The sequence below is a fragment of the Schistocerca piceifrons genome, chromosome 11, assembly GCF_021461385.2.
Source record: "Schistocerca piceifrons isolate TAMUIC-IGC-003096 chromosome 11, iqSchPice1.1, whole genome shotgun sequence".
NCBI lineage: Eukaryota > Metazoa > Arthropoda > Insecta > Orthoptera > Acrididae > Schistocerca > Schistocerca piceifrons.
In genome coordinates this window covers 146,601,216-146,889,573 of record NC_060148.1, presented here as the reverse complement: position 1 = coordinate 146,889,573, position 288,358 = coordinate 146,601,216, and the positions used below count along the sequence as shown (strand labels likewise).

At 42.0% G+C, this 288,358-nt stretch overlaps 2 protein-coding genes across 3 annotated transcripts; one reads left to right on the top strand and one right to left on the bottom strand.

Moving 5' to 3' along the window:
• Positions 1 to 81,961: 81,961 nt before the first annotated feature.
• LOC124720111 (NADH dehydrogenase [ubiquinone] 1 beta subcomplex subunit 8, mitochondrial) lies at positions 81,962 to 111,996 on the bottom strand. The gene is made up of 4 exons (XM_047245406.1): positions 111,839 to 111,996; positions 105,248 to 105,468; positions 97,767 to 97,925; positions 81,962 to 82,463 (listed from the first exon to the last, which is right to left on the bottom strand). Exons 1-4 carry the CDS (start codon positions 111,918 to 111,920, stop codon positions 82,404 to 82,406), a joined length of 522 nt encoding a protein of 173 aa, XP_047101362.1. The 5' UTR covers positions 111,921 to 111,996; the 3' UTR covers positions 81,962 to 82,403.
• Positions 111,997 to 112,324: 328 nt separating this feature from the next.
• Positions 112,325 to 284,112, top strand: LOC124720110 (large subunit GTPase 1 homolog). 2 transcript variants are annotated; one of them, XM_047245405.1, is made up of 11 exons: positions 112,325 to 112,500; positions 112,574 to 112,696; positions 114,115 to 114,239; positions 137,110 to 137,283; positions 153,528 to 153,739; positions 179,128 to 179,355; positions 195,612 to 195,856; positions 215,472 to 215,739; positions 244,435 to 244,640; positions 256,427 to 256,551; positions 283,881 to 284,112. In XM_047245405.1, the coding sequence occupies exons 1-11, from the start codon at positions 112,402 to 112,404 to the stop codon at positions 283,981 to 283,983; spliced, it is 1,908 nt and encodes a 635-aa protein (XP_047101361.1). In that variant the 5' UTR covers positions 112,325 to 112,401; the 3' UTR covers positions 283,984 to 284,112. The 2 variants fall into 2 exon arrangements, with proteins under 2 accessions (XP_047101361.1, XP_047101360.1); XM_047245404.1 differs by having other exon boundaries at positions 179,128 to 179,370.
• The last annotated feature ends 4,246 nt before the right edge of the window (positions 284,113 to 288,358 follow it).

Below are 288,358 nucleotides of genomic sequence, written 5' to 3'. Positions count from 1 at the left end.
ATAAAGGTCGGATTGTAGCCTATCACGATTGTGGTTTATCGTATCGCGACATTGCTACTCGCGTTGGTCGAGATCCAATGACTGCTACCAGAATATGGAATCGGTGGGTTCAGGAGGGTAATACGGAACGCCGTGCTGGATCCCAACGGCCTCGTATCACTAGCAGTCGAGATGACAGGCAACTTATCCGCATGGGTGTAACGGATCGCGCAGCCACGTCTCGATCCCTGAGTCAACAGATGGGGACGTTTTCAAGACAACAACCATCTGCACAAACAGTTCGACGACGTTTGCAGTAGCATGGACTATCGGCTCGGAGACCGTGGCTGCGGTTACCCTCAACGACGAACCTGGGTGCGCGAATGGCAAAACGTCATTTTTTTGGATGGATGCAGGTTCTGTTTACAGCATCATCCTGCGTGATGGTATGGGGTGCCATTGGTTACATGTATCGATCACCTCTTGTTCGCACTGACGGCACTTTGAGCAGTGGACGTTACATTTAAGATGTGTTACGACCTGTGGCTCTACTCTTCATTCTATCCCTGCGAAACCCTAGATTTCAGCAGGATAATGCACAACTGCATGTTGCAGGTCCTGTACGGGCCTTTCTGGATACACAAAATGTTCGACTGCTGCCCTGGACAGCACATTCTCCAGATCTCTCACCAATTGAAACCCTCTGGTCAATGGTGGCCGAGCAACTGGCTCGTCACAATACGCCAGTCACTACTCTCGATGAACTGTGGTATCGTGTTGAAGCTGCATGGGCAGCTGTACCTGTACACGCCATCCAAGATCTGTTTGACTCAATGCCCAGTCGTATCGAGGCCGTTATTACGGACAGAGGTGGTTGTTCTGGGTACTGATTTCTCAGGATCTATTCACCCAAATTACGTGAAAATGTAATCACATGTCAGTTCTAGCATAACATATTTGTCCGATGAATACCCATTTATCATCTGCGTTTCTTCTTGGTGTACCAATTTTAATGGCCAGTAGTGTATTAAACCTTGTTTTGTCTAAAAGCACCAGCCAAATACCGGAGTATGGAACAGTATCTTTTCTTTTTTTTCAAGATGTTGAATTTTTGGATACATTTTTGCAACATCATCATCTACATGCCTGTCCCCTGTGATGGAATTATCCGCCAACGTTGGCAAACACTGCGGTCAGGAACAGAACTTCACTCTGTAATGTCTTCAGTACCATGCTATAACATCCTCGAGAAATTTATTCAGATATTTTAACACCAATTAATGACTTTTTCGCGCTTTTACAAGATTTCAAATTTGTTTTTCCCTATAACACATTTGACAAATGTCACTGACGTGTTGTACAACATCTGGCAGAGCCAACATCTTTGTGCAGATCCAAGTAAGTGGTAATTTGTGCTGTGAACAGAAGTACGTGACAACTGTGAATACGTTTTCTAAGGAACGGTGTCTCCAGTAGGGGAATTTCAAAGAGGAAAAACATCAATTATAAATGCATTTATTGCACAGTGTTTGATAACATTGATTTCGATTTGAGATTTCAAAATAATTCTAAATTGAAATTTTTAAACTTATTAGCACATAAAAACTATGGACAATATTCTAACCAGTTCGCCGAAAGCAGCTTTCGACGTCTCTTACCTGCCTATGGAAACTTCTTCGACGGCATTCGATTGAAAAAAAAAAAAAAGAGTTGACTGTTTTGAACAGTACTGAAGAGTTTAGAGATAGAACCATGAGGGCACGCGAGAACCTACTGAGCATTAATTCAATGTTAAGCAGGAGTTTTCAGAAGTTTAGTATGTTAATGTCATTACTGTATACAAATCCTGTGAGTACATCTTCAGTGAAGAGGGCGTTTCAGGTGTTAAAGAGAATCAAATGCTTTTCTTGAAATTCTACTGCAGAAAAATAGACCGCCTCATCTTGGATTTATTTCAACCGAAGCTTGACTGCTAAAAGAACTCAGAAAGAAAGAACATGCTTTGGAGTACCAAATTTACTTCCCAGAAGAGAAAAAATGGAATTTCAATTCGGCTGATCTTGCAGACGTGATCTACCAAAGTGTCAAATTTGAAGGGTGGGTTTAAAACGAGAAATTAGTTTTTTTCTATAAAAGTTTGCTTATAATGGTATAAACTGACTAATTGTTTCAATATGTATTCTTTCAGTTTAAACTATTAATAGTTGTGATTCCAATCTTCAGTACCAATTTTTTTAATTTAAAATATTTTTGGTTCATGGTGTGGGTTCCTGTAGTCATGTCCTAGTTCATGAACCACGGGCAACGTATGAGTGGCCAAGTAAGTCGTCCCGACAGTCGGGATACCAGTTACTTTGGAGTAAGGCTGGGCATCTCGGACATATTCTGAGTCGTGGTCACCTTTGTGCTCAGACAGCAAAGACTACGAAATCCTCCGGTTAGTCCCTCAGCTGTTAGGGGTAAAACTCAATGGGACCCGTGGCAAGTAAGGCTAGCAACCTGCTTCCCTGGTACTTTAAATGTGATGCTGGCAACAATCAGAGCAAAATGCCTCGGACCTTTGGAGGTGACGGAGTCCCGCCTCTAATTGACAAACCAGGAACTCCTAAGATACGACTCGGCAAACGAATGGTAACGAGATGGGGAGCTATTAATATGAATGATGGCTACTCTGGGAAGAAGGTACAGCTGGCAGAGGCTACAAGTAAGATGGGGTTGGACGTTTTAGATGTTAGTGACATTCGGGTAAGGGGTGAGAAAGAAGAGGAAGTGGGAGAATACAAGGTTTACCTGTCAGGAGTCAAAGCAGGAATAGCACAAAGGGGTGTAGGGCTTTACATCAGGAGAGAAATGGAACCCAGCGTAGTTGCAATAAGGTATGTAAACGAACGACTGTGTCAGTATATTCGCATTGTGAAGGGACAGATCAAGATAAGATGGATAGTTTTTATGATGCACTCAGTGATGTAGTTGTTAGAGTAAAGGACAAGGACAGTGTTCTGCTCATGGGTGATTTTAATGCCAGGATTGGAAATCCAACAGAAGGGTATGGAAAGGTTATGGGTAAATTTGGAGAGGATATGGAGGCCAACAAGAATGGGAAACAACTCTTGGATTTCTGTGCCAGTATGGGCTTAGTAATCAGAAACTCCTTTTTTAAACATAAGAACATTCACTGGTATACTTGGGAAGGCAGGGGAACCAAATCCATCATTGACTATATAATAACAGATCAGGAATTCAGGAAGGCTGTGTGGGACACACGTGTATTCAGGGGATTCTTTGATGACACTTATCACTATTTAATCTGCAGTGAAATTGGTATTGTGAGACCGAAAGTGCAGGAGGTCAGGTCCATATGTAGGAGGATGAGAGTGGAGAAACTTCAGGATAAGGAAATCAGGCACAAGTACATAACAATGATCTCAGAAAGTTACCAGTTAGTTGAATGTAGTCAATTACAGTCATTGGAAAAGGAATGGATAAGGTACAGGAATACAGTACTAGAAGTGGCTAAAGAATGTCTTGGAACAGTAGTGTGTAGAGGTAGGATGAAGCAACCAGCTTGGTGGAATGACACAGTCAAGGCAGCCTGTAAAAGGAAAAAGAAGGCGTATCAAAACTGGCTACATACTAGAACTCAGGTAGACAGAGAAAGTTATGTTGAAGAAAGAAACAAAGCCAAACAGCTAATTGCAGCATCCAAGAAGAAATTTTGGGAAGACTTTGGAAACCGGTTGGAGACTTTGGGTCAAGATGCTGGAAAACCATTCTGGAGTGTAATTAACAGTCTTTGAAAGGGAGGTAAGAAGGAAATGACAAGTATATTGGACAGGTCAGGAAAACTGCTGGTGAATCCTGTTGATGCCTTGGGCAGATGGAGGGAATATAGGATCACATTTGAGGAAGTGGAGAAAATGGTCAATAGATTGCAGTGCAATAAAGCGGCTGGGGTGGATGAAATTAAGTCGGAATTCATCAGTTACAGTGGAATGTCAAGTCTTAAATGGCTACACAGGATAATTGAAATGGCGAGGGGAGTCGGGACAGGTTCCATCAGACTGGACGAAAGCAGAAATCACACCAATCTTTAAACATTGAAACAGAAAAGATTGTAACAACTACAATCTCTTTAATCAGCGTTGTGGGTAAAATCTTCTGAGGTATTATTGAAAGGAAAGTGCGAATATTAGTTGAGGACAAATTGGATGTAAATCAGTGTGGGTTTAGGCCTCTTAGAGGTTGTCAGGACCAGATCTGTAGCTTATGGCAAATAATTGAGAAGTGTTACTAGAGAAACAACGAATTGTATCTATACTTTATAGATCTAGAAAAGGCATATAACCGGGTTCCTTGGCGGAAGTTATTGTCTGTTCTAATAGATTATGGAATAGGAGGCAAAGTTTTGCAAGCAACTAAAGGTCTTTACATAGACAGTCAGGCAGCAGTTAGAGTTGACAGTAAATTGAGTTCATGGTTGAGAGTAGTTCCAGGGGTAAGACAAGGCTGCAACCCGTCTCCACTGTTGTTCATATTATTTATGGATCATATGTTGAAAACAATAGACCGGCTGGGTGAGATTAAGATATGTGAACACAAAATAAGCAGTCTCGCATATGCGGATGACTTAGTTGTGATGCCAGATTCGATTGAAAGTTTGCAAAGTAATATTTCAGAGCTAGATCAGAAATGTAAGGACTATGGTATGAAGATTGGCATCTCCAAAACGAAAGTAATGTCAGTAGGAAAGAGATATAAACGGATTGAGTGCCAAATAGGAGAAACAAAGTTAGAACAGGTGGACGGTTTCAAGTACTTAGGATGCATATTCTCACAGGATGGCAACATAGTGAAAGAACTGGAAGCGAGGTGTAGCAAAGCTAATGCAGTGAGCGCTCAGCTACGTTCTACTCTCTTCTGCAAGAAGGAAGTCAGTACCAAGACTAAGTTATCTGTTCACCGTTCAATCTTTCGACCAACTTTGTCAAAAATGGCTCTGAGCACTATGCGACTTAACTTCTGAGGTCATCAGTCGTCTAGAACTTAGCAGTAATTAAACCTAACTAATTTAAGGACATGACACACATCCATGCCCGAGGCAGGATTCGAACCTGCGATTGTAGCGGTTGCTCGGTTCCAGACTGTAGCGCCTAGAACCGCACGGCCACTCCGGCCGGCTACCAACTTTGTTGTATGGGGGCGATAGCTGGGTGGATTCAGGTTACCTTATCAATAAGGTTGAGGTTACAGATATGAAAGTAGCTAGGATGATTGCAGGTACTAGTAGATGGGAACAATGGCAGGAGGGTGTCCACAATGAGGAAATCGAGGCAAAACTGGGAATGAACTCTATAGATGTAGCAGTCAGGGCGAACAGGCTTAGATGGTGGGGTCATGTTACACGCATGGGAGAAGCAAGGTTACCCAAGAGACTCATGGATTCAGCAGTAGAGGGTAAGAGGAGTCGGGGTAGACCAAGGAGAAGGTACCTGGATTCGGTTAAGAATGATTTTAAAGTACTAGGCTTAATATCAGAAGAGGCACCAATGTTAGCACTGAATAGGGGATCATGGAGGAATTTTATAAGGGGGACTATGCTCCAGACTGAATGCAGAAAGGCATAATTAGTCTTAAATGATGATGATGATGATGAAATATTATCTATTTTGAGTGTTATGAGATGAGCCTGTTCCATGATTAACTATTGTTGCCTTAGAATTACAATATACATATTTTAACTAAGTAATAATGAATTAATATGTAATAATAACAAATGTACTATAACAATATAATTAATAATACACTCATGTTCAGAAAAAGTAGAACACCTTGAACGACTAGAGACAGGACGTTCATATTTACAGGACATGTACAACAGTATGTTCTGCAGCAATGATTCGCATTTGAGTCATCTCAGTGCAACATGTGCCCTGTTGTCAAGTGGCCACTGGGTCTGCCACAGACACTGCTAGCTTTTCCACGCGTGATGCCGTCGACGCTTATGAGGCGAGAATAACGTCCTGCGGTACAGCCATCCGTGCTGCATTCACCTTGTTCCAAAGTTCATTGGGTCACAGCACTGTAACCATTGTTCCTCCACATCCCACACATTTTCGATCGGCAACAAGTCTGGTGATCTGGCGGGACAGGGCAAAAGGCTGATATCCAGTGACATCGAGAAGGGATGTGTTCGTGCAGCAACATGTGGTCGTTCATTGTCTTGCTGGAAAATGCCATGTAGTGTGTTTTGCAGAAAGGGTATGGCTTCGGGTTGCAGGATGTCATTTGCATTGTTCACACTGGTCACAGTGCCCTGGACGCACAGCGACTGTGACTTGGGGCTGTACCCAGTAGCACCTCACATTGTAAGGACTCGAGTTGGCGCTGTACGTCTTGTGCGAATGCAGTCACTGTGATGCCACTCCCTCTATCTGCAGCGAACAGAAACGCGGCCATCATTTTCAAAAAGGAGGGAACCTGTATTCGTCCAAAAACGTTATCTTATGCCATTCCTGTTCCCAGTGATGCAGTTCCATATACCATTGCCGTCTAGCACATTATTGGACATTCGTCAAAGGTAGGCAGAGAAGTGGGTGACGCGCACGTAACCCGTGCCGTAATAAAAGGCGACGAACTGTCAATCTTGATAGTGTACAATGTTTTCCACTGTTGGGCAAGAGATGAGGAGGACGCAGATCTGTCTTGCAATGCCATTCGGACGATGTGTCAATCTTCTCAGGGAGCAGCCTGGGTGGTGCGACCCGACCCATCTCGTCGCGGTCTCTGGCCTTACACGAACCATTCTGCACACACCCGTTGCACTGCCGAAACACTTAGTGTCCCACGATCAGTCGTTTCCCAGATGCTTGTATCATATTCTCCCGTGCCAATAATTCGCCCTCTTTCAAACGCACAGACCTGACATACAGTTCACGCAAACGTCTGCGAGGAATCCCGCACGTCAGCTCGAGTCACACTGATCCATTACGTTCGGTTTATAGTGTCAACGACAGCCTCTGGCAGATTTTACCGGTAGATGATGTCGCACCGCGATATCGATATTGACCCCGAACCTGTGGTCCGACACGGTTCACATGCTAATCATTTCTGAGGAATATACTAATGTACATATCCTGTGAATATTAATCTCCCATCTCTAGTCGTTCGAAGTGTTCTGTTTTTTTCTGAACATTAGTGTATAATTACACTGACGGAAAAAAATCACAACATCAGGTAGGATTTGTGCCAGATAATCTGAAGTTGGTAGGCGAGTTTCTACATCTCAAAGACGACATATGTTCAAATTTCCAGCCAGTCACGTATGGTAGTGCTAGTAGCATCACCATGAGGAAACAAATTGGGGTCAATTTTAATACACTCTGGAGCGGTCACGAGCATTTGTTAGCTTTGGGTTTGGCCTTGGGAACTGATGTCGTATGTTAACCGGGGACCTAGAAACGATGGAGAGGTTCGGCCCCCGCCGCAGCCACAGTAGTCCACAACCCCACGATGACTACCGCAGTCCACTTCACTCCTCCGCCGCCCAACACTGAAACGAGGATTATTGTGTGGTTCGGCCCCTGGTGGACACCCCCCCCCCCCCCCCCAGGGAACGTCTCACACAAGACAAGTGTAACCCCTATGTTTGCGTGGTAAAGTAATGGCGGTGTATGTGTTCGTGAAGAACTTGTTTGCGCAGCAATCGCCGACATAGTGTAGGTGAGGCGGAATAGGGGGAACCAGCCCGCATTTGCCGAGGCAGATGGAAAACCGCCTAAAAACCATCCACAGAGTGGCCCGATCACCGGACCTCGACACAAGTCTGCCAGGCAGATCTGTGCCTGGGACCAGGCGCTCCTTCCCACTCTGGAAAGCCGTGCGTTAGACTGCTCGGCTTCCTGGGCGGGCTGAACTGATGTTAGTCAAGAATGCCTTATTGCTGGCAGTGGTGCTCACGAGAATATACAGTCACAAAAACACTTGGCTCCGGACAGGCAAGTGACACTACCGAGAGGGTAGACCGCAGTGTTCATCGTATGGGGCGGATGCCCTGTACTGCATCTGCAGCAACAGTATCAGCGGCAGATGGCACCACAGTAACACAGTGGATGTAACAAACTGATTACCTTGAGGACAGCTCTAAGCCAGATGCCCTGTAGCGTGCCTTCCTCTGACCCCGAACCAGCACCGACTGCCACTTCATTGGGTCTAAGCGAGAGCTCATTAGAGAGCACGGTGGAGGGCTGCTGAGTTTTCTGATGAAAACTAGTTCTACCTCAGTGTCAGTGATGTCTACTTGTCGGTTAGAAGGGGCCAATCAGAGGCCCGAAACCGTCCACTCTGCGTGCCAATCACACTGGACCTACACCTGAAGTTACGGTCTGGGCTGCAGATTCATACGACAGCACGAGCACCCTCACGATTATCGGACACACGCTGATTGAAACTTTGTTGGTCAGTCTTGTGATTCGACCTGTTGTGCTGTCATTCGTGAACAGAATTCCAGGGTGTGTTTTCCAACAGGATAATGCTCGCCCAACCATCGTTGTGGTCCGCCCCTGGTAGCTGAGTGGTCAGCGCAACAGACTGTCAATCCTAAGGGCCCGGGTTCGATTCCCAGCTGGGTCAGAGATTTTCTCCGCTCAGGGACTGGGTGTTGTGTTGTCCTAATCATTATCATATCATCCCCATCGACGCGCAAGTCGCCGAAGTGGCGTCAAATCGAAAGACTTGCACCAGGCGACCAGTCTCCCCGACGGGAGGCCCTCGTCACACAACATTTCATTACCATCATTGTTGTAACACGGTATGCTCCACAGAGTATCTACATGTTACCTACATCACCAGATCTGCCTCCAGTCGAGCAAATATGGGACATCATCGGATGACAATTGTAGCGTCATCCTCGAACAGCTGTAATCGACCCTGTATTGACCGATGAGGACAGCAGGGGTGGAGCTCTATCCCATAAACTGACATCTGGCAGCTGTACCACACAATGTGTGCACATTTGCATCAAACATTCTGACGGTTAGCTGTTTATTAATATACAAACATTTCATTTTTGGAAAGCCTTATTTCACACTTAAGTTAACCTGTGATCTTTCAATGGTAATCATTTAAATACACTAGTGGCCATTAAAATTGCTACACCACGAAGATGACGTGCTACAGACGCGAAATTTATCCGACAGGAAGAAGATGCTGTGATATGCAAATGATTAGCTTTTCAGAGCATTCACACAAGGTTGGCGTCAGTGGCGACACCTACAACGAGCTGACGTGAGGAAAGTTTCCAACCGATTTCTCATACACAAACAGCAGTTGACCGGCGAAACATGGTGAAACGTTGTTGTGATGCTTCGTGTAAGGAGGAGAAATGCGTGCCATCGCGCTTCCGACTTTGATAAAGGTCGGATTGTAGCCTATCACGATTGCGGTTTATCGTATCGCGACATTGCCGCTCGCGTCGGTCGAGATCCAATGACTGGTAGCAGAATATAGAATTGGTGGGTTGAGGAGGGTAATACGGAACGCCGTGCTGGATCCTAACAGCCTCGTATCACTAGCAGTCGAGATAACTGGCATCTTATCCGCATGGCTGTAACGGGTCGTGCAGCCATGTTTCGATCCCTGAGTCAACAGATGGGGACGTTTGCAGGACAACAACCATCTGCACGAACAGTTCGACGACGTTTGCAGCAGCACGGACTATCAGCTCGGAAACAGTGGCTGCGATAAACCTTGACACTGTATCACAGACAGGAGCACATGCGATGGTGTACTCAACAACGAACCTGGGTGCACGAATGGCAAAATGTCATTTTTTTCGGATGAATCCAGGTTCTGTTTACAGTATTATGATGGTCGCATCCGTGTTTGGCGACATCGCGGTTAACGCACATTGGAAGCGTGTATTCGTCATCGCCATATTGGCATATCACCCGGCGTGAAGGTATGGGGTGCCATTGGTTACACTTCTCGGTCACCTCTTGTTCGCATTGACGGCACTTTGAACAGTGGACGTTACATTTCAGATGTGTTACGACCCGTGACTCTACCCTTCATTCGATCCCTGCGAAACCCTACATTTCAGCAGATGCATGACCGCATGTTGCATGTTCTGTACGGGCCTTTCTGGAGACAGAAAATGTTCGACTGCTGCCCTGGCCAGCACATTCTCCTGATCTCTCACCAATTGAAAACGTCTGGTCAATGGTGGCCGATCAACTGGCCCGTCGCAATACACCAGTCACTACTATTGATGAACTGTGGTATCGTGTTGAAGCTGGATGGGCAGCTGTACCTACCTGTACACACCATCCAAGCTCTGTTTGATTCAATGCTCAGGGGTATCTAGGCCGTTATTACGGCCAGAGGTAGTTGTTCTGGGTTCTGATTTCTCAGGATCTATGCACCCAAATTGCGTGAAAATGTAATCACATGTCAGTTCTAGTATAATATACTTGTCCAATGAATACCCCTTTATCATCTGCGTTTCTTCTTGATGTAGCAATTTTAATGGCCAGTAATGTATGTATGTATGTACGGTATTCTGCCTTACAGCAGGTATTGTCATGAGTTAAGCCTCTTCCACTTTTGTCTGTCCATAGCCAGTCTTTTCAATTCAAAATATTTGTCTCCATTGATAGTGTCCAGCATCTGATATCTTCTTTTTCCTCTTCCCCTTTTCCCCTCCACCATTCCTTCTATTCCTTCCTTCAATAAACAGTCCTTCCTCAAACAATGTCCAATCCAGTTCCGTTTCCTCTTTCTGATGACTTTCAGCATGTTTCTTTCTTCTCCAACTCTTTTTAATACTTCTCCATTCCTCACTCAGTCTTCCCATTTCACTTTTTCCACTCTTCTCCATATCCACATCTCTAGTGCCTCCAATCTTCTTTCATTGTCCTTCCTCAACGTCCAGGTCTCCGCACCACATAGTGCAACGCTCCAGATGTAACATTTGACAAGTCTTTTCCTCAGATCTTTGTTTAGTGGTCCACAAAGTAATTTCCGTTTCCTCTTGAATCCTTCTTTTGCCATTGCAATTCTGTTTCTAATTTCTATTGAGCAATACGTATCATCCATTATTACACTTCTCAAATAATTGAAGTTATTCACTAGCTGTATTTCCTTTCGACCTATTTTCATACAGCTTTTTCTCCCCTTTCCTCCAATTACCATGCTTTTCGTTTTCTTCTTGTTAATCACCATTCCATATTCCTCTAATTTTGTGTTTTGATCATCTAAAATTTGTTCCATCTCTCTTTCACTCTCTGCCATCACAACCATGTCGTCTGCAGATCTTATACACTGCACTCTCAGACCCCCTATACAAACTCCTCTCCTTCCATCAAAACTTTCATTAACAATTACCTCCAGATATATATTGAACAGTGTTCGTGATAAACAACAACCTTGCCTTACACCTCTTCCCAGTTCAATTTCTTCACTCATCACACCTCCTATTCTTATTCTTGCTCTCTCGTTCAAATATAAATTTATTATTAGCCGTCTATCCCTCCAGTCAACTCCATGTTTCCTTAGGATTTCCATCAGTTTGTCCCATCTGACACAGTCAAAAGCCTTCTGAAGATCACTGAACACAACATACACTTTCCTTTTCTTCTCTACGTATCTCTCCCATATCACTCTCAGTAGCCCAATGGCATCTCTAGTTCACACTCCTCGCCTGAAACCAAATTGTTCATCTCCTATTACGCAATTCAGCTTTCCATAATGCCTTCTGTTGAGTGTCCTCAGCAAGTCTTTGACTGCTTGCGATATCAGGCTCACTGTTCTATGTTCCTCACACTTTTTTCTATAGGTATTAAGATACTTTCTGTAAAGTCCTTTTGCCATTTTTCTGTCATGTGTACTTGATTACACAATTCAATCAACTCCATTTTCCCTTCTTTCTCCAATGAATTTAACAGTTTCGCAGGAATCTCATCAATTCCATTGCCTTTCCATTTTTCATCTCCTTCATAGATTCTTCAATCTCACTAGTTAGTATTGCATTTCCTTTGTTATCATCTACAACTTTATCTTCTTCTTCTATCCCAAGGTCTTCTTCACTTAGTTGGCTGTCTACAGCGTATAGCCATCCTATATATTCTTCTCATCTTCTCATTATTTCTTGATGTTCACTCACCATTTTACCATCTCATGCACCTACTCCCTTTAGTCCATTGTTGTTTCTCTTTTCCCTGAATGTCAAATCCATTGCTTCTTTGTCCATCAAATAACATTTTCCTTCTTTCTCAATTTCTCTGTCTTGTCACACTTTTCTGTCAGCCATTTCTCCTTTGCTTTTTCTGTCTCCCTTCTTAATTAATTCTTCTGTGCAAATGCACAAATAGTGCCCGAACTCTTACGGGAATTGGCAACGCGCCGCGAGTACTGAGTATAATGGGTGGGGGCACTACGAATGTAGTGCTGGACAATACGTTGAGAATGTGGGTTTCGCAGGAGGCGTGCCAGAGATAAATCCCTGCAGTCGTGCTATCATCTGTGTCCACGGTGGCTCAGATGGATAGAGCGTCTGCAATGTAAGCAGGAGATCACGGGTTTGCGTCTCGGTCGGGGCACACATTTTCATCTGTCCCCGTTGACGTATGTCAACGCCTGTAAGCAGCTAAGGGTGTTCATTTCATTGTAATTTCATAAATTATTTGCGCTGCGAGTATACTCAAATTCCAGTATAATATCAAACACAATTTATTATACAGCCCACACAAATTTGTGATGAGATATAGGTTAAAAAAGAACTAAAAGTATAAAAAAAGTATATTCTGTACTTATTTAGCGAGCCATTTGATGATCAGCGACACTAAGGATGACTGTGATGAACTTGAAGATCATCAATCATTCACAAGATCGCTGTTAATACGAGGATGAGTCAAATGAAAACCATAAATATTTTTTATTGTGCAGAAGTGGTACAAAGCTGTATCACTTTTCAACATAATCTCCCCCACGCCCAATGCAAGTCCTCCAGCGCTTACAAAGTGCACAAATTCCTTTAGAAAAAAATTATTTTGTTCATACGCGCAACCACTCGTGCACCGCATGGCGAACCCCTTCATCAGAACGGAACTTCTTTCCTCCCATTGCGTCTTTGAGTGGTCAAAGCATATGTAAATCACTTGGGGCAAGGTCTGCTGAATATGGTGGATGAGGAAGACACGCAAAATGCCGGTCTGTGATTGTTGCAACTGCTGTATGGGCAGTGTGGGGGCTTGCATTGTCATGTTGCAAAAGGACGCCTGCTGACAGCAATCCACGTCGCTTTGATTTGACTGCAGGCTGCAGATGATTTTTTAGGAGATCCGTGTACGATGCACTGGTGACAGTGGTCCCTCTAGGCATTTAATGCTCCAAAATGACGCCTTTTTCGTCCCAAAAGAGAGTCAGTATAATGATGGTTCTGTTCGAAACTTCTTTGGTTTTAGTGATGTGGAATGGCGCCATTCCTTGCTCCCTCTCTTCGTTTCCGATTGGTGGAAGTGAACCCAGGTTTCGTCCCCAGTAACGATTCTTGCAAGGAAGCCATCACTTCTCGTTCTAAGCGCCGAAGAAGTTCTTCACAAGCATCAACACGTCGTTCTCTCATTTCAGGAGTCAGCTGCCATGGCATCCATTTTGAAGACACTTTGTGAAACTGGAGCACATCATGCACAATGTGGTGTGCTGACCCATGACTAAGCTGTAAACATGCTGCAATGTCATTCAGTGTCACTCGGCGGTTCTCCTTCACTATGGCTTCAACTGCTGCAATGTTCTGTGGAGCCACAACTCGTTGTGCCTGACCTGGACGAGGAGCATCTTCCACTGAAGTCACACCATTTGCGAACTTCCTAATCCATTTATAGACTTGCTGCTGTGACAAACATGCATTACCGTACTGAACCTTCATTTGTCGATGAATTTCAATAGGTTTCACACCTTCACTACGCGAAACCGAATAACAGAACACTGTTCTTCCCTGGTGCAAGTCGCAAGTGGGGCGGCCATATTTATAATGATATTGCGACGATATGTGTGCATCTGCACTATGCTGCCACCTACATGCCATTCTGCACGCTGTTTGTAGCAGGCTTACCAACTTACAGGATAAAGGAGCGAAATTTCGATTTGTTATTACAAATTTTAAGTTTACATTTGACTCACCCTCGCACAATATTTGTAGTTTGATGCATCAAGTACTTTCCTCTTTATGTAGAATTTGAACCTGCGAAGGTGTAAGGTATTCATTCACAAGCGGGATTTGTCTGTTTTACGTGTGAATTTTTTTGAGGTTTCTTAATGTGACATGAGCCTGTAAATATAGCAATGTTCTGCTCACTTTGTGGTAGCTGTTCGTCTTTATTAGAAAGCTGATACATACACTTTCCAAACTTATAGATATTCTGGGATCGCAAGGAGAGATTTTTATCTTGGTTGATGCATTAATACATTCGAAATTGTATGACTTCTCGTCTTTGGTGAAGAAAGAATGTTCGATAAAACTGACAGCCAGACGTCTGATGGACACAAATATACACCGTATATACCTATTGTATTCAGCACAATATTTTATTACATTTAGCTGTGATTATTTATTATTATTACTTTTTGTATATGAAGATTGTAAGGTATACAACTAAGCGGTTTGAAGAGAATTTAAGTTTTTTTTATTTGTTTGCCAATCTTATCATTATAATTCTTCATGAGACGATTCCATCATCTGTTCATCTTTGTTATAGAGCTGATAAATACGGTCTCCAAACTTAGGGATATGTTTCTCCAGAGTTGGGTTAGAAATGCAACAACTGTGCTTGTTCTGCATATGTAGTTGTACTATTAACGAATCACTTAGTGTTTCGAAGTTTAGCCTATTAGGCAACGTTTTTTAGTATTAATGTCTGTCTGTGATGGAGAATGATCATTCAACATCGGCATTCCCGTGCAGCAAAACTAGTATTATTTTTGCTACTTTGGCAGCATTAAATAACACATACTGTTCATAAAAAATGAACATGAAGTGTACAGAATATAGTGAACACAACAGGAAACTTCCTGGCAGGTCAAAACTGTGTGCCAGACTGAGACTCGAACTCGGGACCTTTGTTTTTCGCGAGCAAAGGGATCTACCATCTTTTTTTTCCTCATTTTTTTCGATATAGTTCGTTGTGTTTGGTCTGGACGGACGTCACAAGACATCCGTTCGAGATGATCGTTGATTCCTTGACTCAGTTTTTTTGTTACAGAGAGCACACTGCCCTCTGACCGAACACACTGAGCTACCGTGCCGGCGAACCATCTGAGCTACTCAAGCACGACTCATGCTTCGTCTTTAATTCTGCCAGTATCTCGTCTCCTACCTTCCAAACTTCAGGTCCCGAGTTCGAGTCTCGATGTGGCACACAGTTTTAATCAGCCAGGAAGTTTCATATCAGCGCACACTCCTCTGCAGAGTGAAAATTTCATTCTGAACACAACATGCACGATATATTAATAAACCTGTATTATTCTGTAACTTACTAAAGTTTTAAAATTAACGTCACAAATTATTATATATGTTTTGTACTTTGGAACAGAAATTTACGGGGGTTTTTCTTTGAGGGAAGGAAGCTAAATTGCGCTACATTTTTAATAATTTTAGAATTTCGCAACTACACCGTTAAGGTAGAAAAAATTGCCATTTACGTAGCGGAATTCTGCTTCGGTTGGCTACACTGGTATGGAACACTAATTAATTGTAGATGACAATAATGGCAACAAGGAGCTGTACGTTTTTGGAAAAAAAAGTCGTAGGAAGTGAAACAATAAACAGAAGAAAACGTAACCGACAATTTAACAGCAACCGACTGGTATAGCCTGAAGCAAACAGTCTCCAATGGTAAAATTATAAAGTAATAATTTATGATACAATGAATAATTGTAAAACTACGGTTCGCATCTGTTTGGAGAAAGACTAGTTAAGGTTTCAAGAACCTGCTTCAAATGTTAAATCTAGGAATATTCCGATTTCCTATGTGTCACTTCGAGAAGTGTCGCAGAAACAAAATAATAGTAATTACAGCATGCATAGAGATGTTTAAAAAATTCTTTTCACTCTCTATACGCGATTGGAAATGGCAGAAAACCTAAACACATGGCATAATGCCAAGCACCCTTTGCCGTGTACTTCACAGTGACTTGGAAAGTGTGGACGAAAATGCAAGTTAGGCCCACAGGGTATGCTTCTCCAAGTTTCAACAGTATATTTTTCTCATTGCTATAGGGAAAACCTTCAAAATATGCAAAAAAATTAACTCAAGTTTTTAGATATAAATGAAGATTTTTGTCATACTGCCAAATGCCAACATAAAAGGTACGAATTTTGGTAACCATAACCTTTATAGTGCAACATAAATATCTCCATAACTAAGATTTCTCGCATTAAAACATATTTTGAACAATGTTCCATTTTTTTTACATTATGGAACTTGGCATTAAACGTTCTTGTAGACATGATATACAATAAAACAGTTGTTCACTACATTGATACAATGGGACGCATACTACACTGCGTGTACTTCAGCATTGGGAATACTCTTAGGGAAGTAGTTTACATCGTCAAAAATGGTTCAAATGGCTCTAAACACTATGGGACTTAACATCTGAGGTCATCAGTCCCCTAGAACTTAGAACTACTAACTAACCTAAGGACATCACACACATCCATTCCCGAGGCAGGATTCGAACCTGCGACCCTGATGAAGGAGTGAGAGGGTGTGGAGGTGGAGAGAGGGAGGGATACAGCGACAGAGGTGTAGCAATGGGCGGCAGGTGTAGAGGAAGGAGGGCACCAGGGGGTGTGGGGGATCAAGCCTGCAGACAGTGTAAAGGATGCGGATGTATTGGAGTAAAAGGAGGAGGTGGGGGAAGGGGATGCGATCATACAGGAGTCGTGTGAGGGACGGAAGGTGGATGGAAGGTAAGGCAGAGTGAATGGCGTTTTATGATTTGGAGGACTTTATAAAAGGGGGGGGGTGGATATTCAGGCAATGCTGGCATAACAGAGGATAGGACAGATGTGGGATTTGTAGGTGTGGAGGATGATGGAAGGATGCAATCCCCATGTCCAGCTGGACAGGAGTTTCAGGAGGTGGAGGTGGGTATTGGCTTTCTGCTGCACGGTCAGGAGATGAGGGGACCAGGTAAGGTATGTTGAGGGTGAGACCACGGTATCTCAGGGTGGTGCATGATGCAACTTGAACACAAAATATACATCATATGCTGTGACCCATGAGAATGAAACTGTCTAATCACAAACAAATGGAATAAAACTTCCATTATAGCAACATCATTAACGCAGTAGAAATGTTCAGGTCTCGTTTTGGGTTTCACTAATACTACAATTTCATAACATTCAAAATGCGAAATAAAATCATCTACAGTAGAAGAAGAATGGGTAGCTTTGAGGGATGAAATAGTGAAGGCAGCAGAGGATCAAATAGGTAAAAAGGCGAGGGCTAGTAGAAACCCTTGGGTAACAGAAGAAATATTGAATTTAGTTGATGAAAGGAGGAAATATAAAAATGCAGTAAATGAAGCAGGCAAAAAGGAATACAAACGTCTCAAAAATGATATCGACAGGAAGTGCAAAATGGCTAAGCAGGGATGGCTAGAGGACAAATGTAAGGATGTAGAGGCTTATCTCACTAGGGGTAAGATAGAAACTGCCTACAGGAAAATTACAGAGACCTTTGGAGAAAAGAGAACCACTTGCATGAATATCAAGAGTGCAGATGGAAACCCAGTTCTAAGCAAAGAAGGAAAAGCAGAAAGGTGGAAGGAGTATATAGAGGGTCTATACAAGGGCCATGTACTTGAGGACAATATTATGGAAATGGAAGAGGATGTAGATGAAGATGAAATGGCAGATATGATACTGCGTGAAGAGTTTGACAGAGCACTGAAAGACCTGAGTCGAAACAAAGCTCCCAGAGTAGACAACATTCCATTAGAACTACTGACGGCTTTGGGAGAGCCAGTCCTGACAAAACTCTACCCTCTGGTGAGCAAGATGTATGAGACAGGCGAAATACCCTCAGACTTCAAGTAGAATATAATAATTCCTATCCCAAAGAAAGCAGGTGTTCACAGATGTGAAAATTTCTGAACTATAAGTTTAATATGTCACAGCTGCAAAATACTAACGCAAATTTTATATAGACGAATGGAAAAACTGGTAGAAGCCGACCTCAGGGAAGATCAGTTTGGATTCCGTAGAAATGTGGGAACACGTGAGGCAATACTGACCCTACGACTTATCTTAGAAGAAAGATTGAGAAAAGGCAAACCTACGTTTCTAGCATTTGTAGACTTAAAAAAAGCTTTTGACAATGTTGATTGGAATACTCTCTTTCAAATTCTGAAGGTGGCAGGGCAAAATACAGAGAGCGAAAGGCTACTTACTATTTGTACAGAAATCAGATGGCAGTTATAAGAGTTGAGGGTGGGAGGGTGGTTGGGAAGGGAGTGAGACAGGGTTGTAGCCTATCCCCAATGTTATTCAATCTGTATATTGAGCAAGCAGTAAAGGAAACAAAAGAAAAGTTAGGAGTAGGTATTAAAATCCATGGAGAAGAAATAAAAACTTTGAGGTTCTCCGATGACATTGTAATTCTGTCAGAGACAGCAAAGGACTTGGAAGAGCAGTTGAACGGAATGGACAGTGTCTTGAAAGGAGGGTATCAGATGAACAACAATGAAAGCTAAACGAGGATAATGGAAAGTAGTCGAATTAAGTCAGGTGATGCTGAGGGAATTAGATTAGGAAATGAGACACTTAAAGTAGTAAAGGAGTTTTGCTATTTGGGGAGCAAAGTAACTGATGATGGTTGAAGTAGAGAGGATATAAAATGTCCGGAAGTCGTTTCTGAAAGTATTTATATGGAGAGTAGCCATGTATGGAAGTGAAACATGGACAATAAATAGTTTGGCCAAGAAGAGAATAGAGGCTTTCGAAATGTGGTGCTACAGAAGAATGCTGAAGATTAGATGGGTAGATCACATAACTAATGAGGAGGTATTGAATAGAATTGGGGAGAAGAAGAGTTTGTGGCACAACTTGACTAGAAGAAGGGATCGGTTGGTAGGACATGTTCTGAGACATCGAGGGATCACCAATTTAGTATTAGAGGGCAGTGTGGAGGGTAAAAATTGTAGAGGGAGACCAAGAGATGAATACACTAAGCAGATTCAGAAGGATGTAGACTGCAGTAGTTACTGGGAGATGAAGAAGCTTGCACAGGGCAGAGTAGCATGAAGAGCTGCACCGAACCAGTCTGAGGACTGAAGACCACAACAACAACAACAACTATCTTTGGCTGCTATCGACGGCCAGAAAAACAGCAGTTGCTTGACACTGAACATATGGCAGCTCAGTAGCCAGTCTTACGCTTACAACAGTATTGTTTCGTCCTCAATAGAGTTTTTATGCTACGATTTGCATGTGTGAAGTATTATTTGCCAGGCGTCAGGCAGAGATAAAGAAGACAGATTTGCAACAATTGTCGCAACTTACTGTTACGAGATGCTTCCCCCGTGGGAAGTACAGAGCGACATAAGACGAGAAGGAGTCAAATGCCACATGCTTTTCCTTGCCTTCCGCATCTGCCTTGCGTCCCCCACGTGGCTCCCTTATGACCTCACCCCTTCCCCCACCTTCTCCTTTTACTCCAACATATCCGCATCCCTTACACTGTCCACAGGCTCGGTGCCCCCATTCCCTGTTATACACCTTCCTCTCCATCGCCCGCCCGTTGCCACACCTCTATTGCTGTATCCCCCCATCTATCCACCTCCTCACTCTCCATAACCTTCACCTGGGCAATTTCCAGCATCTGCCCCTCCTGGATGATGAACTTCGCCATGAATTCTACCCTTCCTACCAACTGTAGCCCGGCCTTGTTCTCCCCAAGAGCCCCCTTCCCTCCTTCCCCCCAGAACATATTCTCTTCCTCCCCCCTCGCCTGTTTTCGTCCCCTGTCTTTCCTTCTCCAGCCCCCTTCAGTGTGACCCACCCTATCTCCCCTCGCAATGTTTCCTACCAGTCGACGCTGCTAGTTACCGCTGTTTCTGCTAGTTTTCGCTGTCAGTCATCACCTTTTCTGCCAGTCGTGGGTATACCCTTGTGTGTCAGAGGTTGCAGCTGTCCCTCCACCCTGGATTTTCTGTATGTTTGTTGCTACTGCTGTCACTAAAAGTTGCACCAAAGTTACGTTATGACCACTTTACAACATGTTATGCGTTAACTATTTAAAAACTGCTCTATGTGCCCAGTTGTAAGACGTCGTGGTCTCCTGACCTTCATTGCTTACATATTCCACCCTCACAATCATATCTGCACATCGAGACTCTTCATTCGAACCCAAACTCGATTAGATAAAGTCAATGTTGTATGAACTCATGTAAACGATATGCAATTAACAAGTAGGCGCACAGTGGTTGAAATACTCGAGGCTGGCGTACACACATACATTCCAGACAGGACGGTCACAGAAGCATTTCGTTCGGGAGAGAAACCGCACAACGGGACGCTAGTCCCTTCAGAGGACGACCCAGCCTATCTCGGCCGGTGTAGCGGACAGCGTAGGCCCGAGTGAAAAGGGGGAACGACCCCTTGTTCGGCTTAAAAGCAAATTCAGCTACACTGTGTGGGAGCGGCCAGCCTATGCATTCTTTACACATAGCATGCAGTTCCAGAGATTTTCACAGGGAGACAGCAAACGCATAACGCCAATGCTACAGGTTTCCAGATTGGTCGGAAACATCATTATCTCGTTCTAGAAGAGCAATGCTGAATGGTAGTCAATATTTCTGATGCCTTGAGCTGAAGGAATAATGGAAGACACCGAAAGATATACCCCTTCACGTCTGGCGTGGAGAGGCGCCGTTCCGTTGTCGCTCTTGGAGCGAGGAACAAATCTCTCATCAGTACTTCACTGGGAGAGCACCTCTGTCGAGATGGAATCGAAGTGCTACTCTATATTGAGTCCTTGCGATTAAGTGTTGTTCACTGTGTTGGCCGGCTCACTTATTTTGCGGTGTGAACAGACAGAGTTATAGTTAAAACGCCTGCGAGCGAATTTAGAGTGGCATCACGATGGACTGGTTATCTGACCGGTGTACCACGCCAATAGTTAGACTAGGGGTAAATAGGAATATTTGACTTCATCAAGGCGTAGGGAGAGTTTGATTGGCGGAGGTCAATCCAGATAGAACGAGAGTTATCTTATTTCTCAGACAGCAGTCATCGCAGCTTACGGTACTGTGTGCTACAGCTATTGCGAGCCCCATATTTCCTCCACAACAGTACACTTCACTGCATTTCACACGCAACAGCCTCGACGGTACCTAGCAACATTCTAAAGGATAATTATTCAAGTTGAGTAGGTGCGCCTCTCAGCCATTCTGCCAAGTCAGCAACCTTCTCAAACTTTGTATAGAAATTTCATTAGCGAATCCTATCCTTGAGACGTAACTTCACATTCCGAAAAGAACCAGGATATAACTTGTTCAATTCATAACTTAAAGTGCCATTGTGATTTCTCAGAATAGTTTTGAAAAATAAATAATAACTTTTGTTATGTTTTTCTTACACTAACTAGCACTACTCCAGTACCCAAGTATCCCACTAATTACGAAAGAAATTTTGTGTCATTTCCTTACAGCAGACGACTCCAGAAGATGTTTATTGCTGAAAGATTTTCAGGCATTTCTCTTTTGAACGTTAGGAGCGTCTGTCTGACTTCTGAAGTAGTGTGGGAGGGGGGGGGGGGGGGGTGGAAATTGCATCTTGCAGGAGCCACAGGGTAAAGAGTACATCTCAGATTAATCCATTGCACAGAATAACAGAATAACTGATCAACCCCACACCACAGAAAATGGCGACCCTGCCAGGATAGGTAAAATAGGTGAGCTACCAGGATAGGAAAGTGTCAGGATAGTTAGGTACGGCAGGTCGCAGCAGTAGCAATTTGAAGAACTTCCTTTCATGTATTAAATAGCTATTTGCAAAGATTGGGATCAGAATAGATACAGGTAGTGAAGAAAGCAGAATTGTAGGAGAAGGGCATGTGTTATTGTGTTGGAAAATTTTGCATTTTTTTACTATTTTTGTGTAGCTGTTAGGGCATAGATTTTCAAGTGATAGGCACAGGCACAGAGTGACGCAGAGACGCAGTGTGACGCAGCATCATATAAATTAGAGTTAAGACATAACATTTTTCTCCCTTTGCAAGCGCACAGGTAGAGATTGGAGACTGTAGCAGAGAAGAGAGAACATTAGCCGTGAAGTCATGACGTTATTTTTGTTGTTGATTCAACCATCTGGTTGTTGGTTGTACAGTTTTGTAGATAGGGTTGTGGTGTGTTGAAAGAATTTCCATGTTAACGAGAGCACAAGCCAAAAGGTTACGTGACAGACAGCAAGTAGACAAGATGGGGGAGAATCAATCAGATAGATAGCAAGTAAAGGAGCTTATTGAGAATAGGACAGAAGGTGAATCTGAAAATAGGACAGACGGTGAATCAGAGAATAGGACAGTCGGGGAGCTGCAGAATAACAGGCTCACTCAGGTAGACTGGGATAAAACTGAGACAGATCAGACAGATGGGAATTGAAGGGATGAGAACACCGAATTCTCAGAATATGAAATTCCAGGTAAAGCACATTCTGAGCCAGAAATAGACGGCCCATGTAGGAAATGGCAAAGATTAGAAGCGAAACAAGCACAGGAAACGCGTTTGTTTGCCGCATATTCAGGGACAGAATACGTGTCAATACAGTCAATGAACCAGCAGTTAGCTAACGTTCAAAGAGAAGTAGACAGTGAGGAAGAGGGGAACATTTAGAATACGTCGAACCTATCGTACACATTCTAAATATGCCCCAACAGTAGACACAGATTTTTGCGGAGTTACGAGCGCCATGAAAAGATTCCGTAACAGACGCAACTGTACCTGCAAACACAAGATATACACAACAGAGAGGGCAGAATGCGGAGTTGTTTGCGCCACGTAATGGTTCAATGACAAACGCAGCTAGTCCTCAACACAGACAGCACGGGTTATTGCAGTTATCAAACTTAGAAACGCCACAAGATAGCCCAGTAAAAGACGTAACCGGCCGAGTAGAAAACAAAAGATAGAGAATACATAGTGCAGCAGAAGATAGTGTTACAGAACAGGACACGATCATGGAGATGTTACAAAAAAGGAACGCTAGTATGACGAAACAGAATACACAGATAGCAAAACAGTATCAGGAATTGAAACAGGATAATCGGGAATTGAAACAGGACAGTCAGGCTATTAAGACACAGATCCAACAGGTTAAAATCCAGATGGAAGAAGGGATCGCCAGAATTGATAGTCAGATCACTCAGATAAACAAAGACGCGAAAGAATCTAGAGAAAGAATTCAGGTACTAACACAAGGTCAGCAGCAATTACGCACTGACATGGACAAGGTCCAATTGGACATCGTAAACGTTGACAAAAAGGTGGAATGTTTTACGAAAAAAGCCACTCGAACAGCAATACAAATTTCGGAAGAACATGCAATTCAAAGCAAGGTCGCAAAGGTTGCAGTGAAAAAGTATGATCAGCGGATTAATAAAATGGAAGTTAAAGACAGAGATCAGTTTGAAAAGATTCGAACAGAGTTGATACAAACTATCGAAGAAAAGATCGAGACCGATTACATCCGCAGCGAAACAAATGACTCGTCAAGCATTAATTCAGTACACGAACACGCGCCGTCTAAGAAAGTTCATGTAGAACCAAGGCTAGACGTAACACTCGAGCAGAAATCGAAACAGAAAACCCTGGTTAAAGTAATACATGACATGCCACAAGACCAGGCACAGTACCTAGAAAAACGGAACACATACATTCAGCCGATACCAATCGAAAGACAGGCAACCGAACCAGTAAATCCAACGACACAACATAATAGCAGCACAGGTACTATACCACGAACGACGAGAGTAGAAACACACGAACAACACTTTTGTTCACCAATGATACGATATGACGCGGATATGAGTCAGGAAATTGAGAATAAGCAGACAGGCAGTAGATTACCAGAGAATAAACACGACGACACAAGCAATGGCAGATTATTTGAGTCCATGAATCAGCCACAAACCGGACTTACGAGTAGACATGATACAGACCACTTCCTTACAGTCAGAAAATTTCAACATTTCAAGGAAGAAGGCGGTAGCTTGCATGCACGCACATTCATCGACCAGTTTCAAGTAGGCGTACCAAACCACTGGAGCGTAGCTCACAAACTTGACTTCATTTGTGCATACATGTCAGGGAAGTAGCAGAGGTGATGCAAAAGATCGTGGCTACCTGTACGTCTCACCTATAGTTCAGAACAGGATTTCTCGAAAGATATTGGTCCAAGGAGGCGCAAAACAAAATTAAATACGCGTTACTTCAGATGACACCATATGAAAACTCCGGAGAGAAAAGCGTGGTAAAATTCTTTGATACAATGGACAAAAAGAATCAATGCCTAGACAAACCATACAGTAACGGAGAGCTGATACGTCTGTGTAGAATGAAATTACCGGTAAAGTATCAACAGGCAACAATAGGAAAAAATGAAAATACCGAAGAATTCAAAGAGGTTTTAAGGGAACTTCAATTTATGTTTAAAGAAGACGAGGTGAAAGAAAAAAAGAAAGGAAAGGGAACAGCAAAAGGAGAGGACTAGGAACGAATATTCCAATAATAATAATAATCGTAATCCTAACACCAATAATTTCAGGCAATTTAACAGACAAGGACAGTGGCACAATGGAGACAATTGGCATAGAAACCATAACCAGAATAATTGGTACCGAAATAGGAACGGTAATGGACACTCATACAGTGGCGGATCTGGGTTTAGGAATCAAAATGCCAACGGTCAAAGGTACTTTGAAAGAGGTCACGATGTCAGAAACAGCAACTGGCGAGACCAAGGCGCGAATAATTACCGAGGAAATCATGGTCCACAAAGACAAGAACAACACAGTAAAGAGAAACCAGATGTAGAAGTTAGGTCACCGAATACTGCAAAACGTAAAGATTGAATTGAAAAATGCGGAAGAGGTTAGGCCAACTAGCGCCCATCCCATAGTGTACTAACCACTAAATCAAAAAATAAATTAAAAATCAACAAAATAACACATTAATTAAAAGAAAAAGAGACACAATACACACTAACTACCTCTTGTAGTATCAAGTACACTACACCATGCACACAAACAATAAATGGTACACAACAATTAAAAGAACGAAGAAGTGGTAGAACACAATTAGAATAAAGAAAAGATATCATATATATACAATAATTTTTGCCACTATCAGAAAATTTTTGCATCATATAAAATCAGAGTTTTTTTGTACACTCCTGGAAATGGAAAAAAGAACACATTGACACCGGTGTGTCAGACCCACCATACTTGCTCCGGACACTGCGAGAGGGCTGTACAAGCAATGATCACACGCACGGCACAGCGGACACACCAGGAACCGCGGTGTTGGCCGTCGAATGACGCAGCATTTGTGCACCGCCGCCATCAGTGTCAGCCAGTTTGCCGTGGCATACGGAGCTCCAGCGCAGTGTTTAACACTGGTAGCATGCCGCGACAGCGTGGACGTGAACCGTATGTGCAGTTGACGGACTTTGAGCGAGGGCGTATAGTGGGCATGCGGGAGGCCGGGTGGACGTACCGCCGAATTGCTCAACACGTGGGGCGTGAGGTCTCCACAGTACATCGATGTTGTCGCCAGTGGTCGGCGGAAGGTGCACGTGCCCGTCGACCTGGGACCGGACCGCAGCGACGCACGGATGCACGCCAAGACCGTAGGATCCTACGCAGTGCCGTAGGGGACCGCACCGCCACTTCCCAGCAAATTAGGGACACTGTTGCTCCAGGGGTATCGGTGAGGACCATTCGCAACCGTCTCCATGAAGCTGGGCTACGGTCCCGCACACCGTTAGGCCGTCTTCCGCTCACGCCCCAACATCGTGCAGCCCGCCTCCAGTGGTGTCGCGACAGGCGTGAATGGAGGGACGAATGGAGACGTGTCGTCTTCAGCGATGAGAGTCGCTTCTGCCTTGGTGCCAATGATGGTCGTATGCGTGTTTGGCGCCGTGCAGGTGAGCGCCACAATCAGGACTGCATACGACCGAGGCACACAGGGCCAACACCCGGCATCATGGTGTGGGGAGCGATCTCCTACACTGGCCGTACACCACTGGTGATCGTCGAGGGGACACTGAATAGTGCACGGTACATCCAAACCGTCATCGAACCCATCGTTCTACCATTCCTAGACCGGCAAGGCAACTTGCTGTTCCAACAGGACAATGCACGTCCGCATGTATCCCGCGCCACCTAACATGCTCTAGAAGGTGTAAGTCAACTACCCTGGCCAGCAAGATCTCCGGATCTGTCCCCCATTGAGCATGTTTGGGACTGGATGAAGCGTCGTCTCACGCGGTCTGCACGTCCAGCACGAACTCTGGTCCAACTGAGGCGCCAGGTGGAAATGGCATGGCAAGCCATTCCACAGGACTACATCCAGCATCTCTACGATCGTCTCCATGGGAGAATAGCAACCTGCATTGCTGTAAAAGGTGGATATACACTGTACTAGTGCCGACATTGTGCATGCTCTGTTGCTTGTGTCTATGTGCCTGTGGTTCTGTCAGTGTGATCATGTGATGTATCTGACCCCAGGAATGTGTCAATAAAGTTTCCCCTTCCTGGGACAATGAATTCACGGTGTTCTTATTTCAATTTCCAGGAGTGTATGTAAAACAAAAATAGTAAATATTTCTACGCATCAGAGGGACATCGCCACCAACGCCAATCACCAACTCCCTTAACACCAGATGCTTCGAGATAGCGACAGAGAGAATACAGACATGTTAAGAAAGCACTTAGGGCAATAACAACAACATGAAGACCAACGCCACACTGGAAATGCAGGTTGCAACCAGGTTGGACTTCAGGAGGACAACGTGCAGCACGGACATTTCATATGTCACGACACTGCTACACAAAAGAAGAGTGTGGGGAGAATCACAGTATGACGAGACAGCAAGGAAGGTACAAAAAATTACTAAGATCTACAAACTCATCAAGTAACAGTTGGAAAGGCAGTCAGATCCTACAAATCCTATATCACTCCAACACTAAAATTCACATATTCCTAGCCCAAGAAGAACAGAAGAACGCAAGAAAGAAGAGAAGAGCAGAAGATGCAAGATGTAGAAGGAGAGACGACAGCAAGATACCTTTCTTTCCTATCGTACAAAGCAAATTGCTATAAACATCTTTCCATGAGCTTTGAGGCATAGCAACTACTATAACCACCTCTCCAAAAATAAACCTTGAATCGTCAAACAAATACAAGCGAACAGCAAGCGGAATATTAAGTAGTACCAACCAACATTATCTAGAAATCGATTCAGCAAAATGAACAGTATTCTCCCTACCACATCATCAAATCACCATACAGAACCAGGTGTGAAGTACCAAGATGTCACAGCACAACATTGGGTCACGATCGTCGGTAGTCAACTACAATCATCGAACTGCCATACCGGCCCAGGTGTGACAGCAAAGGAGTGCCAAGACATCACTGTTTATGCAGTAAACCACAGTCATCATCATCGGTTAAAAGTGCCACTCCATGATGACAAAGTCAACAAGTAAGATCTGGCATCGCATGCTAGAGTGCTTCTCTCACGATTTGTGACACCCATACAAATGAGTCGACGCCTTCCAGTACTTCAGTGGGGATCGTCGAGCACAGAAACTGGCGCAGCAAAAAGGAAAAGACTAATATAACACAAATGTAGAGTTAAGGAAATGATATATTTGTAAAAGTACCTTTTTCCTTTCTTGTAAAAGTAATTATTTAAATTATGTATGTAAAGTCCACAATTTATAGATACCTTAAACTCTTTGTAAAGAAACTTAGTTAGTATAGTTATATAATCTCTCAAACTCATGGAAAGTCTATTTATTTCTTTTATATCTAAAATTAGAAAAGGATTTGTGCAGGATTTTTCTTCTTTAAGTAACATTAAAAAACACCTTTTTGGGGTAATAATATTAATACTGAGGATAGAATTAAGAGGAAGCGCTTCTTCATTCCTACAAAAAAAAAAAAAAAACAATGACACATAAAGAAAAAGATAGGGCCTAAACAAATAAAACAAAATACACAACAGAGCTTTTGCGAACATTTACGCAAGCTTAACTAATGAAAAGATATAACCACACTAAACCACGATACACTGTACACTTATGAGTTTAGAAAAATTAATATTGTAAAAACAAATTTTTGGAAATGCAAAAAAAAAAAAAAAAAAACAGAGACACGTACTGGCAGCGACAAAGAATAACAACCTTTGTAAAGCCTATATTTGCCTAACAACAAAACATAAATTGTAAAAAAAAGAAACATTAGCTATAAAGAAATCATTAGGAAAAATTGTTAAGAATGGCTGAGAAAAGTTTATTGGAAAATCTAAAAGAACAATTTTCGCCTGACTTTGTCAACGTTTTCATCGCCATTGACAAACCCCAGACAAAAATTTTGTCAAAAGGAGGGAGGTATGTAAGACGTTGTTTCTCCTGACCTTCATTGCTTACATATGCCGCCCTCACAATCATATTCCGCACATCGAGACTCTTCATTCGAACCCAAACTCGATTAGATAAAGTCAATGTTGTATGAACTCATGTAAACGATATGCAATTAACAAGTAGGCGCACAGTGGTTGAAATACTCGAGGCTGGCGTACACACATACATTCCAGACAGGACGGTCACAGAAGCATTTCGTTCGGGAGAGAAACCGCACAACGGGACGCTAGTCCCTTCAGAGGACGACCCAGCCTATCTCGGCTGGTATAGCAGAGAGCATGGGCCCGAGTGAAAAAGGGGGACAATCCCATGTTCGGCTTAAAAGCAAATTCCGCTATATTGTGTGGGAGCGGCCAGCCTACACATTCTTTACACATAGAACGAAGTTTCAGAAATTTTCACAGGGAGACAGCAAACGCCAAACGCCAAAGCTACAGGTTTCCAGATTGGTCGCCTTAAACGAAACGTCATTCTCCCGTTTTAGAAGAGCAATGCTGATTGGCAGACGATATTTCTGACGCCTTGAGCTGAAGGAATAATGGAAGACACCGAAAGATATACCCCTTCACGTCTGGCGTGGAGAGGCGCCGTTCCGTTGTCGCTCTTGGAGCGAGGAACAAATCTCTCATCAGTACTTCACTGGGAGAGCACCTCTGTCGAGATGGAATCGAAGTGCTACTCTATATTGAGTCCTTGCGATTAAGTGTTGTTCACTGTGTTGGCCGGCTCACTTATTTTGCGGTGTGAACAGACAGAGTTATAGTTAAAACGCCTGCGAGCGAATTTAGAGTGGCATCACGATGGACTGGTTATCTGACCGGTGTACCACGCCAATAGTTAGACTAGGGGTAAATAGGAATATTTGACTTCATCAAGGCGTAGGGAGAGTTTGATTGGCGGAGGTCAATCCAGATAGAACGAGAGTTATCTTATTTCTCAGACAGCAGTCATCGCAGCTTACGGTACTGTGTGCTACAGCTATTGCGAGCCCCATATTTCCTCCACAACAGTACACTTCACTGCATTTCACACGCAACAGCCTCGACGGTACCTAGCAACATTCTAAAGGATAATTATTCAAGTTGAGTAGGTGCGCCTCTCAGCCATTCTGCCAAGTCAGCAACCTTCTCAAACTTTGTATAGAAATTTCATTAGCGAATCCTATCCTTGAGACGTAACTTCACATTCCGAAAAGAACCAGGATATAACTTGTTCAATTCATAACTTAAAGTGCCATTGTGATTTCTCAGAATAGTTTTGAAAAATAAATAATAACTTTTGTTATGTTTTTCTTACACTAACTAGCACTACTCCAGTACCCAAGTATCCCACTAATTACGAAAGAAATTTTGTGTCATTTCCTTACAGCAGACGACTCCAGAAGATGTTTATTGCTGAAAGATTTTCAGGCATTTCTCTTTTGAACGTTAGGAGCGTCTGTCTGACTTCTGAAGTAGTGTGGGAGGGGGGGGGGGGGTGGAAATTGCATCTTGCAGGAGCCACAGGGTAAAGAGTACATCTCAGATTAATCCATTGCACAGAATAACAGAATAACTGATCAACCCCACACCACAGAAAATGGCGACCCTGCCAGGATAGGTAAAATAGGTGAGCTACCAGGATAGGAAAGTGTCAGGATAGTTAGGTACGGCAGGTCGCAGCAGTAGCAATTTGAAGAACTTCCTTTCATGTATTAAATAGCTATTTGCAAAGATTGGGATCAGAATAGATACAGGTAGTGAAGAAAGCAGAATTGTAGGAGAAGGGCATGTGTTATTGTGTTGGAAAATTTTGCATTTTTTTACTATTTTTGTGTAGCTGTTAGGGCATAGATTTTCAAGTGATAGGCACAGGCACAGAGTGACGCAGAGACGCAGTGTGACGCAGCATCATATAAATTAGAGTTAAGACATAACATTTTTCTCCCTTTGCAAGCGCACAGGTAGAGATTGGAGACTGTAGCAGAGAAGAGAGAACATTAGCCGTGAAGTCATGACGTTATTTTTGTTGTTGATTCAACCATCTGGTTGTTGGTTGTACAGTTTTGTAGATAGGGTTGTGGTGTGTTGAAAGAATTTCCATGTTAACGAGAGCACAAGCCAAAAGGTTACGTGACAGACAGCAAGTAGACAAGATGGGGGAGAATCAATCAGATAGATAGCAAGTAAAGGAGCTTATTGAGAATAGGACAGAAGGTGAATCTGAAAATAGGACAGACGGTGAATCAGAGAATAGGACAGTCGGGGAGCTGCAGAATAACAGGCTCACTCAGGTAGACTGGGATAAAACTGAGACAGATCAGACAGATGGGAATTGAAGGGATGAGAACACCGAATTCTCAGAATATGAAATTCCAGGTAAAGCACATTCTGAGCCAGAAATAGACGGCCCATGTAGGAAATGGCAAAGATTAGAAGCGAAACAAGCACAGGAAACGCGTTTGTTTGCCGCATATTCAGGGACAGAATACGTGTCAATACAGTCAATGAACCAGCAGTTAGCTAACGTTCAAAGAGAAGTAGACAGTGAGGAAGAGGGGAACATTTAGAATACGTCGAACCTATCGTACACATTCTAAATATGCCCCAACAGTAGACACAGATTTTTGCGGAGTTACGAGCGCCATGAAAAGATTCCGTAACAGACGCAACTGTACCTGCAAACACAAGATATACACAACAGAGAGGGCAGAATGCGGAGTTGTTTGCGCCACGTAATGGTTCAATGACAAACGCAGCTAGTCCTCAACACAGACAGCACGGGTTATTGCAGTTATCAAACTTAGAAACGCCACAAGATAGCCCAGTAAAAGACGTAACCGGCCGAGTAGAAAACAAAAGATAGAGAATACATAGTGCAGCAGAAGATAGTGTTACAGAACAGGACACGATCATGGAGATGTTACAAAAAAGGAACGCTAGTATGACGAAACAGAATACACAGATAGCAAAACAGTATCAGGAATTGAAACAGGATAATCGGGAATTGAAACAGGACAGTCAGGCTATTAAGACACAGATCCAACAGGTTAAAATCCAGATGGAAGAAGGGATCGCCAGAATTGATAGTCAGATCACTCAGATAAACAAAGACGCGAAAGAATCTAGAGAAAGAATTCAGGTACTAACACAAGGTCAGCAGCAATTACGCACTGACATGGACAAGGTCCAATTGGACATCGTAAACGTTGACAAAAAGGTGGAATGTTTTACGAAAAAAGCCACTCGAACAGCAATACAAATTTCGGAAGAACATGCAATTCAAAGCAAGGTCGCAAAGGTTGCAGTGAAAAAGTATGATCAGCGGATTAATAAAATGGAAGTTAAAGACAGAGATCAGTTTGAAAAGATTCGAACAGAGTTGATACAAACTATCGAAGAAAAGATCGAGACCGATTACATCCGCAGCGAAACAAATGACTCGTCAAGCATTAATTCAGTACACGAACACGCGCCGTCTAAGAAAGTTCATGTAGAACCAAGGCTAGACGTAACACTCGAGCAGAAATCGAAACAGAAAACCCTGGTTAAAGTAATACATGACATGCCACAAGACCAGGCACAGTACCTAGAAAAACGGAACACATACATTCAGCCGATACCAATCGAAAGACAGGCAACCGAACCAGTAAATCCAACGACACAACATAATAGCAGCACAGGTACTATACCACGAACGACGAGAGTAGAAACACACGAACAACACTTTTGTTCACCAATGATACGATATGACGCGGATATGAGTCAGGAAATTGAGAATAAGCAGACAGGCAGTAGATTACCAGAGAATAAACACGACGACACAAGCAATGGCAGATTATTTGAGTCCATGAATCAGCCACAAACCGGACTTACGAGTAGACATGATACAGACCACTTCCTTACAGTCAGAAAATTTCAACATTTCAAGGAAGAAGGCGGTAGCTTGCATGCACGCACATTCATCGACCAGTTTCAAGTAGGCGTACCAAACCACTGGAGCGTAGCTCACAAACTTGACTTCATTTGTGCATACATGTCAGGGAAGTAGCAGAGGTGATGCAAAAGATCGTGGCTACCTGTACGTCTCACCTATAGTTCAGAACAGGATTTCTCGAAAGATATTGGTCCAAGGAGGCGCAAAACAAAATTAAATACGCGTTACTTCAGATGACACCATATGAAAACTCCGGAGAGAAAAGCGTGGTAAAATTCTTTGATACAATGGACAAAAAGAATCAATGCCTAGACAAACCATACAGTAACGGAGAGCTGATACGTCTGTGTAGAATGAAATTACCGGTAAAGTATCAACAGGCAACAATAGGAAAAAATGAAAATACCGAAGAATTCAAAGAGGTTTTAAGGGAACTTCAATTTATGTTTAAAGAAGACGAGGTGAAAGAAAAAAAGAAAGGAAAGGGAACAGCAAAAGGAGAGGACTAGGAACGAATATTCCAATAATAATAATAATCGTAATCCTAACACCAATAATTTCAGGCAATTTAACAGACAAGGACAGTGGCACAATGGAGACAATTGGCATAGAAACCATAACCAGAATAATTGGTACCGAAATAGGAACGGTAATGGACACTCATACAGTGGCGGATCTGGGTTTAGGAATCAAAATGCCAACGGTCAAAGGTACTTTGAAAGAGGTCACGATGTCAGAAACAGCAACTGGCGAGACCAAGGCGCGAATAATTACCGAGGAAATCATGGTCCACAAAGACAAGAACAACACAGTAAAGAGAAACCAGATGTAGAAGTTAGGTCACCGAATACTGCAAAACGTAAAGATTGAATTGAAAAATGCGGAAGAGGTTAGGCCAACTAGCGCCCATCCCATAGTGTACTAACCACTAAATCAAAAAATAAATTAAAAATCAACAAAATAACACATTAATTAAAAGAAAAAGAGACACAATACACACTAACTACCTCTTGTAGTATCAAGTACACTACACCATGCACACAAACAATAAATGGTACACAACAATTAAAAGAACGAAGAAGTGGTAGAACACAATTAGAATAAAGAAAAGATATCATATATATACAATAATTTTTGCCACTATCAGAAAATTTTTGCATCATATAAAATCAGAGTTTTTTTGTACACTCCTGGAAATGGAAAAAAGAACACATTGACACCGGTGTGTCAGACCCACCATACTTGCTCCGGACACTGCGAGAGGGCTGTACAAGCAATGATCACACGCACGGCACAGCGGACACACCAGGAACCGCGGTGTTGGCCGTCGAATGACGCAGCATTTGTGCACCGCCGCCATCAGTGTCAGCCAGTTTGCCGTGGCATACGGAGCTCCAGCGCAGTGTTTAACACTGGTAGCATGCCGCGACAGCGTGGACGTGAACCGTATGTGCAGTTGACGGACTTTGAGCGAGGGCGTATAGTGGGCATGCGGGAGGCCGGGTGGACGTACCGCCGAATTGCTCAACACGTGGGGCGTGAGGTCTCCACAGTACATCGATGTTGTCGCCAGTGGTCGGCGGAAGGTGCACGTGCCCGTCGACCTGGGACCGGACCGCAGCGACGCACGGATGCACGCCAAGACCGTAGGATCCTACGCAGTGCCGTAGGGGACCGCACCGCCACTTCCCAGCAAATTAGGGACACTGTTGCTCCAGGGGTATCGGTGAGGACCATTCGCAACCGTCTCCATGAAGCTGGGCTACGGTCCCGCACACCGTTAGGCCGTCTTCCGCTCACGCCCCAACATCGTGCAGCCCGCCTCCAGTGGTGTCGCGACAGGCGTGAATGGAGGGACGAATGGAGACGTGTCGTCTTCAGCGATGAGAGTCGCTTCTGCCTTGGTGCCAATGATGGTCGTATGCGTGTTTGGCGCCGTGCAGGTGAGCGCCACAATCAGGACTGCATACGACCGAGGCACACAGGGCCAACACCCGGCATCATGGTGTGGGGAGCGATCTCCTACACTGGCCGTACACCACTGGTGATCGTCGAGGGGACACTGAATAGTGCACGGTACATCCAAACCGTCATCGAACCCATCGTTCTACCATTCCTAGACCGGCAAGGCAACTTGCTGTTCCAACAGGACAATGCACGTCCGCATGTATCCCGCGCCACCTAACATGCTCTAGAAGGTGTAAGTCAACTACCCTGGCCAGCAAGATCTCCGGATCTGTCCCCCATTGAGCATGTTTGGGACTGGATGAAGCGTCGTCTCACGCGGTCTGCACGTCCAGCACGAACTCTGGTCCAACTGAGGCGCCAGGTGGAAATGGCATGGCAAGCCATTCCACAGGACTACATCCAGCATCTCTACGATCGTCTCCATGGGAGAATAGCAACCTGCATTGCTGTAAAAGGTGGATATACACTGTACTAGTGCCGACATTGTGCATGCTCTGTTGCTTGTGTCTATGTGCCTGTGGTTCTGTCAGTGTGATCATGTGATGTATCTGACCCCAGGAATGTGTCAATAAAGTTTCCCCTTCCTGGGACAATGAATTCACGGTGTTCTTATTTCAATTTCCAGGAGTGTATGTAAAACAAAAATAGTAAATATTTCTATGCATCAGAGGGACATCGCCACCAACGCCAATCACCAACTCCCTTAACACCAGATGCTTCGAGATAGCGACAGAGAGAATACAGACATGTTAAGAAAGCACTTAGGGCAATAACAACAACATGAAGACCAACGCCACACTGGAAATGCAGGTTGCAACCAGGTTGGACTTCAGGAGGACAACGTGCAGCACGGACATTTCATATGTCACGACACTGCTACACAAAAGAAGAGTGTGGGGAGAATCACAGTATGACGAGACAGCAAGGAAGGTACAAAAAATTACTAAGATCTACAAACTCATCAAGTAACAGTTGGAAAGGCAGTCAGATCCTACAAATCCTATATCACTCCAACACTAAAATTCACATATTCCTAGCCCAAGAAGAACAGAAGAACGCAAGAAAGAAGAGAAGAGCAGAAGATGCAAGATGTAGAAGGAGAGACGACAGCAAGATACCTTTCTTTCCTATCGTACAAAGCAAATTGCTATAAACATCTTTCCATGAGCTTTGAGGCATAGCAACTACTATAACCACCTCTCCAAAAATAAACCTTGAATCGTCAAACAAATACAAGCGAACAGCAAGCGGAATATTAAGTAGTACCAACCAACATTATCTAGAAATCGATTCAGCAAAATGAACAGTATTCTCCCTACCACATCATCAAATCACCATACAGAACCAGGTGTGAAGTACCAAGATGTCACAGCACAACATTGGGTCACGATCGTCGGTAGTCAACTACAATCATCGAACTGCCATACCGGCCCAGGTGTGACAGCAAAGGAGTGCCAAGACATCACTGTTTATGCAGTAAACCACAGTCATCATCATCGGTTAAAAGTGCCACTCCATGATGACAAAGTCAACAAGTAAGATCTGGCATCGCATGCTAGAGTGCTTCTCTCACGATTTGTGACACCCATACAAATGAGTCGACGCCTTCCAGTACTTCAGTGGGGATCGTCGAGCACAGAAACTGGCGCAGCAAAAAGGAAAAGACTAATATAACACAAATGTAGAGTTAAGGAAATGATATATTTGTAAAAGTACCTTTTTCCTTTCTTGTAAAAGTAATTATTTAAATTATGTATGTAAAGTCCACAATTTATAGATACCTTAAACTCTTTGTAAAGAAACTTAGTTAGTATAGTTATATAATCTCTCAAACTCATGGAAAGTCTATTTATTTCTTTTATATCTAAAATTAGAAAAGGATTTGTGCAGGATTTTTCTTCTTTAAGTAACATTAAAAAACACCTTTTTGGGGTAATAATATTAATACTGAGGATAGAATTAAGAGGAAGCGCTTCTTCATTCCTACAAAAAAAAAAAAAAAACAATGACACATAAAGAAAAAGATAGGGCCTAAACAAATAAAACAAAATACACAACAGAGCTTTTGCGAACATTTACGCAAGCTTAACTAATGAAAAGATATAACCACACTAAACCACGATACACTGTACACTTATGAGTTTAGAAAAATTAATATTGTAAAAACAAATTTTTGGAAATGCAAAAAAAAAAAAAAAAACAGAGACACGTACTGGCAGCGACAAAGAATAACAACCTTTGTAAAGCCTATATTTGCCTAACAACAAAACATAAATTGTAAAAAAAAGAAACATTAGCTATAAAGAAATCATTAGGAAAAATTGTTAAGAATGGCTGAGAAAAGTTTATTGGAAAATCTAAAAGAACAATTTTCGCCTGACTTTGTCAACGTTTTCATCGCCATTGACAAACCCCAGACAAAAATTTTGTCAAAAGGAGGGAGGTATGTAAGACGTTGTTTCTCCTGACCTTCATTGCTTACATATGCCGCCCTCACAATCATATTCCGCACATCGAGACTCTTCATTCGAACCCAAACTCGATTAGATAAAGTCAATGTTGTATGAACTCATGTAAACGATATGCAATTAACAAGTAGGCGCACAGTGGTTGAAATACTCGAGGCTGGCGTACACACATACATTCCAGACAGGACGGTCACAGAAGCATTTCGTTCGGGAGAGAAACCGCACAACGGGACGCTAGTCCCTTCAGAGGACGACCCAGCCTATCTCGGCTGGTATAGCAGAGAGCATGGGCCCGAGTGAAAAAGGGGGACAATCCCATGTTCGGCTTAAAAGCAAATTCCGCTATATTGTGTGGGAGCGGCCAGCCTACACATTCTTTACACATAGAACGAAGTTTCAGAAATTTTCACAGGGAGACAGCAAACGCCAAACGCCAAAGCTACAGGTTTCCAGATTGGTCGCCTTAAACGAAACGTCATTCTCCCGTTTTAGAAGAGCAATGCTGATTGGCAGACGATATTTCTGACGCCTTGAGCTGAAGGAATAATGGAAGACACCGAAAGATATACCCCTTCACGTCTGGCGTGGAGAGGCGCCGTTCCGTTGTCGCTCTTGGAGCGAGGAACAAATCTCTCATCAGTACTTCACTGGGAGAGCACCTCTGTCGAGATGGAATCGAAGTGCTACTCTATATTGAGTCCTTGCGATTAAGTGTTGTTCACTGTGTTGGCCGGCTCACTTATTTTGCGGTGTGAACAGACAGAGTTATAGTTAAAACGCCTGCGAGCGAATTTAGAGTGGCATCACGATGGACTGGTTATCTGACCGGTGTACCACGCCAATAGTTAGACTAGGGGTAAATAGGAATATTTGACTTCATCAAGGCGTAGGGAGAGTTTGATTGGCGGAGGTCAATCCAGATAGAACGAGAGTTATCTTATTTCTCAGACAGCAGTCATCGCAGCTTACGGTACTGTGTGCTACAGCTATTGCGAGCCCCATATTTCCTCCACAACAGTACACTTCACTGCATTTCACACGCAACAGCCTCGACGGTACCTAGCAACATTCTAAAGGATAATTATTCAAGTTGAGTAGGTGCGCCTCTCAGCCATTCTGCCAAGTCAGCAACCTTCTCAAACTTTGTATAGAAATTTCATTAGCGAATCCTATCCTTGAGACGTAACTTCACATTCCGAAAAGAACCAGGATATAACTTGTTCAATTCATAACTTAAAGTGCCATTGTGATTTCTCAGAATAGTTTTGAAAAATAAATAATAACTTTTGTTATGTTTTTCTTACACTAACTAGCACTACTCCAGTACCCAAGTATCCCACTAATTACGAAAGAAATTTTGTGTCATTTCCTTACAGCAGACGACTCCAGAAGATGTTTATTGCTGAAAGATTTTCAGGCATTTCTCTTTTGAACGTTAGGAGCGTCTGTCTGACTTCTGAAGTAGTGTGGGAGGGGGGGGGGGGTGGAAATTGCATCTTGCAGGAGCCACAGGGTAAAGAGTACATCTCAGATTAATCCATTGCACAGAATAACAGAATAACTGATCAACCCCACACCACAGAAAATGGCGACCCTGCCAGGATAGGTAAAATAGGTGAGCTACCAGGATAGGAAAGTGTCAGGATAGTTAGGTACGGCAGGTCGCAGCAGTAGCAATTTGAAGAACTTCCTTTCATGTATTAAATAGCTATTTGCAAAGATTGGGATCAGAATAGATACAGGTAGTGAAGAAAGCAGAATTGTAGGAGAAGGGCATGTGTTATTGTGTTGGAAAATTTTGCATTTTTTTACTATTTTTGTGTAGCTGTTAGGGCATAGATTTTCAAGTGATAGGCACAGGCACAGAGTGACGCAGAGACGCAGTGTGACGCAGCATCATATAAATTAGAGTTAAGACATAACATTTTTCTCCCTTTGCAAGCGCACAGGTAGAGATTGGAGACTGTAGCAGAGAAGAGAGAACATTAGCCGTGAAGTCATGACGTTATTTTTGTTGTTGATTCAACCATCTGGTTGTTGGTTGTACAGTTTTGTAGATAGGGTTGTGGTGTGTTGAAAGAATTTCCATGTTAACGAGAGCACAAGCCAAAAGGTTACGTGACAGACAGCAAGTAGACAAGATGGGGGAGAATCAATCAGATAGATAGCAAGTAAAGGAGCTTATTGAGAATAGGACAGAAGGTGAATCTGAAAATAGGACAGACGGTGAATCAGAGAATAGGACAGTCGGGGAGCTGCAGAATAACAGGCTCACTCAGGTAGACTGGGATAAAACTGAGACAGATCAGACAGATGGGAATTGAAGGGATGAGAACACCGAATTCTCAGAATATGAAATTCCAGGTAAAGCACATTCTGAGCCAGAAATAGACGGCCCATGTAGGAAATGGCAAAGATTAGAAGCGAAACAAGCACAGGAAACGCGTTTGTTTGCCGCATATTCAGGGACAGAATACGTGTCAATACAGTCAATGAACCAGCAGTTAGCTAACGTTCAAAGAGAAGTAGACAGTGAGGAAGAGGGGAACATTTAGAATACGTCGAACCTATCGTACACATTCTAAATATGCCCCAACAGTAGACACAGATTTTTGCGGAGTTACGAGCGCCATGAAAAGATTCCGTAACAGACGCAACTGTACCTGCAAACACAAGATATACACAACAGAGAGGGCAGAATGCGGAGTTGTTTGCGCCACGTAATGGTTCAATGACAAACGCAGCTAGTCCTCAACACAGACAGCACGGGTTATTGCAGTTATCAAACTTAGAAACGCCACAAGATAGCCCAGTAAAAGACGTAACCGGCCGAGTAGAAAACAAAAGATAGAGAATACATAGTGCAGCAGAAGATAGTGTTACAGAACAGGACACGATCATGGAGATGTTACAAAAAAGGAACGCTAGTATGACGAAACAGAATACACAGATAGCAAAACAGTATCAGGAATTGAAACAGGATAATCGGGAATTGAAACAGGACAGTCAGGCTATTAAGACACAGATCCAACAGGTTAAAATCCAGATGGAAGAAGGGATCGCCAGAATTGATAGTCAGATCACTCAGATAAACAAAGACGCGAAAGAATCTAGAGAAAGAATTCAGGTACTAACACAAGGTCAGCAGCAATTACGCACTGACATGGACAAGGTCCAATTGGACATCGTAAACGTTGACAAAAAGGTGGAATGTTTTACGAAAAAAGCCACTCGAACAGCAATACAAATTTCGGAAGAACATGCAATTCAAAGCAAGGTCGCAAAGGTTGCAGTGAAAAAGTATGATCAGCGGATTAATAAAATGGAAGTTAAAGACAGAGATCAGTTTGAAAAGATTCGAACAGAGTTGATACAAACTATCGAAGAAAAGATCGAGACCGATTACATCCGCAGCGAAACAAATGACTCGTCAAGCATTAATTCAGTACACGAACACGCGCCGTCTAAGAAAGTTCATGTAGAACCAAGGCTAGACGTAACACTCGAGCAGAAATCGAAACAGAAAACCCTGGTTAAAGTAATACATGACATGCCACAAGACCAGGCACAGTACCTAGAAAAACGGAACACATACATTCAGCCGATACCAATCGAAAGACAGGCAACCGAACCAGTAAATCCAACGACACAACATAATAGCAGCACAGGTACTATACCACGAACGACGAGAGTAGAAACACACGAACAACACTTTTGTTCACCAATGATACGATATGACGCGGATATGAGTCAGGAAATTGAGAATAAGCAGACAGGCAGTAGATTACCAGAGAATAAACACGACGACACAAGCAATGGCAGATTATTTGAGTCCATGAATCAGCCACAAACCGGACTTACGAGTAGACATGATACAGACCACTTCCTTACAGTCAGAAAATTTCAACATTTCAAGGAAGAAGGCGGTAGCTTGCATGCACGCACATTCATCGACCAGTTTCAAGTAGGCGTACCAAACCACTGGAGCGTAGCTCACAAACTTGACTTCATTTGTGCATACATGTCAGGGAAGTAGCAGAGGTGATGCAAAAGATCGTGGCTACCTGTACGTCTCACCTATAGTTCAGAACAGGATTTCTCGAAAGATATTGGTCCAAGGAGGCGCAAAACAAAATTAAATACGCGTTACTTCAGATGACACCATATGAAAACTCCGGAGAGAAAAGCGTGGTAAAATTCTTTGATACAATGGACAAAAAGAATCAATGCCTAGACAAACCATACAGTAACGGAGAGCTGATACGTCTGTGTAGAATGAAATTACCGGTAAAGTATCAACAGGCAACAATAGGAAAAAATGAAAATACCGAAGAATTCAAAGAGGTTTTAAGGGAACTTCAATTTATGTTTAAAGAAGACGAGGTGAAAGAAAAAAAGAAAGGAAAGGGAACAGCAAAAGGAGAGGACTAGGAACGAATATTCCAATAATAATAATAATCGTAATCCTAACACCAATAATTTCAGGCAATTTAACAGACAAGGACAGTGGCACAATGGAGACAATTGGCATAGAAACCATAACCAGAATAATTGGTACCGAAATAGGAACGGTAATGGACACTCATACAGTGGCGGATCTGGGTTTAGGAATCAAAATGCCAACGGTCAAAGGTACTTTGAAAGAGGTCACGATGTCAGAAACAGCAACTGGCGAGACCAAGGCGCGAATAATTACCGAGGAAATCATGGTCCACAAAGACAAGAACAACACAGTAAAGAGAAACCAGATGTAGAAGTTAGGTCACCGAATACTGCAAAACGTAAAGATTGAATTGAAAAATGCGGAAGAGGTTAGGCCAACTAGCGCCCATCCCATAGTGTACTAACCACTAAATCAAAAAATAAATTAAAAATCAACAAAATAACACATTAATTAAAAGAAAAAGAGACACAATACACACTAACTACCTCTTGTAGTATCAAGTACACTACACCATGCACACAAACAATAAATGGTACACAACAATTAAAAGAACGAAGAAGTGGTAGAACACAATTAGAATAAAGAAAAGATATCATATATATACAATAATTTTTGCCACTATCAGAAAATTTTTGCATCATATAAAATCAGAGTTTTTTTGTACACTCCTGGAAATGGAAAAAAGAACACATTGACACCGGTGTGTCAGACCCACCATACTTGCTCCGGACACTGCGAGAGGGCTGTACAAGCAATGATCACACGCACGGCACAGCGGACACACCAGGAACCGCGGTGTTGGCCGTCGAATGACGCAGCATTTGTGCACCGCCGCCATCAGTGTCAGCCAGTTTGCCGTGGCATACGGAGCTCCAGCGCAGTGTTTAACACTGGTAGCATGCCGCGACAGCGTGGACGTGAACCGTATGTGCAGTTGACGGACTTTGAGCGAGGGCGTATAGTGGGCATGCGGGAGGCCGGGTGGACGTACCGCCGAATTGCTCAACACGTGGGGCGTGAGGTCTCCACAGTACATCGATGTTGTCGCCAGTGGTCGGCGGAAGGTGCACGTGCCCGTCGACCTGGGACCGGACCGCAGCGACGCACGGATGCACGCCAAGACCGTAGGATCCTACGCAGTGCCGTAGGGGACCGCACCGCCACTTCCCAGCAAATTAGGGACACTGTTGCTCCAGGGGTATCGGTGAGGACCATTCGCAACCGTCTCCATGAAGCTGGGCTACGGTCCCGCACACCGTTAGGCCGTCTTCCGCTCACGCCCCAACATCGTGCAGCCCGCCTCCAGTGGTGTCGCGACAGGCGTGAATGGAGGGACGAATGGAGACGTGTCGTCTTCAGCGATGAGAGTCGCTTCTGCCTTGGTGCCAATGATGGTCGTATGCGTGTTTGGCGCCGTGCAGGTGAGCGCCACAATCAGGACTGCATACGACCGAGGCACACAGGGCCAACACCCGGCATCATGGTGTGGGGAGCGATCTCCTACACTGGCCGTACACCACTGGTGATCGTCGAGGGGACACTGAATAGTGCACGGTACATCCAAACCGTCATCGAACCCATCGTTCTACCATTCCTAGACCGGCAAGGCAACTTGCTGTTCCAACAGGACAATGCACGTCCGCATGTATCCCGCGCCACCTAACATGCTCTAGAAGGTGTAAGTCAACTACCCTGGCCAGCAAGATCTCCGGATCTGTCCCCCATTGAGCATGTTTGGGACTGGATGAAGCGTCGTCTCACGCGGTCTGCACGTCCAGCACGAACTCTGGTCCAACTGAGGCGCCAGGTGGAAATGGCATGGCAAGCCATTCCACAGGACTACATCCAGCATCTCTACGATCGTCTCCATGGGAGAATAGCAACCTGCATTGCTGTAAAAGGTGGATATACACTGTACTAGTGCCGACATTGTGCATGCTCTGTTGCTTGTGTCTATGTGCCTGTGGTTCTGTCAGTGTGATCATGTGATGTATCTGACCCCAGGAATGTGTCAATAAAGTTTCCCCTTCCTGGGACAATGAATTCACGGTGTTCTTATTTCAATTTCCAGGAGTGTATGTAAAACAAAAATAGTAAATATTTCTATGCATCAGAGGGACATCGCCACCAACGCCAATCACCAACTCCCTTAACACCAGATGCTTCGAGATAGCGACAGAGAGAATACAGACATGTTAAGAAAGCACTTAGGGCAATAACAACAACATGAAGACCAACGCCACACTGGAAATGCAGGTTGCAACCAGGTTGGACTTCAGGAGGACAACGTGCAGCACGGACATTTCATATGTCACGACACTGCTACACAAAAGAAGAGTGTGGGGAGAATCACAGTATGACGAGACAGCAAGGAAGGTACAAAAAATTACTAAGATCTACAAACTCATCAAGTAACAGTTGGAAAGGCAGTCAGATCCTACAAATCCTATATCACTCCAACACTAAAATTCACATATTCCTAGCCCAAGAAGAACAGAAGAACGCAAGAAAGAAGAGAAGAGCAGAAGATGCAAGATGTAGAAGGAGAGACGACAGCAAGATACCTTTCTTTCCTATCGTACAAAGCAAATTGCTATAAACATCTTTCCATGAGCTTTGAGGCATAGCAACTACTATAACCACCTCTCCAAAAATAAACCTTGAATCGTCAAACAAATACAAGCGAACAGCAAGCGGAATATTAAGTAGTACCAACCAACATTATCTAGAAATCGATTCAGCAAAATGAACAGTATTCTCCCTACCACATCATCAAATCACCATACAGAACCAGGTGTGAAGTACCAAGATGTCACAGCACAACATTGGGTCACGATCGTCGGTAGTCAACTACAATCATCGAACTGCCATACCGGCCCAGGTGTGACAGCAAAGGAGTGCCAAGACATCACTGTTTATGCAGTAAACCACAGTCATCATCATCGGTTAAAAGTGCCACTCCATGATGACAAAGTCAACAAGTAAGATCTGGCATCGCATGCTAGAGTGCTTCTCTCACGATTTGTGACACCCATACAAATGAGTCGACGCCTTCCAGTACTTCAGTGGGGATCGTCGAGCACAGAAACTGGCGCAGCAAAAAGGAAAAGACTAATATAACACAAATGTAGAGTTAAGGAAATGATATATTTGTAAAAGTACCTTTTTCCTTTCTTGTAAAAGTAATTATTTAAATTATGTATGTAAAGTCCACAATTTATAGATACCTTAAACTCTTTGTAAAGAAACTTAGTTAGTATAGTTATATAATCTCTCAAACTCATGGAAAGTCTATTTATTTCTTTTATATCTAAAATTAGAAAAGGATTTGTGCAGGATTTTTCTTCTTTAAGTAACATTAAAAAACACCTTTTTGGGGTAATAATATTAATACTGAGGATAGAATTAAGAGGAAGCGCTTCTTCATTCCTACAAAAAAAAAAAAAAACAATGACACATAAAGAAAAAGATAGGGCCTAAACAAATAAAACAAAATACACAACAGAGCTTTTGCGAACATTTACGCAAGCTTAACTAATGAAAAGATATAACCACACTAAACCACGATACACTGTACACTTATGAGTTTAGAAAAATTAATATTGTAAAAACAAATTTTTGGAAATGCAAAAAAAAAAAAAAAAAAACAGAGACACGTACTGGCAGCGACAAAGAATAACAACCTTTGTAAAGCCTATATTTGCCTAACAACAAAACATAAATTGTAAAAAAAAGAAACATTAGCTATAAAGAAATCATTAGGAAAAATTGTTAAGAATGGCTGAGAAAAGTTTATTGGAAAATCTAAAAGAACAATTTTCGCCTGACTTTGTCAACGTTTTCATCGCCATTGACAAACCCCAGACAAAAATTTTGTCAAAAGGAGGGAGGTATGTAAGACGTTGTTTCTCCTGACCTTCATTGCTTACATATGCCGCCCTCACAATCATATTCCGCACATCGAGACTCTTCATTCGAACCCAAACTCGATTAGATAAAGTCAATGTTGTATGAACTCATGTAAACGATATGCAATTAACAAGTAGGCGCACAGTGGTTGAAATACTCGAGGCTGGCGTACACACATACATTCCAGACAGGACGGTCACAGAAGCATTTCGTTCGGGAGAGAAACCGCACAACGGGACGCTAGTCCCTTCAGAGGACGACCCAGCCTATCTCGGCTGGTATAGCAGAGAGCATGGGCCCGAGTGAAAAAGGGGGACAATCCCATGTTCGGCTTAAAAGCAAATTCCGCTATATTGTGTGGGAGCGGCCAGCCTACACATTCTTTACACATAGAACGAAGTTTCAGAAATTTTCACAGGGAGACAGCAAACGCCAAACGCCAAAGCTACAGGTTTCCAGATTGGTCGCCTTAAACGAAACGTCATTCTCCCGTTTTAGAAGAGCAATGCTGATTGGCAGACGATATTTCTGACGCCTTGAGCTGAAGGAATAATGGAAGACACCGAAAGATATACCCCTTCACGTCTGGCGTGGAGAGGCGCCGTTCCGTTGTCGCTCTTGGAGAGAGGAACAAGTCTCTCCTCAGTACTTCACTGGGAGAGCACCTCTGTCGAGAGCGAATCGAAGTGCTACTCTATATTGAGTCCTTGCGATTAAGCGTTGTTCACAGTGTTGGCCGACACACTTAAAGTTAAAACGCCTGTGAGCGAATGTTGAGTGGCATCGTGGTGGACTGGTTATCTGACCGGTGTACCACGCCAATAGTTAGACTAGGGGCAAATAGGAATCCTTGACTTCATCAAGGCATAGGGAGAGTTTGATTGGCGAAGGTCAGTCCAGATAGAACGAGAGTTATCTTCTTTGTCAGCAGCGAGCGGCGCAGACAGCAGTCATCGCAGCTTACGGTATTGTGCGTTACAGCTATTGCAAGCCCCATATTTCCTCCACAACAGTACACTTCACTGCATTCCACACGCGACAGCCTCGACCGTACCCAGCAGCATTCTAAAGGATAATTATTTAAGTTGAGTAGGCGCGCCTCTCAGCCATTCTGCCAAGTCAACAACTATCTCAAACTCTGTATAGAAATTTCATTAGCGAATCCTGTCCTTGAGAGGTAACTTCACATTCCGAAAATAACCAGGATATAACTTGTTCAATTCATAACTAAAAGTGCCATTGTGTTTTCTCAGAATTTTTGCAAAATAAATAATAACTTTCGTTAGTATCATGTTTTTCTTTCACTGACTAGCACTACTCCAGAAACCAAGTATCCCACTAGTTACATAAGAAATTTTGTGGATTTTTGTGTCATTTCCTTGCAGCGGACAACTCCAGAAGATATTTATTGCTGAAAGATATTCAGGCATTTCTCTTTAGAACGTTAGGAGCGTCTGACTTCTGTAGTAGTGTGGGGGTGGAAATTGCATCTTGCAGAAGCCACAGGATCTTGGGTACATCTCAGATTAATCCGTTGCGCACAATAACAGATCAACCCCGTTTACCTCCGACAGTCAATTTGCATTCATGCAATACGATAGCACAGCAAGGAAGCGCTGCTTTCGCCAGCCGCCGCTGCACCGAAGACTAACGAAGATTACCGAATCTGGCCGACCGCTTGCATACACGGCAGCGAGAGTCAAAACGGTGGAAGTAGCGAGTGACTTCTAGTTATTTGACATGTTGTCCGCGGTTCGTGGTCTTGCGGGAGAGTTCTTGCTTCCCGCACACGTGGTTCCGGGTTCGATTCCCGGTGGGATCAGGGATTTTCTCTGCCTCGAGATGACTGGGTGTTGTGTGTCTTACATCATCATCTCATCCTCATTCACTCGCAAGTCGTCGTATTGGCGTTAAATAACTTGTGGAGCGGCGGCTATCCCGGCCACCAATGCCATACGCTCATTATTATTATTTGACATGTTATTGTTTTGAAGGACCCAAACACAGGCGACGAAAAATTTCCATTTCACGTCCATATGAAACTAAATTAAAAAATCTGGATGATGTTGTGTTGTGATACATGCTTCCTCCGGTATTTTTTATTATTCTTTTTAATATTTTATTTGTAAAAATAAACAACATTGTTCGTAACGAGATGAGGGTTACGTAGGTGCCTGATATTACGACAGTTGTGGTCATCATATCGATTTTTGCAGATAGAACTGATTTTACCTTCGTAAAAACTTCGCAATTTCTCTATAATCTTGCTAAGAAAGCTGAACCTCGCGTTTTTACGAAAGTCAACAACACACAAATCAAATGTCAACTTTTAACGTCAAACGGTATAAGTTAGTAGACGTGATGGCCTTGATACTTGATCTGATAAAATTTCGTCGTTGGCCATCCGTATTTTTTCATGATAATCTTTTTCTACCTATGAATAGTTACTAGAATAAAGATTATTTTGATTTTGATATATCTTCGAACATTTCGTGATTTCAGTTGTTATTTGATCTATAAAAAGGTGCTGAGAAATCAATTTACTGGTTTTTATGAAAACCGTGGAATAATTATTATAGCCGGCTGGGGTGACCAAGCGGTTAAAGGCGCTAAAATCTGGAACCGCACGACCGCTACGGTCGCAGGTTCGAATCCTGCCTCGGGCATGGATCTGTGTGATGTCCTTAGGTTAGTTAGGTTTAAGTAGTTCTAAGTTCTAGGGGACTGATGACCTTCGAAGTTAAGTCCCATAGTGCTCAGAGCCATTTGAATAATTATTATATACTTGCATACGTGTTGAAAAATAAATCTCCTTTTTTGACGTTGGTTTTTTATTCTGATCATTCAAGAGATATTGGCAATAAAATCTTGTGTAACTCACTACTGGACTCACTGGAAGGGTCTGAATCGGAACATGTGCATTCTGGTAACAATTATAGTTAAACTTTCAAACCGCAGTACAAATAACACCACTGGTCAGAATGACGTTTGTCAGAGAAGGAGGAAAGCATATGGCAGAAGACAAAAAATAGTGAGAAAATAGATCCATAGATGGCGCTGTATGCGTCAGAATATGTAAATGAAAACGTCATGCGTACGACCCATTGAAGTTGGTATAAACATGCCCAGTACACGGCTTTTCCTCTTTTCGCGTCTGCGAAGTTCGCCATGACTGTCTCAATGCAGGACCGCGCTCTGCTTGTAAAGCTGTATTACAAGAATGGTGACTGCGCAAATGTCGGTCTGCAGAAGTTCGGACACTGAAAGGTTTGAAAACAGATGTTGGTCCGATGTCTGCTGTGGGTCTGGAGAAATGATTCGGAAATTCGAAAAGATGGATTCTTATGGTGTGCAACCTGGTAGAGGGAGGAAACTATAGTTCAATTCTTTTATCTTGGCGGCTCGCGCATGCCCGCGCAGACGCGGGAGATTGCTGCGTTGCCAGTTGTATGCGCCAAGAGAAGCAGCGCCATAGTATAGTTCGCCAGCTTACGTGTAGGGGGAGCGCGCAGTTTATGAAGTAAAGCCACCACGGCCGCATTAACCCTTTTGTTGCTACAGAGGCGTGCTCATCGCATTCCGCACTGTGCGCGATTTTGTCATCACTGCACTGCTCGCCGGTGCTGACACATGGTGTGCCGACTGCTTTGACACACTTATCATTCGATTTCACAAAAACTGTTTGGCCCAAAAATTTGATTTTTACACATCTTCTTGACTGATAGCTTCCCCCCCCCCCCATAAATGACTTGATTTTGTTTCGGTGTTCAACGCAGTTATTGTGGAGCATTAGATGTAGTAAACCACTGCACGAAATTTTGAAGAGTTTGCAGAGGTAAAAGTCCATAGCGTATACTTTCCGTATGGTCGATTTTAGTTGGCACAATGTTGAGAATTAAAATTAGGACAAGATACCTAAATTTCATATAAAATTTACTGTATAACAATATCTCACTTAATTTAAGTACTAGATAGGTTTCATATGTAATATTGAGAAATATCCCGTCTTTCGCGACTGTAATAAAAGTTTTATTGATACCAGAGTCATTTCGCTTTTTTCTACAAAGTTCTGATTAAAACAAAGTTGGCGAAGTACACAAAACTGAATTGTGGACGTAATAAAACACAGAAACTAAAATATATTGTCAGTGAGGTGCAGTGCTCCAACAATTTGTGTTTGTCACAACGGATAGCAAATACTTATCAAAACATAGATCAGTCGATGAAAACCTTGAATATGATGATGTTGCCAATGCAGCAAAGAATTGTGTGAGACAATCAAGTAGGTCGGCAATGTACGAGCCGAAATTCTGCTCTAAATAATACTTTTAATACTGACGCAAAAGAATATATCACAATTTGAATGGTAAAACAGCGACAGCGGAAGAGAAGATATACAAACAAAACAGATAACATGAATATTGTATGGGTGCCTTTTCATTGTTTTTCATTGCTGTGAAAAGAAATATTGGAGGACAAAATTAGAAAAACCGAAAACTTATTATGATTATAATGAAGAGATGAAGCACTATAAATTTCAAAAAATTACATTCAAACGAATAAAATTAATGAATTAAGACACTTTGATATTGTTTGTAAATAAAGGAAATATTAAGTATCGATAAAGGTTTTGAACTCATGACCTTTCACTAAGCAGCCACACACCTTAACCATTTCGCTAACACAGCTTGTCATTCAAAAGGTTTCCTGGAGGACTGCAAAATGTCACACAAAATACCGACAAACACTGTTGCTAGGACTATGAATTACTCACGTTTCATCGAAGTACAATAGGAAATAAACAAGTACTGCTGTTTTTTATTGCGAAAAAGTGGTTCGCGATAATGATACAAACACCTTTCCTTGCTATCGCCTGATTTAGGAGGCTTATTGCTTGTTTGGATTAATTAATTAATAGAATATGAAGCAATTGGTATAAATAATACTTTTTCCAAACTTTCTATAAAAGAAGGCCTGCTATCAAGACATTGCTTTTGTTCAGTTACTTTATTTATGACTGAACGTTTCTAAAACTAAAGACACTCGTCCGTGCTCTGCACTGCAGTCGAGCTCTGGCAACGTCGTTCTCTGTTCATTGGCTGACTGTGTTTTGTGACGTCAGATGAGCAGAACGAACCTAAACTCGGCCGCCGTCGTAAATGACGCGCACTTTAACTGATTCGACGTCAGTGGAAGCAGTGGCCACAGCAGTGCAGCAGGAGACGAGTGGTGGTGTGGAGCACGGTGTGTAACATCCTACGAAACATCCTTCTTTGCTATCCACTCAAAATTACACATGTGCACGAGTTGCTAGAACCACCAGCCGCCATTTCCCTACAGTCTGGCCGTCCCGATCACCTGATCTTAATCCGTGTGATTTCTGGCTGTGGGGCTATCTGAAAGATGTCTTGTTCAGTGCTCTGATTGCAAAATTAGCTGCATAGAAGGCATGCGTTGCGCAACACATTCTGAACGTGATCACGGAAACACTTCGATCAGTTGTGGAAACATGCTGTATCTCGATTTAAGAGAAAACGGTGCACAGCATACTGAACATTATTTGCGCCAGTCACACGGAAATTAATAATCCGATTTGATTTTGATTTATACAGTTTTTGGTCTCAACACAATTAAAAACTGATTTTTCCCATCTGATGTGATATGACCTCGCTGTGGTGGATGGGTTTACGTAACTAAGAGTGTAGTGTCGGAAGACTTGTCAACACTACGCACACTAAATGAAAGAGGCGGCCAAGATGCACGCGCTAACTCACGCAGGCGGGCGTTAGGTCTGAAAAAGGATACGTAATGAATGCTATAAAGAAAAGTACATAGCTGCTGGAATACTTAACTTTAATCCATCCTTGTTGTACATCGCTCTTGACGATACAAGTGAGACTCTGTAGATACATGCAATGTAATGCTACTGGCGCCTTGCTAGGTCGTAGCCATTGACTTAGCTGAAGGCTATTCTAACTATCTGCTCTGCAAACGAGCGAGGCTTCGTCAGTGTGCATCGCTAGCTAAGTCGTCCGTACAACTGGCATGGATGAAAGTTAGGTATTCCAGCAGCTACGTACTTTTCTTTATAGCATTCATTACGTATCCTGTTTCAGACCTAACGCCCGCCTGCGTGAGTTAGCGCGTGCATCTTGGCGACCTCTTTCATTTAGTGTGCGTAGTGTTGGCAAGTCTGCCGACACTACATATTTGGCGACGAGTCTCAAAAGAGGATTTAGCGTTCGTATTGTCCTAATTTACTTGTGTCATGGCTTCGCCACAATCTCCAGATGTACTGTCCGAATTTTATCGCTTGCAGAATCAGCAGACGCAGGCCTTATTGGATGCCCTTGGACAGCTCGTCCAGGGTCAACGTGCAATGCAAAACTATGCGGCGGCCGCCGCTTCACCGCTACCGCAGCCACAACATGCTGTTGCACCCCCATTTCGACCGTATGATGCGGCGATGGAAACCTGGACGGAGTGGTCACGCAAAATTGGATTTCATCTCGCCGCCTACAGAATTCGAGGTAACGAGCGGCAGCCTCACTTATTATCATGTGTAGGGGTGCAGACGTACCGTGTGATAGTGAAATTATTTCCCCGACGCGACGTAGCAACTCTGTCCTACGAAGAAATTTTGTCTGCTTTAGATGCCTATTTCAAGGAAACAGTTAATGTAGTTGCAAAAAGGTATACGTTCTTTCGTACAAAACGTACGGCCGGTCAAACTAATCGGGAGTGGGTTGCAACATTGCAAGGCCTTACAAGGGATTGTGCTTTTGAGTGTGAATGTGGACTCCCTTATTCAGATACTATGGTGCGTGATGCAATTGCACAGAACGTTTCTGATGTTCGTATACGGGAGCAAATTTTGAAACTAGTCAATCCCTCCCTTCAACAAGTGATAGACATATTGGATAGGCAAGACACACTTGATTTTGCTCAGGAATCATTTGAAACTTCACCAGCCGTGTGTCACATTAACCGGCCCGCCGGGCGCACTGCACGGAACGATAAACTGCCCTCGCGCCCGTCCGCGCAGCTGCCGCCGCGCTCTCAAACATGGGTGCCGCGCAAGCATGCCAATGCAGTGAAATCATGCCCGCAGTGTGCAACTAGACATTCGCTTGAGAATTGCCCGTCACGCCAAGCTATTTGCTTTTACTGTAATAAAAAAGGACATGTTCAAAGTGTTTGCCAGAAAAAGCTCCGATCGGACAATCACGACCATTCCAGGCCCTTTGCTTCGCGCCGGAATCGAACCATGAATACTCAGGCTCGTGGACCTTCACCCATGGACATTCACGTAGTTAATTCCACTCCGCCCAGTGCCACTCTCTGTAACAGTGACAGTGTTCGTCCCACAAATAGTGTGCGTCGACGTCGACGGAAATCTCGCCCGGTCGCAAGTGCTTCTGTACCAGTATCAGTTCGCGTTGCACGAAACAGTCGCTCTTGTCGTCAGCAGGACAATAAACTTTTTGTAGACTTGAACCTTGAAGGCAAAGTGATCCCATTCCAGCTCGATACTGGAGCTGCAGTTTCATTGATCAATCACGACACGTACAAACAACTGGGCAATCCTCCGTTGCGTGCCACAAAGGTTCAGTTAACTAGCTATTCAGGTCAGGATATTCCTGTGATAGGACAGTGCAGCCTTCTTGCAATATACAAGGGACAAACAAAACTTGTGTCATTTTACGTCCTTCGTTCTTCTGCAGTGAACTTGTTTGGTTTAGATTTATTTCAGTTGTTTAACTTGTCTATAGTCAATCAGGTACTATCAGTGAACCAGACTGTGCCCTCACACAGTGTTTCTCGTCTATCTGAGGATAGAGCATTCGATTCCTCCGAACTTGCTTGTAGGTTCAATGATTCGTAAACCGATGATGTGGTCGAATCGTTTCCGATCGATTTTCGTCCTGTAGCTACAGCCTCAGCTGCTGACCCTGTCCTTGCTACGGTTTTGCGTTTTGTTGCTACGCAATGGCCCTTGTCAAAGTCATGGATAGAGGATCCGTTGGTTTGCAGATTTTTTGCTCACAAGGAGAGTCTTTTTGTTCAACGTGGTGTTTTGTTGTTGCGTTCTGATAATGATCAGTCCAGGGTCGTGGTCCCACGTTCGTTCCAGTCATCCGTCGTAAAGTTTCTCCACCAAGGACATTGGGGTATAGTGCGAACGAAACAACTTGCTCGTCAGCATTGTACTTGGTTCGGAATCGATGCTGCGATTACGAATATGTGCTTTTCTTGCATGGCGTGTGCCGAACAACAATCCGCACCACCGCGGAAATTCTTTGCATGGCCCAAAGCCACTTCCCCTTGGCAACGCTTGCACATCGATTTTGCTGGTCCATTCTGGAATGCTCGATGGTTGGTTGTGCTGGATTCTTTCAGTAATTTTGATTTTGTTGTCCGGATGTCTTCCACGACGTCAACTGCCACCATCCAAGCGTTGTCTGCTATCTTTTGCATTGAAGGTCTTCCACAGACTATTGTTTCCGACAATGGCCCACAATTAATGTCCGCAGAATTTCAGTCATTCTACAAGGCCAATGGTATTCAACATCTGAAATCCGCGCCGTTTTCGCCTCAGACAAACGGTGCCGCTGAACGATTGGTCCGGACTTTCAAGTCACAGAGGTTGAAGTTGTAAGAGTCGCATTCTCGGGAGGACGCGTTGTTGCTCTTTTTGCCTTCGTATTGCGCTCGCCAGCTGAGTTGCTCCACGGTCGTCCTCATCGAACCTTGATGTCTTTGCTGCATCCGCCGCATCAGGTTCCTGTGCAGCGGCAGACTTCTGCTTTTGCTCCAGGCGACGTTGTATTCTATCGCAACTATCGCGGTTCACGGCGTTGGCTCGCAGGGCGCATTCTTCGCTGCCTCGGCTGCGCGATGTATTTGGTTTTGGGGGCCTCTGGTGAGGTGCGTCGGCATCTCAATCAGCTCCGCCTCTGTCGTCGCCTGGGTTGTGCCGCTCCCCGTCTGCTTTCAGCGACGGTGCCGTCCGGTCAGTGCCCTGGGGACCCATCTACTGGCTCGCCTCATCCCCAGGTGTTACCGACGCTGCCTTCCATTTTGCCCCATGGCGACGCGCCGCCGCCGCCACCTGTTCTCCCGCCGGCGCCGCCCGCAGTGGACGCGTCGCTGCAACCGCCTGGCGCCTCCCTGGGTCACGCGCCGCCGATCGCTTCCGTGACCAGATGTCCTCCGACATGGAACTCTTGCCCGCTCCGGACCAGATGTCGTCTTCGCCCGTCGGGTGCTCCGACTCGATGGAGCTCGACCCTTCGGCCCCTAATGTCTCTCAGGGCGCATACACCGCATGTTGGCGTGCACCCTGGACTAGGTTTTCAGGCGTTTCCTAGCTCCCCTCGGAACGAATGGCAGGGTGCGGGTGGCACAGCCTCGCCTGTTGTTAGGCTCCCCACCTCATTGCATACGTCAACATGGGGTCCTCCCCACGGCGGGCGGAAGCCTTATACCACGACCGTTCGCCGATTTGCGGAGGAGGAATGTGGTGCCACCGCCAGCCACCACACTTGCTAGGTGGTAGCCTTTAAACCGGCCGCGGTCCATTAGTACATGTCGGTCCCGCGTGTCGCCACTGTCAGTGATCGCAGACCGAGCGCCACCACACGGCAGGTCTCGAGAGACACACTAGCACTCGCCCCAGTTGTACGGACGACTTTGCTAGCTATGCTTCACTGACAAATTACGCTCTCATTTGCCGAGACGATAGTTAGCATAGCCTTCAGCTACGTCATTTGCTACGACCTAGCAAGGCGCCATTACCAGTTACTATTGATGCTGTAAAACATGTACCATCAAGAGCAATGTTCACCAATTATGGATTAAAGTTAAGTATTCCAACAGATACGTACTATTTTTGCTAGTCTCGTATCCCTGACCTGTTCCAAACCTCACGCCAGTCTGCGTGAGCTTAAACGCGTGCCTTTCGGCTTCCTGTCATAGTGGATTGGCTATCTTGCCAGTCCACAACACTTTGTATGCTCAGTATAGAGGGAAACTTGTAAATACACGATTGGCCATTAAAAATGCTACACCACGAAGATGACCTGCTACAGACGCGAAATTTATCCGACAGTAAGAAGATTCTGTGATATGCAAATGATTAGCTTTTCAGAGCATTCACATTGGCGCCGGTGGCGACACCTACAACGTGCTGACATGAGGAAAGTTTCCAACCGATTTCTCATACACAAACAGCAGCTGACCGGCGTTGCCTGGTGAAACGTTGTTGTGATGCCTCGTGTAAGGAGGAGAAATGCGTACCATCACGTTTCCGACTTTGATAAAGGTCGGATTGTAGCCTATCGCGATTGCGGTTTATCGTATCGCGACATTGCAGCTCGCGTCAGTCGAGATCCAATGACTGTTAGCAGAATATGGAATCGGTGGGTTCAGGAGGGTAAAACGGAATGCTGTCCTGGATCCCAATGGCCTCGTATCACTAGCAGTCGAGATGACAGGCATCTTATCCACATGGCCGTAACGGATCGTGCAGCCACGTTTCGATGCCTGAGTCAACAGATGGGGGCGTTTGCAAGACAACAACCATCTGCACGAACAGTTCGACGACATTTGCAGCAGCATGGACTATCAGCTCGGAGACCGTGGCTGCGGTTACCCTTGACGCTGCATCACAGACAGGAGCGCCTGCGATGGTGTACTCAACGACGAACCTGGGTGCACGAATGGCAAAACGTCATTTTTTCAGATGAATCCATGGTCGCAACCGAGTTTGGCGACATCGTGGCTAACACACATTGGAAGCGTGTATTCGTCATCGCCGTACTGGTGTATTACCTGGTGTGATGGTATGGCGTGCCATTGGTTACACGTCTCGGTCACCTCTTGTTCGCATTGACGGCACTTTGAACAGTGGACGTTACATTTAAGATGTGTTACGTCCCTTGGCTCTACCCTTCATTCGATCCCTGCGAAACCTTACATTTCAGCCGGATAATGCACGATAGCATGTTGCAGGTCCTGTATGGGCCTTTCTGGATACAGAAAACGTTCCACTGCTGCCCTGGCCAGCACATTCTACAGATCTCTCACCAACTGAAAACGTCTGGTCAATGGTGGCCGAGCAACTGGCTCGTCACAATACGCCAGTCACTACTCTCGATGAACTGTGGTATCGTTTGAAGCTGCATGGCCAGCTGTTCCTGTACACGCCATCAAAGCTCTGTTTGACTCTACGCCCAGGCGTGTCAAGGCCGTTATTACGGCCAGAGGTGGTTGTTCTGGGTCCTGATTTCTCAGGCTCTATGCACCCAAATTGCGTGAAAATGTAATCACGTGTCAGTTCTAGTATAATGTATTTGTCCAATGAATACCCGTTTATCATCCGCATTTCTTCTTGGTGTAGCAATTTTAATGGCCAGTAGTATAGTATAGGCGATTCTTTCACTGGGGACGACATTAAATGTTTTGCTTAAGATCCTCGAAAATCAATTCATCTTCATATTTATGTTTATTTAATTGGCTGCCTATAAAGCAGGGTCTCCTGCGGGTGTTTCCTCTCACACTACATACACGTAATGTTTCGTGTGTCTTCGTATATTGTGTAGGGCGAAATAGGCGCTTGGGAGCCAGCTTAAGGAAGTTTTTATTTGCCAAACCGTGGGCCAAAAGCTGCATACATCCACGCTGCCAGCCTTCACTGACCATCACCGTCGTTGCGAGTCCTTATCTCGTCTGCCCGTCCTCGGTTTTACTGTCAGTCCTTGCTGCCAATCGTCGCTTTTCTGCCAGCCCTCGCTGAAAAAGTCCTCTTCTTTATTGCCAATGCTCCCTGCTGTCATCGCCTTTGTTACCGGTCCTCACTGCTGTAAGAGTACGAGATTTTCCACTTACGGGTAGCCCAGATTCAAAAGCCGCTAACTGCACGATAAGCGAAACTGAAATAATCGCGAAAAAGCTGTCCCATCCAAACTATTAAAGTTATAGACTTCATTTATTTTTTTAAAACAAGTAAAAAAACAATTAATACTCGTTATTAATGGCTGAAATCTGCGACTGGGTTAAAATCTTAAGTGAAATATTGACTTAGCGGTTTTTGCTCCACATTTATGCAGTTAGCAGGTTTTGCAAACGTATCGATCCAATTATAAAACAAACATTCGGTTGCAAAATACGCTATTCGGTGATATACTGGGAATGACAGAAGGATGGAATTTAATTATTGCGAATATAAACAGAATACGTTTTATTACAAAGTAGTTGTTGTTGTTGTGGTCTTCAGTCCTGAGACTGGTTTCATGCAGCTCTCCATGCTACTCTATCCTGTGCAAGCTTCTTCATCTCCCAGTACTTACTGCAACCTACATCCTTCTGAATTTGCTTAATGTATTCATCTCTTGGTCTCCCTATATGATTTTTACCCTCCACGCTGCCCTACAATGCTAAATTTGTGATCCCTTGATGCCTCAGAACATGCCCTACCAACCGGTCCCTTCTTCTTGTCAAGTTGTGCCACAAACTCCTCCCCTATTCTATTCAATACCTTCTCATTAGTTAAGTGATCTACCCACCTAATCTTCAGCATTCTTCAGTAGCACCACATTTGGAAAGCTTCTATTCTCTTCTTGTCCAAACTATTTATCGTCCACGTTTCACTTCCGTACATGGCTACACTCCATACAAATACTTTCAGAAACGACTTCCTGACACTTAAATCTATACTCGATGTTAACAAATTTCTCTTCTTCAGAAACGTTTTCCTTGCCATTGCCAGTCTGCATTTTATATCCTCTCTACTTCGACCATCATCAGTTATTTTGCTCCCCAAATAGCAAAACTCCTTCACTAGTTTAAGTGTCTCATTTCCTAATCTAATTCCCTCAGCATCACCCGACTTAATTCGACTACATTCCATGATCCTCGTTTTGCTTTTGTTGATGTTCATCTTATATCCTCCTTTCAAGACACTGTCCATTCCGTTCAACTGCTCTTCCAAGTCCTTTGCTGTCTCTGACAGAATTACAATGTCATTGGGGAACCTGAAAGTTTTTATTTCTTCTCCGTGGATTTTAATGCCTACTCCGAATTTTTCTTTTGTTTCCTTTACTGCTTGCTCAATATACAGATTGAATAACATCGGGGAAAGGCTACAATCCTGTCTCACTCGCTTCCCATCCACTGCTTCCCTTTCATGCCCCTCGACTCTTATAACTGCCATCTGGTTTCTGTACAAATTGTAAATAGACTTTCGCTCCCTGTGTTTTACCCCTGCCACCTTCAGAATCTGAAAGAGTATTCCAGTCAACATTGTCAAAAGCTTTCTCTAAGTCTACAAATGCTAGAAACGTAGGTTTGCCTTTCCTTAATCTTTCTTCTAAGATAAGTCCTAAGGTCAGTATTGCCTCACGTGTTCCAGTATTTCTACGGAATCCAAACTGATCTTCCCCGAGGTCGGCTTCTACCAGTTTTTGCATTCGTCTATAAAAAATTTGCGTTAGTATTTTGCAGCTGTGACATATTAAACTTATAGTTCAGAAATTTTCACATCTGTTAACACCTGCTTTCTTTGGGATTGGAATTATTATATTCTTCTTGAAGTCTGAGGGTATTTCGCTTGTCTCATACATCTTGCTCACCAGATGGTAGAGTAGTCTGAAAATTCTACAAAATCTGCATACGAAAATAAGGAGGCGACGTCGTATTATCAGGAAAAGCTGACTTATTTCATGTAAAAAAGAGAACAGAAGCGAATGTGTAACATAAGGTTCATATAAAAAAAGTACACCACTGTGCTTTATATACCACAAGATATCGTAGAAAAGAAAATAAGTTCCCAATTGCGTCATAGTAAAACATCAACAGAAGTTTAGAAAATGATAAAATTGGCGGAAAGCTGCATCTCAGTTAAAATAGCGACAAAAAAATCTAGAAAATGTAAGTGGCCTCGACGTCAACACTGACGATCAACTCAAAATCGCTTCCGGCTTGTTCCTCGATCTGAGGGTCGGCAGTGGCGGGAACGACTCTAGGAATGCCTTCCTGGTCGTCTAAGACCTCGGTGTAGAATTTGAGTATGTCGTTGGTCACTGAAACTTCAGCAAAGTGGAGTTTTGAAAGCTTTTTGACGTCTCCGAGTTTGTCTTCTGAAAGTTCTACACCTGCTGTGATGGGTGTCGGGCCATTTCCTTAGCTGAAATTTATTCCACTTCCCAGGATGCTCTCCGCCTCCCCAACTTCAGAGTTGTAGAAGAGCTCTCCGCGAACCAGGCAAATCTCCTTGTTTTCGCTTTCCGTGAAAAATATTTTGTTGGCTTTTTGAATCTGGAAATGTCAGTGACGAGTCACATTCACTAAGCCATCCGTGTACGTCATAACAATTAATGTCAACACAGTTTTCATGGCATAACATTGCTTTTCTGTTTGTAAACATTTCCTTTCCGTCCACCAGAACACCGCTTCATGTTCCAGGAGGGACCGTCAGTCTCGATTTCGTTCCGGCTATTTTCAGCTCCTACTGTGGGTTCGATTTCATGTAGAATTCCTACTATTTCAGTTACTTATTTAATGATACAGTTCTAAGAGAATTTGGAAACTGTTTCCTCAAGAAAGTAGTTAAATCTAATTATAAGAAACCATGCAAAAAACCTTGGCTTACTAAAGGAATAAAAAATCTTGTAACCACAAAAGGGAACTGTATGTAACAACAAGAAAGAGTAATGACCTAGAAACATCCAAATATTATAAAAACTACTGTACTACATTAAGAAAGGTTATTAAAAAGTCCAGAAGCATGTGCATCATGTCTGAGATTAATACCACTGATAACAAAATCAAAACAATTTGGAATATTATTACAAGGGAGACAGGGCAACCAAGAGGACAGGATGATGACATTACCATCAAAGCGAATGGAAACTTGACAAACAACAAGCTGGAAGTCGAAAACATTTTGAATAATCATTTTTTAAATGTTGTAGAGAAAATAGGACCTAAGTGTTCATTACAAGAAGCAAGGCAGTTAATGGAAGAGGCATTACCCACACCATTTGATACAATTGAAATTCCATCCACCTCTCCTTCTGAAATTGAGAAGATAATAAACTCTCTCAAGAATAAAAGCTCACATGGAATTGATGGCATATCCAGCAGGATAATAATAGCTTGTTCCCAAGAGATAAGTGGGATTCTTAGCCACATATGTAATAGCTCTCTGAAGCAGGGTATTTTCCCAGATAGACTGAAGTATGCCATTGTTAAACCACTGCATAAAAAAGGGGATACATCTGATGTCAACAACTACCGCCCAATCTCTGTTCTGACTGCCTTATCCAAAATTCTTGAAAAAGTAATGTATTGTAGAGCAGCTTCATAAGTTTGTAAAAATAAAGTTTTAACAAAATGTTAGTTTTGTTTCCGTAAAGATTTTTCAATGGAAAATGCTATATATACTTTCACTCATGAAATATTAAGTGCTCTGAGTAACCGGAAGTCACCTGTTGGGATTTTTTGTGATCTCTCAAAGGCTTTTGACTGTGTAAATCACGGAATACTTCTAGATACGTTCAAGTACTGTGGTATGAATGGGGCAGCACTCAAATGGTTTAAATCATACCTAACCGGAAGAGTGCAAAAAGTTGAAATAAAGCAAGTCACATAATATGCAAAAAACTGGTGATTTCTCAAACTGGTGAACAATCAAGAATGGGGTGCCACAAGGTTCGGTCTTCGGTCCTCTACTTCTTAATATATATTAATGACTTGCCATTCTACATTCACGAAGATGCAAAGCTGGTATTTTTTGCTGATGATACAAGTATAGATATCACACCCATCAGACAAGAATTAACTGGTGAAATTGTAAATAGTATTTTTCAGAAAATCATTAACTGGTTCTCTGCAAATGGGTTCTCATTAAACTTTGACAAAACACAATACATACAGTTCCACACAGTAAATGGAATGACACCATTAATAATTATAGACTTCAATCAGAAATCGGTAGCTAAGATAGAATATTCAAAATCTCTAGGTGTATGCATTGATGAGGGGTTGAACTGGAAAAAACACACTGAAGATCTGCTGAAACGTTTGGGTTCAGTTACTTATGCTATTACGGTCATTGCAAATTTTGGCGATATACATCTCAGTAAATTAGCTCACCACACCTACTTTCATTCTCTGCTTTCGTATGACATCATATTCTGGGGTAACTCATCATTGAGTAAAAGAATGTTCATTGCACAAAAGCGTGTAATCAGAATAATTGCTGGAGCTCATCCAAGATCATCCTGCAGACATTTAAAGTATGAAATTTGTAATTAACAATCCGAACGAATTCAAAAGTAACATGGCTACAACACTAGGAGAAAGGATGATCTTCACTACTCAAGGTTAAATCTAATTTTGGCTCAGAAGGGGGAAAATTATGCTGCCACAAAAGTCTTTGGTCACTTACCTAATAGCATCAAAAGTCTGACAGATAGCCATACAGCATTTAAAAGGAAATTAAAAGAATTTCTTAATGGCAACTCCTTCTACTCATTAGATGAATTTTTGGATATAGTAAGTGGATAATTCCCCCCCCCTCCCCAAAAAAAATTAAAAATATTAAGTGTCATGTAATATTTTGTGTAATGTAATATCTTGTATAGACACCTTTTATTAACCTGACACGTTCCACATCATTACGAAGTGTCGTATTCATGATCTATGGAACAAGTACTGATCTAATCTACTCCCACTTCGTTCGTACCATGTTCCACATTTAAACCGTCCACTAAATCACTCATTTTCTTCAAAACACTCACGCAAACAGGTAAACACATACCCTGTTGATCAGCTGAACTGTGCTTACCGGCCTGTATTTCGACAACACATCGGCAGTTAGAATTTCACCGTTGCGTACGCGTTCGCTACAGCGCCACCAACTTAACTTTGAACGAGAAAAATTTCCCTCCTAATGCTACCAATTTGAAATTTAACTTTGAAAGTCGTCATTGCTAAGTCTGATGTCACTGGTGCGCTTTTCATCAGAACACGGCATGACGACTAGGGTTGCCAGATTTCAGTGAGGGAAAATTGGAACACATTTATCGACACGAACATTTTCTAAAATAATTATATTTACTGCGTATTTTCTTCATAACGCACTCAACACAATGAAGAGGGGTACTTTTCAGTTGAGTGTGCAATTTTCAACATTTTTCGTGAGGCAATACTGTATTATAAAAATCACTGCAACATTCATTATAATTGAAATGAGTGTACAATTCATTTTTTATTAGATCAACTGAACATCGGTTTCGCTCATACCTCCATTTAATGTTCACAATGGAGAAAACTCTATCTGTGACTGCATTTGAAGAAAATAACTCAAAACAAATGTAATTAAAACTAAAACACTGCACAATTTCGATGCGCCAATCATTTCTTTAATGTACACCCAACTCTGTGGTACTCTCATAGTAGCTAACTTTGCTTTCAAATGCTCATTCTCCTCCCCCCAAGACAAATCAGAAACCATAGCGACCTCTGACTGAAGAAAAGCAACAATACAAAGTGAATTGTCTAATTTGAAAAAATTTTGAAACTCAGGTTTTTTTTCAAGTGATATGCAATCCACTAAGGACAAAACGTTATTCTCATAGAAATCAAACCAATTATTTAAATATTTCAGACAAACTTCATATATATGTCTGCATTCTTCCAGTTGTGTTTGTTTTTCGCCTGGGATCAGGTCCTCCAATTTATCTAGCAACTGTTGCACCTTATAACCAAGAAACAGATAATTTATCCTACGCTCTAACTGCATTTTTATTTACTCCATTACACAATATACTCTACAAATTGTCAGTTCGTTTTTTTCTACCTTGAATACACCCTTCAAAAAAATGTCAGTTAAGTGCAAGGAAAATTGTAGATACAATTCCACTAAAATAAGTTGATTTCCTGAAATAGGCACTCCTATCAACTTGTTTTTAATGAAGCTGGGGCAATAATCTACGCTAGAAAAGTATAATATAATTGAAGAGATATTTTTCAACAATTTTTCCATGGCAGGCTTTAGGCATAGCCTCCTTGTAGCTACATGTGTCAACAACCCACTGTATTCTACATCAACAAATTAAAAGAAATCTTTCAACTGAGATACCCTTTTAGCTGAATTTGAGAAATAGTTGAAAGTATTAATTACTAACATTTCAATATCTAATGACATAGAATTCATACCAGATTCACAGTAATTATGGACTACATGTGCACAGCAGTTTGATTTCACTATACCACGAGTTTCCTTTTTAAGCGAACATAAACAGAGTTTTTCTTCCCGTAGTTTGCATTTGTATTGTCTGAAGTAAAACTTGAAACCTGGGATTAATTCAACTCGTGTTGTGGAATCCTTTTCAAGATCTGCTCAGACATTGCAAGATGCATACTCACAAGAGTCCTCATAGAAATCTAGAATTCCGTGAGATACGCCTGGTTGCACATCAAAGTACCTTACACAAATACTCGTAGGATAACAGTTTTGAGTACGTATGTTAGAACCGCGAAATCCTACACCTAAAAACTTCTAATCCTTCAACTTCTGAGTTAAATTATTGACGTTATTTTGCCACTTTTGCCACAAAACACCAGTAATTAATGCCTCACATTTCGTTTTACTACACATTATTTTATTTGCAATTGTCAAATCCGGGAATAACTGAGGCGATATTTTTACATTGCAGGCAGTGCTGGCATAGCAGAGATGATGTTTAACTGTGTGAAACGCGAATGTAGGGTTAGACGCTGTTGTCTGAAAAAAGGAAAGAAGCAGTAATGATAGCGTCTTTTTACAATTGCCTAAACAGGTTTATTATTACCTTGGAAATCAGAAATTTTGAAATTAACATGCACCTACTACATACCTTCTCTGGTTCAACAAGGTGTAGAGACTTTTCATCAGTGTGGTTTGTAGCGATGTTAAGCGTCCGCATTTGTGTCTGACACTGTTCAAATGATGCCTAACATCGGTTACGCCGCCGTGTGAAATCGAAAATCCCTCCCCAGCTTTTCCAGCACATAGGGTACATCTTGCTTTGTATACATTTCCTGGAACTGGCCACAATTCAGGAAATTCTTTTTCCCAAACAGACGAGACACTTGCAGTCATTTATTCCAGTGTGTGCTGATTTGAGTATCTAATTTTCTTTTCGTGGGATTTGTCACAGTCCCATCCATTTTGAACGCAAAGAAATAAGTTCTAAAACGTAAAATGTACGATGGATTGCAATAAAGTGTTGAATCTGCTCCCGAAATAAACGAAAATATGTGCCTTGTTGCATGAAGTGGAAGTACAGCTTGTTCATAAAAAGAAGAAAAATTCTGAGTGGGTGCGGTGTTGGAAAAACAAGCCGCACTTCTGTCACTCAATGCTCGTGCTACACTTGCACTTACATACCGGTATCAATTAATGCCCAAGCAAGGCTGCAATCGGAACTAATAGTTTCATGTTGAATTATGGTGCTTTTTTGCTGCTAATTCCGTATCATAGACAATTCATATTGGCAATAAAAAGAACGCACCACAACAGTCACTTCGCAATGACTACAGCCCAAGATTCTGAGTCGGATCACTGATGTTGGCAGCGTGGTTCTGCTTCTGACCTCACATCCGTCTCACTCTGTCTCAAGTGCCACCACATGCGCACCTTACCATGAAAAACGTAATCTGCGTCGAAAAATTTGGTACTGGAAGATTAAAAAATATGTCATTATGCCTCATGTTCAAAATCGGAACATTTGGCGTACAGTTAAAGGTTTTCACCGTACCCGGAACATAGCGGGACCGTATTGTTCCGGCTGAAACCATAACGTCTGGCATCCATTACGGCGACCGCCGTGCCTGTTGAACTTCGCGGGGTCTGCTCCCGAAGACAGCGTGCAGTTAGAGGCTTTTGCAACCGAACACGATTTTCTACAACCATCTTCATCCGTTGACAGCGGGTTTTGCACCCTGAAACGTATTTTATCGAGTAGGTGCTGAAATAATCGATACGGCAGTATGGCCAAATCGAAATCGACCCTGAAACGTATTTTATCGTGTAGGCGCTGAGATAATCGATACAGCAGTGTAGCCAACTCGAAATCGACAAACAATGCTTACGGTTTACTGAAGTTTAACGATACGTATTTCGAGCGGCTCAGATCGATTTCTTCCGACCCGAGCCTTCCAAAAATTGTCTATAAATGAACAAGCGTGTCAACACCGAGATTTCGTTTGCATGCAATATATAGCATTAGCTACGGAATAAGACGACGAGTACGAAATACTATAATCATAAACTGTTGCTATTCACTTTCGTTTATAGCAGCTTCATTAATTAGATAAAAATATGTAATACGGAGGTGTCTTAGTTTGGTTACTGTTCTATTAAACAGCAAAATGTGAAACAAAATATACTTCCACCTTATACTGCAATAGTTGCCACACAGCCGTTGCTTGTCGTCACCAACAGATGGCAGCACAGCAGCTCTAACTGCAGTACGAGTTCTTTCACGATGCTTCATGCAGTTTTAGATGAAAGGGCGACTTACACGTTGAAGTAACGGTGTTTCCACGCGATGCCTCCTTCGTCGTCCGCAATCGCAGATGCACTGGAATAAAAGGGCATGCACAAAAATTTGTGGAAAGAACACACGTACACACAGGCGTTCTCGTATACCTACGTCGCTTCGTCGCTCAAACAGCCAGCATCGCTTGGATTTCCGCCCCTCCCCGGTTCTATAAAGCCCTCCAAATCCTCGAACGCCATGCACTCCGCCTCGCCTTCCGCATCCGCCTTCCGTCCCCCACGCGCATCCTCTATGACCTCATCCCCTTCCCCCACCTTCTCCTTTTCCTTGAACACATCCGCACACTATATATTGTCCGCCGCCTTGATCCCCCTCACCCCCTGGTGTCTCCCTTCCTCTCCACTCCCAACCAGTTGCCGCACCTTTACCGTTGTGTCCCTCCCTCTCTCCATCTCCACACCCTCCATCTCCTTTCCCAACACAACTTCCACCGTCTACCACTCCCGGATGATGAGCTTCGCCCTGACATCTACCCTTCCTACCAACTCTAACCCCCTCTTCCTGCCCCCTCCTCAGGGCTCCCTCTCCTCCCCCTCCCTCCTTCTGAGCGGATTTCCCCTCCTACTCCCCGCCCATCTCTTGTGCCTTCTTTCAGTGTCTCTGCGCTCCCTCCTGCCCTGTCTTCCCTTTTCCTCTCCCGCCCCATGTGTCTCCTGCCTCTTCGTGAACCCACGGTTGCCCCTCCTCTCTTCATCCCGCCGCTTCCCCAGCTGCCCCATGCTCTCCCCTCCTTTTCCATCCTCTCTGACCTTTCCCTCGGCAGGTCCCGCCTGGTAGTTTTATTCTTGGTCGTGTGTGCTCCAAGTGGGTTTTAAGTGTGTTGTTTCGGAGTGTTTTTAATACTGTGGCCAAGTTTTAACCTGTGCATGCGCATCCAGTGTCTTCTGTGTTTTAAGAATCGCCAACTGTGTTTTTTAACTTTCTGGTGACTTTTTTAACTGTCCCCAATGAACTTCTACATGTCAGTGTATTTTTACCTCCATTTTCTCCCCTTACTCTGTTTTATGTTCCCCTTTTTTACCTCCTTATGTATGTATTATTTTATTCTTGTTTTAGTTGTCATTCACTCGGCTGAAGAGCGGCGGATTGTGCTGCTGACAGCCCTCCCCTGCCCGTATGGGGCAGGGGCATGAAATCACAATAAAGGAAAAAAAAAATCGCTCAAACAGTCTGTTATGAGTGTCCTTTGCTTGAGAGCTGGTGTTGCGCTTGTTGTGATGAAAAAGCGACTATGGGTAAAGTATATAAACAACAGAGGCACGAGAAATGAAGAGTGTTGACAACGTTTCGCCACGCCGAGATTTTTGATTTTCTGCTTGGGAAACTGCAGCGTTAGGCTGGCAGGAAAATTTTGTTAGCTCGTAACAGGCGACTCATATACTCGTCAGAATTAGTTATGCCTCATTTCCAAGACAAAGAATTTCAGTTCTATCAAGTATGTGAAATAATTGTAATTTATTATTTGATTATCTTATATCTCTTTTCACTGTGGGAAATGCCTAAGCTTGTAATTATTAACATGTTTTTTTCGTATACAATATTACAATTTGTACCTATCTCATGTATAATTATGACTCGCTCCATGTCTATAGCAGTTCCCTTGCAAACTGGATCAACGGCACATATAAAAATAAAAGTGATTATTCCCGAAACTGAGAAATACGTGGAAGGTTCTTAGTCGTTATGTGAAGGTTCATTTACTTGCAATACGTCATTTGCATTTAATCATGAAATATGATATGCAGATTAGCATCTCGGACTTGGTAAATCTTGTAATTTCATAAACGCCAGAATCCACTAGAACAGAAGTTGTCTTTTTCAGTCAGTTTGGTATTTTTTGTATCATCAGTGCTTCATTTCTATTTTTTGTAGTTTGTTGAGGAGCTACACATACTCTATCACTTCTTTTCATCAGATGTCAGGCTCCGCAATTGTGCTTTTAAGTCGCCATGGCATCAATATTCATGCACAGTTTTCATATTCACTTTTCATTAATTTTTAGGTTATTCTTCTCAGTTTTCCTACTCCAAAACTTACATTATCTTATTATGTCGTATAGCTATTCAACAAAGCGGAGTTTTGTTCACCAAACTTTCAGCCAAATCAGTGAATGTGGAACGTAGGAAGCTTTTACGGAACGTAATATCTCCATTATTTAAGGTATAAAATAAGCCACAACAACTGCAGCTTAAGGGAAAACCACACAAGCCTCATAGTAAATCGTCAAAAAGCTATAAGTATTTCCCAACACAATTCCACAAATGTTGCTAAATATGAGCCACAAACGGAAAGAATCTTCATTGCGTTAGATTTTTGAAGCAAAATAATTACATTTACAAAAATATCAGTGTATTAGAAAGTCGAGTGAAGTGTGAGAAAAGGCTGAATCGTTGGACTCCACAAAAAATTTCTGAGTATCAAGGAAAGTGCCTGGCTTGATAACAACACCGACGTAAATGCATCTCATGCATGAGATGTATTCATATTATCTTGCTTTCAGCAGAATAAGCTGCAGATATAGATATATTCCAAAGTATTTTTCAGAATTAGTTGTAGCTTATGTCATTGAAACAGTGTGATTCGACTGTTTTTACATGTATTTCACGATAATTCATGTCTCTTGGTAACTTATAAAAGCACAGCATACCCGTCTCTAATGACCTCGTTGTCGACAGGACGTTAAACACTAACCACCACCACCACCAGCACAGCATACAAAAATATAACAATTGTTTCGTTAATTAAGTAGAAAGTAATTAAAAATTAACGTCCTTACGACACATGTGAATGACAGCTTTCTCACCGCTTGGAGTGCTAGTGTCCCTACAGCTGTCAAACGGTAATAACTGTAGCACAAGAGAGTATAGATTAGATTAGTTTTTCGTTCCATAGATCCATGCTGAGGAGATCCTCATGGATGTGGAACATGTCATTTTTTTTAAGCTGAAATAACAATACTGATAGTATGAATATATACAATACATCATTTGTTTCTATTAAAAAATTAGTCAATGGAGTAGACGGAGTTGGTCACTAGTAAGTCTTTCAGGCTCCTTTTAAACTGATCTTTATTTGTAACTCAGTTTTTTATGTTTACTGGCAAATTATTGAAGACGAGTGTTCCTGAGTAGTGGACCCCTTTTTGAATTAAAGTAAGTGCTTTTAAGTCCTTGTGCAGATCATTTTTGTTCCTGGTATTGTATGAATGAACTGAGCTGTTTGTTGGAAAAAAGAGATATATTATTTAGGGCAAATTTCATTAAGGAGTAAATATACTGAGAGGCAGTAGTTATTATACCCAGTTCTTTGAAGAGGTTTCTACATGACGTCCGTGACTTTACTCCACAAATAATACGTATTACACGCTTTTGGACTCTGAAAACTTTTGTTTGACTTGAAGAGTTACCCCAAAATATTATACCATATGACATTACGGAATGAAAGTAGGCAATGTATGCAAGCTTTTTAATTTTTATGTTGCCTATGTCTGCTAACACTCGAATTGCAAATATAGATTTGTTAAGGCGTTTCTGCAGTTCTGTGGTGTGCTCCTCCCAACTGAATTTATTATCAAGTTGTAATCCCAGAAATTTAAGACTGTCAACCTCTTCTATCTGTTCTTCTTCTTACTTTATGCATATGCTGGGTGGAAAAATCTTACAGGTTTTGAACTGCGTATAGTGAGTCTTTTCGACGTTTTATGTCAGTGAGTTGGCTTTAAACCATTTATTAATATCCGTGAAAATATCATTAGCAGATCTTTCATACTTGTGTCATCTTCAAGCAAAACAAACTCTGCTTCTGGCAGTGTAACTGACGAGAGATCATTAATGTACACAAGAAAAAGCAATGGCCCTAAGCTGGATCCTTGTGGGACACCACATGTAATTTCTTCCCATTCTGATGATGACTGATGACTTAATTCACTAGTCACTTGCACTGACACCCTTTGATTCCTGTTAGCGAGGTATGACTAGAACCATTTTGCAGCCCTGCCTGTGACACCATAGAATTCCAATTTACTTAAAAGGACTGTTCACTGTACATCATTTCCTTTGTAACTATCTTCATTGTTCCTCTTTTTGATATTTTTTATTTATACATGTTGTAGCTATTGTTCTCTACTTTAAGGATTTCATTGATTCTGTTTATTTGAGCGATTTTCAAAAGTTTCCCTTGTGTATTTTACCTCTGACTGGATCATTGTTCCATGTTTTAATTTTGTTTTGACAGCGGTATTTGTATTGTATGTAGACCGTGTTAGTGTTTGAGCCTTTGGCATTTAATTAGTTCTCACTGGTAAAGCAGGTTTTTATTTCAAGTTGTGTATTGTGATTTCGCCTGGGTATTTTAACAGAATCATTGTTTGTTGTTCAATGTTACATGGTTTATAACTATATAGTGAATCTGTTACTATCATCTCAAGTGTTTTCAAATATGTGGAGTACTTTTTATACTATATTTGTATGCATATTATTTGATTCGTTGCTTCTCATGTACATTATTAGTTAACAATACTAATCTGCTTGCAAATACTAAACAATTTAAATTAGTTTCATCTTTCTTGGTTCCAGTCAGTATTTTTCCTAGGATTTTCCTTGCACCTTTCATCAAGTATTACAGAGCACAGTTGAAGAGTAGTTGTGATAAACCTTTCCCAGTCTTAGCCCTATTTTAATCTTAAATGGCCCTTTGGATTTACTGTTTGTTAGGATTGATGTTATAACTTTTATTAACTGGGGATGAAGTCTGGAATACAGTAATATGTCCACCACTGAGGGTCTGTTAATACAATCTCAGACTTTTTTTGAAGTCCCTGTTAGGTAGATCGTTACAGTTCCTGCTCAGATTGATAATTACAGCAACTGTACAGAACTCTTGACAAGGCTTTATTTGTACAATCCAAGAGGGAGACAGCCCCTGTAGTTACAGCAATTTGTTTTTGCCTCTTTTGTGTAATGGGTTTTTTTTAAAGCTGTAGTCCAATGTTCTGGTAGTTCTTATTTGTTGCAGATTTTCACCACACATTGTGGCTTGCTTCCAGAGGTCTCAAAATGCATCTTCTCCACTTGCTTTGTAGTTCTTGAGTTCTCTCAACATTTCTGGACTACGTGGACTGTTGGCGGGTTAATACATTTTAGCAGTTCTTTTATTGGGGTTTCTGTATCTTGTTTTGGATGTTTGTGTTGACCTAATTACAAATCTCCATCAGATGTGCAAGTTGCCAAAGGGGTGCCCTATAGAATTATACGCATTAGATGGCCAAACAATCTCTGACAGGATCTCGCTGCCTTTTATCATTAGTGTTGAGGTTCAAATCTTTGGACTTTTAGCCTAAATATTTTGCAGTACTCTCATGAGCTGCTTTTCTCAATATGGGTTTCTGTTAAAATTATATCTTTTTGGTATGCCATTAATCGTCATTATTTTCTGGGTTGTGTTTCTTTGAGTCTTCTGTTTCTTGACTCTGATATAACAGAGGTTGGTGTTATCTTCCGCTGTTTTATCACATTCATTAAATCCATCATTGGTGTGTTTTTTCCTTGGATTTAGTGCGGTTGGTTGCTTCCACTGGAGAAATTTTTCCTCCGCATCATGTATTAGTTTTATATTCCTACTTCATTCTTAATGTTTCTTGTTTATTAGTTAGGATGACCATAGCTTCACTTCTTTTGGGCATGGGGTTTTTTCTTCCCAAGGGCTTAATTTAATTTTTATTTTATCACGTAATGATCTGAACCCACATCTGTCCCTTTCAGGACTTTCACATTGTAAATTTCCCTGGACTAGTTCTTACCCCTGCAGACATCATCCATCTCCCATTTCACCGAGCGGGGTGGCGCAGTGGTTAGACACTGGACTCGCATTCGGGAGGACGACGGTTCAATCCCGCGTCCGGCCATCCTGATTTAGGTTTTCCGTGATTTCCCTAAATCACTCCAGGCAAATGCCGGGATGGTTCCTCTGAAAGGGCACGGCCGACTTCCTTCCCAATCCCTCCCTAATCCGATGAGACCGATGGCCACGCTGTCTGGTCTTCTTCCCCAAACCAACCAACCAACCATCTCCCATTTTCCTTTTTTCCAGTCTGAGTGTTTACACATTTTGTCTTTTCATGAAGTATGCCGACTTCCAGACCATGTCGTAGTTTCTCCAAAATTCCACCAGCGTTACGCCACTACTGTTCATTTTTCGTTGTGATGCCTGTTTCCCGGTAACACCTCTAATTTTCCCTTCCTAGCTGGCAATTGAAGTCTCCAATTGCAATTTTTGTTTGATTTTGATGCCATCTGATCCAAAAGCTCCCAAAACGCATTACATCTTCTGTTTCTTGTCCTACTAGTAATGTTTTCATCACTAGTTGGGGAACAGATTATTATTATTATTTCTTTCTTGTCTCAGACGTTATGTCTGGTTAAAAATGGAAGGTGACGTGGACCTTGATCAAGCGTGACTTCCTTTTAACTGTACGGTATATGTTACATTGCATTTAGGAACTTTCGAGTAATTGAACAAGTGTAAATAATTACAGATTTCTGTAGTTGTATATATAAGTTTGGATGTAGCTGTATTGCATTGATGTACTGGTGGATGTTGTGTGGTATGACTCCTGTAGTTGATAGTATAGTTGGTATAATGTCAACTTTATCCTGATGCCACATGTCCTTGACTTCCTCAGCCAGTTGGATGTTTTTTCAATTTTTTCTCCTGTTTTCTTTTGTATATTTGTTGTATTGGGTATGGATATTTCGATTAGTTGTGTTAATTTCTTCTTTTTATTGGTGAGTATGATGTCAGGTTTGTTATGTGGTGTTGTTTTATCTGTTATAATGGTTCTGTTCCAGTATAATTTTATTTATTATTATTATTATTATTAATAATATTACCTGCAGCTTTTATAGTCGATGTCGAAAGCCTAGCAGAATGTGCTTTGAATTTTATTTTATAACATTCTTATTATTTTGAGGTTAACTGCAAATTCTGTTCCAAATTGTGGCTTGCTTCATTACTCTATTTATGGTATTCCCATGTAAATACTATATATTTGTAATTCCACTGGTTCCTGGGGTTTCTCATTGTTTGGAGTCCAGTTATCAAAAAGTCAGTTCATTTTGTTGCAAAAATTCTGACTTTCACTCACTGGATAAGGAAATTTGTATTGTGTGTTGCTGTGTTGTTTATCTGTCCTGTCTTGAGCATGTGTGTGGAACAGAATAGGGCAAAATAAAAAAAATTCAGAAAGTTTAACGCATAACAAACATGTTACCTATGTACTTACTTAATGTTTTAGGGCACTGATCTTAGCCTGAGTTGCCAGTTATGGCCTGTACCTGAATAGTAAGGGAACAGACAGACCAGCTCAGCTGCTTGCAGAACATGAGGGAGCACCGTAAACACATGAGGACAACTCTCTCAGACTACATGAGCCAGAGAGATGTATTTTGTAGCTCACAGCCACATTACTGACAAACGGTCTGGAAAGAAACCAGGACATGGTAGGACCACAATATATTCAACAGTTCACAGACGTAAAACAAGTTTGTTATATCAAATATTAGAGTGTTGAAAAAAAACAATTATATTAGCTTGTGTCTTTAGAGTATTTACATAGTTCTGAGGTAGAGGTTTGCATTATCAGAACACTGCCACTCATGATTCTTGTAGAATCTTAATTTTGTTTACATCCAGAAACACGTCTCTGATGTACAGAGGCAAGGAAACACTTCTTATCAATACAAAAATGCACAGTGCATGCCCATTCGATTCACTACTAGGTCAAAAAAACAGGCACTCATGTAAAACCCATTGTATAGAGGATCTTAAAAGTAAAGACATTAAGAGCAAGTTAAAATGTATTGTGCCATTCATACGGTAGACTACCTAACTGAATGCACCCATTTATTGTAATTTCAAATATTTAAAAGAGTTATCTTTAGTGAGAGTGCTCCATTCTTTGGTAAGACCAATAATTGTTGTTGGGCTCAGGCAATGATGTGAGCAGGATACATGCGAAAGAGATGCGCTATCTATGGTAGAGCCTGGGTGAGAAGGGACAGGATAAGAAATGAAACACAGTGCTTGGGTAGCTCAGTTGGTAGAGCACTTGCCCGCGAAAGGCAAAGGTCCCGAGTTTGAGTCTCAGACTGGCACAAAGTTTTAATCTGCCAGGAAGTTTCAATACGAAATACACTTTAGATCAATCCCATAAAAGAAACTTTGGAGGGTGGAATAGGTGCAACCCAACTGTCTGCATTTAGTGTTATTCGTGTGAAAGTGAGCAAAAGTTTTACTAAATTTTAGTAAATCATGTAGCGGAGGTGGGACCTAAGTACCGGCCTAGTATTCACGTAGCAAATGTGGGGAGCCGCTTAAAAACCAATCCTCGGATGGCAGGCACACGGATTCTCGTCGTCGTTTCACCGAGCAGATTTGATCTGTGGCCAGTGCACCTTCCCATCCGAAAAGGAGCACTTCAATACACGGGGCTCTGTGTGCGGGTTGATGTGTATGTATTATTAATAATATCAAATAATGAATTACGTAAAATCTTACTTCTGTACACGTTCAGTGCAACAGAGTGGTGAATGTAAGTGCTACAAAGTGATTTTCTGTTTCTTGGTGTGTGGCTACAATAGCGTGCAAATTATTCTAAGTACCCGAGTGTACTCTACATTTACGCATTTTGAGTCTGTTACTACCAGTTACTTGTACATTTTTTTACTTATTACACACACACACACACAAGGACAATTTCACTCTATCTGTGGACAGTACATTAGCGTAACCCTCTTTCATTGAAAATACACTGGGTGGGTAGGGGGGGGGGGGGGGGGGGGGAATCCCAAGACCAAGGAGTCGTTAGGTGTGTTTCTACATCTGACAATTGATGCCTATCTAGATTTTGTGCCACTTGCATAAGAGTGGTGCCAGTAGTGCACCATGAAGATGCAAATCACGTTTGCTTTGCTTTAAATACATTCTGTAACACTCATGAGCATTAGTTACGTCTGAGACTGGAAATGATAAGTTGATGTTATAGTTCAATTCTTTTATCTTGGCGGCTCGCGCAAGCCCGCCCAGACGCGGGAGATTGCTGCGTTGCCAGTTGCAAACGACGCACAAGCCATGAGAAGCAGCGCCATAGTATAGCATAGTTCGCAAACTTACGTTTAGGGAGAGCGCGCAGCTTATGAAATAAAGCCACCACGGCCGCATTAACCCTTTAGCTGCTACGGAGATGTGCTCCCCGCATTGGTGCATTCCGCACTGTGCGCGATTTTGTCATCACTGCACTGCTCGCCTGTGCAGACACATGGTCTTCCCACTGCTTTGACACACTTATCATTCGTAATCCACAAAAGCTATTTGTCTCAAAAATTTGATTTTTACACATCTTCTTTACTGATCTCCCCCCACCCCCCCCCCCCCCCCACCTCCCCAAATGACTTAATTTTGTTTCTATGTTCAACGCGATAATTGTGCAGCATTAAATGTAGTTTGTAGAGGTAAAAGTCCATAGCGTATACTTCCCGTACGGTCGATTTTAGCTGCCACAATGTTGAGAATGAAATGTGGACAAGATACCTAAATTTCATATAAAATTTACTGTATAACAATATCACATTTAATTTAAGTACCAGATAGGTGTCGTATGTAATATTGAGAAATATTCCGTCTTTCGCGACTGTAACAAAAGTTTTATTTACACCGGGCGAGTTTGGCTTTATTTTAAAGCACTTCAATCAATCAAAAGGAAGTAGACAAAATACATTAAACAGAACTGTGGGAGTTCCAATGACACCAAATCCGACGAATTTGTGGTCAAATTTGTTATAACTGGATGTCACCTTCTGAGAGGAACTAATTTTCATTAGAGTTTCTTTTGGCTCTGCGTGTCGTTTTCAAGAGTTTACAATGTCCCTAGTTAAAATGAACATCCTTTATAATATAAACAGTATTTAAAAATTGGGAAATATTCCATCTTTAGCGATTGTAATAAAGCTTTTATTTATACCAGAGTCATTTCACTTTTTTCTAAAACGTTCTAATTAAAACAAAGTTGGCGAAGTACACAAAACTGAATTGTGGGCGTAATAAAACATAGAAACTGAAATATATTGTCCGTGAGGCGCAGTGCGCAAACAATATGTGTTTGTCACAATGGACAGCAAATACTTGCAAAACATAGATCAGTCGACGAAAACCTTGAATGATGTAGCCAAAGCAGCGAAGCGAAGAATTGCGACAGACAATCAAGTAGCTCGGCAATGTACGAGCCGAAATTCTGCTCTAAATAATACTTTTAGTACTGTCGCAAAAGAATATATCTCAATATGAATAGTAAAACAGCGACTGCAGAAAAGAAGATATACAAACAAAAAAAGATAACATGAATATTGTATGTGTGCCTTTTCATTGTTTTTAATTGCACTGAAAAGAAATATTGGAGGACAAAATTAAAAAAAAACCAAAAACGTATTATGATTATAATGAAGAGACAAAGCACTAGAAGTTTCAAAAAATTACATTAAAACAAATAAAATTCATGAAGTAACACACTTGGATATTGTTTTTAAATAAAGAAACTATCAAGCATCGATTGAGGTTTGAACTTAGAACCTTTCGCTTAGTAGCCATACACTTTAACCATTACACTAACACAGCTTTTTATTACATAGAACTCCTGGAACACTCTAAAAGAGCATGCAAAATATCGACAAACACTGTTGGTATCACTATGTATTACTCACATTTCGACAAAGTACAATAGCAAATATACAATTACCGCTGTTCTTAATTTCGAAAAAGTGGTTCGTGAGAATGATACACCTTTCCCTGCTATCGCCTGAACTAGGAGGCTTATTGCTTGTTTGGTTTAATTAATTAATAGAATATGAAGCAATTGGTATGCTTTTTCCAAACTTTCTATAAAAGAAAGCCTGCTATCAAGACATTGCTTTTGTTCAATTACTTTATTTATGACTGAACATTTCTAAAACTGAAGACACTCATCCGTGCTCTGCACTGCAGTTGAGCTCTGGCAATGTCGTTCTCTGTTCTTTGGCTGACTGTGTTTTGTGACATCAGATGCGCAGAACGAGTCTAAATGACCGCCGTCGTAAATGACGCTCACTATAGTCAAAAATGCCTTTAGAGTGTCAAAGGTGCCATTATCAACATCTCACTGAGTTTGAATGAGGTTGTGTAACAGGGCTACAAGAAACTGACTGTTTCTTCTGCAGTATTGCAGAAAGACTTGGGAGGAATGTAGTTACTACACACGATTACTTGCAGCGGTGGTCAAGAGAATGTACGGTTGCAAGAAGACTAGGCTACAGACAGCCATGTGGTACTACCGAGGCAGAAGACCACTGTGTTTGGGGTATGACTCTGGTGCAACATACTGCAGTTTGAGCAGCAGGTGGCACCACGGTAACACAACAAACTGTTACAAATCAAACTTCCTGGCAGATTAAAACTGTGTGCCCGACCGAGACTCGAACTCGGGACCTTTGCCTTTCGCGGGCAAGTGCTCTACCAACTGAGCTACCGAAGCACGACTCACGACCGGTCCTCACAGCTTTACTTCTGCCAGTACCTCGTCTCCTACCTTCCAAACTTTACAGAAGCTCTCCTGCGAACCAGGCAGAACTAGCACTCCTGAAAGAAAGGATACTGTGGAGACATGGCTTAGCCACAGCCTGGGGGATGTTTCCAGAATGAGATTTTCACTCTGCAGCGGAGTGTGCGCTGATATGAAACTTCCTGGCAGATTAAAACTGTGTGCCCGACCGAGACTCGAACTCGGGACCTTTGCCTTTCGCGGGCAAGTGCTCTCCAGGAAGGTAGGAGACGAGGTACTGGCAGAAGTAAAGCTGTGAGGACCGGTCGTGAGTCGTGCTTCGGTAGCTCAGTTGGTAGAGCACTTGCCCGCGAAAGGCAAAGGTCCCGAGTTCGAGTCTCGGTCGGGCACACAGTTTTAATCTGCCAGGAAGTTTCATATCAGTGCACACTCCGCTGCAGAGTGAAAATCTCATTCTGTTACAAATCAGTCACTTCAAAAACAGCTTCACTCCAGACCCCCCCCCCCCCCCCCTGCAGCGTACTATTCCATTGACCCCAAGTCACTGCCAATTGTGACTTCCATGGTGTCATGCATTGGAGGGCAGTAATATATCTGCCATCCGCGGATAGGAAAATCTCAGAGTGTGAGTTTTAGCGGTTTTATCCTAAATTTAAAAAAACAATATTCGTGAGGTAGGACTGATCGTACCAATAACTAAATCAGAGATTGTTCCAAACACAAACTGTCTGTAGTAACCATACAACTTCACCAAACCGAGTCCCGGGCGTCTCGTGAAGTGCGGCTCGGAGTCCACGTTGCCATCACCCGAGTCCGAGGACGAGTAGAGGCTCTGCGAGGATGGCTCCGGTACGCTGGCGGCGGTGGACGATGACACGGCGGCTACAATGACACCAGTGGGCTCGCTCGGCGTGAACCGCCTCTCCAGGCTCCTGCGTCAGCCTAAATACTGCTTGGCGCACGGATATGGCTGGCTCTATTTGCAGTCACGTGTCGAGTGGAAGGAAAGGGGTCCGCAGTTGTAGCAACTTCTTGCAGCACCGTGGACGCCTCCTGGTGGTCTCTGGGAAGCGTCTGTGTTTCCGGGACGACCGGCCAGGCTGACCCCTACTCGGTCCGGGGCCCGCTGTACCGGTCTGCTTCGCGGTAAGCGAGAGTTGCAGGTGCTTAGTCTGGACACAGTAGGCAGGGTAAAGGTCTGTTGTGTTTTGTGATAAAAGCTGGTTCTGCCTCGGTGCCAGTGATGTTCCTGTGTCAGCGAGGAAGACGCCAGTTGAGGGCTTGCAGTGAACCTCTCTGCATGCTAGACACACTGGACCTGCACCAGGAGTTACGGTCCGGGGTGCAATTTCATATCACAGCAGTGTTTTCTGACAGGATAACGCTTGCCCACATACCGCTGTTACAATCAGACACGCTCTACGGAGCTACGACACGTCGTCTCAGCCTGCTCGACCACCAGATCTGTCTCCAATTGAGCAGAATGGGACATCGTCGGATGGGAATTCCGGTGCCACCACCCACAAACAGGAATAATCATCCCCGTATTAACTGACCGAGAACAACAGACGTGAAACTCCATCCCACAAACTGATATTCAGCACTTGCACAAGAAAGGATGCTTGTATTCAATTATTAATGTACCAGCATTTCAGATTTGCTATGGCTTTTCTAGTGCTTACATGATCCTGTGATCTTGTGGTGTTAATCACTTACCGTATTTACTCGAATCTAAGCCACACTCGAATCTAAGCTGCACCTGAAAAATGAGACTCTAAATCAAGGGAAAAAAATGTTCCCGAAACTAAGCCGCACCTGAAATTTGAGACTCGAAATTGAAGGGGAGATAAAAGTCTTAGACCACACCTCCAAATCGAAACAAAGTTGGTCCATTGTAATATGAGACACAATTTAGGTCGAATGAATGACGATACAGCTACAGTAGTTTGGTTCGACTCGTAACCTTAGCAGTTAAGCTTTACCAGGTAGCCATTGCTATGCGTCAGGCGCTCCGTCCCTATTTATACGGGTACCCTCCCTTTTTCACGTGCTTCGTCTGGTTTGAATTGATTGCTTATTTTTCTTTGATCTGACAAGTGCCATTCTCTTTGTTATAGGTGTTTATGTCACTCTAAGTTGAAAATGAATTACTGTACTGTGTCATGCATTGTTTGTCACATTCTGATAATGTGTGTTTACGACCTGTCGCCGTTCGCGGGATGGCTTGCTTTTGTGCGCGCTACCGCCGCTTACAATAAAAAAAAAGAGAGGAATTGTCTCATTAACGAAACAATCTCAAGAGACTGCTGTTTGTTGTAACTTACACTGCTGCTTTCTTTAATAATGATCAACAAGAACCAAATAATAGACTGCGTATGATAGAAGATGTTCTGAATGAGAGTTTAGCTAAAATTTTTCTCCATTTGAAAATGTTTGCAGACGCCTCTTTTGTAGATTACATTCTGCACAGAAATTAGAGTCATCTTAGATTTAAAAATCTAGTCAATTGCCGTGCTTCATTTCTGACTATCACTATTAGGCATAAGACTAATAAGAATATAACGGCCCAAGCGGGTTGCATCGTGCAGCCTCACAGGCGCTCAGCGGCGAACACGGCACTATGCTTTCGATTTTTTTCAAATTGTTGCATCCTTGAGCCCCCGTTCACCAGACTTACGTCTAGCGATTGGCGGCTGACTCTACAGATCATACTTTATTAATAATTATAGTACAAGGTTACTTCACCAGTTAAAGTTACATCCTCGGCAAGTACACCAAGTCCTTTAATCCATACATGTATTTTTTCATCATTACTAACTTTACATGTGTATATTCTTCCGCGTTTGCTGTTGTCTCACTCTAGTTTCGTAGTTTATTAGGCTGACAGGATTTAAATGAGATAGCAGCAAACACTAAAGAATACATGGAAAAATGTTTATATTTGTATTATTCTTATGGTGAAGAGAATGCTGCATGTGATTCACAATTCATAAAAGTTCCTATTAGCAACCATCTCTTCTCACAGGTAGGAAAAAATTCAGAACGTAGAGTTGGCCATATTGACAAACATCCCAAACAGTCTTGCCGGTCGGATTTTCGTAGTACATCGGAATGCTGCTACATTCGAAGATGAACAATACGGAATTTGTATTTACTTTGTTGGATAATGTATGAAAATGCAGTGGTCGAAACTCAGGGCAGAGGAAAAAAGCTCGTTTTCCACCTTTTTTTAAATTTATTTACTGACGCAGAGGTTTTAGTGCCAGTATTTATCTTTGTGCCCACAAAGCATGCCTGTGTAGCGCTACATGTACTCATCGGCTGAAGTTAGTTGTGGCGGCACCTATCAACATTTTTCAAAATTTCCGCTTACTTTGCACTCGATTCTAAGCCGCAGGCGGTTTTCTGGATTACAAAAACCAGAAAAAAAGTGCAGCTTAGATTCGAGTAAATACGGTACTAACAGAATGATGTATGTTAAAATTATTTAATGTAAATTGAAAAACTTTTACTCGTTTATGAAAATATGTTGAACACACGCTTAATAAAGGTCTTTATTTCCAAAATGGTCTTCATTTCCAATCTGTGTCGAGCATACGAGTGACGCAACATTCCGATGGCAGCAGCTTTGCTGCAGCATCCGTACTACAGAGACAGTCGGCCACCACTGCAACTTATGAGACAGCCAGCAATTGATGAGATTCCACTGTTCAGTATTTCAGTCCTCTGACACCAGTGTTAATGGAAGCTCAATTGCCCAAATTAAAATTGTTTAACAACTAACATCTGTTGTGTTGTATGCCAAGTTGAAATTTTTCACTTCCTTGTGTTAGTAAAGAAGAGACACCAGTTTCATATGTGAAGGACACACCCTGTCGTAAATGCATACACACCTAGTCTGGACGTTAATAAACTATGTCATATTGAGAATATTTAAATGCAAATGATGACACGAACAACCAGAAAATGCGAATTGATTTACTGGGAAATAAAGAAATTTTATGCTGAACGAAAATCATACTAAAGATAATATATATGTGAGAGTCTCTGAAAAACTGTAAAAAGCACATTCTCTAAGAGTAATAGTTCTACACAAACAACAGATTAAAAGCAATCTGATTTATTCCTAGTGATTTAATAAAGCTACAAAAATAGTTAGTGTAGTATATCTTGTATTACTTCAAACAAAGACAATTATTGTGTCCTATGTTCTGCAGGAAGTTATTGTCCTAAGAATGGTCACAAGAAGAAAATGAAATCTAGAGAGATCCAGGTGTTGAGTTGAACACTACACAGATGTACAACTTTAACTAAAGTGAAAGCTTGCAATAGTTAATTATTAAGGGCATACATATATGAAAGTAATTTGTGAATTGATGTCAAACAGAACCTTCTAGTTTAATTTGTTTTACAATATCATTTACAACTCTTTTGATCCATCTTGAATAAACACACAGTACAGAACTTTTTTCCATTGCGAAACATTCTTTATTTACATAACAGGTAGTTTGTGCACCAGCTGAAATCATGTAAACTGTTCACAATCAAGATATCATTTACTGAGTGTCACTGTATTGCATACTTATTCACAAGTGACAGAGGTGGCTATGGCAGGAATCACCTTGCTGTGGCCGGAGAATAAACCAGATGGATCCGTCACAGTTAAGGGGGCAATATATTTAACAGTGCAAATGTAACCGACCCGACATGTTTCACTACAGCTACCCTATACAGAAAAAATATCAGTCCACACATCTGCCACAGCTAACTCCCAGAAAATCACACGAAACTGCACCGGCAGATCTACGAGGTCATCTGCAGTCACTCAGCTGGCTCGAATGTGTAGTGGACCACTCCCGGGGCCGGTAGCTGCTTCGCCAACTGAAACCCAAAATTAGTCAGTCAAAACAGAGAAGGTCCTGCCTTCCAACTGTACAGAAAATGCCTTCCAAGTGTACAGAAAACAACTGATATAAGCAGTCAGAAATATAAGTAATTTACTTATTTATACACTGGCAGGTCCTTAGCACAAAAGTTCAAAGACTGATGCCGTTCTTAATCAAAGCTGCATCTACTACTGCATGTGTCATCTCTCACAATGCTACGACAAAACTGACTGATATGTAGGTCAATTTGCATCTGTCAGCCACTTCAGTAAATTGATCAATGTGATTTTTGCAGAGAGTAGTCCCAGACCCCGAACCTCGTTTAGACGCCTCTGTGCCTATTTATCAAGTTTTCCAGCATCTTTACTTTCATACACTGCTTAATTACACTGTGCCAGAAACTTAGCATTTACACCACAATACTACTCTCATCGTATTTCATTTTGTGAGGTGCTGTTAAAGTTGCAAAGAACATTTCCAGCTTTGTTGATGGGACTGAAATATAATGGGTGCCTCATTTCTGTAGGAGTCTACCGAACTGTTTGGATTTGGGCCTGCACGAGAGAGCATCAACTTCTCTTTCTACATCTCAACCTCAACCTCTTTCTCACGCATTCTTGGTTTTGACTACAGCACCCACTCAATTTGATTGTCCGAGTACCCATTCCTTCCGATATCTTATTTCTACCGTGTCATCCGAAAGCATTCTGAGCTCTATAGACTGGAGTCTTTAGTACCACGTTTCTTTGTGCACCTCGAGCCACCGTTATGTCACAGACAGAGGGCAGCGTTTGTCAGTTTTCTATATACACTGCAACCGAGAGATTTGTGCAGTCTTCTGTCAACACATCACAGAAAGATATTTGGCTCTGGTTTTCAAGTTCCATTACAAAATTTACTTTAGGACAGATACAATGTAAATGTTCTAGGAACTTCCCACGTATAGGTTTGCCACGACGGGCGATAACAAAATACTCGTAACCACGCCGTCTGCTTCTTCACAATTTTTTGCTGTTGGAGAGGAAATAAGTTGACATCCTCACGTGTCTAGAAAGTTATGCAACACAATCTAACTTTCAGCAAAATAACTGGTACTTCTGTCTGCAGTCTCACAATGGGTGGTTGCTTACTACACGAGTGGATACCAGTTAATTTCAGGAAGCCTTTCTGAGTGATGTCTTCTGGGAAAATTCAGCCAATATATATTTGGAAGGCTTAATGATTTAATCAATCATAAAAAGCAACTGCCAATACATTGATGTTGAAATTACAGCTAACTGTAATGTAGAAAGTTGTAATATTCGTATTGGCTATGGTCTTCTCCTCCTACTTAACCCTGTGGTGCAGAGCGTCCACTACAGTAGTCAGCTGTTAACGGTCCCTATTTTGGCATTTTCAATTAGTCCTGAGACTGCAAATGCACACAGTTCACTGCAGTAGGCACTCCCTACACGGTGCGCCTTCTGCTCCAAGACCCCTTACCGATGATGTTTCGTTGAATGGTTCACATGCTGACACTTGTTGATGGCCCATGAAATCTGTAGCAACTTGCAGAAGGGCTGGACTTTTGTCACTTTGAATGATTCTCTTCAGTCATCGTCAGTCCCGTTCTTGCAGGATCTTTTTCCGGCCGCAGCGATGTCCGAGATTTGATGTTTCACCGGATTCTTAATATTCACACTGTACATTCATGGAATGGTCGTATGGGAAAATCCCCACTTCATCGCTACCTCGGAGATGCTGTGTCCCATCACTCGTGCGCCAACTGTAACACCACATTCAGACTAACTTAAATCTTGATAACCTACCATTGTATTAGCAGTAACCAATCTAACAACTGCGCCAGACATTTTTTATCTTATACAGACGTTGCAGAATGCAGCACCTTATTCTGCCTGTTTACAAATCTCTATTTGAATACGCATGCCTAAATCAGTTTCTTTGGCGCTTCAGTGTAAATTAAAGTCGCCCACCGAATTCTGCTGTGTCTATGTGAAGGTTTATCTCATTAACAGCAGGAAGGATTTAACTAATAGATGTACTGATTCACAGTGAAGGTTTGTGCATATGATTTGTAAACATTTTGTGCAGGTAGGGTGAATTATGATGACTGTCAGCTAAGTTGTGCCTCCTGAGACCTTTCCTGGTGAGCACTGCTTAAACCATTCAAATTATACTAGGACTGCTGACCTGACCCCGCTTCACGCAGTTAGCACTAAGTATCTACAGCCAGACAACTTGTCTGGCATTGTGCTAATATATACTACTATACAGACAAGTCATTTAACACTGCTACCAAAAAAGCTCGAAAAGTTCTCAGCCAATTTAAATCAAATTTTACATGATACTTTAATGAACATTCAGACAGACATACACTATATATTTTTAAATTGATATGTAATATATCACGATAAAACATCATTACCGAACATCTCGAAAAGTCTTTGACCAGTTCACTTCCAATTTTATACAATACTCTAAAGAACATTCAGATGGACATAGACTGTATATTTCTGTAGTGCATGCTGTCCAACTAGGATAGCATGGCATTTAAACTGTTAGACAAACTGATTTTTCCTTATAAAGGGTGTTTTACAAAGATACGCAAATATTTTAATACGTTATTCTACATGTAAAACTAAAGAAAAAAGGTCTCATAAACATAGGTCCACAAATGTTTAGCTACGGAGTTATGGCTTATAAAAGATTTTGCCTGAAATTTATAAAGTTGGCTAATATGAGGCCATCGCAAAACTGTATGAGGTTAAAGTAAAGCACAATTTCCATTTATATTGTTGTTATTGATCTGTGGAATCTAATAAAACATGCCCCAGATGTGTATCTGGAATAGTTTTCCATAACATCCAGAGAAGCAAAGATGTAATTTTGTAAAATTTGTAATTTATTATCTACTTGGCCCAATCTGTTTTTTAAATTTCAGACAATTGCACAAAGTTTTCAACAGACGTTGTATGGAATTTAATTTGGAAAAAACGATGGTAATAACATTAACAGGAACTGTACGAATGTGTCAGATAATCTGCTTTTATTAATACCATAGCATACGTGAATTCATGTTAAACCAGAAAAAACCGCTCACTGTTAAGCAAGTTGTACAGTGTACATACAATTTCACCATACATTCACAACAAATATTCAAAAATGTCTCCACTGAGTTCAATGCATTTAGCTGCACATGTTTGAACAGATTTTGTTGCTCATTTCAGTTTCACAGGGCGGTTGTTAATTTTGTCTGCTGAATTTGTAATGCGAGCAAGTAATGCCTTGCTTGTATTGACTGTGTCCTCGTAAACTACGTCTGGGATATGTTTCATTAGGTTCACCAGACCCACAACATAAAATAAATGGAAATTGTGCTTTACTTAACCTCGTAAAGCTTTGGGATGGCTTCATATTAGTGAAGTTGCTAAATTTCAGGCGAAATCTTTTATTAGCCGTAACTCCGTACCTAACATTTGTGGACTTAGGTTTATATGAACTTTTTTCTTTAGTTTTACTTGTAGAACAATATATTAAAATATTTGCACATCTCCGTGAATCACCGCGTATAGTCCTCCTTGCCAATGGCCTTGCCGCAGTGGTAACACGGGTTCCCTTCAGATCGCCAAAGTTTAGTGCTGTCAGGCTCATCTAGCACTCGGATGGGCAACCGTCCGATCTGCCGAGTGATGTTGCACTCCGCTCTTTGCAAGGCCAATTGAGGAGCTACTTGACTGAGAAGTATCAGCTCCAGTCACGAAAACTGACAACGGCCGGGAGAGTGACGCGCTGGAAACGTGCCCATCCGTATCCCCATCCAGTGACGCCTATCGTCTGAGGACGACACGGCGGTCGGTCAGTACCGTTGGGCGTTCTGAGGCCTGTTCGGACTAAGTTTTTTATATATTCTTTATTATTATATATATATTTTTAAGCAAAAACTGTACAAACATGCTGTTTTGTTTTCTTCGTCGTAGTTGCTTTTTGCAGGAAATAGGAAAGGTGTATTTATGGCTTATCAGCTTACGATTAGAATACTACTATGGAATCTGAATTTGCAATAACAGTAAACGAGGAGGGGATGGACAGAGGTGGGAAGGGGGAGGGGGGGCGGCAGGGAACTGTCAGAGGGGGAGGAGATGGACAGACAGGGAGAAGCAGGAAAAGAAACACACACACACACACACAAACACACAAACACACACACACACACACACACACACACAGCGAGAGAGAGAGAGAGAGAGAGAGAGAGAGAGAGAGAGAGAGAGAGAGAGAGAGAGAGAGAGAGAGAGAGAGAGAGATTGGGGGGGGGGGGGGGGGGGGGGGAGAGATGGACAAGCTATTTATACAGGGTGTTACAAAAAGGTACGGCCAAACTTTCAGGAAACAATCCTCACACACAAAGAAAGAAAATATGTTATGTGGACGTGTGTCCGGAAACGCTTACTTTCCATGTTGGAGCTGATTTTATTACTTCTCTTCAAATCACATTAATCATGGAATGGAAACACTCAGCAACAGAACGTACCAGCGTGACTTCCAACACTTTGTTACAGGAAATGTTCAAAATGTCCTCCGTTAGCGAGGATACATGCATCCACCCTCCATCGCATGGAATCCCTGATGCGCTGATGCAGCCCTGGAGAATGGCGTATTGTATCACAGCCGTCCACAATACGAGCATGAAGAGTCTCTACATTTGGTACCGGGGTTGCGTAGACAAGAGCTTTCAAATGCCCCCATAAATGAAAGCCAAGAGGGTTGAGGTCAGGAGAGAGTGGAGGCCACAGAATTGCTCCGCCTCTACCAATCCGTCGGTCACCGAATCTGTTGTTGAGAAGCGTACGAACACTTCGACTGAAATGTGTAGGAGCTCCATCGTGCATGAACCACATGTTGTGTCATATTTGTAAAGGTACATGTTGTAGCAGCACAGGTAGAGTATCCCGTATGAAATCGTGATAACGTGCTCCATTGAGCATAGGTGGAAGAATGTGGGGCCCAATCGAGACATCACCGACAATGCCTGCCCAAAGGTTCACAGAAAATCAGCCCACACATGTTGAGTGTGAAAATTTACAATTTGATCACTTTGGTATGAAGCCTCATCCGTAAAGAGAACATTTGCACTGAAATGAGGATTGACACATTGTCGGATGAACCATTCCCAGAAGTGTACCCGTGGAGGCCAATCAGCTGCTGAAAGTGCCTGCACATACTGTACACAGTACGGAAACAACTGGTTCTCCCGTAACACTCTCCATACAGTGACGTGGTCAACGTTACCTTGTACAGCAGCAACTTCTCTGACGCTGACATTAGGGTTATCGTCAACTGCACGAAGAATTGCATCGTCCATTGCAGGTGTCCTCGTCATTCTAGGTCTTCCCCAGTCGCAAGTCATAGGCTGGTATGTTCTGTGCTCCCTAAGACGCCTATCAATTGCTTCGAACGTCTTCCTGTCGGGACACCTTCGTTGTGGAAATCTGTCTCGATACAAACGTACCGCGCCACGGCTATTGCCCCGTGCTAATCCATACATCAAATGGGCATCTGCCAACTCCGCATTTGTAAACACTGCACTGGCTGCAAAACCACGTTCGTGATGAACACTAACCTGTTGATGCTACGTACTGATGTGCTTGATACTAGTACTGTAGAGCAATGAGCCACATGTCAACACAAGCACCGAAGTCAACATTAACTTCCTCCAATTGCGCCAACTGGCAGTGAATCGAGGAAGTACAGTACATACTTACAAAACTAAAATGATCTCTAACATGGAAATTAAGCGTTTCCGGACACATGTCCACATAACATATTTTCTTTATTTGTGTGTGAGGAATGTTTCCTGAAAGTTTGGCCGTACCTTTTCGTAACACCCTGTAGATTCAGGTCAAGCTTCACTGCTCTCTAGAGTTGCGGTGACTGTTTACTGCTTTTCCCACCAGATACTGCCTCCTCTGTGACCAGCTTGTAGTTTCCATCATTGGCACGACATGTCACTCAAAATGCCAATTACACATGGAACAGATAACAGGGTATACATCACAGTCTCCTCATTGCTGTAATTACGAGTGAGGATTGAAAAGTAACACACAAACAGTTTTTTCCTCCCCTGGAATTGCAGCTGCAATATCGAAATTTGATGAAAATATAATGTGCTACAAGGGGTACTCTGTTTTCATGTGCAGGTCTAGCAAGAGAAGTCTGGATTACAGAAGAAAACTGGTGTGTGTTACTGTTATCAACTTGTGAAGAACAGCTAAGTGTAGTTGATATTTATGGCCAAATGGCATCAACCGTGTAAAATTTATAGGGACGAACACGGTGTGTACGGAGGACAACCGCACGGACCGAAGCTGTCTCCAGGTGGTGTGCATTCTTCCGAGAGGGTCGTATGAACCTCAGTGATTCGCCGCACTCCAGGAGACTGGTGAGAGCTGCAATGCCAGATAGTGTCAGCGCCATTGGGGTGAGAATTTTGAATGACTGGTGTGTGCAACTGCGAACCTTATTGCAGCAATTCAACATTTCCCATCGTGCAGTGTACAATATTGTTCATTACATGTTGAAATTTTGTAAAATTAGTGCTCACTGGGTACCTAAGGACTTGACTGATAACCACAATTGCCGGCAACTGACAAGTTTGGATCACTTACCGTGTTACGCTGCAAAAGGAGAATGTCTTTTTGAAAGAAATCGTCACTGGTGACAAGTCGTGAGAGTACCACTACACGTCCGAAATTGAGCAGGCCTCTACAGATTGGAAACGTGCTCATCCCCCAGTAAAAAAAAATAAATAAATAAATATTCAGAGTGAGTTATTCCGCAAGGAAAGTGCTTGTGACAGTGTTCTGTGATATGCAGGATGTGTTACTGGTGGACTTTGTTGAACTGTGAATGCTGCAGCCCACATTAAAACTTTGGTTTAGCCAAATAGCGCCCTTTGTGACAAATGCCACAATGTTAATGCTGGCGGTGTCAAACTTCTTGGTAAAAGTGCCTACACCCATGTTGCTGCTCCTATTCGTGAGAAAATTGCCAAATTTGGGTAGGATGTGCTCCAGCATCCACCGTACAGTCCAGACCCCGCACCGTCAGACTTTCATCTGTTTGGACCCGTGAAAAAATTTCTGGCCGGCCGACACTTTGCGACAGATGCGGAAGTGAAATTGGCAGTCCGCAGATGGCTATACTCCGACCAAATGGACTTCTACAAATAGTGCGTACTGAAACTGGTACCACAAAATGTGCTGAGAATGTCGGTGACTATGTTGAAAAGTAGGTAAAAGGTGTAAGTTCATTTGTGATCTTTTTAGTTTTGTTATCTATTCAATTACGTAACATTATTCTCTGAATTTTAATCATAACTCACAGTGGCCCATAAATCAGATCACTGTTACAACAGGCAAGGCATCTGGTCGTAGATACTTCGCGCTACCCGTGTGAAAAGGGCGGGTCGCTACAGTCGACGACAGCGTTTGTGGCCTCTGGCAGCACAGCAGGTCACGAGGAAAGCTGCACTGTGAACTCGGCTGAAAGTGCACGGACAGCAACTGACTTAAGTTCCTGCACCTAGGCAACGGCACAGACTGGCTCGCCCAAATCTGCCTCACGTTTGAAAAATGAGTACGGATTAAAAGTAAGTCCACTTGCCTGCTTGTGAAACACTCGGTGCCTTCTCGGCATTTCAGCCATTATGAGAAAACACACAGACTACCTTATTCGTCAGTCTTACTTTCGTGCACACAAAACACAACAGAACACTCAAATACGATGGAAGTTTACACAGTACAAAAAGCAAAACAGGCCGAGTGTCGACTTTCCAGCTTCGCAGCTGTCAACTGTGTACCCCCGGCCCAGAGGCCGTGGACTACAGTCAGCTAGAAATAGCAACACGGGACCGACAACAGTCCACAGCGTGGTCGGAGTCCAGGCAGTGAGTAAACGTAACAGCTCAACTTGCAGCACCTGAAGAAGACAACTGGACTGATTCTTTAAACATTGTTAATAAAAAGGAAGCAACAACTCTGCAGAACACCCGAAAGTACACCATTAAGCTACATTCATACAACTAGGAAGTGTCTGGCTTTTTATAATGCATGTCACATAGGATTGTGTGTGTGTGTGTGTGTGTGTGTGTGTGTGTGTGTGTGTGTGTGTAAAACAGAAAATTCTGGTCATATGTAAAATAACTGTGTGGGTGAAAGCCTTCCATTCATTCAATCATCTACCAGTCAGCCTGGACGGCAATAGAAGACAGCAAAAGGAAAGCCACAGCTTAAAATTCCACATTAAGAAATAATTTACGTAGTAGGATCACACGAACATACCACTATCCCACAAACTCCTACATGAAGGACATAGAAATCGGCACGTATTCCACAGAGAAGCAACTGAAAGAGCTGAAAAATATCTTGCGGGGTCCAGACGGAATCCCAGTTCGATTTTACGGATAGTACTCTGCGAAATTGGTTCCTTACGTAGCTCAAGTTTATGGTGACCAGAAAAAATGCATGCACGATTCCTATATATGTGAAGGGTAACAAAATGGACCCGCATAATTACAAATATCCTCAACATCCGTTCACTGCAAAATTATTGAACACATTCCGAGTTCATCACTCTTATTCCCAACACACACAAATGGTCGGACAGATAATGTGGGCAGCAATTTACCACCATTAGCTGATGCTGCTGTGCTTATTGGAAGGTGTAATCGTTTAGTGGCTATACTCTGTCCATCATAAGAATAAATCTGATGTAAACAAACACAAATGCAATGATTGGTGTTGTTGTGCTCTTGCAATTAGGTCCCACTTATATATTAGATATCTTATTACTACGGTATGTTAAATGAAACTTTAAGATATTCTACTATATTAACAATCATCAACGTTTAATCATGCTTTAGCTACATTGTTTTTATTTCAAAAATAGCGTACAGTTGCAGTCACTGCACTGATGTGGTCAGAGTGTCGCACTGTTAATAAGCAGTATGAAAATGGGTGAAGCTGCTTCCTACTACGTAGTGAAACACATGAGTGGAACTCAGTTAAGAAGTGCTCACGAACAGGTTATTCTTAATGTTTTGCTTTGAACTTTTCCGAGGTACTGTGTTTGATACAGCAGACTGTGGATACGCATTCGACATATACTGTAATTTGCCACTGTACCATTACAATATGAACCAAACAGAACTGATCTGGAGCCAAGTTAAGGGACTTGTACGAGAAATAAGACTTAAGCAGCCACACATACTGGAACTAATGCACGCAGCTTTTTCACATGTCACTACCGAATACTGGTGGGATGTAGAACGGTTCTTCATAAACGAAGAGGAGAAAACGCGGCACCTGGGTGGCTATGTGGGCTCTGTCGATCGTCGACTCGTTATCAACGTAGCAGGTGACAATTCCAGAACTGAAATGTATTTTTTGGATTCTGGTAAGGAAGGAACTAAGAGATTAACAGACAACTGACTGTAATTAATACCTTCAGTGGCTTCAGTATTCAACAATATGGTGAAATCTCTACAGTATGCTTTTGCGCCACACTTAGCTCACTCAGAAAAATTACCCTGTTTTTAAGTTAGGAATTTTCATCACTATGTTAGGTGGGAACAAGAGCATCTTTCACTTTCTGTCTGGTCGCCTAAGAACCGTGCGGTAGTGCTGGAGTTTTGCCTGGTGGCACTGGCTGTATCTTGACATTCACTGTTGTGCAAAAAGCACACCCCCTTCAAACATTGCTCTTATTTTCTTTTGTCTTTTTTAATAGAATTTCACAGTACTGTGCAGCATCAGTTCATAAATCATCCTTCCATGCCCCTGGACATATTACACTGAGGAGTATCACTCACCTTCCAGTTCAAAGTGCTCGAGAGATCCCTATGCAGATGCGATTCTGTTGAATGTGTGCTGGTCTGTGAACTGCTTTTGTACGCTTCTCACACCCAATTTTTGAATACCGTGTGTTTCAATAACAACTTCATGCAGATGAGATCTGAATATTTCTGGAACACATTGGGTTCATCTCCCTGAACTCAATCAATTTCTTCAATCTCATTCCCCATGCCGTCAATCACAATTCAGGGATGCCACTCCTCTGTTCCCCACGAACATTCGTTCTGCCACGTTTAAACTCTTGACACCACTTGTACACATTAGTACGATTCAGCACATTGAGCCTGTAAACAGGTCTGATTTAGTTAAAAATGTAGAACACACATTTCCCTTTGCGAGAAGAAACTGGATTACACTCCTCACTTCACATCTGGTGGGATTCAAAGTACAGAAACTTATTTCTACAACGCACTATGAGAGTTTTCTGCTGATAAGAGACAAATCAGCACACATTCCACTGTCAACACCTTGCCCTCTAATGTCTTGCTGCCAACTTTGTCAAGGAGGAAAAAAGAAATTCCTTTCACTGTCAGAGGCTGAGGACTCTTCCTTTCTGGGCACACCTCATACAAAGGCAACTGTCCCTCCTGCACGTAATGACTGCTTTTGCTAAATAAATCTGTAATGACACTAAGTTACAGCCACATTGCAGTCCGGACGAAAATTGTATTTTAGCCCAACACAATACACAGCAGAGTGTCTGGAGGAGGACCACCACATTAGCTACTGCCAGTCAGAAGAAGGGGGAAGGTGTGGGGAATGTGCATACAACTGGCGACAACTGAGCCACCTACCAATGTTACAACTTCATGAACTTTAATTGGACTTACGAACAATGAACAGGTTCCTTCTAGTTTTTAAGCTGAATACAGTGACAGAGTCAGAATGTGGTGCAAATTATTTCCTGCACTTCAATTTCCGTTAGGGAGTTGGTGAACAAATATTCAAGTAAAATAACTATTGCATTACTGTGCCTTGTCAATCTTTACATATAGGCCATGATAATAAACAAAACAACCAGAATCATTTTTTTAAATAGGGGAGTGCCACTCTTTTGAAGCTTTGTAGCAAATTAAAACTGTGCGCCAGCCTGAGACTCGAACCTAAAACCTCACCTTTCTAGGGCAATGCCCTGCTTTCAACACGATTCACACACAATTCAGACTTGTGAGTCATGCCTCAATAGCTCAGAACATTGACCAAGAAGGCAAGGTACTAGGTTCCAATTCTGGCCTGGCACATGGTTTTAATCTAATAAGAAGTTTCAAACAACAACAACAACAACAACAACAACAACAACAACAACAATAATGTTTACAGGCAGTAGTTCTGGTAATCTAACTGTGGTAACAAATTTCCACTTCACAAAAAGAATATGTACTGTGAATATTAGGTTCTATGTGTAATTCCAGTTTCATGTGAAACCAACTAAATAGTTTATCTAAAAACAAAGATGCTGCAACTTACCAAACAAAAGTGTTGGTATGTTGATAGGAGACAACACACACACAAATTTCAAGCTTTTGCAACCCACAGTTGCTTCATCACGAAAGAGGGAAGGAGAGGGAAAGACGAAAGGATGTGGGTTTTAAGCGAGAGGGTTAGGAGTCAATCCAATCCTGGGAGTGGAAAGACTTACCTTAAGGGGAAAAGGGACACACACACACACACACACACACACACACACACACACACACACACACACACAGTACTGCCGATGGATGTGCGTGTGCGTGTATACCTGTCCCTTTTCCCCCTAAGGTAAGTCTTTCCGCTCCCAGGATTGGAATGACTCCTTACCCTCTCCCTTAAAACCCACATCCTTTCGTCTTTCCCTCTCCTTCTCTCTTTCCTGATGAAGCAACCGTGGGTTACGAAGCTTGAAATTTGTGTGTGTGTGTGTGTGTGAGTGTGTTTTATTGTCTCCTATCAACATACCCCCCCCCCCCCCCCCCCCCGTGAACCATGGATCTTGCCGTTGGTGGGGAGGCTTGCGTGCCTCAGTGATACAGATAGCCGTACCGTAGGTGCAACCACAACGGAGGGGTATCTGCTGAGAGGCCAGACAAACGTGTGGTTCCTGAAGAGGGGCAGCAGCCTTTTCAGTAGTTGCAAGGGCAACAGTCTGGATGATTGACTGATCTGGCCTTGTAACAATAACCAAAACGGCCTTGCTGTGCTGGTACTGCTAACGGCTGAAAGCAAGGGGAAACTACAGCCGTAATTTTTCCCGAGGGCATGCAGCTTTACTGTATGATTACATGATGATGGCGTCCTCTTGGGTAAAATATTCCGGAGGTAAAATAGTCTCCCATTCGGATCTCCGGGCGGGGACTACTCAAGAGGATGTCGTTATCAGGAGAAAGAAAACTGGCGTTCTACGGATCGGAGCGTGGAATGTCAGATCCCTTAATCGGGCAGGTAGGTTAGAAAATTTAAAAAGGGAAATGGATAGGTTGAAGTTAGATATAGTGGGAATTAGTGAAGTTCGGTGGCAGGAGGAACAAGACTTCTGGTCAGGTGACTACAGGGTTATAAACACAAAATCAAATAGGGGTAATGCAGGAGTAGGTTTAATAATGAGTAGGAAAATAGGAATGCGGGTAAGCTACTACAAACAGCATTGTGAACGCATTATTGTGGCCAAGATAGATACGAAGCCCACGCCTACTACAGTAGTACAAGTTTATATGCCAACTAGCTCTGCAGATGACGAAGAAATTGAAGAAATGTATGATGAAATAAAAGAAATTATTCAGATTGTGAAGGGAGACGAAAATTTAATAGTCATGGGTGACTGGAATTTGAGTGTAGGAAAAGGGAGAGAAGGAAACATAGTAGGTGAATATGGATTGGGGGACAGAAATGAAAGAGGAAGACGCCTGGTCGAATTTTGCACAGAGCACAACATAATCATAACTAACACTTGGTTTAAGAATCATGAAAGAAGGTTGTATACATGGAAGAACCCTGGAGATACTAAAAGGTATCAGATAGATTATATAATGGTAAGACAGAGATTTAGGAACCAGGTTTTAAATTGTAAGACATTTCCAGGGGCAGATGTGGACTCTGACCACAATCTATTGGTTATGACCTGTAGATTAAAACTGAAGAAACTGCAAAAAGGTGGGAATTTAAGGAGATGGGACCTGGATAAACTAAATGAACCAGAGGTGGTACAGAGATTCAGGGAGAGCATAAGGGAGCAATTGACAGGAATGGGGGAAATAAATACAGTAGAAGAAGAATGGGTAGCTTTGAGGGATGAAGTAGTGAAGGCAGCAGAGGATCAAGTAGGTAAAAAGACGAGGGCTAGTAGAAATCCTTGGGTAACAGAAGAAATATTGAATTTAATTGATGAAAGGAGAAAATATAAAAATGCAGTAAGTGAAACAGGCAAAAAGGAATACAAACGTCTCAAAAATGAGATCGACAGGAAGTGCAAAATGGCTAAGCAGGGATGGCTAGAGGACAAATGTAAGGATGTAGAGGCCTATCTCACTAGGGGTAAGATAGATACCGCCTACAGGAAAATTAAAGAGACCTTTGGAGATAAGAGAACGACTTGTATGAATATCAAGAGCTCAGATGGAAACCCAGTTCTAAGCAAAGAAGGGAAAGCAGAAAGGTGGAAGGAGTATATAGAGGGTCTATACAAGGGCGATGTACTTGAGGACAATATTATGGAAATGGAAGAGGATGTAGATGAAGATGAAATGGGAGATATGATACTGCGTGAAGAGTTTGACAGAGCACTGAAAGACCTGAGTCGAAACAAGGCCCCTGGAGTAGACAATATTCCATTGGAACTACTGACGGCCGTGGGAGAGCCAGTCCTGACAAAACTCTACCATCTGGTGAGCAAGATGTATGAAACAGGCGAAATACCCTCAGACTTCAAGAAGAATATAATAATTCCAATCCCAAAGAAAGCAGGTGTTGACAGATGTGAAAATTACTGAACTATCAGCTTAATAAGTCACAGCTGCAAAATACTAACACGAATTCTTTACAGACGAATGGAAAAACTAGTAGAAGCCAACCTCGGGGAAGATCAGTTTGGATTCCGTAGAAACACTGGAACACGTGAGGCAATACTGACCTTACGACTTATCTTAGAAGAAAGATTAAGGGAAGGCAAACCTACGTTTCTAGCATTTGTAGACTTAGAGAAAGCTTTTGACAATGTTGACTGGAATACTCTCTTTCAAATTCTAAAGGTGGCAGGGGTAAAATACAGGGAGCGAAAGGCTATTTACAATTTGTACAGAAACCAGATGGCAGTTATAAGAGTCGAGGGACATGAAAGGGAAGCAGTGGTTGGGAAGGGAGTAAGACAGGGTTGTAGCCTCTCCCCGATGTTGTTCAATCCGTATATTGAGCAAGCAGTAAAGGAAACAAAAGAAAAATTCGGAGTAGGTATTAAAATTCATGGAGAAGAAATAAAAACTTTTGAGGTTCGCCGATGACATTGTAATTCTGTCAGAGACAGCAAAGGACTTGCAAGAGCAGTTGAATGGAATGGACAGTGTCTTGAAAGGAGGATATAAGATGAACAACAACAAAAGCAAAACAAGGATAATGGAATGTAGTCTAATTAAGTCGGGTGATGCTGAGGGAATTAGATTAGGAAATGAGGCACTTAAAGTAGTAAAGGAGTTTTGCTATTTGGGGAGCAAAATAACTGATGCTGGTCGAAGTAGAGAGGATATAAAATGTAGGCTGGCAATGGCAAGGAAAGCGTTTCTGAAGAAGAGAAATTTGTTAACTCCAGTATTGATTTAAGTGTCAGGAAGTCATTTCTGAAAGTATTCGTATGGAGTGTAGCCGTGTATGGAAGTGAAACATGGACGATAAATAGTTTGGACAAGAAGAGAATAGAAGCTTTCGAAATGTGGTGCTACAGAAGAATGCTGAAGATTAGATGGGTAGATCACATAACTAATGAGGAAGTATTGAATAGGATTGGGGAGAAGAGAAGTTTGTGGCACAACTTGACCAGAAGAAGGGATCGGTTGGTAGGACATGTTCTGAGGCATCAAGGGATCACCAATTTAGTATTGGAGGGCAGCGTGGAGGGTAAAAATCGTAGAGGGAGACCAAGAGATGAATACACTAAGCAGATTCAGAAGGATGTGGGTTGCAGTAGGTACTGGGAGATGAAAAGGCTTGCACAGGATAGAGTAGCATGGAGGGCTGCATCAAACCAGTCTCAGGACTGAAGACCACAACAACATCAACATACCAACTCTTTCGTTTGGTAAGTTACAGCATCTTTGTTTTTAGATATATTTTTCCCACATGGAATGTTTTCCTCTATTATATTCATACAACTAAATAGTTTTGAAGATTGTGAAGTAGGGTAGCCAACAAAGAATACTTGCCACAGGTCTGAACATCTTGTAGTCATCCAGCAGGTAGTACAGCCCAAAGAATCCACCGACGACCCCGATAAAGGCCAGCGCCTGCTGCGTTGCCGTAAAACGCGGTCTTCCAGAAATGTCGTATCGGTCCTCCCCGAACATGTCAAACTCTACGTGCAGCTGAAACCACACGAAACATTCGCATCATTGGTAGTCAACAGAAACATATCCACTTATCTATTAGTACTCCCCCAAAACACACACACACACACACACACACACACACACACACACACACACACACACACACACACACACACACACAGACTTTGTAGTTTCTACTGTGACCACCAGATGGCAGAAGCAGCATCACTGGAAAAATTTGTTAGTTTTGAAACCTCTATTACTGTCAGTCACTTTTAAGGTTGTCATCTGACATTTTGAGTTTGCTCTATTTCATGCGTTTTGTGTGTTTTCGTGTCTATTTAGCATTGAAAATGTGCAGTGAAGAAGAGGCACATTTGCAGCAAATGATGTACAAGGCTCTTAACATGCCTGTAGAAGATGAAAATAAAGCATTTGATGCTGATCAGTTTACATATCATCTGAGTATATTGGCAAGTGCAGATCTTTCTCAAAATTGAGTTCTTGCATGTGTTTATCATATTATTTTCACAGATTGTGTTGTTATGATCAACTGTCCACCAGGAAATGAATCTGAAGATGTTAGTGCAGTGAATGTAATATTGGACTACGTATCTTGCTACGTATCAAGTTGCAGCACACTGTGCTCCACCATGAATGCTGAATTTTAGACGATAAATGGGTATTCAATGGACAAATATATTATACTAGAACTGACATATGATTACATTTTCAAGCATTTTGGGTGCATAGATCCTGAGAAATCAGTACCCAGAACAACCACCTCTGGCTATATTAACGGCCTTGATATGCCTGGGCATTGAGTCAAACAGAGCTCGGATGGCGTGTACAGGTACAGCTACCAACACAGCTTCAACACGATACCACAGTTCATAAAGAGTAGTGACAAGCGAATTGTTACGAGCCAGTTGCTCAGCCACCATTGACCAGACGTTTTCAATTGGTGAGAGATTTGGAGAATGTGCTGGCCAGGGCAGCAGTCAAACATTTTCTGTATTCAGAAAGAGCCGTACAGGACCTGCAACATGCGGTCGTGCATTATCCTGCTGAAATGTAGGGTTTCGCAGGGATCAAATGAAGGGTAGAGCCACGGGTCCTAACACATCTGAAATGTAATGTCCACTGTTCAAAGCACAGTCAATGCGAACAAGAGGTGACCGAGACGTGTAACCAATGGCACCCGATACCATCACGCCGGATGATACGCCAGTACGTGCGTTCACCGCGATGTCGCCAAACACGGATGCGACCTTCATGATGCTGTAAACAGAATCTGGATTCATCCGAAAAAACTATGTTTTGCCATTCGTGCACCCAAGTTCGTCATTGAATACACCATCACAGACGCTCCTGTCTGTGATGCAGCGTCAAGGGTAGCCGCAGCCGTGGTCTCGGAGCTGATAGTCCGTGCTGCTACAAACTTCGTCAAACTGTTCGAGCAGATGGTTGTTGTCTTGCAAACGTCTATCTGTTGACTCAGGGATTGAGACGTGGCTGCACGATTCGTTACAGCCATGCGGATAAGATGCCTGTCATCTCGACTGCTAGTGATACGAGGCTGTCGGGACGCTGAACGGCGTTCCGTATTACCCTTCTGAACCCACCGATTCCATATTCTGCTGACAATCATTGGATCTCGACCAATGTGAGCAGAAATGTCGTGATACAATAAACGGCAATTGCGACAGGCTACAATCCGACCTTTATCAAAGTCGGAAATGCGATGGTACGCATTTCTCCTCCTTACACGAGGCATCACAACAACGTTTCGCCAGGCAATGCCGGTCAACTGCTGTTTGTGTATGAGAAATCGGTCGGAAACTTTCCTCATGACAGCATGTTGTAGGTGTCGCCACCGGCGCCAACCTTGTGTGAATGCTCTAAAAAGCTGATCATTTGCATATCACAGCATCTTCTTCCTGTCGGTTAAATTTCCCGTCTGTAGCACGCCATCTTCATGGTGTACCAATTTTAATGGCCAGTAGCGTACTACAAAAAAAATTTGAACAGGTAGACCACATGTTTGCTTATGCATCTGAATATTAGAAGTCCTTTTCAGTATTTTGTTCAGCAATAAATGCAACTAAATTGCAGTTACATTTCTGTATTCAGCTTCAACACTAACAATACCACAATAAGCACATTTAATGCAGACAGTCGAATAAACTAAAAATGTTTTGAATCCAACTACAAATTTCTACACAATTTATAGCTTACTTATTTTAGCTAGCCCACCAGTACTGGCGACTATTGGTACACCGCTGTAAGTGTTAATAACTGGCTGTCACAAAATATTTTTTACTTCCTTTTTTGTTGTGTATTAACTTAATCCTATCATGAGCTGAACAGTGAATCCATATCTGATGTTAGCTTGTCTCTCCATTATATACAGTTCTGTCAAAATGTAAATCATAAACTGCAAAATTAAAAAAAAATACATGTTTAATTGGAATAATAATTACTTTTCCAGTACAAACATAAGTTTTACAGAAGTATAAATATGAAAGACATCTTTATTACATAGGAATTGTGTGTCAGCTGGTATATATTTCCTTTCTTGTTTCTCTTTGAACCATCTAATGCAGTCTCTTCTCCAACCAATTGATCTGTGTGTGTCCATCTCAAGTAGGAAATTGTAGCCTCCCACCATACTAATATCTAATGGTCACGATGCTGTCTTTCTGTCACATCGACTAGATGAAAGTGCTCACTGTGTGTAAGTCTACATCTACGTCTACATCTACATACATACTTTACAAGCCAGCGTACAATGCGTGGCGGAGGGTATCTTGTACCACTTCCTTTGCTGTTCCACATGCAAACAGAGCTACGGTAAAACCACTATCTATATGCTTCCATATTAACCCTAATTTCTCTTACCTTATTTTTGTGGCCCTCACCCAAAATGTATGTCGGTGGTAGTAAGATCATCCCGCAGTCAGCTTCAAATGTCATTTCTCTAAATTTCCTCAACAGCATTCCTTGAAAGGAATGTCGCCTTGCCTGTGGTGATACTCATTTGCATTCCACAACCATCTCTGTGACAATTGTGTGCTGCTCAAACCTACTAATAACAAATCTAGCAATCTGCCTCTTCACGGCTTCGATGTCTTCCTTTAATTAGACCAGGTGCGGATCCCAACAATTCAAATGAGGATCACCACAGGGAAGGCGACATTCCTTTCAAGGAATGCTGTTGAGGAAATTTATAGAAATCACATTTGAAGCTGACTACGGGATGATCTTACTACCACATTCATAACGGGTGGCAGGGACAAAGATTCCAGTGAAATTTTTTTAAGTACTTTATCTGTAAACTACCTTGAGCAGTTAAACAGAGAACCGACTCGTGGCGATAACATATTAGACCTTCTGGTGACAAACAGACCCGAACTATTTGAAACAGTTAATGCAGAACAGGGAATCAGCGATCATAAATCGGTTACTGCATCGATGATTTCAGCCGTAAATAGAAATATTAAAAAAGGTAGGAAGATTTTTCTGTTTAGCGAAAGTGACAAAAAGCAGATTTCAGAGTACCTGACGGCTCAACACAAAAGTTTTGTCTCGAGTACAGATAGTGTTGAGGATCAGTGGGCAAAGTTCAAAACCATCGTACAATATGCGTTAGATGAGTATGTGCCAAGGAAGATTGTAAGAGATGGAAAAGAGCCACCGTGGTACAAAAACCGAGTTAGAAAACTGCTGCGGAAGCAAAGGGAACTTCACAGCAAACATAAACATAGCCAACACCTTGCAGACAAACAAAAACTACGAAAAGGGAAATGTAATGTGAGGAGGGCCATGCGAGAGGCGTCCAATGAATTCGAAAGTAAAGTTCTATGTACTGACTTGGCAGAAAATCCTAAGAAATTTTGGTCTTATGTCAAAGCGGTAGGTGGATCAAAACAAAATGTCCAGACACTGTGACCAAAATGGTAATGAAACAGAGGATGACAGACTAAAGGCCGAAATACTAAATGTCTTTTTCCAAAGCTGTTTCACAGAGGAAGACTGCACTGTAGTTCCTTCTCTAGATTGTCGCACAGATGACAAAATGGTAGATATCGAAATAGACGACAGAGGGATAGAGAAACAATTAAATTGCACAAAAGAGGAAAGGTCGCTGGGATACCAGTTTGATTTTACACAGAGTACGTGAAGGAACTTGCCCCCCTTCTTGCAGCGGTGTACCGTAGGTCTCTAGAAGAGCGTAGCGTTCCAAAGGATTGGAAAAGGGCACAGGTCATCCCCGTTTTCCAGAAGGGACGTAGAACAGACGTGCAGAACAATAGACCTATATCTCTAACATCTATCAGTTGTAGAATTTTGGAACACACATAATGTTTTGGAACCTGTATTATGTTCGAGTATAATGACTTTTCTGGAGACTAGAAATCTACTCTGTAGGAATCAGTATGGGTTTCGAAAAAGACGATTGTGTGAAACCCAGCTCGTGCTATTCGCCCATGAGACTCAGAGGGCCATAGACACGGGTTTCCAGGTAGATGCCGTGTTTGACTTCCGCAAGGCGTTTGAAACAGTTCCCCACCGTCGTTTAATGAACGAAGTAAGAGCATATGGACTATCAGACCAATTGTGTGATTGGATTGAAGAGTTCCTAGATAACAGAACACAGCATGTCATTCTCAATGGAGAGAAGTCTTCCGAAGTAAGAGTGATTTCAGGTGTGCCGCAGGGGAGTGTCGTAGGACCGTTGCTTTTCACAGTATACATAAATGACCTTGTGGATGACATCGGAAGTTCACTGAGGCTTTTTGCAGATGATGCTGTGGTATATCGAGAGGTTGTAACAATGGAAAATTGTACTGAAATGCAGGAGGATCTGCAGCGAATTGACGTGCGGTGCAGGGAATGGCAATTGAATCTCCATGTAGACAAGTGTAATGTGCTGCGAATGCACAGAAAGATAGATCCCTTATCATTTAGCTACAATATAGCAGGTCAGCAACTGGAAACAGTTAATTCCATAAATTATCTGGAAGCACGCATTAGGAGTGATTTAAAATGGAATGATCATACAAAGTTGATCGTCGGTGAAGCAGATGCCAGACAGATTCATTGGAAGAATCCTAAGGAAATGCAATCTGAAAACAAAGGAAGTAGGTTACAGTACGCTTGTTCGCCCACTGCTCGAATACTGCTCAGCAGTGTGGGATCTGTACCAGATAGGGTTGAAGGAAGAGATAGAGAAGATGCAACGGAGAGCAGCGCGCTTCGTTACAGGATCATTTAGTAATTGCGAAAGTGTTATGGAGATGATAGATAAACTCCAGTGGAAGACTCTTAAGGAGAGACGCTCAGTAGCTCGGTACGGGCTTTTGTTGAAGTTTCGAGAACATACCTTCACCGAGGAGTCGAGCAGTATATTGCTCCCTCCTACGTATATCTTGCGGAGAGACCGTGAGGATAAAATCAGAGAGATTAGAGCCCACACAGAAGCATATCGACAATCCTTCTTTCCATGAACAATATGAGACTGGAATAGAAGGGAGAACCGATAGAGGTACTCAAGGTACCCTCCACTACACACCGTTAGGTGGCTTGCGGAGTATGGATGTAGATGTAGAAGCAGTACTCAAGAATAGGTCGCACTATGGTCCTATATCTCCTTTACAGATGAACCAAACTTTCCAAAAATTCTCCCAACAAACCAAAGTCGACCATTCGTTTTCCCTAGCACAATCCTCACATGCTCATTACACTTCGTATCACTTTGCAGCGTTACACTCAGATATTTAAATAACGTGACTGACAAGCAGGTGCTACCAATGCTGTATCTGAACATTAGAGGTTTGTTTTTTCTACTCATCTGGATTAACTTACATTTTTCTACATTTAGAGCCACCTGTCATTCATCACACCAACCGGAAATTTTGTCTAAGTCATCTTGCATCAGCCTACAGTCACTAAACGACAACAATTTCCCATACACCATAGCATCATCAGGAAACAACCACAGATATCTGCCAGATCACTCACGTATATAGATAGCATATAATAGTGGTCCTATGACACTTTCCTCGGGGCACTGCTGATGATAACCTCATCTGAAACACTCACCATCAAGGAAAACACAATGGGTTCCATTATTTCAGAAGCCTTTGAGCCACTCTCATATCTGGGAGACATTACTCAAACTATCAGTGAAAGAATTGAGATGACTGTTCAGAGAGTGAATCTCTGGACTGAAACAGCCTGAATCATTGAACTTTCCCATCAAGTTGGCTACACCATTCTCCTAATTTACATTCACACAGCCAGAGCTGGCAGACCCATCTTCTAAAGCTTAGTGAACTACAGTTCCTGAAGTGATTTAGGGAATTCATAGAAAACCCAAGTCAGGACAGTCGGATGTGAGTTTGAACAGCAGTCCTCCAGAATGCGAGTCCAGTGTGCCACCTCGCTCGGTCAGAACAATGTAATTTGACATAATCAGAAAAAGAAATGCAACATACGTGACGCAAAGGTTATTAATTTAATTTTCGCAAGTGAAACCGTTGCATTTCAACCTTAACCTGTGCTGCAGACCAGTCCATCATCACAAACATATATTTTATGCTATGCCAACCCACAACACCACTGCAATATTCCGGCCTAACCTAGACACCGGGCTGAGCTACAGTTCAGTCTGTCACCATGACCAGCTTTTTTTAGTTTTCACATTTGTCGGTTTCACCAACTCACAACCAAACTGTCACATTCTCACCTAACTGCAACCTCCAAATTTGGGACAAACTTGTAAAAACAGTCAAATATTTGTGAATATCCAGTTTACAAATTAAACTGCTGCTTGTCCCATTCATTGTAATTTAAGCTGTGCTAATTCACGACATATTTGGATGAAACAGTAAAATGTATGTGACAACAGCAAAGAGGACAACAGCTTCAGTATGACCTCTAGGAATTCATTGCGTTTTTTCTCACCTCTCATCGGCTATGTGAAACTATCATTTCACTGGCTACGTGATACCGACAATATTGTCAACTTGTGACAGTAGATGAACAGTGCTGCGACTGCTGCTGACCCTGGTCCAGACTTTAGCTGAAAGATTTCACATAGTAAAATTGCTTTTTCACTTATTACTACACAGGTACCGTTCATTTAAAAAAAAACATGTTTGTGCACCAAGTGTTACTTTTTTTAACATGCTTCTTTACTACACGAGCCCCAATTTTTATGCTAAGTTTGTCACTAGTTCCGTTTCTGCTTCTTCTCAATGCTTTGCTCCATATTCTGTGCTCTAAACTGACTGCACATCCCATGCAGAAAGCTCCTGCAATATATCCTCACATTCTTTACCCCGTATACTCACAGGCTCATTGTAGTTCCTCTTGTGCTCCGGGAAATCCCAGGGGTAGTACGGGTCGCGGCTCTCGCCCGAGACCTCCGGCAGCTTAGGGTAGTCCCCGTAGCCCATGCCGTCATCTGGGTAGGGCTCGTACTGGTCCGGTCTCAGCCCATACTTCTTGGCTGCCTCTTCACGCTCCTTCTGTGTCTGAGGGTACGGCCCAGGCTTCCAGTCCTTGTTCCAATCTGTGAAGATAAACCTCAAACTCATTCTCATCTTCACACAGGGTGACTACAGCATGTGTATCAGAAGGGGACACACACACACACACACACACACACACACACACACACACACACACACACACACACACAGAGAGAGAGAGAGAGAGAGAGAGAGAGAGAGAGAGAGAGAGAGAGAGAGAGAGAGAGAGAGAGAGAGAGAGAGAGAGAGATAACTTTGGGTGTACACCAAAGAGTTATAGTTCTTACATCTTTTCTGCTGTGAGCTCTTTGCTATTACCAACAGTTTACAGAATGCAGTCAGCAATTGAAAACACACAAACACACCGCTGTATTATTGTCTATGGATAGAACAAGCAGTAAACATGAAGAGAAATGTGCCTCACGGGTTTACTGCACTTTGTAGGTCATTCATAACAGCAAACAACTTACAGAAATGAAAATGTGTTTCACAGCAGTGAAGGTGGATTAGTGCCCGTACCTCTGAAGTTATGCATTTTACAGCTCTGGTTCGATGGACATTTTTATTCTGTTTTCGTCTATACTACCACAGTTCAAAATATGGAATACTTTTTTTCAACAACCTGTGTAAAATAACTAAGGAAGATCTAGGATGGAATGTAACAATATTATGAAAAGGTTAGTCAGTACCATATAGCGGAGATGATGGGTCGCATGTAGGCGCAACAAAAAGACTGCCAGAAAGCGTGCTTTCGGCCAATGAGGCTGCCGAGGTCTCAGCAGCCGGAGACTGTGGTAATGTGTGTGTGAGTTGCATTTATATGAGTGTGTGTACGTTGTCTATTTCTGACGATGGCCTTGTTGGCCAAAAGCTCACTTTCTGACAGTCTTTTCATTGTGCCTATCTGCGACCCAGCACCTCCGCCATATAGTTAGCAGCAACTATCCTTTTCATAATACTATTGTGCAAAGTAACTAGTTCCACGAGGCTTGTAGCATATGATGCTGCTGTCCACAGAGAAGTCTTAACGCTAGAAAAATTTGCAGTGGATTGACACTTGGCACAGGTATTGGCAGATGAACCTAGACATAAATAAAAGTAACACATTCTACATAAATGGGGAGAAAGACCCATTATTGTACAATTATACGATTTCAGGACTCTCTCTTAAAGCTGTCACTGTTCTGGCGTAAAGTGAAGCGCTGGCATGCCAGTAGGAACATTAGAGCAGAGAGGGTTGTGAAGAAGACGTTAGCCAATTGCACACGGACCGACCCACCTCTGGACGACACCGCGACGGCAGCATCATCTGTGCTAAGAGAACACGAGCGCTGCACCCGAGTGGCCACAGGAGTTCTACGAGTTCCAGAACGGCACGCGGACTAGTCATTCTTGCTTCTACTATGTAGCATTGTCTATACTGAAGAGATTTATGTTAACAGAATATTCCGTCAGTTATTGGTAGAACAACATTATAATAAATGAGAAACACCAGTTTGCTTTTGTTCTACAGTATTAATTTTTATTGTGTTAACTGGTTTTTGGCTTACAAGGCCATCTTCAGACATTTTCTGAGTATTGTCACCAAAGAAATTACAATGTTTGCAAACAACATTGGAAGAGAAGTAACACATATAGATGGAAGCAGAAACATACAGTAAGTAACATCCTTAACAGTGTGGTGGTAATGCACTGAATAAGTAAAATATTGAACAGTAAATAAATAAAAATGGAGTAGACAGGAAGAATTTTTAACACAAAATAGGAACAGCACACCTATATAAGTTTCTATTAATAAACAAAACTGTTAATAAAATCAGCACTTGACAAGGCTACATCAGGAGGTATAAAACATGGAGAGTGATACACAAACCAATTAAAAGAAGAAAAATTATCGATGTAACTACAGAATACATAAGGAACTTAAGCAATATCAATAAGATAAACAGAAACAAATAAATGCAGGAAAATGGAAGAGTTTGAGGGAATATACAGTAAACGTCGTAGAGAGAGAGAGAGAGAGAGAGAGAGAGAGAGAGAGAGAGACATGGTGACAGAGGAGGGAAAATCCCCACCAAAGTACAAGTGAATGAGGGAGGATCGAAAAGTAATGCACAATTTTCTTCTTTCCTAGTGTTGCAGCTGGAATGTTGAAATTTCATGGCAATATAGTTTGAAGTTTGTGCTGCAGAGGGTATTTTGTTCTCACTTGTAGCCCTAACGAGAGAAGCCTGAACTAGGAAAAAAAATGTGGTGTGCGTGTTTCAATCACCGACTTGTGAAGAGCACCGACTTGTTTGATATTTGTGGACCAAAGTGCATAAACCAAGTGAAATTTACAGGGATATGTACGGTGTGTATGCAGACGATAGTACGGGCTGTAGCTGTGTGTCTGGGTGGCGCGCGTTCTTCTGAAAGGGCCATATGAAAGTTAGTGAGTCACCACACTCCAGGCAGCTAGTAAAAGCTGCAATCCCACAGAACGTCGGAGCCATCGAGGCAGCAATTTTGAATGACCAGCACGTGCAACTGCGAGCTTATCACAGCAGTTCCACATTTCCCATGGTGCTGTGTGCAATATTGTTCACAACATTAATGCTGTTGGTGTCGAACTTCTTCGTGACAATGCTCGCTCCATGTTGCTGCTCCTGTTTGCGAGATAATTGCCAAATCTGGGTGGGAGGTGCTCCAGCATCCAGCGTATACACTGGACCTTGCACCGTTTGATTTTCATCTGTTTGGTCCCGTGAAGAAATTCCTGGCCGGCCAGCACTATGCGACAGATGTGGAAGTGAAATGAGCTGTTTGCAGATGGCTATACTCCAACCATACAGACTTCTACGAACAAGGCATAATGAAACTGGTACCACAAAATGTGTCTAGTGTGTTGGTGACCACGTGGAAAAGTAGGTACAATGGTGCATGTTCATTAGCGACTTTTTTTGTTTCGCTCCTATTAAACTTTTTGGCAATAAAATCATTGAGAGGTACTTTCCAATCTCCCCTCATACATTAAACATTTATTTTTACTAATTTATTACTTGCTATCTACTAAGACAAATGTAATGAGGAGTAGCAAAAATGAAATTAGTTAAAGAGTGAACATCAAAGCTGGGTGCAACAAACAGAGGGGGAAGCATGGTGGTCATAAACAGCAGATTAGCACAGGTAAAGAGGGGATTCCTTGCCAAAACAAGTCTACTAGTGTCAAACATGGGCCCTAATTTGGAGAAGACATTTCTGCATCTACATTGCTACTCTACAAATCACAGTTGGTAGAGGGTTCATCGAACCACCTTCACACTAATCCTCTATTATTCCACTCTCAAACAACATGTGGAAAAAAGAAACACCTTTTTTGGCATACATATGCAGGATAACCTGAAATGGGACACACACCTGATTAATGTAAATAAAAAGTTAAATACAGTTACATATGCTGTATGAACCCTTTCACAAAATACAATACGTGCATCAGCAGTCACAATATACCTGTGCAGTATACATTCACTAACAACATGGAATTATCTTTTTGGGATAACTCCATATGTAGCAGAAAAACATTTAAACTACAAAAAATGGTTTCAGAATAACACATGCTAAATACAGAGACTTTTGTAAACCAATATTTAAAAGTCTCAGTATACTGTCCCTTCCTTGATTATGTATCACCGAAGTACTAATCTTCATAAAAAGCAAGCATATTAAAAGAAGACAATCTCGTCAAGCATAAATGTGATTTCCATTCTCACGATACTTGGCAGAAGCATTATCTGCATGTCAATACAGTAAGTACAGACATTAGTTGGGAAGGAGTCTATCATACTGACATTATGTTGTATAACCACATGCCATCCCTCCTGAAGCAGATACAAAAATTTACCCAAGTTTAAGGTGAAACTAAAAGAGTACTTACTTGACCACTGCTTCTATTCTGTAACTGATCACATTCTTAACCATGTTATTTTTCAATCATCTTAGTGTTTTTATAATTACTTTACCAATATTCAACATGTACTGAATGTTTTTTAAATTACAGTATGTATAAGCCTGTGTGTACTATATTCCAATTTAAAAGCTGAATGAAGAAATACAAATACAAAACTGAATTCCACAAAAAATTTTCAAAAACTGCACTAATGGCTCGAAAACCAAAAACAAATCGGTAACCGATAATTACTGTACTGAGATTAAAAATAACTCTTTGACAAACCAACGAAAACCTCTGAAACCAAGTACGACACAGCGAAAAGACACATTATGACCATCTGCAAACAAATCAGAAACAAAAAAGCTAACACTAGAATGTGCCACCTCTTTCTCTACCACATCCTCTACAAACACGATTCATTTCAAAGATGTGGCACCTCAATGGTTTCACACAACACAACATAGTTACAACACGGATCAAAGACAATGGAGGGTAGCATAACTGTCAGTTGTCCCGCATAGCATCATCTTATTCATGTTACAGATCAGAAAGCATAAAACTCTTCAGCTTAGAAGGTATGCAATATCTTTAGAAACTTAAATTACACCAAAATTAAACATCCTGACTTGCCCCAGTGATTACACATGTATAAGATGAATCTTGGCTTACACTATACTTCATTTAGATATATTGTTTTAAGTGTGGTCAAGATAAAAGGTCTCAAAATCAACTTGTCTGAATAAGGCTATTGTAACATAGTCTATAATGTTTAAAGTTTTAAAAAGTGAATGAACTTCTAGTCTGTTTACATGATGTAGGAAGTCAAACAGAAAATTTATCTATTGCACCTGAGTGTACAGGAATCTATATGCTAAACAAGAATAAGTTAGCAACCCATTTGTCACAGGAAAATGTAGAGAAAGGAAGAGTTATTGCATATCTTCAAACTAGCAACCAATTTATTCTATTTAAAGCTGTAGTTTCTGTACAGATCAATTCCTTCTACACAATATGTTGTAATTACTGCAGTAAATAGACCTTCAATGGGGAAATTTACGTATATTTACAGAAAAAAATTCTGTCACTATTACATAACATGGCAGATACATTAAAGCAAAAAGTAATTTGTAGATTTTAATATTATTTTTCTGAAAGGTCACAAACAATTTGGAAATATTCCGTTTCTTCGCAAGCAGACTATTACTAATATCGAATAAAACATAGTAGGCACAGTTCTGAGCTCCAGACCACATTGAGAAATAAGAAGGAAGGAAAGAAAGTGAAACAGGACATTCCAAAAACCTAGTTGTCTGTTTGATTAACTGTCAAAAAGATGATTTATTTTTCTTGGTTTCACTGGTTAATGCCTTAGAGCATCATTCTCTGGGGTTAACTTTTGGGTTAATTGTAGTCTTCAACAATATTTTGTTGACTCATGCTCACATTGTCATCTTTAAACTTTGTCTAGCTCTCAGGCTATGCTACAAAGCAGTAGGTCACCAGAATTAAGCTTGTGTGTTCACATTCACTGACTTTGTGAACTCAACAAAACAGTCACATTTCAGCCTGGTGCAGAACTTGAGCTATGATCAGGATCACTCACTCACTGCAAACTGGGTTCAGAACAAATAACAGATTCGAAACAAATGTTGTAGTCATCTATTTTGCTTCTGCACGTGCACCCCTCACATCAGGTGCCTGAATGTCAGCAAACTGAAGATCACTTTCACTGAAGGACGAAGTGTTTGGTGCACAGAAATGTGTAATATTTAGGGTATGTGTTGTCCCCTACAGAACCTCTCTGAAATATTGGGCACACTGACATTAGTACATGTACTCCCTAACTAAGATTTTGATCACTGATTAACTTTAATCTGAAAACAGTAACATCCATAAATATAAGAAGGGGAAATGAATTATAATTATTATCCATCACTTATCTTTGACAATTTGTAATTGTATCACATTCAAATGTTTTAGATATTTCATATAGAAAACAGTGTAAATCTCACAAAATAATGGTAGCCTAAAATTTATGTAAAAACTGTAGTACATGATCAGCAAATTGCCATGTTTTCTACCAAGAATGCACATTACAGTTTTGAACATCATACCAATAACCACTGAACATGAGAATAATTAAGTGACTAATATATCAATAGGTGTGAAGAATTTTAATCAAAGTTTCTGATTAGCAGTATGCAAACTGTATCATCTTAGGTCATTTATAACTTCCTGCAAATCATACAAAAATCATACGAGGTGACACACATAATCATTCGACAAAAATTCATACTTATGTCAGGTAACAAGTGAACTCATTTATTTTTGTACATAAGTTATGGATCTAGAAATTACAGAGCTACGGTGTTGCCTGTATTATAACCTAACTTCTACATTTACTTGACTGTGAAGTTCTTGCAATGCGTATACAAAACAATAAACCACAAGAGAAACTTATCTAGTTCTTTCGTACTCACATTTTCTGACAACCTGATAAGTAGGTAGTATATTACATTTGTTTAGCGCTCCGCTCCTCAATAACTGCACTACCATTGCCATTTTGGCGAGTTGCCTTCCGACAGCTGCTTAAATTAGTCTTTGGCGGATTTGGATATGCATCAGCTGTAGAGTCGATAGGGCGTTACCACACCTAAATTGGTCACTGCGACTTCTATATTCATTTTACTTTCCATAATTAAAGCATGAAATATTTTTCACTGCCTGAAGCTCCCCTATTTGTGATCGAGGTGGTAAGGTCTCCAATCTCTTGCGTTTCCATGACGTTGCTTTGAAATGAAAGAAATTATACGTAAAAAGCGCTGAATTTTACCTAAATTAAATTGGGAACGATAATAAATCCCGAATTAGTTGCACTGTACCATAGGTTTTATTGCAAGATAAAACCGCTGCCACAATCGATGTATGCGTGACGTCGTGTAGCTTCTCTTTCTGACAAATGAACTTCGAAACCCATGCCAGCAGACAGCGTGTGTTGTGCAACGAAGCTATGGGTATGTGATAGTAAACAGTAGAAGGAAACATGGGAAAAAAGAATAGAAATAGTAGCAGCCTAGGGAGGGCTTTAATCAGGGATAGATTTGGCTCTTCCCAAAGGAACAGGAAAGGTGCGGACTCGTTGGTAAGTCATTGAGCACTATACATGCCCTCCGTTCATTTTTAACGATTAGAAAGTGAATGATTTTCTTTCGTAGTTGCATACTGCCGAGATCAATGATGGTTATGACTGGGGAAGGCTTAATCTTCAGTCTGTCACAGAAGAGAGTTCGTTTCAAGAATTCCTGTCGACTGCGGAACTTGCTGGAACTGAATTTCAGGTACATTTCACACAATAAACGATTCTTCTTTTAATGCACTCCGTCAGTTTGCTTAGAACCCCAGGCACGTGGTTGAATATACAGGATATTACATTCATATTCAGACCTCCTGCTCATTGTGTAGACTTTAGGTTGTACTGACACTGTCATGGTTAGCTGCATAGATGGAATAATAAATTGTGTGTGTTTGTGTTTAGTAGCTTTTCACGATATGAACTTGACAAGACATGCAATAATGGCTACCATTTTGCCAGTTTGCTGCTCCTCACAACAAAATGAGGGGTGTCACTATTGGTGTCTCAGGAGACATCTTCGGATATAGAGGAATACTCAATATGAGTCATAGGCTTTGACCACTGTCATGGGAACATACAACAAACGCCGTAAATGAGACGATGACTATAACTTTACATTATTGGTAATCTTTTTTTTTTCCAAGGTAAGGTACAGGTCAATCTGTCTACATAACCAATCTTTTTTTAGTATCACATTAGTTGGCTTCACGACCTGTCAACTGAGCTGTCACAATCTAGTTTTTTTTTTACAAATTCGATTGCTTTGGCAACTAAGAGTAGAACTGTGAATAAATGCACCCAAAGGAGACTTGACAGCTGTAATTAACATAACATCACCGGCCAAAGCCGACGACTCATACTGAACGCTCCTCTTGATCCGGCATCTTCACTTGTCAGAATCTTAGCATTTTGCAGTGTTAGCAGGGGTCATACTCATATCTATTACTAAGTGACTATCCTGGAACTCAGTACTAGTTGAAGATTGCTTATCTAATGGCTTACAGGGGCAACAAAATTTTGATTTTCAGTATTTTGCATAGTAATTGACTGAATTTAAGCATTCAAAAAGCTCTCATCATCTTCTCAATAAGAGGTGTATTGTTATGTTAAAAGTTTAACATAACCCAAGTACTACAGTTAGGAAGTGTGTGTGTGTGTGTGTGTGTGTGTGTGTGTGTGTGTGTTTTGCGCGCTTAGCAACTTCCAACAAACCTCTAAACATAATTTTAAACCTTTCAAAAACTTTTTCTCACATCAGATATTTAAAACATAAAGTTCTCTGTAATCAGATGTTTGAAGCTGTTTCATGCATAGGAATTTCATTCTTTGAAGAATCAGTGGTGTGTTGGTATGCAAGAGAAATGGTGACAATTGGTACAATGTGTGTTCTTGCCAACTTCTTTTGCCTAACCTGACTTGGGATTTTAAATGTCGTGTTCTGAACTTTGATGGATTTTTGTAATTGTCTTTTTTTGCTCTGTTTTCATCTTGAGACTGATGATATGGCTGATTAAGTTAAACAAATTTGTAGTTCTTTGGGAATCTCTCCATGTTTTTATCTGTTTTTTTGGTGACTTCTGTATTTTTTTTTAAGGGATGCAATATAGTTGTTGAAATTTGCAGGCAGAAAAGTTGAATATAAAATTTGTGGACCCAAAGGCCACAGTTGGACTTTTGACTGATGAGGAGAAAAGGAAAATAAGAGAGACCCAGGAGAAGAACAAACACTTGGTGGGAATTCCAAGAAGGTAAGTCAGTGGGGAGGTGGTTGTTGCCTATGGCCAATCTAATGGCTTCTCATACCTGCTTTACTGTTGTTTGGCTTGTATGTTTATCTCAGTCCAATAACTTGATTTCTGCAGCTCTCCACACTGGTGTATATGTGCAAGTCACTTTATCTGCTTAGCTACTGCAACCTACACCCATTTGAACCTGCTTACTGAGTTACTGTAGTTTTTTCCTTCTTTCTCTAAAATCCCCCCCCCCCCTTTCCCCCAAACTTCCTTCCACTACTGACGTAACTGTTCACTGATCCCACAGCATGTAGTCTATTAAATGACACAATCTTTAAGACAAGTTGTGCAAAAATGTTCACTCATCTCAAATTTGATTTGTTGCCTCTTTATTGTTCATGATCTTCACCATTGTTGTCATAGGAGAATTGTATTTCCAGGTCTATAGCTGGTAGTTTTTTAGAATAGAGATCTCACTGCTGTACTTTGTTTTTATCTTGGTTATTGATATTTCGTTCTTTGTGACTGGCTTTGACATTCGTATTCTGAATTGCACATTCTTGTAATTTGTGATGATATTGAACTGGAAGAGGTCTTGTCACTGGTCATGGTTAGGAAAACTAGTCGCATAAAATGAAAACACTGAAAAAGGAGTAGTAGTCTAGCTGTAGATCTATTATTCAGAAAACAGTTGCCGCCTCATTGGTTATCCAATCAACTCAGCTGACCTAAGCATCCTTTTGTTTTGTCACATTTCAAAAGCTTTTATTCTCTTCTTGTCTGAACTGCTCATATGGGTTCAAAATAAATAAATCGCCAGGTCCTGATGGGATTCCAATTCGGTTTTACAGAGAGGACTCTACTGCATTGGCTCCTTACTTAGCTTGCATTTATCGCTAATCTCTTGCCCAACGTAAAGTCCCGAGCAACTGGAAAAAAGCGCGGGTGACACCTGTATATAAGAAGGGTAGTAGGACAGATCCTCAGAATTACAGACCAATATCCTTAACATCAGTTTGTTGCAGGATTCTCGAACATATTCTCAGTTCGAATACAATGAATTTCCTTAAGACAGAGAAATTGCTGTCCATGCATCAGCACGGCTTTAGAAAGCATCGCTCCTGCGAAACGCAACTCACCCTTTTTTCACACGATATATTGCAATCCTTGGATGAAGGGTATCAGACGGATGCCATATTCCTTGACTTCCAGAAAGCGTTTGACTCATTACCTCACTGCAGACTCCTAACTAAGGTACGAGCATATGGGATTAATTCCCAAGTATGTGAGTGGTTCGAAGAAGTCTTCTGGAGTGCCCCAGGGAAGTGTGGTAGGTCCGCTGTTGTTTTCTATCTATGTAAATGATCTTTTGGATAGGGTGGATAGCAATGTGCAGCTGTTTGCTGATGGTGCTGTGGTGTACAGGAAGGTGTCGTCGTTGAGTGACTGTAGGAGGATACAAGATGACTTGGGCAAGATTTGTGATTGGTGTAAAGAATGGCAGCCAACTCTAAATATTAATGTTTGAATACTCCAATAGTAGAGTAGCGCTTGACACAGTCACGCCAATTAAATATTTGGGCGTATCATTGCAGAGCGATATGAAGTGGGACAAGCATGTAATGGCAGTTGTGGGGGAGGCGGATAGTCTTTGGTTCATTGGTAGAATTTTGGGAAGATGTGGTTCATCTGTAAAGGAGACCGCTTATAAAACACTAATATGACCTATTCTCGAGTACTGCTTGAGTGTTTGGGATCCCTATCTGGTCGGATTTGGGGAGGGCATAGAAGCATTTCAGAGGCGGGCTGCTAGATTTGTTACTGGTAGGTTTGGTCATCACGCGAGTGTTACGGAAATGCTTCAGGAACTTGGGTGGGAGTCTCTAGAGGAAAGGAGGCATTCTTTTCGTGAATCGCTACTGAGGAAATTTAGAGAACCAGCATTTGAGGCTGACTACAGTACAATTTTACTGCCGCCAACTTACATTTCGTGGAAAAACCACAAAGATAAGATAAGAGCGATTAGGGCTCGTACAGAGGCATATAGGCAGTCATTTTTCCCTCGTTCTGTTTGGTGTGGAACAGGGAGAGAAGATACTAGTTGTGGTACAAGGTACCCTCCGCCACGCACCATACGGTGGATTGCGGAGTATGTATGTAGATGTAGATTGTCCGCATTTCATTTTCATATAAGCCTGAACTCCAGACAATTACTTCCAGAAAAAGATTTTCCTGCACTTAAACTTATATATGAAGTTTAAAATGCTGTTGCCAATCTGCATTTTATAGACTCTTCACTTTGTTTGTCATTGTCAGTTATTTTCCTGCTGAAATAACAAAACTTATATGCTACTTTCAGTATCTAATTACCTACTCTGATACCCTCTGTGTCACCTGTTTCAATTCAGTGACACACTATTACATTTGTTGATGTATTTGAGAAATCACAAAAAAGAAGTATGAATTAAAGTTCAGGGAGAAGAAGTAAGAACTTTGAGTTTTGCTGATGACATCATAATCCTGTCACCGCAAAGGAATTGGAAGAGCAGTCAAATGGAGTGGACAGTGTCTTGAAAGAAGGATAGAAGATGAACATAAAAGCAAAACAAGGATAATGGAATGTAGTTAAATTAAATCAGGTGGTACTGAGAGAATTAGATTAGGAAACAAGAAACTAAAAGTAGTTGCTGAGGTTTGCTATTTCTGCAGCAAAATAACTAATGATGGCCAAAGTAGAGAGGGTATAAAATTTACACTGGCAATGGGAATAAAAGAAGAGAAATTTATCAACATTGAATGTAGATTTAAGTGCTAGGAAGCCTTTTCTGAAGGGACATGAAACTTGGACGATAAATAGTTTAGACAAGAAAAGATTAGAGGCTTTTGAAATGTGGTGCTACAGAGGAAAGCTGAGATTCCGTGGATAAAGTGTGTATCTAATGACTAGGTTCTAAATAGAATTTGGGCAAAAAGAAATTTGTGACACAACTTGACTAAAAGAAGGGATCGGCTGTTAGGACTTACTCTGAGATATCAAGGGATCAACAACTTAATGGGGGGGGGGGGGGGGTTCAAAATTGTAGATGGAGTCCAAGAGATGAATGCAGTAAGCAGATTCAGAATGATATAGGTTGCAATAGTTATTCAAAGATGAAGAGGCTTGCACAAGATAAAGTAACACTGAGAGCTGCATCCAAGCAGTGTTTGGGCTGAAGATGACAACAACAATGTTATATAATCTCTTCAAGATGCAACCAAACTGTACAGAGAGCCAACTAAAGTGCACATAAGATGTAGAAAGCTCTTTCACTGCATGGTGCTGCTTGTAACTTCTTCGTTCAGTTGTAGACAATGTGCTGGTAGAATACAGTAGTCAATGAGAACGGCTGAGTCTAATCATTTCTTTCAGTGGAAAATCAAATTGATTACATTTTTTTTAGATGGACAATAGGAAGAAAACTGGATGTGCAGACCGGCTGACCTGTAGTGAAACCTGAGGAAGATGGTACTGGAATGTGACAATTTGGTTGCAAGTTGGCAAAGCTAATGTATTCAACATGAAAATATGGTTGCTGTAAGATAGTGACGTGTACTGTAGCCTGAGATATATGTTTGTCATTGTGATAACCTACTTATATGTCTTATTTCCAGTTTTACCAAAAACTCCTACAGTTTGTTTAAAGTGTAATCCATTAGGAAAAAATGACAGCTAGCTTTATTTATGCACCATGAGAAATTGCAAAAGACCAATCTGACTGACTACCAACAATTGACTCATGATTTATTGTGTTCACGTCCCAGCATTCACTGTCCACACAGTTACCAAATGTCATACGCAGTGGAAGAACTGAGTACACCATTAGTGTACTTTTATCCAAAGTGTGCTCGTTCATGGTATGATGCAAATGTTAGGAACAAATCTCCGTGTAAGTTTGGACACTGCGAATGGGAGAATAGTATGTGGTAACTACTATCTGTTGAATAGGTACCGTATTTACTCGAATCTAAGTCGCACTTTTTTCCGGTTTTTGTAATCCAAAAAACTGCCTGCGGCTTAGAATTGAGTGCAAAGTAAGCAGAAGTTCTGAAATATGTTGGTAGGTGCCGCCACAACTAACTTATGCCGTCGAATATATGTAGCACTACACAGGCATGCTTTGCAGGCACAAAGATAAATGCTGGCGCAAAAACCTCTGCGTCAGTAAATAAATTAAAAAAAAAGGTTGAAGACAAGCATTTTTTCTCCGCCCCGAATTTCGACCACTGCATTTTCATACATTATCCAACGAAGTAAATGCAAATTCCGTATTGTTCATCTTCGAATGTAGCAGCTTTTCAATGTACTACGAAAATCAGACCGGCAAGACTGTTTGCGATGTTTGTCAGTATGGCCAATTCTACGTTCTGAATTTTTTCCTACTTGTTAGAAGAGATGGTTGCTAATAGGAACTTTATGAATTGTGAATCACATGCAGTGTTCTCTTCACCATAAGAATAATACAAATATAAACATTTTGCCATGTATTTTTTCGTGTTTGCTGCTGTCTCATTTAAATCCTGTCTGCCTAATAAACTACGAAGCTAGAGCGATATAACAGCAAACACGGAAGTATACACATATCATATCATGTTTATATTCATATTATTCTTATGTCTAATAGTGTTGGTGAGAATTGAAGCACAGCAATTGACTAAATTTTTAAATCGAAGATGACTAATTTCTATGTAGAAAGTAATGAACTGAAGAGGCGCCTGCAAAGATTTTCTAACGGAGAAAAATTTTCACTAAACTCTCGTTCAGAACATCTTCTATCATACGCAGTTCATTATTTGGTTCGTGTTGATCATTATCAAAGAAAGCAGCAGTGTAAATAACAACAAATAGCCGTTTCTTGCCATTGTTTCACTACTGAGCCAATTCCTCTCTCTCTTTTTTTTTTTTTTTTTTTTTTTTTTTTTAAATTGTAAGCCGCGGTAGCACGCACAAAAGCAAACCGTACCGCGAGCGGCGAAAGGCCGTAAACGCGCCCTATCAGAATGCGACAAACAATGCATGACACAGTACAGTAATGCATTTTCAGCTTAGAGTGAAGTAAACACCTATAACAAAGACAATGGCGTTTATCAGATCAAATGAAAATAAGCAATCAATTCAAACCAGACGAAGCACGTGAAAAAGGAAGGGTACCCGTATAAATACGGATGGAGCACCTGACATAACAGTGGCTACTTGGTAAAGCTTAACTGTTAAGGTTACGACTCGCACAAAACTACTGTAGCTGTATCTTCATCCATTCGACCTCAATTGTGTCTCATGCTACAATGAATCAACTTTGTTTCGATTTGGAGGTGCGGCCTAAAACTTTTCCTCCCCCTTGAATTTCGAGTCTCAAATTTCAGGTGCGGCTTAGGTTCGGGAAAATTTTTTTCCTCGATTTTGAGTCTCATTTTTCAGGTGCGGCTTAGATTCGAGTAAATACGGTATATCTTTATGCACCTACTGCGGAAATATTGTTCCTGACCTAAAGTCTAGATCAGGACCAGTGAGAGTGCTCATAGGTTGACAGTGTATCAGTTCTGCGTAGCCAATGGGACGATTCTTTGACGTAGCCAGTGAGAGATGAGAAGACAGGCAATATATTTCTAGCACCAAAATTGAAACCATTGTCTTGTTTGAAAGAAATATTTTATGATTATGGCGGCCAGTGCTATAAAGTGGACTGATTTAAATGATTTCATTCTGCGTGGCGATGTCATCTGCTAGGGCACGTCTCACAGGTTAATTGCAGGTACATGAAAATGTATCAAATGTGGTGTGAAATGGAGAATGTAGGTGGGTCAATGATATTTTGTGTGAGTCGCACATTTAGTGTATTAAAAACAGGTCCACCTACCTGCTTCCATGATTTAATTAAAAGACATCAATCCACTCACTCAATGTGCTCCCGCAGATCAATTGGTTGGCAACACAGAGCAGAAAAAATATTTCACTGCTCTTTCGAATATGTCACGGGGTGCGATGCTGTCCTTTGTTTGAAGATACTAGCACAATTTAAATAGCTATGACTCGAACAAGGAGTAATTAATTTTATAATTCTCATTTATAGCTGCGTTTCACCCTTTCTTCCGAATGCATCACTTCGAAACACGTCATCGACATTCTGCTCTTTCATTGGTTGCATAAAACAAACAGCTGATGCACCTCCTTTTGTTCCCCTCTTACCCTCAGGGCAAGTGCCGACAATATTCCTGTGCGAAACATGTAAGTACACCACAGGCCCTATGCTAGATGCTTACCTTCTTTCTGTTTCTGATGCATATTGACTTTCCCATTATTTTTTATATATCATTTCAGATGAAATCATTAACATATATAGTGTGGTGCACAAAATGTGTTACCAATTGTTTCTTTCACAATTTACGACACACATTAGATGTCCTGCTGGCATCTCTACAGCATCTCTACAGCAGTACCGGCAGAGCTTGGACAAACAAATGAGTTACGAAATGACGTGTAATTCACGATACTGCTGCAATGGCTGACAATGGAAGACTGACAACACAGCAATGATTGGCAATTGTGTTACTTTTTCATGAAACGAAAAGCCTCGTTGTGACTCAGAGGCGTTTTCGACAACAGTTTAATAAACGATGGGTCCCTTGCAAGAAGACCATCCACAGGTTGTACGATAAATTTGTATGGGAAGGAACAGTATTGGAAGCGAAGCGATCTAGGCCTAAGCCTGTTTGTTCGCCGGAGAATATTGAAGCGGTACAAGTTGCTGCACAGAGAAGTCTCAGGAAATCGTGTAGAAAGGCAGCAGTGCAACTGGGAATATCCAGACGCTCCGTTCAACCCATTCTTAAAAGTGACCTCCATATGTACCCGTACAAGATGACCTGTGCACAGAAGCTCACTGAAGAACAGAAGCAGCAGAGACTACTGTTTGCTCAGTGGGCGGAGGATAGGGAAGAAACTCTCAACGACGTTTGGTTTTCAGATGAGGTGCATTTTCATTTGTATGGTGTAATTAACAAACAAAGTGTACGTTTTTGGGCCACTGAAAACCCCCAAGTGCTTCATGAACGACAACATTATGCTCCGAGGATTACAGCGTGGGCAGCAATTTCCAGTCACGGACTTATTGGACCCTTTTCTTTGAAGAAACTGTGAACAGCGAGTGTTATTTGAGCATGCTTTGCAATAGCTTCATTCCACAGCTTCTTGCTACTGCCTTGCCCTTCAACACGCAGTGGTTCATGCAAGATGGAGCAAGGCCACATACTGCAAACACTGTGTTGGAGTTTTTACACGAGCATTTCGACATGCGGATCATTTCACTCAGGTTTCCAGGTCGCTTCAATGATGGACAAAACTGGCCCCCAATAGTCTAGACCTCAATCCATGTGACTTTTTTCTTTGGGGGTACCTAAATGAAAAAATTTTCCCTAAATGTCCACAAGATTTAATGGAGCTCAGAAGACTTATTCTTCAAGCTTGCAGTGAAATTACGGAAGACATGTGCCGTAGGGTAATCACTAACTTCAGTGTTCGTTTGAAGGAAGTTAGGAAACGAAATGGTGCACTTATTGAGCATGTGCTGAGTTAGAACAAATCTCCATGGATGGCTTTTCATTGCAGTGTATGTTCCTTTCAGATTGTATTGACAATAAAGTTTATATTAAAAAACAAAATGGTAACACATTTCGTGCGCCACCCTGTGTATCAACGGTTTCATCTGAAATATGAATCTCTGTTTTCATGACAAAATAATATGAATTAATCGCATTGTGTGGATGTCCCTTTCTTCATTTTCTGCGTTTGTTTTACAAGAGTATGTTTTATTGGCATACTGTCCTCTCCGGGATGTGCTCCTCGAGTTTTCTTGCACTCTCCCCGTCGGTTCGTGGAATCGATCTATTTTGTGGTCCTAAAGTATCAGTTGCCCTTATGATCTTTTGGTATCTCAGGGTTTCAGGCTGCTACTATCTTTTATGCAGGCAGCTGTGAAACTGCGGGTAAGATGGGATGTGCTTTTACACCTCCTGTCGGTCACGAGTCGGGGACACCGTACATTGCTGGGAACATATAGTGTTTTTACAGTAGAGCTGATAGCCCTCAGCAGAGCCCTTTGTTTTGTTAAACGAGCCTCCGTTGACCGCATTTTAATATTTAGTGACTCATCAAGCAGTCTTCAGGTCGTCGATCAGTGTAGCTCGTGTCACCCTGTTTGTCCCTGCTATTTGTGACCTTCTTACTACCCTTAGCCCTGCTGCCTGCTCAGTTGTCTTTGTCAGGATCCCAAGTCATACGGGTGTCCCAGGGAGTGAACTGGTCGATTGTTTGTCTAGGGGAGTGATTACTCGCATCATCGTTCGCTTTGATAATCCCAGTTCTGGATTTGCGAGTGTAAATAAGACCTGTGCCCACTCGGAGATAGAATGACGTGTGGTGGACTAAGCCCTCTAATAAACTGCTGTGCTGCTCTCTTCCTTCTGTTCCTCTCGGAAGATGTCCACCGCCGTATGCTCCCTCTGCACCATTCCTACTGTGGTACCCTGTAGTTTTATTTTGTGGTTGGGGAGCCTTACAGAAATTAGCTGGTATTCTGGCAGAATGCTCCCTCTTTCTGGCTCCCCGTGCTGAACTTGGTCTTTCAAATTCTTTGCCTCTAATATTGGCAGACGATTTGTAGGAGGTTGCACTAGTCTGTGAAAATGGTTTTTATTATCAGATATAATGTTTTAACCTACCTTTGGGGTGGGGCGGCTGGGGTTGCACGGCTTCCAACTATTATGGACTGTTCATAAGTGTTACAGATTTATCACCTTAGGTAGGCTTATGGGAAGTTGCTAAAAGGAAATACACATTTTACAATTTGAAGTGTAAAAAAAAATGGGAAAATGTTCCATTTACATTTTGATAATCATACACTATTAAAATGTTGTATAGATTGTAATGTTTTTATTTACGAAGCCCGTCTACGAATCGTTTCATTTCCGTGGGTTACTGAGATAGGTTATCCTGAGTGATGATGAAAATGTTTTGTTTTGTGTTTGTCAGGCTAAAAAAGAGTAATAAAACTGCTTTTGAACCAACTGACACCACAAGATTAAAGGTATTCATTTGTAAGCTGTCACCGGCCGGGGTGGCTGAGCGGTTCTAGGTGCTACAGTCTGGAACTGCGCGACTGCTATGGTCGCAGGTTCGAACCCTGCCTCGGGCATGGGTTTGTGTGATGTCCTTAGGTTAGTTAGTTCTAAGTGCTAGGGGACTGATGACCTCAGAAGTTAAGTCACATAGTGCTCAGAGCCATTTGAACCATTTGTAAGCTGTTGCACTTGTTCCATGAAGATACCTTTTTCTAAAAAGGTGATGTCACTACATGCACAGTTCGTCAATTAATCTGTACATGCCACACTGGCACTATTATAATAATGGCCACCTCCATTAAATTTTTTAAATTGTGCCTGGGGTAAATTAATAAAAACTGATGAAATGTTCAGTAATTTTATGATGATGTTATCTGTGTTGGATGGTTTTATTCACAGTGTTAGCTGCTAAGGAATTTTTTTAGTACTTTGTCAATACTACAAGGTATTTTAGATGCTTTTTTTGTTTCTTCGGTAACTGTTAAGTTTTCATAAAGAGAAGCCTGACACAAAAAATGCAGACTTAAACACTGAAAATTATACGAAAAGAACAGGTACTGTCTTCATGTAGATAAGGCTAACTGGCTAATGATCTCCTTCAGTGCGGATGCACTCACACTGTTACACAGTTATGCCCCAGGGTCAGGTAACAGGATAGGAGAATTAAGATTCTACAACACTCCAACAAATTAGTAACAAAGTCACACAAGTGAGTTAAAAAGATTTTCTTATCTTTGTAACTAGTTGAAGCCTGCAACACTGCATGTAATATAACACAAAGAAGACCCTCAATGGCAAAGTGCAAATAATAGTAGGTAGACATCACAGTACATAGCAAATGCAGTTTGCAACAACTGTCTGTTCACTTCTAGGAGTTCAGTAATGACGTTCCCTTTATACAGGGTGTTACAAAAAGGTACGGCCAAACTTTCAGGAAACATTCCTCACACACAAAGAAAGAAAATATGTTATGTGCACATGTGTCCGGAAACACTTACTTTCCATGTTAGAGCTCATTTTATTACTTCTCTTCAAATCACATTAATTGTGGAATGGAAACACACAGCAACAGAACGTACCAGCATGACTTCTAACACTTTGTTACAGGAAATGTTCAAAATGTCCTCCGTTAGCGAGGATACGTGCTTCCACCCTCAGTCGCTTGGAATCCCTGATGCGGTGATGCAGCCCTGGAGAATGGCGTATTGTATCACAGCTGCCCACAGTACGAGCACGAAGAGTCTCTACATTTGGTACCAGAGTTGCGTAGACAAGAGCTTTCAAATGCCCCCATAAATGAAAGTCGAGAGGGTTGAGGTCAGGAGAGCGTGGAGGCCACAGAATTGGTCCACCTCTACCAATCCGTCGGTCACCGAATCTGTTGTTGAGAAGTGTTCGAACACTTCGACTGAAATGTGCAGGAGCTCCATTGTGCATGAACCACATGTTGTGTCGTACTTGTAAAGGCACATGTTCTAGCAGCACAGGTAGAGTATCCCGTATGAAATCGTGATAACGTGCTCCATTGAGCGTAGGTGGAAGAACATGGGGTCCAATCGAGACATCACCAACAATGCCTGCCCAAACATTCACAGAAAATCTGTGTTGATGATGTGATTGCACAATTGCATGCGGATTCTCATCAGCCCACATATGTCGATTGTGAAAATTTACAATTTGATCCATAAAGAGAACAATTGCACTGAAATGAGGATTGACACATTGTTGGATGAACCATTCGCAGAAGTGTACCCGTGGAGGCCAATCAGCTGCCAATAGTGCCTGCACACGCTGTACGCGGTACGGAAACAACTGGTTCTCCTGTGCACTCTCCATACAGTGACATGGTCAACATTACCTTGTACAGCAGCAACTTCTCTGACGCTGACATTAGGGTTATCGTCAACTGCACGAAGAATTGCCTCGTCCATTGCAGGTTTCCTCGTCGTTCTAGGTCTTCCCCAGTCGCGAGTCGTAGGCTGGGATGTTCCGTGCTCCCTAAGACGCCGATCGATTGCTTCGAACGTCTTCCTGTCGGGACACCTTCGTTCTGGAAATCTGTCTCGATACAAATGTATCGCGCCACGGCTATTGCCCCGTGCTAATCCGTACATCAAATGGGCATCTGCCAACTCCGCATTTGTAAACATTGCACTGACTGCAAAACCACGTTCGTGATGAACACTAACCTGTTGATGCTACGTACTGATGTGCTTGATGCTAGTACTGTATAGCAATGAGTCGCATGTCAACACAAGCACCGAAGTCAACATTACCTTCCTTCAATTGGGCCAACTGGCAGTGAATTGCGGAAGTACAGTACGTACTGATGAAACTAAAATGAGCTCTGATATGTAAATTAAGTGTTTCCGGACCCATGTCCACATAACCTCTTCTTTATTTGTGTGTGAGGAATGTTTCCTGAAAGTTTGGCCGTACCTTTTTGTAACACCCTGTATGTCAGCCCTGGACCATGATCTGTAATGGAGTGGGTGAGAGTGGCTCTTCTATCTACCAAGTAGGCTTCTGTCCGTTGTTGTCCAGTCATTGGCGGGTTGTACTCGGCTGGCAATTGGCCGAGGCAAAGTCGATATACTGGTGGTGCTCGCACAAGTGGCGAGTCTCTGGTGACATTGGCACCTGCTCGCGTGTTTGTGCCTGTGTTTCTTTTTTCCTGACTTCGTCTTGCTCAGACGACACAGCACGGGGCAGCCCCGACAGCATACTGAATTTCCCGACCCTGCCTCCTCGACCACCGCACTCTTTCCTACCGAAACGAACGGAGGGCTTGCCGAGTCAAAAATTTACGAATACGTCACTGAATGCTGGCCCCCTATTTTGACTAGCTTAGACGTGTTATTCTTCTGTCACATCTCAGTGGCCCTGAAGATGGCGTAATGTAGTGCTGAACCTGGTTGCTCAAATATGACAGCATCTGGAATTTTAGGTGCCTGAAGGTGTTTTGGTTTAAGAGCTGAAGTCCCACAGCCATCTGTACAAAGATGGAGCTACAGAGACTCTTTTCTCTCGATTTACTCTGAATTAATTGCTTCTAGATGTGGTTTGCCTCATTTTCTGCTGCACACCATTTCCTGTTTTGGGGTAGTGCTCTGTCGAATAGTGTGTGCCCGTTAATGTCTCGACTATACTGGATCAGGAGTGGGACGAATTCTGTTGTGTGCAGATCCTTGGTGATGCCCACCTGCTGCCTCAACTACTTCTCTCATCTTGTTGTTATTATTGATGGTTCAACCGATGTCCATTACAATTTTAGTGTTCTCAGTTTTACTCCCAACTAGAAAGCAGTCTTTGCTCTTTAATTGTCTTTGCTCTTCACGAGGTCATTGGGAGTCAGATACGGGACGAGGTTTCTCTCGCCGCGGGTGAGCTCGGGGTAATCCGTCGTCGGCTCTGAGGTACGTAAAGGCCAGACTTTGTAATTTATTTCTCAGCTCTGGCATCTGTTTCACTGGTCCTACATACTTTCATCATCAGACCACATTTTTGGTGGATGTCACTGATTCCAGATCAACTATCCCTGGATTGAGGGTTTGATGACCTGGCTGTTTAGTCTCCTAACCTCCAATCAGCCAACCCTTTATCGGTATACGAGGGGGGACCCAAAAGTAACCGGAATCCTAATGCTGCACACCGTATACTTGTAGTAGCAGGTTGCGCCACCAGGGGGTTGTAGCAGGAGCTCTGCTGAGTCATTCTGCCAAGCGGGTCACCCAACAGTGAGAAGTGTGGTTTCTTTGGCAGTTCTTTGAGTGTACGTACAGTGCAGACATGACATGAGGAAATGGCTAGTTCTTACAAACAACGTGCGGCAGTGAAGTTTTGTTTCTTGCTCGGCAATAACGCAGCAGAAACTGTTGCGATGATTCAGCCAGCCTACAAAGACCGTGCTCTTAGCAAAATGCAAGTGTACGAATGGTTTAATAAGGGAGAAATGGTGGTTGAAGATCAGCCCCGTTCCGGTCGACCTTCAGCTGTTCGAAGCGAAGACGACGTCAACAAAACCCGTGATCTCGCCAGTGAAGATCGACGCAGGGCAATCGACCGACTCGAGAACTTGTCTGGGTTGTCCTGGAGCTCAATTCAGTGCATCTTGACCATCGATTTGGGGATGCGAAGAGTGGCAGCAAAATTTGTGTCGAAGCTTCTTACCGGAGATCGTAGGGATCGTCGCGTCCGAGCCTGTCTCGAAATGAAGGATGCGTTCAAAGGTGATCCACATTTTTCCAACAAAATCATTACAGGTGATGAGTCATGGTGCTATAGGTATAATCCAGAAAGTAAACCACAGTCATCACAATGGAAGTCACCTGGCTCACCTCGACCAAAAAAAGCTCGACAAGTGAAATGTTGATCTGTTTTTTTGACATCAAAGCGATCGCGCACTCTGAATTTGTCCCTGAAAACCAGACAATAAACCAACAATTATATTTGGAGGTTACGAAATGGCTTCGCAGAAGTTTGTCGCGAAAACGTCCGGCTTTGTGGGATTCTGGCGTGTGGTCCCTGCATCACGACAACGCTGCCGCGCACACGGCTCTCAGCGTTCGCCAGTTTTTGGCCTCAACGAAGACGATTACCGTGACCCACGCGCCCTGTTTGCCGGATTTAGTACCCTCGGACTTCTTCCTATTCCGGAGGATGAAAAGAGACTTGAGAGGGAAGCGTTTTGCCGATGTGGAAGACTTAAAAGCAATGTCATGAAAGTACTAGCAAGTATCAAAGAGGACGAATTTAAAAGGTGCTTTGAGCTCTGGAATGAACGTTTGGACATGTGTATTAATGCTAATGGAGAGTACTTCGAAGGTGATTAAGGCTGTATTTGAAAACAATAAAGTATATGCTTTCTAGAAAGAAATTCTGGTTATTTTTGGGTCCCCCTTCGTATGCAGCAGTTTTGCACTGCCTGTGTTGAAATGTTATTGCTGATTTCTTTCCAAGAGCAGAATCTGTGTTGTGGTGACATACTGGTCTGTAAAATACCTGAGGTCTAGGTTATAAATGTCTTACGGAAGTCCTTGTAGAATGTAAATACTTTTACATCAAAGGATACTACTCACTGAAAAGCAGAAGCTTTGAGCTGTTGTCAGGCACACACAAAAGAAAGAAAAATACTAGCTTTCGGATTTCCTTTGATGAACTAGAGTAACACACACACACACACACACACACACACACACACACACACACACACACACACACACAAATACATACAATATTTATTGTTTTTTATGTATGGGGGTTGGAACTTTAATAGTGGCAAATATTTATTTACAGCTCGTGCAAAATAAATGTGTGTTTCAAAGCTTTACTGACCTTCAAAGTAGTCACCTTTAAGCAAAGACTGAGAACTCCATTGTCTGACTGGGATTTGATCCCTGATCTCTAGGTTTGCAGGTGTGTGCTTTACCAGTGTACCACCAGGCCTGACATGTATACAGGGTGAATCATCAAAAACTGTCGTCGCAAATATTACAGAAATGGAAAGTGCAATTGGTGTGTGGTTTTCGCGGACTGGATTGGTTGTCAGGGGCTCGTATTGTTAGCCAATAAACAGATTGCAATAATATTTAAGAAGTAGATTTTTTGTGCAAATATACATTTTAAAGTGGAACAATGTATGTTGACATTAACAAACTAAGGAATTTTGGAATGTTTCCACACCGACACTTGTTTGTGCTATTCAGCCTGCATAGTTGCTAGGTTCAATATTGTTACATCTGCTTACAGTGTGGTTGTGTGTTCCTTGAGAGCATTGCAACTCACTAGTCAGTTAGCGTGTGACAGTCCGAGCTGTTGGTCGTGAATGGACAATAGGATTTACCGATGCAGAAAAGGCAGACGTGCTCGTGATGTGTGGAGAGTGTAGGAAGAATGCAGTTGATTCTTGTATGGTGTATGCAGCAAGACATCCCAGTAGACATCAATTGTCTTGGCAGTTACTCATCAACTTTTTCAACCAGATACATGAAAATGGTAGTGTATCATCTAGCCAATATAACAGAAGGAAACAAGTGATGACAGAAGAGGGGAAAATTAATGTTCTCGGTGCTGTTGCAGTTGATACACACAGTAGCTTGTATGCAATTGCACGAGAAAGTGGCACGAGTCAGGCAAGTGACCTACACATTCTCTGCTGACATAGATTCCATCTCTATCACATCTCTCTCCATCGAGAGCTGCACGGAAACGATTATGAGAATTGTGTTAACTTCTTACGTGAGCATTAAGACAGAATACATCAGGTGTATTGTGTGTCTTGTTTAGTGGTGAAGCCACAGTTACTAATTGTGGACAGGTAAACTGCTGAAACGTGCAATATTGGTCTGTTGAAAATCCCCATTTGCTTTGTCAGATGAAATGTCAGCATCTGTTGAGTATAAACGTGTGGTGTGGGATAATGGACCATCCAGTCACAGGCCTGTTTTTCATAGAAGCAACACTGAATGCCTGTATCGCGGCCTCCTAACAGGTCACCTTCCATAGGTGCTAGAAGACATTTCTCTGCAGACTAGGAGAATCCTGTGGTATCAATGTGATGACTGTCCAGCCCATAATGCACGAAGTACTAAAGCACGTCTTCACGAATTGTTTTCAAATCGTCGGATTGGACACACTCGACCTGTACCTCGGGTGGCCCATTTCCCATACTTGATGCCTGTAGACCTTTTACTGTGAGGAAAGCTCAAGATACTGTCTGCAAGGACATACTGTGAGGGTTCATTTATATCTTAAGTTAACTCACTGTGAACTTCAGCTTGAAATAGTCTGTGAACCCCCGACTTCTTAAATATTCTTCTTATCTGCAGAGTAACTTAGTTTTCACTAAAAACCCAGGACTTGGTAACTTCGATCCTTTAAGCCTTTTATTGCACCTTTAAATACAATACATATTAGATGATAAGTATCTTGTTACAGGAGACATTCCAGCTAATGACTAACGAACATTTTTTTCAATACGTACATACGAGGGTAAGTCAAATGTTATCCACATAGTAGTTATTAAATTTTTTTGTAATCAAATAGGAAACTTACAAGAACATCATTTTTCGACATAGTCTCCTTGCGTTTCAACGCACTTGGTCCATTGTTGTATGAGCTTCTTGATGCCCTCATAAAAGAAGGTTCTCGGTGGAGCTGCGAGCCAGGAATGCACTGCTTCTTTCACTGCTACATCCGAGGCAAATTGACGGCCCCTTAATGCCTGTTTGAGTGGACCAAACAAGTGATAGTCATAAGGGGCATGTACAGGACTATATGGAGCATGATCCAGTACTTCAAATTTGAGTTTCTGGAGTGTTTCAGCAGTGTGGGCAGCTGTATGCGGACAGGCATTGTCGTGCAACAACACAACACCTTTTGACAGCAATCCTCATTGTTTGCTTCGAATTGCAGGCTGTAGCCTGGCAGTAAGCATCTCACTGCCGTGTACACTGTTTATTGTTGTGCACCTTTCCCCATAATGTTCCAGTACTGGACCTTGTGCATCCCAAAAAAATGTAAGCATCAGTTTTCAGACGGTTGGGTCCTGAACTTTTCCTTGCGTGGCGAATTTGGATGTTTCCATTCCGTACTCTGCTGTTTACACTCCAGCTCATAATGATGGATCCGTGTTTAGTCACCAGTAATGATCCTGTCTAAGACATTGTCCCCTTCGTTATCATAGCGATCCAAATGTTTTTTGCAGATATCCAAGCGTGTTGTTTAGGTAACTGTGTGAGTTGTTATGGGACCCTTCTTGCACAAACTTTATGAAATCCAAATCTGTTGTGTATGATTTCGTAGGCAGAACCGTGACTAATTTACAGACGATGTGTCACTTCGTCAATAGTTAATTGTCTGTCTAAGAGAATCATTTTACGTGAATGGCCAATGGTTTCTTCATTTGTGGCTGTAAATGGTCGTCCGGCTCCTTCATCGTGCGTGACACTTGTGTGACCATTTTAGAATTTTTGTGGCAAAACACTGTTCCCGTACTGTACCGAAAGTCTTCAGTGAATTTCGGCCCCTTATATGCTTTCCGACCACAAAAAATGGATCACTGAACGCTGCTCTTCTTTGGTGCAAATAGACAGCAGAGCAGCTACGATTAACAGCACGGCAGCGATAACAAAACTAACCTAGCAGCTTGAAAAATTGCAAAGAGATAAGAACAAATAAACAAAGCATGCGTCATCAACGTAAAATGACAGTACTACCAAAATAAACAAAAATATAACTAAATTGCAGATAATAATTGACTTACTCTCGTATATACATCATTGATATAAACTTCTACTCAATTGTATTCTGACAGCGAGGCTGGTGCAGAAGACTTTTTGCTGCCTTTGAGTACTATGCCCGCTAAGACTCAAAGGACGTCTTCAACTGTCTTGACGTGGCATAGAGACCAGGCGGGATAATTCATGCAAATAATAAAATACACAAAACGGGACTCGTCCCCTAATAAATCTTCTTACATAATAATAGTTTGGACAAGAAGATAATAGAAGCTTTCAAAATGTGATGCTACAGAAGAATGCTGAAGATTAGATGAGTAGATCACATAACTAATGAGGAGGTATTGAATAGAATTGGGGAGAAGAGGAGCTTGTGGTACAGCTTGACTAGAAGAGGGGGATCGGTTGGTAGAACATGTTCTGAGGCATCAGGGAATCACCAGTTTAGTATTGGAGGGCAGCTTGGAAGGTAAAAATCGTAGATGGAGACCGAGAGATGAATACAGTAAGCAGATTCAGAAGGATGTAGACTGCAGTAGGTACTGGGAGATGAAGAAGCTTGCACAGGATAGAGTAGCGTGCAGAGCTGCATCAAACCAGTCTCTGGACTGAAGACGACGACGACAACAACAACAACAACAACAACATCATAATAATTAATGTTTTATATTCTGAATGATAATTCTGGATTCTAGTAATAAAGCTTGTTCATTTATATTCAAAATTAACACAAGATTTCGCTTCCATTCAACAAAATTATTTGTTTCCAAACTTTGGCTACAAAATGTCTTGAAAATCTCATACCTTCACAATACCAACTAATCCCAATGATACGCAATGCCATATTACCTCAGCCTGCTTGGACATCACTGCTGAAATGCTAGCACATGTGCAACAGTCATTCCGTAGTAGACCGGAAGCATTTAGTTGAACACAACCTATGACGGTCAATTGTTTTGTTACTGGTCAGAATCTACATAACTACTGTACGCACTTGTGTTGTTCTTTAGTGAGTGCTGCTATGGGTATTGTAAAAGTGTCATTGTGGGAACATTTCAAAGTATGATATCTTGTAAACGAGTTTCACTAGAATCGTGCAACAAACACCACTGACATTCTAATTTACCCTACTTTGTATGTTCATATCAGTAGGCCATTGTTCTGTTTAAAAAATGTATATTTGCACAAAAAATATGCTTTCTAAGTATTTTTACAATCTTTTGACTGGCTAACAACACGAGCCCCTGACTACCGACCAATTCTGTGAAAACTGGACATCAGTAGAACTTTAAATTTCTGCTCTATTTGCAGTACAGGTTTTAGGTGGTTCACCTTGTATACACAGGTTCTCTATGGGTTTTGGTGAGTGAGTTTGGGAGTATCAAAATGTGTGACACAAATGGCCATATCTTTTGATCGCATTAACTGAGAAGCGTAAATTTTTGACACTGCCAATGGACTGTAGACCTTAATGAAGCTGGTATCTGTACAGATATCAAAAATGTGTGCCCCGACTGGGTCTCGAACTCGGGACCTCCTGCTTACACGGCAGATGCTCTTATCCGACTGAGCCACCGCGGATACAGAGGATAGTGCGGCTGCAGGGACTTGTCTCTGTCACACTCCCTGTGAGACCCACACTTCCAGCTTACTCTCCGCACACTGCATTTGCAGTGCCCCTGCCCACTATACTCATTACTCATGGCAGTCAATCTACCGATCCCTGTAAGAGTTCGGGCAATGTGAGTGCATCCACACTGAAGATCATTAGCTGGTAAGCTTTACACTACTGGCCATTAAAATTGCTACACCACGAAGATGACATGCTACAGACGTGAAATTTAACCGACAGGAAGAAGATGCTGCGATTTGCAAATGATTAGCTTTTCAGAGCATTCACACAAGGTTGGCACTGGTGGCGACACTTACAACGTGCTGACGTGAGGAAAGTTTCCATCCGATTTCTCATACACAAACAGCAGTTGACCAGCGTTGCGTGTTGGAACGCTGTTGTGATGCCTCGTGTAAGGAGGAGAAATGCATACCATCACATTCAGACTTTGATAAAGGTCGGATTGTAGCCTATCGCAATTGCGGTTTATTGTATCGCGACATTGCTGCTCGCGTCAGTCGAGATCCAATGACTGTTTGCAGAATATGGAGTCGGTGGATTCAGGAGGATAATACGGAATGCCGTGCTGGATCCCGCGGCCTCGTATCATTAGCAGTCGAGATGAGAGGCATCTTATCTGTACGGCTCTAACGGATCGTGCAGCCACGCCTCGATCCCTGAGTCAACAGATGGGGACGTTTGCAAGACAACTACCATCTGCATGAACAGTTCGACGATGTTTGCAGCAGCACGGACTATCAGCTTGGAGATCGTGGCTGCGGTTACCCTTGACGCTGCATCACAGATGGGGGCGCCTGCGATGGTGTACTCGACGACGAACCTGGGTGCACGAATGGCAAAACGACATTTTTTCGGATGAATCCAGGTTCTGTTTACAGCTTCACGATGGTCATGTTTGGCGACATCATGGTGAACGCACATTGGAAGCGTGTATTCATCATCGCCATACTGGCATATCACCTGGCGTGATGGTATGGGGTGCCATTGGTTACAAGTCTCGGTCACCTCTTGTTCGCATTGACGGCACTTTGAAGAGCGGACGTTACATTTCAGATGTGTTACGACCCCTGGCTCTACCCATCATTAGATCCCTGTGAAACCCCACATCTCAGCAGGATAATGCACGACCGCATGTTGCAGGTCCTGTACGGGCCTTTCCGGATACAGAAAATGTTCGACATATGCCCTGGCCAGCACATTCTCCAGATCTGTCATGAAATGAAAATGTCTGGTCAATGGTGGCCGAGCAACTGGTTTGTCACAATACGCCAATCGCTACTCTTGATGAACTGTGGTATCGTGTTGAAGCTGGATGGGCAGCTGTACTTTTTGACTCAATGCCCAGGCGTATTAAGGCCGTTATTACGGTCAGAGGTGGTTGTTCTGGGTATTGATTTTTCAGGATCTATGCACCCAAATTGCATGAAAATGTAATCACATGTCAGTTCTAGTATAATATATTTGTGTAATGAATACCCATTCATCATCTGCATTTCTTCTTGGTGTAGCAATTTTAATGACTAGTAGTGTGAAGATAGTGTCTGTTCTTTCGGACTTGTCCGAAAGAACGGATACTATTCGTGATCTTGCAGCTTTTGAAGAAAGAAATTACAATGGAATCCAGACCTTTATTGCTTACAGGCATTGGTATAGATAAGGCTTACCGGCCAATGACCTCCTTCAGTGCGGATGCACTCACATTGCCCGAACTTTTAGAGGAATTGGTAGATTGTTGCCGCAAGTAATGAGTGTAGTGGGCAGGGGCACTGCAAATGTAGTGTGCGGACAGGAAGTTGGGAATGTGAGTCTCACGGGGAGAGTGCCAGAGATAAGTCCCTGCAGTCGCACTATCCTGTGTGTCCTCGGTGGCTCAGGTTGATAGAGCATCTGCCACGTAAGCGGGAGGTCCCGGGTTCGAGTCCCTGTCAGGGCGCACATCATTCGACTGTCCCCGTTGGTATTTATCGACACCTGTAAGCAGCTAAAGGTCTAGATTTCATTATAATTTCAGTAAACCTTAGTATGTGACATAAATTTCAATGTGATACATGTGCCCGTTCCTGGGGAAAAACAGACAGACAGACCTGTAATAGTTCAGATTTTATCAATTGAGGTACATAAATCGTAAAGTGAAAACTTTGATAGCTTTTGAAGGGACATACTACACTGTGCTGGGCGGGCACACAATACTGCGACTGCAGTTTGGCACGTGGCCTGGGGTGAGGGGTTGTGTCAAGTCAGTGGAGGGAGAAACAGAGGCAAGATATGGGAGGAGAAGTGGGGAGAGGCAGCAGGTGCTTCGAATAGGAAGGCAACACGTGGACACATGTTTGTGGGTTCTGAAAGAAGCAATAAGAGTAATTTTCTGAACAGTCTAAAAAGAGTGTGTGTGACCTGCCACATGAGAATGTCAGATTAGTAATTTACCACATAGAAGAGGCATTGAGGGTCAGACTGACTGCCAGATATTAAGAGGATAATGTTGCTTGTGGGAGTGTGCAAAGACTTGGTGTGGATGGTGGGCAGGAGGAAGGGCAAAGGGAATATGGGGAAGTAGTGAAGGGGAAAGGACTACGAAAGTGTGCCTGTGGGACAGAAGGGACATGTAATACTAGAGTGGGAGCAGGAAGGAAATAAGCAGTTGGACGACAGGGCTACCGTAGGTTGAGACAGGGAGGTGCGGGAATGAAGTGTATGCTACAGGAAGAGTACTCGACTGCACAATTACAAAAAGCTGGGTGTCAGTAGGAAGAATCTAGAATGCACAGGCTGTGAAACGGTCGTCAGAATCGAGCGCACCATGTTGTATGACACGCTCGGTGATGCACCGGTCTGGCCGTCTCATGGCCGGTGCGGTGGTGGCTGCCCGTGCAGACGGACGGCTCTTCAGGTCTCGTGCACACTTAGAATGTGGCACAGTGGTTGTAGGTACGATGGCAGATCACGCGACTACTTTCACGAGTGACCCTGTGTCTGATAGTGTGGGAGAGGCCTGTGACGGGAGTGTAGTAGACGACAGTGGAAGGACACGCAGGAAGATCTCGCACCTGGGTCTACTGCGGGGATACGAGCGACGTGGCGACAGGTCGGAAGGGGGGTCCGAATAGTGGCACGCGGAGATATCGTGTAGATTGTGTGGGTGCCACAGTACTGTGGTCGCCATTTATTCCGTCCAGGTTTTTCCACCATTTGAAACTGATATGTCTGCGTAAGCAGAAGAAACTGACGATCAAAGTCCGAAAACAATTTATTGGACTGTTCGATTAACCAAAACAAATTCTCCAAGTATAACACCGACACAAAACAGTGATCCGTCTTCGAATCACAACTATGTACGAGAATAATATAGAAAACGACTGAAATAATTTCCTACTAGTCTCCGCCAGAGACTTCTCCGATATACCGAGCCTAATTCGGAGATCGGCGAGAAGATCCGAGCCGGGCTGCTGGGGCGTCAGCTATCCGCGTCTGCTGGCTGTCGACGAACTGCCGACGTGCGGCCGAGCACCGGCCTTTGTAGCGCTTCGGCGGATGAGTACCTCGGAGCTATTTTCCATCATGTGGTTTGACCTGTGAAAATAGTTCCGGGATCTGCAGTGATCTCCTCCTTATGTTGTGGGCTGGTAGTGGCCCCAGGTGGCCGCTGGTGTCTTTACTGTGTTGTTGTTGTTGTTGTTGTTGTTGTTGTTGTTGTTGTGGCCGTTCATCAATATTGCCTGTCGGTTTTGTAGTGCTTTGATGTGCCTGCGAAGCAAGCAACCTGCGGCTGCAGGCTGTCAGTTCGGTTGCCGATACTGTGGGCGCCGTGATGTCTGGTGGAGAAGGCCACGGCAGAAACGTGACAATCTGTGTAACTACGCAGGCCGCCGTGGGACGAGACGACAACAGCGGAGGAGCTGCAGATGAGGGAGCGCGAGGAATTCCTGGAGTGGCGGCGGCGGCTGGCGACGCTGCAGGAGGCGGAGGGGCTGGTGCTGACGCCGTACGAGAAGAACCTCGAGTTCTGGCGCCAGCTCTGGAGGGTCGTCGAGAGGAGGTGAGCCGCCCACTGCTTGTGTGTATCAGTGCCCTCACTTCCAAAGTTTGCCATCCCCTCCCCACATCTCTCCCTCCCTCCCTCCCACCCATCCCTTCCCCTCCCCGCCCCCTCCCTCCCCCTCCGTCCCTCCCTCCCCCCTCCCCCCTCCCCCCTGCATCATCCTACCCTCCCTCCCCCGCTCCCTCCCTCCCTCCCCCACTCCGTCCCTCCCTCCCCCACTCCGTCCCTCCCTCCCCCACTCCGTCCCTCCCTCCCCCACTCCGTCCCTCCCTCCCCCACTCCGTCCCTCCCTCCCCCACTCCGTCCCTCCCTCCCCCACTCCGTCCCTCCCTCCCTCCCCCACTCCGTCCCTCCCTCCCTCCCTCCCCCGGTCCGTCCCTCCCTCCCTCCCTCCCCCGGTCCGTCCCTCCCTCCCTCCCTCCCCCGGTCCGTCCCTCCCTCCCTCCCTCCCCCGGTCCGTCCCTCCCTCCCTCCCCCCCCGGTCCGTCCCTCCCTCCCTCCCCCCCCGGTCCGTCCCTCCCTCCCTCCCTCCCCCGCTCCGTCCCTCCCTCCCTCCCCCGCTCCGTCCCTCCCTCCCTCCCCCCGCTCCGTCCCTCCCTCCCCCGCTCCGTCCCTCCCTCCCCCGCTCCGTCCCTCCCTCCCTCCCTCCCTCCCTCCCCCGCTCCGTCCCTCCCTCCCCCGCTCCGTCCCTCCCTCCCCCGCTCCGTCCCTCCCTCCCTCCCTCCCTCCCCCGCTCCGTCCCTCCCTCCCTCCCTCCCCCGCTCCGTCCCTCCCTCCCTCCCTCCCCCGCTCCGTCCCTCCCTCCCTCCCTCCCCCGCTCCGTCCCTCCCTCCCTCCCTCCCCGCTCCGTCCCTCCCTCCCTCCCTCCCCGCTCCGTCCCTCCCTCCCCCGCTCCGTCCCTCCCTCCCCCGCTCCGTCCCTCCCTCCCCCGCTCCGTCCCTCCCTCCCCCGCTCCGTCCCTCCCTCCCTCCCCCGCTCCGTCCCTCCCTCCCTCCCCCGCTCCGTCCCTCCCTCCCTCCCCCGCTCCGTCCCTCCCTCCCTCCCCCGCTCCGTCCCTCCCTCCCTCCCCCGCTCCGTCCCTCCCTCCCTCCCCCGCTCCCTCCCTCCCTCCCTCCCCCGCTCCCTCCCTCCCTCCCTCCCCCGCTCCCTCCCTCCCTCCCTCCCTCCCCCGCTCCCTCCCTCCCTCCCTCCCCCGCTCCCTCCCTCCCTCCCTCCCTCCCTCCCCCGCTGCCTCCCTCCCTCCCTCCCTCCCCCGCTCCCTCCCTCCCTCCCTCCCTCCCCCGCTCCCTCCCTCCCTCCCTCCCTCCCTCCCTCCCTCCCTCCCTCCCTCCCTCCCTCCCTCCCCCGCTCCCTCCCTCCCTCCCTCCCTCCCTCCCTCCCCCGCTCCCTCCCTCCCTCCCTCCCTCCCCCGCTCCCTCCCTCCCTCCCTCCCTCCCCCGCTCCCTCCCTCCCCCGCTCCCTCCCTCCCCCGCTCCCTCCCTCCCTCCCTCCCCCGCTCCCTCCCTCCCTCCCCCGCTCCCTCCCCCGCTCCGTCTGTCCGTCCCTCCCCCGCTCCCTCCCTCCCTCCCCCGCTCCCTCCCCCGCTCCGTCTGTCCGTCCCTCCCCCGCTCCGTCCGTCCGTCCCTCCCCCGCTCCGTCCGTCCGTCCCTCCCCCGCTCCGTCCGTCCGGTCCCTCCCCCGCTCCGTCCGTCCGGTCCCTCCCCCGCTCCGTCCGTCCGTCCCTCCCCCGCTCCGTCCGTCCGTCCCCCCCTCCCTCCCCCGCTCTGTCCCTCCGTCCCTGGACTGACTATCGGTATATTCTCTTACAATGCCTGCTTTTCATGATGGCATGTTTTTTATCCTTTGTAATGAAGAAATATCTACCTGATGTCTGTAGGACATGAAAAAAAAATCCTTTGCCTTTAAAATGTTACTTATCATGTTAGAAATTTTATCTATAAAACATATAATGCGCAATTTCGTTTTTGGTAAATCTATGTTGTTCACTGGGTACAGTAGGGATCTAGTGTGCTACTTCAGTTTCTTATTGAGAATGTTACCAATAATTTTTAATTGAAATTAATCTTTCTCAGTGTTTGTTTAAGGCCAGGAAATAAACTGGATTTTTTATTTTTATTTATTTATTTATTTATTTATTTATCTTTTTTTTCTTTTACACACCTTTTTGTAAACAGAGTGCGGCACCCTCTTTGCTGATTGTTGCTTTCATTTCCTGTGTTTATTATTCGTAGCTTTAAGGTTGTCACTCCATTTCTTAGTCAGAATCACAGTGTCAGAGCAAGAGGTACCGTCATCTGTAGTGCAACACATTATAATAAAGTTTCTCACAACGGATGGTGTGAAATGTGAAATTGTGAAAAGACTTGCAGCACAGTTTGGGGACAACACCCTGAGAAGGATTCAAGCAGCTTTTGTGAGCTCGAGAAACAGTTGAGAGAGAAACAGTTAATATAGCATGCCATTGTTACCCGAAGACCAGCACAACTGAGGAGGAGAATATTCAGATTGTTATGCAGCTTATTGAAGACAATTGCCAAATAAGTTGTATTGCTGCTGAGGTTGGTGTAAGCTACAATGGTGCTTTGGCGATAATTATGGACATCCTCAGATTTCATTAAAAGTGTGCAATGTGGGTACATCATCTTCTCAGTGCAGAGCACAAATTTCATCATCTCGAGGTGTGCAAACAGGTACTGACATGCTACCAAAGTGAGAGGGGACATGTTTTTTTGCACAGGATTGTGACTTATGATGAAATGTGGGTGCATCCTTACACGCCAGAAATTAAAAAAGAAAAAAACCACCACAGCAGAATCACGCAAAATTGTGTCTTTGCACGATTCAAAGTGATAAACCATCTCTCCACTGGGAAGGTTCTTGCAATAGTCTTTTTTGGATTTAAAGGAGTTCTTCCCATTGATTTTTTTCTGTGAACATTGTACTGTGAATGCTCCTTACAATGCCAACTTACAGGCCAAACGAAACATGCATATTGTCAGGTAACATGTGCATTTCCAATCCAGGATGTGATTTTGCTCCATGACGACACTCGGCCCCACTCAGCTGCCTGAACTCGACAGAAAATTTGGAATCATTTGCGTCACACTAGAAAATCCTCCCTACAGTCCGGACTTACTGTCCTGTGATTTTAATTTGTTTGGACCACTAAAAGAAGCAATCGGACAACACAGATTTGATGAGAGTGTTGCTGCCAAAGTGTTTGTGCTCAATTGGCTAATGTCACAGCCACATTTATCTTATGAAAACGGGATCAAGAAACTGCACGTCACTGGGAAAACTGTGTTTCCCATTCAAGAGGCTAAAGTGATCCCTCCTTTTTACACATTTCAGCAGACGGACTGAAAAAGTGTAAAATGCAGGAGAGAACATAGGAAACACAACAAGCAAAAAATGAACATCTGTTACTGTCATTTTCTTTGTATTGTTCAAAATAGGAAATTTAAAAAAATTGCGTATTTAAAAAAGTCTGAAATAATTAATTGTGTTTGTTTCTTTCGAACAGTAATTAGCTCTACCCTGTGTGAAACCACATTAAAGAAATATTAATTTTATAATATGAGACATGTTATTGATAATCGTCATAAAATTACAGTAAATAAAACTTGTAACACAATATTGGTTAAAACACAAAAGTTGGTAGCCTTCAAAAATGGAGAACAATAGTCACAAAATCTGCAGCCTGTTGTCTACAAGGAGGTTACTCAGTTCAGAGACGTCCTCATTGAGAAAGAGGGCAGAAATTACCATCATGTTACAGACCATCTTGAGGAGGAATGTTTGTATCTGACATCAGGTCGTACCAACCTACAGCTGTGGTCCTAATATGGATTAGCATTTTTCACACAGTAGTAACAGCAGTTCAGGAGAACCTATGATAGAGATGGCCATCTTCAAAAGCAGTGTGTATTTGTGTAAATGACTGTGAAATTCCATTAAAGCTGTTGTAATACAATGTTGTGAGCAAGAGGAAGATTGCAACGACAGTCAATATTGTCAGGTCGAGATTATCATTGAGGCAGTGACTCGGCATACTTTCCCACCCTTCCAAACACTTAAACCTATAATACAGGTGGCCGTGTCCCAGCAGACTGACAGTGAAAATTTTGTGTACTCTGCTAATGCTGTATTACACAATCTATAATTTTTCGTATTGTGTGTGTTTTCTGCTTTGTTACGAGGCTGAGTTTGAGCAGGAATCTGATGTACTTTTGCAGAAATCTGTAAGGAAAACAATGGTAAAGATCATGATTGTGTTAAAGAAAAATTGAAATGCAGGAAATATAACGTGGAATCTTTAATGATGAGAAGCCATTCTACCGAGAGAATAGGACTTCAATTGGGACTGAAAAAAATGAACATAAAAAGTGGGAAAACGTAAAATGTAGGAACATAAAAATTAAGTTTTACTGTGAACAGAAAAATAAATTTGCATGTATGAATTTTTCTGAAACAAAAATAACTTATAAAAAAATCCAGTTTGTTTGGTACATTCTTATGATTGACTCACCCTTGTAGTTAACAACAGTCACCAGTGTAGGCAGTGCACCCTCAGATGCACTGTATGTCTAGCTGTGAACATGACTATGTGACTTCTACATCCACAGCTACATACATACTCCGCAATCCAACATACGGTGCGTGGCGGAGGGTACCTCGTATCACAACTAGCATCTTCTCTCCCTGCTCCACTCCCAAACAGAACGAGGGAAAAATGACTGCCTATATGCCTCTGTACGAGCCCTAATCTCTCTTATCTTTGTGGACTTTCCGCGAAATGTAAGTTGGCGGCAGTAAAATTGTACTGCAGTCAGCCTCAATTGCTGGTTCTCTAAATTTCCTCAGTAGCGATTCACGAAAAGAACGCTTCCTTTCCTCCAGAGACTCCCACCCGAGTCCCTGAAGCATTTCCGTAACACTCGCGTGATGATCAAACCTACCAGTAACAAATCTAGCAGCCCGCCTCTGAATTGCTTCTATGTCCTCCCTCAACCCGACCTGATAGGGATCCCAAACGCTCGAGCAGTACTCGAGAATAGGTCGTATTAGTGTTTAATAAGCGGTCTCCTTTACAGATGAACCACATCTTTCCAAAATTCTACCAGTGAACTGAAGACGACTATCCGCTTTCCCCACAACTGCCATTACATGCTTGTCCCACTTCATATCGCTCTGCAATGTTACGCCCAAATATTTAATTGATGTGACTGTGTCAAGTGCTACACTACTAATGGAGTATTCAAGCCTTACAGGATTATTTTTCCTATTCATCTGCATTAATTTACATTTATCTATATTTAAAGCTAGCTGCCATTCTTTACACCAATCACAAATACTGTCCAAGTCATCTTGTATCCTCCTACAGTCACTCAACAATGGCACCTTCCCATACGCCACAGCATCATCAGCAAACAGCCGCACATTGCTATCCACTCTATCCAAAAGATCGTTTGTGTAGATAGAAAACAACTGCAGACCTACCACACTTCCCTGGGGCACTCCAGATGATACCCTCACTTCCGATGAACACTCACTATCGAGGACAACGTACTGGGTTTTATTACTTAAGAAGTCTCTGTACGCAGTTCAAAACCTGAGACACATTTCAAGTTTAGACTGTAAACACATTTTCACTTTACGGCAGCGAACATTGTCGGCACGCTGAGATGACGTGCGTAACATTGATGTAGGATCATTCCACTGCCAGTGTGAGATGTGAAACATTGAAGGTACGTCTTGTAGCTGCTGTTGTGCTCCTCAACACTGTCTGATGGCCACTGTGTACAAATTACTGCTCGTAGACACCCCTCAGAAAATCTGGCAGAACTGCGTCCCGACTTCTCGGAGGTAACTGGGAGAGCCGTGTCGATTCAGACAGTACGCAGCTGCCCTGCCACGATCAGTTTAGCCTGCAAACTGATGTTGAGAATAATATGCAGGAGACTGGAAAATAAAATTGAGGGTTTGTTACATGATGATCAGTAAGCCTTAGGACAGGTGAAGTCACCAGAAAGCAGTTCTGACGTTGCACTTGGTAATGGAAAAGGGATTTCAGATACAAACAAGATCCTTTCATAGGGTTTGTTGACCTAGGAAAAGCATTTGATGTATTAAAATGATGTAAGATGTTCAAAATTCTAAGAAAAATAGGAGTAAGGTATAACGAAATATTAGTAATATACAATACTAGTGAACCTGGCAATACTTTGTAATTCTAAATGTGTATGGAATTGAAGAGACTTCCTAAATTCCTCCCCACCCTACCCCACACACACACCTACACCACCCCCGCACCACCATGCAGAGAAGGCTAGGATGGAGATGTGTCGTGTGTTCGATGGGACACATCCACCCGACAGTAATATCACAGCAGCTGAGAGAGCTGTTTTACATGCAGACAAGGACAATACTGCTATTGTTTTGGACAAACAGGATTACGTTTAAAAAAATGTGACGTTTACTGTCCGATTCAGCATATCGCAGGATCGGTGCTGACTCCACGACGAGTATTCAGAGGAAGACTAACAGCCTCCCCCAGGTCATATGGCCTCCCTAAAGTCCACAAGGAAAGGAGTGCCTCTCTGTCCGATTGTGAGTAACATTGGCGCTCTGACACAACGTGTAGCGAAATGCCTTGCTTTTCTGTTTTGCCCTGTAGTAGGTCAGTGCGAGCACCACATTAAGATCTCGGCGGATTTCTTACATCGATTAGAGGGGATGCATTCGAATAACTCTGATGTAAGTTGTGGTGTGGTCTCTCTCTTCACTCGTGTTCCTTTGTCTGATTTGTTACAGTTGATTGGGGTCAGGTTTGATGCTGAATTAACAAACCTATTTCAACATGTGTTGGTTTCCACCTACTTTTTATTCAGTGACCAGTAGTATGAGCAGACAGATGAAATTGCAATGGGAAGCCCATTGCCCCTGTTATTGCCAATTTGTTTGTGCAAGACTGAGAGGAACATGCCTCAAGAGTTTGCAGCTTTGAAACCTGCATGTCCCTCCTCCCCTCCTGATATGTAGATGGTACTTTCGTTGTTTGGGCTTCGTGGCAATGAGAATTTGAACAACTACTTAGAACACCTGAATTCAGCCCACCCAGATATGTGTTTACTTTATTTGTTGTTGAAGAGGAAGATAGATGCTTTGGAACATGCTGTTTATCGGAATTTTATGCCTACAGGGTGGTCCATTGATAGTGACTGGGCCAAATATCTCACGAAATGAGCGTCAAATGAAAAAACTACAAAGAATGAAACTCGTCTAGCTTGAAGGGGCCCTCTACATGGCACTGCCATAGGTCAAACAGATATCAACTGCATTTTTTTTAAATAGGAACCCCCATCTTTTATTACATATTTGTGTAGTACATAAAGAAATATCAGTTTTTTATTTCGTTTTGTGATAGATGGCGATGTAATAGTCACAAATGCATAAGTACGTGGTATCACGTAACATTCCACCAGTGCGGACGGTATTTACTTCGTGATACATTACCCGTGTTAAAATGGACTGTCTGTCAATTGCAAAAAAGGTTGATATCATGTTGATGTATGACTATTCTGATCAAAATGCCCAACGGGCGTGTGCTATGTATGCTGCTCAGTATCCTGGACGACATGATCCAAGCGTTCGGGCCATTTGCCAGATAGTTACGTTATTTAAGGAAACTGGAAGTGTTCAGCCACATGTGAAATGCCAACCACGGCCTGCAACAATTGATGATGGTTTTTAGCTGCTGCCGCAGCTAATCCACACATCAGTTGCAGATAAATTGCGCAAGAATCAGGAATCTGAAAAAGTCGGTGTTGAGAATACTACATCAACATCGATTGCACCCGTACCATATTCCTATGCACCAGGAGTTGCAAGGCAACGACTTTGAACATGGTGTACGGTTCTGCCACTGGGCACAAGAGAAATTACAGGATGATGACAGATTTTTTGCACGCATTCTATTTAATGAGGAAAGCCCATTCACCAACAGCGGTAACATAAACCGGCATGATATGCACTTTTGGGCAACGGAAAATACACGATGGCTGCGGGGAGCAAGTGGAACATCAGTGACCTTGGCGGGTTAATGTATGGTGCGGCATTATGGGAGGAAGGATAATTGGCCCCCATTTTATCGATGGCAATCTAAATGGTGCAGTGTATGCTGATTTCTTACGTAATGTTCTACTGCTGTTACTAAAAAATGTTTCACTGCATGACAGAATGGCGATGTACTTCCAACATGATGGATGTCCGGCACATAGCTCGTGTGCGGCTGAAACAGTATTGAATAGCATATTTCATTGCAAGTTGATTGGTTGTCAAAGCACCATACCGTGGCCCGCACATTCACCGGATCTGACGTCCCCGGATTTCTTTCTGTGAGGAAAGTTGAAGGATATTTGCCATCGTGATCCACCAACAATGCCTGACAACATGCATGTGCGAACATTACAGAAGGCGAACCACTCGCTGTTGAAAGGAAAGTCGTTACACATATTGGCAAATGCATTGAGGTTGATGGACATCATTTTGAGCATTTATTGCTTTAATGTGGTATTTACAGATATGTACACAAAGGTACATGTAACAAATTGGAACAACCGAAATAAAATGTTCAAACGTACCTATGTTCTGTATTTAAATTTAAAAGCGTACCTGTTACCAACTGTTTGTCTAACATTGTGAACCATAAGTCTGTGACTATTACAGCGCCATCTATCTCAAAGCGAAAAAAGTGGTCCAACTGAAACATTAATATTTCTGTACGTAATACACGAATATGTAATAAAAATGGGGGTTCCTATTTTAAAAGACACGCAGTTGATATCCGTTTGACCTATGGCAGTGCCATCTAGCGGGCCAACCATAGTGCCATCTGGTTTCCCCCTTCAAGCTAGACAAGTTTTGTTCTTTGTAGTTTTTTTGTTTGACACTTATTTTGTGAGATATTTTGCCCGATCACGACGAAAGCGGCCAGTGAAAATTTGTACTGAGGCTGGGTATCAAACCTGAGTGTCCTACTTACTAGGCAGGTGTGCTAGCCACTAAACCACCTCAGCACAGTGGATCACGCAAGTGCATCGATTACCCCGACGTGCCTCACCCCTCGATCTGAATTCTCACTGCTCCCCCATGCTACTTTAAATTCCTCCTTACACACGAACAGAGTTGCCGCGGCTCTGCACGTCCTGGAATAGCACCTCAACATCGAACATATATGGTAGATCCAACTGGAAAACCAGGTGTAGGTACTTACAGAAATTAAATTAAATGTTTCTTGCAGTTGTGTGAACTGCTGTGCCGAGGTGGCTTAGTAGCTGATGCACCTTCCTAATTAGCAAGAGACCTGGGTTCGATTCCTGGCCTTGATACAAATTTTCACTCTCCGCTCCAGTCTATATATACACTCATGCTCATAGGATAATGCTGATATGTGGTGAAACAATGCTCTGGTGGGTGGTTTGCGGGTTTAAATCACCTCGGGGTGTGACCGTGCGGAGCATTTGACCTGCGCTCATTGCACGGTGGCCCTGGCAGCAGTCCACATATGCAGAGATGTGTCGGTGCGTGTCAGAGTACAGTGCAGTGAGTAAGTGTACAGGTGGTTTCAGATGTGCTAATGGTGACTGTGTGTTGAAAATGGCTCAAAGACATGTATTGATGACATTATGAAGGGTAGAATGCTAGGGCGACTGGAGGCTGGTCAAACACAGCAGGTCGTAGCACGGGCCCTCTGTGTGCCAAAAAGTGTGATCTCAAGATTATGGCAACGATTCCAGCACACAGGAAATGCGTCCAGGCACTACAGTACGGGGCGTCCACAGTGTACGACACCACAAGAAGACCGATATTTCACCATCAGTGCCCACAGACGGCCACGGAGTACTGCAGGTAGCCTCTCTCGGGACCTTACCGCAGCCACTGGAACAGTTGTCTCCAGACACACAGTCTACAGGCGACTGAACAGGCGTGGTTTATTCGCCCAGAGACCTGCAAGGTGCATTCTACTGACCCCTGGTCACAGGAGAGCCCGTAAAGCTCGGTGTCAAGAACACAGTACGTGGTCAATGGAACAGTGGTCCCAGGTTATGTTAACAGACGAGTCCACGTATAGTCTGAACAGTGATTCTCGCCAGGTTTTCATCTGATGTGAACTGGGAACCAGATACTGACCCCTTAATGTTCTCGAAAGGGACCTGTATGGAGGTTGTGGTTTGATAGTGTTGGGTGGGATTATGACTGGTGCACATAACCCCTGCATGTCTTTGACTGAGGAACTGTAACACGTCAGGTGTATCGGGACGTCATTTTGCACCAGTATGTCCGCCTTTTCAGGGGTGCAGTGAGTCCCACCTCCCTCTTGACGGATAAAAACGCACGGCCCCACCGAGCTGCCATCGTGGGAGTACCGTGAAACAGAAGATACCAGGTGAATTGAGTGGCCTGCCTGTTCTCCAGACCTAAACCCCATCGAGCAAGCGTGGGATGCTCTCAGTTGACGTATCGCTGCACGTCTTCAAACCCCTACGACACTTCAGGGGCTCCGACAGGCACTGGTGCGAGAATGGGAGGTTATTCCTCAGCAGCTGTTAGACCACCTGATCCAGAGTATGCCAACCCATTGTGCAGCCTGTGTACGTGTGCACGACAATCGTATCTCATATTGATGATGGGGTACATGCCCAGGAAACAGTGGTGTTTTGTAGCACATGTGTTTCGGGACAGTTTTCTCAGCTTATCACCAATACTGTGGACTTACAGATCTGTTTTGTGTGTGTTCCCTATGTGCCTTTGCTATTAGCGCCAGTTATGTGTAGTGCCATGTTGTGTGGCACCACATTATGCAGTTATCCTTAATTTATGAGCACGAGTGTATAAAATCATATCTGTGAGAGACCTGTAAAGTCTCTGAAATTCTGTCATTAATTTGTATGGGTACCTGCACCTGATTTTCAGGCTGAATCCCCCATTTACATTGGATGCTGAGGTGCATGCTGTAATTATTCTGATCTTATTCACACGATCCCTATGTCAGCGATATGCAGGGGTGTTGTAATACGGGGAGTTTCAAAAAGAATATAAGTATTACAAAGTATTATTTTGTCCAAACTATCGTTCGCTGCACCTCAGCTCGGCTATTGGAGGAATGAATACACAGTCTGGTTTGTATTAATAGCTGCTAGATGTCAGTTGTATTCTGTTTTTCTCGGTAACTTTCGTATGTTTAAAATGGCTACTCTGCAGCAGAAATCGTATTGTGTTCTCGAGTTTGCCAAGAGCAATTCCGTGAATACAGTGCAAAGACGTTTCAGGTTGAAGTACAAAATTCATCCTCCAAATGGGTGGAACATCCGCAGATGGTATCGACAGTTTCTAGATACGGGATGTGTATGTAAAGGAAAGAGTACTGGCCGCCCTCGTGTTCCTGAAGAAAATGTTGCAGGAATTCAAACTGATTTCCTACGTGGTCCTTCAAAATCGACTCGTCGTGCCAGTCGGGAGATACGACTGCCTAAAACAACAATTTGGCACGTTTTGAGATGTCGGTGGGTTACGGAGCTGTACAAGTTACAGCTGTTACGAGCTCTGCATCCTGATGACAAATGCAAACGTGTGGCATTTTGAAACGAGATTCTTGATGCTGTTGACAGTAACACCACTTTCGCACAATGCATCGTGTTCAGTGATGAAGTGAGCTTCCGTGTTAGTGTTCAGGGTAACAAAAACACAATGTTCTAATTTGGGGCCTACAGAACCCACACGCAACCATTGAACACGTACGAGATTCGCCCAAATTCAATGTGTTTTGTGCGATATCCCGGTCACCTTTTCACGGCCCGTTCTTCTTTTATGGAAACGCGGTTAACAGTCGGCAGTATCTAACTGTGTTAGAAAACTGGTTGTTTGCGAGGCTGCACGAAACAACTCCATTTTTCAACAAGGCGGTGCATCCCCTCACTGGAGTCGCCAGGTGCGTGAATATCTGAATGTAACTCTACCGAACCGTTGGATTGGTCGTCGAGGAGCTGGCGACTTAGCGTGTCTCAGCTGGGCTCCACGGTCACCGGATTTTACACCCTCTGACTTCTTCTTGTGGGGTTTCATTAAAGACTACATTTATGTACCACTACTCCCACAGAACCTGGAAGAGTTGAAGAACCAGATCCGTACTGCCATACATTAGTAACGAAGGACACGCTTGCCAAGTTATCGGAGGAATTTGAGAGATATTGTTCGTGTCGCTGATGTGGGACATGTTGAACATCTGTAATCTGAACTTGAAAGGTTCGTAAATGTGTGTGTGAAGTTTTAGATTTGTATGTCTTAAAGTTTAATAAACATTGGGTGTTTATAAATGAATATCCGAGGTTTAATGCTTTATAATATTTATTGTATTAAACTTACAGTTATAAATGATATGTCAAATTAAAGAGTAACTCAAACAGTTTTACCAAGAACCTTATAAATGTTCAATGTGAGCACAATTTGTCACACGGCACACATCAAGTCTATAGCCGAGTTCTTCCCAAATGTTGATAAGAGTGTCTTCAGTGATTGTAGCAACAGTTGCTTCAATCCGGTTTCTTAATTCGGGGAGGTCTGCTGGTAGCATACACACGATCCTCGATGAAGTCCCAAAGGAAAAAATCGCATGGCGTTAGGTTGGGTGAACGTGGAGGCCTTGCTAAGCGAGCCCTGTCATTGGGCCCCTTGCGGCCTACCCAGTGCTTGGGTACAGTGAAGTTCGACCGATCGCGTACTTCGCTATGCCAGTGAAGTTATAAGGTTCTCGGAAAACTGTTTGAGTTGCTCTTTCATTTGACGTATCATTTATAACTGTAAGTTTAATGTAATAAATATTATAAAGCATTAAAACCCCGATATTCATTTATAAACACCCTGGGTATGCATTCGAAATATGTATATTTTTTTTGAAATGCCCTGTATATTTGCAGGGTCATCATTTAAAGCTGGTTCTTAAAGCTTTGTTAGTAGATTTTCTCAGGATAGTTTATGTCTGTCTTCAAGAGTCTTCCAGTTCAGTTCCTTCAGTATCTCTGTGACATCCTCCCATGGATTAAACAAACCTGTGACCATTCGTGGTGCCCTTCTCTGTATACGTTCAATGTCCTCTGTTCGTCCTATCTGGTACATGTTCCACAAACGTGAGCAATGTTCTAAAAATAGTTGCACGAGCGGTTTGTGAGTGGTCCCCTTTGTAGACTGATTGCACTTCCCCAGTATTCTACCAATAAACTGAAGTCTAATGCCTGCTTTACTCACAGCTGACCCTATGTGATCATTGCATTTCATATCTCTACAAAGTGTTACACCCAGGTATTTGTATGAGTTGCTCGATTCCAGCTGTCACTCGTGGACATTATAGTCGTACATTACTACGTTCTCTCTTTTTCCGAAGTGGATAATTTTACATTTCTAATCATTTAAAACAAGTTGCCAATATTTGCACCACTTTGAGGTCTTATCAAGATCTGACTGCATAGAATTTATGCAGCTTCTTTCAGACTGTACTTCATTATAGAGAACATACACCGTTTCCTTATCTCTATCTTCCAAACTTCACAGTAGTTCTCCTGCGAAATTTGTAGGACTAGCACTCCTGAAAGAAAAGATGCTGTGCAGATGTGGCTTAGCCATAGCCTGGGGGAATGTTTCCAGAGTTAATTTTCATCCAGAGTGGTAGGATACAAGGAAACGACAGAAGTAAATCTGTGAGGACAGGTTGTGGGTCGTGCTCGGGTAGCTCAGTCGGTAGAGTATGTGTCTGCAACAGGCCACGATCCAGAATTTGAGTCTCAGTCTGGCACACAGTTTTATTCTGCCAGTTATAGACTGGGACAGTCAGATGTTTAGGACGGGTGGTAGGGACAGAGCATTGAGTGACATTGTACTGAGTGCACTATCCGAAAATTACCTCGAGCAATTAAACAGAGAACTGACCCGTGGAGATAACATCTTGGACCTACTTATAACAAACAGACCCGAACTTTTTGACTCTGTAAGCACAGAACAGGGAATCAGTGATCATAAGGCCGTTGCAGAATCCCTGAATATGGAAGTAAATAGGAATATAAAAAAAGGGAGGAAGGTTTATCTGTTTAGCAAGAGTAATAGGAGGCAGATTTCAGACTACCTAACGGATCAAAGCAAAAATTTCTGTTCTGACACTGACAATGTTGAGTGTTTATGGAAAAAGTTCAAGGCAATCGTAAAATGCGTTTTAGACAGGTACGTGCCGAGTAAAACTGTGAGGGACGGGAAAAACCCACCGTGGTTCAACAACCAAGTTAGGAAACTACTGTGAAAGCAAAGAGTTTCACTGCAAATTTAAATGCAGCCAAAACCTCTCAGACAAACAGAAGCTAAACGATGTCAAAGTTAGCATAAGGAGGGCTATGTGTGAAGCGTTCAGTGAATTCGAAAGTAAAATTCTATGTACCGACTTGACAGAAAATCCTAGGAAGTTCTGGTCTTACATTAAATCAGTAAGTGGATCGAAACAGCATATCCAGACACTCTGGGATGATAATGGCATTGAAACAGAGGATGACACATGTAAAGCTGAAATACTAAACACCTTTTTCCAAAGCTGTTTCACAGATTAAGACCACACTGCGGTTCCTTCTCTAAATCCTTGCACAAATGAAAAAATGGCTGACATCGAAATAAGTGTCCAAGGAATAGAAAAGCAACTGAAATCACTCAACAGAGGAAAGTCCACTGGACCTGACGGGATACCAATTCGATTCTACACAGACTACGCGAAAGAACTTTCCCCCCTTCTAACAGCAGTGTACAGTAAGTCTCTAGAGGAACGGAAGGTTCCAAATGATTGGAAAAGAACACAGGTAGTTCCAGTTTTCAAGAAGGGTCGTCGAGCTGACATTGATCTCTTGTAGAATTTTAGAACATGTTTTTTTCGCTTATCATGTCATTTCGGGGAACCCAGAATCCACTCTGCAGGAATCAACATGGATTCCGGAAACAGCGATCGTGTGAGATCCAACTCACTTTATTTGTTCATGAGACCCAGAAAGTATTAGATACAGGCTCCCAGGTAGATGCCATTTTCCTTGACTTCCGGAAGGCGTTCGATACAGTTCCACACTGTCGCCCGATTAACAAAGTAAGAGCCTACGGAATATCAGACCAGCTGTGTGGCTGGATTGAAGAGTTTTTAGCAAACAGAGCACAGCATGTTGTTCTCAATGGAGAGACGTCTACAGACATTAAACCTACGTCTGGCATGCCACAGGGGAGTGTTATGGGACCATTCCTTTTCACGATATATATAAATGACCTAGTAGATAGTGTTGGAAGTTCCATGTGGCTTTTCGCAGATGATGCTGTAGTATACAGAGAAGTTGCAGCATTAGAAAACTGCAGTGAAATGCAGGAAGATCTGCAGCGGATAGGCACTTGGTGCCGGGACTGGCAACTGACCCTTAACATAGACAAATGTAACGTATTGTGAATACATAGAAAGAAGGATCCTTTATTGTACGATTATATGATAGCGGAACAAAAAAGTGGTAGCAGTTACTTCTGTAAAATATCTGAGAGTATGCGTATGGAACGATTTGAAGTGGAATGATCATAGGGCGGGGTGACAGAGGAGATAGAGAAGATCCAAAGAAGAACGGTGCGTTTCGTCACAGGGTTATTTGGTAAGCGTGATAGCGTTACGGAGATGTTTAGCAAACTCGAGTGGCAGACTCTGCAAGACAGGCACTCTGCATTGCGGTGTAGCTCGCTGTCCAGGTTTCGAGAGGGTGCGTTTCTGGATGAGGTATCGAATATATTGCTTCCCCCTTCTTATACCTGCCGAGGAGATCACGAATGTAAAATTAGAGAGATTCGAGCGCGCACGGAGGCTTTCCGGCAGTCGTTCTTCCCCTGAATCGTACGCGACTGGAACAGGAAAGGGAAGTAATGAAAGTGGCACGTAAAGTGCCCTGCATCACACACCGTTGGGTGGCTTGCGGAGTATAAATGTAGATGTAAATGTAGATGTAGATGTAAATGTAGTGTAGAAATGTCGTAGAGAAATTGGAGCTCACTCCGAAAGATTTAGGTGTCTGTCTTTTTTTTTTTTCCCGTGTCTCTCGCAAGAGTGGAACGGCAGAGTAGTAGACTGAAACTGGTTCAGTGCACCCACTGTCGAGTAACCTCACGGACGTAGACGCCTGTCGTGTTCGCAGTGACGTGGTGGTGCAGATCCTGGACGCGCGCAACCCGCTGCTGTACCGGTGCCGCGACCTGGAGCGCTACGTGTCGGAACAGGCGGGCGGCCGCAAGCTGAACGTACTGCTGCTGAACAAGGCGGACCTGCTGCAGCCGCGCCAGCGCGCCGCCTGGGGGCGCTACTTCCGCCAGCAGGGCGTCCTCGCAGCCTTCTTCTCGGCCACCAGAGGTACGGCTGTGCGTGGGGGCGGCGCCGCTGTTCTCGTGACTGGGGAAAGATTTGTGAGGGAGTGTCGGTCTCATTTGGCTTGTCACGTTTGTAAACACGGAGTGATAAGAGGTCGCGTTATGACCGAGGTCGTCGCTCACACAGAATATCTCCCGTGTGGCTGATGAAATAATAGTTTTTTGTAGTAAGGAATAGGGAAGGGAAAGTTTTTATTTAATTTCTATTATAACGGGTAAGGTCACCGACGAGTTTAATTTCTTTACAACTGTCAGCACCTTTGACCCACACTGACACAGATTCGGATTCATTTATTTTACGACTATTCCCGGTCCCGAGAATGAAAGGCATCAACGGCAGGTAATACGATTTACACGTGTCTCTATTGTAGACCTCTGCGACGTGAAATGTCCGGTACGCGATGACGTCACGACTGTTAAAACTTTCTGGCCATGCAACTTTATCGAGTTTTGGTCCACAGACGAGGGCAACGGTTGGTTACCCGTCCATTATCGTGCTGCAAGGTATCATTATTGGTAATGGTAAAGTTAAGAACTCCCTCACAGAACACTGACGGACCATGCAGGACGACTCGAGCACCTACGTAGTTCTAGGTATTAATAGCAATATTGTCTATTGCTTAATACACTGTAGGGCGGGTACGCGTTCTTCTCCTACAATAGAGACGTGGGTAAATCGTATTACCTGCCGTCGATGCCTTTCGTTCTCAGGACCGGGAATCGTCATAAAATAAATGATTCTGAATCTGTGTCAGTGAGGTGCAGTGTTACGCGGCTTTATGCTTAATTACAGACTTACTATTTTATCAGTCGATTTGTTTTCACCACCTAACGCCTGCTGTTTACGTCCTCTTTCGTTGCTGAGCGATGTATCACTTTTCGTTCTGACGCCGCAACTCTTCCTTTCCTATATCTTTACTGCTTTTTTATCTATATAAATGATGAACTATTGGTTTTGCCATTCAACAACTTTTTAATAACTGTGGAAGTATTACAGGCATCGGGTCCCACCTAATGGTCACTCGCCTATACGTTTTACACGAACCTTTCGAGACTCGATCGATCTGTTTACAAAGAGAAAGCAGAATCTCTCTTCCTTTGACGTCGTCCGACAACGACCTAGGAAGCTCGACGGCCTCACACCCCGGGCTCTTCCGTGGCTTGCGGTAGTTTGCAGCATTCGTCTTATTCCTCACCCACTTGCCACTACGTCGAACTTTCGTGGTGATCGTCAGGCAACGTCTTCCACGTTATCTGCAACATAAATAAACTTTCTTCCCACAGTATTTCTCAGATCCCAAAAAAAAACTTAAAGAACATCTTAATAACTGTTCTTACAAATATTCGTATAAGTCTTGGTTGATTTAATGAGGGGTGGGACAGGCCTAAGCCTTGTGACACCACAGAGGGTCGAAGGTGCTGACACTTGTAAAGAAATTAAACTCGTTAGTGACCTTACCCATTATTATAGAAACTCTCCCTTCCCTACTCCTTACCACAAAAAATTATTAACTACATTATTCCATCAGCCACATGGGAGATACTCTGTGTGGCCATTACACAACCTCTTATCGCACTGTGTTTACAAACATGACGAGCCAAATGAATAATGATTCTATCAGAAAATTTCTGACTGGTTGCGTCAGCCAACAATCGCCAAGCGTACATCGAGAACCGGGGGTTCGAGGATGCGACAGCTTTGTCTATAAAAGTAATGAACCTGGTAAGAAGGCGTCAGTCTTCGTGCAGCCGCGGGAGCAACAGCATTGGACCTCTGACACAGAAGATGCCACGATATTATAGGAGGAGAACACTTACCCGCCTTACAGTGTATAAAGCAATAGACAGTATTGCTACTAATACCTAGAATTAAGTAGGTGCTCAAGTTGTCCTGCACGGTCCGTCAGTGTTCTGTGGCGGAGTTCTTAACTTTGCCATTACCGATAATGATACCCTGCAGCACGGTAACCGACGAGTAACCATTGCCCTCGTCCGTGGACCAAAAGCCGATAAAGCTGCAGGGCTCGAAAGTTTTAACAGTCGTGATGTCGTCGCGTACCGGACATTTCATGTCACAGAGGTCTACAGTAGAGATGCAGTTAAATCGTATTACCTGCCGTCGATGCCTTTCATTCTCGGGACCGGGAATCGTCGTAAAATAAATGAATCCGAATCTGTGTCAGTGTGGGTGAAAGGTGCTGACAATTGTAAAGAAATTAAACTCGTCGCCGGTTGTGAGAGAGTGTTGGTGACAGTACCAGATTATTTGCCGGCGGTGCTGCTGTGGTCAGCAAAGTATAGCCAGTAGCTGATTTTAAGGAAATGTGGGAAGACTCGGATTAAAGTACCACTCGCTCTAATTAATGACAGCTCTCTTTAAATGTTGTTATTTGCTTCAGCCCAAAGATTGGTTTGGTGCAGCTCTCCCCACCTCTGCATCCTGTGCCAGCATAGTCATCTCTGAATAACCACCGCAACCTATTGTGTCAGTGCATAAGTTCGTAGTATTCTCCCACGAGGTTAATACTCACGACAGATACACGTGTGTCTCGAGTCGTCGATAATATATTCTCCTTCACCATTTACAACAGTCTGCCAATGCCGGGGTACTTTTTCGACTCATTTTCATGGAGAAAGGTAGTTCCTTGAAGATTATTCGACAGAGGGCGGAAAAGGTGAAAATCTGGAGGCACGAGATCAGATGAATAAGGTGGGTATGCAATGACTTACTGACACAACTCCTGTGTAGTGGTGTGGCAGAATGTGAGCAGGCATTATCATGGAGTAGCGTCGCTTCACTCAGTCTTCCCGGTCTCCATTCTCGTATTGTGTCTGCGAGACATCTCAGTTGTTAACAATATGTGTCGGCAGTGATTGTTCCAGCTCCTGGAAGCAACTCGTAGTACACCACATCTTCCTTCTTTCACGGCTAATCGGCAAGATCTGAATCACTCTTTTCGTAAGAGAAAACATAGATAGCAGAGAAGCTATTCCATGGAGTAAATGCACGCTCCAAGGAATAATAGGGCTTGAAACTACTTTGCATTGATAATCATCGTATATTAAAGTTTAGGAATCGGTAAGATACGAAGAGATATTTCGAGATATGTACTGAGTTACAAAAAGGTATGGCCAAACTTTCAGGAAACATTCCTCACACACAAATAAAAGAAAAGATGTTATGTGGACATGTGTCCGGAAACGCTTAATTCCCATGTTAGAGCTCATTTTAGTTTCCTCAGTATGTACTGTACTTCCTCGACTCACCGCCAGTTGGCCCAATTGAAGGAAGGTAATGTTGACTTCGGTGCTTGTGTCGACATGCGACTCATTGGTCTACAGACACATCAGTACGTAGCATCAACAGGTTAGTGTCGATCACGAACGTGGTTTTGCAGTCAGTGCAATGTTTACAAATTCGGAGTTGGCAGATGCCCATTTGATGTATAGATTAGCACGGGGCAATAGCCATGGCGCGGTACGTTTGTATCGAGACAGATTTCCAGAATGAAGGTGTCCCGACAGCAAGACGTTCGAAGCAATTGATCGGCGTCTTAGGGAGCACGGAACATTCCAGCCTACGACTCGCGACTGTGGAAGACCTAGAACGATGAGGACACCTGCAATGGACAATGCAATTCTTCGTGCAGTTGACGATAACCCTAATGTCAGCGTCGGAGAAGTTGCTGCTGTACAAGGTAACGTTGACCACGTCACTGTATGGAGAGTGCTATGGGAGAACCACTTGTTTCTGCATCATGTACAGCGTGTGCAGGCACTGCCAGCAGCTGATTGGCCTCCACAGGTACACTTCTGCGAATGGTTCATCCGTCAATGTGTCAATCCTCATTTCAGTGCAGATGTTCTCTTTACGGATGAGGCTTCATCAATCCTCATTTCTGCGCAAATGTTCTCTTTACAGATGAGGCTTCATTCCGACGTGATCAAATTGTAAATTTTCACAATCGACACGTGTGGGCTGACGAGAATCTGCACGCAATTGTGCAATCATGTCATTGACACAGATTTTCTGTGAACGTTTGGGCAGGCATTGTTGGTGATGTCTCGGTTGGGCCCCATGTTCTCCCACGTACGCTCAATGGAGCACATTATCATGATTTCGTATGGGATACTCTACCTGTGCTGCTAGAACATGTGCCTTTACAAGTACAACACAACATGTGGTTCACGCACGATGGAGCTCCTGCACATTTCAGTCGAAGTGTTCGTACGCTTCTCAACGACAGATTTGGTCACCGACGGATTGGTAGGGGCGGACCAATTCCGTGGTCTCCACGCTCTCCTGACCTCAACCCTCTTGACTTTCATTTATGGGGGCATTTGAAAGCTCTTGTCTACACAACCCCGGTACCAAATGTAGAGACTCTTCGTGCTTGTATTGTGGACGGCTGTGATACAATACACCTTTCTCCAGGGCTGCATCAGCGCATCAGAGATTCCGTGCGACGGAGGGTGGATGCACGCATCCTTGCTAATGGAGGAAATTTTGAACATTTCCTATAACAAAGTGTTTGATGTCACACTGGTAAGTTCTGTTGCTGTGTGTTTCCATTTCATGATTAATGTGATTTGAAGAGAAGTAATAAAATGAGCTCTAACATGGAAGGTAAGCGTTTCCGGACACATGTCCACATAACATATTTTCTCTCTTTGTGTGTGAGGAATGTTTCCTGAAAGTTTGGCCGTACCTTTTTGTAACACCCTGTATATTTTATAAAAATTTCTGAAGATATCGCGGACAGACCACTGCAAGAGACTGATCAGGATAGTAAAAAACATGCGTATATTAAGGGAGTTTTCATTCACAAAGAAGGCTTATCACATTCACACAGTTCAATACTGTTCCATACTGATTAAATTGAGCTTAACTTAAATCCCATAAGTCAGTGAAGCAATTTCGAAGTCTCGGTTCGACGAAAATTGTCAGTCGATCTCCTGAAAACATTTGTAATAATTATTAACTTTCGGTGATCACATGGGGAAGACCGGAGATCTGCTGGTAAGACCGTGTTAGCCCATTTATTGAAAGTAATAAACTGGATATCTTGAGTGTACAAAACGGCAGGTTTGTCCAGTGTAAATCAGACGTTCCCCACTGATCCCATGCAACACAGTGTAGTAAGCAGACACTGTCAATAATAATCAGTTAAATAATACGCGAACCCACTTACTTTAGTTTAGTTCATGTATTAAATTCCTTCCCATACAGAATCTCATCAAGATGGTGACTAGCTCAACAGTACATACATATACATCTTTGTTCCTTCATGGCTAATCGGCAAGATCTGAATCATTCTGTTCATAAGAGAAAACATAGCTAGCAGAGAAGCTATTCCATGGAGTAAATGCACACTCCAAGGAATAATAGGGCTTGAAACTATTTTGTATTTATAATCATCATATATTAAAGTTTAGGAATCGGTAAGATAAGAAGAGATATTTCGAGATATGTACTGAGTTATATAATTTATAAAAATTTCTGAAAATATCGCGGAGAGACCGCTGCACGAGACATTACAACTGTTCCAGCAGACGCATAATATTATCTTTTGTGGATGTGCGCACGTCTTTGTACCCGGAGTTGCTCCTTTGTTTGCACTTGAACATTCCTTTACTTTCCTTAAGTTAGCACAAATACACTATTTCTCATCACCTATAATGATACAGGGTAGGAATAGTCGGTGTTGTCCACGAGCTAGTTGATGACGAGTTGCACAAGTGGCCACCAGCTGATTTTTGTGATTTTAGCTTAAATTGCACGATGGCGGAATGATCACAGTTCGTCATATTTGCTGGTTCTCTAGCACACTGACATGGATCATTGTGGATTAATGCAAGTATGAGGCATGTTTTTTTAAGTAAGTACCATTTTGAAATTAAAGAAAGGCGTGCTAAGATATCTCAATAATTTTATTTTTACATGAAAACCTGTACCTTAATCTACTTTTCTCATAATTTCCGACAATATTGGGGCACTTGTGATAACGTTGTACCAGTTTTTGAGTACCCTCCTCATAGAAGTCTGCCGCCTGACTTGTTAACCACTGCACCACCCCTGTTTTGACTTCGTTGTCATCTCCAAGACGCTGACCACCCAGATGTTTCTTCAGGTGCAGGAACAGATGGTAGTCACTGGGCGCAAGATCGGGGCTGTACGGAGGATGATTTCGAGTTTCCCATCGAAAAGATGTGATGAGATCTTTGGTCTGATTCACCACATGCGGACGGGCATTGTCTTACAGCAAAACGATGCCCTTGCTCAACTTCCGTGGACTGTTGCTTTGATTATGGTGTGACGTAGGCCACCCGTGTTTCATCGCCCGTAACATTTTGGCTTAAGAAATCATGAGTGTCGTTGTGGTACTATTCAAGGAAAGTCAATCCACTGTCTAAACGTTTGGTTTTGTGCATACCCGTCAACATTTTCGGTACCCAACGTGCGCACAATTTTCGGTAATTCAAGTGATCGGTCACATTGCCATACAAAACACTACGAGAAACATTAGGAAAGTCATCTCGCAAGAAGGAAATCATAAAGTGTCTGTTTTCTCTCACCTTATTGTCCACTTCCTGCACCAAACTTTCATTAACGACCGAAGGACGCCCAATCCGTTGTACATTGCGCACATTTGTGCGGCCATCTTTAAATGCTCTCACCCACTTTCTTAGCATTCCATCCTCATAATGTTTTCTCTGTAAACTGCACAGATCTCACAATGAATATCATTCGCTTTTAGGCCTTTAGCACTAAGAAACCCCACGCGGGATTAGCCGAGTGGTCTAAGGTGCTGCAGTCATGGACTGTGCGGCTGGTCCCGGCAGAGGTTCGAGTCCTCCCTCGGGCATGGGTGTGTGTGCTTGTCCTTAGGATAATTTAGGTTAAGTAGTGTGTAAGCTTAGGGACTGATGACCTTAGCAGTTAAGTCCTGTAAGATTTTTCACACACACTAAGAAATCTTATAACAGCCCGTACTTCACAGTCAGCAGGACTTACGATTATCGGAGGCATCTTAAACACTCAGTACACAACGTAAACAAGGAAGAATCAGACTGTAATGGTGTCAGTGTGTAGATTAAGGTACAGGCTTTCATGTAAAAATAAAATTATTGAGATATCTTTGGACATCTTTTTTAATTTCAAAACGATACTTACTTAAAAAACACTCCTCGCAATGATATTTGTCAAACCTTGAATGTCTTCCTGACTGTGGGGAATCACTAATGTCGAAACAATCCTCCATAAAATGGAAAACCATTTTATTGCCAAGCTCTGTCCTGCGCCATTATCTGCATACAAGGTACAAATGTTTCTGGCTACCTTGGCTGCTATCACTCCTCATTGAACTGAAACCGAAGAAAATGTCAGAAATTTCTATGCTCGGCAGCCCATTTTCTGTTGTCTTCAGCTCCGCTCGCTCTCTCCTGCGCGCCCCCCCCGTATGTATCCGCCACTTCATGGCAGTGCGTACTGTATACCGTTACCAGTCACTTCCTTTTCTGTTCCACTTGGAGACCAAGTAAGGGAAAAATGACTGTCTATAAGCCTCTATAGGAGCCCTAATTTCTCTTATCTTTGTGGTCTGCTTATTAAATGTGTGTCACCAGCAGTAGAATCATTCTGCAGTCGGCATCAGATGCCGGTCCTGTTAATTTCCTCAAAAGTGCCCTGCAAAAAGACCCCTGTCTTCTCTCTGGGGTTTCCCATTCGAGTTCCCGAACTGTCTTTGTAATATTCACATGCTGATCAAACTTACTGGTAACAAATGTAAAAACATGCTTCTGAATTGCTTCAATGTCTTGCTTTAATCTGAACTGGTGGGGAACATTACTCGAGAATGGTTCACACTAGTGTTATATAAGATGTCTTCTTTGTAAATCAGTTGCACTTTCCCAAAATTCTCCCAATAAAATGAAGGTTGCCATTCGCCTTCCCTGCTAGGAGGGTGGTTTGGAAAGTTCTCAGAGCAGAATAGAAAAAAAGTACTTACATCACTGAAATTTTTTCATTTTTCAGTGTACTCTCCTAGTAGTTTAATGCACTCGGTCCAACGATGTTCCAGTGCCTCGATCCAATCTCGAAAATGAGTTTCCTACAGGCCCGCAAAATAGCTGTCAACTCCGGCTATCAGTTCTTTGTTTGAAGTGAATCTTCATCCACCAAGAAAAATGTTCAGTTTTGGGAAGAGTCTAATGGAGACGAATGAGGTGAATAAGGCAGGTGTGGCAACAGTTCATACCGTAGTTCGTGTAACTTTGCCATGTTGACGGCACATGTGTGCGGACGTGCTTTGTATTGATGGAAAATGTCTTTCTTCCATGCTATACGTGGCCTTCTTTCGTGTATCTTTTGTTGCAATTTGTCCGGGAGGTTAGCATAGTATTCTCCAGTAATTGCTTGCCCAGTGGGGAGATAATCTACAAACAATCCCCTTCGCATCCCAGAACACGGATGCCATGACCTTTCCCACTGAAGGAATTGTCTTTACTTTCTTTAGTGGTAGAAAATCAGCATGTTTCCGCTGCTTTTTCTATTGTTTTGTCTCTGGGGTATGGTAGTGCACCCAAGTTCCACCTGTGGTCACAAACTGGCACAAAAAATCTTGTTCCTTCTCCTAAAACGGGCCAAACATTGTTCTGATATCCATTCTCGTGCATTTTTGATCCACCATCAAGAGTCGTGGCACTCGTCTTGCAGATGATTTTTTCATTTCTAATGCTTCAATTAAAATGTGATATGCCGTTTCAGATGACATCTGGCAAGCGTGAGCAATTTCACGCACTTTCAATTGGTGATCCTCCATGGCCATTTTGTACACTTTTGCAATAGTTTCTCTCGGCTGACCACTACGCGCATCATCATCTGAACTCTCCTGACCAAATTTAAGTTGATTTGTCCACTTGGCAACAGTTGAATATGAAGGAGCAGAGTCCCCAGAGCACTCTGGACATTGGCACCAATGTCCTTTGCTTTCATACATTTCTTTACGAAGTACTTAATCACTGCTTGAACCCCGATTTTTTTTTTTTTTTTTTTTTTTTTGCCCCCATCTTTGCAAATCACTACGCGGGAACGACGACAGAGCCACATCATTGCCACAGCTCTCTTCTGAGAGCTCTGATGTGGCACGTGTTTACAGACAACAGTCCAGTGAATATCACGTGAACAACTCATTGCGCTAGTGCTGACCTCTCGTGGTGATTCCGAGAACTTTTCAACTGACCCTCGTATGAGAGGTGTTCAAAAGAAGGGGTACAAAGCAACACTGTGGGTATAATTGATGTTTCATTCAAAAATAATCACCAGATGCCCAAGTACCAGGTGATCAAAAAGTCAGTATAAATTTGAAAACTGAATAAATCACGGAATAATGTAGATAGAGAGGTACAGATTGACACACATGCTTGGAATGACATGGGGTTTTATTATAACAAAAAAAAAAAAAAAAAATACAAACGTTCAAAAAATGTCTGACAGACGGCACTTCATCTGATCAGAATATCAATAATTAGCATAGCAATGTAAGACAAAGCTAAGATGATGTTCTTTACAGGAAATGCTCAATATGTCCACCATCATTCCTCAACAATAGCTGTAGTCGGGGAATAATGCTGTGAACAGCAATGTAGAGCATGTCCGGAGTTATGGTGAGGCATTAGCGTCGGATGTTGTGTTTCAACATCCCTAGAGATGTCGGTCGATCACGATACACTTGTGACTTCAGGTAACCCCAAAGCCAATAATCGCACAGACTGAGGTCTGGGGACCTGGGAGGCCAAGCACGACGAACGTGGCGGCTGAGCAAACGATCTCATCACCTAACGACGCATGCAAGAGATCTTTCACGTATCTATCAATATGGGGTGTTTTTTTTTGTGATAAAACCCCATGCCATTCCAAGCATGTGTGTCAATTTTTACCTCTCTATCTACATTATTCCGTGGTTTATTAAGTTTTCAAATTTATACTGACTTTTTGATCACCTGGTACAACATCCCGATGTTCCACGAGCTCAGAGATTTCCGTGACTGAAGGGAACCAGTTCTCCACCGCGTCCTCCAGTTCGTCGACAGAGTTGAAGTGCTCTCCTTCACAATGTTGTGTTTTTTTTTTTGTAATGAAGCACACACGTGAAAATTGCAGAGTGACATGTCTGGACTGGAGGGCAGGTGCTCGAGCTGCACCCACTTGAACTTGGCCATTACGCTATGTGTTACCTCGGAGGTGTGCACACGTGTTATCCTGCAGCACAGTCATTCCCTTCACGAGCAGCCCAGGTCGTTTGCTCTCGATGGACTCACGTAGGCTGCAGCGTGTCTCACAGTACACATCGCTGTTAACCACATCGGACACTTGTCCACGTCCCGAGATTAGATGCCCGACTGTGTTATTTCGAAGCGGCATATGCAAATTTCGACTGACATTCTATACCTTTTCATCCGAACACTGGTACGATCCTTAGGTATTCATTCCCTTTTGTATTGCTGTGTAATGTCACGCCTAGACATTTAATCGACATAATGGTCTCGAGAAGCAGACTACTAATGCTGTATTTGAACATTGCAGGAAGAAGAGAAATTTGTTAACATAGAGTATAGATTTAAATGTCAGGAAGTATTTGTATGGAGTGTAGCCATGTATGTAAGTGAAACATGGACGATAAATAGTTTGGACAAGAAGAGAATAGAAGCTTTCGAAATGCGGTGCTACAGAAGAATGCTGAAGATTAGATGGGTAGATCACATAACTAATGAGGAGGTACTGAATAGAATTGGAGAGCAGAGAAATTTGTGGCACAACTTGACTAGAAGAAGGGATCGGCGAATAGGGCATATTCTGTGGCATCGAGGGATCACCAATTTAGTATTGGAGGGCAGCGTGGAGGGTAAAAATCATAGAGGGAGACCAAGAGATGAATACACTAAAAAGATTCAGAAGGATGTAGGTTGCAGTAGGTACTGGGAGATGAAGAAGCTTGCACAGGATAGAGTTGCATGGAGAACTGCATCAAGCCAGTCTCTGGACTGAAGACCACAACAACAAGGATTCTTTTTCCTACTGATATCCATGACTCTCTCTCTCTCTCTCTCTCTCTCTCTCTCTCTCTCTCTCTCTCTCTCTCTCTCTCTCTCTCTCTCTTTTAAAAAGAACTGGCAGTTATTCATCAAACTGTCCAGAAATTCTGTCTAAATCATCTTGTATCCTCCTACATTCACCAAACGGTGATACCTTCCCGTATACCGAGCTATGTCGCCGGCAGCCAGCCACTCACCCTGTCTGTCAGATCATTAGTGTATATAGAGGATAATAGCAGTCGCATCAAACTTTGGGTTGTGGCTCTCTCAAAGATTCCCTCATCCCTGACAAACGTAAGCTGTCGAGGACAGTGTATGGGGTTATACACGAGTTAAAAGTCCTTGGACACCTTCATAAGTTGGAAGGTTAAAGGGAAAATTGAAATGTGATGATGGGAACATACGTTTGACGTGGGGCCGCAACTTTTGGAGTGAATGTCATTCGTGGCCGCCATCTTGTAATCCGCCATTTTGGATTCAAGTAATTTTTTTAAGATGGGAAGGGGGGTGTATGACACATCAAATAACATTAACTCGAGCTCTGGAATTTAGTGGTGTAATTTGTTTTTGTCTGTCTTCTACAGTTTATAGGTTATTAATGTTCAAAGTTGGGAGATTACCTTCGTACCGACTGCTACAACACGTTCTACGTGTCGTCCATCCTGAGACATGAGTCGGTATTAAGGTAACTTTGAACATTAATAACTTCTAAACTGTACAAGATAGACAAAAACAAATTACACCTCTCCATTCCAGAGCTCAAGCGAGAGTTGTTTGATGTATCGTACACCCCCCTTCCTAAAAGAAAAGGAAAAAAAAAGAAAGAAAAAATCCAAAATGGTGGATTTCAAGATGATGGCCATGAATGAGATTATCTCCAAGAGTTGCGGCCCCACATCAAACCTATGTTCCCATCATCACATTCAATTTTCCGTTTTATCTTCCAACTTATGAAGGTGTCCAAGGACTTTTGACTCGCCCTGTATTTCTCGAGACACGTTTGTGGCACTCATGTACCTGGGAATCTAATATGTACGCTCGGACCTTTGTCGACAGTCTGTAGACGGGCAGCGTCTCAGATGCTTTCTGGAAACGTCAGAGTGTCGAATCTGCTTGCTGCTCTCCCTCTACGGTTTGAGGATACCGTGTGAAAAGGGCGAGCAGAGTTTCGCACGAGTGATGCCACCTTTTATGTCCTATGCTCAGATGTTAAATCTATTGCTGTTAATGTCTCCTTTCCTAATCTACTTCCCTCGTCATGCCCCTGAATTAGTTAATTTACGTGTTATTACCTTCGGTGTAGTTACGTCGATATTGATTTTACAACCTCTTCTCGAGACACTTTGTATTCTGGTTGACTGCTCTTCCCAGCCCTCTGCCATTTCTGACAGTTACAGTGTCCTCATCAAACCTTAAATGTTTTCTTCTTCCCCTAAACTTTAATCACCTATCAATACCGTCGGTGTATGTGGTGTGATCAATGTGATCCAAAATTAATGGCAATTTTTTTTAAATTTTGCAACAAAGTTTGTCACGAAATTGAACTTTGACAAAAATCAATGTAGATATCACTCAGGAATGCTAGATTAGGTCAACAATGATCTAGAATTTCTAAAGGAGGTTATAATAGGTGCCAGAACGTTGGTTTGTGGGTACTACATCAAAACCGAGGCCTGGTCGTCCCAATGAAAACTACCTGAAGAGCCGAGACAGGAAAAGTTGGACAAGTTCTTGTCACTGTTTTCTTCAGTTACAGTGAGAGAGTGCATTACGAGTCCTGCCTTATGGTTGAATGGTCAGGAAGGAATACTAACTGGAAGTTATGTGCCATTTCTGTGAAGCAATCTGAAGAAAAGAAAATGACCAGATCTGTGCAAAACCCTTTATGGAAATTGCATTATGATGGTGCTCCTGCTCACATCTCAATACCTGTTTGTGATTTCTTCGGCAAAAAACAAAACTGTTATGTTGCCCTCTCCACAGTATTTGCCGGACGTGGCAACCTCTTGACTTCTTTCCATTCCCGAGGCTGAAGACAACCGTGAAAGGATGTCATTTTGTCGCCATTGATAAGTTAGAAACAGAATCACTGAAGGAACTGAACACTATAACGAAAAGTGAGTTCCATAAGTGCTTTAAGATTGGGAACAGTATTGGCTCAAGAGTAATGTATCTGATGGGTATTACATTGAAGGGAACAAAGTTGTTGATGTGAATAAATAAAGATCGCTTGTGAACAACAAAAATTCCCATTATTATTTTTATTTTTTATTTATTTATTTTTTTAATTACACTTCATACAGATTGAATAACGTCAGGGGTAACGTAGAGTCCTATCTCACTCCTTTCTCAGCTACTGCCTCCCTCTCATATTTTTCAACTTTAATAACTACTGCCTGGTTCCTGAATTTTACGAAGTGATATAAAAGACACTAATGCAACCATTTGTCAAACACTGCTCCAATGTTTGGAGTTATCATCAAGCAGGCAAGGCAGTAGACATCGAATGAATTTGGAGACACGCTTGCTGGGTACAGCCAGTACAGAAATGCAATGGAGTTACTTTGGGGATGTAGATACAAACCTGTGGAAGGAAGGTTGCACTATTGGTATTTGGGGAAGGCAGTAAGTGTGAGAATAAGATAAGAGAGCTGAAGCTTGTCAAAGGGCCATGTAGGTAGCGCTCAATTTCTGAAATTTATGGATTACACTTCTTCTACCATACTACAACGCCCCCTCTCCCCTCCAAACTCACACAGCAATAAACATAATAAGTTTCGAATTATGGAAACTTGTGGTCGAACTTACTGTAGAAAATCATTTTTTACAAAATACTGCTCTGAAATTCTGGGTTTTTAGAGATAATTTCTTATAATGGGACCAATAAAACCACAAGATTTAATGTAAACAAGTGCTGCTATCCCTTTATTTTTAACAGTCACTTTCTGAATGTAGCAGCAAAAATAGAATTAAAGGGCTCAGTTGAAGAAGCAAAAAAATATGTTAAAAATTTCATTCCCCAGGACTTTAGGCCTTTAGAAATAGCTCCAACATTCCCCACTGAAATTAAGGAAGTTATAAATATACTGAAAAACAAGAGCTCATGTGGTGTTGATGGAGTCTCGAACAGAATTTTGAAGTGTTGCTCTAATTTAATAAGTGGAGTCCTTAGAGATGTACGTAATGCTTCGCTGACACAGGTAATTTTTCCAGACAGATTGAAATACGCAATTGTCAAACCTCTTCAATTGAAAGGGGACAAGAGAGACTTAAATAATCATAGACCAATCTCATTGCTGACTTCATTTTCTAAAATATTCATAAAAGTTATGTATTCAGGAGTTGTCTCACATTTAAGTGAAAATAATTTACTCAGCATGTCACAGTTCGGATTGCGGAAGGGTTACTCGACTGAGAATGCTGTCTACACATTTACCCATCAAATAGTACAAGCCCTAAATAACAAATTATCACCAGTTGGTATTTTTTGTGATCTCTCCAAGGCATTTGACTGTGTGGATCATGTCACCCTCTTACAAAAACTCAGGTTTCATGGAATTGGAAGCTATACACACAGCTGGTTTGAGTCGTACTTTATGAACAGAAAGCAAAAAGTTGTGCTGAATAACACAAATAATGTTTGGAAGGTGGTAAATTCTAGTGAATGGGGAGTTATCACATAGGGAGTCCCTCAGGGTTCAATTTTGGCTCATCTGCTGTTCCTTATTCATGTGAATGACCTCTCAGTTAATGTTCAGCAAGCAGAACTAGTACTTTTGGCAAATGACACGAGTGTTACAATAAATCCAATTCCAGAAAAAGCATCTGAAGATATTGTTAAGGATGGCTCAAATAATTATTAAGTGGTTCTCAGAAAATGGACTCTCCCTGAACCCTTTAACTGCTCTGGACATGCTAACGCATGCGCCTTTGTACCTGTCCCTGTGTGCTCTGAACGTGTTTATGCATAGAAGGACTGGTGGCACACGTAAACACGTTCAGAACACACAGGGACAGGTACAAAGGCACATGCGTTAACACGTCCAGAGCAGTTGAAAGATTAGTTTTGAAAAAACTCACTATATCCAGTTCTGTACACCGAATCGAGTCATAGCGACAATTGACAATGTAGCATATGAACAGGGCTCAGTTAACAGGGTAGATTTCTCCAAATTTTTGGGTGTTCACATTGATAACAACTTGAACTGGGAGAAGCATATTACTGAGCTTCTCAAACAATTAAGTTCAGCTTCTTTCGCTAATCACTAGTCTTGGTAATAAACAGATTAGCCTCCTAGTGTACTTTGCATATTTGTGAAATAGTTTTCTGGGGTAACTCACCACTTAGACATAAAGTATTGATTGCACAAAGGAGAGCAGTGAGAATAATTAGTGATGTTCATCCAAGGACAGCATGCATGCACCTATTCAAGGAGTCAGGTATTTTAACTGCACCATCAGAGTACATATATTCACTAACGAAATTCGTTATAAATAATCCATCTCAGTTTGCGAGGAACAGTAATGTTCATACGTACAACACTAGAGGGAAAAATGACCTTTACTATCTGTTATTGAAGCTGTCAATTGCTCAAAAAGGAATACATTATTCAGCAACAAAAATCTTTGATCATTTGCCCCACAACATAAAGTGTCTGGCAGGTAGCAGATCAAGTTTTAAATCTAGCTTAAAATCATTTCTTTTGGACAACTCCTATTCCATGGACGAGTTTCTGTTTCAGAACTTAATATTAATACTAGCACTATTCATGTGTGTGTGTGTGTGTGTGTGTGTGTATATATATATATATCTTGTAATCTGAATTTTTCCACATCATATAGATAAAATAATCCTGAAAATGATTTATGGAGCATGACATAACTAAACTAAACTGTCCCCATAGCAGTGTCACTTTGCACCCTAGTTTTGCTCTACACAGGGTGTACATAAAGTCAGGGAACACTTTCAATTATTTATTGCACAAGAACCAAACATTGTACAGATATCATACATATGTCATTTCGATGAAAAACCCTGAAAGTTTTTTTTTCACGTATACCGCCACAGCATAGTTTGGTAATTTGCCGATAGTCAGCGCTGGTCGCAAACATGGTGAGTTTGGGTGCAGAGCGAGCTTTCTGTGTGTTGGAGTTTGACAAAAACAAGTGTGCTACAGTGACAAAGCCACTTTTCACACTAAACAGGCATAATTGTCGAATCTGTGGTACAAAGCATCCACACAAATGCATTGAATTTGAACGTGATTCCCCAAAGGTAAATGTTTTTTGTGTCTTGTCACGTCAAAAACTGTACGGGCCATTCTTCTTTGCCAAGAGCAGTATCACTGGATATTCCTACTTGGACATGTTGCAGCAATGGCTGATGCCTCAAATGCAATCAGACTCTCTGTTCATTGTTCAGCAGGATGAGGCTCAACCCCATTTTCATTGTGAAGTTAGTGGGAACCTGAACACAGAGCTGCCGCATCGACGGATTGGCTGTGCTACGGGAGGAGACAGCGATTTCACTAAATGGCCTCCCCCGTCACCAGATCTCACTCTGTGTGACTTTCTTCTGTGGGGACACATTAAAGATCTGCTGTATGTACTGCCCCTACCACGTGATGTAGCAGAGCTCTGCAGAGAATACGCGAAGCGACTGCCACAGTCGATGCCATGCTGGAACAGGTATGGCAAGAATTTGATTACCGTATTGACGTCTGCCAGGCCACTCGTAGTTCGCATATCAAATGTTTGTAAAAAAAAAAAAACTTTCAGAGTTTCTCTTCAAACGCAATGTGTATGACATCTGCACAACATTTATTTATTGTGCAATAAATAATTGAGTGTTCCCAGACTTTGAGTACACCTTGTACGTATCAGCACAGGTCAGTAGTCTTTGTAGCTGTGACATCACATTTTCAGCCGCTGCCAACCACAATTTGAAAAGTTGCATTGTAGCAACTTGGTGAACCTGTGTCCAGTATTAATTAAAAAAAGCATTTAGAAGTGAGCTACGATGCAGAAATTCGTGGCCCATCGGGTTCACATACCATTCCAGCTTCGTGAAGCGCGAGGAAAAATGATACAGATGTGATATGAGACACAGAGTTAGATGTTAAGCAGATGCCGTGAATGTCGTTTAAAGGTAAATATATTCAATCCCGTATGCATTAATTATTACACTTATCACTTTCACCAGACTGTAACCATCTTCTGACGACAATTTTTTCACATACTGATTGTCGCATTGCTTATCAGTCAAAGTTGTACCGAAAGACAGTTGATGTGGAAGTTACCGACGTGTGCCTATCTTCAGTGAATACGAGGCTAAAACTGAACAAGGGAGTATGTGTGCAGGACAAAATGTTCAGAAAGTGATTTGCTTTATAGCTGTGGACAAGTAAGAAATATATCTTTTTGCCTATTTTTCGACCATGACTGTCTCAAGAAATATGTTAAGGTTTCTTTAAATTACCATTATCAGTCACAAACTTTGTCAACTATTGTTTTATTTATTTAGCGACATGTTTAGAGGGAATACCTCATCTTCAGGCTACATGGCATTACAAAAACAACTTTACAACAAGGTCATACTGATGTTACATAGTCTTTTTGTAAATGCTGTGGTCATCCTGTTGAAGAAGAGAAAACTTAGAGGCGATGTCACTTTGGAAGCTGGACTGAAGTCTGCACAAAAATGTTTTGTAATGGTCACTCACTTTGTTCTTCTGGTGTGGCAGTCTCGTTGTGATGTGCTGCTGTGTACCCATTTCCGTGGCTCTCTTGGTCACTGTTCACAAACTGTCACTAACATAGCAGTGACTTGGAAACACCATCACAAACAGTTCTGTAGTGCAGTGGACAAGATGATGGTTGAAATACAGCTGGATTTGATTTGACTATCGATTTATCAATCTATGTGGCGTCAGATGTTTACATGTTGTCTGTACGTCTTATCATCATATTACAGATGTAGGTTGACGAAATACACACATCTTCCACAGCTATATTCAGATCCTTGTTAAACAGAGCACAGAAATTCCCACTTAATTCTGCCGACTATGAGACAGAAATGAACACTATCAAATACATTGCATGTAAAAATGGCTATCATGAACATGAAACAAACACAGTATCACAACGCACAACTAAAAATAACAAACGATGTGGCACAGCTTCCGCTCACAGCATCCGAAAACCCAAGTACATAACGTTACCGTATTTAGGTGTCACGTCAGACAAAATAGCCGAGGTGTTTAAAAAAACAGACATCGGGATCACCTTTCCCACCAAACAACAACTTAAATAGAAACTGATACACGACATCTCTCATCCCACAGAGAAACTTAACAAATCAGGAGTTTATAAAATTACATGCAGTCATTGCAACAAATGTTACTTTGGCCAAACGGGAAGAAATTTTAAAACCGGCTTTAAAGAACACATTGACGGTTTCAGACTTGGTAAACCGAATAAATCAGCTATAGCAAAACATATAAATGAAACAGGATACAGTGTTACAGTAGACAATGATCTCAAAGTACTACATAATTTAGAAAAGAGCTGGAAAATGGGCATCTAGGAAGAAACGGAAATATTCATCCGTGGCCACATGGGGAATAATGAGATCATGGATGAAATGACTGACTTCAAAAATTCACATTCCTTTTCCAATACACTACAGTACTCCTAGCCCATTGAATGTCAAGGTAACGATCTATCGTTACCCTGTACTGACACTAATACTGTCAGAGTGCCGATTCATCTCGTTTAGCTTACAGAATCGGGTGCTAGATGGTGTCGATGTGCCGATTACAGATGCTCATTGCCTCGAGCTATGTGTAAGTCGATACCTATCGACAATCTAGTATCATTTCGGTGAAATATTAGCGTTAAATTATTATGCTTTTACACCATTTGTTTATCGACGTCGTGTTTCGCAGTACGTGTTTACGTTCTATTATTGCATTCTACGTTCTTGTTTTTGTGCAGTACTGTTATTTATCATTGTTTCTGTGTGTTTTTCTTCACGATAAGAGTTTACAGTTTGTTTACTTTCTCCACTTTTTGTGAAAAATGCGACCTACACCAGGCCACAGCAGAGCACTTACCAACAAAGAAATTTGTGAACTTTTAGAATGTACTAGTGATACAAAGTGTTTTAGCGAAAGTAGCAACAGTTCAGAAAGTGACAGTGATGTACTTGATATTGTGAATGAAAGTGAAGACGAAATGGAAGATGTACAATACACTGAAGTAATTGCACCTGAAACACTACAGCCATTACCACATCCATTTCAAGAGCTGCCAGGACCAAAACATATGCCGCCAGCAGGATCTCCTGTGATAGAATGTTTCAATCTATTCTTTACTACAATGTTGCTGCAGCTTATTGTAACAAACAAACCGCTCAGCTAAACAGTTTATAACCAAACGTGCTACATTGTCCAAACCGTATAAGAAACGGAAGAATGTGACAAGTACCGAGGTAAGAGGTTTTATTGCTTGCTTACTAAATATGGGACTCTATAAAAGGCCCAAAATGCTCTCATACTGGAGCACGAAATTGTCACAGGGATTTCCACGGTTTGGTAAAATGTTTTCTGCCCACCGATTTAGGCATCTTATGAAATTCTTTCATCTTGTGGATAGTGAGAAATGTCCAGCACCAGGCCATCCTGATTATGACCCATGTATCAGGTACCAGCCATTGGTAGATCATGCTAATAATACAGTGAGTTACAAGAAGGTACGGCCAAACTTTCAGGAAACATTCTTCACACACAAAGAAAGAAAATATTTTATGTGGACATGTGTCCAGGATTGCTTACTTTCCATGTTAGAGCTCATTTTATTACTTCTCTTCAAATCACATTAATCATGGAATGGAAACACACAGCAACAGAACGTACCAGTGTGACTTCATACACTTTGTTACAGGAAATGTTCAAAATGTCCTCCGTTAGCAAGGATACGTGCATCCACCCTTGGTCTCATGGAATCCCTGATGCGCTGATGCAGCCCTGGAGAACGGCGTATTGTATCACAGCTGTCTACAACACGAGCACGAAGAGTCTCTACATTTGGTACCGGGGTTGCATAGACAAGAGCTTTCAAATGCCCCCGTAAATGAAAGTCAAGAGGGTTGAGGTCAGAAGAGCGTGGAGGTCACGGAATTGGTCCGCCTCTACCATTCCGTCGGTCACCGAATCTGTTGTTGAGAAGCGTACGAACACTTCAACTGAAATGTGCAGGAGCTCCATCGTGCTTGAACCACATGTTGTGTCGTACTTGTAAAGGCACACATTCTAGCAGCACAGGTAGAGTATCCCATACGAAATCATGATAACCTGCTCCATTGAACGTAGGTGGAAGAATGTGGGGCCCAATCGAGACATCACCAACAATGCCTGCCCAAACATTCACAGAAAATCAGTGTTGATGACGTGACTGCACAATTGTGTGCGGATTCTCGTCAGCCCACACATATTGATTGTGAAAATTTACAATTTCATCACGTTGGGATGTAGCCTCACCCGTAAAGAGAACATTTGCACTGAAATGAGGATTGACACATTGTCGGATGAACCATTCGCAGAAGTGTACCCGTGGAGGCCAATCAGCTGCTGATAGTGCCTGTACACGGTACGGAAACAACTGGTTCTCCCGTAGCACTCTCCATACAGTGACGTGGTCAACGTTACCTTGTACAGCAGCAACTTCTCTGACACTGACATTAGGGTTATCGTCAACTGCAAAAAGAATTTCCTCGTCCATTGCAGGTGTCCTTGTCGTTCTAGGTCTTCCCCAGTCGCGAGTCGTAGGCTGGAATGTTCCGTGCTCCCTAAGACGCCGATCAGTTGCTTCGAACGTCTTCCTGTCGGGACACCTTCGTTCTGGAAATCTGTCTCGATACAAACGTAGCGCGCCACGACTATTGCCCCGTGCTAATCCATACATAAAATGGGCATCTGCCAACTCCGCATTTGTAAACATTGCACTGACTGGAAAACCACGTTCGTGATGAACACTAACCTGTTGATGCTACGTACTGATGTGCTTGATGCTGATACTGTAGAGCAATGAGTCGCATGTCAACACAAGTACCGAAGTCAACATTACCTTCCTTCAATTGGGCCAACTGGCGGTGAATCGAGGAAGTACAGTACATTCTGACAAAACTAAAATGAGCTCTAACTTGTAAATTAAGCGTTTCCAGACACATGTCCACATAACATCTTTTCTTTATTTGTGTGTGAGGAATGTTTCCTGAAAGTTCGGCTGTACCTTTTTGTAACACACCGTATATTTAGACATCATTACATACCTCATGAACAACTTAGTATTGATGAGAGTCTAGTTGCCACTTAATGTCACACTTCCCTATTACAGTATTTGCCAAACAAACACCACCACCGATGGGGAATCAAATTCTGGATGCTGTGTGACTCTATAATGCACTATTGTCTTGGGTTTTATACTTACAGAGGTGCCAAAAGCCAAGAAGATAAGGCTGAGATTGCAAGACATGGCTTAGGTTACTGTGTTGTCCAGAAGTTACTGCATTTGGGCAATTATTTGAACAAGGGATATCATATCTTTGTGGACAACTTTTTCATGTCAGTACCACTTGTAAAAAGTCTTTATAAATTAGGTTCATACATTACTGGCACTGTAAGAAAAAAAAAAAGAAATATTTGCCAGAGCAATTTAGAAAGAAATTTGCAATTGGGGAAAAGATGTATTGTAAGTCAGGTCCAGCACTAGCATGTGCGTACCGAGAGGAAAAAACCCAGCAAACCCCCGTTCTCTTATTGTCAAGTAAAGTTGGTGCTGCTGACATTGAAGTCCAAAATAAAAATAAAACAGTAAAAAAGCCAGAAATAATACACCAGTACAACCAGTATATGGGTGGAATAGACACATCCGACATGATGCTGTACGCATATTTGGATGAGAGGCGAACTCTTCATTACTGGAAGAAGGTAGCTTTTAACATAATGTCAAGAATGGTGCTGAACTCTTACATATTATACAAAGAGCATAATTAAGGAAGGAAAGTTGTTTCCAGATATGTATATATCGTAATGATAATTGAAGCCTTGTCAGATGAATGGCTGCAAGAAAAAAATGCAACTGATGATCCTCGTGGTTCTCCTGGTTTGAGAAAACTTCCAGAGAAGAAAGAGTCAAGATGCTGTGTGTGTACTAGTGAGGGAAGGAAAAGAAGGTAAAGAACTGTTTGCAATAGGTGTAATAAGAGGTTGCATGGTGAATGTTTTCCTAAACACAAATGTAAGTCATACTGTAGACATGGAAAATCTGTAATGTTCTCTTCAAATAAATAATTATTATCTTTCAAAATAACACAAATTTCATACCCCTCATGTCATTTTACTCAGAAATGTGTGTGGATTCTATGGACTGTAGTTAGCCTTCTTAAATTGAAGCACAGTGTTGGATATATGGAATCAAAGTCAAATTTATAATATTTTTAAAAAAATATTTTATTTGGACTGTCACAATAAAATTAACTTGAAACATTATGATAATCTGTGTAAGCCATAATATTCTACATACTTTTATGGATAAGCGGTAATTTTTTCATATTTTTAAAGTGAATACTGTGCGAAATATGGTAATTTAAATAGAACGTAGCATTTTTAGCACACACCACTCCAAATCGGCTGACTGGAAAAGGGCTAGAATAAAAGGTACATAACATGACAGTCGTTTGACTCTAGGCCCAGCAATACCTTAGAAATATATAAAATAAATAGTTTATATCATGACGTGTTCAATAATGTTGTAACAGGTGCTCAATTTGTAATGTATTTTGTCAACCTACATCTGTAATACGATAACAAGACGTGCAGAAGACATTTCAACATCTGACACCACATAGATCGACAAATTAATAGTCCAATCGAAACCGGCTGTATTTTGACCGCCATCTTGTCCACTGCACTACAGAAGTGTTTGTGATCGTGTTTCCAAGTCACTGCTATGTTAGTGACAGTTTGTGAACAGTGACCAAGAGAGCCACGGAAATGCATACACAGCAGCACATCACAACGAGACTGCCACGCCAGAAGAACAAAGTGAGTGACCATTACAAAACATTTTTGTGCAGACATCAGTCCAGCTTCCAAAGTGACATCGCCTCTAAGTTTTCTCTTCTTCAACAGGATGACCACAGCATTTACAAAAAGACTATGTGACATCAGTATGACCTTGTTGTAAAGTTGTTTTTGTAATGCCATGTAGCCTGAAGATGAGGTATTCCCTCTAAACATGTCGCTAAATAAATAAAACAATAGTTGACAAAGTTTGTGACTGATAATGGTAATTTAAAGAAACCTTTACAAAAATATATCTGCTTCCTTAATAGTTGATTAATAACTTTAAGTACGCCCCAAAGTGCTGATATCTTTCATAAGTGGTCACAATGAAGCACTTTATTGCGTTGGGTATTTTGTTGTATTAAAAATGTGATGCTGTAAAAAGTACAAAAGTAATTCACAAATGAAAATTGTTGTCATTCTGCATTTATATGTGGCACACTTAGCACTGAGATGTTTAGAAAATTCGTGAGTTATTGTGCCGATCACAACTTCGGAAAGAAGCCCAACTTATCTTGAGTACATGTGTGTGCCCCCCCTCCTCCCCCCCTCCCCCTACACACACACACACACACACACACACACACACACACACACACACACACACACACACGGAACATCGCCCCATGCCCCTGCCCCCTTGTATCATGCCGGTCACCCAGTCATATTTCCCGCTGCTGGCACAGCGGCAAATTAATAGTTATGTTACAATTTAATATGTGTGTACTAATGTAAATTTCTGGTGCCGACTTGTTTCAGTGAGTTATAAAAAAAATGCCTGGGAGGGGCTGGAAAGCCATTCTGTCTGAAATTAAAGCCTCGTGCAGGGTCTCCATAAAGTCCGCTGTCATTTCAAAAACTAATAACCTGCAAATTGTTAGCAGCTCTCAAAGATTTTTTTCCTGTTGTTTCAGAATTTGTGTGTAACCGAACTGTCATTGAACATTAGGCAATATTAGAGTTCTGCCTGTGGCATTGCAGCATCTATGGTTCCGATTGCTTAACTGATTTGAGCACGAAGAATAGCAATGCTGTCGATTGGTGTCATGAATGGGTGATCCTGGGGAGTATTCACCTGGGCATCCCTAGATCCAGTTGAGATCGTGCGAGACACCGTGACGGCCGAGGAGTGTCGTACACTGGTTGTGGACCACTTAGGCGCCTTCGCGACCATCACATTTTCTGACGGGAGTGGCATTTTTCAGCAAGATAATGCACCATGTCTCGAGATCGGGAACCTGATGGAGGGGTTCGAGGAACACAGTGGCGAGTTGTGACTAATGTGCTGGCCCCCCATCTCTTCAGATCTCAACCCAAACTGGGATCAGATTGAATGTGGCACCAGAGTTCACTGACCCCCTCCCCCCGCCCTCCCGAGAATTTACGGGAATTAGATGACGTGTGTGGATATACGGTGCCAACTCGCTCCAGTGACCTACCGAGGCCTCGTTGCTTTTTTGCCGTGACATATCACCACTGTTATCCGTACAGAGACGGACAGGTCAGCTATTAGGTAGGTGCTCATAATGTTCTGGCTGATCGGTGTATGTAAACTTACCTTTACATACAACTTCTGTGAATGTAAGTAAACTTGCAAACTGTAACATCTACAGGTTTACTTGAGACCGGTGCTATAGCCGAAACGAGCTTGTGATGAGGAAGAAGCTTTAATTATTAAATTATTTGTATCTTTTCTGGAATATTTCATTATAAAATGTCGTATTGTAATGTATTCTATGCTGCGGGCCTGGCTGAAAACAAAATAGTGATTTCCTTATCTTTAATAGTTTCCAAGTTTTTTGAAAAGATAGTGGGATTTTACGGACACCCTAAACTTTGTCCCCCTCTCCGTATCTGGATGAAGTCGAACAGAGAATGATTGATATTGGTACGAAGTATTTCTGCCACACACTGCACAGTGATTTGTGGACTACATATACAAATTTCAGAATGACAGCATGCAGGTGTACATGTAAGGAGGCTGTAAACTGCACCATTACGTGTCGCTATATAGAGATCGTGAAAGTGATCCGTGGCGCACTGCTGAGACTACAGCAGTATCCCCCATTATTACGTGCAGAGCTTCTAGTACTCTGCTCACAACAGCGACACCTGTGCAGAACTTTGTGAAAAATGTCAAGTTTTCTTTCAGCGAGTGAAGAACAGTCGGCGAAAGAGGACGTGTCTGAAGACGACGGGGACCACAGTGGAGAGGAAGGAGAAGAGAGTGACGGTGCCGGAGACAGTGACGGAGACAGCGAAGGAGACAGCGACGGGGAGTACGCGACTGCGGGTGAGGACGAGGACTCCGAGGCCGACGGCTCGTGGGAGGACGCGTCGGACGGCGAGAGTCGAGGGGCGACGCCGGCATCCACCGAAGGTACGACTGGCACAGGTGAGCGGGGAATGCCTCTTGTTCATTATATACTGCAGTGGCAGTCAAATTGAATGTCATAATGGTTAGCAGGGTGGAAATTTTTTGGTAAACCTGGAATTCTCAGGGAATTACATTTTACCTGTAAAAATTGGGGAAATCTTGGGGAATTTCAGGAATTACCGTATTTACTCGAATCTAAGCTGCACTCGAATCTAAGCCACACCTGAAAGATGAGACTCGAAATAAAGGAAAAAAAAAAATCCCGAATCTAAGCCACACCTGAAGTTTGAGACTCAAAATTCAAGGGGGGAGAGAAGTTTTAGGCCGCACCTCCAAATCGAAACAAAGTTGGTCCATTGTAATATGAGCACATTCAGGTCGAGTGAATGACAATACAGCTACAGCAGTTTGGTTCGAGTCGTAAGCTTAGCAGTTAAGCTTTACCAGGTAGCCATTGCTATACATCAGGCGCTCCGTCCGTATTTACACGGGTACCCTTCCTTTTTCACGTGCTTCGTCTGGTTTAAATCGATTGCTTATTTTGCTTTGACCTGATAAGTGCCGTTTTCTTTGTAATAGGTGTTTACATCACTCTAAGCTGAAAATGCATTACTGTACAGTGTTATGCATTGTTTGTCACATTCTGATAGTGCGTGTTTACAGCCTGTCACCGCTCGTGGCATGGCTTGCTTTTGTGCGTGCTACCGCCACTTACAATTAAAAAAAAAAAAAAAAAAAAAAAAAAAAAAAAAAAAAAAAAAAAAAAAAAAAAAAAAAAAAAAAAAGAGGAATTATCTCATCAGCGAAACAATGGCGAGAGACTGCTATTTGTTGTTACTTACACTGCTGCTTTCTTTGATAATGATCAACAAGAACCAAATAACAGGTGGCGTATGATAGAACATGTTCTGAATGAGAGTTAGGCGAAAATTTTTCTCCGTTTGAAAATCTTTGCGGCCGCTTCTTTAGTACATCAAATTCTGCACAGAAATTAGAGTCATCTTAGATTTAAAAATCTAGTCAGTTGCCGTGCTTCATTTCTGACTGTATCACTATTAGGCATAAGAATAATATGAATATAAACATGACATGATATGTATATTCTTCCACGTTTGCTGTTGTCTCACTCTAGTTTCGTCGTTTATTAGACAGACAGGATTTAAATGAGATAGCAGCAAACACGAAACAATACATGGCAAAATGTTTATGTTCATATTATTCTTATGGTGAAGAGAATACTGCATGTGATTCACATTTCATCAGGTTCCTATTAGCAACCATCTCTTCTCACAGGGAGGAAAAAATTCAGAACGTAGAGTTGGCCATATTGACAAACATCCCAAACAATCTTGCCAGCCGGATTTTCGTAGTACATGGAAATGCTGCTACATTCGAAGATGAACGATACGGAATTTGTATTTACTTCGTTGGATAATGTATGAAAATGAAAATGCAGTGGTCGAAACTCGGGGCGGAGATAAAAAGCTCGTCTTCCACTTTTTTTAAATTTACTGACGCAGAGGTTTTGGCGCCAGTATTTATCTTTGTGTCTGCAAAGCATTCCTGTGTAGCGCTACATATATTCGGCGGCAGACGTGGCTTCCCTCCGTGATTCTCGTAACGGAAGACGGTCCCTAGCTGTAGTGGCCGCTCTCGCGAGTCGTGGCATGTGGCGTCAATTTGCCTCCACGAGTACCGGCTTTACCGTCTCGGTCACAAATGGCTGCCCTCCGAGGTAGAAGTCTGGCTGCGGCCCTGAGGTGGCGCACGAGCTGGAAGGTGCCGAGTGGAGTCTGAATCTACAGGAGGCTCGTCAGTCGTGGAGACTGACTCTTTTAATGTATCTCACCTAACTGTGTCACACTGTCACCCAGTGTGGAATTCTCGTCATAGTAGGTGCTGCCACACTGACACGTCTTGGGGTAAAATGCCAGTTATTTATTCAGATTTGGTGTCCACTCGCAATTCTCAGGCACCAGTTCTGACTGCGTACGATAACACGAGACAGAGGCCGGAAGGTGTGGCAACTGCCCTCCTGTCGGCTTTCTGCCGAGTCACCCTTACTGTGGGTGATGGCCCGGCCACTCACGTGGAAATAGGATGGTGGTGTTGCTCCATCTGATGCAATGATGTTTGCTCCACTCTGCACCTACTGGTGCCCACGGCCCACTTCCAAAACCAGTATCACTGCTACTGTTCTACTTATTAGTGCCAAAAATTGTGGCAATGCCACATACCTCCCCCCTGTGGTACATCCGATACCTGGATCTCAGCTCACCATAATTCTGCAAAGACTCGTCACACATTTCCACGCTGATAATAGTGTACAGTTTTTCTTAATTTATACGAAATAGAGAATGAGGAAGGAAATGGAAGGGACAGCTAGGAACTCGTGACTTCCAGCTGCACTGGTACTGTAGTGGCGAAAATTGAAAATTTGTGCCGGACCTGGGCTCAAACCGGGAGTTGCCACGTATCACGAGGGGTTGCCGTAATTGCTTTGGCACGGTCCCTGACCGACTCCAGTTTCCAACTTATCACACACTGCAATGCAAAATGTCTCGCCTGTTAAACCCCCTGTCGTGTCGGACGTGTACGATGGAACTTACGCCACTCGACTGTGAGCTGCATCCCTTCCTTCGTTTTTTAAAACGGAGACAACATAGTTACACGAAAAACTTCACGGGTAACAGGTTCAGTAATATTTGAGCTATATTTCAGCGTAGTCACCAGAAGAACTGACAAACTTGTCATATTGTGGGATTAACTGTATTCACGTGTCGTAGAAGTCTGCCACCTGTGAATGCAACTAGCACGTGACACGCATCTTCAGATCTTCGTCGTTGTCAAAACACCGACTAGAGGCTGGGAATTTTTCGAGATTCGAGAAAAGGTGAAAATCACTGGGAGCGAGATAAGGAATGTTTGCTGGCTAATCAAAAAGTTCCCAGTCAAACTTCTGCAAAACACTGAGCATCACAGTTTCTTCAGTGAATCTTATCATTGATATCCTTCCAGGTTGAATTTTAATTCTATTCTTGAATCTTTCTTTTTATCCATCATTGCTTCTTTGACATATAGATTGAACAGTTGTGGCAAAAGACTACACCCGTCTTAAACCCTTATTAAACCAAGTTCTTCATTCTTGGTCTTCCACTCTTTTGTTCCGTCTTGGGCCTCATACGTGTTGTATATTATCTGTCTCTTTCTGTAACTTAGCCCTATTTTCTTAGAATTTCAAGCATATTGCACTGTTTTATGTCGAACAGTTTTTCCGAGTTGACAAATCCGAGAACATATCTTGATTTTTCTGTAGTCTTGCTTCCATTATCATCTGCAACCCCAGAACTTTATCTCTGGTGCTTTTATTTATTTATTTATTTATTTATTTATTTACATATCAAGTTCTGTTGGTCCAAATTGAGGAGTAAATCTCCAAGGTCATGGAACTTGTCAGTACAAGAAATTACAACTTAAAAGTAATAACAGATAAAAATAAAATGTTTATGAACCCAAAAAAAGTCTGGCTGTAAGTTTAAGTAAACACAATCAGAAATATAACATAAGAATCAGCTTAAATTTTCAAGGAACTCCTCAACAGAATAAAAGGAGTGATCCATGAGGAAACTCGTCACTTTCAATTTGAAAATCCATGGAGTACTGCTAAGATTTTTGAATTCTTGTGGTAGTTTATTGAAAATGGACGCAACAGTATACTGTACACCTTTCTGCACAAGAGTTAAGGAAGTCCGATTCAAATGCAGGTTGGATTTCTGTCGAGTATTAACTGAGTGAAAGCTGCTTATACTTGGGAATAAGCTGATACTGTCAAGAAGAAATAATGATAATTTTGAGAGGCCAGTGTCAAAATACCGAGACTAGTGAACAGGGCGGGGTCAACAAGAGGTTGACGAACTTATGCCGCTTATTGCCCGAACCGCACATTTCTGATCCAAAAATATCCTTTTAGAATGGGAAGGGTTACCCAAAAATATAATACCATATGACATAACTAAATGAAAATAAGCAAAGTAGACTAACTTTCATGTCGAACGATCACTTACTTCCGATACCGTTCGAATAGTAAAAATAGCAGTATTAGGTCTTTGAACAAGATCCTGAACGTGGGCTTTCCATGACAGCGTACTATCTATCTGAACACCTAGAAATTTGAACTGTTCAGTTTCACTAACCATATGCCCATTCTGTGAAATTAAAACGTCAGGTTTTCTTGAAATGTGTGTTAGAAACTGCAAAACCTGAGTCTTACTGTGATTTAGCATTAGTTTATTTTCTACAAGCCATGAACTGAGGTCATGTACTGCACTATTTGAAACAAAGCCAATGTTGCACACAACATCCTTCACTACCAAGCTAGTGTCACAGCCAACAGAAATATTTTAGTTACCTGTAATACTAGAGGGCATATCACTTATATAAATAAGGAACACGAGTGACCCCAACACTGATCCCTGGGGCACCCCTCACTTGACAGTACCCCCTCAGATCCCACATCACAGCCATTCTCAACACTGTGAATAATGACCTTTTGCTATCTGTTGCTAAAGTAAGAGGTGAACCAATTGTGAACCACTCCCCACATTCCCTAATGGTCCAACTTTTGGAGCAATATTTTATGATCAATGCAATCAAACACCTTAGTTAAATAAAAAAAAAAAAAAAAAATGTGCCTAGCATTCGAAACCTTTTGTTTAACCCATTGAGTACCTCACAGAGAAAAGAGACTATAGCATTTTTAGTTGTTAAATGACTTCTAAATCCGATCTGTACATTTGATAGCAAATTATGTGATGCAAAATGATCAATTATCCTTACATACACAGCCTTTTCAATAACTTTAGCAAACACTGATGACATAGAAATAGGTCTTAAATTATCTGCATTATCCATTTCTCCCTTTTTATAAAGCGGCTTTACTACTGAGTACTTTAATTGTTCAGGAAACTCACCATTCCTAAAGAAAAAATTACAAATATGGCTAAATACAGGGCTAACATGTGCAGTAAAGTACTTTAATATTCTTCTAGGCACTCCCTCATATCCATGAGAGTCCTTAGTCTGAAGTGATTTAATTATTGACTCGATTTTCCCTTTGTCTGTATCACAGAGTACTTCAGACATCAATCTCAGAAAGGCATTTGCCAAGAGACTTACAAGATTCCCTGTAGAAACTAAATTTTTATTTAATTCACCAGTGATGCTCAGAAAATGATTGTTTAATACTGTACATATATCTGATTTATCAGTAACAGAAGTATTTTTACTACAAACTTACTTTATGTCGTCAAGCTTGTGCTTCCTTCACAGCTGGCCATATGGTTTTAATTTATCCTGTGAATTGGCTATTCTATTTGTGTACCACATACTCACCTTCCTACTAAAATTTTTAAGCACCTTACAATACTGTTTGTAATGGGCTACTGTAGCTTGATTGTGACTACTTCTAACAATTTGATACAATTCCTGCTTTGTTCTAGATGACATACTTATCCCACAAGTCAGCCATCCAGGCAGCCATTTATTGCTAGTATCCCATTTAGAACGTTCTAATGGAAAGCAACTCTCAAAGAGCATGATAAATGTGTTAAGGAAAGCATTATATTTGTCATCTATGTTATCGGCACTATAAATGTCCTGCCACTCTCGTTCCTTGACAAAGTTTAAAAAACTCTATTGCCACTGGATTAGCTTTCCTACATAGTTTGTAATTATATGTCACATTTGTTTGAGTACAAAAAGCCTTTCAGTGTTAAAATTTGTGCATCAGGTCTGATAGGCCATTCACCCTTTTACTAACAGAATGCCCATATAGTAATGAAGAATGAATAAAAATATTGTCTGTAGCTGTGCTACTGTTCCCGTGCACCCTAGTTGGAAACAACACAGCCTGCACCAGATCATATGAATTTAGGAGTTCTACCAACATTCTTTTCTTGCACCATCATATACAAAATTAATATTGAAATCACCACATATAACTAATTTCTGGGACTTCCTATCAAGTGAATCAAAAACCCTCTCTAGCTTGAGCAGAAATACTCTGTAGGGGACATATAAACAACAATTATTAGAAGTTTAGTTTCACTAAATTCAACTGCACCTTCACAACACTCAAATATATGTTCTGTGCCGTGCTGTGATACATCTATGGACTCAAATAGAATACTGTTTTTTATGTACGTGGCCACTCCCCTTCTCTACAAGGAATGCCTTGAAAGACAGCCAGCTAAACTGTATCCTGGTAAAGGAAACCTTTGAATTGTCCAATTATTTAAGTAGTGCTTCGATATACCAAAACTATCATAGTCAATATCTATAAGCAGTCCACTAACTTATCTCTAATACCTCTCATATTTTGATGACATAGGCTAATTGCTTCTCTAGTTGGAAACATGACGTCCTCTGAAGGTGATTTCTTATAGGGCTTCCTTTAAGCAGGTATACCTATCAGCTGACTTCAGTCTAAAAAAAGGTGCAGCTATAACACCAACAGTTTTCTTAAAGCCAAACTGATTGTTGTCTTAACACATCCATAATTTTCTTTTGCATTCTTCTGTATATCATTCTTGTCAGTAACTTCGATGTGTGAGCTGTTAAGCTTATTGTGCGATAATCTTTCAACTTGTCAGCTTATGCTGTCTTCAGAATTGTGTGGATGATGTTTTCCCAAATGTCAGATGGTACATTTCCAGACTCATATCTTATACACACAAATGTGAATAGTTGTTTTGTTACCACTTCCCCCAATGCTTTTAGAAATTCCAATGAAATATTATCTATCCCTTGTGCCTTATTTGATCTTAAATTCTCGAAAGCTCTCTTAAATTCTCATTCTAATACTGGATCTCCTATCTCTTCTGAATTAACTCTATAATGAGCCAAATGTTTTTAAAACTGTTCGCACCTAGTGTGGAAAGTATCCGTGCGTGACTGACAAATTTTTATTACTGTTATGAATTTTTCAGTTTACGGGATAGTCATGCGCACTATTAGCTCATTTTTTATAAAATTTTAATTATTTTTTTTAACTAAACAGATGATGGGGAAAATTAAATTAAAGAAAAGTAAAGGAAGTTTAAAGTTTGATATTTATTTTAAAATTTATCAGTGTCCAATGAAACATACAAAATGCTAGGCCTGACTCAAAGCTGGTGCCTTATTTCCTGTTAGGAAAACTTGACTTTCTAAGAACAAAAAAAAGTAGCAAAGAATAGGAAAAAATAGGAAACAGGGTGCAATACCCCATTCAAAACTAACACACAATGATCGTTGGAGGGTACACAAAAGGAAATGAACCACAACCAATCGATTCCATTTAAGACAAAGAAATTCCACTCGTACCGTAGTCCTGTCTGTAATAGATAACCACAGACTGGTATAGTAAGTTCATACAAAGAAAGCGTGGTTCGATAAATCCACAGTCTTACCAAATGGTCTGTGAAATCTTTCAAAAAGAATGTGAAATGGGAAGAACTGCTTGTCGGACTGATTAATTGTCTTTGAATACCCAAAGTATTATTCAAAAGAATAGCTGAGTACCAGTTTCATTACTACACCACATGCTCCACGTGGTCAACTAGATTTACAGAAATGTGTATTTCCACAATAATTTTAATAATAAAAAAATTAAATCGAAACATTAGTTACAAGAGGAACTTCCGAACTGCGTTACTAATGCCGTAGTATTGACCTGATGGGTCAAACAATTTTATGAGCACACGATACTGGTACCACAAAGCACACACCACGTGGGTTGAACATAAAGAAAAATTAGTAATTTGAAAATTTTTATCGAGAGCAAAGCTTACAATCACATGTTCATTCACACTAAAGACTGATGATCTTAATTACAACTACATCTCATCACCACATGCTTCCACTTTCCTTTATTCGAGTGGGGACAAAGCCACTACTGCAATTCATTCTGAAACTAACAGTGAAATAGCACTGCATTGTGATTTAAAATAATATAAAAACATTTTTGATATTGACCTGTAACAAAAGTGATTAATTTTTCACTTAAGCTGAACTAACGAATTCCATTGTCCTTAGGATTCACCACACACACACTTACCCGGAGATCTTACCACTTCAGAAACTGGCCGCAGACTGAGTAGTGTGGGCCCCTTCCGAGTGTGTCCCACAGATACTGTAGGAATTGATCAGAGAGGCAGCTTCCTGTACCAATTTGACAAGGGACAGACAGGACCACACCAAGGAGACAAACCTCGTTGCCTTAGAAATCGAAGCTACTTACTCGGACGTTGGTCCTACTGTTCCTTAACAAACAGACTTCTCTGCTACCACCCTTACTCATTCATCCTTTCACACAAGAAGGAAAGGAGATGACAGTATCTTAAGACATCATATACACTATGTAAAAGAGGCGGCTGTGGGTTCCACATCAAACTGTATGATACGAATTACATATAAAAATGTGTTTTAAAGTGTTGTATGACATGTAGTTTGTGTTTATGCGTCAATGTAACATATTCCACTGCTCAGACTCCTGCCAGATAAATTTAGAAATACCACAGTACATTTAGAGGTGGAATTTATGATGTAAACAACAATAGATTGAGGAAAATAGCATGAAAGGAGTCTAACAGAGACCTTTCATCACACCAATGCTCTGGGATAAGACTGTGTGGGGAATGTTCTGGCCATGCTAGGACATTCCCAAGCAGGCTTTTCACTCACAATCCAAACCAATTATAAAGTGCAAAAAAAGGCAAAAGGTCACCAGGTGTTAGTTAAAAGATAATAACTTCATACCAAATATTTTTAGAATCTACCAATTTAAAAAGAAAAAAAGAAAAATCTGTGACACCTATTTAAAAGATAGTGTGCACCAAATTCAGTCAGCAAGTAAAGGCAATGGTCCCTGTGTCATTAATATGAACACAGTTGATGGTTGTCACCCTTAAGGGGTTCCCCAGGATTGGCTCAATGCAAGAGCCAATTGATCACAGGCAAATTTATGGCTGATTTTTGACATGCAAATTAAATATAAGTACCAAAGGTGCACAGTAATTTAAAAAAATAAAAATAATAACATGAGTATTATACAAAAGAAGATTAAAAAGCAGTCATCAGACAAATAGGTAAAAAAACATTGTCTTGCAAAGTAGTTACCGTAAAAAAAAGGTACAATATCCCATAAATCTAATAATTTGCCGATTTAAATAAATTTGTGGCACTGATTTAATGACTCTGCTATAGGTCAGTCAGTCAGCAAACAAATAATTACCATGTCATTCAATTGAATCCACAAATAATTAAATGATTGTTACCCTTATGCCCCATGCAAAGGCTAATTGACCACAGCCCAATAAGAATGAAGTTTAATTAAGAGACTGATAAACTCTGCAATGCCACAACAGTGAATTCACGAAGAACAAATTGTTACTAACCTAATACATTACACAAAAACAAACATCAATAAATAAAAACACATCCTAAAATACAAGAGTCAAAAGCAATTCACATTAAGACATCATACAACAATAAAAAATGGTAATTGAAAAGATACTTTTAAATAATTTAAATGAATAAGATTGCAGCTTCACATTAAAGTTTTTCTTTCGAGTGTTCTTTGAAAGAATTTTAAAGCAATAGTATGACTTCTGATAATTTAATAAAATATTCAGTCTTGCTGAAAGAAACACACATACAGGCGTTGCACTATGAACCATACAGTCACTATTCACTGGCACACGCAGTACTTCCACTGTAGCGAGGTACAACATAGGGCGGCGCTCATCACCGCAACTTCCAGTAGGGAATGCTGTCCATGCGAACTTGCCGTCTCTGCCATCTCGAAGTTCCTCGAAGTGACCCACGTTACCTACATCTCGATGTGATTCATGTTTGTGTCTTTGTTGCGATCTACCGTATTTACTCGAATCTAAGCCGCACCAGAGACTCGAAATCAATGAAAAATAATTTTCCCGAATCTAAGCCGTACCTAAAATTGGAGACTCGAATTTCAAGGGTAGAGGAAAGTTTTAGGCCGCACCTCCAAATCGAAACAAAGTTGGTCCATTGTAATATTAGACACAATTTAGGTTGAATGGATGACGATACAGCTACAGTAGTTTGGTTCGACTCGTAAGCTTAGCAGTTAAGCTTTACCGGATAGTCATCACTATGCATCAGGTGCTCCGTCCGTATTTATACGGTTACCCTTCCTTTTTCACATACTTTGTCTGGTTTGAATTGATTGCTTATTTTTCTTTGATCTGATAATTGCTGTTCTCTTTGTTATAGGTGTTTCCGTCACTCTAAGCTGAAAATGTATTACTGTACTGTGTCACGCATTGTTTGTCTCGTTCTGATAATGAGTGTTTATGACCTGTTGCTGCGGAATGGCTTGCTTTTTTGCATGCTGCTGCCAGTTACAATTTAAAAAAAAAGAGAGAGAGGAATCATCTCATTAGCAAAACAATGGCAAGAGACTGCTATTTGTTGTTACTTACACTGTTACTTTCTTTGATAATGATCAACAAGAACCAAATAATAGACTGCGTATAATAGAAGATGTTCTGAACGAGAGTTTAGGGAAAATTCTTCTCCTTTTGAAAATCTTTGCAGATGCCTCTTTAGTACATTACATTCTGCACAGAAATTAGAGCCATCTTAGATTTAAAAATCTCATCAATTGCCGTGCTTCATTTCTGACTGTATCACTATTAGGCATAAGAATAATACGAATATAAACATGACATGACATGACATGACATGTATATTCTTCCACGTTTGCTGTTGTCTCACTCTAGTTTTGTAGTTTATTAGGCAGACAGGATTTAAATGAGATAGCAGCAAACATGATAGAATACATGGCAAAATGTTTATATTCATATTATTCTTATGGTGAAGAGAATACTGCGTGTGATTCACAATTCATAAAAGTTCCTATTAGCAACCATCTCTTCTCACAGGTCGGAAAAAATTCAGAACGTAGAGTTGGCCATATTGACAAACATCCCAAACAGTCTTGCCAGTTGGATTTTCATAGTTCATTGAAATGCTGCTACATTCGAAGTTGAACAATATGGAATTTGTATTTACTTCGTTGGATAATGTAGGAAAATGCAGTGGTCGAAACTCGGGGCGGAGAAAAAAAGCTCGTCTTCCACCTCTTTCCCCCCCCCCCCCCCCCCCCGACGCAGAGGTTGTGGTGCCAGTATTTATCTTTGTGTCTCAAAGCATGCCTGTGTAGTGCTACATATATTCGACGGCAGAAGTTAGTTGTGGCAGCGCCTACCAACATTTTTCACAATTTCCGCTTACTTTGCACTCGATTCTAAGCTGCAGGCGGTTTTTTGGATTACAAAAACCGGAAAAAAAGAGTGGCTTAGATTTGAGTAAATATGGTATTCATCATAGGTGTCTGTTGTACCAATGGTTGCTTGGGTGTTCCTGTGCAAGAATGGCACTTTAAGAGCTCTTCTGTGTGACCTCCTTAGTAAGCAGAGAACACTGACCAATATTTAGCACTGACCAATATTTATGGTTGTTAGCAGTAAGCACGTGCCCAGAGATGAAAACATTCCTGCAGCTCACTGAGTCGACCGATTCCTCATCGTGTTGTCAAAGCCGTGAAGTTTTGTGATTCGACTCACCGGTTTTGATATTCGTGCGCAAGGATGGCACTTAAAGGCTCTTCTGTATGCCACCCTTAGCAAGCAGAGAACATCGAACAGGGTTTACTGCCGCTTGTCAGTAGGTATCTGGCAGGAAATGTTAACAGGCACCATTGTCATCTGTAAGTTCCTTGCAACGATACCTGTCAAAAGGGCTCCATGCCCCTTTATCGCCTGTCTCCTGTCGTTTCACTGCGGCCGTCTCGTCACGGTCGTGTGCGTGTGGTGCTTTGCAAGCAGATGGATTTCCACGCGGTCGTCTCAGGTCGTCGGCCCCACAGAGGGTCGCACTTGTGCGGCCAGTCGTTAGCTACAGGTGTAAGGGAATTTGGTTCCCGGCACCCTTCTTTTGTTGTCGAGCGTGCTCCAGAAGTGGCCTGGCTGACAGCACGACCTGTTGGGAAACCCACATGTTTGCTGCTAATCCCTCGTCAGGTTGTGTCCCCTGTCTCGTAGGAGTTTAGCTGGTTCGCTTCTCCTTCTCAACTGCACTTACAGAAATTGTTCATCATAGTTATGTGATTACAAAATGTCATACATAATACCACTTAGTATTGTTGAAACTTAAATTTTGCAAATGAAAATTAGATGAGAATATAAATTTATCTAAACCCACACCAGTAATGTGGTGTGATTTAAAATTAAGCATTCAGTTCCATTTTAATAAATGAAACACTAATTATTTATTCACTAAAATAAATAGGATTATGCCTTGTGCAAGGATGGGTCAGGACAGCATAGGGTTATTTACACACACACGCACACACACACACACACACACACACACACACACACACACACACACACACACACACACACGTTGTCTATTCTACTAACTAACTACCCATAAACATCAATTACTCAAAGTTTTACTTCAATCCACTACTAGTTAATCCAACCAGCTACTTTAATGCTACTTCAGCACAGTGTTTTAACATAATTTTTAACGGTAGAGCAATACATTGGAACGGATTACAGCATTTCAGTTGAAAGCAAGGTGCCAGTAGGGGGATACTTTAGAGATGTCTGTAGAGTGAACATACATCTTGCCAAGGAGGACAGTCACGATCTACGATCTGGTCCGTATTGTCACACAATGCGCTGAAGAATCGTCAACTGGGAAAGTTGCTAGAGAGTTGCACTGCAGTGGAAGTGATGTGGTGCAGATCTCAAACTAGTTGTAATTGTCAAATAGCATTGAGAATTTACCCCACACGGGCCGTCCACATTCGACAGGTGCACAGGTCAATCAATACCTACAACATTCAGTTCAGAAGAACCGTGAGCACAGTGCTCCAGAACTGAATTTCGGCATTCGTAGGGGGGTGCAGGAACATCGTTTTTCACATCAAACTGTTAGGAGATGATTGTGTGATGTGAATCACCCGACAACCGTGGGGAGCACTGTGTTGTACACCACGTCACTGTGGACACCATCACAGATGGGCAAGAAATCGTGGAGAATGGACACCCCAGGATTGGCATTCTATGTTGTTCATGGATGAAAGTGAGATTGTAGACAATGTGTAATCTGGTAATTTTGAATGCCTCCGGAAGTGTGTTCCACCTGTGCAACAAGGTGGTGTTAGGAGTATGTTCTGGGGTGTCATTACACGGGGCCACCGTACCCCTCTTGTGGTTGTTGATGGCTATCCCACTGCTCGACAGTACAGGGATGAGATTCTGCAAGCGGCAATGCGACTGCAAAACCCACATTTTGGTGACAGTTTCGTCTTGACGAGTGATAACTCCTGTGCTCATTGTGCTGTTCGTGTGAAAAAGTTCCTTCAGCACGGTAGCATCTCAGAATGGAGTGGCTTCCCTGTTTGCTTGATACAAACCTAATCAAATGTGTGATATTGACTGAAGCGAGCTGGTTTTGGATGTCGACAAAAACATGTATAATGGCCACCTTACACACAATGGCCTTTGGAGAGTGGGACAGTTCGGATCAAATCTGGCTCAATGATTTTACTGAAGGTATGCTACAATGGATTCGAGTCTGTATCCGAGCAAGGGGATGTTCCACCATGTATTGATGTTGCTTAAGGGGGGTAGGACGTCAAACGGGCCGACTTGGAGCAGGAGAGGCACCACAGGACATTTTAATTCCCACTGTCTATACTTTTACAGATAAATTCATAACACTTTAACAGCATGACCAGGAAGGATTCAGGATTCATACTCATAGCAGTGGAAGCTCAAAAATGTAACAAAACACTTTTTTTTTTACATGTGAAATTTCATCATTTTTTTCACTTACTACTGGCTGCATTTGTTGCTATAGGTACACTTTTCTTCCTAAGTAAGAGAGATTCTTTGATGACTTTTGCACCGCATACAAACCATAGATACAGGTGTATGAAACTCTAGAAGTTATTTAATTTATGAAAAAATGAATGAAATGTTACTTTTAAACCTCATGTTAAGAAAAAAACTCAAGTTTTATAGTTAATTATCTCAATTTTTTCCACAGTTTTTTAATAAATTTGGAAAATTCTAGAGTTTCTACACCTGTAACTACTGTTTGTATGCTATGAAAAATTCATCGAAGAATCTCTCTTACTTAGGAAGAAAAGTGTACCTATAGGAACAAATGCAGCCAGTAATAAGTGAAAAAATGATGAAATTTCACATGTAAAAAAAGGTATTTTGCTACGTTTTTGAACGTCCACTGCAATATGTGTGTGTCCTCAATCCTTCCTGGTCATGGTGACAAAGTTTTATGAATTTATTTGTAAAAGTATAGACAGTAGAAATTAAAATGTCCTGTGGTGACTCTCCTGCTCCAAGTCGGCCCGTTTGACGTCCTACCCCACTTAAGGAGTGCTGTGAAAAATCCACCATGGAAACATAAGAGTTTGTTATTAAACGAGTGTTTTTTTAATTTTTATTTATTTTTTTTTACTTGCTGATCTGGAGCCAGTTTTTGGTTTCTGTGAAATGAATTTTGAAAAACGGAGGGGTGATACAAAAAACTTGTGTGTGTGTGTGTGTGTGTGTGTGTGTGTGTGTGTGTGTGTGTGTGTGTGTGAGAGAGAGAGAGAGAGAGAGAGAGAGAGAGAGAGAGAGAGTGTGTGTGTGTCTTTGAGAATGCCTTTTAGGCATGTAGCAGAGTTTTTGTTTGAATCTTGTATGCATTCGTGCATACCCCCTCTCATTCAGCTAAAACTTTCTTAGCATAGTTTTAGGCATGCATTGCCACCTTTCCTTCTGTTTTCAGTTATAAATTCACTTCATTTTATAGGATGTAGAATCATTTTATGTAATTACTCTTAATGCAGGATTTGTTATTAACGTTAAGGATGGAGATTTATACGGGTATATTGCACGTGAACATCAGTACTTCTGTTCTTTTAAGACTGACAAGGATGTGAACAGTCCCAACGTGACTTACATACAGCGTGACTTGCATACTGCGTGATACATATTAGTCACTAAGTGGTGGTGGTTCTTTTTAACACAATGGGGACAGAGATCTGCAACACTGAATGGCAAGATTTTCCTGTGATCACTGGCTGTCACTGCATCTACGGCTGCCATCAGAATGTGTACTTGGCCCAGAACACAAGTGAAGATGTTTATTAAGAAAATGCATCACATGTATTGCACATAAATAAACGATTTGAATGCACAGGAAGGAAATCAATATTACGAAAATGATAGATTGCTACTCAAAGATGACCTGTCAAGTTGCAGGGAGGCACAAGAAAAAGACTGTTCCACATTATGGCTTTTGGCCAAAGCCTTCATCAGCAAAGAAAACACACACACACACACACACACACACACACACACACACACACATTGGAAAATCGAGGATGGAATAATGACAATATTATGAGAGTGGTAGATTGCTTCTCACTGTATAGTGGAGATGTTGAGTCGCAGGTAGGCGCAACAGAAAGACTGTCAAACAATAAGCTTTTGGCCAAAAGGCCTTCTTCCAAACTAGATGTCACACACACACACACACACACACACACACACACACACACACACACACACTCTGTTTGTGGCTGCTGAGATCAGACTGGCCTCAGCCACCAGAGATAGTGATCATGTATGTGTGAGTTGTGTTTGCATGGAGTAGTGTGTGTGTGTGTGTGTGTGTGTGTGTGTGTGTGTGTGTGTGTGTGTGTGTGTGTGTCTAGTTTGGAAGAAGGCCTTTTGGCCAAAAGCTTACTTGTTTGACTGTCTTTCTGTTGTGCCTACCTGCGACTCAACACCTTCGCTATATGGTGAGTAGCAATCTATCTTTTTCATAATATTATCAGAAGACACACATTCCGACAAGCAAGCACGTCACATGCACACACGAGACTGGCATTCTGGTCGGAGCTGGTGGTGGTAATGATGATATACGGACTAGGTTCGCTCGCTCGTGTGAATGTGTTCGAGTTTTCTTTGCTGAAGAAGGCTTTGTCCGAAAGCTGTAATCTGTACCAGTCTTTTCAGTGTGCCAGTCTGCAATTTGACGGGTCACCTTTACGGTTAGTAGCAATCTATCCTCTTCGTAATACTGTCGAATACACACAAAATCACTTTCACATCGGACTACTATTTAGGCTCCTCGCATGCTCACCGTTTCAGAACTGTCAGCCGAGGGCAGACCGTCGTCGTCCGACGGCGACAGCTGTGGGAAGCTGCTGAACTGCGAGGAGCTGGTGGCGCTCCTGCAGGGGGCGTACCGCGGGCGCGAGACAGTGCTGCCGGGCGTCACCACGGTGGGGCTCGTGGGCTACCCCAATGTGGGCAAGAGCTCCACCATCAACGCACTGCTGGGCCACAAGAAGGTGTCTGTGTCCGCCACGCCGGGCAAGACGAAGCACTTCCAGGTGGGTGGCAAACGGATTTTCTTTAAAATCGTGCTTCTGACTGGTGTCTTTCACCCGTACCCTCTCGCAGTCTGCACGACGTAACGCGACACGTGTAAACATTTAGAGGTTTAATTGTCACCTCTCCCAAAGAAAGCAGGTGTTGACAGATGTGAAAATTACCGAACTATCAGTTTAATAAGTCACAGCTGCAAAATACTAACAAGAATTCTTTACAGATGAATGGGAAAACTGGTAGAAGCTGACTTCGGGGAAGATCAGTTTGGATTCCGTAGAAATGTTGGAACACGTGAGGCAATACTGACCCTACGACTTATCTTAGGAGAAAGATTAAGGAAAGGCAAACCTACGTTTCTAGCATTTGTAGACTTAGAGAAAGCTTTTGACAATGTTGACTGGAATACTCTCTTTCAAATTCTGAAGGTGGCGGGGGTAAAATACAGGGAGTGAAAAGCTATTTACAATTTGTACAGGAACCAGATGGCAATTGTAAGAGTCGAGGGGCATGAAAGGGAAGCAGTGGTTGGGAAGGTAGTGAGACAGGGTTGTAGCCTCTCCCTGATGTTACTCAATCTGTATACTGAGCAAGCAGTGAAGGAAACAAAAGAAAAATTCGGAGTAGGTATTAAAATCCATGGAGAAGAAATAAAAACTTTGAGGTTCGCCGATGACATTGTAATTCTGTCAGAGACAGCAAAGGACTCAGAAGAGCAGTTGCACGGAATGGACAGTGTCTTGAAAGGAGGCTATAAGATGAACATCAACAAAAGCAAAACGAGGATAATGGAATGTAGTCGAATCAAGTCGGGTGATGCTGAGGGAATTAGATTAGGAAATGAGACACTTAAAGTAGTAAAGGAGTTTTGCTATTTGGGTAGCAAAATAACTGATGATGGCCAAAGTAGAGAGAATATGAAATGTAGACTGGCAATGGCAAGGAAAGCGTTTCTGAAGAAGAGAAATTTGATAACATCGAGTATAGATTTAAGTGTCAGGAAGTCGTTTCTGAAGGTATTTGTATGGAGTCTAGCCATGTATGGAAGTGAAACATGGACGATAAATAGTTTGGACAAGAAGAGAATAGAAGCTTTCGAAATGTGGTGCTACAGAAGAATGTTGAAGATTAGATGGGTAGATCACATAACTAATGAGAAGGTATTGAATAGAATTGGGGAGAAGAGGAGTTTGTGGCACAACTTGACTAGAAGAAAGGATCGGTTGGTAGGACATGTACTGAGGCATCGAGGGATCACCAATTTAGTATTGGAGGGCAGCGTGGAGGGTAAAAAACGTAGAGGGAGACCAAGAGATGAATACACTAAGCAGATTCAGAAGGATGTAGGCTGCAGTAGGTACTGGGAGATGATGAAGCTTGCATAGGATAGAGTAGCATGGAGAGCTGCATCAAACCAGTCTCATGTTAGCCGTTCTCTGCACATTCGCCCTTCTGTAGCGACCTGGGCCAAGTGAGGCTAGTATGATGTAGAGGTTGTGGAGTGGTGGGTTGTGGAGGTGGCTAGTGTAACGATTCGTGTTGAATGTTACTTAATTTTCTTCTGCCTGGTCCATTGATGAATGAATGAATGGGAAATTTTCATGCTTCACAAACATTATTCACATTAATTGACATCTGAACTGCACACTCATCGTGTAAACAAAACACAGGCAGACTTCACTGATCTCTCTTACTTCCAAGAGTAACTTCCAAACTGACTTGTCGCAGCATCTCTGCATAACTTTATATAGAATTTTAACAGTAGCTACCAAAATAAAGCATTATTAATTTTGTACAATTTTGATGTCACAATTAAAATTTACAAAATGTAAAGAAAATGATGTTATAGCCGAATAAGGTATAAAATACAATATTCAATGACAATCTTTTGCAGTAATGTCTTCAGTTTTCCATACGAAAAGCATTCTGAACTTTAATTACAATAATGTCTCTTGTATTATTTTAGTTACGTATTTAATTACATTTTGGATTTGGTTACTAACATTTAATGGTAGTACAGAGCTCGTGCTTTATCTGGTTATATACATAAAATGCACAAATAAGGCCTCAAATTTGGGAAATTGTAAAACTGTGAGATGCAAACAGTTGGAGAATTAATTAGAAATATTAATTACAGAGGAAGACATAAAAGTAAATAACAAATGAAAACACATTGCTTGGTAATAACTTTTAAGCCATTTATGGATTTTTGGATTATCATTTTGTTAATTAGAAGCAATGATTTTTCAAGCTAACATCTCTGCAGTCTCTAGTTATTTATTTCTAAGGACTTATTACTTGACTTTCTTTATTAGTTACTTAATTTAGTATATGTACATAATTTTATCAGTGACAACAATCCACCGATAATTATGACAACGCACGTCCTTCCAGAACATTCCACATCCTTTCAGAATAAATATCTAGTTTTTTATCTAATAGGACAGAATGATACATGTATAGGACACACATACAAGGCCTTAGCAAGCACTGAATTGTCTGATAACTATCCGGATGCATATATAAAAAGTGATATCGGACATTTCATGTGAGTGCTGGGGTAGGCTGTACCGCTATATTAGGAAAACTCAGCTGCGAGGTATGACTCATTTTATTTGTGTCGAGTTACCTTACTTGTCAGTGCTGTCCCGAACTAACACTGGGTGGTCCCTAATGAGCGCTGCCAGTGATGCATAAGTTTGCTAAATTCCCGTTGGCAGGCACGGCTACTGGGTTAGGAGCTTGCCCCAATGTGGAGGACCACACCAGTACTGCCCTGATCGTGAAGCACCGCTCTATGAAACAGAAGTTTTGGCGCTATCGTGCCCAGGGATGGCTCTGTGTCAGATCTTCTAACTCCACAGGGCAGACTTACAATCGTAAGCTGGTCTGTCGGAGCTGACTGCGCGGAACAGTTTCAGTTGCTGGCTGGCCTGTACTGAGTCTGAGACTGAATCGGACCTGAAGTTGTGGAGGTTTCTGTCAGACTGTACTGTGTGTAACTGTACTAGGAACATGTAGTGATTAGTAGGAATGTCATTCTGCCATTACACTGTTTCCGGGTACGCACAGGTCGACACCTCTGTGCTTTGACGGTGTGGAAATATATAGCGGATCGACCCACTGTCACACAGTCTTTCTGTGTTGTCACCACAATTGCACAGTGTAATCCGGTCGCCTCGTGGTGTACGAATGGGGTCGCTTGCAAAATTACGTATCAGAACCTGTGTGTTTGCCCGCTTGTGTCACACACAGCTGCAGCAGGGCTCCTTTGATTCAGTAAAGCCAAACATTTTGTGACGATGTTACACTTTGATGTGACACGTATTACCAGTGACGGATAGAGTGGCAGAGACCTAAGTTGTTGAAGTCTGCTTTCCATCTGTTCAGGAAATCACTTTGTCGTTATTCTGGAAATGCCTTCCATGCAACTGTTTTTTCATCTCAAGAAAGAGGGAAGCATCACTAGATACTGTGTCAGGAGAACATGGGGGTGAGGCAAAATCTTATAGCCCAAAGAAGCATCGTGGGTCGTGGTGTCCCGTACAGAATGAGCTGGCAGATTTTTGTGGAGTAAAAACGTCCCCCTCGGGTAACTTCCCACTTTGCTTTATCACGACAGCCTCTCTAAACCTTGTCATGGGGTTACGGTTGTGTGCTCTTGTGACAGTTTGCTCCTTACTGTGGCAGTCCCAAAAACTAGTCAGCATCCACTCAGGTGACTACACTCGGCGCTTCACCTTTTTTGACAGTAACTAATCGGTACGTTTCCACTACTCACTTTATTTCTTTGCCTCACAGCTATAGTTATGGAATGGACCCAGGATACATCCAGCGGGATTAGGCAGTGTATATGTATATGTATGTATATATATATCTAAAAACAAAGATGATGTGACTTACCGAACGAAAGTGCTGGCAGGTCGATAGACACACAAACAAACACAAACACACACACACAAAATTCAAGCTTTCGCAACAAACTGTTGTCTCATCAGGAAAGAGGGAAGGAGAGGGAAAGACGAAAGGATGTGGGTTTTAAGGGAGAGGGTAAGGAGTCATTCCAATCCCGGGAGCGGAAAGACTTACCTTAGGAGGAAAAAGGGACGGGTATACACTAGCGCGCACACACACACACACATCCATCCACACATCATCTTTGTTTTTAGATATATTTTTCCCACGTGGAATGTTTCCCTCTATTATATTATGTTTGTGGTTGTTTGTGTGTCTGTCGACCTGCCAGCACTTTCGTTCGGTAAGTCACATCATCTGTGTTTTTAGATATATATTTTGCCCACGTGGAATGTTTCCCTCTATATATATAAAACATTACTCACAATTTATAATGTTGAAATATTTTTATTGACATCATACAATGCTTCTGTTACTTTCTTACACGGCTGTCACATTTTTCTGAGCATATCTGTTAACATGGGACATGTTTTTCCAAGCCAGTGCTATACCAGGTGGGGTCCTGTGCTCGTAACCAGCTTTTGACAGTCAGTACAACTTCCTCAGTGTCTAAGTGGTAACCTCTGATAAGACCCTTGATTTGGGGGATATCTGTGAAAATCAGTGGAGGGCAAAATGTGGTGAATATGGAGGATGCGGGGAAACTTCCCAGTCAAATCTTATGAGATCCGCCAGGGTCATTCGAGCTGCACCGGACCGAGCGTTGACACAGAGGAAGAGAACTTGTGATGTAACAAAATAAAAGTGATGTTGTTATTCAATGAAAAAGTTGGAATTTGTGATTTCGCTTACTGTTTTATGAGTCACAATTGGCGTAAGAATCATGGATTGACCATTGTCATAAAATATTGCATTATGAAATGTGAATAGTCTTTACTTGCCGTTTAGCGTAGCTTGAAGCAGTCACAGCTATTGTGCTATTGATTAAGAAATTGCATTATCCTCTTTATAATTACTTCATGATCATAGATACGATCATGCCCAGTTCTGAAGTTATTGTTATGACAAAACAATTTCCTAAGGGACCAGAAAGTTCTTACGGACGCAAAAACAACTGTATCATTACACAAAAGGGAAATTCAATATTAAAGCTGATGCAGGAAGACCGATAAAACAGTTTTTTTTTTTTTTGTCAATGAAACATGCACATTGGACTGCTAATCTTGGTGTCTGTAATCTTAGAAAAATGTATAATTAAAATGAAAATAATACTAAGGAAATGATAGGAATCAGCACTGCTAAATGATTCAATATTTCAGAACTAATATTTATTATAACTAAAACATATATTGTACCTTATGCTTAGTACTACAATGACGGTAGATTTTTATATCCGTTTCATGTCCATTGAGCACTCTTTTATGTAGCCATTGTCCTCTTGAGTCGCCCGTGCGTCGTCACGATTAGTTATAACAGTTCTTCTATTTACACTTCACTTAAACTTAGACGGAACACGTTTTTATACATGTAGTAAAAATTAGATCAGACTGTCTCAGATCTGCATCCGTCTTACTTAAGAAAAACAGTACAAGTGTTTTGCGCTCAGGGCTTCATTTGTTCTCCAGCGAACAAAATAGTGAAGGATCGCATATCGATCCGTATTCTTCTGTTTATATTGCTGCCCAAAGAAGACGGATTACATTATTTGGGAAATTCCACCGTCGCTTTGCAACGCTTGTTATACATTAGTCATTCTTTATGAACAAGTATTTGCCTTCTGGCTGAAAGTGTTAACTATTTGCTGTTTTAATGAAGCCAAAAATAGCGAATATCACAAACTACAAGACAAAAATCCAGGACGTTTTCCTGAAAGAACTGAGCTGCACAAGGATGCCACGCCGACTTTGCAGAAAGAAGTCAGAACCGCTATTAACAATGCCAGAGCTCTTCTAAAACATTTTTTTAAAAAAAGCAGCTAATTAACATGAATCTGCAGCTGCTTAAATTACAAATCAGTTTAAAGTCCATAAAAAAAACCATCCGATCCAACCAATTTCCAACAGTATGAACAGTGGTTATGACGACTTAGCCACAGTCTTGCAAGATATATTGAAAAAACCGTTTGTTTTCCACAGCAGTTATTCTGTTTCTAACAGTTAAGATTTGTTGTTGTCGTTGTGGTCTTCAGTCTTGAGACTGGTTTGATGCAGCTCTCCATGCTACTCTATTCCGTACAAGCTCCATCATCTCCCAGTACCTACTGCAACCTACATCCTTCTGAATCTGCTTAGTGTATTGATCTCTTGGTCTCCCTCTACGATTTTTACCCTCCACGCTGCCCTCCAATGCTAAATTTGTGATCCCTTGATGCCTCAAAACATGTCCTACCAACCGATCCTTTCTTCTAGTCAAGTTGTGCCACAAACTTCTCTTCTCCTCTCCCCAATCCTATTCAATGCCTCCTCGTTAGTTACGTGATCTACCCACCTTATCTTCAGCATTCTTCTGTAGCACCACATTTCGAAAGCTTCTATTCTCTTCTTGTCCAAACTGGTTATCGTCCATGTTTCACTTCCATACATGGCTACACTCCATACAAATACTTTCAGAAACGACTTCCTGACAAATCAATACTCGATGTTAACAAATTTCTCTTCTTCAGAAACGCTTTCCTTGCCATTGCCAGTCTACATTTTATATCCTCTCTACTTCACCCATCATCAGTTATTTTGCTCCCCAAATAGCAAAACCCCTTTACTACTTTAAGCGTCTCATTTCCTAATCTAATTCCCTCAGTATCACCCCACTTAATTCGACTACATTCCATTATCCGCGTTTTGCTTTTGTTGATGTTCATCTTATATCCTCCTTTCAAGACACTGTCCATTCCGTTCAACTGCTCTTCCAAGTCCTTTGCTGTCTCTGACAGAATTACAATGTCACCGGCGAACCTCAAAGTTTTTACTTCTTCTCCATGAATTTTAATACCTACTCCAAATTTTTCTTTTTTTTTCCTTTACTGCTTGCTCAATATACAGATTGAATAACATCGGGGAGAGGCTACAACCCTGTCTCACTCCTTTCCCAACCACTGCTTCCCTTTCATGCCCCTCGACTCTTATAACTGCCATCTGGTTTCTGTACAGATTGTAAATAGCCTTTCGCTCCCTGTATTTTACCCCTGCCACCTTCAGAATTTGAAAGAGAGTATTCCAGTTAACATTGTCAAGAGCTTTCTCTAAGTCTACAAATGCTAGAAACGTAGGTTTGCCTTTTCTTAATCTTTCTTCTAAGATAAGTCGTAAGGTCAGTATTGCCTCACGTGTTCCAACATTTCTACGGAATCCAAACTGATCTTCCCCAAGGTCCGCTTCTACCAGTTTTTCCATTCGTCTGTAAAGAATTCGCATTAGTATTTTGCAGCTGTGACTTATTAAACTGATTGTTCGGTAATTTTCACATCTGTCAACACCTGCTTTCTTTGGGATTGGAATTATTATATTCTTCTTGAAGTCTGTGGGTATTTCGCCTGTCTCATACATCTTGCTCACCAGATGGTACAGTTTTGTCACGACTGGCTCTCCCAAGGCCTTCAGTAGCTCTAATGGAATGTTGTCTACTCCCGGGGCCTTGTTTCGACTCAGGTCTTTCAGTGCTCTGTCAAACTCTTCACACAGTATTGTATCTCCCATTTCATCTTCATCTACATCCTCTTCCAATTCCATAATATTGTCCTCAAGTACATCGCCCTTGTATAAACCCTCTATATATTCCTTCCACCTTTCTGCCTTCCCTTCTTTGCTTAGAACTGGGTTGGCATGTGAGCCCTTGATATTCATACAAGTGGTTCTCTTCTCTCCAAAGGTCTCTTTAATTTTCCTGTAGGCAGTATCTATCTTACCCCTAGTGAGACAAGCCTCTACATCCTTACATTTGTCCTCTAGCCATCCCTGCTTAGCTATTTTGCACTTCCTGTCGATCTCATTTTTGAGACGTTTGTATTCCTTTTTGCCTGCTTCATTTACTGCATTTTTATATTTTCTCCTTTCATCAATTAAATTCAATATTTCTTCTGTTACCCAAGGATTTCTGGTAGCCCGCGTCTCTTTACCTACTTGATCCTCTGCTGCCTTCACTACTTCATCCCTCAGAGCTACCCATTCTTCTTCTATTGTATTTCTTTCCCCCATTCCTGTCAATTGTTCCCTTATGCTCTCCCTGAAACTCTCTACAACCTCTGGTTCTTTCAGTTTATCCAGGTCCCATCTCCTTAAATTCCCACCTTTTTGCAGTTTCTTCAGTTTCAATCTGCAGTTCATAACCAATAGATTGTGGTCAGAATCCACATCTGCCCCTGGAAATGTGTTACAGTTTAAAACCTGGTTCCTAAATCTCTGTCTTACCATTATATAATCTATCTGATACCTTTTAGTATCTCCAGGATTCTTCCAGGTATACAACCTCCTTTTATGATTCTTGAACCAAATGTTAGCTATGATTAAGTTATGCTCTGTGCAAAATTCTACAAGGCGGCTTCCTCTTTCATATCTTCCCCCCAATCGATATTCACCTACTATGTTTCCTTCTCTCCCTTTTCCTACTGACGAATTCCAGTCACGCGTGACTATTACATTTTCGCGTCCCTTCACTACCTGAATAATTTCTTTTATCTCGTCATACATTTCATCAATTTCTTCATCATCTGCAGAGCTAGTTGGCATATAAACTTGTACTACTGTAGTAGGCATGGGCTTTGTGTCTATCTTGGCCACAATAATACGTTCACTATGCTGTTTGTAGTAGCTAACCCGCATTCCTATTTTTTTATTCATTATTAAACGTACTCCTGCATTACCCCTATTTGAATTTGTATTTATAACCCTGTAATCACCTGACCAAAAGTCTTGTTCCTCCTGCCACCGAACTTCACTAATTCCCACCATATCTAACTTTAACCTGTCCATTTCCCTTTTTAAATTTTCTAACCTACCTGCCCGCTTAAGGGATCTGACATTCCACGCTCCGATCCGTAGAATGCCAGTTTTCTTTCTCCTGATACGACGTCCTCTTGAGTAGTCCCCGCCCGGAGATCCGAATGGGGGACTATTTTACCTCCGGAATATTTTACCCAACAGGACGCCATCATCATTTAATCATACAGTAAATCTGCATGCCTTTGGGAAAAATTACAGCTGTAGTTTCCCCTTGCTTTCAGCCGTTCGCAGTACCAGCGCAGCAAGGCTGTTTTGGTTAATGTTACAAGCCAGATCAGTCAATCATCCAGACTGCTGCCCCTGCAACTACTGAAAAGGCTGTTGCCCCTCTTCAGGAACCACATGTTTGTCTGGCCTCTCAACAGATACCCCTCCGTTGTGGTTGCACCTACGGTACGGCCATCTGTATCACTGAGGCACGCAAGCCTCCCCACCAACGGCAAGGTCCATGGTTCATGGGGGAAGATAATGAACCTAATGAAAACAATTTTTTTTTTTATCTATACCATGTCTGGGTTCAGCGTCTTACAGGATACAATGTCTATTTCAAACTAAATATAACTGTGGAGTAGCCTTCTCCACCAATAATTCTTTAAAAAGTAACATCATACATTACTTGAAACCTACACTGTCCCCTCTGCAGAATTCTGGTGTTTATAAAATTATTTGCGGCAATTGTCCAGCCTATTACACAGACCAGACAGGCAGAGCTATTTCGACAAGATTCAAGGAACACCATCTAGGCAAGAAAGGCACAAATGTTCACATTCATCTTTCGCTGGCCATTTGTTAATCACAGGATATAATTCTAAAGATGTAAAACACATCTAGATCTTGTACTCGGATAAAAAAGGCTTTAGGCTTAACATCGTAGAAGAGTGAGAGATTTTTAAACACCTATCTCTGAAGGATGATGTCGTGCTTAAGAAACAGTTGCAGTTACGCAACAAAACTTTTTTCAATGTATGGAGCCACTAACTAAAACTGGACTGAATGGCAATTCGCTCCTCAATGTAGACTTTTGAACATCGTTTTCCTTTCCAATTTCATGTTTTCTCTGTAAATTATTCAAACTGTTTTCTTTTGTAAAATAAGACCGTTACAGTATGTTGTAACTTTCGTGCACTACTTCCTGTTGTTACTTCTAATGTTTAAAATTTGTCTTTGCAATGCCGCATTTGCTCTTGTCTGTAATTCAATCACTTCTTGCTAGATGGTATGAATCCTGAGTGACCTCGCGGTGACATTGTATTTTGATGGAATATTTTATTCCAGTTGACAAATATGTTACATTTTTGCATTTCAGTTTTTATTCTTGTGACAATTTCTATTTGATGAGAGCAAAAATGCTCAGATGTTTATCACCCATGGTGTGATTACATGTAAGCACTCTGTACATTTTATGGAAGTAAATCTATTCAGTATATTGTATTTCAAGCCATGTGATTATAGTTTCTAGGTAATCCTATGTAACTTTTATTCTGATGAAGACTGCCAGAGCTGTCAAAACTGTGGTCAATCTGACAATAATTTTGTGCAACCGAGGTGGCTATATATCCCATAATTAAGTTAACACACGGTTGCTGGACCTCAGTGAATAAAAATGTTTAAAATTTCAAGTAAAGTGTCATAAAACCATTGTCTGCATATTAAATAATCTTCAAGAGTGAGTAAACAGAGAAATAAATTTCACTGCATAATGCTCATGAATCAGCCTCATTCTTTTCTTTGAACGTTTCTGAATTCAACATACAGCTATATTATGTGATGTGATTAACTGTGCACTGAGATTGGAAAATACTCTTACGGTGAGACAGGTGTGTATCATTTCAGCTTGTCATATGAATACATTATCTGTGTTATCTATGTGAATACGTTGGTGGTTAACATAATCTCTAGATCACATTTCCTGTCAGATGGATTCAAGAAATTCACATTAAAATCACCATAAACTAATAATTCCTTCTTTATCTCTGATAGACAGAGCAGTAACCTGTTAAAATTGTAATTAGTATTTCCCAGTTAATCATCAGAGACATGTATATTCTAATGATCACAATTATTACATATTCCACTATTAACTCATAAGCATATGCTCTTGTATCTTGATCTATATAGAACTTACTTATTTTTAAAATAATAATAATGATAATAATAATAATAATAATAATAATAATAATAATAATAATAATTGGTTCAGGACAGAACTAATGAAGCCTCGGACGAGCGCTGTCATGGTCGGGGACAACATTTGAACCCTATGCCCATCCACAATGGTAACGACACTGCTAGCCACATGGAAAATGATTTAAATCCAAATAGAGGTGTTTTGCAGGATATGCTTCCTGCAACCACTCTAGAAGGAAAACAAAGACAAAGGATGAGATGGTCAGATGAAGTTAATCGACACCTCATGTTCTGTTATTACCAAGCAACAAACCTAGGAACCAACACAACTGGATACAGATCACAAGTATACACAACATTTATTACCAGATACCCAGAATTAAAATTTTTAACAGAACAACAACTAGCTGATCAGATCCGTGTAGTAATAAAAAATAACAGGATACCCTAGTCAGAATTAGAAAACATCAAACAACAAGTACAACAAATACTGGAACAAAATAATGTGCAATCAGAAGAAGAAGAAAATACAGTAATGGACTCAAACATCCCAGAGCAAACAAACAAAGAACATCACGCATCAATTAAACAATCAGAGGAAAACGAAATCTTAAGACAGCCACCAGAACAAACACAAATAGAACACGAAGTGACACACATGTTAGATATAGAAGAAAAATTTCAGCTGACATATATAGAATACAAAGACACAAATACAGACATTAGACCATTCTTGCATAGACTGCCAAATAACCCACAAGTCGAAACAACAATAAAAACTATCGACACAATCATACACAACAAAATAAATGAAAACACAACTATGGAAGAGTTACAACTACTGGTTTATATAGGAGCACTCACTACAATAAATATACACACTAGGCAGAGATCAGAACCAACCAACACACAGAAGAAACCCACAAAACCAGCATGGCAACACAGGCTACAGATCAGAATAGAAAAACTGAGAAAAGACATCGGACAGCTAACACAATTAATAAGAAATGAAATGTCAGACAAAAAACGAAAAAGGTTAGGTAAAATCTCACAACAAGAAGCGATAGAGCAATTAGATAAAAGAAGCAGAAATTACAAGCATTGGCCAAATGGCTTAGAAGATACAAAAAAAGTGAAAATAGAAGGAAACAAAACCGAATATTCAACACAAACCAAAAGAAATTTTACCAGACAATAGATAAGACACACATTAAAATAGACAATCCACCAAACATAACAGACATGGAACACTTCTGGAGCAACATATGGTCAAACCCGGTACAACATAACAGGCATGCACAGTGGATACAAGCAGAAACAGACGCATACAAGATGATACCACAAATGCCTGAAGTGATAATTTTGCAACATGAAGTCACCCTAGCAATTAATTCTACTCACAATTGGAAAGCCCCTGGAAATGATAAAATAGCGAATTTCTGGCTAAAGAAGTTCACCTCAACACATTCACATCTAACTAAATTATTTAACATATCTAAAAACAAAGATGATGAGACTTACCAAACAAAAGCGCTGGCAGGTCGATAGACACACAAACAAACACAAACATACACACAAAATTCTAGCTTTCGCAACCAATGGTTGCTTCGTCAGGAAAGAGGGAAGGAGAGGGAAAGATGAAAGGATGTGGGTTTTAAGGGAGAGGGTAAGGAGTCATTCCAATCCGTGTGTGTGTGTGTGTGTGTGTGTGTGTGTGTGTGTGTGTGTGTGTGTGTGTGTGGGCGCGCGAGTGTATACCCGTCCTTTTTTCCCCCTAAGGTAAGTCTTTCCGCTCCCGGGATTGGAATGACTCCTTCCCCTCTCCCTTAAAACCCACATCCTTTCGTCTTTCCCTCTCCTTCCCTCTTTCCTGACAAAGCAACTGTTGGTTGTGAAAGCTAGAATTTTGTGTGTATGTTTGTGTTTGTTTGTGTGTCTATCGACCTGCCAGTGCTTTTGTTTGGTAAGTCTCATCATCTTTGTTTTTAGATATATTTGTCCCACGTGGAATGTTTCCCTCTATTATATTCATAAATTATTTAACAGTTACATTGCAGACCCATACACATTCCCTGATACACTTACACATGGAATAACTTATCTGAAACCTAAAGATCAAGCAGACACAGCAAACCCAGCTAAGTATCGCCCCATAACATGCCTACCAACAATACACAAAATATTAACTTCAGTCATTACACAGAAATTAATGACACATATAACACAGAACAAAATTATAAATGAAGAACAAAAAGGCTGTTGCAAAGGAGCACGAGGATGTAAGGAGCAATTGATAATAGATGCAGAGGTGACATATCAAGCTAAAACTAAACAAAAGTTGCTACACTACGCATACATTGATTACCAAAAAGCTTTTGATAGTGTACCCCACTCATGGTTACTACAAATATTGGAAATATACAAAGTAGATCCTAAATTGATACAGTTCCTAACCATAGTAATGAAAAATTGGAAAACCACACTTAATATCCAAATAAATTCAAATAATATCACATCACAGCCAATACAGATTAAGCGTGGAATATACCAAGGAGACTCATTAAGTCCTTTCTGGTTCTGCCTTGCTCTGAACCCACTATCCAACATGCTAAATAATACAAATTATGGATACAATATTACTGGAACATAACCCACACAAAATCACTCATTTGCTATACATGGATGATCTAAAACTACTGGCAGCAACAAATCAGCAACTCAACCAATTACTAAAGATAACAGAAGTATTCAGAAATGATATAAATATAGCTTTTGGAACAGACAAATGTTAGAAAAATAGCATAGTCAAGGGAAAAAACACTAAACAGGAAGATTACATATTTGATAACCACAACAACTGCATAGAAGCGATGGAAAAAACAGTTGCCTATAAATATCTAGGATACAGACAAAAATAGGAATAGATAATACAAATATTAAAGAAGAACTAAAAGAAAAATATAGATAAAGACTAACACAAATACTGAAAACAGAATTGACAGCAAGAAACAAGACAAAAGCTATAAATACTTATGCTATACCAATATTGACCTACTCATTTGGAGTAGTGAAATGGAGTAACACAGACATAGAAGCACTCAATACACTTACACGATCACAATGCCACAAATATAGAATACATCACATACATTCAGCAACAGAAAGATTCACATTAAGCTGGAAGGAAGGAGGAAGAGGATTTATCGACATAAAAAACCTGCATTATGGACAGGTAGACAATTTAAGAAAATTCTTTCTAGAATGAGCAGAAACTAGCAAAATACACAAAGCAATCACTCATATAAATACATCGGCTACACCACTGCAATTTCATAACCACTTCTACAACCCTTTAGATCACATAACATCAGCAGATATGAAGAAAGTAAATTGGAAAAAGAAAACACTACATGGCAAGCACCTGTATCGTCTAACACAGCCACACATCGATCAAGACGCATCCAACACATGGCTAAGAAAAGGCAATATATACAGTGAGACTGAAGGATTCGTGATTGCAATACAGGATCAAACAATAAACACCAGATATTACAGCAAGCATAATATTAAAGATCCCAATACTACAACAGATAAATGCAGACTTTGCAAACAACAAATAGAAACAGTAGATCACATCACAAGTGGATGTGCAATACTAGCAAATACAGAATACCCCAGAAGACATGACAATGTAGCAAAAATAATACACCAACAACTTGCCTTACAACATAAACTTATAAAACAACACGTTCCCACATACAGGTATGCACCACAAAATGTACTGGAGAATGATGAATACAAATTATACTGGAACAGAACCATTATAACAGATAAAACAACACCACGTAACAAACCTGACATCATACTCACCAATAAAAAGAAGAAATTAACACAACTAATTGAAATATCCATACCCAATACAGTAAATATACAGAAGAAAACAGGAGAAAAAATTGAAAAATACATCCAACTGGCTGTGGAAGTCAAGGACATGTGGCATCAGGATAAAGTTGACATACCGATTATACTATCAACTACAGGAGTCATACCACACAATATCCACCAGTACATCAATGCAATACAGCTACATCCAAACATATATGTACAACTACAGAAATCTGTAATTATTGATACATGTTCAATTACCCGAAAGTTCTTAAATGTAATGTAACATATACCGTACAGTTAAAAGGAAGTCACGCTTGATCAAGGTCCGCGTCACTTTCAATTTTTGACCAGACATAACGTCTGAGAAAAGAAAGAATAATAATAATAATTTACTATTATTAACATTTATGTAACAGTCTGCGTTACTCATATTTGGTCGACATGTATTTTCAGCTAATTTGTAACCACATGCATTAAGATTTTCTGTCTCTGTGGTTGTACAGTCTTTACACAGATAACTGACATCAATTTACTTTCAGCTGCTGAGATCTTCCAAACAAATTAACAACTCATTCAGTTTATTTTCTACTTCCACTAATTTTCTGATAGATCAAGTTGATTCATTTTTATAACATGTATTGGGAATCCCTTGTAAATTTAATATCATTTGATGCTATTTGTTGGATTCTGAATCCAGTCTAGTCAGTGGATCACTTGACTTCAGTAACAAGATGCAGATATCAGATGCCTATTATTATTCTGTGTTCAGTTCTCTCCGACTACTAATTTGAGGGCACGTATATGATCTGCAGTTGGTAATCGTGTATATTCATCTTGTGCATTCTGTTGTCTCAGTTTGAATCTGAAGTGAAATATTAACCATTTAAATCACATATCATCATCCTTGTATAACCTGCCAAATTAACATTTTGTGCCATTGTTTCGCTACAGCGTCTCACTGTGATCTGTACGCTGACATTATTTATTTAGTTACAATAAATATTTATGCTAGTTATTGCAGCTCGGAATGATACTAATTGCAGATTGTATTTAGGAATTTTTGTGGGCCTCCTTTTAGATCAGATTTACTTTCATTCCAATTGATCCATAGTGAGGAGGTCCTCCAGGATGTGGATCACGTCAGAAAAACAACAATACATGACAAATATTTGCAACTCAAACAAATAAGCTAATGTACCTTCCACAGGTCCCAAGTGGAATGAGCGTCATTTTTTTAATGTACACTATATGAAAGAATCATTTTACAAACAATAAAGCACTGAATTTAAAATAAAAAAGGTTTTTTTTTATTTATGAGGTAATAAACATGTAACAGATCTACATTACTTACTTACACCCCCCCCCCTCCCACACACACACACACACACACACACACACACACACACACACACACACACAATCAGTTGGTCCTACTGAGAAATTCATCAATGGAGTAGAAGGCGTTGGCCACCAATAAATCCTTTTGGTTTCTCTTAAACTAAATTTCATTGGTTGTTACACCTTTTTGTACAAGAGTAAGTGACTTTGAATCCTTGTGAAGATTATTCTTATTTCTAGTAATGATTCCAAGAATTGAGCTGTAGGTTTGAAAAAGTGATATATTTTTAATGACAAATTTCATTAAGGAATAAATATGTTGGGAAGCAGTAGTTAGTATCTCTAGTTCCCTAAACAGGCTTCTGCAGGATGTTCTTGAGTTCACACCACATATAACTCTTACTGCCCATTTTTGTGCCCAGAAAACTTTAGCTTGGCTTGATAAACTGCCCCAAAAAATAATCCCATATGACATTATGGAATGAAAGTAAGCGTAGTATGCCAGCGTTTTCATTTTTATATCCCCTACGTCTGACACAATTCACATTGCAAATAGAGATTTGTTAAGACGCTTCAGCAGTTCGGTGGTGTGCTCCTCCCAGTTGAATTTATTATCAAACTGTAATCCCAAGAATTTAACACTGTCCACTTCTTCTATCTGCTTGTCATCGTATGTTAGGCATATACTCGTGGGACACCCCTTACAAGTTCTGAACTGCATGTAGTGTGTTTTTTCAAAGTTTAGTGACAAAGAATTGGCTAGGAACGAGGGATTAATGTCAACAAATATTTTATTAGCTGACCTTTCTAAGACTACACTTGATTTGCTATTTATTGCAATGTTCGTATCATCGGCAAACAAAACAAAATTGGCTTCCGGTAATGTTACTGATGAAAGGTCATTGATATACACAAGAAAGAGTAAGAGCCCTAAAATGGAACCTTGTGGGACCCCACATGTAATTAGTTCCCAGTTGGATGACACCTGATAGCTTCATACATGTCTCTTTCCTAATAACACCCTTTGTTTCCTGCCAGAGATATAAGATTTGCAGCATTTCCTGTTACACCATATTATTCTAATTAAATTAAAAGGATATTGTGATTTACACAGTCAGATGCCTTTGACAGATCACAAAATATACCAGTTACCTGCAATTTTTTGTCTAATGAATTAAGCACATTTTCACTGTAAGTGTAGATAGCCTTCTCAATATCAGAACCCTTTAGAAATCTGAACTGCAACTGTGACAGTATGTTATTTGAGATAAGATGGTTATAAAGCTGATTGTACATTACTTTTTCTAAACTTTTTGAGAATGCTGGCAAAAGTGAAATTGGCCGGAAATTTGATGCTACCGTATTTACTCGAATCTAAGCCGCATTCGAATCTAAGCCGCACCTGAAAAATGAGACTCTAAATCAAAGAAAAAAAATTTTCCCGAATCTAAGCCGCACCTGAAATTTGAGACTCGAAATTCAAGGCGAGAGAAAAGTTTTAGGCCACACCTCCAAATCGAAACACTGTTGGTCCATTATAATATGAGACATAATTTAGGTCAAATGAATGACGATACAGCTACAGTAGTTAGGTTCGAGTCGTAAGCTTAGCAGTTAAGCTTTACCAAGTAGACACTGCTATGCGTCAGGTGCTCCGTCCGTATTTATACGGGTACCCTTCCTTTTTCACGTGCTTCGTCTGGTTTGAATTGATTGCTTATTTTTCTTTGATCTGATAAGTGCCATTCTCTTTGTTATAGGTGTTTGTCATTCTAAGCTCATAATGCATTATGGTACTGTGTCGTGCATTGTTTGTCGAATTATGATAATGAGCGTTTACGACCTGTCGCCGCTCGCAGCGTGGCTTGCTTTTGTGCGCGCTACCGCAGCTTACAAATTTTAAAAAAAGAGAAGAATTGTTTCATAAGCAAAACAATGGCAAGAGACTCATAATGCATTACTGTATTGTGCCATTTTGTTGCTTTCTGATAATGAGTGTTTACGGCCTGTCGCCGCTCGCCGCATGGCTTGCTTTTGTGCATGGTACCGCCACTTCAAAAAAAAAAAAAAAAAAAAAAAAAGAGAGAGAGAGAGAGAGAGAGAGAGAGAGAGAGAGAGAGAGAGAGAAAATCGTCTCATTAGCAAAACATTGGCAAGAGACTGCTATTTGTTGTTACTTACACTGCTGCTTTCTTTGATAACGATCAACAAGAACCAAATAATAGACTGCATATGATAGATGATGTTCTGAACGAGAGTTTAGTGAAAATTTTTCTCCATTTCAAAATCTTTGCAGACGCCTCTTTTAGTACATTACATTCTGCACCAAAATTAGAGTCACGTTAGATTTTAAAATCTAGTCAATTGCCGTGCTTCATTTCTGACTGTATCACTATTAGACATAAGAATAATACGAATATAATGTGTATTCTTCCGCGTTTGCTGTTGTCTCACTCTAGTTTCATAGTTTATTAGGCAGACAGGGTTTAAATGAAATAGCTGCAAACATGAAAGAATACATGACAAAATGTTTATATTCATATTATTCTTATGTTGAAGAGAATACTGCATGTGATTCACAATTCATAAAAGTTCCTATTAGCAACCATCTCTTCTCACAGGTAGGAAAAAATTCAGAACGTAAAGTTGGCCATATTGACAAACATACCAAACAGTCTTGCCAGTCGGATTTTTATAGTACATTGAAAAGCTGCTACATTCAAAGATGAACAATACGAAATTTGTATTTCCTTCGTTGGATAATGTATGAAAATGCAGCGGTCGAAACTCGGGGCGGAGAAAAAATCCTCGTCTTCCACCTTTTTTTTTACTGATGCATAGGTGTAGGCACCAGTATTTATCATTGTGCCTGCAAAACATGCCTGTGTAGCACTACATATATTCAACGGCAGAAGTTAGTTGTGGTGCCACCTACCATCATTTTTCAGAATTTCCGCTTACTTTGCACTCAATTCTAAGCCGCAGATGGTTTTTCGGATTACAAAAACCAGAAAAAATTGCGGTTCACATTCGAGTAAATACGATAATGTTTGTTCTTCACACATCTCACGAGACAGTGAGACGGTGTCTACAGGCTCACCCTTGTGGGTCTTACTACAGAGCTTACTGAGGCGGTAGTCGGACTCGCAGTGACACTCGGAAATGTGGCGACAGGTACACGAGGCCATATCGGACGAGATGTGGATGAGCTCGTTAGCGAGGCCTGTAACTTTACCGTCCTAACCACCACACCCGTTCCCCACCTACAACGAAGCTGCCGAAGCTACCACCACCACCACTATAGACTGATGTGTACTGTTCCTGGAGGCACATCGGTGATGGTGAGACGGTGTTGCAGACGCTGTTCTTGACGAAGGAGCTGATGCTTTGCGACTGCCCCGGGCTGGTGATGCCGAGCTTCGCGCTCAGCAAGGCGGAGATGGTGTGTTGGGGCGTGCTGCCGGTGGACCAGATGCGAGACTGCGTGCCGCCCGTCGCGCTCGTCGCCAGCCTGATCCCCCGACGGGTGCTGGAGGGCACCTACGGCTTCCTACTGCCGCCCCCGCGCGAGGGAGAGGATCCGGATCGACCGCCTTCTGCCCGCGAGCTGCTGGATGCCCACGGCTGTGAGTACTGATTAGCCAGCTGCTGTTTAATCGTGATGCTCCAGTTAACACACATTTTATCGAATAACTGTCTTGTGATTAGAGTTATTTGTAATGTCTTGTCATCCAGATGAGTAGTGACCAGTGGGTCCTGAGCCAAAGACCAACTTCTTAACATCGCATTAGAAAGGTTGATTGTGTACGACTAGTACAAAGGTGGGGTGCACTGCACCCGTGCAGGTATCTTGCTTATTTTTTTCATCTTCTTCTTTCGTTTCACGCTCTTTGGGGTACACTGGATCAATCATTTCTTTGTGCGTTGTTCTTTTCTTAGGGCCTAGTATTTCTTCATTCTTTCTGATCTTCTCCTCTCTTCTTCCGAGATGAAGGGTTTGGACTTTTGTGTAGATTTATCTTGGAACCTTATGTTTTCATCTTTAGCAATTAATTTAGCTGTTCGATCAATAAGTGAATTTTCTGAAAACTTTAATTCTACTAGGTCTTTCTCAGTTTCTTTAAACCAGTTGGGTTTTGTTTTGCGGTTACAGAAGAAGTCGAAGATTTGTTTAGTTAATCTGTTGGAATTAATTCTGAGAAGATGACCATAAAAATTTATTCTCCTTTTTCGCATAGAATCTGAAAGTTTTTCAATTTTCTTGTAGAGTGTTTCATTTTTGATGTATATACTCTTACTGTCTTGAAATTTTGGCCCAATGATTTTTTTTTAAAATTTTTCTTTCCTTTAGCTCAAGTTTCTCCATTTGGCCTTTGAAATTCATGTTAAGTGTTTCTGCTGCATACAGTGCTTCTGGCTTAATCACTGTCTTTTAATGTGTAATTTTGGACCCCCATGAAAGGGATTTTTTGTTGTATGTGTTTTTTGTTAGTTGGAAGGCCAATTCAAGTTTTATTTTTTCTAGATTCCATTGCTTTGCTTTCCCCAGCATTCCAACTAATCCATTCTCTGAGATATTTGAATTCTTTTTCTATTTAAATCTTCTGTTCTTGAACTTTGAGCTATTTACATGAGTACTTGATGTTTGTCAATATCTTAGTTTTTTCAAAGGAGATGTGAAGACTGCTTCTTTCTTTAGTTCAAGGATTTGCTCCCATGCTTCTTCCATTGTTTCAGCAAACAGGGCCATATCATCTGCAAAAGCAATGCAATTTACTTTAAGGTTCTTCTTTTTGCAACACAGTCTTATACCACTAGTAATATTTGTGTTCCATTCTCTGACTACTTTCTCCAGTGCACAATTGAGTATTACCAGTGAGAGCCCAACCCCCTGTCGCACCCCCGTTTTTACTTCAAAGGGTTCCGATAATTCACCCATAAATTTAACTTTCGAAAATGTATTTGTAAGGGTCACTTTTATAATATTAGTTGTTTTCTTATCCAAACCCATTTCTTCCAGGACTGATAATAGAGATTCTCTATCAATCAAATCATATGCTTGTTTGAAATCAACGAAGGAGATTACGTATGTCTTTGACCTTGAGTTTTGGTATGCCGTAATGTTTTTGAGGTTTAGTATTTGTTCCAAACATGATCTACCCTTTCTAAAACCTCCCTGGTATTTCCCGATTTGCGGGTCCAATTGTGGCTCTGTCCTGTTCAAAAGGACTTTAGAAAGAATCTTGTACGTTATATCCAGCAGTGAGATTCCTCTGTAATTGTTGGGGTCTGTCTTCAAACCTTTCTGGTGGATAGGGTGGATGAGAGCTGTTCTCCATCCTGTGGGGATCTCTTCTTCTTTCCAGATTTTATCGAAAACACACTTAAGGGATGTAACTCCATTTTTGTCAGCCTTTTCCCATAGTTCAGCCACTATTTGGTTTTCTCTGGACGCTTTGTTGTTTTTAGGTTCTCAAATGACCTTCTTGCTCATTTGTTTTTAGTGTAAGACTTTTACTACTACATTTTTTATTTCTTAGATGCTGTTTTACACTGCATTCTACATTTATAACATTTTCAAGGGTGAAATTACTGCTTACATAGTAAACGTAATGTACAATAACAATTGCAAGTTTCTGTTAGTGTCTTAATCCACGGGTTCAGTTGGTGGGGGCTCAGCTTCAGGTTTGCTTGTCCTTCTGTACAGCCTTTCTGTCTCATTCTTGTAGTTTTCAGTACACTTCTCAATCTTCTTGTCAGTACAGTTTACGATAATGTGGACAGTCTCGGAGGAAATTAAAAGATGGAGGAATTCCTCGAGAGACTTCCTATTCTTTGTGTTTCTCATTGGTCCGGAAACCTCTATGATTACGTTCCACAATCTGGTCTGGATCTCCTGCGAGCTGGATGTTTCTTTGTCCAGTTAGTGACCCCATCCTTTCCGAGATAGAAATCTTCACATCTGATTCCCCCATCAGTTTCATCATTGCTGGCATCCGTACTTGAGTCACTGTCATGTTCGCTCTCTGAAATCTGACCGTCGGACTCCTCGAACCCATCATCATTAGGTTGTGGTACTTTCTCTTTGCATTCCACCAAATTCTTGGCAGCCCCTTCCTCTTCTTCTGTTCTTTTCAGTATGTCCATCGGCGTAGCTGTTTCCTATACATAGGTCCATATCTTTAATACAATATATCATATATCATCAGTAATTATAATATACTGTGATCACAATAATTGTAATATAGTATAATACACAAATACCAGTTGCCCAGGTATAAAACAACTGAGATCTTAATAAAATAGTAGTAATATATTATGATATACACACATCAAAAAAAGTTTTGCATCACTTCAGTTCAAAGAGCTCCAGATTCGGTACAGAAAATTGGAATAGAGATCAACATAAACATCATTTCCGCCCTTTTTATTGCTCACGAAAACCACACATCGCATGTTGTGCCACCGTACAGTGAGATCTTCAGAGGTGGTGGTCCAGATTGCTGTACACACCGGTACCTCTAATAGCCAGTAGCAGCCCCTCTTGCATTGATGCATGTCTGTATTAGTTGTGGCATACTACCCACAAGCACATCAAGGCACTGTCAGTCCCAATTGTCCCACTCCCCAATGATGATTCAGCGTGGATCCCTCAGAGTGTTTGGTGGGTCACATTGTCCATAAACAGCCCTTCTCAATCTACATCAGGCATGTTAGGTATGGCTCATGTCTGGAGAACGTGCTGGCCACACTAGTCAAGCGATGTCATTATCCTGAAGGAAGTCATTCACAAGATTTGCACGACGGGGGCGTGAATGTCGTCCGTGAAGACGAATGCCTCGTCCGTGAAGACGAATGCCTCGTCCATGAAGACGAATGCCTCGTCCGGGAAGACGAATGCCTCAGCAATATGCTGCCGATATGCTTGCACTATCAGTTGGAGGATGGCATTCATGTATTGTACAGCAGTTACGGTGCCTCGCATGACCACCAGTGACGTACGTCTGCCCCACGTAATGCCAAACCAAAACGGTAGGGAACCTCCACCATGCTGCACTTGCTGGACATTGTCTGTAAGGCTTTCAGCCTGATCGGGTTACCTCCAAACACGTCTCCGACGATTGTCTGGTTAAAGGCATGTGTGACACTCGTCAGTGAAAAGAATGTGATGCCAGCCTCAGACGGTCCATTTGGCATTTTGTTGGGCCCATCTGTACCACACTGCACGGTGTCCTGGTGGCAAAGATGGACCTCGCCATGGACATCAGGAATGAAGTTACGCATAATGCAGCCTATTACACACAGTTTGAGTCATAACATGACGTCATGTGGCTGCACGAAAGGCATTATTCAACATAGTGACATTGATGTCGTGGTTCCTCAGAGCCATAATCTGTAGGTAGTGGTCATCTACTGTAGTAGTAGCTCTTGGGTGGCCCGAGTGAGGCGTGCTATCAACAGTTCCCGTCTCTCTGTATCTCCTCCATGTCCGGACAACATTGGTTCGGTTTGCTCCGAGACGCCTGGACACTTCCCTTGTTGAGAGCTCTTCCTGCCACAAAGTAACAACACAGATGCAATCGAACTGCAGTATTGACCGTCTAGGCACGGTTGAACTACAGACAACACGAACTGTGTACTCCTGGTAGAACTGATCAGCTGTCAGACCCCCTCAATGTAATAGGCACAGCTCACGCACGGTTGTTTATATCTTTGGGTGGGTTCAATGATATCTCTGAACAGTCAAAGGGACTGTGTCTGTGATACAATATCTACAGTCAATGTCTATCTTTAGGAGTTCTGGGAACTCGGGTTATGCAATACTTTTTTTGATGTGTGTAGTAGTACAGGTATAAGAATAGCTGTCACAACTGGTGCAGCAGTGGTGAAAAAGCAGGAAACATGCTTAAAAAGGGGGTGTGGTTAAGTCCTCTCCACTTACAAGCACAGAAAGGTGGGGTGCAGTAAACCCCTACAGATATAACGGAGATGTTTGCCGGTCGAGCTCTAGCACGTGATGGAAATGCACGGAGTGCACCTGAATAACTGCCACTGATAGCAATTCAGAACCTCAGCGGTACCCATGTCTTCATCTAGGTTTTGTAAATGAAAGTAAAACCTGTGGGATGCACTGCACTGCACCTTTGAAATGGAGAGTTAAAGTAGAACTGGGCTGTGTGCACCACACTTGCACATGTGTATGAGACAGTCAGAGACAAAATTGTGTTGTAAAAGCATACTAAATAAGTTTTTTTGTACTGGTTTTGTTGCCGTTCGAACGGTGCACCACTAGGAAGTTCACACCGCCCTCTGCAGATGCTAGCAGTGCTGAGACGAGGCTAATGTTGATACTTACCACACCGCTCTAAACATCTGGAACAGGAGCAACAGAATTCCCTATCCCATGCACAGTCCTAGACGTAAAAACTGACTGTCAACCGGCCGCCAGTCGTTCACTTAAGGTGGCCTATAAGACTGACCGCCCCTGCCAATGCTAAGTCCGGGTATCTGCACAATATGGCGACACTGTAAGATGCGGAAGTATCAGGAGGAAGTGGTGTCTACTTCCAAGATGTTGTTGTGTTGTGAGAGCCCGTGGTCTAGAGGTAATCGTCGTGCATTCTAAACTTATAGTCACGTGTTCGCATCCAACTGTATTTCGCTTCTTTTTTTTTTTTTTTTTTTTTCACATTTTGGCCCTAGTCTTATGTTATGAGTCAGATTGAACATCAAAGATAATTGACTTCAATTTCCAACCGCCAGTAATAACAAATACTTGCAGAAACAATTCCCCAGCACAGCTCGTGACTGCGTCATGATCAGAACAGCTTACGCTTGACCGTTTCCTCGCACTGCACCTTCTACCGGCCAGACGCCACCCACCACCTGAAATCGGGCACCACCCAGGTGAACACTGTGCGACGCTGTCAGTGTATGTATCGGCTGTCATTTTCGAATTTGAAGTTCTAGTTATAATCTTGCAGTTAAGCAATGGATTTTGCGTAGTTGAAAATCAAGATCTACGGTTAAGCATTGTAAAATTGGGTTGCAAGTGGAAAACAGCGAAACAGCTGCAACACAATATTTAGTTTTGGTACAATAGAGGGGTCAATGCAGAGCAGTCAGCTCGAAAGATTTGAACTGTTAGTGGAGTGAGAGATTCTTATTACAGCAAAGATCGTTCTGACATGAATGATTTTCCACTACTGATATAAGTGATGCATTACCATTTAACCATCATGTATTATTTGCATTCAACAGGCAAGATTCAGAAGTCCGGTGTAGGAGTATTGCATGCTCTAATTCGTGACAATAAAAATCAATGGAGTGACTATTATTGCAATTTCACTTGAACGTCATCAAGTCCACAGTGAGCATTCCAATCCAATACTGTTACTGGTGACGAGTTATGATGCCTTTACTGTCAACTTCCTAAGAAGAAATGGAAAGCTGAGCCCTACCAAACGACTAACTCGAGGAAAGAGTAGTGTCGACATAATATTTTCCATTTGATAGCTCCAAAAGTGTGCTTCGCACTACGAATTCTTCCCCAAGTGTGTGTCCATCACAGCTGGAATTTCTTGCCAACAACTGAGACACCTTTCAGTCGCAGTGTAAGAAAATCAACTGACAAAACTACAGCACGTGTGCTACTGCACGATAACGTGCTCTGTTGATTTGACAAACAAAATTATTCAAGAGACTGAGAGGGAAGTCATCTATCAGGTACTTGTATTGATAGGGATGTCATCTCTCAGGCATTTGTCCCTATGATGGTATACTGGCAAAATTTTACCTTTCCCACTCTCGATCGATCAACCAGCAAGGCAGTTCATTTCTAGACAAAACTGCTCTTCCGACTACACTCGTTTAATGACATTGTTAGAACTAGTAGGTTTCTATAGGGGTAGAATTTGTAAATTACTTTAGCATTGTCAGATTGTTTTAGATATTGTGTAAAAATGTACTGTTGCTGATTAATTTCTCTTTGATGATTACTGTTATGTTCAGTAAAATATTGGAATACACATTTAAAATATTCTCTGTAATAATATAAATTAAATTCAGCTTACTACAGAAACATCACGATGGCAGTCTATCTTAATAAAGCATTGAGTGCCTGGAAGACGATTGTGCCTATTTTAACTCTAATTAGTAGGATATTATGACTTTTGACTTCGAAATGGTTTGTATTTACTTCATGTCCTGTATCGTACTCTAGTATTATGAAAATGTGGCAGTTCACAGATAAAATTATGTATTCGCAACAACAAAAAATATGTTGGCAGAAAACAAAAGTGGCATTAAGAATTTTGCAGTACTATAAGGTTTTTGCTCTGATTCTAAGGCGTACATGAAAATAGCAAGACGAATTTTCTTCGAGCATTGTCTTACAATTCTCTTATTGAGTTTCTATCTGCCTGCTTGCAGTTCTGCTACAAACGAATAAATATCTGACTTTCAGTGAGTCTCGAAAGGCGAACGAAATCAGCTTAGCACCTCGTAAGCAAGCACATTACCTCGGAGCTGCGAAGAGGTGCACAGCAGATGTCTTACTTATTGGCCAGTAGCCACTACGACAGATAAGTCACAACATAAGAAATGAGAGTAGTTGCATTTCCCGTGTCGAACTACTTTTGTGGACTCAAAAGCACTAACTGTTATCTATACGTCACATCTCAAAAGATAGTTACTCATGCTATTCAGTTGAAATGACACGATAGTATCAAGTGAATTTAGCAGGATAGTTCTGTGCCATCAAGGAAGTAACTCGTCGCCCACAGAGTTGCCAAACATATTCTGCGTTGTTGCCAAGTTTCAGTTATACTACTAGGAAGGATATCAGCTGGTGTGTTCTGTGAGTGACCTCGGAAGTGACTATAGCTTCGTCTCAAAGCTGTGGGTGGCAAGGGCTGGAATATCCTCAATATATGTCAGTGAGTCTTATTCCCATTTCTGTAACTAGATGCAGGACCTAGAATATAATACATCAGTGCACTGAGTGCAAACAAAGAGTCATAAATTAATAACTGTCACAATTGTTTGTGTTTTACTGTCTTAATTGGACCAGAATCTTGAAAGCATATTTACCAGATGCAATTCACAATTTTGGAGCTTCTCCAGTGGTTGAGTTCACAATGTAGCTTTGCTTTACAATATTGTTATTGAGATCACTGTCATTGACACACCCACCAGAAGACAGGCATGATCTGGCTTCTTGGTGTCAGTTTTTCTCATGGATACTCTGCCGTTGCTCAAAATGTGAAGACCTAAGGTGAATTCGAATATTCCATATGGTGAAAATTTAATGTTTCTATTCTTCCAGCTCTAACATTAAAAAAAAAAAGCTTACAATAAGTGTCAGAAAAAGCGCCTGTGATCCAACAGTTAATAATGCAGTCACAATTAGTAGAATCTGAGAAACTCCATTCGTCATCTGATAATTGTGAAAAACTACTTTTTTCATCTGCACAGCACCGAACTATGAACTCAGGGATCCCGTAGGATTCCTATACTTAATTTCATTGTGATCGTTGTCAGTGACAGTAGAGGAGGAGCAAAACCATCTGACTTGAAATACACTTTTCCCACGGGATTTGAATCGTTGGATACAGTTGCAGTAGCACATCCAGTGAAATATCAACAATGTGAGCATTCGCTCATTGCTGTGGTATAGGCTAGGGCGGAAAGAAGCAGGTTTCCCACAAAGTAAATGATGAGAGACACTCTAATTAACACATAGATTAACCATCTCGGAAACGTAAATCTTCCAATTTGCTGTCACTTATTAAACGTGAATAGTGTAGAAAATTGCAATTACACACATCAGAAAAAGTTTTGCATCACCTCGGTTCCAAGAGTTCCTGAACCTGTACAGAAAATTGGAATAGAGATCAACATAAACATTATATCCGCCCTTTTTATTGCTCATGAAAACCACACATTGCATGTTGTACCAAAACACAGCGAGTCCTTCAGCGGTGGTGGTCCAGATTGCTGTACACTTCGGTATCTCTAATACCCAGTAGCACACCCTCTTGCAGTGATGCATGCCTGTATTCGATGTGGCATGCTATCCACAAGTTCATCAAGGAGCTGTTGGTCCAGATTGTCCCACTCCTCAACTGCGATTTGGTGTAGATCCGTCAGAGTGGTTGGTGGGTCATGTCATCCATAAACAGCCCTTTTCAATCTATCCCAGGCCTGTTTGATTAGGTTAATGTCTGGAGAACAAGCTGGCCACTCTAGTCCTGTGATGTCGTTATCCTGAACGAAGTCATTCACAAGATGTGCACGATGGGACACGAATTGTCGTCCATGAAGACAAATGCCTTGCCAATATGCTGCTGATATGATTGCACTATTAGTCACAAGACGGCAGGGAACCTCCACCTTGCTGCATGTGCTGGACTGTGTGTGTGTGTGTGTGTGTGTGTGTGTGTGTGTGTGTGTGTGTAAGACATTCAGCCTGACAGGGTTGCCTCCAAACACATCTCTGATGATTGTCTGGTTGAAGGTATATGCGACACTCATCAGTGAAGAGAACGTGATGCCAATCCTGAGCGGTTCATTTGGCATGGTGTCGTGGCTGCAAAGATGGACTTCACCGTGGACGTTGGGAGTGAATTTGCGCATCATGCAGCCTATTGCACGTAGTTTGTGTCATAACAAGACATCCTGTGGCTGCACTAAAACATTATTCAACATAGTGGTGTTGCTGTCAGTGTTCCTCTGAGCCATAATCCGTAGGTAGCGGTCATCCATTGCAGTAGTAGCCCTTGGGCGGCCTGAGTGAGGCATGTCATTGACAGTTCCTGTCTCTCTGTACCTCCTCCATGTCTGAACAACATAGCTTTGGTTCACTCTGAGACACCTGAACACTTTCTGAACGCACTTTCTGAATGCACTTTCTGAATGCACTTTCTGAACGCACTTTCTGAATGCACTTTCTGAACGCACTTTCTGAACGCACTTTCTGCACGCACTTTCTGCACGCACTTTCTGCACGCACTTTCTGCACGCACTTTCTGCACGCACGTTCTGCACGCACGTTCTGCACGCACGTTCTGCACGCACGTTCTGCACGCACGTTCTGCACGCACGTTCTGCACGCACGTTCTGAACGCACGTTCTGAACGCACGTTCTGAACGCACCTCCTGGCACAAATTAACAACACCGACGTGATCGAACTGCAATATTGACTGTCTAGACATGGTTGAACTACAGACAACATGAGCTGTGTACCTCCTTCATGGTGGAATGACTGTAACTGATTGTCTGTCAGACCCTCTCCGCCTAATAGGCGCTGCTCATGCATGGTTGTTTACATCTTTGGGTGGGTTTAGTGACATCTGTGAACAGTCAAAGGGACTGTGTCTGTGGTACAGTATCCATAGTCAGTTGTTTTCAGGATCTCTGGGAACCAGGGTATTGCGAAACTTTTTTTGATGTGTGTATCTCTAGTGAAATGAGTAGCTTAATGCAGCTCCAGTCCATCACTATCACTGAATTTCCAAACATTTTCTGAATAGCACGTAACATAGAAATATCTCTGTGTGTGTGTGTGTGTGTGTGTGTGTGTGTGTGTGTGTGTGTGTGTGTGTGTGTGTGGGGGGGGGGGGGGGGGGGGGGGGTTCTGTTCTTTCGGACATGTCCGAAAGAACAGATACCACTCATATATGCATATACAGGGTGTTTCAGGAGGAATAGTATATATTTTGGCAGGTGGTAATATGGACGAATTGCATAAATTCCATATAAATGTGTCCACATTTTATAGAGTACAGAGATACATGTGTTGGTATGTAATGCTAACAAACTCAAAGCAAAGGCAGGTGAGGACGTTCAAAGCTTAGTTTCAAAAATTTCCCCACCAACTTGGATGCACTTTTGATTTCTCTTGATAACATCATGTGTAGCTCTTCTGAGATCGTCTTTGCCTTCTTTTATGAGGGCTGCGTTATTCATAATCTGAACTATCAAATTGGCTCTCGGGTTTACTTTTTCTGTGTGGACTTCGCCTTTCAACCATCCTCTCTGCCAAAAATCCAAAGGGATAAGGTCCGGGGACCTCGGTGGCTAAAAAAAGTGCCCAATCTACCAATCCATCTTCCAGGAAATGTTATGTTTGGATGATGTGTCACCTGATGACTAGAATGTGCTGGAGCCCCGTCATGCTCCAGTAATGCTGGAAGCTCATTTTGGAGGAAAAGTAGGCAACGGCATCCTGTTAGGACCAAAAAAAAAAATGAAAATGCATTGAACCCAGCTGTATGTACTCAATAAAAATTGCACACGTGTTATATGACATTTTTTTCTGCAAATTGTCTAACTGCCACCTCCTACAATATTTACTATTCCTTCTGAAACATCCAGTATAGTTATTCAGGTCTTGACAAGCCGTTGCAAATTTTCAGTGTTAGACGCACGTCATCGTCTGAACCCTTGCGGGAATACAGTGTGGCTGCGAACAGTGGAATAATGGATGGGGGGTACCATGTGCATGGTATGCGGCAAAGGTGGGAATTTGTGTCCGATGAGGAGCGTGTGTAGATAGGTCTTGCAGGCAGGTTGGCTTTGTCCCGATAGTGCAATGGTCAGTGCGTCTGCCTGCTAAGCAGGAGGTCCAGGTTCAAACCCCAGTCGGGCACAAATTTTCATCTGCTGCCATTGCTGTATTTCAATGTCGTGTGACAGTGTGGATGTCTGTCCTTCGATATTTAAGATGCAATTGGTTTTTGAGGCAATACAGGTGATTTGTGAACATTTGTCTTGCCATCAGTGTAATGGGACCACAATGGCATCCATTCCTTAGTCATTGCTTTGTGATGGTGCTATCCCGTGTCATATACATGTGAATCAGATTGTAGCACATATTTAATCAAGTAACGAATGGTCTGTATACAAGCATTTACGAACAGTAGAAGCAGGATTGTAGGGAGCTGATCATTTAACCAAGTGCAACATAGAGTACCTGTATAAGTGAGTCATTGCAGCTGCGTAGCTGAGGTAATATTTGTCAAACAATTCACTGCAAAATTAATGTAATCCCCACACAATGATCTCTGTAGTCATACTGTATCATTAGCAGCTCGTGAATGGAGTACTATGTTCGTTAAATCGGATTACTCGAGCTGATGCCAAATAAAGAGAAGCGACAACGCCACCACACTATCTTTATTTAGGTAGCCAGCGATAGATTATGTGCACCACCATTAACGTTACTGTAAGCAGTTTGACAACAACACCACCACATCCACTGACAATCTGTACCATCATCATCACACAGTTGTTACTCGCGGTACTTACAGGTTGCTGATGTTTGCCAAGAATAGTGGAAAGCACCTTATGAGTGCATTTGCATTACGCCTAGGACAGAGAGAATCCTAAATAACAGTAAGAGGCTACCCAGCGAAGGGAAGAGTCCATGTATTGTCAAGAGTTCTTGCAGTTTGATATTAATGTAGTTTCCGATGGTTTCACACTAACTGGTTCTTTTGGATACCGGAATACACATATTGGAACTATCAAAGAGTAATTGCTAGAACACTCAACTACTTTAATAACACGTCATTTTGGATTGAATATGACTCGGAAAGTGATGTTAACTTGACGTTTCCGTCCGTCTCGTGACAACTTTCTCAATGAAGTCTGAAGTGCTCTCGCAGTTGTGTTGCCTGCCCCATGAATTCTGTAAAATGTTGTGGCAACTGGCAGTCATTGCTGAATACAGACATGTGCAATTACCTTCACTGCTCTAGGGGAACTCGTCTTTGTTGAATTTATTTCCATACTGTAATTAGCACAATAACGTAAGGCTCATTCTGCTGAAGAACTCGATACGAATCTGCCAGCAATAGTAATGCATGAAAGAAAACAGACTGTTGTACAAAAGACGGGAGAGCTCCCTGCTTTTTGCATTTTCGATAGGGCCTATGATAAGAATCAGGTGTTCAAGTGTCATATTATGCTTCAGAATGCTAAACTGTTTCGCTTTTCACTTCACACTAAAACAAAAGCTGTGATATGAGAAGAGGAAATGACTTATATGCTTCTCAGAAACTTCAGTTTTTTGTGTTTATTTTCTCACATCATTCTAAAACAAGGGCATTAATATGAGAGGAAAAAAAGTAGTATACGCTTCCAAGACAATATTTCCTTGGGTGCTGCTACTGCGTGCATGAAAGCTCTGTAGTTAATTTTTGTGTGTTGGATAAATTTTGGTATCACCTCACATCACTCTGTGAGACGTTTCCTATTTTCTTGGCATTCAAATAGAGTGGACATTTCATCACTGGCCAATATACTGATGACTAATGACATGATACCTGTTCCAATTGCTCCATGGCACCTGTAAGTAGAGTCTCACATTGGTTACTAAAAGAACATGCAGGCAGTGATATCCGCTCACTGCATTCAGAACCAAGGTGATTTCTTTCTGTTTATGGCGAAGCATCTGCTGCAGTGTCCACGCTCAGCCAACATAAATAAATCGCGGCGGCATTGGGCACTGCTGATCGCTGCGCTTGTCGCGAGCCTCGACAACAAGAGCGCACTGTCTCTGCTAATGATATTATGGAGTTAATACTTCTTACTTACTCAACATAATATGCAGGACATGGGTTGGGTAAGAATTCAGTTTGTAACTTTCCATCGCATTAAAATACTTCACAGTGATTTTTAATCCGATTTGTAGTACTTCATTTGTTTTACATCTTACCGTTATTTATTTATCCAATTTTGTAACTAGTTTCTTTGTCCATCTCGTTACCTAGTTAAACTTGTGATTTTTTATTTAATACACTTGTGTTGCTCATTGTAACAATAAATTGTCTTCAGTTTAAGTGGGGGCACTGATAACCTCGTCTTTGCGCACCTCTAACTCCCCCCTGACTGATCTGGCCTTGTAACACTAACCAAAGCAACCTTGCTGTGCTGGCACTGTGAACAGCTGAAAGCAAGGGGAAACTACGGCCGTAATTTTTCCTGAGGGCATGCAGCTTTACTGGATGATTAAATGATGATGGCGTCCTCTTGGGTAAAATATTACGGAGGTAAAATAGTCCCCCATTCGGATCTACGGGCAGGGATTACTCAAGAGGACATCGTTATCAGGAAAACTGGCGTTCTATGGATCGGAGCATGGAATGTCAGATCGCTTAATCGGGCAGGTAGATTAGAAAATTTAAAAAGGGAAATGGATAGATTAGATATAGTGAAGTTCGGTGGCAGGAGGAACAAGACTTTTAGTCAGGTGAATACAGGGTTATAAATACAAAATCAAATAGGGGTAATGCAGGAGTAGGTTTAATGATGAATAAAAAAATAGGAGTGCAGGTAAGCTACTACAAACAGCATAGCGAACGCATTATTGTGGTCAAGATAGACACGAAACCCATGCCTACTACAGTAGTACAAGTTTATATGCCAACTAGCTCTGCAGATGACGAAGAAATTGAAGAAATGTATGGTGAAATAAAAGAAATTATTCAGATAGTGAAGGGAGACGAAAATTTAATAGTCATGGGTGACTGGAATTCGGTAGTAGGAAAAGGGAGAGAAGGAAACGTGGTAGGTGAAGATGGATTGGGGCTAAGAAATGAAAGAGGAAGCCGTCTGGTAGAATTTTGCACAGAGCACAACTTACTCATAGCTAACACTTGGTTCAAGAATCATAAAAGAAGGTTGTATACGTGGGTGAAGCCTGGAGATACTGACAGATTTCAGATAGATTACATAATGGTAAGACAGAGATTTAAGAACCAGGTTTTAAATTGTAAAACATTTCCAGGGGCAGATGTGGACTCTGATCACAATCTATTGGTTATGAACTGTAGATTAAAACTGAAGAAACTGCAAAAAGGTGGGAATTTAAGGAGATGGGACATGGATAAACTGAAAGAACCAGAGGTTGTACAGAGTTACAGGGAGAGCATAAGGGAACAATTGACAAGAATGGGGGAAAGAAATACAGTAGAAGAAGAATGGGTAGCTTTGAGAAATGAAGTGATGAAGGCAGCGGAGGAACTAGTAGGTAAAAAGACGAGGGCTAATAGAAATCCTTGGGTAACAGAAGAAATATTGAATTTAATTGATGAAAGGAGGAAATGTAAAAGTGCATTAAATGAAGCAGGCAAAAAGGATTACAAACGTCTCAAAAACGAGATCGACAGGAAGTGCAAAATGGCTAAACAGGGATGGCTAGAGGACAAATGTAAGGATGTAGAGGCTTATCTCACTAGGGGTAAGGTAGATACTGCCTACAGGAAAATTAAAGAGACCTTTGGAGAAAAGAGAACCACTTGTAGGAATATCAAGAGCTCAGATGGAAACCCAGTTCTAAGCAAAGAAGGAAAAGCAGCAAGGTGGAAGGAGTATATAGAGGGTCTATACAAGGGCGATGTACTTGAGGACAATATTATGGAAATGGAAGAGGATGTAGATGAAGATGAAATTGGAGATATGATACTGCGTGAAGAGTTTGACAGAGCACTGAAAGACCTGAGTTGAAACAAGGCCGCGGGAGTAGACAACATTCCATTAGAACTACTGATGGCCTTGGGAGAGCCAGTCCTGAAAAAACTGTACCATCTGGTGAGAAAGATGTATGAGACAGGCGAAATACCCTCAGACTTCAAGAAGAAAATAATAATTCCAATCCCAAAGAAAGCAGGTGCTGACAGATGTGAAAATTACCGAACAATCAGTTTAATAAGTCACAGATGCAAAATACTAACGCGTATTCTCTACAGATGAATGGAAAAACTGGTAGAAGCTGACCTCGGGGAAGATCAGTCTGGATTCCGTAGAAATATTGGAACACGCGAGGCAATACTGACCCTACGACTTATCTTAGAAGCTAGATTAAGAAAAGGCAAACCTACGATTCTAGCATTTGTAGACTTAGAGAAAGCTTTTGACAATGTTGACTGGAATACACTCTTTCAAATTCTGAAGGTGGCAGGGGTAAAATACAGGGAGCGAAAGGCTATTTACAATTTGTACAGAAACCAGATGGCAGTTATGAGAGTCGAGGGGCACAAAAGGGAAGCAGTGGTTGGAAAGGGAGTGAGACAGGGTTGTAGCCTATCTGTATATTGAGCAAGCAGTAAAGGAAACAAAAGGAAAATTCGGAGTAGGTATTAAAATCCACGGAGAAGAAAGAAAAACTTTGAGGTTTGCCGATGACATTGTAATTCCGTCAGAGACAGCACGGGACTTTGAAGAGCAGTTGAATGGAATGGACAGTGTCTTGAAAGGAGGATATAAGATGAACATCAACAAAAGCAAAATGCGGATAATGGAATGTAGTCGAATTAAGTGGGGTGATACTGAGGGAATTAGATTAGGAAATGAGACGCTTAAAGTAGTAAAGGGGTTTTGCTATTTGGGGAGCAAAATAACTGATGATGGGCGAAGTAGAGAGGATATAAAATGTAGACTGGCAATGGCAAGGAAAGCGTTTCTGAAGAAGAGAAATTTGTTAAATCGAGTATTGATTTGTCAGGAAGTCGTTTCTGAAAGTATTTGTATGGAGTGTAGCCATGTATGGAAGTGAAACGTGGACGATAAATAGTTTGGACAAGAAGAGAATAGAAGCTTTTGAAATGTGGTGCTACAGAAGAATTCTGAAGATTAGATGGGTAGATCTCATAACTAATGAGGAGGTGTTGAATAGGTTTGGGAGAAGTTTGTGGCACAACTTGACAAGAAGAAGGGATTGGTTGGTAGGACATGTTCTGAGGCATCAAGGGATCATCAATTTGGTATTGGAGGGCAGCGTGGAGGGTAAAAATCGTAGAGGGATACCAAGAAATGAATACACTAAGCAGATTCAGAAGGATGTAGGTTGCAGTAGGTACTGGGAGATGATGAAGCTTGCACGGAATAGAGTAGCATGGAGAACTGCATCAAATCAGTCTCAGGACTGAAGACCACAACAACAACAACAACTCACTCCCTCTTCCTCTCTCCCAACATACGCAATCACATTCTCTCTCTCTCTCTCTCTCTCTCTCTCTCTCTCTCTCTCTCTCTCTCTCTCTCTCTCTCTCACACACACACACACACAGTATATAAATTGTGCAATTGTGCTTTACATCACAAAAGCACCAGTCATAATGCATGCTCAGTGGAATCGGGGGCAAGAGTTTGTGTTATCGTACTGATTGATAATGGAAACTACTGCCCTTCTGAAGCCAGTGAGAGGTGCAGACTACTGAAGAGGACGGCTAGGCATTGGTGGAAAAACTGTATCGAAATAGGCCATATCGGGCGGAAAGTTGGGAATGGGTGACTCCGTGTGGCCAGTGAGAGGGACGACCAATGTCTGTTACACAATATACGCACCAATCCATTCGACAACTGGAAGAGGTTTCTCAATTTCCTGGTAGTGTAAGAATTGTGAGAAGGAGACTGAAAGACTGTGGACTTCTATGCCAAAGAACTGCTATAAAGCAATGCTTCATGAATTACCAGAAGATCAACTGTATGGCTTTTGCAGAAGAGTATATCGATTTTGACTGGAGCAGAGTCATATTTTCTGATGAGAAAATATTTTCTTTTGTTACCAATGCTCCGGTTCAGCTGAGTTATCAATAGATTTATTGTATATAGTATTGTAAATGAAATTGTTTTTGACGGAAGTGACTTTACGATAATGTAATGCAGAGTAGTTGTTGTAAAATACTTTTCTTGTTTTGTTGTTAAATTTGTTTGATATCACCTGTGTTACGTACATGGTTGTGTTGAATTCGTCAGCATTTTTATTTACATATAAACACTTTTGATATTGTAGGTGTACCGGCCACGGGGACTGTTTCAATCTCAAGTATCTCATGTTGGCGTTTGAGGCTACGTCTCGGCTCAGGGAGCTGGGCCTCTATTGAGTATTGGAGGGAACCTCAACGGGGAGGTGTATGTTAACATTTTAGAACATATAACGAAGCCAAGTGCTGAGCTGCTGTATACTCAAGGAGACGTCTTATTTCCTGCAGGTATGAACAGCAACTAGCACGAAAGCTGTTTCATAATTCGCAATGCAGAAAATGTTTGGTAACTCTGTCACTGACAAGTTACTTCCTTGATGGCACAGAACTATCCTGCTAAATTCACTTGATACTATCGTGTCATTTCAACTGACTAACATGAGTAACGTTTTTTTGAGATGTGACGTATAGATATCAGTTAGTGCTTTTGAGTCCACAAAAGTAGTTTGACACAGGAAATGCAACTACTCTCATTCCTTATGTTGTGACTTATCTGTCATAGCGGCTACTCGCCAATAAATAAGACACATCTGCTGTGCACCTATTCACAGCTCCTACGTAATGTGCTTGCTTACGAGGTGCTAAGCTGATTTCGTTCGCCTTTCGAGACTCGCTGAAAGTCAGATATTTATTCGTTTGTAGCAGAGCTGCAAGCAGGCAGATAGAAACTCAATAAGAGAATCATAAGACAACGCTCGAACAATATCCGTCTTGCTATTTTCGTGTACGCCTTAGAATCAGAGCAAAAACCTTATAGTACTGCAAAATTCATAATGCCGTTTTTGTTTTCTGTCAACATATTTTTTGTTGTTGTGAATCCATAATTTTATCTGTGAACTGCCACATTTTCATAATAATTGATTATGATACAGGACATGAAGTAAATACAAACCATTTCAAAGTCAAAAGTCGTAATATCCTGCTAATTCGAGTTAAAATAGGCACAATTGTCTTCCAGGCACTCACTGCTTTATGAAGATAGACTGCCGTTGCGATGTTTCTGTAGTAAATTGAATTTAATTTGTATTATTACAGAGAATATTTTAAATGTATATTCCAATATTTTACTAAACATAACAGTAATCATCAAAGAGAAATTAATCAGCAACAGCGCATTCTTACGCAATATCTAAAACAATATGACAATGCTAAAGTAATTTACAAATTCTACCCCTATAGAAACCTACTAGTTCTAACAGTGTCATTAAACAAGTGTAGTCTGAAGAGCATTTTCACCTAGAAAGGAATTGCCTTGCTGGTTGATCGATCAAGAGTGGGAAAGGTAAAATTTTGCCAGTATACCATCATAGGGACAAATGCCTGAGAGATGACATCCCTATCAATACAAGTACCTGATAGATAACTTCCCTCTCAATCTCCTGAATAATTTTGTTTGTCAAATCAACAGAGCACGTTATCGTGCAGTAGCACACGTGATGTAGTTTTGTCAGTTGATTTTCTTACACTGTGACTGAAAGGTGTCTCAGTTGTTGGCAACAAATTCCAGCAGTGATGGACACACACTTGGGGAAGGATTCGTAGTGCGAAACACACTTTTGGAGCTATCAGATGGAAAATATTATGTCCACACTACTCTTTGCTCAAGTTAGTCTTGTGGTAGGGCTGAGCTTTCCATTTCTTCTTAGGAAGTTGACAATAAAGGCATCATAACTCGTCACCAGTAACAGTATTGGATTGGAATGCTCATTCAGGACTTGATTATGTTCAAGCAAAACTGCAACAATAGTCACTCCATTGGTTTTTGTTGTTTTGAATTAGAGCATGCAGTACTCCTACACCGGACTACTGAACCTTGCCTGTTGAATGCAAATATTACATGATGGTTAAATGGTAATGCGTCACTTATACCAGTAGTTGAGACTTCCTTACTGTGGAAAATCATTCATGTCAGAACGATCTTTGCTGAAACAAGAGTATCTTTTTCTAGTGTATTTTTCCCAAAAGCACTCTCTCCACTAACGGTTCAAATCTTTTGAACTGACTGCTCTGCATTGACCCCTCTATCGTATCAAAAGTAAATATTGTTTTGCAGCTGTTTCACCGTTTTCGACTTGCAACCCAATTTTACAATGCTTAACCGTAGATCTTGATTTTGAAGCATGCAAAATCGATTGCTTAACTGCAAGGTTTTTATAACTAGAACTTCAAATTCGAAAATGACAGCTGATACATACACTGACAGCGTCGCGCCGCATTCATCTAGGCAGTGCCGGATTTCAGGCGGCGCGTGGCAACCAGCCGGTAGCCGCTGCAGTGCGAGGAAATGCTCAAGCATAAGCTGTTCTGATCGTGACGCAGTCACGAGCTGTGCTCGGGAATTGTTCCTGGAAGTATTTGTTATTACTGGTGGTTGGAAATTGAGGTCAATTATCTTCGATGTTCAGTCTGACTCATAACATAAGACTAGGGCCGAAATGTGCAAAAAAAAAAAAAAAAAAAAAAAAAGAGAGAGAAGAAGAAATACAGTTGGATGCAAACATGCGCCTATAAGTTTAGAACGCATGACAATTACAACTAGACCACGGGCTCACACAACTTGTAAACAGCTCGGAAGTAGACACCACTTCTTCCTGACACTTCCGCATCTTACAGTGTTGCTAGATTGTGCAGACGGGCCGAACTTAGCATTGTCAGGGGTGGTCAGTTTTATTGGCCACTTTAAGTGAACAACTCGGACGTAGTCTGTGTGGCGGCCGGTTGGCAGTCTGTTTTTATTTCTAAGACTGTACATTTACTGTGGATGTTGTTTACAGCCCTGTAAAAGAGTTAAATATCACTAAATTTGTTTTAATGAGATGTGTTGGAGAAAACACCAAAACCTCATTTCCATAATGGTTTTTGGCAGTGTAAGCAAATCAGTAGGGTTTTAGAATGAAACAGTCATTGTCCAAATCAATTTCCGTCAAAATTAACAGATATGGCAGATGCCAAATCTATATGCAGCACCCTCTACACAGGGAGTAAAATGTCATTTACAACTTGTACTAAACCAGACTACAATGGAAGGGATGCAGTGGTTGAGAAAGGGAGTGATACAAGGCTGTGGCCTATTCCTGATGTTATTTCATCTGTAATTTGAGCAAGCAGTGAGGAAACAGAGGAGAAATTTGGAGAGAGAATTAAAGTTGAGGAGAAGAAATAAAATCTTTCAGGTTGTTGTTGTGTCAGAGATGACAAACGGCTTGGAAGAGCAGTTAAATGAAATAGGTAATGTCCTGAAAATAGACTCTAAAATGAACATCAGCAAAAGTAAAACAAGATTAATGGACTGTTCAAATTAAGATGACGCTGAGACACTAAAATGAGTAGATGAGTTTAGCTGTCTGGGGGGGGGGGGGGGGGGGGCAAAAAGCTCATGGTGCCTGAAGTAGTGATATCAAATGTGGACTGGCTGTAGCAAGAAAGGCACATTTGAAGAAGAGGAATTTGCTAACATCTAATATAAACGTAAGTGTTGATCAGTATTTTGTGAAGGTGTTTAAATGGAATGCTTCCTTGTACAGAAGTGAAATACAGATGATAAATTTTGCAGACAAGAACGTAGTAAAAGTGTGTTACGTGTATTTCTGCAGAAAAATGCTGATAATTAGGAGGGTGGATGGGATGGTTAATGAAAAGGTACAAAATCAGATTAAGGGAAAAGAAATTTTGGCACAACACGAATAAAAGTGGGTGTAAGTTGGTAAGACATAAAGGAATAGTCAGTTTGGTAATGGAATGTGGTGGGGAGGGGGCGGGGGGGGGGGGGGTGGTAAGAACTGTACAGGTAGAAAAATGCATGACTGTGGTAAACAGATTGCAATAGTTTCAGAGAGATGAAGATGCTTTAGTGGAATGAATTAGCATAGAGAATTACGTTGAACCAGTTGTCAGATTGGAAATCACAACAGTACTGTAATAAGAGGTCTGCACTGAGGTAGATATATCCACGGAAGTCTGCAGTGTAACAACTACCGTACTTACTCGAATCTAAGCCACACTTTTTTCCGGTTTTTGTAATCCAAAAAACCACCTGCGGCTTAGAATCAAGTGCAAAGTAAGCGGAAGTTCTGAAAAATGTTGATAGGTGCTGCCACAACTAACTTCTGCTATCAAATATATGTAGCACACCGCAGGCATGCTTTGCAGTCACAAAGATAAATACTAACGCCAGAACCTCGGTGTCAGAAAATAATTTTTTTAAAAAAGAGGTGGAAGACGAACTTTTTTCCCCGCCCCGAGTTTCGACCACTGCATTTTCATACATTATCCAACGAAGTAAATACAAATTCTGTATTGTTCATCTTTGAATGTAGCAGCTTTTCAATGTACTATAAAAATCCGACTGGCAAGACTGTTTGGTATGTTTGTCAATATGGCCAACTTTACGTTCTGAATTTTTTCCTACCTGTGACAAGAGATGGTTGCTAATAGGAACTTTTATGAATTGTGAATCACATGCAGTATTCTCTTCAACATAAGAATAATACGAATATAAACATTTTACCATGTATTTTTTCGTGTTTGCTGCTATCTCATTTAAATCCTGTCTGCCTAATAAACTACGAAACTAGAGTGAGACAACAGCAAACATGGAAGAATATACATATCATGCCATGTTTATATTCATATTATTCTTATGCCGAATAGTGATACAGTCAGAAATGAAGCACGACAACTGACTAGATTTTTAAATCTAAGATGACTCTAATTTCTGTGCAGAATGTAATGTACTAAAGATGTGTCTGCAAAGATTTTCAAACGGAGAAAAATTTTTGCTAAACTCTTCTTCACAACATCTTCTATCACCTGCAGTCTATTATTTGGTTCATAAGAACTCATTATCAGAATGCGACAAACAGTACATGACACAGTACAATAATGCATTTACAGCTTAGAGTGACGTAAACACCTATAACAAAGAGAACGGCACTTACATCAAAGAAAAATAAGCAATCAATTCAAACCAGACGAAGCACGTGAAAAAGGAAGGGTACCCGTATAAATACGGATGGAGCGCCTGATGCATAGCGATGGCTACCTGGTAAAGCTTAACTGCTAAGCTTATGACTCGAACCAAACTACTGTAGCTGTATCGTCATTCATTCGACCTAAATTGTGTCTCATATTACAATGGACCAAATTTGTTTCGATTTCAAGGTGTGGCCTAAAACTTTTCTCTCCCCTTGAATTTTGAGTCTCAAATTTCAGGCGCGGCTTAGATTTGGGAATTTTTTTTTCCCCTTGATTTCTGGTCTCATTTTTCAGGTGCGGCTTAGATTCGAGTGCGGCTTAGATTCGAGTAAATACGGTACTTGTGGATAATATCACCAATGTGAATGTTTACAATAAAATTACTGTGCAGTTAGAAGTTAAGGGCAGCATTTGTGTGAAGATTTTCGTCAGTTTGTAGTATGTGATATCAGTAATTATAGTTATTGTAATATTAAGTGTCTATTGTTACCCATTTGGGGTGGCTGCCACTATATTGACTTCAATGTGCAGTGTTCTGGAAAGGGTTGATGCATTTCTGACATCTGTAAGGCCCTTGTTGCCATTTTCCACACAGTTAAATGTACGTCCTACTCGTGGCGTGTCGGCAGTTGCCTTATGTTGAGTCATCTCTGTTCCATTTACATTCATTTTAGGATGTCAGTTTTGTGATTTCCCAAAGCTGCCTCAAAGCTAGCTGAATGTTCTTCTATGGGACTGCACCCACTCATACCTTCCTTCTGTGCTCTTATTTCTGTTTGTGTATCACACACAGCACAAATACTGTTCAGTGTATAGTCTGTGACTCTGTCAACATTAATTTTAAATAATGGGACAAAAAAAGGTATTTCTGAGACCAATGTAATGAGTTTTTCAGAAAGGACATTCACAGATATTGGTTGTGGGGTCCATTTGTGACATGGTCAATGTCTATCTGACACTGCATTTCCTGCCGCATTTGTTTCGACTTGGCCCAATTAGTGGAGTTAACTGTGCAGACTATACGGTAGCTTAGCTGCCGTAAATTGTGCACCCCCAAAAGAAAAAAAATCCATCGGTCAGGTGATCTGTGGGGCCGTGGCGTGAACAGCACACCATTCGAGTTATCGCGGCCGATCCGGCACTGTGGAAGATGTTCGTTGAGGTGTTCACGTACGAGGCTGTGCCGATGTGGCGGATCTCCACCCTGCTGCAAAATGAAATCGGGTACCTCAGATGTCAACTGAGCTAGCAACCAGAGAGAAAGTGTATTGAAGTAGGTCATATCTGTAGAGTCTATGAAGAAAAACCGACTGACGTTATTATGGACAGAAAACATTAAGTTCTGTAGAATGATGTTCATGTTCCAGACGTGCGTGCGTGTTTTGTGCACCCCATATTCTCAAATTGTGCTTGTTCACTTTGGCATGTAAATGTGACTTCGTCGTGCAAAACCACCCACCTCCATCTCTGCATGAAAATCAATCCATTGTTGTTTCTCTTTTGGTTTATTGGCTAATTTTAGCTCCTGAAACATTTGAATTCTTAAAGTTTTGAACTGCAGGTGCATGTGCAATACATGCCACATTGTTGAGTGTGTCACTTTCACTTCTCCGTTGTCACCGTGCACGGATTAGTCGAGGCTTCTTTTGTAGACCATACGAATGTTTTCCACCACTTCATTCTTGACCGATGGCTGCCCTGTGGTTTTCTTCTTGCTTATGCAGCCTTTCTCCTCGAATTGCTTTGCCCGGCTAGCAGTGGTGTGAGTGTGTGGTACCACATTACCAAACTTGGTCCGAAAATGTCTTTGAATGACGAATATTGATGACGACGTTGTCGCGTATTGTGTGACAGTGTGCCTTTTCTATTGTGGGTGCCACAAGTTTGAATACTGATGCCAGCAATAAACAATAATGGTGATTTTCCACTGTTTCATTGTTTCCACCTGAAGTGTTACACACCCTTTAGGCAAACGACATTTTGCACTCATTCTGTAGTATGAGGAAATATGATAGTGACAGTAGAGTATTAAGTAGGGAATAAGTCATGAAACATGTACTATGCACGGGTGTTTGTTTCCGTATGTGCAGACATTAAACGTGAGGTTTGGAATACGAGAAAGCAGCAAGAGGTGGCGACAGGTAAATGGCTTCACCTGCTGTGGGCGGGGCCTTTAATGTTTCGATGTCACGGCTCGGCAGGGGCTTGACGTCTGAGAGTGAAGACACACACCGAGAATGAAAACAAAAGACAAGATGGTTTTGTGACAAATGTAATATATTGTAATCTTGGTTGACATGTTGAGCCTTGAGGCGTTTGGCGTATGTCGTATAAAAGTTCTGTTCTTCTCCATTTCACGAGTCACACTACTGGTCTGTACACCCATCTGAGAAAGTGTATGTATGTAAAAGCAAAGTAGTGGATGTGCTTTTTTTTGTGCTATGAGTGGAGGCTATATTCTAACCCTTAGTGAGGAAGACAAGGAAGGTTGCCCAGATTTAAAAATTAAATATGAATATAGTGTTTTTCAAAATATGAAATGAAAATGTTATTTTAAAGGAAAATGTTAGTGGATTGCGAAATAAGATAAAAATTTTCAAAGGACAGAATGCTTAAAAACGTTGCATAATTGACAAGTACAGTGAAAGGAGTTTTCAAACAACTTGTGATATTCACCTGCTTTATTTCTTCGTTGGCATACTGCATTGTTAAACTGTCTGAAAAATGGGGGGTGGAAGTTCAACACTGACTACTGTAAATGGTGTAGTCAACAGGTGCACACTTGCGTTTCATAGTTCTTTACTTTCACTGTTCACAACCCGCCAATATTACACAGTTATATGACCATTTTACTATTGACAAATTTTGATAAGCCTCATTAGTAGGTTGCAGGCAAACATTAGCATACTGCTACAGTAGTTTGCTGTTGAACATCTACGAGCAGTAAAAAACCTGACAGAATAATATGATACGTGTGACACTATTTCTCAAATTAATTGAACAGGCACTGTCATTGTTTTAACACTTGGTGTATTTGTGTTACACTAATTCCATTGTTATGTTAATGCATTGTTGTTACTCTAACTATACAGACTTCCCGTCTGAAAATCGGCCATGGATTTACTGTATTGGGACCAAAATTCGGGCCTTTATATATCCTGACAATAATAGGTACTGTTACATTATTCGATGTTTAATTTACAGAAATTACAATTAAAACATAACTCATTCAGTTAACTGAATATGTTGAAAAAATTCCTCCATTTTAATAGTTCCTTCCATCACAAATGTTAGGCTGAAATATTTGTTTAAATAATGAAATTAATGGATATAGTTGTACAAACCTGGTAATTACTTTGGAATTAAGGGCTGGCTTTGCTAATATGTTTCCAAATAGAGCCAAATAAATACTGCAAGAATTTTAGTAGTTCTTCTTCCAAGTGTTTATAATTATTACAAAATTTGTATTTGTATATGAGTCAACAATGGGATCTGTCACGAAATAATTACTGATTTCACCCTATAACAAAAGATATTAACCAGGAATAGTCAAAATAAATTTGGAAATTGATTAAATACACAAAATTAAGCACAAAATTAGATTTGGTGCTATATTCTTTAAAACTGAGGGCCAACCTTTCTCTTTTATGGAAATACAGGTTATACTCATGTATGTTAATGGTAAGTAGTCAAAAATGAAAATAAAATGAATTTAAGGAGGCAGATGGCAAAGTAAGAGAGGTAGTAAAGAGAGACCGCAGCTTGCTTTGTCTCAAACCGCAAACTGAACTTTCATCATGAGTGTTGCATTAATAAATTATATCTTCAGGACTGCTAATGATACAAAGAATTTCCAGGCTATGTCTAAAATTAGAAAAAAAAGTGTAACAAGCAAACAAAATGATATTTAAAACACAATCATGTTAACAAAAAAGTACTCATAAAACCTAGGTCAAATGCCTCTTTTGTTGTAGTAATCTACTGTCCATCTTTTAAACAGATAAAAATATTGTGTGAACAAGTGGTGCAGAATACACGATGATTAGACTTTTGTGACTGTATCAGGCACAGATATTCTTTTGTATCATTTGATGTTTATTTTTAAATCATAAGACCTTTTTTCCCCCATGGCCATTTTCGCCACTATAAGTTCCTGAATTACTGCAATCAGTCAAACTAACTAAAAATCTCTTCATTTTTAATTATTGAATGCAAAGAACGTTGTATAATAAATACGTGCCGTACATTTTACCTGCATTTCAGTAAAACAAAACTTTCTCTTAAAGCAGCATGACTAACCACATAACACTATCAAATTAACCATATAGCAGAATTAAAAATGTTATTGAAGAAAAATGACTCAAAACTATCATTATTTACACACAAACAACTGAATATATTTTGTGAAGGATAAAAAGTGTAATGCTCCACAAACGCAGAAAAGAGTATGTCACTAGTCGCACGGTAACTGCACTTGCGGTTGCTAATGATGTGTTCAAGAAAGTTCAGATGTAATAGTGAGGATACGAGAAAGATACCTAATAGAAGAAATACTATGGCAGAGTATCTGTGACTCTAAAAGAAACAATTACATTAAACATTAAATTCAGTTCTCTATGTCCAAAAGAGACTAAAAAAGTTAGGGAGTTAATTTAAACACTATTCAATTGCTTTACACTCGACAGTGATGCCACAGTGTATACATAGGTATGCCAAATCACAACCGAACTACAAGTTTATGCACCCACAGTTGTGAAGTTAGCAAGTCGGCACTGTAGTAGAGAAGTGTTTGTGTATACAGAGGGGACCAGAAAAAAATACACTCTTTGATAGTAAATATCTTTGGAACAAAATGACATGTTACAGTTTTGAGTGGTAGCATAGTCCATTGCTTTCTCAACAGACCTTGCTGCACATTTTCCAGCAGATGACAGTGCAGCAGTGAATGAAGTTAAACTGTCATTCGAGCAATGCAAGGCTGTATTGAAGTGGACTGGAAGTACAAAAATGTGACGGAGGCACAACTGCAATGGCTTAATTTGTACGGAACTCGGCCACCGACACATATAACGATTTATCGTATTTGGGGTAAATTTGAAGCTGAGAGTGCTGTTCAGGATAGGTCAAAAGTGTATATTCCGAGATCACTGCACGCTACGAACGAGGATGACCTGGACCGAAGGATGGAGTACTAGGAGTGACTCGAAGTCACGCTTCGCAAGGCTAAACAGTTTGCAGGGACGGTTATCTGGACTGATGAGGTGCAATTCAAACTGAATGGTACAGTAAACTGCCACATCTGTGTGGTTTGGACTCCTGAAAATGCTCACATTCATGGGGACAAGCCTGTTAATGTACGGTGTGGTCTGTCACCGCACAGTTCACTGCGCAGGATTAGCCGAGCGGTCTAAGGCGCTACAGTCACGGACAGTGCAGCTGGTCCCGGCAGAGGTTCGAGTCCTCCCACGGGCATGGGTGTGTGTGTGTGTGTGTTTGTCCTCAGCATAATTTAGGTTAAGTAGTGTGTAAGCTTAGGGACTGATGACCTTAGCAGTTAAGTCCCAAAAGATTTCAGACACATTTGAACATCGCACAATTCAATTGGCCCGTCCTTCTTGGATGGTACCGTAACTGGTGAGGTGTATATTCATATGCTACAGACATCAATTTTATCTCCCACCTGAGAGGTGTTTGGAAATGAAAGATTTTACCTACAACATGATGGCACTCAGCCTTGTTACCATACAGATATCAGAGCATACTTGGATGGAAATCTACCCAGATGTCGGATAGATAGATAGGTTGAAGAGGAGCTGATGACTACCCACCACAGTCTCCAGACCTCACTCCTCTTGACTTATACTTATGGGGACCTTGAAAAATGACGTTTATCAACAGAAGCCAGCTACACTGAACGAGCAACAAGAAACCATTGAGGCTTCCCGTACGGCTATCTCACTGGCCGCACTAATACCTGTAGTTCGGTCGGCAATTCAGCGGCATCGACATTGTTTGGCTGCTAATGGAGGATCACTTGAACATGCAAAATAAGTGCCCCCTGTGCAAGAATTGTAATGGGATGTTGTTTTGTTTCATTAATATTTACTATCGAAGAGTGTCTACATTTTACTGAATCCCTCTCTACTATATAATCTGTGCTAAACACACAACACTCTTTTAGAGTTGAGCGTTATTTCTGAAATGATACCGGTTCACAAAATGAGACAATGAAAAATACTGTATTGTCAAACTACTAAAATGAAATAGTGAAATCTGTAACTTTATAAGGGCCTCCCGTAAGACTGTAATTTTAGATTAGAAATTGTGATAATTGCAGAAAAATTTTAATACTCGGCACGTCTGCAAATTCCTCCAGAAGTTGAGAAATACTCCACCTTCCCGACCGCCCCGACCCACAACTTTCTGTATGTCGCGCGAGAAAAGTGCGAGTCGGGTTCGACACGGTACCGGCGTTACGAGAATGCGTTACGGTCGGTACAGAGGAGGTCATTCTGTTCGAAATAACTTATCGCGTCTGAGCGCCGACCCCATCTCCAGCGAGTGTGTCCCGTTTGCAGACTGTCGCGGCTTCATGACGCAGAACGGGCAGCCCGACAACCCGCGCTCGGCGCGCTACATCCTGAAGGACTTCATCTCGGGGAAGCTCCTGTACTGCTGCGCCCCGCCAGGCGTGGACCAGGCCGAGTACCACACGTGGACCCAGGAGGGCAGCCGCCGCCGCCGCACCCGACAGGACACGCCGCTCGGCCGCAGGATCCTCAAGGTACCGGTACTGGCTCGTTATTCTGGTCCTAGTACAGGCTTCCACTCAGTGAGCCAGAAGAGAGCTATAGTGTGACTTGCTGCAGCACACTGTGCTGCTATGTTGCTGTGTATTACATTAGATGTACCTCATCATTCTTCCCTTCACAGTTTACTGAAATCAATATTAAGTTATCTACATCTACATCTACATTTATACTCCGCAAACCACCCAACGGTGTGTGGTGGAGGGCACTTTACGTGCCACTGTCATTACCTCCCTTTCCTGTTCCAGTCACCTACGGTTCGCGGGAAGGACAACTGCCAGAAAGCCTCCGTGCGTGCTCGAAACTATCTAATTTTACATTTGTGCTCTTCTCGGGAGATATAAGTAGGGGGAAGCAATATATTCGATACCTCATCCAGAAACGCACCCTCTCGAAACCTGGACAGTGAGCTGCAACGCAATGCAGAGCGCCTCTCTTGCAGTCTGCCACTCGAGTTTGCTAAACATCTCCGTAACGCTATCACGCTTACCAAAGAACCCTGTGACGAAACGCGCCGCTCCTCTTTGAATCTTCTCTATCTCCTCCGTCAACCCGACCTGGTACGGATCCCACACTGATGAGCAATACTAGAGTATAGGTCAACGAGTGTTTTGTAAGCCACCTCCTTTTGTTGATGGACTACATTTTCTAAGGACTCTCCCAATGAATCTCAACCTGGCACCTGCCTTACCAACAATTAATATTATATGATCATTCCACTTCAAATCGTTCCGCACGCATACTCCCAGATATTTTACAGAAGTAACTGCTACCAGTGTTTGTTCCGCTATCATATAATCATACAATAAAGGATCCTTCTTTCTATGTATTCGCAATACATTACATTTGTCTATGTTAAGGGTCAGTTGCCACTCCCTGCACCAAGTGCCTATCCACTGCAGATCTTCCTGCATTTCGCTACAATTTTCTAATGCTGCAACTTCTCTGTATACTACAGCATCATCCGGGAAAAGCCGCATGGGACTTCCGACAGTATCTACTAGGTCATTTATATATATTGTGAAAAGCAATGGTCCCATAACACTCCCCTGTGGCACACCAGAGGTTACTTTAACTTCTGTAGACGTCTCTCGATCAAGAACAACGTGCTGTATTCTGTTTGTTAAAAACTCTTCAATCCAGCCGCACAGCTGGTCTGATATTCTGTAGGCTTTTTGTTTATCAGGTGACAGTGCGGAACTGTATCGAACGCCTTCCGGAAGTCAAGGAAAATGGCATCTACCTGGGAGCCTGTATCTAATATTTTCTGGGTCTCGTGAACAAATAAAGTGAGTTGGGTCCCACACGATCGCTGTTTCTGGAATCCCCTGATGGGGAAAAAATTGCAACACCGAGAAGGACATAAATGAAAGTTGGTAGGCATGTTTATGCATCTGAAAGATTACGTCTATTCAGATTTTAAGTACATGCAGTAATGGTTGTGAGCATTAGTTATCCTCGAGATTTGATGCGGTGAATTTGTCAGTCGAGAATGCTTCCGAGGTGACAAAGACTCTGTTATCGACACCTTGCCGAGTTTGAACGAGGTCATTAATAGTGTTACGAGAAGCTTTATGTTGTTTCTGCGATATTGCAGAAAGACTTGGTAGGAATGTAGCCACGGTACACGATTTTCGGCAGTGGTGGTGGTGAGAATGTACAGTCGCGAGAAGACCGCACCCCGTACGGCCACATGCCACTACCGAGAGAGAGGACAGTCATATACAGTGTATGGCTCTGTCACATCATACTGCATCTGCAGCACTAATTTGAGCAGCAGTACAAATCTGTTACTTCAAGGACAACTCCAAGACAGATGCCCTAGTGTGCATTCCACTGACTCCAAATTACCGCCATTTACGACTTCGGTGGTGTCGAGCAGTAGCTCGTCGCAGGGCGGGGTGGAGGTCTGTTAGGTTTTCTGACGAAAGCTGGTTCTGTCTCCGTACCAGTGACGGCTGTGGCTTGGTTAGGAGTAAGCCAGTTTAGGGCCTGCAACGAACCTGTCTGTGTGCTAGACACACTCGACTGGAGCTACGGTCTGGGGTGCAATTTCGTATGACAGTAGGAGCAAACTCACGGTTATCCTGTGCACCCAAACTGCAAATTTGTATGTCGACCTGGTGATACGACATGTTGCACTGCCGTTCGTGAGTGGCATTCCAGGGGGTGTTTTCCGACATTCTCTGCAGTGTCGACATATTGCCTCGGTCTGCTCGATCGCCAGATCTGTCTCCAGTCGAGCACGTACGGGACACTATCAGACGACGACTCTAGCTTCGTCCACAAATAGCGTTAACTGTTCCTGTATTGGCTGGCCAAGTGCCACAGGCATGGAACTTCTTCCCACAAACTGGCACCTGGCATCTGTATAACACAATGCATGCACATTTGGATGCTTGCTTTCAACGTCCTGATGGTTACACCAGTTACTAAATTACCCCCATCTCACATTTGCAATGGATTTTTTTTTCCCTCCAAAAGGAGGTGGAGCCCTTCCATACCCACACTGGCATGATGGCCAACTCGATGGGTCTACTGCCATCTCTGCATAAGGGTTAGTTTTCACTAATGTGAGGTGTCGCAGGATGTGGGTACTGCAGTGTTTGCGTATGTCTGGTTAAGGTTAACCATTAATACGCGCTCATCTGGAGATAGATTGGGTCAAAGTCGAATGAAGGGTAGTGGTTTGAAGGGCGGAGGAAAAAAAGTGCCAAGGCAAGAGCCAAGGGAAAAAAACCTCTGCAATAGTTATGTCGGGTGGTAAGAGCAGTAGCGGATGTCTTGCTGCCTGCAGTAGGTCGTGCAAGTGTAGGCTTTGTTAGTAGTGGGTATCGTGCATGTCAATACCTTGACACTGAGCAATGCTGTTCCTCGGAGGCTGCTGCTGGGTGCTGGTGTAGAGTCCTCGTTCAGCGTCAGCAACCTGCAACAGTTAGGTTCATTATTGTTTTTATGTCCGATAGGTCGTATATCGGAAGCACAGTGTAAGGTAATGTTGGCGGTCGCAGACATAAAAAACTTCTAAGAAGGAAAACGAGAAGTCCTCTACAGAGGGGGACGAGGAGGAGGAGAAGCCGGTGGCCCCCGTGCCACCGGACCCCACACATTTCTCCTCTGCATCTGAGGCACTGTTCCTGGTGACCCCTGTTGCTCCAAATCCTCCCACACACACCTCGATTTGAACCCGATGTGTATCGATAGCGTATCCTCACACGACCTGAGTCAAAACAAGGCCCCGGAGTAGACAACATTCCATTAGAACTACTGACGGCCTTGGGAGAGCCAGTCCTGACAAAACTCTACCACCTGGTGAGCAAGATGTATAGACAGGCGAAATTCCCTCAGACTTCAAGAAGAATATAATAATTCCAATCCCAAAGAAAGCAGGTGTTGACAGATGTGAAAATTACCGAACTATCAGTTTAATAAGTCACAGCTGACTGGAACACTCTTTTTCAAATTCTGAAGGTGGCAGGGGTAAAATATAGGGAGCGAAAGACTATTTACAATTTGTATAGAAACCAAATGGCAGTTATAAGAGTGGAGGGGCATGAAAGGGAAGCAGTGGTTGGGAAGGGAGTGAGACAGGATTGTAGCCTATCCCCGATGTTATTCAATCTGTATATAGAGCAAGCAATAAAGGAAACAAAAGAAAATTTCGGAATAGGAATTAAAATCCATGGAGAAGAAATAAAAACTTTGAAGTTTGCCGATGACATTGTAATTCTGTCAGAGACAGCAAAGGACCTGGAAGAGCAGTTGAACGGAGTGGACAGCATCTTGAAAGGAGAATATAAGATGAACATCAACAAAAGCAAAATGAGGATAATGGAATGTAATCGAATTAAGTCGATTGTTGTTGAGGGAATTAGATTAGGAAATGAGACGCTTGAAGTAGTAAGGGAGTTTTGCTATTTGGGGAGCAAAATAACTGATGATCGTCAAAGTAGAGAGGATAGAAAATGTAGACTGGCAATGGCAAGGAAAGCGTTTCTGAAGAAGAGAAATTTGTTAACATCGATTATAGATTTAATGTCAGGAAGTAGTTTCTGAAAGTATTTGTATGGAGTGTAGTCCTGTATGGAAGTGAAACGTGGACGATAAATAGTTTAGACAAAAAGAGAATAGAAGCTTTCCAAATGGGGTGCTACAGAAGAATGCTGAAGATGGGTAGATCACATAACTAATGAGGAGGTATTGAATAGAATTGGGATAAGAGGAGTTTGTGGCACAACTTGACAACAAGAAGGGATCATTTGGTAGGACATGTTCTGAGACATCAAAGGATCACCAATTTAGTATTGGAGGGCAGCGTGGAAGGTAAAAATCGTAGAGGGAGACCAAGAGATGAATACACTAAGCAGATTCAGAAGGATGTAGGTTGCAGTAGGTACTGGGAACTTGCACAGGATAGAGTAGCATGGAGAGCTGCATCAAACCAGTCTCAGGACTGAAGAGCACAACAACAACAACAACAACAACAACAACAGATGATACCAAAGTGGCTGATGGTTTTATGTTTTACCCGTGAAAATGGTTCCTACTCCTCCCTTTGAGGTAGGGCTCATCGACCTTGTCAGTCACTTTGCGGGATCGGAGGGGTGGCCGGTCACCTGCTCTGACCCAGGGGTCCGTGCCTGCCCTTGCTCGGTGATCTGGCCTGGCTCCTGCCATTCCCAATTTTTCAGTCATCTTATTCTTTGACATCTGTTGTCGGTTTACTGTTTTGTTGTTATTCTCTTTCCTGAGATTTTTTTGACTTGTCTGCTTTGCTAGTTTTCTTCTACATCAACATTTATACTCCGCAAGCCACCCAACGGTGTGTGGCGGAGGGCACTTTACGTGCCACTGTCATTACCTCCCTTTCCTGTTCCAGTCGCGTACGGTTCTGCAGGAAGAACGACTGCCGGAAAGCCTCCGTGGCGCTCGAATCTCTCTAATTTTACAATCGTGATCTCCTCGGGAGGTATAAGTAGGAGGAAGCAATATATTCCATACCTCATCCAGAAACGCACCCTCTCGAAACTTGGACAGCAAGTTACACTGCGATGCAGAGTACCTCTCTTGCAGAGTCTGCCACTCGAGTTTGCTAAACATCTCCGTAACGCTATCACGCTTACCAAGTAACCCTGTGACGAAACGCGCCGCTCTTCTTTGGATCTTCTCTATCTCCTCCGTCAGACCGACCTGGTACGGATCCCACACTGATGAGCAGTACCCAAGTATAGGTCCAACGAGTGTTTTGTAAGCCGCCTCCTTTGTTGATGGACTACATTTTCTAAGGACTCTCCCAATGAATCTCAACCTGGTACCCACCTTACCAACAATTAATTTTATATGATCTTTCCACTTCAAGTTGTTCCGCACGCATACTCTCAGATATTTTACAGAAGTAACTGCTACCAGTGTTTGTTCCGCTATCATATAATTGTACAATAAAGGATCATTCTTTCTATGTATTCGCAATACATTACATTTGTCTATGTTAAGGGTCAGTTGCCATTCCTTGTACCAAGTGCCTATCTGCTGCAGAACTTCCTGCATTTCCCTGCAATTTTCTAATCCTGCAACTTCTCTGTATACTACAGCATCATCCGCGAAAAGCCGCATGGAACTTCCGACACTATCTACTAGGTCATTTATATACATTGTGAAAAGCAATGGTCCCATAACACTCCCCTGTGGCACACCAGAGGTTACTTTAACGTCTGTAGACGTCTCTTCATTGAGAACAACCTGCTGTGTTCTGTTTGCTAAACACTCTTCAATCCAGCCATACAGCTGGTCTGATATTCCGTAGGCTCTTACTTTATCAGGCAACAGTGCGGAACTGTATCGAACGCCTTCCGGAGGTCAAGGAAAATGGCATCTACCTGGGAGCCTGTATCTAATATTTTCTGGGTCTCATGAACAAATAAAGTGAGTTGGGTCTCACACGATTGCTGTTTCTGGAACCCATGTTGATTCCTGGGTTTCCAGAAATGACGATACGCGAGCAAAAAACATGCTCTAAAATTCTACAACAGATCGATGTCAGAGATACAGGCCTATAGTTTTGTGCATCTGCTCGACGACCCTTCTTGAAAACTGGGACAACCTGTGCTCTTTTCCAATCATTTGGAACCTTCCGTTCCTCTAGAGACTTGCGGTACATGGCTGTTAGAAGGGGAGCAAGTTCTTTTGCGTACTCTGTGTAATGTAGTAATGGAGGGTGAGGAAGCACTGGTCTGATGCAGAGGGTGCATCTCCCATTGCATAACATGTCCCAGGGGACTCCAGCTGCTTTCTGGGCGGAACAAATCAACAATCTTCACCCTGTTACCCCTCTCTCACTTCAACTTGCTTCTCTCTCTCGGTTCTATCGATTCTCATTTACAGTGGGGTTCATCAGGATGTGTTTTTGTGTCATTCCTCTGTGCGCACTATTCCCAAATTGATAAAAATGAGTCAAAGGTACCAATTACTTCATAGTTTGATATGTCAGTGCCAGTGTTATTCAGAAATGTGATGCAATGTCCGAAGGAACAAGCACTGCGGCGACTACATCTATTATGAAATACATTAAATGCATTCGCAGTTGTGAATATGGACAACCGTCAGCTGTAGGATGGAATGACGACAATGAAGTTCGTGCCAGACCAGGACTCGAACCCGGTTTCTTGCTTATTGTGAGCAGTCTCCTTACCAGTAGCCTATCTGAGGGACTCGCGGCCACAATCAAATTTCCATGTGTGTACATCCAGCACTTGGATATATAGTTCCATACAGGGGAGACATTTTAATTGAAAGTCACTCTCCCGGTGTCTGCGGATAAATATGATATTGCAGTGCCTTGTTATTCAGAATTATGATGTAATGTTCCTTGAGGTGTGCACGCGTGCTTACGTGATGTATGTAGGATTGCAGGTTGTAAACACACAGTTGACAACATGTGGAATTTTTGGGTCTGACCACGAGTTGTACTTCGGTAGCCTAATGATAAGGCAACACTCGCAATAAGCGGGTAATCCGTGTTTGTGTCCTGGTCCAGCATAAATTCTTATTGTCATCGTTCTGTTGTACGGCTGATGTTTGTCCATATTTGCAACTGCGAATACATTTAATATGCCTTGTAATTTGGCCCCTTTAACCCCATCAGTGCAATACAGTCCACCAGTCCACTTCCCTGGGACACATTTCAGGTTACTTCTACATCTATTGACAACTCGCCGTCCCAGATAACATGCTGCATCCCCCCCCCCCCTCCCCCCCCCCCCCCCCCCAAAAAAAAAGGGAGAAAAAAAAGATAGCCTCAATCCAGTTATAGTTTTGCTTGATACCCCATACAGTCATACTTTCAGTAATAAGTCTAGGTGTGATAATGAGGCAAATTCTTTGCAGATGTAAATAAGTACTGCATTTATGTGACTGCCTGAGTCTGTGGGTTTCAGAATTTTGTGCAAGAAAATTGCAATTTGGGTGTTATAGGGTCATTGTTTTTGAAATCTGTGCTGATCAACATGGAGGAGGACATTCTGTAAGAGATACGTCATTATGGCTGAGCTCAGAATTTGTTCTAATATTCTACAACAAATGGGTATCAAGGATGTGGGAAAGTAGTTTCATGGATCACTTCTTGTAGATGGATGTGACCTGTGTGTCAGCATACTTACATTTACATCCATACTCGGCAAACCACTGTGAGGGGTGTGGCAGGGACACTTCGCACTGTACCATGTTAGCATCAGAGTGCAGGGAGAATTGCTATGAGGACTGTTACTAGTCTATTGTGGTCTTCGTAATCCTAATGATCGTGATATGTGGGGTACTCCTCACCCAGTAGTGGTTCTTGAAATCTTTTAAACAGTTGGCTCCTGTGTTCAAGCTTGTGCCAGTCTGGGGTTTTAAGTATTTTTTAGACACACTTCTTGAAATAGAGTGAACCCGTGAGAATTTGTACTGCTTTTCTTTGTACAATTTTAGCCTCCTCTATGTCATATTTTGTACGGCCACATCAGTTCGACTAGTAGAAAAGTTTATCTATGTGATATCACTATTGTTGGTAATCACCTGGCTCGGGCTAAGAAATTGTAATTGTGTATGAAAATCATTGGCTAGATTTTCCAAGAAATGATGTGTCATGTACACCACACTTGCATTCGAGTATGCAAATTGTAACAATTAAGTTGGGTAATTTACTGAAGTCTTATTTTATAAACTTGTTACAAAAGCCAGTTGGTACCAGGAAATAATTTAAATAAATTGTGGTGCATTGAAAACTAGTTAATACTCGCTTATGTTGCCCTGTGATCTTATCTCAGCATAGAACAACCACATTGAATTTTTAATTCCAGATAATCCGTTATTTAAAAACTAGTCACACTCATTAATTAAACATATGACCAGTTTCAGCCACAGTAGTAGGCCACCCTCAGATAATGCACCATCCGACTGATATGATGATGATGATGATGATGATGATGATGGTGATGATGATGATGGTGATGATGATGATGATGCTTGGAACAGCTGTGCAGGCCCCAGCTGCCAAGCAGTTTTACGTGAGAGTGGGCTACTACTAGAGGCCAAAACTGGCCATACTTTTAAGAAATGACTGTTTAGTCCAGACTGTTTTTTTTTATACTAATTTGCTTAACTGAAAGATCGCTGTTCTCCCAGTAATGATGTCTAAAATTGAGAATCCATTATTTCTTTGCTCTACATTTTCAGAGCATTGCAGTCCTGCCTGTGTTCAGCCTGTGCTGCTGCACAGGAAAAATAGTAATAAAAACAGTCTTTTCCTCCTGAAACTACTGCTTCAACAGCTCGAGCAGGGCAAGGGCTCAAACACGCCTCTACGGCACCACGAATTTGTTTGAGTTGTCATCCTGGCAAAACTACAGTTGCTGTGTCTCGTCATCCTTATAATCACTTGACATTTCCTCAAGATTTGATAGATTCCCATCAAAGTCGGACGGTTACTCCAGCTCGTGAGGTATGTCATCTTCTGGCACTAAGTAAAACATTTTATGTAGTACCAGCTGTACCTAGCCACACGTTGCTGTGATCCAGTCTGCTTGGATGGAAAAGTAGGATATACATCTAGATCTCCTTGTATCCCTCGTCTCTTCCTATTTCCACTCATCCTTCCTTTGTCTCCTCCTCCTTCCCCGCCTCTCTCTCTCTCCTTCTCTCTCTCTTCCCCCCCTTTCTCTCTCTCTCTCTCTCTCTCTCTCTCTCTCTCTCTCTCTCTCTCTCTCTCTCTCTCTCTCTCTCCCTCTCCCCTCCCCTTCTCTCTCTCCCCCCTCTCTCCCCCCCTTCTCTCCCTCCCTTCTCTCCCTCCCTCCCACCCCCCGTCTCTCCCCCTCCCCCCTCTCTCCCCCCCCCTCTCTCCCTCCCCTCTCCCCCACCCCCTCTCACTCCCTCTCCCCCTCCCCTCCCCTCTCCCCCTCCCCTCTCCCCCTCCCCTCTCCCCCTCCCCCTCCCCTCTCCCCCTCCCCTCTCCCCCTCCCCTCTCCCCCTCCCCCTCTCCCCCTCCCCTCTCCCCCTCCCCTCTCCCCCTCCCCTCTCCCCCTCTCTCTTCACCTCCCCTCTCCCCCCTCTCTCCCCCTCTCTCTCCCCCTCTCTCTCCCCCTCTCTCTCCCCCCTCCCCCCTCTCTCCCCGTGGTGGGTAACCAGGCCTCAACCTCCGCTAATTTCAAGTTGCCGCCCCTCGTACCTCAGCTGTCATTTGACAGCCTCTTTGCCTCTGAACTTCCGCCCAACCTCTTTGCATTTACACATGTCTGCCTGTGTCTGTATATGTGCGGATGGATATGTGTGTGTGTGCGCGAGGGTATACCTGTCCTTTTTCAAACCTAAGGTAAGTCTTTCCGCTCCTGGGATTGGAATGACTCCTTACCCTCTCCCTTAAATCCCACATCCTTTTGTCTTTCCCTCTCGTTCCCACCTTCCAGATGAAGCAACCTTAGGTTGCAAAACCTTGAAATTTGTGTGTGTTTGTGTTTTTTATTGTGTCTATCAACATACCAGGACTTTCTCGTTTGGTAAGTTACAGCAGTTTTTTATATACAGGGTGTTTCAAAAGTGACCGGTATATTTGAAACGGCAATAAAAACTAAACGAGCAGCGATAGAAATACACCGTTTGTTGCAATATGCTTGGGACAACAGTACATTTTCAGGCAGACAAACTTTCGAAATTACAGTAGTTACAATTTTCAACAACAGATGGCGCTGCGGTCTGGGAAACTCTATAGTACGATATTTTCCACATATCCACCATGCGTAGCAATAATATGGCGTAGTCTCTGAATGAAATTACCCGAAACCTTTGACAACGTGTCTGGCGGAATGGCTTCACATGCAGATGAGATGTACTGCTTCAGCTGTTCAATTGTTTCTGGATTCTGGCGGTACACCTGGTCTTTCAACTGTCCCCACAGAAAGAAGTCACAGGGGTTCGTGTCTGGCGAATAGGGAGGCCAATCCACGCCGCCTCCTGTATGTTTCGGATAGCCCAAAGCAATCACACGATCATCGAAATATTCATTCAGGAAATTAAAGACGTCGGCCGTGCGATGTGCACCATCTTGCATAAACCACGAGGTGTTCGCAGTGTCGTCTAAGGCAGTTTGTACCGCCACAAATTCACGAAGAATGTCCAGATAGCGTGATGCAGTAATCATTTCGGATCTGAAAAATGGGCCAATGATTCCTTTGGAAGAAATGGTGACCCAGACCAGTACTTTTTGAGGATGCAGGGATGATGGGACTGCAACATGGGGCTTTTCGGTTCCCCATATGTGCCAGTTCTGTTTATTGACGAAGCCATCCAGGTAAAAATAAGCTTCGTCAGTAAACCAAATGCTGCCCACATTCATATCGCCGTCATCAATCCTGTGCACTATATCGTTAGCGAATGTCTCTCGTGCAGCAATGGTAGCGGCGCTGAGGGGTTGCCGCGTTTGAATTTTGTATGGGTAGAGGTGTAAACTCTGGCGCATGAGACGATACGTGGACGTTGGCGTCGTTTGGACCGCAGCTGCAACACGGCGAACGGAAACCCGAGGCCGCTGTTGGATCACCTGCTGCACTAGCTGCGCGTTGCCCTCTGTGGTTGCCGTACGCGGTCGCCCTACCTTTCCAGCACGTTCCCAGTCCGTTGAAATTTTTCAAACAGATCCTTTATTGTATCGCTTTTCGGTCCTTTGGTTACATTAAACCTCCGTTGAAAACTTCGTCTTGTTGCAACAACTCTGTGTTCTAGGCGGTGGAATTCCAACACCAGAAAAATCCTCTGTTCTAAGGAATAAACCATGTTGTCTACAGCACACTTGCACGTTGTGAACAGCACACGCTTACAGCAGAAAGACGACGTACAGAATGGCGCACCCACAGACTGCGTTGTCTTCGATATCTTTCACATCACTTTCAGCGCCATCTGTTGTTGAAAATTGTAACTACTGTAATTTCGAAAGTTTGTCCGCCTGAAAATGTACTGTTGTCCCAAGCATATTGCAACAAACGGTGTATTTCTATCGCTGCTCGTTTAGTTTTTATTGCCGTTTCAAATATACTGGTCATTTTTGAAACACCCTGTATATTTTTCTCACGTGGAATGTTTCCCTCTATTATATTGAATACAACCAGAGTTTACTCATTGCTCCACCTCACCTATATTCACAATAATGGAGATGTCAGCCTGACTAGAAGCCTTTGTAACACTGCCCGTGTCTCTAGTTGCAGTCTACAACCCCACATGTTTCCAATGTTTGCAGCCAAACCGGGTGACAGCAGAGGATCTGGACAAGCAGTTCTTTCGGCAGGTGTCTGTAGGCGTCCACAGCCGCGGTCCTGCAAAGCTGGGGGCTCAGCCGGCAGGGGGCGGGGCCGGAGGTTCGGGGTAAGTGGTGTGTGTGTGTGTGTGTGTGCGTGTGTGTGTGTGTGTGTGTGTGTGTGTGTGGGTGTGGGTGTGTCCGTACATTTGGTACACATATGACCTTCTTTGTATATTTGGCATCTTACCAGACATTTGTACAGTCATCTGCACACATTTTCTTGAATCAGTGTAAAATGGTGTGCGAAACTTATGGATGGAAGTAACTGCCACAGAGCAATGCTATTTGGCAGCAACACAACATGTGAAACTTGGACCATACATAGAAAGAACTGCTACAGTATAGTACAAAAAGCAACAGAGAAACAGACAATGTGGCAAACAGAAATGATGCTTTATTTAGAGACAATAATTCCAGTGAAGTCATCACGATCTATGCTTGTTTCTTGGAAGTTACCAAAGGCAGGATACATTTCTTAATTGTGACACATTTTTTCCTTCGTCAACTGCTGTAGTATATCGAGAAGTCGTAACAATGGGAAACTGTACTGAAATGCAAGAGGATCTGCAGGGAATGGAAATTGAATCTCAATGTAGACAAGTGTAATGTGCTGGGAATACATAGAAAGATAGAGCCTCTATCATTTAGCTACAAAATAGCAGGTCAGCAACTGGAAGCAGTTAATTCCATAAATTATCTGGGAGTACGCATTAGGAGTGATTTAAAATGGAAAGATCATATAAAGTTGATCGTTGGTAAAGCAGATGCCAGACTGAGATTCGTTGGAAGAATCCTAAGGAAATACAATCCAAAAACGAAGGAAGTAGGTTACAGTACACTTGTTCGCCCACTGCTCGGCAGTGTGGTATCCGTACCAGATGGAGTTGATAGAAGAGATACAGAAGATCCAACGGAGAGCAGCGCGCTTGGTTACAGGATCATTTAGTAATCGCGAAAGCGTTACGGAGATGATAGATAAACTCCAGTGGAAGACTCTGCAGGAGAGACGCTCAGTAGCTCGGTACGGGCTTTTGTCAAAGTTTCGAGAACATACCTGCACCGAGGAGTCGAGGAGTATATTGCTCCCTCCTAAGTATATCTTGGGAAGAGACCGTGAGGATAAAATCAGAGAGATTAGAGCCCACACAGAGGCATACCGACAATCCTTCTTTCCACGAACAATACAAGACCGGAATAGAAGGGAGAACCGATAGAGGTACTCGAGGCACCCTCCGCCACACACTGTCAGGTGGCTTTCGGAGCATGGATGTAGATGTAGATGGTCTACAAACGGGCGTTGGCCTTGGCCCGAGTGCAGGAGTTTTTGCTTATGGCAGCCTTTCCTCCTATTCCTTGCGATGTCTTGATGTGGCGTGCCTTTTTGATGTGTCTTTGCATGGTCCAGTTTTTAGTCATGGCTGCTAAAATGCAGGCATGCTAGTGGTGGACTTTGTGGTTTTGCCCCCACGCGAGACGTTGTGCAGTGCTGTCTCTAACTCTGCTGACAGCTTCCTCTTGCTGTCACGAACCTCCTTCCTCGGCCGCACGACTGCGTCTTCCGGGATGTAAACCCAGTCGCACGGTGTGAAGAAGGGGTTTGCGTAAATGGTGTGCAGGTCCTTCTCTGTAGTTAACTCGAGTGTGATTGCCCGATGTCCACCACCTAGCTCGTACGGCCTGTGCGGGAGTGACGGCTTCCGTTCCCCTTCGACCTGTGCGAAGAGATACGGGTTCTTGCGGGTGTCGTAGCGCCCGTACTGCAGTGTGGTGGCTATCTTCTTTAGCACCTTCGGCATGTCGGTGCTGTCCGGGAATGGGATTACGTCAGTACATAGTTCCCCAGCCTCTTCTTGTTCCCCTGATGTTTTCCCTCCCTGTCAGGAGTTGGGGAAGGGGAGGACGGTGCCACGTCTGTGGGCGTATCCCCCGTTTCCTGTATTGCTACAGGTTCCAGGGCGGCGTCCGTTTGAGTACCCGTGTCCTTTTGCGGCAGAAAGTCTGTCTGCGTGGTGATGTGCACCCCCCACTGCGGGTGCGGGAGCGGGCACCTTCTTCTCTTAGCCAGGTTTAAGTAGTTCTAACTTCTAGGGGACTGATGACCTCCGATGTTAAGTCCTATAGTGCTCAGAGCCATTTGAACCATTTGAGGTTCGTTGGCAGAACCTGCTGCATGCTCATTTCCCCATGTATCAGTACTCATCTTTGAATGATTTTTTTTTTCTTTTTAAAAATCTGCTGGCACGTTCCTCTTGGGGGAATTCGGCCACTTGTTTTGTGGCAACAATCCTGTTCGTGTCCAATTGTATGGCATTTCTTACAGAAGGAAGCCCAGCAGTTCTTAGCTGTATGGTTGGGCTTCCCCCCTCTTTGGCAGTTTGTGTAATTAATGGACACATGTTGCACTTCGCTGGTGCGTGTGGGGGTTGATACAGTTCTTCCAGCTTCCTCATGCGGTAGATCAAATCTGAAACTTCCTGGCAGAACAAATCTGACTGCTTCGTGCAAGGAGGTGGGGGAGGCTACCTTTATCTCACTCGATATACGTAGATTGATTCCACATGTGAATACGTCGATTGGTCTCGATTCAGCTTCGTCATTGAACACTTCGTTGTATGTATTGTCTCTTCCTAGGGTGTATGTGCGACAAGATATTGCCATAATTCTGTCTGCAAATGCTTCAAAGTCTTCTGCACTTTTCTGTCTAAGGGTAGACAACTGATTATGATAACAGCTAACCCCGTGCTTGTCAGAGCAGCACTCTGTTAACCCCTTTGTCAAGAACTCAAAAGTAGGTGCTTCCCACAATCCGTCTACTGGCTCAAGATAAGTTTACGCATTGCCCAAAGATTCAGCTTGGTGACATTTAACAAAAAATGGTCGGCCATGTGCATGCACGTCCCACTTCCCTGACGATTTTGCAAAAATATTGTTAAATATTCACCTGACTTTGCAGCAAACGAAGGTATAAAAGTTACCGCTGGAAGCATACTGGCTATACCTGGTACTAGTTTTCCACGTTCAACCTGAAAGGGCGTGGAGTTGCAGCATTTTTGGTGGCTCTGTCTTCACGTTTACAAGTTAAGCCGCTCCTGTTTCAGGGTGCTTGTCTGCTGTTGCAGTGAAGTCACGTGTCAGGCTCGTCTGAGGCCACAGCTGCAGCATCGGGAGCCAACTTTATCGTCTTTGCCGGTCGGTGAGGATGTAAATCGGGCACAGTTACTAAACTGGGACTGAGACCGAACAGTTGTACACGAAAGGGGTCTCACTTTATTCTGTTGTTGTTGTGGTCTTCAGTCCTGAGACTGGGTTGATGCAGCTCTCCATGCTACTCTATCCTGTGCAAGCTGCTTCATCTCCCAGTACCTACTGCAACCTACATCCTTCTGAATCTGCTTAGTGTATTCATCTCTTGGTCTCCCTCCACGATTTTTACCCTCCACGCTGCCCTCCAATACTAAATTTGTGATCCCCTGATGCCTTAGAACATGCCCTACCAACTGATCCCTTCTTCTAGTCAAGTTCTGCCACAAACTCCTCTCCTCCCCAATTCTAGTCAATACCTCCTCATTAGTGATGTGATCTACCCATCTAATCTTCAGCATTCTTCTGTAGCACCACATTTCGAAAGCTTCTATTCTCTTCTTGTCTAAACTATTTATCGTCCACGTTTCACTTCCATACGTGGCTACACTCCATACAAATACTTTCAGAAACGACTTAAATCTATACACGATGTTAACAAATTTCTCTTCTTCAGAAACACTTTCCTTGTCATTGCCAGTCTACATTTTATATCTTCTCTACTTCGACCATCGTCAGTTATCTGCTTGTTTCAGGCACTTTATTCTAGGCCAGGGGTCTCCAAACTTTTTAGTCCACGGGCCACATTGACTCCTCCACGAAGTCATAAGGGCCACGATCTACCTAGTGGGATTAAAGCACCCTAGCACTCCACGATCACCGTAATGTAAGGCTAAAGGAAAGATGAAATCGCAAAAATCTAAGGTTGTGGGAATAGCTGACACTGAAACGAACTACGATATTTATTTAATTACATGATTTTGATTGGTGGACGTACCTGGCGAGTTTCACCGACAAAAAGGTATGTCACTGCACATTCTTCAGGAATACAAAGTTAACGAAATCTCAAAATCATTGTCAGAAACACTATTACTGCAAGACGTAGAGGCAGAGAATGTCAACGCATTGTTATTTCAAGCGGCACAACAATAAGTTTAGTTATGTAATCTTGTAGCGAGTAGCAGAGCCAGAGCATATATTTGATAGTTCTGTTGCATGACTGTGTCCGACAATGTCGCGGTGTATCGGTCGCGATAAGCCTCGAAACTCAGTTGTTGGCAATATAGGTACCACTTCAAATATCTGGTGGGCCGGATACCGGGGATGTCCAGCCAGATAACGCAGACCGATTTGCCGGCCCCCTCGGGGAGCGGTTTCGGCCCGCGGGCCGTAGTTTGGAGACCCCTGTTCTAGGCGACAAAAAGATCCCTCAGTGTAAGTTCACTGGAGTTGTTAACTAGCAGATGACATTGAGCAACACTTAACATCACACGGAGGAGGCGGAGGCGGCGGCGGCAGTCACAAGGGCATCAGCAGTCTCAGGAGCGATGCACTGGCAGCAGCAGCGTAGGCAGTGATGGCATTCGACGTGGCCTGTGGTGGCTCATTGCACCTCTGCTCGTTTCAGGCACCAAAGGCGTGCATCTGATAGCACGCTCGGTGGCACTACTTAACCGTCTCAACTGATTGCTGCGGCAGGTGCACTCGGCACACAAATTAGTGTGCGAAAGCGCCAGGCCCGCTTCTGGCACAGGCAGACACGTAACCCACGGATATGCACTGCCGGGCACGTATGTGTCTACCGGCTAATGTTAGTAGATGAGAAAAGGTCGGGTAGACCTAACGGTGGTGATCCCACTTCAGGGCACCACCTGTACCTGTCAAAATGGGTTAAGGAGTGTAAGTGGGCATCCAGGGCTGATCCTGTTCACTCTAGAATGTGTAATGAAAAACAGAATTGCTGAAAAATGGAGATTTATTCTCCTTCACCTATTCTACAGGATACATTTGGTCTATCGTCTGCTTGGCATGCTGAGGGAACCGCACATAGTGGAGGGGAGCATTTCAACCTCGACGGCAAGACCAGGTAGACACGTTCGTAGGGTAGGATGCTGGTAGATGAGAGAGCAGTTCGCTACTGCAGCCACTGTCGCCGGCCGACCCTCACGCCCCATGTGACCGATCTGTGCTCTTCCACTGGTTGGCTTTGAACCTTCTGAAAGCGTTACTTGCTCGGCAGGCCCGTGGATAACGTCCCTAGCTCAGCGGAACTCAGCGTGGAATCCATCCCTGGTGCTGCGGAGCTGCTTATGTAACATAATTCACACCATTGAGGCACAGTGGTAGTTGTAAGAAAAATATTGCAAAATTTGGAAAATAAAATAATGCTCTTTTTACCTGCAAGGGCGGTGGAGATGCTCTTGCAGCATTTTCGATGGGAAGTGTACGATCACGCACAATCCAGCCTGTAATAGGCTCCTTCTGAGTTTCGTCTCTGCTCACATGAACCACTAGCTATGAAGACAACATTTTGGCATAGACAACAAGCTGTAGACCAATGAAGAGAATTGCTGGAAAGAAATATGAGGTATTGGAAAGTAGCTATGATGCTACAATGGATGTCTAAATTGGAGAGCCGACTATGTAGGTAAGTAGCTGGAAGTTGTAGCTAATTGTTGCAAAGAAAACATTTTTTATTTTCACAGTATTTCCCATTTCGCGGCTGATCAGAACTTACTTTCCAAATACCCCTCGTATTTCAGGATGCAGTTTAAATATCTCAGTGAAACAATTTCTTACAAAAGCAATTATTAAACGCTCAAGTTCTTCCTCGTGGTACTTTGGCTCACAGATTGTTATAACCTGCTCCGCCAATGATTTAATCTCTCTTTTTTTCTGTAGGGATATGAGTAAACAGTGTGGCCTGCTTAGCTTATTTTAATTTTAAACTAGTATCAGAGTCTTTACAACTTCTGATTTATGTTCCCAGCATTAGAAGACACAACATTAAACAGAAAAATGTGTCTTGGACCATTGCTCTAGTCCATAAAACAAAAAACCGTGGAGGTCTTCTGCTGCCTGTCACGTATTTTATTTTGATGATTAGATTGTCACAGAGTTTTATGACTGGATATTTCATCCCTTTCTATGCAAAACCAAGAATCATTAAAGGGTAATCCATATCACTTTTCCTTCTAGTGATGTACTTGTAAATATCTCTGTTACTCTCAGACACATATCATTGACAACACATTTCATTTGTGATTAAATCAGGTTACGGTTAGTATTCCCAGCTGCTTAAAGAGATATCTGTGAGTTATATGTATGTGATTGCCACACATAATTCTGACTAGTTTCTTGTGTGCAATGAGTATTTTTTGCCTAAGTGAGGAAGTTACTTGAGAATATTATCCCACAACACTTCAGTCAATGAAAATATGCAAAATATGTTACCTTACAGACTGACAGATTTATGGAAAGTTGAGTTGCAGACAGGAACAACAAAAAGGCTGTCAAACAAGTAAGCTTTAAGCCAAAGAGGCCATCATTGGAATTAGACAACGTACACACACACAGATTCACATACACTCGCACAAACGCAACTGACACACACGCACGACCAGTCTCTGGTTGCTGAGGTGGCCTAGGCAGCCGGAGACTGTGGTACTGTACACACTGTATGTACGAGTTCTGTGTGTGTGTGTGTGTGTGTGTGTGTGTGTGTGTGTGTGTGTGTGTGTGTGTGTGTGTGTAACAGGTTAACTACACAACTCTGCTAAACTTGAAGACAAGATGGATAAAGTAACACAGCGCAATAACAACTTAGTGGAAACGAACAGAAGTGTGGGATCATTTTTCCAGAAGTCTCGCAGTTGTGCATCCGAGTTAAATGTCACATCGCGTGAGGTCACCATGACCATAGCGCCAAATGGGGCCAGCTTCACAACATGAGGCAGTCGGAGGAATGGGAAAAGACAGTGTGTGAGCAGTTACGGTGCAATGTGGCAGTGTTCTTCGAAACACTTTAGCCAGGAGACAACAATCGGATGACTTCGTACGGGGAAGAATTATCACGAAACTGGATGGAGGACAGTGTTGCCCAGGGAGCACAACAGCCGTTTTTCCCGTCCACAGGGGAGCTTTCCAAACCGCGGAACGCAGGCACTACTGCACAAAGGAGAGGAAACGGTCAACCACAGTCGACTACGGCAGCAGATAGCCACTACATTGCGCAGTAGGCGAGAAGTAGCCTTTGTCAGACAGCAGGCACAATTGCAACTACATTTAACAGTGCTGCAAGGCACCCAGTCTCTCACTCGACAGTGGCATGGCTACTTTGTGGGAGCGGTATCTTTGGCCGATGATCGGCACATCGTGTTCCACTGACACCGGAGACTGCACAGTTTGCGATGGTCCCTACGGCGTAGGGATCGTACAGGTGAGAGTGGGGGTCGTGTGCTCTTTTCAGATGACAACAGATTCCATCTGAGTACACATTCTGGATGCACCCTCTTATGGAAAGAAGTGGGAGCATAGAGTGCATCCAAGAATACTGACCAGCATGATCGTTTTGATAGTCCAGTTTGTACTGTGTCGTGAGGTGCGGTGTTGCGAGTGTATACTGACCTCTGAATCTTTGAAAGCAGTAAAATCACCGTTCGGCGGTATTGCATCACTGTTCCCCTTCCCCATGTTTGTCTTTTCAGAGGTGCAATCGGCTCCATTTTCATTTTTTTACCAGTAAAAATCGTCGACCCCACAGAATGGCACAGGTGGAGGAGCTGTCTAAATGAGAGAATGTGTCGGTGTGTTGCATTTGTGTGAGTGTATGTGAATCTGTGTGTGTGTACGTTGTCTGATTCCAATTAGGGCCTCTTTGGCTTAAAGCTTACTTGTTTGATAGCATTTTTGTTGTGACGGTGTCGCCATGGGTTGCCCCCCTGCCTTCTTTGGTAGCCAACCTTCTTATGGAGGATTTTGAAGAGAGAGCGCTTGAATCAGCTGCCCTGAAACCGACAGTTTTTTGGAGGTATGTGGATGACACTTTCATAGTGTGGCCTCATGGAGAAGATAAATTAATGGAGTTTCTACATCACCTTAACTCCATTCATAGCAACATCCGGTTCACCATGGAAATAGAGAAAGATGGTTGTTTGCCTTTCTTGGCTGTCCTGGTTCAAAGGAAGAATGATGGTTCTCTAGGGCATTCAGGTTACCAGAAAACCAGTCATACTGATTTGTACCTGCAAGCATCGAGTTGCCATCACCCATCGCTAACCGTGAGTTTGCTTAAAACACTTGTTCATAGAGCTCATACTGTTTCCGCTCTAGATAGCTTACCTCAAGAACTCGTCCATCTAAAGACAGTGTTCAGCGAAAATGGATATTCCATCCGGCAGATTATCAGGGCACTAACAGTTAAAACCAAGAAGCAGGAAGTGAATAAAGAGGAGAATATGCTCGAACAATCTTTAGCTTTTCTTCCGTTTGTTGGCAGCACTTCGTTTAAAATAGCAAGAATCGTCTGAAAATTTCAGGTAAAAGTGGTTTTCCGCCCACCATCAAAGATTGCGGACCTTGTCAGATCAGTTAAGGACAATCTGTTACTATGGAAGTTCGGAATTTACAAGATACTGTGCCAATGTGGTACGGCTTACATAGGTCAAACCACACGCACTGTGAAAGAACGCTGCACTGAACATTGACGTTACACCCGCCTTTTGCAGCCAAGCAAGTCCGCTATTGCTGAACATTGTATTTCTACTGGACATTCAATGAAGTATGAGAAAACAATGATTTTGTCCACAGCAACGTCTTTCTGGGACTCCATTATCAAAGAATCCGTAGAAATACAACTGGCGGAAACTCTGTTAAACCGTGACAGTGGCTACCAGCTGGACAGTGCATGGAATCCCATCATCTCCACGATTTGCTCTAATCGAAGACGACAGGGTGCGCCGACGGCCGCGACAAAGATCAACGCAGTTTCGCTATTCCACCAGCGAGGGCGCTGCCGACAGGCAGTGTGTCATCTATCAAGTTTTCGACGCATGTGCAGAATAGTTACAGTACGCTATATATTGCGGAACGGAGGACGTTTTCGCCAGTCTGCGACGGCTCACCTGAAGATGACTGGCAGGTGCCCAGTTGAAATATCGTGCGAAGTATTGAGCGACGACTGGCTGCAAGCCCGAAACTTGTTTGAACAGCCTTTTTGTTGTTCCTGCCTGCAACTCAACTTTCCATAATACTGTCAGTCTGTAAGGTAACATATTTTGCACATTTTCATTCACTGAAGTGTTACGGGATAATATTCTGAGGTAACTTCCTCACTTTGACAAAAAATATTCATTGCACGCAAGAAAATAGAATTACGTGTGACGTTCACGTACATATAACATGCAGATATCTCTTTAAGCTGGGAATACTAACTGTAATCTAATTTGATCACAAACGAAATGTGTTGTCAATGATATGTGTTTGAGAGTAACAGAGATATTTACATCACTAGAAGGAAAAATGATATGGATTACCCTTAAATGAATCTTGTTTTGGCATAGAAAGGGATGATTACAGTCATAAAACTGTATGACACTCTAGTCATGAAGATAAAATCTCTGATAGATAGCAGAAGTCTTCTATGAACACATTTTTCTGTTTAATGTTCTGTCTTCTAATGCTGGGAACATAAATCAGAAGCTGTTAAGACTCTGATAATAGTTTAAAATTGAAATAAGCTAAACAGGCCAAATTGTTTACTCATATCCCTACGGAAAAAGAGAGATGAAATCATTGGTGGAGCAGGTTATAGCAATCTGTGAGCCAAAGTACTATAAGGAAGAACTTGAGCGTTTAATAATTACTTTTGTAAGAAATTGCTTTACTGAGATAATTAAACAACATCCTGAAATACAAGGGGTATTCGGAAAGTAAGTTCTGATCAGCCGCAAAATGGGAAACACTGTGAAAATAAAAAATGTTTTATTTGCAACAGTTAGCTACAACTTTCAGCTACTTACCTACATAGTCGGCTCTCCAATTGAGACATCTGTCGTAGCAAGTGGCTCGGTGTTTCCGTTCCTTGACTTAAAAACTACTGAGCGGGTGTGGTATGTCTTGGGGGGACGTATTGCAGTGTGTTCAGGTACAACAGTGACCATCCAGCAGTTGTCAACAGGCACCACTTTGTTACCGTCGCTCGCGCGCGCCAATGCCCAACGCCATGCCGAGAAGTAGGAAAGGAGGAAGAGGCAAGATTGATGCTGCTGTTGAGCTCCTGCTAAGTGCAGTCGGGAGTAACGGTTGCAGCAACAGGAACAAGAAGCGGAAGCCTGTGGCACAATTACAGTGCTATAAGTGTCAAAAGCTTGGACACACAGCCAGGGAATGCGACGGCATGGTTGTGTGTGTTAAGTGCGTAAATTGCGGTGGCTCGCACGCTGCAAACGCGCACAGCTGCAGCTATCTGAAGACGTGGAAGCAGCGGAAGTTGGTCACCACACACGAAGAGGTGACCCAACAAGAAGAAAAGGTGGACACCCCGCCCTCCTACCTTAGTAGGGGAAGCGGGCTGTGCCACCAAGACGACATGGACGCCTTCCGCCAAGCACTGCGGGAAGCCAACGAGGATGCAATCACCGCGCTCAAATCCGCCATGGCGGAGGAGAGAGCGGAACTAGAAGAGACGCGGCAGGAGGTGACTCAACTAAGGGTCGCCCTGTACCTCGTGTCCCACACGACGCTGGACGTGGCACTGACCCCCACCAGTACGGGGGTAGACGTGGCAACACAGACGACCGCCTCCCTGGCCGACGCGGCAACGCAGGTTGCTAGGGAGGTGGTCGTGTAGTCGGGGAAAACTGCTGACAACAAGGAGACGGCCCCCTCGGAAGCAGTCGTCACTCCTGTCTCTGCAGAAATGCAGACGACGCAGGAAGTGCCGATGGAGACCGAGGGAGAAGAAGAAGACGAACTCCCCAACAACAACTGTGTGAGGGAGGTCCTCACCAAGATCGCAGATTTCCCGCGCGACGGTAGCTACCCCCATCATGATCATCCTTACCCTTTCACAGCAGTAGACAACATACCTCCCCTACCTCATAAACCTTATCCTTTCCACTGGGGGTATGAACCCTTGAACCAGAAGCTTCATGGGAGGGAACTCGTCAGGCGTGCAGATCTGGAGCTGATCAACAAGCACCCGATCTTCACCGACGAGGACTGGCGGTACGTGACTGACCGAGCAGTCCTGCACATTCAACAACAGATGACAGACGCCCCCAGTGAACGTCTCCCGCCCGAAGAAGATAGAATTCGGGCAGCCAGGAAGCAGCAAGAAAGAGAAGAACAACAAGAAGCCGCCGGAAGCAGCCCAGATAGTTCTTCAGCTACAGAAACCAGAGGCCAATCCAAACTGGGAAGAAAAACACTCCCAACAGAGAGCATTCAGGAGGAACAGCTTATCCAAGCTTAAACTCCTATACCTCGCACCAAGGCAGGCCCATCAATATAGTGAGTGAGTCAGTCAGTCGTCAACAGCATGGGTGGAGGAACGGAATGTCCTACTGCAAAAGCTCCTCGCTGGCCTCGGGGCCGGCACACTGTAGAGTACGCATTGCCATCTGTGGTGGTGACATAGTGTATTAAGAACTGTGCACTGCCTTTTGTAATGTGCAGGGCAGCATCATAAATGGCAGTGGCTTCAGTGTATTTATTGTCTGCCAATAGAAGTGTCATCTATGTTTCTATATCTTTGTTGCCTCCTGTACTATACGGTAGCAGTTATTCCAATGTTGTTGTTGTTGTTGTTGTTGTTGTGGTTGTGGTCTTCAGTCTTGAGACTGGTTTGATGCAGTTCTCCATGCTACTCTATCCTGTGCAAGCTTCTTCATCTCCCAGTACCTACTGCAACCTACATCCTTCTGAATCTGCTTAGTGTATTCATCTCTTGGTCTCCCTCCACGATTTTTACCCTCCACGCTGACTTCCAATGCTAAATTTGTGATCCCTTGATGCTTCAGAACATGTCCTACCAACCGGTCCCTTCTTCTTGTCAAGTTGTGCCACAAACTCCTCTTCTCCCCGATTCTATTCAATACCTCCTCATTAGTTATGTGATCTACCCATCTAACCTTCAGCATTATTCTGTAGCACCACATTTCAAAAGCTTCTATTCTTTTCTTGTCCAAACTATTTATCGTCCGCATTTCACTTCCATACATAGCTACACTCCATGCAAATACTTTCAGAAACAACTTCATGACACTTAAATCTATACTCGATGCTAACAAATTTCTCTTCTTCAGAAATGCTTTCCTTGCCATTGCCGGTCTACATTTTATATCCTCTCTACTTCGACCATCATCAGTTATTTTGCTCCCCAAATAGCAAAACACCTTTACTACTTTAAGCGTCTCATTTCGTAATCTAATTCCCTCAGCATCACCCAACTTAATTCGACTACATTCCATTATCCTTGTTTTGCTTTTGTTGATGTTCATCTTATACCCTCCTTTGAAGACACTGTCCATTCCGTTCAACTGCTCTTCCAAGCCCTTTGTTCTCTCTGACAGAATTACAGTGTCATCGGCGAACGTCAAAGTTTTTGTTTCTTCTCCGTGGATTTTAATACCTACTCCGAATTTTTCTTTCATTTCCTTTACTGCTTGCTCAATATACAGATTGAATAACATCGGGGAGAGGCTACAACCCTGTCTCACTCCCTTCCCAACCACTGCTTCCCTTTCATGCCCCTCGACTCTTATAACTGCCATCTGGTTTCTGTACAAATTGTAAATAGCCTTTCGCTCACTGTATTTTACCCCTGCCACCTTCAGAATTTGAAAGAGAGTATTCCATTGTCAAAAGCTTTCTCCAAGTCTACAAATGCTAGAAACGTAGGTTTGCCTTTTCTTAATCTTTCTTCTAAGATAAGTCGTAAGGTTAGTATTGCCTCACGTGTTCCAACATTTCTACGGAATCCAAACTGGTCTTCCCCGAGGTCCGCTTCTACCAGTTTTTCCATTCGTCTGTAAAGAATTCGGGTTAGTATTTTGCAACTGTGACTTATTAAACTGATAGTTCGGTAATTTTCACATCTGTCAACACCTGCTTTCTTTGGGATTGGAATTATTATATTCTTCTTGAAGTCTGAGGGTATTTCGCCTGTCTCATACATCTTGCTCACCAGATGGTAGAGTTTTGTCATGATTGGCTGTCCCAAGGCCATCAGTAGTTCTAATGGAATGTTGTCTACTCCCGGGGCCTTGTTTCGACTCAGGTCTTTCAGTGCCCTGTCAAACTCTTCACGCAGTATCTTATCTCCCATTTCGTCTTCATCTACATCCTCTTCCATTTCCATAATATTGTCCTCAAGTACATCGCCCTTGTATAAACCCTCTATATACTCCTTCCACCTTCCTGCCTTCCCTTCTTTGCTTAGAACTGGGTTGCCATCTGAGCTCTTGATATTCATACAAGTGGTTCTCTTCTCTCCAAAGGTCTCTTTAATTTTCCTGTAGGCAGTATCTATCTTACCCCTAGTGAGACAAGCCTATACATCCTTACATTTGTCCTCTAGCCATCCCTGCTTAGCCATTTTGCGCTTCCTGTCGATCTCATTTTTGAAACGTTTGTATTCCTTTTTGCCTGCTTCATTTACTGCATTTTTATATTTTCTCCTTTCATCAATTAAATTCAATATTTCTTCTGTTACCCAAGGATTTCTATTAGCCCTCGTCTTTTTACCTACTTGATCGTCTGGTGCCTTCACTACTTCATCCCTCAGAGCTACCCATTCTTCTTCTACTGTATTTCTTTCCCCCATTCCTGTCAATTGTTCCCTTATGCTCTCCCTGAAACTCTCTACAACTTCTGGTTCTTTCAGTTTATCCAGGTCCCATCTCCTTAAATTCTCACCTTTTTGCAGTTTCTTCAGTTTCAATCTGCAGTTCATAACCAATAGATTGTGGTCAGAATCCACATCTGCCCCTGGAAATGTCTTACAATTTAAAACCTGGTTCCTAAATCTCTGTCTTACCATTATATAATCTACCTGATACCTTTTAGTATCTCCAGGATTCTTCCAGGTATACAACCTTCTTTTATGATTCTTGAACCAAGTGTTAGCTATGATTAAGTTATGCTCTGTACAAAATTCTACAAGGTGGCTTCCTCTTTCATTTCTTGCCCCCAATCCATATTCACCTACTATGTTTCCTTCTCTCCCTTTTCCTACTGACGAATTCCAGTCACCCATGACTATTAAATTTTCGTCTCCCTTCACTACCTGAATAATTTCTTTTATTCGTCATACATTTCATCAATTTCTTCATCATCTGCAGAGCTAGTTGGCATATAAACTTGTACTACTGTAGTAGGTGTGGGCTTCGTGTCTATCTTGGCCACAATAATGCGTTCACTATGCTGTTTGTAGTAGCTAACCCGCACTCCTATTTTTTTATTCATTATTAAACCTACTCCTGCATTACCCCTATTTGATTTTCTATTTATAACCCTGTAATCACCTGACCAAAAGTCTTGTTCCTCCTGCCACCGAACTTCACTAATTCCCACTATATCTAACTTTAACCTATCCATTTCCCTTTTTAGATTTTCTAATCTACCTGCCTGATTAAGGGATCTGACATTCCACGCTCCGATCCGTAGAACGCCAGTTTTCTATCTCCTGATAACGACGTCCTCTTGAGTAGTCCCCGCCCGGAGATCCGAATGGGGGACTATTTTACCTCCGGAATATTTTACCCAAGAGGACGCCATCATCATTTAATCATACAGTAAAGCTGCATGTCCTCGGGAAAAATTACGGCTGTAGTTTCCCCTTGCTTTCAGCCGTTCGCAGTACCAGCACAGCAAGGCCGTTTTGGTTAATGTTACAAGGCCAGATCATCCAGACTGTTGCCCCTGCAACTACTGAAAAGGCTGCTGTCCCTCTTCAGGAACCACTTGTTTGTCTGGCCTCTCAACAGATATCCCTTCGTTGCGGTTGCACCTACGGTACGGCCATCTGTATCGCTCAGGCACGCAAGCCTCCCCACCAACGGCAAGGTCCATGGTTCATGGGGGGGGGGGGGGGGGGGGGGGGAGTTAAAGGCTAGCACCTTTTTATGAAAATAGTATTTATTATTTATTTCTGTTGCTGCTCCTTTGCTCAACTCAACGACAATGTATCATTTGCAAACAGGACGAATTGTCCTTACCAATTCAAGTAAAATATGAGATCGATAACATGAAGCACGAACAGTGTGGAGCAGCAGTGGAACCCTGTGGTACACCTCTTTATATTATTCAGATAGCCTAGGGTAACTTTCTGTATTCTGCTTTTTTTTTTAAAAAATGAGAGCTGAACCATGTGTCCGCTGAACAAAGTATTCTATAAAAACTTCTCATATATGCCTTTGATAAGTCACAGAACATTCCAACTAGTGACATTTAATCATTTAAAGATTTAATTACGTGCTCAGTAGATGTATAAATAACTGACTCTGTAGCCTAGCTGTTTTGAAATCCAGGCTAAGTATCCCATTATACTCAGGTGGGTGACTACCCTGGAGTCATTAACATTTCAAAAAAAATTGAAAATGATGTAAGGATGACTGTAGGTTATAGTTATTGATGTCTGTGGAGTTGCCTTGCTTGTAGGGAGGTGTACCAGTGGCATATTTCAGCATGCTCGAGTTTGATACCTTACAAAAGTGACCAAGAACATTACATATTGTGGGACCACATATTTTTAGTGGCTCACTGGAGACATTATCCATATTATGTGAAATTATATTTTTTAAAGGCATGATGATCCTCCTTATTGCAGAAGGGGATGTGGAGCTAATTTTTATTTCACTGAATGTCCTGTATACTAATGCTTTGATGTACTGTTTTGCTTTATCTTCTGAGGTACTTGCACCAATTTTCTTACATATTTTTAAAAAGTACATATTAAAAATATCTGCGACACGTGCACATTCTCCATAATGCTCATGTTCTCTTTAAGAGAAATGATCGTCATCTTCTGTGGCTTCTCTCTGTGTCCTTTTTAATGTTCTGTACTGATTTTATTTTATTGTCTGATCTGTCAATTTCAGCCAACATTCTTTAATACGTTACCGTCCTGTTTATAATATGCAAGTATTTCTGGATCATTATATTTCCCTGTTCTTTTTGAAGATCCTTTGATAACAATAGGGATCAAAGGTTTCCTCAGTGACTTCTCAGTCTTACACTGAACTATCTTTTCTTGAAAACCACATTAAAAAATGGTTACAAACTCACAAAGATGTGATGAACTTTGGAGCTAGCATTCGGCTCATTGTAAACTTCACTCCAGTCAAGGTTTATTTAATTCTTTAGCTGTTGTGTTGCTAATCAGCCTCATTCTTTTCTTTGAATGTTTCTCAACTGTACATAGAGCTACGTTATTTAATGCCAGCAACAGTGTATAGAGATCTGAAAATGTGTTTACCATAGGGTAGGTATGCATCAGTTTAACTTGCTGTCAGCTGTGTGTTACTTTTTATCCTTTGTAGCAGTATGGTGAAGGACATTTAATCTTTAGTTCCAGACCTCGGTTGTCTGTACAGCGTATTTTGTGGATCTTTCTCTAAAAGGAAGTCCTTGTATTTAGCTGTCTTCCTTTCTGCCGGTTGGGCTGAATGTTTAGTCACTTTTAACATCTTTCTTGTATTAGTATTCTGACGTTCTGAAATGGCCACATATGACCTTAGTTGTTTTTGTGCCCTTAAGCAAAACAAAAGAAAACAAAACAAACAAATCTCTTTAACTTCCACTTGTCGTGTGACTCTGTATGAATACATTACCTCTCATCACCATCATCTCTGGATCACGTTTCCTGTCAGATGCATTCCAGAAATTTACATTAAAGTCATCACTGATTAATAATTTCTTCTTTCTGTTTGACACACAGCACAATAATCCATCAAAATTTTTAATTAAAATTTCCCAATTAATCAGTGGAGATGTATATACTCTAATGATCACAACTATTACATCACCCAGTATTAACTCGTAACCTCATCCTTCTGTATCCTGATCTATACAGAACTGACTTACTTTCACTTTTTTTATGAATGTAACAATGCCTGTTTTATTCATATTTGATCTACATGACCATTCAGCTAATTTATAACCACCTATATTAACCCATTTCTGCCCAATTTATTTTTTGTTAATGTATTTTCTGTATTTTTGGAAAAAATGTGTCCTGGCAACCCAGTGTATGGAAATACGAAGAAATTTTGTTCACTTGTTGCCTAAATGTGAAATTTTTGGCCATCCTCATTTGAGGACGTTGTGCACTTTGCAGTTGTTTTGTCAGCACACTGCTTGCTACGAAAAAGACAAGGAATAAAGAAATTGGCAACAATAAACTGAAAATAACATTTCAGAATTATTATTTATTTTACAATCATTTACAAAAGTTTTAATCTAGAAATTCTCCAAAACTGAAATTTTGTTAAGGCCTGATATATTTGGGAAAGCATTCCATTCTGAGTGTAACATTACACTTCCCACAATATGTTCTCAGCTTTGCTTTGCAGTTATCATATTGCCATTGTCATTGCTTTTCATGCTTCTGGATAATGTGCAGCTCTGGTAATACCGTCTATCTTTCAAAAGTATTAAATTCAATATTACACCATATGCAGAGGCTCTGGTAAAAAATGATCAAAATTTGGGAGTCTTTCAGGAAAATCTGGCAGTTGATTACTCCTAGAAGGTGAGATGAGTTTTGTTATCTTTTCCCGTAGCTGACCTCATTTCAAGACCTTTCTTCAGGTTTGTTCTCTCAGTCTGTCTTCTGAATTCTTTCACTGAAAGAGTAGTTCCTTCATTGCATCTCTTGAAAGCCAAGTATGTACTCACAACAGTCACATTTACCATTCTCGTAAAAAGGCACCAGTACCAGGTTTTACCATGCACTGCAGTGGTATGTTTCTTTATTAGCCAGCCTTGAAGATTGATGCCTCCTATGAAATTTTTTGTATATATTCAATGCACATGATTGTGGAACACTGACCTTTTCTTTTTGGGATGAATTCCAACATTGGACTTTGACAGTAGGAAGCACAGTGTTGAAATTAGTTGCTAGTGTTAACACGCTTGTTGTCATTCCAATTTATGATCAAAATTTCCTTCTCTCTGTCAAATCTGAACTCAAAGTATCCTCTTTCTTTCTTTTTAATAACATTATCTGATGACAGGGGCATTTCCTTGTTCTGCTTTCTCTTATAGTTCCACTTGCATGGAATCCCAGTTCCCTTCAGTTGGATTGGCAGGTCATGACTAGTAAAGTAATTGTCAAAAAATACTTTGTAACTGTTCAGCTCATCAATAATGGTCAACATTTTCAAAACTACTTTGGAACCCTGTTGTAGATTTGCATTGTCATCACTCTTGTCCTTCCTGGAATACAGTAAGCAATTGTAAGAATAGTCATCAGCACCACATACGGCCCAAAGTTTATATCCGAAGCATATGGACTTCAGTCTGATAAACTGCGTTACAGAGTGATGCACATAATATCTCACAATCATTTCAATTGCCAGGTTTTCCTGAAAGACTCCCCAATTTTGAGAATTTTTTACCAGAGCCTCTGCTGATGGCATAATATTGAACTTAATATTTTTGGAAGATTTGTCACTCTTGTTTTCATTGGCCTTTTCTTTATCAATGAAATTTATTATTGATTCCAGTTCAAGACACCTGTTATGGCTCATCACATCTTTCACTATTTGAACACTGATAACACCATTCTCAGACCAGTAATCTCTTTCACTGGACAACTTACAATAGACAGTAAAGATCAAGTTCATCAGGTAAAACTGAAAAATTTATTTTGTTTTTAAATCCCCTGCTGTATTTTTCAGTTTCCTCTACAATCATGATTACAACTTCTGCTGAAAAGAGTCCTTCAAAAACCTGCATGGGAGTGAGACCATACAGCTTTTCTTTCAGTTCATTTGACAGACAAGAAATTTTCTTCTCTAAGTTAGGAAATGAATATTTCAGAACCTGATCACACCATTTAATTTCCTCTCCACAGGCTCTGTTAGAAAAAACATGATGAATGTCTTGTCTCTCTCATGTAAAATTTCAGAAGTACCTGCAATATTTGCTCACATATGTATTTCCTAACAAGTCATCTTCAGTATTTTCCTCATTGGTCTGCTTATGTACATCTGGAGGTAGAGCTACTATGTCTGCTTCTATTTCTTCATAAGTATTCTGTTGCCTCTTCAACAGTTTTAAAAATGTGCTGAGCCATGGCTAAGAAATCTGTAAAGACCAAAAAATGTAACATTTACCACAAAAACACCTAGTGTCCTCAAATTAGGACAGCAAGTTTTCATGTACTGAGACACAAAATGTAATGAACTACTTTTGCACTGATAAGTACCAAACATTATCTCAACAACAGCCAGAAAATGGGAGTGATTCATACCTTAGATGCAGCCACAAAAATAAAAATATAAATAATCTGCAGGCTCTCAAAAAACACTCCACTTATGTTAACAATCTTCAACTGAATAACTGCAGCAGAGAGATAACAGTTGTATATATTGTTGACTCAAAGCTTATTTTACATCAACAAAAGCCCAATGTTGTTTTGGAGTAGCATATATTGTAATAATGATAGAAAAATGCGCTGTCCTTAGTCGAGGGCAATGGGCGATAATGGGTAAAGGTTTTCTGTTGCTGTGGTTATATGGTTTCCAGACAGATAAATGACATCAGTTTCTTTCCTACTACTGAGATCTTCCAAACAAATTAACCCTTGAGTGGGCGCACCTATGTATGAAGTGCACCGACAACAAATAACATTTTCTTGTTGCGTTCCATTGTTGTTTTACAATTTCGAATCCATACCTAACCCGTCATTCATTAGTTCGGCTAATGCAGTGATAAGTTATGCTGTCATATGCAATGATAACTTGTGTTGTGATATGTCCAAGTGAGTAGTAGTCATATAAAATAAACAGCGAGTTAGGTGAGAAAAAATTTGGCACCACAGTCTCACAATGTCTCACATGCTGTCTATGAGACAATTAGTAATTGAATAGGTATTTGACTGAATCTGGTGGAATTTGGCTGTGGAATGCTCCGAGTGGGTCATTGCTATGGGGTAACAGTTGTACATTGCGGCAGTGGGATCCTATGAAAGTTTATGGTAGAATTGTTTAATTAAACAGCAGTTTTGTTGGTATGAGTTTATTTTTTGTTGTTTATTTAAACTGTAATTTTGCTTGGTAACATAAAGATAGCTATTCTTTACATGTGTACAAAGTTTATCTACATCTACATACATAATCTCCAAGGCACTATATAGTGTGTGGCAGAGGGTAACCTGTGCCACTACTAATCATTTCCCCTCATGTTCCACTTGCTAATAGAGGGAAGGAGAAACGACTATCTATATGCCTCCATACGAGCCGTAATTTCCCATATCTTCATGGTCCTTACGCAAAAAATATGTTGATGACAGAAGGATTGTGCTGCAGTCACCTTCCACTATCAGTTCTCAAAATTTTGTCAATAGTGTTCTTCAAAAAGAATGTCTCCTTCCCTCCAGGAATTCCCATGTGAGTCCCCAAAGCATCTCTTGGATTGCTTCGATGTCTTTATTTAATCTGACTTGGTGCAGATCCCAAACGCTCGAGCAGTATTCGAGAATAGGTCGCTCTAGTGTCCTGTATGAGGTCTCCTTTACAGAGGTCCACAGCTGGCAGTCTTGTGGCTAGCGTTGCTGCCTCTGGATCTCGGGGTCCCTGGTTTGATTTCTGGCTGGGTCGAGGATTTTCTTTGCTCAGGGACTGGGTGTTTGTGTTGTCCACAGCATTTCATCATCTTAGTGAAAGTGGCGAGTCTGGACTGTATAAAGGTTGGGAATTTGTAAGGGTGCTGATAATCGTGCAGTTGAACACCTCTCACACCAAATGTTGTTGTTGTCGTCGTCATCACACATTCCTAAAATCCCTCCAATAAAACTAAGTCAACCATTTGCCTTCCCTACAACAATCCTTGTATGCTGGTTCCATTTCATATCACTTTGTGGCATTACAGATATTTAAACGGTGTGACTGTATCAAGCAGAGCACTACTAATGCTGTATCTGAACATTACAGTTTTGTTTTTCCTACTCATCTGCATAACTTACATTTTTCTACATTTAGAGCTAAGCTCAGTCATCACATCAACTGGAAATTTTGTCTAAGTCATCTCGTATCTCCCTACAGTCACTCAACTTTGACACCTTATCGTACACTACGGCATCATCAGCAAACAACTGCAGATTGCTGCCCACCCTGTCTGCCAAATGTATATAGGGAACAACAGTGGTCCTATCGCACGTCCCTGGGGCACACCTGACGATAATCTTATCTGTGACAAACACTTGCTTTCGAGGACAACATACTAGGTTCTATTACTTAAGAAGTCTTTGAGCCATTCGTGTACCTGAAACCTATTCCTCATCCTCGTACCTGCATTAATGGTATATAGTGAGGCACCGTGATAAGTGCTTTTTGGAAATCTAGAAGCATGGAATCTGTCTGTTGCCCTTCATCCATAGTTCACAGTATATCGTGCGGGAAAAGGGTAAGCCGCGTTTCGTGTGAGCAGTACTTTCTAACACTGTGCTGATTTGTGGACATAAGCTTTTCAGTCTTAGGAAATATATTATATTCAAACTCAGAATGTGTTCAAGAATTCTGCAGCAAATTGACATTAAAAATGTTGGTCTGTAATTTTGCAGGTCTTTTCTCTTACATTTCTTATTTATAGGAGTGACCTGCACTTTTTTCCATTTGCTTGGACTTTGCACTGGGTGAGAGATTGGCAATAAGTACAAGTGAGTAAGGGGCAATGCTGCCGAGTATTCTTTGTAAAACTGAATTAGGACTCCATCCAGACCTGGTGACATATTTGCTTTCAAATCTTTCAGTTGTTTCTCTGCATCAAGGATGTTTATTATTATGTCACCCATACAGGAGTCTGTTTGATGGTGAAATGATGGTACATTTGTACTACTGATTTTACAGACAATAATTTTCATGGGTTTTTGTATGCTTCGTGCATAGATCTTTTCACAGACCCAAAAATCTCTACCGATCTTTGCCCATCGTCACTTGCGCATCCTCTTCTTTTCAGCCAAGAGTGCAACAGGCTTTGCTTCCTCATCATTTTCTGAATTTCATTGTTAAACCGCACTTTTCTTTCCTTAATCTGCTTTCCAAGCAGATACCTCTCCAGATCGTGATACACAATCTGCGTAAACTTTGCACTTAATTCCATCATACTTTAACTATATTATTGAAATTGTACACCACGCTCCTGCTCTTGTTTTGAAAATCGGCGTGCTTACTTGAGGGTTAACAACTCATTTAGTTTATTTTCTACTGCAACTAATATTCTGGCGGAGAAAGTTGATCTTATCTTTCCCTCAATTTTTGTGACATGAACTGGGAATATCTTGTCAATTTAATACCATGTAATTCTATCTGCTGGATTCTGTTAAAAATCCAATAAGAACAGTGTCAGTTGCATTTTTAGATTTTTATTCGTTGGTAACCGGTTTCGGCCCTTTCGTGAGACCATCTTCAGGCATTTCCCCACTACAATACCGTAATAACACATATTCAGTATAGGGGGATGAAAATATGGCTACACAACATCAAGAATATAAGCTACAATAAATAAAAAGCACGATGCTATACCCATTGTGGCTGCTGGTGGCAGCGTACACAGTGAGATCCGTAAAAGTAAGGATGTCACTGCCGGATGAGGGAGCTGTAAATGAGATTTCATACTGTAAGCTTCGATCGTTGCCTACACCATTACATCATTGATGCCCAATTGTGCATGAGCTATGCTACCTTGATTGGTTTTGTCTAATTTATAACAAAAATACCTACAGAAATAAATGCAAATTCACAAACATAAAATTTTTACATGTATAATCCTATTGTAATTAATGTAAGTAAAAGGAACTGAATGGCAGGCATGCTGTAATCACTATTGTGTGCAGGCTGCCCCATGAGGGCATTTGTATGTACTCGCTGCAGCAAATACAAATGCCCGCAGGGGGCAACCTGCACACAATAGCGATTACAGCATGCCTGTCATTCTGTTCCTTTTACTTCTGGCAATTATAATAGGATGAGACACAAAAAAATTTTATGTATGTAATTTTGTATTTGATTCTGTATCTATTTTTCTTATAAGTTCAACTATTCCAATCAATGCAGCATAGCTCATGCACGATAGGGCATCAATGATGTAATGGTGTAGGTGATGAATGGTGCTTACAGTATAAGCTGCCGTATTCAGCAGTGACATCCTTACTTTTCTGGATCTCACTCCATCTGCTGTGATCCATTGACATTGTCTATTTAATTTTAATAAATGTTTATAGATTGCTACATACCATAAAGACGGCAATCTGTCTTTTCCTGCATTGTTGATATTCCAACCTGGAATTTCCATTGTTTAATGTATGTTTATGGTAGTTATTGCAGCTCGGAATGATACTGCTTGCTGATTGTATTTAGGATTTTGTGTGGGATGTCTTTTCTTATGAGAAATGCACTCCCCCTCCCCAAATGTGTCAACTCAAATTACATTAATGTTAGAAAACAGAAGTGGTTACTTGTGAGTGACGAAGTTTCAGATGTAGTGCACATCTGATTGGAAAGTGTAAAATTAAGAAGATTGTTTTTGTTCTTTGTAGCCGGCCAGTGTGGCCGAGCGGTTCTAGGCCCTGCTGTCTGGAACCGCGCGACCGCTATGGTCGCAGGTTTGAACTCTGCCTCGGGCATGGATGTGTGTGATGTCCTTAGGTTAGTTAGGTTTAAGTAGTTCTAAGTTCTAGGGGACTGATGACCTCAGAAGTTGAGTCCCATAGTGCTCAGAGCCAATTTTGTTGTTTGTAACTGAGCAAGGATTCCAGTGCACTGTATTTTTAATAAATCAAACATTTGTGAAAATCTGTACTCGGTAGCAAGTATTCTGTGTATTCTTTTATATTATAATTTGAAGGAGATGCTGCATTTGTACTGTCAATTACCGGTCTCCCTACAATGACTATTATGTGGGAAAATCCAATCTACTGTTGAGTTTAGACACCCATAGAAATGGGGATGAAGAGGGTGATATGAAAAAATAATCTAAGCTATTACTTTTGTTACTAGTGTTATTTGTATTATAATTGTGTTTGTGGGGCATGTTCCAATCCCTGTCTTTCCGTACAATTTTTACTCTCTACAGGTCCCTCTAGTACTCCAGGAGCTATCCTCTAGTGTCTTGTAACGTGTACTATCATCCACCCCTCTGATTCTGCTGAAAACCACCTCATTTCTTATCCTGTAAATCCAGGTAATTTTCAACATCCTCCCAGAGCACCACATCTGAAATGCTTCGACTGTTCTCTCTTCCGGTATTCTCGCTGTCTCTGACTTACTTTCATATAATACTGTGCTCCAGATGTACATTCTTAGGAATTTTTCCCTCAGATTAAGGCCGGTGTTTGACACTAGGAGATCTCTTCTGGTAAGAAATGTGTTCTCTGCCGGTGCTTGTCTCCTTGTTGTTCTCGATTGCTTTGCCCGTCACGAATTATTTTGCTTGCAAGGTAGCTGATTTCGTGCACTTTGTCCCCAATTTTCAAGTTAACTCCATTGGTAACCTCATTTTTATAACAATGTATTTTACATATTGTAACATGGTTTCTGCTACCCCTTATTAATTTCACCTTTCTTTGGTTTATTCTCAGTCCCTAGTGTTTATTCATTAGATTTTTTGTTACTTGCAACATATCGTACTGTTCTTCTTCACATTCACTGAAGATAGCCGTGTCATCAGTGAATTTTTTTGGTGATATTCTTCACCATGAATTTTAAACCCACTCCTGAAATGTGTCTCGATTTCTGTTATTAACTTTACTGTCGATTATTCACAGTTCATGGGCTTTCTGACGGTTCTCTTTTAAATATTCTATATTGGTTTTATGCTTTTTGGTACTACGTAAGATAAGAGGTTAGCATTAATTATTTTCTTTACGTAGGTGAGACCGTTAGAAGCAGAGTATTTTATAGGAGACCAAAATAGATGTATGTTGTCAATTTAAATAAGTGCCAGGCTCCTACAAGATTATCATAACTGGTTTTCATCTGAATACAGTCAAGGTGAAAGGTCACAGGTCTACGACAAATGGTATCTCTGAATGTATTTGAACTCTCCCAAAATTAGCTCGTGGAACTTTCGAGATTTAAATTAAATAATTTTTTAAAATGATTTTATCACTTCTGCTCTTCTGGAAAGCTGTAAGAAAAGTTAATATTAAGTCCGTCGCTTAATGGTGGCCAATTGTTGCAAGTCAGCGATCACTGCTTTCGTCTTCTCGGTAGCTGAAAAATACTAATTATTCTCTCTTTTCAATTAAAACATTGCAATTAGTGGCTGGCATGTTCTTGAAATAATACAATGAACTCACTTTTACACATATATTTCGATCAATAACCTGATACACACCTTTTTTATTGTCTAGTCGAAAGAACAAAAGGAACATCGGCTAGGGTTCAATGCTACGCACAATATCTATCTAACAATAGTAACATGAGAATCAGAAACAGCAGAAGAGCGAGTAATAACTTATCTTTTCCATCTTCTATAGTTATACAAAGATATAAATGTTTTATTTCACCCTATTCTCTACTGCGATATTGTTTATCATCTTTATTGTCTTTCCCTACCATAGTAGTGATGTTATGTTTTTTGTAAATAATTTTATATTTTTTTCACAATTGACTTTCAGTCCGGTCTGTTTGGTCGTATTCAATATTTTTATACTCACTTCACACACATGATTCTTAAACATCAAAAAAAGGACACTACAGCTTCTCGACTGCTCGGTTAGAGCCCCAGGGTGGGGTCACAGTAAGAAGGGTTTATGTGTAAAGGTTAAAACGTAAACACTTAGAGCAGTTCTTGCCAAAGTTTGTAGAAACATCAGTGTTTAATATACAGTTTCTTTCAGTGATTGTCGGTGTAAGTTATACCTTGACTCCTTCTGGGTTGGATATAAGAAACATGGTGAATAAACATACAAATTAATTAATTAATTAGTGAGGTAATTACTTATGTATGTGGAAATGCAGTTGTTTTTGTTGTTGTTGTTGTTGTTGTTGCCTTCAGTCCTGTGACTGGTTTGATGCAGCTCTCCATGCTACTCTATCCTGTGCAAGCTTCTTCATCTCCCAGTAACTACTGCACCCTACATCCTTCTGAATCTGCTTAGTGTATTCATCTCTCGGTCTCCCTCTACGATTTTCACCCTCCACGCTGCCGTCCAATACTAAATGGTGATCCCTCGATGCCTCAGAACGTGTCGTACCAACCGATCACTTCTTCTAGTCAAGTTGTGCCACAAATTTCTCTTCTCCCCAATTCTATTCAATACCTCCTCATTAGTTATGTGATCTACCCATCTAATCTTCAGCATTCTTCTGCAGCACCACATTTTGAAAGTTTCTATTCTCTTCTTGTCTAAACTATTTATTGTCCACGTTTCACTTTCGTACGTGGCTACACTCCGTACAAATACTTTCAGAAACTACTTCCTGACATTAAATCTATACTCGATGTTAACAAATTTCTCTTCTTCAGAAACGCTTTCCTTGCCATTGCCAGTCTACATTTTATATCTTCTATACTTCGACCATCATCAGTTATTTTGCTCCCCAAATAGCAAAACTCCTCTACTACTTTAAGCGTCTCATTTCCTAATCTAATTCCTTCAGCATCACCCAACTTAATTCGACTACATTCCATTATCCTCGTTTTGCTTTTGTTGATGCTCATCTTATATCCTCCTTTCAAGACACTGTCCATTCCGTTCAACTGCTCTTCCAAGTCCTTTGCTGTCTCTGACAGAATTACAATGTCATCGGCGAACCTCAAAGTTTTTATTTCTCCTCCACGGATTTTAATACGTACTCCGAATTTTTCTTTTGTTTCCTTCACTGCTTGCTGAATATACAGATTGAATAACATTGGGGAGAGACTACAACCCTGTCTCACTCCCTTCCCAACCACTGCTTGAGTATTTACTCAAATTGTTCATTTGTTTGTCATAGGATTACTTCAATTCCATCTGTACTTGTTAGTAATAAGTCAAGTTGTATACGGGTTAATGGGGATGCCCAAACAGAACATTGCTGACGATAAATCATGTCAGTTAATGAGATTTGTGTGTTGTTGTGCAGTGTCGTTTGTGTGCTTCCAGTGAGGGCAGCAGTGGTGCTCCCGCAAAGCCCTGGAAGAACCACAAGGAGAAGAGGAACAGGCGCGAGAAGCTGAGGCGGCTGTACGCACACCTGGACCAGTGACGACTCTGCTGCCACCGTCTGGTCTGGCTTCCTGCCTCACCTGAGTCTGATGGCAACTTTCATTTGTAAACAGAATACACTATTTTTGATGTGAGATTTTTGGAAGAATAAATGCAATAACATTGTTCAGCAAGTGTGTTACTCAATTAAGGCATTCCTTAACACATGACACAAAGGAATTCTTCAACCTTTGTGTGAGGCTGGGAGCTGATCTCGGATCTTTTTTTTTTTTGGGCTGTGTTTTCGTTGGCTGAGCTATCTCACAAGGGAACCTCCCCATCGCATCCCCCTCAGATTTAGTTATAAGTTGGCACAGTGGATAGGCCTTGAAAAACTGAACATGGATTAATCGTGAAAACAGGAAGAAGTTGTGTGGAACTATGAAAAAAATAAGCAAAATATACAAACTGAGTAGTCCGTGCGAAAGATAGGCAACGTGAAGGATAATGTGAGCTGTCAGAAGTGCCGTGGTCCCGTGCTTAGGGTAAGCAGCTGCGGAACGAGAGGTCTTTGGTTCAAGTCTTCCCTCGAGTGAAAAGTTTAATTTTTTATTTTCAGACAATTATTATCTGTCCGTCCGTCCGTCCGTTGCGAGGTAACTGCGCCGTAGTATGGGGGAGCTACACCTAAACAAACATCGAAACACATGACGTCAGTCGACTGCAGCGCACAAACTGTTATGTTTTCATCACTTTTTTGGGAGTGATTATCACATCCACAAAAAAACCTAAATCGGGCAAGGTAGAAGAATCTTTTTACCCATTCGCCAAATGTACAAGTTAGGTGGGTCGACAACATATTCCTGTCATGTGACACACATGCCGTCACCAGTCTCGTATAGAATATATCAGACGTGTTTTCCTGTGCAGGAATCAGTTGACCTATGACCTTGCGATCAAATGTTTTCGGTTCCCATTGGAGAGGCACGTCCTTTCGTCTACCAATCGCATGGTTTTGCGGTGCGGTGCGGTGGCATAACACAGACACTAAACTTATTACAGTAAACAGAGACGTCAATGAACGAACGGACAGATCATAACTTTGCGAAAATTAAGAAAGTAAATTTTTCACTCGAGGGAAGACTTGAACCGAGGACCTCTCGTTCCGCAGCTGCTCACACTAACCACATGACCACTGCACTCCTGAGCTCACATTATGCTTGATGTTGCCTATCTTACACATGGACTACTCAGATGGTATATTTTGCTTATTTTTTTCATAGTTCCAAACAACTTCTTCCTGTTTTCTCGATTGATCTGTGTTCAGTTTTTCAAGACCTATCCACTGTGCCAACCTATAACTAAATCTGAGGGGGGTGCGATGGGGAGGTTCCCTTGTCAGTGTGGAACTGCCAGCTCCCGCCTTTGTTTCCTCACCCACAGAGGCCATCCTGCGTGGTCTGGGGAACAAGAACATCTGTGGTTAAGCCAGCCTCCACCATATCTCACGTGGTATTTTCCAGAAATGGTATCGTAATCTGCTGTTGTAAAGACCGACGGGTGATTTATTTACGTTGCGCACTACAATCTTAACATCATACTGAATGCCTTCACAGACACGCTATATCAGGGCTGGCCAGAGCGTGCCAAACTTCATGCGTACAGCGTTTGTGGACCGCAGGTGGGCTGAGGCCCGGCCTGTCACTCGACTTTGCCCGGTCCTTCTCACAAGTACCGAGAACTGTGCAACATTTTATTTAACTGTGCAGTCGGCACAATTCTCTGAGTTTGACAGAATCGTGGTCTCGGTGCTGATTACCTTTGACTATTAGTTGGTGGTATGGAGGAAGGTGACAGGTCCAGTTCTCGTTTGTGCAAAAAGAGACAGTCTAGCAATCTGTCTTCACAATCCTTTAAAATGAGTGGGGATGAGAATTCTCAATTCGTGTGAGTAACAGGTAGTACTTATTTGCTACGAAACGAGATTACAGTACCACCCAGAAAGAATTTAGACTTTCACATGACAGTGAAAGATCAAAAAAATTACAATTGACAGACTGGATTCATTGTTCTGTGCTAAATTTGCAGGCATGGAGCACTTGAGGAAATTTATGATGTGAATAGTAAAATTTCTGTAGTCACACCCTTTATTCCAGTTTCAATTGCAACAGTTTTCAGTGGAAATGAACAAATGGTATTGAGACTACATATATATTAGTGCAAAGTATATCAATTAAGTCAAGTGGCATGCCTGGAACAATTTTTCGATATAAACCTCACTACGATTGAATTTGTGAGGGAAAAAGAGGTACAGGAACGAATATTAGAACATCCAGAATGGATTGCAGAGTTCACATTTTAAATGGATTTTACTGCCCACTGCATACAGTAAAATGCTGCAGGGTAACTTCTTTCTGATTTGATGGAGATGCATTTAAAAAGAAAATCTGACAAAGGCAATCCGAGCCGGCCGGAGTGGCCATGCGGTACTAGGCGCTACAGTCTGGAGCCGCGAGACCGCTACGGTCGCAGGTTCGAATCCTGCCTCGGGCATGGATGTGTATGGTCCTTAGGTTAGTTAGGTTTAAGTAGTTCTAAGTTCTAGGGGACTGATGACATCAGAAGTTGAGTCCCATAGTGCTCAGAGCCATTTGAACCAAAGACAATCCGATTCCCTATACTCACTGGTGTTAAAGAAAGCACAATGTTTGAAGAACTCATTGTGGTCTTGCAAGAATTATGACGACAGTTAATGTAGGTTTTGAGCACACTGTCAATCTCACACCTGTTTTTGAGACCGTTTGCTGTTCCAGTAGAAAACACCCCTGTGCATGTGCAGAGGTAACTGATTAACCTGCATGGTAATTCCAGTTTTAATTACAAATATTTTTACATTAAAACTATCCATGATGTCTGTGTAGCTTTCCTTGGGTAGATTTTCCAAATCTCCATCATGAGGTTCCAAAAGTACATAAGTAAGTACTAAATAAGTACATTGGCATATTTGTATACTACATGGCACTTGTGTGTGAAATTGTCTGCATCTGTTCGTATGCTGACAATTTGTACCAGATAAAAATTATAATGTCTCTTCAGCATGCTAAAAATAAATAATTGCAACCTTATTTTGCTTGTGATCTGTGTTGTTGAGAAATGTAAAGTATAAAACCAAGTCATATGCGGTATGGTTGTACTGCCATTTAAATGCGGTGCATTCACTCTTTTCCACTCTTCCCCATCACCACGCTCATACAGTGCAGTGTAGTGGTGGGGGTAATGTGAAGCCAGGCTGAGCGCTTCAGCACTTGGTCCCAGGAATGACCCGTGACCCGTGACCCGAAATATTGGCTGCCCTTGCACTATATGATCTATAGAACCCAGTTCGTTACGCTGGATGGCAAACGTCCCACAGAAACTAAAGTAACTCCAAGGTCGTATAATAGTACCTATAATACACTGAAGTGACATAGATACTGGTATAGGCATGCATATTCAAATGCAGAGATGTTTAAACAGCCAGAATATGGCTGTCATCATATACCATGAGAAATTGGTCTGTTTAGGTTATGTTTAGTTGCCTGTGCAGTACAATTATTTGTGTAATAGTCATATCTTCCTCAATACATTCCTCTTTAAGATGTATAGTTTTCCTTTCCATCTCGTATTTCGCTATTAACACTTCAAGTGCCTTATTTGTACTGGTGTTAGTTGATAAAACCAAATAAATATTGACCACTTATGCTTGCAAGACTGTTTCCCACACAATCCACAGAGCCAGTTAACAATAAACAAGTATGTCAATAACACATATTTAAAAAATAACTTTAATACATTACTTGAGGTATACTTCACAAAAAAAAGGATAGCATGTTGCCATGGTTGCTGTGTCTGACAATATGTCCATTTCCTTATTAAACACTACAAATGCCTGACAACATACAAATAAATTCCACTTACTAATCAGATTCTACCCACAGCACTTCTTTCAGGTCATGTTGCAGCCACATTACTACTCATTGCATTTTAAAATATTAAGTTCAGTACAGGTATGAAGAAAAATCCGTTTTATAAATGTAATACAGGTCAAGTACTTCAGTACGCTCATGTTGCAAAATTCAGACTGCAGCCTCACTGCTTCAATTAATTTTTCATCATTTATTGTGAAGTTTAATAAAAGAAATAACAAAAAGAAACAATTTACAACGAATAACAAACAACATACAACTGATATCAACGACGAAAACCATGTCGAAACAAAATATGGAGATCTGAGCATGGCTGTGTATCATGAGAAAATGAACTTGGGAGGCTACGTGATCAACAGCAGACGGATGGCGTCATCCATCAAAACTTTCTTCCCTTGACAGTGTCGTGACGTGACATGATAGGACAGACCAGCCAGTGTGGATGCCACCATTTGAAATGCATTGTAGGAC

Coding starts and splice junctions, on each gene's coding strand:
- LOC124720111 (XM_047245406.1), bottom strand. CDS start 111,920: ATGGCAATGGTAGTGCAGTTATTGAGGAGCGGAGCGCTAAACAAATGT. Junction 105,469..111,838: donor TTATCAGGTTGTCAGAAAAT/GTGAGTACGAAA, acceptor TTATCTTCACAG/ATTGGAACAAGGACTGGAAG. Junction 97,926..105,247: donor AGAGGAACTACAATGAGCCT/GTGAGTATACGG, acceptor GTGTGGTTTCAG/CTGCACGTAGAGTTTGACAT.
- LOC124720110 (XM_047245404.1), top strand. CDS start 112,402: ATGGGAAAAAAGAATAGAAATAGTAGCAGCCTAGGGAGGGCTTTAATC. Junction 112,697..114,114: donor TTGCTGGAACTGAATTTCAG/GTACATTTCACA, acceptor TGAAATTTGCAG/GCAGAAAAGTTGAATATAAA. Junction 153,740..179,127: donor CTTCTTCTCGGCCACCAGAG/GTACGGCTGTGC, acceptor GTTTTCTTTCAG/CGAGTGAAGAACAGTCGGCG.